The sequence below is a fragment of the Manduca sexta genome, chromosome 11, assembly GCF_014839805.1.
Source record: "Manduca sexta isolate Smith_Timp_Sample1 chromosome 11, JHU_Msex_v1.0, whole genome shotgun sequence".
Lineage (NCBI taxonomy): Eukaryota > Metazoa > Arthropoda > Insecta > Lepidoptera > Sphingidae > Manduca > Manduca sexta.
In genome coordinates this window covers 5792638-6079352 of record NC_051125.1, presented here as the reverse complement: position 1 = coordinate 6079352, position 286715 = coordinate 5792638, and the positions used below count along the sequence as shown (strand labels likewise).

Below are 286715 nucleotides of genomic sequence, written 5' to 3'. Positions count from 1 at the left end.
TCTTGTATTTGCAACCTTATGTTTGTATTGGAAAGAAAGATTTGTAATCAACTGTATATTAACTCGTGTGTCCGCTCTTGGCTTGCCGGCGAGCCCAATGACTAAATATAAAGAGGACAGGCCTCAAAAGTTAGCTATATGAATAAGTTATATTTATGTTAGGGAAATCGACGCAGAATTGTCAATATATATGTCTATCTCTTTTACTCAAAGCTTATTTGGAACGCAACAAAAAAGACAAAATAATTGCTTTCTTCGCATATGGCACTATTTCGTTTACTTCAACACACTGGGACCGCCTTGCGGCAGAAACGCCATTTATGCTGGCCAGTCGGCAAGTACATGTAGTGTCAGACGATGTAAACAAATCTTCATAAATATTGAATTTAAAGTAATATAATCATATTCTCAATTGTTCAGTGTGTTTATTAGTGTATTTGTTAAGTTTCGAAAATGACTCAGTGTTGTGTGAAAGGATGCAAATCGAATTCACGCAAGAAAGACCCCGAAATATATTTTCATAGGTTAGTAACTGTTTTTACCGAAAATTAGCAAATATCTTTGTATAATTACTTTTTGGATGTGTTTTTATCAATTAAAATGATATGTGGATCTGGTTTGTTAAGCTTTGGACCCTTTTAGGCGTGATTTATACACATTAAAATCATTATGTTTGTTTACACACGAGCTTAGGGATGGGTGGGTGGATTTGTTTAGAAATTATTGATATCGATATTTTAACAGACGCCCGTTTATCAGTTACGGTTCTGTCTTTGAAAGAATGTTAGAGCACACATCAATATTGTATTATTCAGAACGACAAACTAAGTGAAATTAGAATATTTTTTAAGATAACCAAAAATTTAAAAACCAAGGCAAAATGAATTGAGAATATTGAGCGACGTGATTGGAATCCTACACCAAATACATATTTCTTTACATTTTGAGAAGATATGCATAAACCACACGTTTAATTAACGCGAGTAAAGATAACTGTTTTCCAACAATATTCCCGATAAGTAAAATAGTAATGATTAGTATACTTCACCTAATTACTTTAATATATTGCTATGAATAAAATTAGAATTGTTACATAAAAGAATAGATAAACATAAAAGAAACAACATAAAGATGAAATGTAAGATATATTTTTACAATTGGCGGTCTTATGTTTCGAGCAACAACTTGCATGCACGGAAATAGATACATAATCATATTGTTGTTATTGCAAATAATTATTATAATTGATTATCTTAACCACCATTTTACGGTCATTGATTTTAGTTTGCTGAACCATAGTTATGTTTCTCGATCAAAGAGCATAATAATAAAATAAAATAAAACCAACCAAATAATTGCTGGCTACGCTATCTTATTCCATTTATCATGTATTAAATAAATATCTTAATCTGTAACTTAAATTTTAGCAAGGAATAGTGCAACATACAAATATATATCAAACACAACTGGATGTTTGTCACAACAGGTACTGCTTTGTTTAACAATTGTTACTTATAAATCAGTTTCAGTGTGTTTGTTTACATTATGGTTTGTTATATTTATATTATGGTAGTTCCTAACCCTGTCGTATTTGATCTTTTTGGGGCTTGTTTGTCTCTCTTAATTCTTCGATGTCGATACAAAATTTTCGGTACTAGCATATCACTATTGTAGGGGGCGGAGTCGGCACCATTTTGTTCATGAAATGTGCCGCATGTCACGTGACCATATTACCCATCCTCTATACTTCTTTTATCATTGGGCGAGCCCGACAGCCACATGACATTACGCGTGACATTACGCGTGTCAGGGAAAAACAACCTTATTATGTAGTATATAAGGTTATATTCCCGCGACACACGTAAATGTCAATGTCACATTGAGAGGACCCAAGAGTTAAAATAAATTGTGTTTTCTTTTACGGAATACGTTTTTATATGAATCGTAGGCAAGTACCTATATAGATGTGAATTTTCTTAGTCAAGAAACATTTTCATGCTTTCGATTTCGTATTTTTTTTATCTCGTTCATGTTTATGTGAAAAGTGGAGAACTAGGTATGTTCCTATCTCTTTTATATTTTATCATGCTTGAAGTATCTACTTAGGTACCTATTATGTTATGATGTAAACAAAATGACAAGAGAACAGCTGATAAAACCATAGGATAAAACTATAAATTGATATAAATTTTATTTTGTAATATGTATTTTGTGTCGATTCGATATAATTCCTGCATTCGTTTTGCAATGTTTAATACTTTAGTATTTCTATTGTAAGTGTGTAAATATTGTAAGTCCAGTAAAGAATATACGAATAAAATTAAGTGCTGTTTGAAACACTTAAAAATCATATATAGGCCTAGAATAATATCAATAAAATGAGTTATCAAAGTGCCGAAACGACAGTTGAAGATGATTTCTTTATGAAAAAATTTAAGTATTATAAGGCGAATAAGCCTAAGCCATCGCTCAGTGCAGTTTTATTTCCAGAGAATGTGGATAAACAGGATGAGGTATGTCTTTGTCAATGCTTATGTTTTGGATTTAGGTATAAGAAAAATATATTACCAATTTTTATTATTCCAGATTGTACCTACAATGCCAAACAAAGTACACGAAGATCCGAGGACACGGTTTTTAGGACTAAAAACCACTAAAGAGTGGCAAACATTTTACTTCCCAAAACGCCCAGGGTTAATACTAATAAAAAACCCATTTACAAGCATTGGTCAAAGATACTGGATCAGAAAATGTCTAGAAATATATCCAAGGAAGCCAAACAAACTTAACATTGATATAGAGTTGACTTTAAGTGATTGGTGGCAAGAATGTTTTAAAAATGGAGAGTGTAATAAACAATTGATGAAAAAACTACGATGGACAACATTAGGATATCATCACAACTGGGATACAAAAGTAAAATGTTAATAAAATTCATACAATTTATTATATTATGTAGTTATAAAAAATTTAATGCTCCAAAAACAAACATTCATATTATAAATTATTAATAAGATATAATTTGATATGAATTAGTTTAAAAGTTGCACTTATATACCTGGTAGCTGTTCATCACAGACAATACAGTTTAATTTTGTTTGCCTGATTATAGGCTCCACAACTCCATAAAAAGTATTAGGACCAGTTAAATCTGAATAACTAGGCATAGATAACACTGTACAGTTGTCATTAAGAGAAATTAGATGTTACAATAATTACACTTTTTGCATTATCATTTAAAGAATACTAGATTGATTTTATCTAGTTGCTTGGTGTGCTCACAGAGATATGGGAGTAGATACTCAACATAATCTCATTTTAATGTTAGAATAACCCTACAGATACAGAATGTTGAATTGTATGCATTTTGTTTGTAAGATTATGAATGTGAATAATGATAATTTATTTGTGTATTACAGGTGTATACTGAAGAAAACAAGACACCATTTCCAGAGGATTTGAGTGAGCTCTCTGATGTTGTTGCAAAATACCTTGGGTATAGCAGTTTTAGAGCCGAGGCTGCTATTGTTAACTACTATCACATGAATTCTACTCTGTCTGGACATACTGATCATTCTGAAGTTAATTTAGGAGCACCTTTATTCTCATTCAGGTTTGTATATTTTTTATAACTTAAAAACAAAATTGTCACATATTTTATAAAAGCACTAGCATTGGTTGGCAGCTCTTTACTAGCATGGAAATTTCTAAAAACATAAGTCAAGTATCCTTTTTTGGATAAAAATAACTTCTTCTTTCCTTATTATTAGAATATGATGAACATATCCAATATGAAGTATATCAGATATATAAAGCTGCAATAACCTAATTGGGAGTGGAATGAACTGTTAGGATAAAAGTTGGCAAGTTCAAACCTAAAGGCACACACCGCTGACTTTACTAAAAATTTATTGTGACTTCTTTGCGAATCATTGATTGCTGTAACAGCAGATACACCTTAGAAGAAACCTACATACCTGAGAAGCTGGGCCTGGTTCGAACTATCTATGTCGAGAAGATTTTTGGCACTCCTTTTCCAGAAGTTTTTTTGATGTCCCAAGTACTTTTTTGGCATAAGTGTATGCAGATTATGACATTCTAGCCAGAATTAAGCCCTCGCTTTAACACAATATTATCTTGCTAAAAATAATTTATAAAACTGATATGTTTGTCATTCATTCATCTTTACAGTTTTGGTCAGTCAGCTATATTCCTGCTAGGAGGCAAGGAGAAGTCAGTAGAACCATCTGCCATATTACTTAGTAGTGGGGATATTGCAGTTATGTCTCAAGAAGCAAGATTATGTTACCATGCAGTACCTAAAATACTAACCGCATCAAATTTTCCTTGGAATGAGAATGTGTCATCTATTGACAATGATGTGCCAAATTTTAAATACATAGCAGATTCACAAGTATTTCTTAGTGCATTAAATGAAAATGTTGATGATATAAAATGGCGCGATTTCGAAAATTATGTGCAACAATCAAGAATAAATATGAATGTGCGGCAAGTACTTAATGATAATCAGAAATATCTGACAGACTGCTTTATTAATTTATGAAATACAGACATTATAAAAATCAAATTTGAATTCATTGATTTCAAATTTTTTATCATTTATTATAAGGTAATCATTAATATTTTTTAGTCATACCATCATTGTACACATCAAGGTTTTTGTATGGCATTTCTTGACGCTTTGGCTCCACAATAATAACTGAAAATGAATTCGTTCATAAGCAATGATAAAAATAAAAAATAAGTAATAGAAGTATGCATTATTCTATTAAAAGTAGGTAGTTTCATACATAAGCTTATTTTTGAAAATATAACTAGTACTCTAGTGCTAATAGTACTTAAGTAAGTAAGTATGCAAAAGTATGATTTTGTAGAACAATAAGGAAACGTTTTTCCCTCGAGAGTAACTTAAAATCATGTAAGTAATACAATTCCATCTTACTTTTACTAATAGGTTTGATTGCGATATTATCATTGCTCCTGTGTTGATCACATAAGTTCCAAAAACATTTGATGTAGCTCTCCGAATAACAGTCCAGTTCGTCTTTACTCCAAAGAGAGCCAGGCGGCGACCGGGGCTTAAAGCAGCCATCACATAAAGATTTAACATACATCCCTAATTTTGAATAGTATTAAAGAAACATGATACTCGCTAATTTTGTATTTGACTGACTAAATAAGTATGTCATCTTTGGATGTCATATTTGTTCGTTGTTTTGAGCATAGAATATAGAGCATACAATATAAATCTATAGTTTTTAGTTGGGCGTACTAGAAAGTGTTAATACATTTATTGGACTGATAGGCGTTGGTTATAGGTAGGCTTACCATAATTACGAAGAGCCAAACCGGGACGCAGAAGAGAGAGGCTCATTTTCATTTTGCTACAGTCGGTATCACTCGTTCTCGCTCGCTTTTGTTTCGTCTTTGGCGCGGGTGGCACGGGCGGCGCGGCGGGGGAACGATTGGTTGGGGTGTCGGTGCTGTTCAAGTTTGACCGGGACGCCGGGACAGGGATCTCAAACCGGGACTATCCCGGTCAAACCGGGACGTATGGTAAGCCTAGTTATAGGTATACAGTTTTTTATAACTGATAAAACTGTAACAGTTACGATTTCCTGCGAAAGCAAGTTAAAAAGTAGTCTTAGTATAAATGTTAATCCCGAACATGAAATTTGTGTGTGCTAAATTTCATCCAAATCCGTTCGGCCGGTTCTGAGTTAACTTCTAAGAGACATCCATACATTTACAAGTATTTTCGTATATATAATATTAACTTAAGTAGTAAGATAACATAAGACAGGACCATTAAGGATGGTCACCTTGATATGTATAATATCAGCCCTCTATTATATACTGTCCCATTGTTGAGCACGGGCCTCCTCTACTATTGAGAGGGAATAGGCCTTAGTCCACCACGCTGGCTTGGTGCGGGTTGGTAGACTTCACACACTCTCGAAAATTCCCAATAGAGGAATATTCCTTGATATGTATAGGTAAGTATATATCTTGATAGATACTCATACAGGTTTACTGGACAAGAAGCGGCAAACAAGAAAGAGAAAACGCGATGTGACAGACATACGTAAAAGACAATTATTGCTTTTTTGCTCTGGGAATTTCATGAGGTGCAATTTTCTAGCTTACAGTGACCGTACCATTGTGTCGATATTCTAGTACCTAAGCTCCAATATTCCGTCAAGTTCTTTGTATGGCGTGTGGGTATTGATTCGTCGCTGCGATCGGCAGTTAGCTGCTTCGTACGATATCGAATCCAGCCTTTCAATCCGTTGCGAATGGCTCACGACAAAGCGACATGGCTCAACCATTTGCTGAATGGAAATTGAGTTCTGTATCTATTTGAAAAATACGTCTTCGTGACGTTTTATTTACCGTTTCTTTTACATACTGTTCTTGTTCTTACTCACACAATATTTTTACATCTAGCCTTCCAATATTATAAATTGGATAACTTGTGAAGATTTGTTGGTTTTTGCTCTTTAAAAGTACCTAAAGGAACATTTTACCAGATTTGGATGAAATTTGGCGGTTAGGTAGTTTATATGCCTTAAGACTTTAATTCCAGGACATCTCATTCCTGCAAATGGAGCCCTCTGCCATACCTAATAAGATTTAAATTAAGATATTCTTGGATTTTATCAATATTTTTTTGTTAATAAAATTATCTGGTTTAATCTAAATACAAACCAGGTAACCGCATCTATTAGATATCGCTTTAAATTCAATACGTACATAACCGACAACAAAGGTCACTTCTCCCTGTCACGGATGCTATCAAGTAGATCACAATACGTAAATTGAGTTAGGCTAGTACAGAGTCGTAAACAATCGATGCAATTTGCGAACGTGTCGACATGATTCTCTCGTCAAGCGATTAGGTTCCAACAAGTATACTGTCATGTGCAACCGTGGAACTCAAAGGCGTCTTCAACAATTTAATGGAACTGACAACATACGTATATATCGGATACACTTAGACGTAATTAAATGTGAAGACATGGTAGACACACACGTCTATGTAGTAATTATAATACGCCGTGTAGATGTGTAAATATTGACGTACCGTCTGAGTGTGATTGCTTTAATAATCCGGGAGCATAATCGGTTTTCAATAATAGGCAGTTAGGTAGCGGGAGTTATTGCTACCACCAGCGTATATATTAGTTGGTAGACCGTAGATTATCGATTTTTAAAGTATTAGACCCGAATCAAACGAAACCTTTGTGAGAATCCCAAAAGTATTTTATGAAGTTGCCTGTAATATTAGGGAGTTCTATTATAAATTATATTAAAATAAGTGATCCCAAACATTCATGAAATCCTTAACTACTGCTCTAGTAGTAATGAATCGTGGGAATTTTGCCAGCCTTCCTAAAGGGAGGAAGCGGTTTTGGGACATGTTTAGTAATCGTGCCTCTCCAGTAATCTCAATGTCGTCATGAAATCCGAAATTACTTCGAGTAAGTCTGACTATGATCGCGTTGAGCCATGTTTAGAAAAAAATTAGAGTATAGTCATACTTTTATGTTACCTACGTACTTATATCACGTGTACCTAATGGTATAATAAGTATATTTTTAATGCAGCATAGGACGCTTTAATGAGCTTTGGATTTATTCAGAATCTCCAATACTAATTGAACGTCCTAATTTTCTAGTTTTTTCATCTCGCTAGATGCTTAGTCATTGACACATCACCTTTGTATGTAAAATGCGCTTTGTGACGTTTTGGTGGAGCGAGCAAAAAGCTAGAGACTTCGAGTGGGCATCTCTTTTATTGACACTAAATGGCCGATATAAATTCCACTGGCGGATTACGAAATTTATTGGCTTCAAAATTAAAGGAGACCGATTTCAATGGCGACGTCTGACAGCCTTCGTTTACGGGTGAACGAAAACAGAAAAAAATTTGCTAAAAGTTTAATCGGAAAAAAATATTGTTTTAATGGGAGTTTTTGTGTTTGCCTTTATTATGACATGAAACCAGATTTGGGTATAAGTGCAGTCTACAAACCTGGTTTAATTTAAGAAAACATGTAACATGAAAATGTGGCCATCTTTCCGTCTTACAATTAAGAAATAGTAAATGATTATAATTAATCGGTAGGACGTTGCATAAGGGAAGGGAGTTGGGTGAAGTTAGGAATTACATTAGCTATGATAAGGAAACGGTTGTGTAAATTTATGGCCTAAAATTATTTTGTGAGGTGTCCTTGTTGACTACAGACAGACCAGGGTCATAAGCGTGCTTTGAGTTATAAGTAAGTACTACTTTTAGAACAACTGTTAATATCGCGTATAAAGATGACTGCAGGATAAGCAAACTGACAAGCTGTCACTTATTGCAATCTAGGATGTATTACAACATCTATTCAATAAACTACCTTGCACGACAATTCCAACTTTAAAGCCTTGAAATAACAGATAGGCGCACAAAAGTATAATACTCGTAGAATAATGTTGATTGAATTTCATGAGTTGGAAACCGTTTTTGTCGCATTATAAAATAAACCCGCGCGGTGGTTTTCTCAATAAGGAATAGGGTGCCGAGAGCTCAGTCATTATTGGTCAGTTTAAATAGCTTTTTGAGAACGCGACCAAAGACTGTCTACAAATATGGTATAGTCTGTAAAAACTACGACATTGTCCGATTGCTGGTCTCGGAGTATTTGATAGCATCGTCTTTCAGATCTAATTAAATCAACCGTTTATATGACCGACAATATAAAGTATAAAACTGCATTGAAAGCGCATTCGTTAAGTGTTAAGGAGTTATTGATACAGCGTAATTCTATGGCGCATAAAGTTAAAGAACTACTCACTGGTTACTAAATCTTAATACCTGTAGAATTTTAGGTGTCTTGGTTTCTTTAATTTTACTTGGAGTCTGATGGCATCCGCTAAGAAGGAATTTAATAAAATAATTTTAGTTACAACAGATAAAGTTTCTTTTTAAATAAGGCGTACAATAGTTAATGATAAATACTTAAAAAATAATTTGACGTTATCAAGTCCGGCTTTTCATCCCGAGTTATAAAGTTTGGATTATTCCAAATGCTAATCAATAAAGGTAAACCTTATGTAAAATGTATTAAGTAAGTGCAAGCAATAAATGTAATATGTTTAAGGCGAAGAATAAGTACTAAGATTTCGGGTCTAATAAGAGCCAGCAATTTTGTTTTTGATCTTAATTGCTTCAAATGCCAACAATTTAAATAACGCTCGATTGATTTACTGTCACACTGTTGGGCACGGGCCTCCTCTACTACTGAGAGGGATTAGGCCTTAGTCCACCACGCTGGCCTAGTGCGGATTGGTAGACTTCACACACCTTCATCTTCACCTTCACCTCAGATGTGCAGGTTTCCTCACGATGTTTTCCTTCACCGTTAAAGCGAACGATAAATTCACAAAGAATACACACATGATTTTTTAGAAAAGTCAGAGGTGTGTGCCTTTGGGATTTGAACCTGCGGACATTCGTCTCGGCAAACCGTTCCATACCCAACTAGGCTATCGTCGCTTGGTAATCTTTGCATTTTAGCAGCTGCGCAATATTATTATCGGTCAATAATATCGCGCTATTTGCATTCGTGAATGAACTGAACGAATTGATTAATCTATGGATTTAAAAATCAGTCACCACTGTTGCCTCTACTACAGACTTGTTAAATCTTTGCAAATAATATTCTTTTAATGTTATTTGTCACTCTTGCTGCGTGTATCTAAATAAGTATTAATTTATTCCAAAACTATAGCTTCCTGCGTAAATTAACTACGGTTTCAATGTTTGAAGCGTAGTTGGGCGTAGGTTGTATATTAATTACAAAATTTCCAGACAGTGGATGGTACACAATGGTGCAATAATGGGACAGAGCCGTGTTTGCGAGCCGACCACAAAGTACAAAGCGTGTTTGTAAACAGCCTTATTGGTCTCAAAGCAAAATTAATGTACAATACATGTATGGATATAGGCTCACAATACAGGCCATTGGCGGGAGTGTGAATATTACCTGACCGATCGATCGAATCAACCACCTAGACATCGTTAAGGGAATGTTCGTAAACAAATGGCGGATTAATGAATAGGTTGATAATTAACGGCCAAGATTGATTTTCTATAGCGCAATGCTTAATTTGCAATAAACGCGAGGCACGCTTGAAATGTTAAGCGTTTATTGAATTTTATATCAATTCATTTTCTAACTTTATAAAATACTCTTTAAATTGTTTTAATACCCGATGTGCGACTAAATTAACGTAAATAAAAAGACATCAGCTATAAATTTAGCTTTCAGTGCATTTTCATGCCGTAAAGGACAGTTGATTTTGGCCCATTTCAATACAAAAGTAATTAAATAATGTATGCATTTACCAAATCGAGTAGGTAGTCGTAATATAAATATGGCAAAGATATTGAACTAATGAACTACCTACATAAAAGTTCAATAGCAAAGGAACTTTTATTTTATAAAAATCTGTTAAAAAAGGCTGACGAAAAAAATACTCATATACCGATCGTGCAGAGCCAGAAAGGTTAAAAAGTAATGTCTGCTTAGAAATTAAACGAGGGTACGAGACCTAAATAGTTTACGAAATACGTCAAAAATCCAGCCCATGTACAGCCAGAAGGGTTCATTTTTCAGCGCTCGTCTAGCGACTGTGGGGTTTAGCAATTATAGTTAGATTTTATCGTCAGCGGTTCCAACGCCACTTATGCTGTACGAATTTTAATTGGGACCAAGTTTTGAATGATTGATGTCTGCACTAAAGTTATTAAATGCATGATTCGGAATTTGGTTGGTACTCATAAATCGACGGTCCCTACGTAAAGTATCGAATCTGAAAAATGCAATTTTGCAGATTCGATACTATAGGTACTACGTAGGGACCGTCGAAATGTGTAGTTCCCTGTTGTTCACGTGTACATGATTTTGACGTGATAATTTTTTATTTTTATAGTACATGTGATGTGTGTTTTTGTACCTTTTATATTAAATTCAATGTATTAATTTGTGTATTAACTTTGTAATAATATAATAATGTTTTTTTTTTTATATATTGTGTTCAGTTTTTCTTTTTTCCTTTAGTCGTTTCGTATAACTTAGAGGCTCACTCTACAAGGCTTGATATTATAATTTACCAATATTTTTGGAAATAATATAAACAAAACTAGCAAATATATACCGTCAACTCAGGTTTGAGCATGAAAGCCAAGATCGTTACTAACTAACCATAAGGGTAGATAACGTAACAAAAGATTTAAATTCAGCGGTTAACTACTTGAAATGCGACCATACTGCGACAATATTTTTCTTCAAGTTAACAATTGCAGAGAGAGCTGTCAGCGGCGGGTGCTGTCACAAAGTTTAAATGAAATCTCGGGCTATGTCTGTGTAATTACAAACAACTCGACGTCGTAAGGTCGCCTTGGCGCCGTCAACCGTGTAATGGACTTTTCAAGTATTTCTAACGTGAAAACTTTCACTTCAGCCGACTTAAACGCCTCCGACAATGTGCTTAACGATGTTTTTAACTACTTCACTTCATTTATTTCATAATACGTTATATTCATTAATAATAATTGATTAAAACGCCGATGTCTATTATCCAAGTTTTTATTTGTTACGACACATTCTTAGGCAAATTCGTATTTATACCTAATGTTTTATCATGAGTAATAACAGCATAGCTTTTAAACTAACAAGTTATGAATTTTAAATCTTGTGTATAAATGAATGGTTGTTATTTTAATAACAGAACAATACCACGTGAAGTGAACCGCAAATTTGATATGTGTTTAATGAAAAATTTGTGCTTTGTTACAGTTGGTTCAACTTAACCGCAATTTAGTTGCACATACATATTTTATAATAGAAATAACAGTTTAATGAAAATAAAGAACTCTATAATGGTAATTATAATATTGAGCATATTTTTCGGCGGGATAGGAGTGCAAGTATTGTTCTTCATTCTAGTTTTGATTGATAAACTCCTATGTGATATGAATTTTGAATATCTCTTTTGTTCTCAGATTAAAGCAGAATTTCGTAAATTTCGCACTTTAAAATATTAAGATCATAATATGGTTGACGAGGATTGTATTGATGCGAATAGGTACCGAAGTCACCGTAGTGGTTTCAACTTTGGATTAGGTAACGTTCTAAGATTTTATATGTTTTCAATCCTACCAGCATCTATATGGGACGATAAATCTATAGAGGTCGAGCAGATATTTTATTATTTTCATCTCTATTGGAATTTTCATTTCTGTTTTTGCCATATACTTTAGTGTGTCCGATTCTAAACCACGTTTAAAGTTTCAAGTCTTTATTACATAAGAAATTGCAAAAAATGTACCAAAGAGAAACAGAGAGACGGTTTTCTAATAAAAATGTGTTATTACGAAAATACCTAAATGTATTTTGATCAACTTGAAAAATAATACAATATTGCATTGAGAGAATGAAGGCATAGAAATTAATATGTTGAGTTTTGAATTCAATTTTAAATTATTGAAACATCCTGGCGTTTTTGATAAATTCCAGTATAAACTACCAGCATTGACTAACACAATGCGTCAATCATTCATGTAGATGCTCTCAATAATATGTGAAAAGTGAAGTCGCGATCGCGATGTCGAGCACGTTTCCAGCGACTTCGTCTGCGATTCCGCGTTATCACAATTACCCTAGGCCAAGAGGTCCGTCCCCGGCACGTCGCAGGCGAATAAATCGCGTTGATTGCACAAAGCTCCTTCCGATCCCCTCTCATTCGTTATCGCTGCAATTGTCCTCCTTTGTACACACTTCTTAATAACAGAACATGGAGCGATCAAATGCAATTCGCGCAAATTGTATTCCGCAAAGACGCGGCAACTATGCATTTCCAACGAAATAACCCCTTTAATTAAGGAACAGTTTTTAATCAAAGCCATCTTCTGTATTCTGAAGTTTTGTTAGATTTTTGCTGTACCGCCGATGTTGAAGTAAGCAATTATGTTCACTCAAAGGATTTCCTAATTAATCTCGTTTGTGTTTTAATAAGCACCAAACAGTTTATGCATTACGAAAATTGGGCTCCAATTCGTAGCTGTCAGAATGTGAATCATTAGATGCAGAATTAGTATTTCTGCGACGCCTTTTAAAGTCAAATAATATGGGACGTGAATATCCTTTATTAAATGGAATTTCACATAAACTGCCAGCGTCATTAAGTTATTAAGTAATGAATGATGACACATTTGATAGTCATTACTTCATGCTAACGGCATGCGGGATGAGTAATAAATTTTAATTAGCTGTAAGTGGTCTATTAGCAATGTGTTAATTTTGCATAATCATATTAGCAAAATCAAAGCATAGCATGAGTGTATGATGATCATCAATTGGAACGCCGAAGGTAACTAACCATCCGGTATGAAGCCTTAGTTAACCTAGGACCATAAATAGGAAAGTAAAGGGATAATTTGCCATATAATGCTGATTATTGAAGTCAGAAATGCGTTATTTTTATTCACATCGTTCACAATTGTTTTTTTCTTTCTAAAGCAAAAAAATATTTTTAAATTTAGGTATGTATATATAACAACTATGAAATTTAGCAAAAGCCTAATTCAGCCATCTATTTCACATGTATGTCCGCTCGCAGTTCGTATGTATGACATAGTCAATTTATGTGCACCCAGACGTGAAAAAGGAGACGACGTTGATATAAGGTTCATTTCTTCTTCATATCCGGTGGGTAATTTTATACGTATTTGTATGGCATTTTATATCTTATAAGTATACGTAATATTTAGAAAATTACGAGTTTTTGACGACTATGTATTTAACCATGGCAAAAAAAAACTGGAATCAAATTTTAATTGAGAATATTATTTGACATATATTAATTTAGTAAAGAAATATATCTACCTATATATTAAATATACGCATATAGAGTGCCCACTATTAACATAATATTTATCAAGGAGTGAACATTAAAACTACCTTACATAATATTGGAAAACAAAACATATATTTTTTTAAATATAGAGTTACTTAAGTACCCACTCAGAAAACCCATATACGTCGGACTTGGTAGCAAAGAACATTTCTAAAACATTTGTTCAACGAGAAAATGACCCTTTATTGCTTCCCATAGAGTTTGATGTTTCATGTCGAACATTTCCGTAGAGCTTCTTAAAGATTCTGTTCAGTTTATGCGCCACGTCTGTTTGCAGCGTGTAGTGGAATAATTGAGTGTTGTCAACCGTAATGGGAAGTCAGTATTGGATCTGAACTAACTAGGTGGGTGCATCCTTGTATACAGCGTCTATAGGATGTTCGAAAATATTTAGTAATTATGATTTATACCTGCCTATGACGTGGAGATCCTTGGAGCGGCGACGTGGAGATCCTTGGGGAGGCGACGTGGAGATCCTTGGGGGAAGCTTATGTTTAGCAGTGGACTTCCTGTGGCTGAGATGATGATGATGATACCTGCCTATTGCAGAATTGAAATTGAATAAAAAAAGCTATAATTATGAAGTCATTTAATTTTAAGTTTTTATGGAATACGTAATATTTATATACTTTGGGTTAATTTATTATTTACTAGCTTTTGCTCGCGGCTGCGCCCGCGTGATGAGTATTCCGGGATACATTTTTTTCCAACTTACTTGATATGTATCGGCATATTATAACCAAATTATACAAAATTATTATAAACTAGCTTCCGCCCGCAGCTTCGCCCGCGTGGATTTCGGGTTTCAAAAATGGAGAAGGTGCTCAATTTGTCGGGATGTTTTTTTAATTTATGGTGATATGCAGGTGGTCCGATTGTCCGGTCAGGGTCTGATGATGGGATCCTGGTGAAATCGAAGGAACTTTTAACCATTAAGGTTGCACACGAAATGACGGAAGCTTAAAAATGGAGTAACTTCTCCCGTTTCCCCAACATTTTCCATCACTGCTATGCTCCTATTAATTGTAGCGTGATGAAAAGTATACTATAACCAGCTCAGGAGTATGAAAAATAATTGTACCAAGTTAAGTTAAAATCCGTCGAGTAGTTTTTGTTTCTATAACGGTTATACAGACAAAAATTTTACTAATTGCATTTTTGGCATCAGTATCGATCCCTAATCACCCCCAGTTATTTTGGAAATATATTTCATGTACAGAATTGACCTCTCTACAGATTTATTATAAGTATAGATATGCAAAGGTAGCTCAAAAATTTTCCATAACGAAAACATGCATTTTAAAGTAAAACAAAAGAAATAATATCGTGAAGCCAACCAAATAACTAATGATATATTAAATTTTGTGACTGTTCAATTTAGTCGGGTCCGCGATATCACTTTTGTTGAGTTTCAGAACGCGACATTACATTATTATATTCTGTGCTCCAACGCACACTGCTTTGATGTTAGGAACACACCTACATTGCTTAGACAACAGTGAATTTTATACAATAGCAATAAAGCTCAAATTGACTCTACGTATTAGTTAGAAAACGTTTGTATGGGAAATAGAAAAATGCTGTTTTGAGGATTTTCCCGGCAATTATTCGAATTTTTCTCACCTTTTAAACCTTCCCTAGACCTCCACGAATAATTCAAGACCAAGATAAGATAAATCCGTTCAGCCGTTCTCGAGTTTTAGCGAGACTAACGAACAGCAATTCATTTTTATATATATAGATTATAGCCTATGTGTTATTCTGATGTATAACAAATAATATTGTTTCATCTAAATCCGTTCAGGAGTATTTTCGTGAAAGAGGGACAAACATACAAACATCAATACATTTTCACAAACTTCCGCATTTATAATATGTAGAATGTATCTATAATTGATATTTGTTTTAAAACGATATAAAATCGATGAATAAATTATAGTGCATAACTGATCATTATTTTAACACTTGGCCGTACAGTGTATCCATATGTGTTAGGTTTCCCAGCCCAGACCTTTTCTATAATCCTTAAGTTTATCGCTTGGAAATGTCATTCTCACACATTTTTTGGCTCCTGCTAGCGTTAAAGATTACAGAAAGGTATCTTAGCAGCGATTCTTGGTGATAGCTGGTCCAAGTTGTTGCAATACTATGAACTTACTGAGTGCATCAGGGGATTTATTGGAATATTTTTATCTTATACTACCCAACCCTTTTTTTTTTTTTTTTTTTACGTAGGTAAATCGTCATTTGACTATCTCCCGCCTTGGGATGGGCGGGAGGGCGTGTCAGACTTTTACTGACTAAGAACCTACGGTGTTCCCATCCTTTGCCTATGTGCCTAGGTCCAAGATCCATACTACCCAACCCTGAGCCTACATATGTTGCCAGAGCTTAATTCAACAATAGTCGATCTGTCAAACGCAAGTGGAATCGCAATCGTATTGGGGCACGAAGGCCACGTCATCAAGCGTACACTAACGAAGTGGGGTGCCACTGGGCCACTACGTGACGATAATTCAGCCCCATGGGAGCCCTTTGTGCAATCAGTGCGGTTTCTTCGGCCCGCGAATGTTCAAGCATTCCTGATAGTTCGGCTAACGTTTTATAACTCTTTTTTTTATTGATTTTATATTCATCACATATTTGTTCTAAGTCTAGTTTTATTTGTTATACTTTTTATTTTACTTTAAGAAGTTGGTAACTAAAGAGCCGGTAATAAATAATAGTATATTTTAAATACTCAAAAATGTAACAATAAACGTATAAAACCAACCAACTACATTTAGGGAAAATTCTATCAATGGCGCAGAGTGTACTAGATCCATCAGTGACAGGTGTGTCTGGGAGGCAATATTTTAACAAACCGTATTGTCCTGCCGCCGGACTCTGTCACAGCTCGACTTTCTGGGCCTTTTTCAAAATAATAAGCCTTGTAATTAGGATTTATGACCCTTTTACGATGATTAAATGGCGAGTTGGATCATTAAAAGCGCCGTGAGTAATGCATCGCATCGGTAACATTACAGATGAGCATCGCAATCAACTACAAATCGCATTGGGTTTTGTTCTTTTAGTTCTCTCCTTCAAGAAATGCATTAGTTTAAAACGAATAAATTCTGCAAAGCAATTTCATTAGACTTGCTAAACAGCAATATAATTTAGTAAAAGCTAGTTGTATAGTACAATATTTCTCGCCAAGGACGCAGTAAATAAGAACCATCTCATTATCCTGGTTGGTGATTTAAGTAACAGGGCTAAGCAAGGTGAATGTGCGAATAAATATCTTTTGTACTACCACTAACTTTGAATAGGTGCGTACCAATTTAGCACAATAAATGTTACCATTTCGCTTGTTGACTGTTTCCATTTAACAACATAAAATTATGTTACTTGTTCATAGCCTATAGTTCCATTTATGCTAGACATGGTACACTTTAGGACGTGAAACAGTTTAGATCGTTTCACAGGTTAGAAAAATTAATTGCTTTGTTTCTCTTCGGTTCTCCCTTTAAGATTTCACTAGTAAAATATATAATTAAATAATGATATAAACTATCCTAGCCAAAAGCGCAAAAGCGAGTATAGTAAATATATCTAGTAGAGGAATATAGCGAGTAGTCTAAATATACTAACTTATTTACAGTATACCTAAAGTAACAGAAATAAGGCAGTAGTTCCTACGGGACTCGTGTTAAACGGCTTGTAATAAAATTAACACTCCGTTAATTTGCCTGCACACCTGACCCCTTTAATCTCCCAGTATAAAGTTCCTTTCTGTTCGTGCTACGAAGGATGGAAACGTACACTAAGTTCCTTACGTTTCTGTATTTAAGAATAGGAAACTAAATTCAGCCATTTTGTGCTGCTCTTATTTTGACGAAGTAATTGTGTTTATAAGTTCATTTTCATAATTTAATGCGAGGCCTTTAGTAAAAAGACAACTAAAAAAATATATAAATAGATATCTATGTGTTTAAAACTACTTATGTATCTTTTGTGAGTATGTATTATCAGTGAATGTTGGGTCTACTTATAACAATCTTGTACTTACTACTTAGACTTAGTTTCTCTAGTTCTTTGTATATTTTAGTCAACGTAAGATTGATTGCAGATCTTATAATTAAATTAATAAGGAACATACAAAGTTATCTATGTGAACAAATGTATTATACATATACATCATTATACGTAAATTACTGTATAAAAAACTTTTTTGCGTTTTTTAATTTTTTGTGAATTAATATTTCGATATACCTTAATTTGCCAAAGATTATAGCTGGCCTTAATATAAGAAAAGTGCCAACAGCGAGCCTGAGATGGAGATTCAAGCATTAAATCATAAAACTAGATTTAGGAATCCAATTCCCCTTTTTCATAAAACTTTGAGCGGAATGGAAATGTGTTTAAAACTAGTTTTGTTCATTTATCATCTCAGGTACGATGGGGAGTGAAATAGGAAAAGAATTCCCGATTCACACTTGACCGCCTTTTCCAAATGAGGTAAGTGAATCAGGACTGGGAGTCTCGCTTGGCCTCGCTGGTCGGGACTTTCTAGCCGTCAATTAGACACATGCGAGATTTATATGGCTATCTATCTTATTCCTTGTAACGTGGCCGGACCCGCGCGGGATAGCGGAAATTGTTTTCCGAAGGATCCCTTTGAAACACCGTTTTATAAAAATAAAATTCAACGAGGTAACGTAAAATAAATGGGTATTTTCACGAAACAAAGCAAAGTGATAGGGCTTTAATTTTGGTGCAAAATTTATGGATTGTTGTCTGGAAAGGCAATTTGGTGTTTTTCGTTGTTATTAAGTTGATATGAACGATACGGCCGTGTGACATATTGTTATAATACACTGTTCGTTCCAGGATCGAATAAACCTTCGACAGGTTTACAAGCGATAACTCGTCCGGCGAGATTAGCCGACCAATTTTATAACAAATCATGCACCGGATACGCGTTGTTGTAACATTCATGGACGAAAACTACTTTCGTTGCGTTTTATTAACGGCAGTAAAGTTGGGTTCATTAGATTTTTTATTTTCTGCGTAGTAAAATGGAACTCTTTGCACGTACCGAGTTCATACTTCATTCAGCTCGTAAAAGGCAGGTCTGGAATTGCACGAATTTATTCACGGACGGTTCGACGCGCCGCGCCGCGCACCCGTCGCGTGGCAACGATGAGCCGTGGACGGTGTGTACCGACCTTTAAGTAAGGAAGTGATCCGTGAATTTTTACTAAAATTTATTTATCATGTGGTTGTTATAATGATGTAGAAATTCACTAATAATTCGTGTCTGACACACTTAGTACGTACTTAAGTGTTTGGTAAACAGTAATTAGGCAAATGTAGATAATATACTTACATTTATAGCATATAGGTACATTAATTAGGTAAATATTTTTTTGTTTTTGTACTCCGTAGAAAAGCTTCTAGCAGCCTTTTCGCATCACTAAATACGATTTACATAAGCCATGCGAGCTGGTTAATCATATTACAGACTACTTTTAGAGTCATCGGCTTGGATCTAACTTTTATAAAATAATTCAACCTAGATACTTATTTTCATAATAGTTATACAAAATATATCCATAAATTCATCTCTTATACATATAACGTATTAAATTTACAAAGCCGTAGCTTTCAATATTATCGTATCCCCGTATGAGCATAACTTCCTGAAGGGGGCTGCTTTAACATCGCCAAACGATAAATCATGCGCTATTGTTAACAAAACATCTAAAAGCAAAAATGACGACGTAGACTTGAATACCTATCTCAATAAATAAGTTTAAACTGTTTGTAACCCACCTGAAAAAGATTTTGTAATTTGATGATTACTAGGTGTTGCTCGTGGCTTCGCCTGCTCGTGAAGTCTTTCTCGATATAAGAGTCCCTAAATCACTGAAACGATAAAAAAATATATATAAATTCCATGGAAGCAAATTACCGGGATTAAGCCTATGTGGTAATCCAGGACATGGTCTACCCGTGAGTCAAATATTCGAATCCTTTCTTATTGTTTATGCGTTTACTTCTAACAAACATTCAAGTATTTTTACAAATTTTCGCATTTATGATATTTTTAAAGTAAGATAAGATTGTTAAAGATATCATTTTATTTTATGTATGTATTCACATTCCATCCTCATTATAGTTTGAATTCGATATCGGGATTTATCGTTTCCGTATCTTATCTGATTGGATGGACCACACAATTCTTAACAATTTCCTACACGTATATATTGTCGTAATCTATGTAATTTATTTGGTTCAACCGCCTTGCCAGGGTTAAGTAATATTTGTTGAGCTTCGTCATAACTATATTTTTGTTAATAATCAATTCTACTGTGATCCTGAACTGGCCAGGTGAGCAAGGACTTATGAATATAAACTGCAGGATAAACTCCCACGCAATTATGTCTACAGAATTGTCTACACTGTTTATTACGAGTCAATGAAAGTGCATGTTTTAATGTTGGTGTGAATAATTTAGACGAAGACGTTTTATTCGACGCGAGCAAATCTTTGAATTATAAAGTGGAGCGAGGTACATTCCGAGTTGGATGCCATCTGGCGGCTCTACGTTCAAGTTAACAAGTTACACTCATACATATTAACTTAGTGCCGATGTTATTCCATATTCATGCTAGAATTGTGCGAAGTAACACTTGTGAACAAATTTCGTGTAGTTGCACATCGGTGTCTTTGATTAAATTTACAAAAATTGAATATGATTTTGTTATATAGGCTTAGGATTCTACCGCGCCTGTGTTCTCTAAGCCAGGCGCGGTAGAATCCTAAGCTAAGCTAGGCGTCTGCCTAGATTACATTTTAAAACGTCTGAAGATAAAAGTTCCGTCTAAATCGATCCAGACATTTTTGTGATTGGCTCGGATGAATAACCTTTATTTCGAAACCACAGAAATGATGTAACTTCTTTGGTGTATATCCTGCTACTTTATTAGGTGGTGCTTTTACCGACTGTAGCAATAAATCAATTAAGATCAGAATGAGTAAAGGGGAGAGCGAAAACCGATATTCGAAGGGAACACAGTCTTGATAGGAAGAAGATATGTGTATCGGTATTAACTGCCGAGTGTAATTTTATAATCAAGTTATCATTACGAAAAGAAATTATTTAATGTTATACGTGCCTAAAGGGATTTTCACCGTATTTTTATTTGGAATGAAAATAAAGCTCAGATGCCATCATCGCTCGAGATCTAAAAAGGGATAAAAAAATTAGACGTAGTTCCACAATATTGCGACATCTCGCGGCATATGCTTGACCCACTTTATGCCCGGGTTAGGCTCGGTCAACAAGCCACTATTGCTTTATTTCGGCAAAAATCGCCGAGTAACTCGCATAAAAGAACTGTAAAGCTGAAAACAAATCAGATCGCAAAACAAACAGAAAACATTGGCAATACCTTAAAATAGAATTTTTCACTCGAAACATGCAATGCACATTGTCGTTGATACGCAATCTATACAAGAAATCTCTGGTGTCACCGAAAATCCTTTTCCGAGCTCCGTTCAACCAGGCTTTACGTCTCGTTCCCTCACAAATCCGAAGATAACGGGCCCGTGTTGGCAGACTCTGCACTACAAGAGACCTATAGTAATGCAAGTAGCGCATATTCCAAGTAATTATGCTTTGTCATAAATCTACATATGCTTTTACTGCTTAGTTTGAATAGAATTTGATTAGGTATGTGGCGTACGCTGGTGCTATTTAATCTAAATTTAGCCAATGGTAATTCCATTATAGACGGTAATGGCGGTTGTGTGTGCGGTTTTGATGGTCACAAATGTTTACACATAACTACGATTTGATTGCGTAATATATACAGCAAGTTGAATGCTCCGATTTCTTGATACGATTAAATTCCGATCAATGGTTATTTTACAATGAAATCTTTTATAGGATCACGTTCATCCAGTGTGAAATTGCATGGATTCCAATCACTGTGAATTAGGCAGTCTGTTCAAAAGTTTGTGAAATTCGTTAAAAATTTTTGCATTGAGGGTGGAGAAAATCTGATGGAACGCGCTGACATTGTGACGGCAGCGTATTTCAGAGAGCCACATTTATCTTTAGTTGGTTAGCTTAAATAAAAACCTTAAAGAAATTGTAACAGATTCAAAGAAAAAACTTGGCGAGAAGAAATGTCGATTCAGAATTCTCTCTGCTTTTGTTGTATACAATGGTATTTTGTTTTTTTATTATCATCCATTCATTTTATCATTTATTAATCTAAAGTGTAATTTGTATTTGACCTTTTTTACTTTCTTTTTGTTTTCTTGTTATGAAGAAAAATGAGTTGTAATTTGGATTGTTATTTAAAAAGTCAATTAAATAAAAGAGTAGGTTTGCATGTTTATTCTATTTTATTTCACGATGACATTCATTTGTTCAAGTTAAACGTAAGTAGATATTTTGTCTAGACAGCGCGCGGATCTAGGCGTGGGTTACATTTGTTGTCAAGATGTTAGCAAAAGTTCTGTTGTTGAAGTGGGCTGTAATTTTAGTGGACGCTCTGGTTGGATGCTAGTGCACATTGCTTTTACCTAGCCGCCGTTTGGGTTAAATGAGCAGTGATGAGCGTGTTTAACATTTAATATTACTTATGAATAATATTTATTAGCTAAAATATTTATAATATTTATTCTCTTTTTGTTGTTTGTTCGTAAAAAAATATTCATCGCACCTGGTGACCTGACATTAACATCAACGGAAATTGGATTGGAGGATCAAACCATAACTAATTTGGTCATTGAGTAATATGTTAGATATCAAGAACTCAGGAATAGGACAGTGATTATCTAATGGGTATCTCAACGCTGCTACAGGCTCAACAATGACCACTTAATATTGCACATGACAATGCGACTATAATAATGCTTACTAGTTAACTAAACACTAACTTATTGAAAAATAGCATAGCTACTCTCCAGTTGTGAACTAGGTTTAAATTCGATAATGTCGCATATCTATCGTTCGTTGGATCATCGTTACGATACTAAAAACGATGTTACTGAGAGTAGACTTCGACACAACAAATGTCACGATATATCGAATATCGATTACGCGAGTAGACACCCTGAATATTTAAATATATCGAATGATGAGGGACTCTTTGATACACGTAACTCTCACTGCCACTATTACTTTGACGTCTCTATTGGTTTTGCACAATCAATATAGATATATTAATTATACACTGGATAAGTACTTGATGTTATTTTCTCAGACACTTTTCACAGGTCAGAAGGTTTATAATAGGATAACACAACTAACTATATATTTTCGAAGATGTACACAAAAGTTCAACTAATGACAGTATGACTCTACAGGGCCAATGACACAAACAATGGATCATGTGTGCAGTATTCAGGGCCCCGCGTTTGTGTTAGAGTATTAACTCGTCATTAGATGGATGAGATCAATAAATTCTAATCGTCAATTCAATTCACTTATACAATATATAAGTAATTGAAGATGAAGATTCTATTATTTTCAGCCTAACTAAACGTCAAGAACCTAGCCAAACCTTAGCTTAAACTAAGTTCAAAGTAATTATATCATGAAAGTCTGCCCGCTGAAGCATATAGTTTGCGCCGCGTCCGGAGTTCAGGCTGTTAAGCTGATGTTACAACAGATTTGCTGCTTTCATCTCCACTGTGAATGCGCACCGACAGCCCAGCGCCGAGCTATTTCGCAACGTCCCACCAATTTCCACTGATAACAAATGTGTGAATCGGACTGGATTGAGTTTTAAATTCCCAACTATGGTAAAACATTGGGCGTAGTTCTTTTGATATGTAATTAGATTTAGAAAGTAATGACTTTATATAAAATAATTTGCGTTCCGATGGTATTGAATAACTTTTATAAAAACAATTTATGTGTGTATGTATAACGGATTGTTTAACAAACGTGTGAATTACGTTGATGACACAAAACTTTTGTGATTACAATAATAATTGTGGTTTTTTGTATTGCAAACAGTATATGAAATATTTAATCATAATAATATTTCTAGAAATACACTTTTCAATAGCAAATGGCGGTAAAAGCGTAAGTGTAAGTGATCTGTTAGTCCAAGAATATAGCATGCCAGAGGAATCGCGACGGCGTGGCGTTGCCGACTTTACCTTACATAATTTGATAATTAATATAATATGTAATGTTTAAAAACAATGAATATATAATGTTGTATCTTTCCTGCGGGAAATCACGGCATAAAGGCCTAATATATAATTATTATGAACGTACATTGTTATTTTAAACTTCTCTATTACAACCTTGACTCCATACAAATTATATACAACTGACACATATAGCTAAATTATAATATTTTAATTATTGTTATCGTAGTGTTAAGTCTGGAAAACCTTATAAATAAACTGCATGTTATATAAGTGTGCAGTCTAATGAACATATTGTGTACTAAGCCGGCGAGTACCGGCATGTTTTTTCATCAGGAGTTGTTGGTCTCAGGCGGTTTTTAAGCATCAACGGATAGCTGGCCTCTTGAGGCGCTTGAGACAAAATAAGACCGAAGCAAACGACTCCTCGAGTGCACATTTCAGAGGTTTTCCTCGAGTTTCGGTTGCAGCCGGCGTGAAAGGAATAAGAGAAAAATCATCAAGTGTAAAAGTGTACCAAAACGCGACAATCCGGATATAAGTAAGGATAGCAAATGTGTGAGTGTTTTGCTGAGACCATATTATTTTAATGGCATTGATTATCGCATTAATGAAGCCTAGTTGTAGCTACGGTTTATCGCGGTAATTTTACTATTATACCAGACATATGGCGACAGCATGGACATATTTTATTTTAATTTAGGTAGTCACTTTATTTCACACAATATGTTTATACAGACACACCCATCCACGCGTTTAGGCGGATACGCAACTGTTGCACCCACTTTCCGCCATGTGTATTCCGTCCCATGATGTGATAGTAAAACAATCTAATATAACTTTGCCTGACCTGGATATCGAACCCAAGACCTTAGCATCGTAGTCGTACCATAGTACAAGTACGTCATCGAGTTATTTTTACGTCTTATTTATATGACGTTGTTGACTTTTGCTTTAAGATTTCGCACGCCTTAATGTACTACTAAAGAATACCTAACCTTAAATAATTTACGCCTCAGTTGTACGTTTTCAACTCTAATATTAATTCTATTATACTCATTTTGCCATTTTGCTGGTGTATTCATTTGGTCAGCGTTTTATTTAAATTTAATAGTAACACACGTTTTAATTGATTAATTTGGTGTCGTTATGAAAGCAAATTGAATTTAGTTATATGGCTAGTATAACTCAGGTATCGTCTTTTTCCATGTTCTGAATGTGGGTCATAGATATGTGTACATAAATAAACATGCACCTAGTAGTACGTACCGTACGCCGTAGTTTAGCACGGAAGACAACCCTAAATCAAAAAAATTAAGTGCAATTCATTTCTCTTTGACAGATTTATGGATGCATATAGTTTACTGCATTATTTTTGCTAGTTATGAGCAATGTTTTTTACTTTTACTGTATCGGTGCAGTACAACTCGGCCGGATTTACGCTTTATGCACTTTTCGCACTGAATTTACCTAGTCTTGCCATAAATATTGTAATAAAAGAAAAAAAGAAAAATTGTTAACTGCAAATAACATTTATTACTTTTACAGTGTGTCAGTTTAATACATAAATATAAAACAATTAAAAATATAAAAGCTTATTCGAAGTGGTCTCCATTGGCTGCAATACAGTCCTTTAAACGATGAGGCCAGTTATCAATAGAAGCACGCACTCTTTCCATGGGAAAATTCTTCACTGCCAATCGTATAGATTGTTTTAGGGACTCAAATTATCATGGCGTTTAGAGCAAGCTGTACTCTCTAAAACTGACCACAAATCATAATCCAGCGGATTAAGATCGGGACTAGACGACGGCCAGTCTTCAGCTCTGATGAAGTCCGAAACGTTCGATTCCAACCAAGACTGCGTGGACCGAGCTTTATGACCCGGCGCCGAGTCTTGCTGGAAGGACCATACTTGGTTATTGAACATGGTGATGTTAAGGGGCTTAACTACCTTCTCAAGAATGGTATCTTGATACACTTGTGCCGATGTTTTGATACCTTTTTCACAAAAATATGGCTCAGTCACTCCTTCATAGCTAACACCCCACCAAACCATCACTGAAGTCGGATAATGTCCACGTTGCACTCTGTCGACTAATTGGGAAGCTTCCTTAGAGCTTTGAGCATAAATACGGTCATTTTGTTTGTTAAAATGTTGCTCAATTGTAAAAATTTTCTCATCCGTAAACAAAATTTTTCTGTGACCTCCCTTTGCGTACCGCTTCAGTAGTTGTTTCGATTTTACCACCCTATTCTTCTTTAAATTATCAGTTAAGAAATGGCCAGTGCGTCTCTTATAGGCTGCAAGTCCTAAGTCATCTTTTAAAATACGCGACATGGTTCTAGGTGCTATCTTCATTTCCCGAGATAAAATCTTTTGCTTTCGGACAGGATTTCTTCGAATTCTTTCCCTTACTGCTTTGACCACCTTTTTCGTACGAACACTACGTGGACGGCCAGATCTTTTCTGTCACAAACAGAGGAGGTCTCATTGTACCTATTAATAGCCCGGTACACAAACATTTTACTAATACCAAGTGTATGGAGAGTTTTAAAAATTGCATTTGGCTCCATACCTACTTTGTGTAATGCTATCACAGCGATTCGGTTCTCTTTATCACCCCACACCATTTTAATATCGCAAAATATTTTACAATGTATTGGCGCCAAAATGAGAAAACACAATGAACAATCGTATAAAAATGACAGATTCGAAATTCAAATGTAATATTTTTTTATAATTAAGTGTAACAGTATTTATGGCCAGACTAAGTATTTTTACCATGTTCCGAACGACCCAGTTTTTTTAACTCAATCGCATTCCGTTTGTGTAAACAAGCCCTAGGCGAATATTTTCATAATTTGTGGGTTTTTGTAAAAATATTCCCTTGGTTGATCGTTAAACCATTGAAAGGCGTGTGTTCTATCGAACATTGTAATATATTTCCCACACATTTTAATACCAAAATAATCTTTAGTATATATTTATATCTTAGTTTATTATAAAAGCAATTTTCAAAGGTTTCATATTACATTATATTTTTCTTATTTTATTTCAAACTACACAAAGTAAGAACCAAAGTAATAACACGACGTCAAGTTCACTGAACTTAAATTTTGTCTCTAACAACTAAATAAAAGAGATAAAAGGCTGGACAAAATGTCACCCAAAGGTGTCGTTGAAAGATGTGATGTGGCGGGCGCGACCTCGGGAACTTTCCTACTGTAAGGGATTAAAGTTTATTTTCTTTGACTGTGGAAATTTTATTATCATTTATAATAATATCAGCCCTGTATATACTGTTCCATTGGTGGGCAAGGGCCTTCTTTAATACTAAGAGGGATTCGGCCTAAGTTCGCCTCGCTGGCCAAATTTCGGATTGACAGACTTCACATACCCTCATAATTCTTATAGGGACCTTAGGTATGCAGGTTTCTTTACAATTATTTCCTTTACCGTTCAAGCATGCGATAATTTACAAAGAAAAGTAAAAACTGCGTGTTTTTCGGTTTTGAATCTGCGGATATTCGTCTCAGCAGTCCGGTCTATTCACAACCAGGCTTTCGCTGCTACTTATTATAATTTACTGAGTTATAATTCACGAACATTCATCAAGTCAAAAGTTATATATGTGTGTGAATAGAAGAACACAATGTATTCTGTGTATGAAGATTATCTAGTACCAACCATTGTACCAACTAGGCTCACTATAAAAAGGTCGACACAAGGTAAACAATTTTATAAATAAAAATATATTTTGATCACGTAGAGCGGCGTTATTTACCAAAAATAGGCAATTCACTGAACACCTAATCCTGTGGACAATGATTTCGTCAAGGGGGACTCGCTAAGAGTTTTCTCTCATAACTCAAAATGAGATCATAACGTCGCGAATCTCAGAGGGCCTTAAAGAATAACAAAGGAAAAAAGCGCAAAATTACGTGGGCCGCGTAATTTTCGGGGCGAGCCAGAATGTTTCCTAAGGGACACCATTGGGGACCCCCGCGATTATGTTGCGGTTTTATAAGCTTGTTATGTTTTATGGGCGAAATATAATGTTTATATCTTTCAGTACAGTTAAATGAGCGGACATGTTTCTAAATTATTTCATTTCGCGGCGTCGACTGTGCAGACTGACGTTCGATGTGTTATTTTTTATATTTAATTCAGAATATTTTTACGCAGCTCGGTTGGCTGTTACCAATTTGCTTGCACAAAAATAATTATTTTAATTTGCAGGTTCGAAATGTTACACAATAATGGCGTCGTATTGATATCTACATCAATAGTTACATCCGAATATAATAAAATCTTATAATTGCTATTGTATTACATTTTTGTTTAGGGCAAATTTTTCAGTCACTGGAAAAATAAATATTCTTAGGTTAAAGTACAATATAACCGAATTAAAAATACAGTTGTATGTATAAAATTGAAAATTGGTCTTACTTTTGTATTTAGTTAGGTTATAATGTAGATATGTGATAGCTATGTGACTATTAAAGAAAAGACCTTTCGACATAACAAGTATATCGTATATAGTAGGTACATAAAACTAATACAGAGGAAAGATCTCTGTGCTGGCTTCAAGAAACGTAAGACATTAACGTCTGGGCGGAGGCAGCGCAGTAGTGTAACAACAGTAAAGTAAATGGCTCCAAGATTTATTCGCTCAGATAAACCGAAGTTTACTTTGCAAGAATGGTTGTTAAGCCCCAATCAGTCGAAGAGCTTTTTAAAATTAAAAACTGTGTGCCATTTGTGGATGTTTGAGCACGATCCACGTCCAAGCTTAACCACTGACTTGTTATTTACGTGAGTGCTCGCTGTATTAACCACTCAAAGCACATTTTTTATTATTTTCTTCGAGAAATCACTAAAGCGTTTCTATTTTTAGTGCGGCGTAGAAGAAGTGGATGATCTTGGATGTCGGGTAGTCAATAACATTTACTTATAAAGAGATGAATAACACATTTACTTACTATGTATAGGTATATTGTGAATATTATTGTTGCAGTTGAACAACCGCTATTTTCCGTCTTTCTTTTCTATAGGACAGTCTAATGGTACTGGTTTTTATTCATCCCGACGGAGTTATTAACATACCTATGTAGAACTTATTTTTGTTTTTGAACTGTTTACGTACAGTCAGCCACAAAAGTAGTTGAACTAATTCAAAACGCTTCTACACATAAGCTTAAATTATAATTCATTTGTAGTCATTTCCGTGAAGAAAAACAATTTTTAATAAGGATTCAAAGCTTAAAAACGATTAAAATTTTTGTTGAATTTGTTTAGCTACTTTAGTCCACTTTTGATGAAGAACATATTACAGAAACATCGTGTGCTGCGCATCGTGCACGCATTTCAATTACAACCACAACCGTATGACTGTAGGCTTTGTAAGTCATATAGCAATCGTACCCGATGAAACCATCGGTTACATTTGAGATAACGTAGTCGAACCTCAATGAACTACACAAAATATACCCGAAACACCCGAATTTTCCAATGAAATGTGAGTGCTATAATGTATAGTTTAGACATGTATGAGCGTGTTCACATAGCTAAATAAACATTGGTGGTGTCGCATAAACTGGACTGTTACGATGCGTTAGTTTGCAACGGTTCGCTGGCCGCTCTGTTTGCTCGGGTTACGCATTCACCGGCGAGGATTTAGTGCCGTAATACTCTCTGCCTAATAATAAAAGCGTGATACTGCGCTCGTTGTGGAGATTTGATGGAAATTTTAAAACGTAAGGATTAATGGGATTGGATTTTATAGCTTAGCTGAATATTGAACTCGATGTAAAATAATCACATAAATTCTAAAAGAATCATATGCTCGCTTTAATTCATATTGCTTTCCTTTAGGAATGGAGAGGTAAAGATGAAGAAGGAGAATGTTTGGACCTTCTGAAACATTGGCACTTAACAAAAATGACTCTGCCATATAAAAATTACAGGCGCTTTCTTGATTTCCGAATTCGTGATGTAAAAGAGATAAAAAATTATATAATAGCAGAGTGGAATGAATTAATAAGTCGAATGTTTTAGAATATCGTCCTGTTCGATGATAAATTTGTTCGATAAATTTATCGTAACTTATTTTGTCCCTAGAATTAAACGTTTTGTTATTAAAAATAATATTCTAACAATCGTAGTTGATGCAAGTTAACAAATTTAGTTGACAAGATTGAATTGTATATTGTCTGCAGCTGAATGGAGTTATCATATTAAGCTTTGGGTATTGGAATTTGTCACCAACGTCTTGCAGTTTACCAGTTGACCTGTTTACAGATCTGAATATTGTTACGCTTGTCTGTTGTGCGGAGAATATAATTTTAGTGAAATATTGTTATTCCTAGCTTATTTAAATGTACTATGTATTTAATTCTAATTGCGTAAATATTTGTTTTATGGAAAGATCATAGCTATAATTGCTATTTTTATTAATTTAACCTTGTCCCACGAGAATCATTAAAAGTCATTGCAACATACTTTTTTATGTAAGTCATAGAGACGATTTTGCTTGATTCACTGACGTATTTTTTGTCACCAAGCTATATTAGAATGTTTAGCTGTAATAATAATTGTTTTAACTATACCAAGCATATGTACAGCAGTGGACTTCGAGTGATTGATGTAAAGTCAACCACTCGAAGGACTTAAAGGACCTGCGTTCTCATCCAAAGTCAGGAATCTTTCGACTTTTATACATTCGTATGTACGCTATCACTACGTCAATGTGGGTATAATAACTTCTATAATCATTTTAAAATGCCTTAAAATGAACAACCGCATTAAAATCATTATGGTATATCTTAGAGTCAGTTCTAAAACCTTGGTCTTGCAATTAAAATGATCAATATAATCTTGCATGCATCAGTATAGCTGGTAAACCTAAGCCGAGCAGTGAGGGCTATATTCCATGACATAACAATCGGATAGCGGAATCCACCGATGTCACTTGTAATCGCGAGCCGTTCTAAACTGGACTTAGCTGACAGGTGTCAAGGTATCGCCGTAACGAGCACAACTTCCAACTATACTGGAAGACTTAAGACATTAGATTGTTAGTTTTGTTTGTTAGTTTTAATCCACTGTAAAGTTCTAAGTATGCGGTTTTGCACTGTTATAAAAGTTATTTAATTACTAGCCTTTGCTTGTGATTTCGTCCGCGTGAAAATGTTTTTCACTCAGGAGTTATGTAGATTCCTATTAGTGAAAAAAAAATCTACATCGGTTTTGTTGTTCCTGAGATAAGCGCATTTACACAAATTAAGTCTTCAGCTCTATACATAAATTGTTTTGTTATGTTCGTACGTCAATAAGAGAGAAACAAAACAATGAATAAATCTAAACACGTCTAAAATGTCCACTAATAAATATAGGTATATATCTCTTAAGTCGTTTTTAAGATATAATAACTTAAGGTAGATAAATGTGTTCCTTTATTAATAATCTGTAGTTGACAGCTTCGTTTGTTTTCTAGAAATCAAATATAATACACACAAAATTGACAATGATTTGATTGGTTAAAGATAATTATGTGAAATTGAGTAATTTGAATTATAAAATCGTAAGTGTTTTTATTTTTTCGCTAATTAACCACTAATGAAGTATGATGAAACATTGTTTGATTAAATAAAAAATCTTATTACTTGCTATATTATAAATATAAATCGAAACGGTATTTCGTACCGGTGTCACAGAATATTATTTTTTATAGCATTTACTTGCCATATCATCATCAATTATTTTTGATTAGATATATTATAATAAAATACGCGCACTAATTAGATAAGCAAAGCTAATCATGATTTGCACAAAATATTATATTAAGTGCACGATTTACGTAATAAATCGATATTTGGGCCACAGTGATATCAATCACTGTTTCATTTAGTATCTATTATCATATTATGATTTGCGTCGGCTTTTCTGCAACGCACTATCGATACAGAACTAGGAGCATGGACTCACAAAATACTTTGGATCATACTAGATTATGCTCTCGGCCTCGCACGCGTGAAGGAGTTTTCCGGGATAAAAGTCCCGCAATATATTTTCCCGGGATAGCAAATAGCCTATAACCTTTCCAGGGTTAACTATCTCCTTCTTGAAACTTCATAATGGGGATTTAATTATTCCGTTCCTCCTACTTGGTTACGAAGGACACACGACCATTATCTGCATCAGCTGAACTGAACTGCCCTATATACGAACCTGGGTAAATTTTTTTGATTTAATTTTGTTTTATTTAAGTAGATGAATCTAGCAACAATACGGACAATATTGAAAAAGGAATAAGTTTTGTGCTTGAATAAAGAATTCGGTTCATTCAAGCCTGTGTTTATAGTCTCTTTATGTACGCTAGTGTAGGTGTTACTAGTTTCCATGACGTGAGACAGTTTGCGTTTACTCTGGCCTTGCAGTTCGCGGCGCTGATACGTATCAAATCTTCACTTAAGATAGCGCACTACATAAACCTCCAACTTCCAACAATGCAGTTTGGATTCTGCGACGGAACTTTGCCCCGCAGCTGCTGGCTTTTACTATTTGTAAAATTAAAGAGGTGAATTCTCAAAAATATATTCACCAAAATAAGTTTCTAAGAAGATTTTAAACTTTATGGACTTGAAATATAATTTCCATAGCTCTTGACCGCAACTTTCCTGTTTTATAGATAGAAATACGTCGTTCCGGAGTTTATGTAAAATAGCAAACTTTTTCTTACAAACTGTAGCTTTCTGTCGTTTTGTTGAGCAATTTTGTCACATTTTGTGTACGGAAAATAAAGTTTGTTCGTATTTTACGCGGTAATTATTTCAAGCTCAGTACGAATATTAATCTAGAATACGAAATAATTTCATCTCACTTTAATTGTTGTTTGGAGTTGTGATTTTCTTTTACAAAGATATATTTGTGCTAAATATTATTTTGAAATGTTGATCAAATCTGATAAACTTTTGTCATTATATTTTGTACTTATTCCGTATATTCGGTTTCTGCATTTACAATTTTCAGCCGATTCGTGGATGCGTTGCCAATTCTGTAGTGAAAAAATAGGTTTTAGCCACGGAATGTAATTATTATAATTGCTTAGAGGAATTTAACTTAACACTATTTTTTATTTACCCTTGATAATTATTATCAATTATGATAAAAATGGTAATTCATAATCTTTGATTTATCAATCGGATAAGCTATATCAAATATTTTTTCTTACGTAATATAACAAAATATCGTACGTAATACAATATTAGAAGAATAAATAGGAATGATTTTAGGAATCCAATATATGGATGTTACCGCACAGCATGTTTGCAAAATGTGATCTACTTAGAATACAAATGAAGTGAGGTAAAAGCAAATTTCGTTCTACCCGCAATATCTGGATTCTTTCGTGCGGTCTCTCGTAGACTGTAGTCTAATTGATTATATTGAATCCGGCATATTGTGGCTTCATGCCTGTTTGTATTATGTAATGTTCAGTAGAAAAATTCTTGATTTTGTTCGTTACAAGAGTATAAGGATGTGCATTTAGAATTACAAACGTTCGTAGTGTTATATGTAATTGTTGTTAATACTAAGAATTTTACTAGCAATTATTATTAGTTTTTTACATAAGTATTTGATGTAAGTGGAACATAGGTGATTTATTAATCAACATAATATTGTAACGTGAGCGTAAATTGTTTTCATATGATATCTAAAATAGGTACGTCAATAATGTGGAACTAAAGTGTAATTAATTAATTCATTATCTGTCTCGGTGGTGTAGTTGTATTGTGCGACTGCAGTGTGGGGTCTAGGGTTCGATCCCCGGGTAGGGCACAGAGATATTGGGTTTTATAGCCTGGAGTCAGGAATTTGTACCCGCTGTGGCGATAGGCTCGCCTCCTATCACTTCGTGAGACGAAATAGAGACGCCTAACAGTATGTCCACAATTTGAGTGAGTGTGTTTTCTGTATTGCTAAGTTTATGTTTAAACTGGCCAGTTCTTGCATCAATATATTGATCAAGAACTTCTTGGTGTGTTTAGCCTAGCGGCAATATACTAATAGTTCTAACAATTGACTGGGCGCAAATCCTGCAAACTCCGAATTTGCAGAAGTTAATTTGCAACGATAAAAATTACTTGCGGAAATCGACTTCTGCAATTATTCTTGTTAATAAGTATATTACTGATAAACCTCTAACAGAACCATTAAAATGTTAGAATACCTACATTATTGTTTACATCACCTGCTGCCTAAGGCTGCCTCTTATATTTTGTTTGTTTTATAACAATGGCAAGCGGATTTGACATGAAAACAATGGGCTTCCAAGACTAGTCCCACTTAGCATAGGTCACAAAATCTAGGCCGAATTTAGTGCACCGAAATGATGAGGAGTTCAAAAATGGAAACCGCTTCACCTATTTTTATAACAGGTTCTTCTCTCGACATCATTGTAAGGTTGCGTTTGCATTGTACATGGAATTTAAAATGTAATTAATTCGTTATTGTTCTTCCTTCTTTGGGTCGTATAAGCTTATATGCAAATGTTTTGCAATGAAAAGCGACTGATGGATTGAACAAGGAGTTTGAAAACATTACACCAAATACCAAATATTGAACTGTTCCTGGTATGAGTCTTATAGGTTTGAGGGGGACCATAGGCATATTTAAATTTATTTGAATTGAGAATATTGTAATATATTGACGCTGCTTTATTTTTATAGATAGAACAAGAATTCATTTTAATAAATTTTATTAAAAATAAACCAAACATTATTTGGAATGGGTACATAATACAAGCCGCTGTAGTTTTGGTTTCAGCTAAACAATGCAGTGTATGGTTGTTACCCTTAAATAATATCGGTGCACGACGGCTTGGAATTCCCGACGAGATGTGACACCCGAAATAGGTCAAGAGGCCGCATTCACAGTTGCACCAGATTAATTTGTGCCGCAGCTCACGTCAACCCGCCATACATTTTAATGCGAAATGCTTTTACGTTTTCAAAAACTTCACAAATATGTTTTGTGATACTAATGTGTGTTTTTACATTTGTAGCGGTCTTTTAAAATGTCTTTTTGGTTGAAAAGTGCAATGATATCTTAGAAACAAGGAATTTAAAACTTTTTACCCAGTTACTTACTAACTCATTTTATATTATCATATTAGAGATTATACTGATTACTAGCAAGTTTAGGGATGTCATTGGGCAATAGTATGGGATGACTTTCAATGAAAGCTGTCATAGTCAGCAATAATAGATCGCGTGGGGGTATCCAAAGTTGTTTTGTGATTCGCTCATGTTGTCTAGAGGCATTTCGTGATTAAAGACTTCCTTTATGTAATCGCGAAATCGCGATTCTCATACATCGAAGGTCACCACGGGCATTTAGTATGACCACTCAATTCTCTACTCTAGCTCCTCGGATGAAGTGATATTTAAAAGCACCCTCGCTACAAAAATTGAGACGAAGGAACATTTATGATTTTTTACCGCCTTTCGAAGTATCTGCCCTGTAGGAATTTTCTTATATTTTTATTTCTATCTTCAAAAGAAAATATAAAGTAAACGACGATAACATAAATACGACTTCTAAACATTTATATGCGTCATTTTTCGAGTTTCAAAACCCATAAAGTATGTCGATAAAGTGGTTTATGCAAGCATTTCGACTCCCCTTGATCCACAACTTCATTTCGCCGATGCCATTCTGCTGATTTCCATTGGAATTTCTATCACCCCGTCAAAGATATGGCTTTATATTTAGCCGAAGTTAGAAAATGCATTTTCTCGTAGGGTAGGAGGTCAATAAGCGTTAGGGGTGGAAAGTTTCCACGAACCCCTTACAACTGTCAACGCGAGTTATTCACCCCACGTCAACTAGGGTTAAAAAGTTATCGCCGTGGCTCAATAGGAAAAGTAATAAATGCTCCTACAACTAGGTATGTTTTCATTCGATTTCCAATTGAAAAAATATCTGTCCAAAGTTTAAATCGAATTTTGGAGAAGTTAGGCAAAGTCAATGAAAATGGCGGCTGAATAACGTTTTAATCGAAAAGTCTTTTATATTTGGTATTTAAAAATAGCCCGGTGAGCGTGCCATGCGACGTGGGCGAAGTAAGTGAACCCTTAAGACCTTTTTATTGTATAGTATTTGTAATATTATTAAATAGTAATGGATAATCTAAGAATTTGCGGATATAGATAAGTTTTTGTAAAGTACACATATAGGTAAATGAAGGTAACCCATATCTTGCGTACACGTATTCATTTACGTTTATTCCTGATTATACAATAAGATAGCACAAACTGTTTATCATTGTTAAAAAATTTACAACTCTAATTCAAATCAAAAATTAAAAACATGTATTTATTATATACGTTTATTTTACATTGTTCACTCAGGAATTAGAGAAAGTAGCTTCCAAGCTACACGGATGTTAAGAAAAGAATACCTTCTGCTACAGTTCCCATTGAATCGCGAAGGTCAGCTTGTATTATTCACGTAATACAGGAAGACTGGCGGTGAATGGAGAGATTAAGTCGCAGTAACGGGGAGAGGACAAATTAATTTATGTTTATGTTGTAATATTTTCGCAAGAAAGTGGTTGTATTTTTTTGTTTTTTTTAATAACAAAATACGGATCGTCATTTACGATAATGGATAATTATAATTTATACTTTTGTATTATACAGAATGCCTCGGCGGCGCGGTAGTTTTGCTGCGTGCGTGGTAAGACTATTGCTCTGACGTCTCGTGTTCGAATCCCGGATCGGGCAGTCTGAAATTCATGTCCGATATGGAGATAGCTTCGCCCTCTATCACATCATGGGACGGAAGTCGGCACATACTTAGCAAAAGGTTGAGTGCCTTAGTTGCATCTCTGCCCACCCTTTCGGAGGTAAAAGTGTTATGCGTGAAAAACCAATATCTTATAAAAAAGAAACTAATTTATAAAAAATATATCGTTATTACAACAAAAAAATATATTCATTGTAAAATTAATGCAATGACATAACGTTTTAGATAATACACTATCATCATAAGTAACATTTTTGCTTATCATTCTTTAAAGATAAATTAAAGACTTTAAAAAGGTACATAATATTAAATAGCTAATATGAAATCTTGTTCATAATTACTTACTTATTATATTCAACGTCTCTTTGTTGTATTACTGTTGGTTAAAAAATGGTGGTTTAAAAAATGTTGGTTACGTTTATTTTCATAAGCGCATTCCCAAATTATGTTATAAATTTTTTTGCTGGTGGTAGATATTATATATCCGCCTGGATATCGACCACCATACACATACCCCCTTATTCATAAACGTTTTTTATCTAACGACCGAGTAAGGCTGTGATAACAAGTCTGTTTCTCAGTGCTGACGGCATGGCAGTCTTCGCAGTATGCCGTTGGGCACTGAAAAACAGGCTTGTTATCACAGCTTTAATCCGTCCTAAGATAAAAAACGTCTATAGTGTAAAAACCCGCTATAGAGATCCACGTAAGTGTGTGGCGTTCCGGGATGAGCCTGTGTATATCCGATTCCAACAGGCCGGCATGATTGTGTCGACTGCCGAGGAGTAATCATCTCTCGTGAGTCAACATTCTATTGGACCCCACTCCACTTACCATCAGGTGGGCTCACTTGACCGTGTACGTATAAAAAAACATAAATTAATAGAAAACAAATCATCGGTTTGATAGAATGACAGAAAAATATACAGTACCGTCGGAGAAGGTTCCCCATCATTTAGTTATAGAATGGTAACGTAAAATCGTATTGGCAAGTTTATTCATTTCATTTTATTTCCTGTAGGCTTATTGTTTCAAGGGTATCAAAGCTACATACAAATAGGCAATCCCTGGTCCGCAGGCTAGTTAATTGTAGAACACAGGCTATTGCCGCTCCATAAATCTCCGTCGACTTAACGTCGGCGCTGTGAAATATTAACCGCGTGCCGGTTTTGACGCCCGGCGCACTCTACGCTAAATAAATAATAAAATACAGCTGGAAGCGCAATCGTAAATAAATATTCTCTTAGTATATGATTAAGGTTTTCCCTTTTAGTTTTATTTCCTATTCCGCTGATTGCGTTGATAGCTTCGGTTTTGAGGAATGTGATTCTAAAGAGTCCGTGCTAGTTCCGTATGTCGGGTATTTAGGTTGCAGTGATTATTATTATACATAATAATAATAATAATATCAGCCCTGTATTATATACTTGCCCACTGCTGAGCACGGGCCTCCTCTACTACTGAGAGGGATTAGGCCTTAGCCCACCACGCTGGCCTAATGCGGATTGGTAGACTTCACACACCTTCGAATTCCTATAGAGAACTTCTCAGATGTGCAGGTTTCCTCACGATGTTTTCCTTCACCGTTAAAGCGAACGATAAATTCACAAAGAATTTTATTAATTAATTAATTAAGAAAGATTATGAATAAGTTATCGTATATTTTGCACATTTTCTATATAGGGAAATATGTCGATTGATTGTACTTGAAATTTTAGATTTACGATAATTTCATTATTTATTTATCGGTGCTATTCGTGACTGATATGCCATTGACTCAAATATACATAAGGTAAAAATATTTCTGATATTTATCCACAAAGGTATATCAGTGTTGGTCACCCTTTTGCTCTTTAATGTTGGTTCTTGCATTTGACTTGTCGCATCACATTTAAATTTTATGAAATAGAAAAAGCACTATAAATAGTTAAAGTGAATTGTTAAGATGTACTTATATGTAATATATTCTTAGAAGTATTAATATTAAAAATCATTAAACATTCTTAGTGCTGATCAAATGGTGGTCTGAAGTTAATTAGAAGAAAGAATATATACCTTCTTTCTTCTAAAAAAAAGGAAACAAGTAAGAAGGTATATTAGAATCAAATATGTTTTCTTTTTATTATGAGTGAAACCTGCTCTTTTAACATTTATTTATGTGATTCATCTGATTTTGTTTTTATTTTAAATGTAATACACATATATTTCGATTGAGTTCTTAATCCTTTAATATGACAGATATTTAAAAAATTTACGATAAACTGATAAATTTGTTTTCGATGACGATGATTGTAAATTGTGTAATGTATATTTCCTAGACGTACGTAACGTGAACTAGTAATTAATTGATAAAAAATAAATATGCGACTTATCTACAAAGTGATTACAGGTATAGGTACAAAAATGTGCATTCAGTTTCTTTATAAACTTTAAAGGAAAATGCTATAGTAAAAGACTTAAGGATTAGCAAAACACGAGCATGGGTAAAATATAAGACACAACAAGTAGGAGCCATAAATGTTTTGACAATACCGTCATAACTCATAATATTTATAAAAGTAATATTAAGATTATAGCTTAAGGTCCATTTTTCATACATTTTGTTTCACCTTTAATCTGGGTAACTAAACAAGTATTGACAAGTAAAGAATTTAAATTCACGTCTAGTTAGTGATTAGTTCTCGCAGTTGAAAGAAAAACGTAAAAATAATTAATATGCATGGATATTTCGGCCTTTAAAATTTCGTCGTATTAAATTTTAAAGGCCGAAATATCCATGCATATTAATTATTTTTACGTTTTTCTTTCAACTGCGAGAACTAATCACTAACTAGACGTGAATTTAAATTCTTTACTTGTCAATACTTGTTTAGTTACCCAGATTAAAGGTGAAACAAAATGTATGAAAAATGGACCTTAAGCTATAACCTTAACTTTAACTGTTACTATAAAATAATAAATTGTTAGTTGAGACTTTAAAGATTGCGTATCGTTTCCAGCGTGCGTAATAATCAATGACGTCAAATTATGACTTTACTATGCATACGGGTCGCGACATGGGTGGGGTGGTTTAGCATCAATCAAGGAATTAGGATGCTAATCTCATTTGCCCGTTTGTACTACCTGCCTACCCCCGTCGACAACGCGCGTGCATTAGCAATTACAATTACACACTATGAATATTAAAGATGGCGATGTTTTTTTGTAACCGCCCTCTATCTTTATTCATGATCTAATTATATGTCTATATAAACGTAAGATAATTTATTCTAGTCAAAGTACTCGAGATGTGATCCGGGACGTTATAAATTCGATTGCCAAGTTAGGAAACAAAAAGTATGTATTTTTAATTTCAAAAAGGAACGATTCGAATTTCATGTATGCCGTGATTTTAATGTAAGATAATTTTATTAAAAGTAAAAAATATCAATTTTACCAATTTTTATTCTTTAAATGATGACAATGTAACTAGTATTTCACTGGGTATTTAAGAATCATAGTAAACACCATCCATCACGTTACGCTTCCCGGCTTTCTTCTATAAAAATAAAAAAGACTCATGAAATAGACTTTATTCTAAAGTAACTTTTGTCATATAATTTACGTCAACCCAACGTAATGAGTGGACGTATGATATACGATCGGGCTATGAAGTGATCCATGCGTTCAGTTTTTACGCGAGCAGAGTATGATGGATGGCATTGACATTGACCCGAATCGATTACCGGGGCCTACTGAATTTGTTAGCGTTTTACAAAGATGTTTTATAATACCAAAAAATAAAAGAAGTATAATGACAGGTGTGCAAAGATGTAATAGATTATATATTTATTTAATTTGAGCATATATATGCAGGACCACGACATCATTAAAGTATGTCTCAAGATTTAAAGTATCTAAATGCTATTATTCACTGAATATTTATTCATAATTTCCTTAGACTAGAAAATAATAAATTACGACAGGTCTTGATTTGGCAAAGCGAAGTCATCATTGTGATTAATTATCGAGACATTATCAGCTGGCTGTGAATAGAAAAGTAATAATACGAAGAACCGAGATATACCAGCTTTAAACTAAGGATGTAGTTCAGACGCTAAAATTTATTTATAATTTACACGTATAATAATAACACCATAACAGTTTGAACTATAACAAGGTTAATTATTAATCCCAACAATTGGTTTCAATATACCTATGGGCTATTTTTGTGTATTCCCGCAAGTTGCACATAAATATATCCAATGTATAATCAGATATGGACCACCAGAGAGATCTTTTCCTGGCAGAAATAATTTCCTTTTTAAATATCGAATATACTCATAACAATGTATAATAAAACGCAAGAAAACAATGATTTATTGACAGCCAAACAAATTCCCGTTAAGTAAATAAAATTATATAAGGTATTCGAAATTTCCTTAGGTAACTGTGAAAATTAGAATAACAGAATAACGTTGAAGATTTGTGCGATTGTTATTCGAGTTTACGGTTACTGTTAAGTTTACAGCTGGCATAAATTGCCAAGTTTATTCATCGTCTCTCCTCAACCATGAAACAATAAACTTCAGGGGCCTTTTCTCCTACGTCATAAATATCACATTACTATAATTGGGACTAATAAAATTTTAACGATATTACCCTTGTAATGTTGAAGATTTACCTAGATGCGTTGTAATTTTAGGGTGCTAGAAACGTTACGAACAAGCGTGTTCACCATTCATTTATTTATATTCTCGTTCATTCTACATTGTATTTCCCACAACAATAATGTAACCTCACCAACAACTCGGAACTGACCACGAAATTTAACATCTTCAATTTATCCATCCATACAATTTTGAATTTTCGTGCTGTGTAATAAGATTTAGATTTGCTTGGCTGTATCTTAAGGACGAACTTCACAAGTTCATTAAGACGCTACGGTTACCCTGCACCGGTCAAAGTTAGGCTCTCAGACATGCTTGAGCACCTTTAGATGCCCGTCTTAATGTTGCTAACTAAAGATGTATCCTGAAATGCTTTCCTGCAGATATTTTATCTTTGCTCAACTTTGCAACTTTAATCCCCACTGAACCTACTTTTACATTAGTTACTTGTATGTATTTTCTCGTAGAATTATTTCTGCGTCTCAGTAAATATATTTTATGCGTGATAAAAATATAAGATAAATTTAGGTGGTGTATAAGTAATACCTTTGTTTAATCAATAAGTTCTTTTCTTTACTATAACAATAAAACATCTTATATAGCTTTATTACCGTCTAAATAAGGTCGATTAATTAATAAACGAAATGTTTCACCTTTCAAATATTCCGAAAACTTTAACAAAAGCATTGAACATCCCGGAAAATATTCAAAACTTTGAGCAGAGTTGCCGTAAACGTTTGACCGTTCAGATGTTTCATAATTGTAAAAAGATGACGCGATTGTTTTGAAGACAAAACATTCAAAGAAATATTTTAAACAAAGAGAATCCCTCGTTTCCGTTACTACGTTTTAATGAATACCTCTTCGAAGGATTCTTTTCGCATAGTTCTGATAAAGAGAAGCGTCGAAACTTCAAATTAAGATTCTTGGAGTTCCGCGCGCGGGGAATAAGATTAATGAAGGATGGCACCTGAGGGTCGCGCGGCCCCACTAACGATAGGGCCGGGTCAACGAGGAAATAACTGTAAAAAATAATAAGCGGAAAATTCCGCTCCTAGATAATGATACGGCTGGGCTTACGTCTGTATTTGCGGATGGGAAATAACTTTGTTGTATTATTTTTGTATGGTGGTTCATAATAATGGTAGATAAAACTGCCTGTTACGACTCCGAGCTAATCATCATCGTTACAGGCGTTGTTATACACATAATAAAATGAATACCATAAAACAAAACCCTTATTTTTCCCATTATCAAATATAATGCCACGTCGCTAAAGCATCTCTTTCATATTCTTTGCGTTTCATATCGCAAAGTGGCCTACGACTAACAAATAATAGAGTTAATTTTTTATGATTAAAGGCAAACATGTTCCAACAAACCACATAAAACGTAATAGCAACACTTACCGTGGCTTCCATTCAACGGCACCATTCTGACGCATTAGAGCGTTAATAAGACAATATGTATGTGTCCCTAACAATGAGAATAATAACACTGCATAATGGGGAATGAGAAAATTGCTCGTTGACTGGCACAAGCCTGAATACCACAATGCCACGAGACAATAGGCTAGGACCTATATTCCCGAGCCTAGACTAGCGGACTTAATGAAACAAAAACCAGCTGCGAGTTGAAACAAAAATGTACGCAAATTGGAGGTGAATGCTGCTTTTAGCACTTCAAACTGCTTGTTTATACCGAGCGACTTTGTATATATCGCGGCTATACGAAAGAGAATAGCACTAAATTACAAAGAATTCGCAGCTTTGCTGAGTTAACTACAAATGACTTAATTACCGTCGGAATTTGTTTTACTGTACTTTTATATATTTTAGAAAACTTGCGTTTAGTGTCGTAGTTTTATTTTATTTCTAATCAATTCTGTATAATTAAAACAAAAAGAAAAATTCGGCATTGCTTTAATTCTGTGTTCCGACCACTTTAATATTTAGGTAACATATTGAATACTACCGGTGGTGCTTGGTGACTTATATAGATGCCAAGAGTGTTTTTTTCTTAACTTTAAGTGTACAAGTAATAATCAACAACCACACAATTAACCTCCTAAATTTTATGTTAATAGGATTCAAATTATAAGTTTTGTGTTATGCAAATAATTTTGCTATTATTGTACTGAACCCTTAAATGTTGTCGATTTCAGTAGCAGTTGACTCATTATTCATTTTCCGATCTTTTGTAAAGTAGAAAGAATACCTTAGATTAATATTGGAATTGTAATTTCAATGTCAATAGGAAAATAGAGCAGAAATTTCATCATTAGTCAGGTAAAGTCGAGTAGATAGTCATATAGTTGTGGTTTTCAATAGTACCATAATAAAATAGGATAGGTACCAACGTTGACGACACTGCTTCATTGTAAATAATGTGTGACCCATTAAGAATATGAAATTAATTCTCAGTGAAACAGCATTGTGCAGACGCCTTATGACCATAGTTTTCTTCAAGGAAATACCTGTAATATCAGTTATAAATATTATATAACAGTTAGTGACAATAAAATGCAACAATGCACAAATCAGCAACCGGCAATGCAACTATGAAAGAGCAATCGTGTGGTTTATATGCAGTTTGGTGCAACAACGGCGCAGTAAAGCTGCTACGATGGATTTTTTATTACTTTTTGCATGTCAGCCGTGAAGTTTATTGTTGCAATTATTGTTGGAACAACGCGCGATTTATACAGCAAACGTATTGGTCACTTCGCCGTGTTTTCAACTTTTACCATTTCTCCATGGTCATTCAAATAGCTAGGATTACGATATTGTAAATATCAATCGCTTGTTTTTGAATTTCAACTATAATTAATTTATATTTTTATATGCTAAGCCTAAAAAGTATATATTATCATGTGTAACTGATTTCATATTTTAGTGTTAATATCGAGATGAGGAAAAGGCTCGAAGGATAAAATGCGACCAATTATCCCTACACAGTACTAAATTTGAATTGAAAGGTACTTGGCACTGCACTACACTTATCACGTTGCGAAATAGCATTTGCATACGCAAGCCTCATATTTCTTAACAATTCATTAACCATCTACATATATCATATAATAGTTAATACCTACAACAGAAAAGAAGAGAGTGAGATTTCCAGGAACATTTGTCTTTGGAATAATAATTTAACGGAAACGTATCCATATAATCTAACTTTTACAAAAGCAATATGCTACGAAGATGGTCAAGTTTCAGAAGTACGACACCTGGCCATTGAACTCGAAATTCTGAACGGATGTTGTTCAAAACCCATTTCTTACATGCGAGAGAAAGTTCCCGAACTCTAGGAAATCTTCAAAGACGCTAAGAACCCAACATCTCATTTCACAAGAAAACAAGACAATGCTTTTAAGCGATTCTATTGCAGAAGGGTTCGCTGCTCATATATTTACATTTCGCGTACAAAGCTTCGGTGAAGTTTTCGACACATTTCATAAATACGAATAGAAGTTGCATCATTCATGTAGTCTGCATGCTTTGGGTGCACTTGGTTTTTAAGTAAGATTGAAAATTTATAAAAATCATCATTTGTAAAACGTACATACAAGATATGTCCAATGTTACATTTAATTTCGAAACAAGTTTATTCCAGACATATAATATATTTTTTTTAATGATTGTTCTTATAGACCTATATAAGATCTGCGAAGCGGAATTGTTTCAGTATTCGCAAATTATTTTCATGGGAATAATCAACGATGCTTTTACTTACACGTGCCCTTCTGTACTCGCATGCATTTATCGTAAATAAAATCCCCACTACATCATTAAACAATGAAATACACACCACAAGAACGCAAATAAAGTTCATTACGTATTACCTTAATTATATCGCATGTTTATACGCATTCTTGACTATGCTATGTAAATTCACACGTCTCGTAGATGATTTATATCGTAATGAAAATCATGAATCACTGGTGGTCGTGACTTCGCGTAATTGCACCGCGAATCGAATTAATTTCTTCTTTAAATGTTTATGGTACAGTTTTTGTTATTGATACAGTCTGTGTATCGACACAGATTAAAGAACATCGATAACTTTGGAGAAGTGTTCGTGCTATTCATCGTATTAATGTAAACGATATGAATGAGATTGTTTTATTTATAATATATATGCTTGTACTGAACAAGAGCTATTTGGCTCATCACATATTTTGATGGTCGTAGGATATATCTTATATCCGCCCGGATAGTGTCCACCGTGCACAAGGTGTTAAAACCCGTCATACTGGTCGCGTTCCAAGATCAGCCTGTATATCCGATTCCATCAGGCATAATTGTGTCCACTGTCGAACGGTAATCATCCCTCGTCAGTCGAAATTCTATTGGACCCCACTCCATTACCATCGGGTGCAGTGGGACCACTTTGTCGTGCTCGTTTTAATAAAAAAGTATATGTAATTAAACTTAAATAAGAAAATAGAGTAAAAGGTTTTATCAAAATAAATAAGAACTAATGCCTTAGTCATTTTTTTTTTTTTTTACGTAGGTAAATCGTCAGTTGACTATCTCCCGCCTTGGGATGGGCGGGAGGGCGTGTCAGACTTTTACCGACTTAGAACCTACGGTGTTCCCATCCTTTGCCTATGTGCCTAGGTCCAAGATCCGGTGGCATTGAGACCTAGGCAGGATGCCTTAGTCCTTACGTGCATAGACTACATCGTCGCATCGTAATAACTAGGTCCAGTAAACAAATATTTTATAAATAAGCTATATTTATTTAAAAGTATTTCGGCGGAGTTTGTTTAGGTACAGATGGCGCATTATTCTCTTTATTAAGACGACCCAAGATATTCCTTGTATTACGACAATTTCTTATATTTATACGTCAAAAAAGCAAACCCGTGTACCTTTGGAGTAATAAAAGGTAATGGTGGTAGGCGAGCCGAGGTATCGTTTTGTCGGCGGATGCCTGAATCTCGGAGGTAAAGTAATTTTGTAGAGGATTATGGCTTCATCTGCGAGTGAACATTAAAAACAAAGATTTGATCATTGCGCGCACTACGCTATTTCTAAATGTGTAAAAAGTTTAACAATCTTTTAGGGACGCTTTTTATTTCAATTTGTGTACCTGATATTTGGAAAGCAGGGATGTGATAATAAGTTAAGTTTATAATAAGTAAGTAACGAAATCTCGAATGTAAAAGCAAAAAAGCCGACTGAAGAAACATATTAAAATATCACATAATAGGTGTATCCCCACAAAATGATGACTATTAAGGAAAATAAATTTTATTCTAATGTGTGATATTCACGTAAACATACAAAATCATTAATTAACGAATACTTACTGTTCAATGATGACGGCATACTCTAAAGATATAAAATATGCTATTCGAATTTGAGGTCTGTTTTAATGTTTATGTAGAATCCGGTTTTATACTCTATCTTTTTACTTACTCTAACAGATGCACGGAGATATCTCTGAAAATATAGTATCAATCAATTTATCGAAAATTCAAGACATGAACTATTACAATTTTATAAATTTCAGTAAATAAATCGTTATATTTTATTATAAATTAGATAATTTCTATGTGATAATACAATTTGTAAGTATTGATATTGCGCCATTAGTTTTTATGATAACTACATGGTTCGCATGAACCGTCATATCTCAATAACAATAGACCATATCGTGCCGGAAAATGCTAAATCAATAAGTTTGTTTCTCGGAAGGAGCGGAATTGTACGTTTATGCTTTACGTTATATTGATAATAGATGAAATACAGTTTTGTTTAAGTGTTTGCTTTGAACTACGTTTTATGCGAGTTATGAAATGTATAGGCGCTAATTAAAGTGGACTGTCTAGGTGGTATATTTGTATTGCATGAGCGTTAGGCATGACACTGGAGGTCCAAGGTTCGAATCAATTTTATTAGTTAGTTTGGAATTTGTCCCTGATATGACCATCACATCATGGGGCGGAGCACATATGGCGGAAAGTGCGCTGGTTTCACCTCTGCCTACCCATTCGGAGATCAAAGCGTGATGTGTGACTGTTTTCGTTTTTGTAGTTTATTTATCTGTAGTAGAAATAAGCCAGTTAGGCGATGGAAGTACCACTGTCTTATAGAAAAACAACCTGAAGTGTGAACAAATAGTTGCAATTTACCTATATTGTGTGTTCTCTGAGGCTGGCAACACGTTCATGATTATTCTGATATATATTATGAGAGATAATGGGTAGTCAGTAACGATTATTTGATACCACGTAATTAGCTTTGTTAAAAAAATCTTCAATTGCAATGTAAAGGATGTAATTTCTTTTTTTTATTGCTTTGAATGACGAGACGAGCTTGCCGTTCGCCTGATGGTAAGCGATACGACAACCCATAAACAGTAGAAACACTATCCAACACTTTGAATTACAAAGTAGTGTTCGGTATCGCACTGCGCTCGCCATCCTAAGACATGAGATGTTAAGTCTTATTATGTCCAGTAGTTACACTGGCTACAATGTCCTTTAAACCGGAACACAACAGTGACTACACACTGCTGCTTGGCGGCCGAAATAGATTTTGCGGTGGTACCTATAAATACTCAGGCGGACTCTCACATATGAGAGACCTATCACATGAAACCAATACCAATTTACCTTTTAATTGTGTATCACAAATTTAAGTACTTTGTACGCATACTAAGATACCTAATCTAAATTACGGTGTAATAATCATCGAAAACAAATATAAATATTTGAATAAAATATACTAGCGGTTATCAATAAAGAACCGTAAATTTAATGACTTAAATATACTAGCGGTTATCAATAAATAACCGTAAATTTTGTGATTACTATATGATAAAAGTAATATGTAACAAGCTTTTATAATAATTGTATAGTTGTAGTATCTATTTTAAACATTTCTTAAATAATACAATATTATATATGTTACATAAATAGGCCATGATACTATTGTAAAAGAATGTGATTATTTAGGCCGCATACAAAAAACTTTTTTTAAATTTCGAATGAAGTTAGTTTTACGCTACATCGTCGACAAGGGATCGCGCTATGTGTACGCTTGCGATCCGCTTTTTCACGCTCCTATAACTGAATTTCTGGTACACAAAGATATCTCTGCGATCGTTTACATTTTTATTCCATTGAAATATAGTCTATTTTTCTTTATTTGTATATCTATAGTGTTGAAACGAGAAACTCGGTCGTCCCGCGGGTCTGTCCGGTCGGCTGTGTACAAAACACTGGATATTCTTGAAATATTAATAGTCCAACGAGAGCTTTCAAGATTTTTACTCTTTAATTTTTGAATGTGAATTGCTTTGTTGTTTTATTTGAAAAATACTCATAAAATTCTAAAGTTTTGACATAAAAGCATACCTTCATAAAGGTCAAACGTCAGTTACATTCATGTTGATTTTCCGATTCTATGAACTATGTATAATTTTTTTTCGATGTTTACTATTTGAACTTACGTTTTTTTAGACATCATATAACAAAACAATCATTCTATATTTCATTAGAGGAAAGGTCAAAACCTTAATGCATATGGGCTTCCACGTTGTCTATTTCTGTCAACAAGCATTATGTTGTTATGGTATGGTTGGAAGATTATTTAAGTTTTATTAGAAAGCATTAGTATTAGAAACTTAACATATTGCGATATTTAAGGGTGACGTATACAGTGGAGTAGAGGTTTCCTTGTAATGCATGTTTGCCCATAAATTTTAGAAAAGTCAGAATTGTGTGTCCTCTGGTTTTGAACCAGCGGACATTCGTCGCGGCAGTCTGTTCCACAATCTACTAGGCTATCGCCGTTTTTTTTCTTTTTACGTATTTGGTTTAAAATTATAGGAGTGTACCGTATAGGCAAGCTATAGGCTGATAAAGGCTGATGTATATTTTTATATAATAAGGCTAAAAAATTATCTTCGAGATAAACCTAGTCTATATCCGAAAAGTATACAAACTTATCTGTAGTTTATCTGATGTATGTCATTATTGTATTACTGATACTTTCATGTAAAAGTCATTGTCAATATAGATTAACCTGGAATTGCCCAAATACGTACATTATCTTATATAATGCGCTTTAGTATTTAGATTCCAAAACAAAATTTCTAGTCCCTTTAAATCGAAAGTAATAAAATGGATCTTGCAAATAAGATGTGCAACCTAGAATGTCTTAAGAACGAAGCCCCTGTGGCTGAGTTTGTTGGTCCAGTCAAAATTGTCCTTGTGGACCCCCCACCAAGGCTATACAAGCGGAGAGTGTGGGGGTCAGCCCTCATTGTCGTGGCACACATGATGATCGGGGCCACAACAATGACCTTATTCTATTATTCTTTAGCTTTCAAACTGAAATTTGGTGCAAATCTGCATATTTTTTTATGCACTGCTGGGGTAAGTAATATGTATTTTTATATTAGCGTAAAATTATGAGAAGCTCTGTATATTTTTGCCTAGAGCATTTAACAAATTATTTATTGGATTGAAACAATCACGAAGTTAGAGGATGATATACAGAATACCTTAGTAGGAAAGACAAGTTATTTGATGACTTAAATTTTCCTCTCTAGGGGTGTACATTATCTTTTTAGGTGAGTTCTAGTTTCTTGGTTTCATACTATTTCATATTTTATAAAGCATTGATGATTTCTATTGCAGTATCAATTATGCCTGCCTTCAGGAATACTAATGGTCAACAATTTGAATGGTGCCGCGGCACCAATGAAAACACAAGAGAAAAGAACTCAACACTTATTCTTGCAAATATTTGGGATGGCCTGTGCCATTTTTGGCTCGATCGCGGTTTTCTTCTTCGATGAGTTATCCTTATCAGAATTTACAATTCATTCTTTAACAGGTGCTTCTTTCTTATTCTTTTGTATTGTTAGACTGTTATCAACCATAAAATAGCATGAATTTGGACACGAGGGTATAGCGGGATAAGCACATTTTTATTTTTAGCATACAATATTCACACAATGTATGAAATTTCAAGTTACAATAAATTTCGGACCAAAAATATTTAAAGACAGTAGTTTTAGATTATAGTATGGCTACTTTCTGTAATATTCTTCATCTAAATTTTGTCCTTATACATCCTTGTGTCGGAATGAATCAAAATTAAACAATATTTAAAATTTGTTTCGGTAATAATAATGGTTGGGACTACATTGCATTGAAACTGATCTAAGATTTCATGCATTTTTACTAAAATGACAGTCTTTCAAGCGAGGAATGAAGACACTTTAAATAATTTACTTTAATTTTTTAAAGGCATAGCTGCAGGCATTCTCGGTATTCTGACAGTCGCTCTCGGACCAATAGTACATTTTACGAAGGACACCGCACATGGAGTATCGAAGTTGCCCCACATATTCTTCGGTGTATTAACTTTAATATCATCGACGCTGTGCTTTGTGTTGGGGTTGATAAAGCCTCAGTTTTCATCGTGGGTTCCTGTCCCCGAGATGCTGACGTGCACAATTATATTTGGTGTGATTGCCACCATCATTGTTATTGTCTCACCTCTTATATCGTTTTTAGACAATTGTGGATTTTGATTTTGTTATTAAATATTTACTAATATTTTGTTTTCTTTTTTGTTATTTACAATTAAATAGTTGTAATTGTTAGATAAAATTAATCCTTATATATATCTCTATCCTTATATATATATATATATATATATATATATATATATATATATATATATATATATATATATATATATATATATTATAATGTAAAAACTATTATTGAAATCGTCATTATGTTGTCATAGTCCGGATTATATAGTCTAAACTAAATTTAATTTCTCTTAACATTATAATGGATATTAGTATAAACTTTTTTGGTTTGAAATTATGTGCTTGTCACAGATTGTAAATTTAATTATAGTCTATTATTTCTTTACAATATGTCAAAATTTAAGGTTATTTTTTCTGTATAGGCATCAAAGAGCATTAAAAATACTACCAGGCATTTAATAACATTTAGATTACAGAACAATTCTTGTTGTCATCAGTAACCTATGGAGAATGAGTAGTATAGTAGTAGTGAGTATATTTATGGGAGCATTACTTCAACTTAAAGTTACTACATCTTAATAAATGCCAGAAGGAAATAAAGACCATAATCAGGTACTGGATACCAACGAGCAACCCGAAAATTCTAAACAACCAACAGAAACAAATAAAAAATCAGACAAAAACCAACCAGAAATCAAATCAATTATGACATCAGGAAAATCAAGGACGTTGAAATTTGCTGGTCCTATTAAAATCTTAGTGATTGAAACCAAAGGGGAGTACTGTAAGACGATTTGGTGTGCCATCGGAATAGGACTGTCTCATGTAATGATTGGGGCTACTAATATGGCTGTTTTGTTTTATTATTTGAAGTCACAAGACGTGCATGCTTTAACATGTACTTTGGGAGTAAGTATAATATTGAAATTTAAGATATGCTTTTGAAACAAAAAAATGATTTTTTTTATTTGTATAAGTTAAAGACTGGAAATACGACTCTGTGATTTTAAACTAAAACTCATAATTTTTAGCATAATAACGAAGACATACCTAATTTCTTAGGCGTTTTAAATGATAATTAGGTCTTGTGGTGACTTACCAAATACTTATTCATCTGAACACGTTTTTAATATTTATTTATCCGGCACTAGCACAGCACTAGACCTTTCTAGTAAATTAATAGACTTTCTAGTTTGTAATTTAGGGTACGTGTTATCTCGGGAAATGGGATGTGTTCTCGTGGAATAGTAATTGATTGATCCATAGAATCCGTTGCTATATACAATAGAGTTCAGCTATTGTGGGAAAAATATTCTATGTTATACTAACATTAAGTAGGTAAACTCTATGAGTTTGATTGAGTCTCCGAACGTAATGATCTGAAGCTGATGGTTTGTTCACTAAGTGTGAGTGTTATAGGTTACTTTGTATTCCGGTAATAGACTTTTCTGACTAGTCGGAATCAGGAGTCAAAGCTAGTAAAATGAATGATTTCTTATGAATTCCCTTAGCGATTACTGGTAATATCCGTATTTTGTATAATCACTGAATTGATGGAGAAAATTAACTATTAAATGAGTATAATATGCATGTCTTACTTGATATTAGGCTAACAGTAAATCCTAAAGATAAGTATACTATGATAGAATTGAAGAGAAGTTATTATTTAAAAATAGTTTCGCAACATAACTATTGATTTAAATTATTCCATTGGGTTCAAATAGCTGAAGAATAGTTTTCAAAATTGATCTTTTTTTAATTCTCGTAAGCCAGTTAAGTACCGGACAGATGATTATATAAATAAATTTCTTCAAACAATATAACACAATAACAAAGCTATATCTAAATTATAAACGCACCATATTATTGACAACACAAAGCGGCTCGTATAATTTAATTTCAACGCAGCCGGTACAAGTGGCTTGTATGGTAATGGTACTCATTCATAAATCGTTTGCAGTACCATTTCTTCTCGGCGGAAGCCATATTAAGCCTGAACTATGCCAACGGTTGGTCCACACCTATGCGGTTACGTCATAGGAGATTTGTGCACGTGCTCCTACAGTTGTGCGCAATGGTCTGTGCTATCTTGGGCACCACGTTAGTTATTGTCGACAAAGGAGCTTCCGTTACTGCCCATGGAATAACTGGTGAGTTCTGTGAGATCTATTTTAACGATGTTTCCAGTGTTTGTAACTGTCTTTTTTGATAACACATTCAATAAATTCGTAATATTATTTTCGTATAGTTATGCGTAAAAATTTAGGGAAATATGCTTACTTTTCATGTGGTTTAAGAAATGTTTTAATGTTCCGCATTGTTTCCTATGTGAAATTTTATGGAAAATATTAAACTACAATCGCTCCTCAGTTGATTTCTGGAAAGGTGTGAGTTTATATTTGTGATAAAAAAATACACATCTTTATTTTTAATCGATAAATAAGACCTTTCCGCTAAAATATTTTGAATAAGAATGGTTTTTACTAGCGTGAAAAAGATCTAAAAGCGCTGAAAGTAGGTCAACTCATTTGGAATTCACTGTTTGCTTCTTGAGGGTTGCGAATATTCTGCTTCGAGACGTGCTAACATGATCCCGTGTTGTGGACAGATGCGTTCTGATCTAGTTAATAACATATCATTTGAAATTATTGAGTTTAACATACAATGGCAAAAGGTAAAGTTTTCTGAAAGGTAATCCGACACAACCTATAGGTACTAATATGTATAAATGCGGTTTGCAAATCATTGTGATGATATTAGATTTCAGAGAAATTACTAAAGGAAAGCCTGAAGGAATTGGATTATATAGTCCCTTTGCCACAGATGACATAGGATGCAAGATTCTTCCATTTTGCGTAATTTTACTAATAAGTAAAACATGTTCTTACTATTTACTCAAAGTATCGCCTTATGCGTCTATAATAAAATTTTGAATTTGTGCGTGATATTGGCTAGCTTTTATAATATTTCATGGACGGATATGTGAACATATAATGTTTGAATGTGTTTAAAATTATAATATTCCTAGATATGACCTTTCATCTTTGATTTTTAACCTATTCTCGACAAGGGTGACGGTATAATATTCGGTGTTATAAATTTGTTTGATTTTATATGTAATATTCTATAATAATGTTCCTTTTATCATTCCAGGTATTATAACCGTGATATTAACGGTGACAAGTTTCTTGGCCGGGTCAGGCGCATTATACGGCAAGAAATATTTGAAAATAACCCATATTTCTTTTGGAATACCTACATTCCTAATGTCATCTATATGCTTCTGTACGGGTCTTTTAACAGAATCTTTTAGAAATTGGTCTGACCCCACTATCACATATCTATTGCTAGGTTTCATCATATTTTACTCAATTTTTATAATCACTACCCCTTTTTTAAAATGTATGATCAGACTTTAGTCACTAATGTTATTTGTAAATATAACTGGGTATGTTACTTTTACGTTTTTAGTAATCAAATATATATTTTATGCTTTTGTCGTTATTTATTTTGTAATTTGATTCATAACACCCATATAGTATAGTCATAATGACTTCATGGCGATGCCTATAGTTTTTCTGCAATTCTAAGTCCTAAGGTCAATTCAATCAGTCTGTCGTCCACTGCTGAACGTAGGCCTCCTCACGTTAGTGCCAAGCATCCCTGTCTTGAGCAGCTGCATCTATCCGCTACCCGTTGCCTTTTTAAAGTCCTGAGGTACAACTTTCTAATTGGATATCAATACTCTCAATAAACAAATTAATGTATATTTCGACAGGTATTTTTGTTTTTATTTATTTACAAATCCCAATACGCAGCATATTTTCTCAGTTTTAATCTTATCTGATTCGTATGAAAGTATTTATAACCATAATATTATAATTGTTGATAAAGCTGGTTGGTATTGGTGAAACCAATACCACCATGAGAGAATTCTTTCACAATATACGTTTAAGTTTGTAAAGAGAAGAATATTGTACTAAGAATTGTCTGACGACAAATATAATTGTAGAGTGTTTATATGCCGTTTCATTCTAAGTCTGTGAGACTTCCATTAAACATTCATTATCATGTTATCGAAAAACTTCTGTACGTGAGACGATTAATATTTCTGATAAAGTCTACGTGACCAAGTTTCCTACGAAATTGAACCATCATATATCAAGTTTAGTTCTCATGGGGATTTTATTATGAGCTCATCGAGTTGTTTTTATTGAATTTGCAATTCTCGCACCATTGTAGTTGTCATATGTTTTTCTTCCCGTTTACAAAGTGTATGTATGTGATTATTATGGTCTTATGTATACAGTTTGGTGTAAATTAGTTCCAACCGTTATCTCAGTGCGGAAATTGAACCCCTGACCCCTTGTTTCACAGTTGGCTCATCATCTGCTGTGTCAAAGGAGTTGAAAGGTAAAGTTTACAACAGTGCAAGCACTATGATTTCCATTCTATTCATTTTAAATTATATTGGCTTTGACAAAGTTCGTTTCTGCCTTTAAGGAACATTATGAAAGTATTGTTGTGTGCCGGCTTGTAGAATTTGTAGCCCGTGTAACATCCGATGTAACAGGGTAGCGAACCCAGTACAGTACCACTTAGTGACACGCGTCTTTTTCGTCTCGTCATATAGTTATATGTCGGATGATCTTTATTTCCTTGATCACTCATTGTGGTCACCAGGGCCCTTATTCTGTATGATAGTGTAAACGCGTAACGCGGCCGTGTCATGTTATCTTCGAGAAATGTGCGTGGAATGGTATTCTGTAAGCCAAATTTCTAATTTCTATAGTCCTAAACATGATGCGTTGTGTTACGTTCTTGTTACGCACTGTTAAAATAACGTGCGGGAGAGAGAATAAGGCTCCAGCAAGTAACTGACAAGAAATAACACCTATCATGAGTAGGTAATTATTTACTTCGCAGGCACGGTAGAATAATAGGCTTAACAAACGAATCAAATAGTTAAAGTAGACTGAATCCCAACACTTTGGGAATGATCTTTTATAAGCACTATCTCCTCCCACCCGCCTAGGCTCCGTACACGTCACTATGACGTTTGTGTCCGTTTCGATTACTCATAACCCGGATGCGACATATATAAAATTAATCCAGTAGCATGATTGTCATTTTTGGATTACTTTTGTGGTTTCAAGTACTTACTTATCTACGGTGGCTTAAAAACAACTTTATCTCTTACAAATAATTGCATTGTGTAATATTTGTGTTTCACATAAATTATTTTGCTAAGGTGCAGCCAAATTATTTGCCTATTGAGGGTTGGATGAGATACCGTGCGCAAATTTAAATACGCAATAAACTTTATATTTATACAAGTATATGATCATTTTGTTGTTCTATTTACAGTTTTCCTTTAATTCAACAACATATTTTGACAATTAAAAAAGCGTTAATGTCCATTCGCGAAAGAGCATTACTGGTTATTCAAACTTTGTATAAATTATTCTCATTCATAAAAACATAAAATTATATTTATTGAACCAAACCAACTCCTTTTCAGGCAAGTTACATATAGAATGCCTAACAATTGGTGATTTATAATTCAACTCTCTATTGCTGTATGGCAAATATTAAAGGGAATAATTTATAAAGTTGTTTCTTTTCTAGGAATGGACTCATTATTCCTTTTGAATCGTTCTCAGAATATGAATTTTCGAAATAAAACGGATAAGGTCTACATTTTATTAATTCATGACCTAGATATCGAATATAATATTTGAGTAACGAATATTAATTTTAAAGTCAAAATATAATTATGTGCGTCAGACATTGATGTTATGTTTTAGGTTTTTCGGGTATAACCAAGTACTAGATTTCTCATATGCGAAAGCCTGGCTGGGTCGGTGTCACTTTACTATCTATTTCTGCCACCAAACAAAATTGTGGCAGCACTTCTGTATCTCATTTAAATGAGATTTAAACTAGTGTTATTACGTAGCATTATGCAATTTAATATTTAACATCTAAGCCTGACAATTATACTATAAGGCCACGTAGTACTGTGTAATTTCAAGTTCAGGTGGTGTCGTTATTGCTTGCTTGTAGCATTGACTAATATAAAAATATTAGCTTTTGCTCGCGGCTTCGGCCGCATGAATGAGTTTTCCGGGATAAAAGTCCCGGAAATTATATCCCAGGGTCTTAAACTATATTCATACCGAATTTAATTGGTATCCGTTGGGTAGTTTTTGAGTTTATCACGTTAAGAGAGGTAGACAGATGCGGCAGGGGACTTTGTTTTATATTTTTAGAACTTTTTAAGAAGAACAATTCCGTCATTCATGTTTGTTGCGTTACTTTATACAGCGCACGCAATGGAAGTTCTCAAAACGAATAAATTTTCCCCGTTTTTGCAACATTTTTCAATTATGCTTCGTTCCTATTGATCAAAGCGTGATGTTACATAGTCGATAAATGGGCTATCCAACACTAAAATAATGTTTCAATTCGAACCAGTAGTTCTTGAGATTTCCGGGTTCAAACAAACAAACTCTTCAGGTTTATGTAATAGTATAGATAAATACATATTTACGTTTTGATAGCAATGAATTTAGAGTTGCATTCAGATGTGTTATCAAATGATTCGACGACCTCATCTTATCTAGACGGAACGCACTTCAGCAAACTCCTATCAATACTATCCGTCGCACTGATGATAATCTTTAGTACGAATATTCCATTCGAATATTCTATGTAGTATTGTTTACAATATCTGCAATATTTATACATCATTTATAATATTACCGTTGCTGCGGATGTTTTTGTTTGCTGTACATTTTCATCATTTTTTTGTCAAATATTAAACCTTATTATTATAAGGTTTAATATTATGGGCGAACAATATTTTGTTCGCCCAGTTTACACTTGCAACTTCATTTACGCTATATGTATTAAAAATACCATATCAGAGTGTGCAGGTAAATTTCCTAATACATAATACCTAAATCATTGATCGCATCCTACAGTTCCTAAATCCACGTCCAGAACCGATGGTGCACCCACGAATAATGTCACAGTAGGCTCTCGGTCAAAGGTGTGCTTTCCAGCGCCCAGCGTCGCATTTATCAAAAGATACGGCCGTACATCTCAAACATTAGCAATCGCAACAATGCAATATTCCAGAATGTGCGTATCGGGACCCATTACTCTTCTACTGGTTTCCTTTATAAGTTTAGATGTCATAAAGATAGTTGGAACTACGGTTTGCAGTTATCCATTCCGATCGGTTGTTTGTAATCGAAACTAAGTGTGTTGATGTTTTGTGGTGGTTGTTGTGTGAGTGGACTTTGATGTCGGATGTGTTCTATCCGAGGTATTGATCAGATTGTTGATAACTTACATATAATCGTGATGACATTTGTGAGGTTTTATAATTATTTATTTAAATAAAATAAAACAAATGTATATATTTAATTTATTCAAATATTTCATGCTTACGATGTCCAATATAATATGTAATTTACAAGCACCTACACATTGTGTAATGTATGGCATACTCGTGTGTGTTGATCTCTTTATTTTGTCTTTTTATTGCCAAGTAACAGGATGTAAGTCCACCAGATAAGTTCTACTAGACATAATGGAACTTTACAACTAATATTTAAGAGTGACCAAAATAGTACTTCACCAAGGCTTGTGTTATTTCTGGGTGATATTAATATTGTTTTTGCTCACAAAGGTATGGTATCTAATATTGGGCGGACAATCTTATCATCTTATTCTGTTACATTTAAAAAAAAACATTAATATCACAGAAATAATAATCTATACATATAATTAACCAGAATTAACAATTTATCTTCTGATAGCCCTTAATGACTTCGAGAAAAATGAAATACAAGGATCAATAATGATTATAAAAGTAAATATTGCCGTAAACGCGATGAGGGTGTGTGCTAATGCATCTGACAGCCAATTTCTGAACATGCCCTTGTCAAATCCATAACAGAGTGACAGAGAAGAGCTGGCGAAGGCTATCGTACCAAATAATATGTGCGAGATCTTAGATAGATTGCTTGGTAAGTATTTTCGTAGTTCGAAGGCCCAGAGTGATGTGACGCCGTTGACTAAGCTCACTATAGTGAAGATCAGTGCTACAAGACCTGGGGAATATAAACATACGTTAGTAGTGCCTATTTTAGGAAGGTAATCTTCTAAATTTGTCGTGATTGAATGTAATACGCTAATAAAATAATTAATTCAGAATAATATTAAGTATAAAATATTACTTTCGGGATTCTTAGTTTGGTAATAGGGTGTTTAGACATCTTGAACAATTACTGACAATAAAAGGTGTAATTGAATTCACCGTTTTCTGGAAATACATGTACTCAGTTAATGACATACAATAAATCAAAAATACAAAATATGAAAAAGGATAAAATTACATGACATGCAGTTAATTCCGCAACATAAAAGAAGTCTGGTTTTGTTGCGTGGTGTATTTTTTATTTTGCTTTCTAAATGCTACAGAATTATTTTTTATCATATTTTATCGACTAAGTATATTTCGGGAAAACAGTGAATTAATTATATGTACTACTTGGGACCTATCCATTTAAAAAAATATTATCAGTCTTATTCATGACGTCTGCTATAAAAATCCCTTTGGAGTGTCAACGTTGTTTTTTCCACCCATTTAATAAATAAAAAGTATTATATATTTACATAAACTTACCAAATATTCCATGTAGTGTGTTCCAATGCACACTTTTGTCGATGATCTTAATAAAGTTGCCAGCAATAGCCAAGCCAGAGCCTACAGTTTGCAGAATCCAGTGCGCGCGCCTTTTGTGGATTAGTTTAAGATGCCCAGACCAGCCATTATTAGGCGACAAACTGAGAATGGCTTGCGACGTTAATAGCTGATACTGAAAATACGTATATCGTTCAAAATACATTGCCCAAATAACTTTGTTTAATAATTTGTTATTCTAGCCTTAAGACATAAGATTTGAAAAATAAAACATAATAGGATAACATTGTTTAGTATAATAACTTGTAAGCTATGACATTACAAAAAATATTATACATTGTAGGTTTTGAGCAATTTTAATGTCACTCTAGTGCTTACGTCAAAATATAATTATCAAATTCAATGAGACAAAATTTTAATTACTGTATAATTTTTTTTTTAGAAAAGCTTAAAATCTTGAGGCTATTCAAAAGTTATTTATATACGATGTTGATATGTCATCATCTCTAATAGCGAGTGGTTAAATATTATATTGATTAACGATTGACTTAGAATCAAAAGTATAAACGATCTCAATTGCTATATCTGATCTGCAATTGAAATCGATTCTGGGAATAAATTTCTATTTAAATTATTTTTAAAAAAGCAGTTCCGGGAATAAGTTTTTATTTTTAAATAAGCCGCCTGTGAGAATGTGAGCAATCTTTATTATAATTGACTGATCCATTTTCGCAATCCATGCGAACAGTGATTGCGATCGGTTTACTAGAATTGGTCATTAAACATTGACTATTGATGTTTTAAAATAAGAATAATTATTATGATTTAAAAACTTGTCTATTTAATTTAATTTTTTAATATTAAATATATGTTTTAAAAATATACTTACACCAATAACACACAATACGATATGCTGAAGTGTAGCGTTCATCGGCAATCCATATTGGAAGGAGAATATCATCGATATACCCACAACGGCACCAATGAGTATGTGTGCCACCAAGTTCATTGTCAATTGAAACAATTTTAACTTATAGTTGCCTGAACCACTGGGTGTTGGAGCCGACGGTGCTGATGGGGCTGTATTCTTCATAGCATTGACTCCATTTTCTGGATCACTTTGATTTGCTTCCAGATTATTTGGACGCATTTCAGGATCAACAACCTTTTCCGTACAACTTGTGATGTTCGAATGTGTATCTGCGACAACTCGGTTCAAACACTCTGACGGTTATTTTGAGAGTACTTGATAACAATATACCTACATTCCCTTCCTGGTTTTATCTCGTAAAATGTATATTATTTTAGCGCTTGTCCATTTTATGAAATAGTTGGCTATCAAATTAATAGAATGCACGTGATTAGGTGTCACTACCACTTACACAATAAGAGAAGAATCATCAATAGGTCCTTTTCCAGAGTTTAATATAGGAAAGAAGGGTCTTGAATTCGCGATAACCCAAGTAATAATTTTAAATTATAACGTGGCAAAATTCCTTAGATAAAGAAAATGCGTAACACATCATTCAGAAATGCTTAATTATTTATGAATGAGAATTAATTTTGCCTCGATCTTTCATGCGTATACTATTATGTGAAGATCTGCAACATAATATTCTTAATCTTATACATTTTTTTTTGTATTATTTGTTAGCTTCTTGCCTTACGACAATCCTATTCCGTTATTAATAAAATGTAAGTAATTAAATTCTTCTGAGATTATATCGAAAATTTATAAAAAAAATATATTTTTGTAAAACACATTCATTCTGTTCATTGATTGAATTGACTATAAAATCATGCAACGAAATTTCAAATTGTCTCTTCCAACATCTTTTCATACATTTTTACCGATTAGAGAGATATCACTTTTGGAAAATATACCTATGTGTCTTCATAATGCTTACATTATGAACAAACATACAAATAATTCGACTTCATTGATAATTTATCGATTGTACCAGTAGAAATATATTTGCAAAGTATATCATGTGCCGTGTGTGTTAGGTTGATTACATTGTCACAGATAAGATTAAAACTGAGAAGATATTTCTATGTTCGATTGTTTTGCCTGCTCGTATGGTAATCGGTTTTTATCAATTCTGACGTAATGCCCCACAGATAATTAATTATCATTTGACTAGTTATTTTTACTATAATAATCATCGATAGTATACTACATATTCCAAGACTGATAACATTGTTTTCTAAATGGTAGGATATACTTTATATCCGCCCGGATATCGACCACCGTACACAAGGTGTTAAAACCAGCCGTAATCGCCCATGTAAGTGTGGCGTTCAGGGAACAGCTTGTGCATATCCTGTTCTAACAGACGGCAAAATTGTGTCGACTGCCTAGGGGTAATCATCCTTCGGTAGTCGTCATTCTATTGGACCCCACTCCACTTACCATCAGGTGTAGTGGGGTCACTGTGCCATATAAAAAAAATCGTCTCAGTTTGTGTAAAAATAATATTTATTATTAAAATTATAATGATGTATATAGAGATTTAATCTAAAATTTAATTCGTGGTTAGGAGGCAGATTTTAAAAAATTGACGTTATAAGTCAAGAATATAGTCCAGTTCATGAGATTGGCAGTGTTTATAATTAATAACAACAAATTCAAAGTATTGGTTTTGTTCGAAACAACGGCATTAGCCCAATCGATTTGTTTTAAACACGTTAATATTTTGGAGATATATTAGGTATATTTATGTTGGTTATTTTCCTTATAGTATAGTTTTACATCGATATCATTTCTTTTAAGGTTGGTACACATTAATGCACATTGCCTTTGACATAGTCTTATTAGGCATTGCGATCTCTAATATATTATAAATTTTACTGGAATATCATATTCTCTTTTACAACAAATAACCAATTGGACCTATTGACCTTATAATTAAAATAAACATTTGATTAAAGGGCGCTTGAGGTCATCATCCGCTAGTTGTGGTGCGGTGCACTCACGCGCAACCGTGCACAATTATCAATTAACGTGCCCGTAGTGGCGTACGGATTAGAACCCACACTTATAGATCTTGAGAAGTCTACTCTAAATGTTGCGAAACGAAGACCACATTTTAAATAGTTTGCAACTTTTTTAGTTTGACAAAAATAAAATTAAATGTTCATATATGGAAGAATGCCTTCCATTGAACTGTATTGTTTTTTTATCTTCTTCAATATATGTAGCTTCATGGATTGCATCGTTTTTATATGCGGACATGATTTTTTTGTATGGCCATGGAAAAGTGATACCACTGTACCTGACGGTAAGCAGAGTGGGGTCGAAATAGAATGTCGACTGACGAAAAATAGTTATGTTTTGCCTGCCGGTTTGCTTGAAACCGGGTATAAACATGTTGCTCGGGATCAGCCTATGTATCAACGCTACACACTTACTTATCCACTATGGCTGTTTTTTTTTATTTGCGGCAAGACTGCGTACGATATTGCGTATTTCATAGAGAGCTGTGTGTATTTGTTTCTAATTTGGTACACATGTTTTGTGATAATTGTTTGAAAAATGTCATTAATATCAAAACTATTTGCATTTATATTTCAATGTTCGCATGTTTTGAGTCGTTTACGTATAAACCGCTTAATGGATTTGAATAACGTGCGGTGCACAAACAAATCAAATATTGGACATATATTATAAGCTTATTGCTACTTTTACCCCAAAAATGTAAAACACGGGATTTTAATATAAGCCACTATGGCGCGAGCGCTCTTAAACGTTAAGTTGTATTATTATAATCAGATAAGCAAACACGTCACAGACATAGATTCAATTGGCATATTTTAGCGATAAATCCCACGATTATTGATAATATATTATAGACTAATTGATTGTAATATGACTTACATAAAAAATAAAGCTGATATAATAATGCGTCGAGTACACGGTCCTTATTTTTTTTGTAAACTAATATAAAAAAAAATGAATATTTTAATGAAAATTTAAACTATTTAGGAGTTATAGTATATCGAATACTAGCTTTTGCCTGCATCTCCGCTCGCGTGAAAATGTTTATCTAGGATAAAAAGCATCCTATAGCACTCAGGAGTAATTTAGCTTCCTATTAGTGAAAAAAAAAAACAAATTCGCTTTAGTAGTTCCAGAGATTAGCGCGTTCAAACAAACAAACAAGTGAACACATTCTTCAGCTTTATATATTAGTATAGATTATAAAAAGTGTGACACATTTTTACATTTGATTAGCATAAAGTATATCTTATCCATTGGATATAAGCGATAATGTTTACGGAATGCATTGTATCGGGTTTTTCTATGTGACAAAGGCAATTAAGTATTCAAACTGATATTTTATTACAGGTTTTCCGCGTAGAGAAATGTAAGTCCCCGATGAAGTTATGTCTACAGACAGTGAACTAGGGTCAAGTTCATAAATATAATAAACTAATACGAACAAAAACAGGAAAATGATGCAATAACAATGATTAAACATGTAACCTTTAATATAATCGTCTTACAAGTATTCTATTTTATCTAAATGTGTCTTGATTCCCCGGAAAATAAAATAACAACCAATAAAAAGTTGTACCCTTATTTATACTCTTACGTATAATATAGAAAACGACAGGGAATAATTATTTATTTATTTATTATAAATATTCTGTACCTGGGCAACGCATCATAGAACCCGATGCGTGTAGGCAATCAAACTCTGTAATACTCTTACCTAGTCGGGTAAAGTATAAGCGAGTTATTTAAAAGGCACGCTTTCTGCTGCTTACAACTAAAGACCCGTACCTACAAGTTAGCAGTGAGATAGTTTGTATACAGGGCTGGTGTTATTAAAATAATATAAAATATTTTGTATATTAAACCTTTATATTGCAATTAAACAATGCACACATTTATGAGTTTGTTTTATCTCTTTATATTAATAATTATAATTATAATAATCATATTAGCTACGTTTTAAAATGACTTACATTTCTTGCTTTATTGGTGCAATGATGCTACTGATATATAGTTATACAAAATTGTGAATATAAAAATAAATTAACGCTAAAACATAAATACAGTGTTACTAATAATAGTTTTCTAGACTATGTGGTATACATCAGTAATGTCCTTTTCACATTATAATATTTCAAAAAAAGCGTTCTAAATCTTAAATTTAGAACCATTTATGGGTAAGCACTTAATAGCAAAAAAAAAGAATTATAATTTTAAATTATTTTTATTAAAACTTCTTTAATTTTTCATTAACAATTGTTTTTTGAGATAGAAATGTAGGAAAGAAAAATAACGGTATTACACATACTTATATTTAAGCTGTAGGTATCTTAAATAACAAGACAATAAGGTTCAACTTCACCTTGAAAATAGACTCCTAGACTTCCTATAGAAACTAATGAATGGATCTATGATAATGATAACAGTAAAAATAGTGGTAAACGCGATTAACGTATTAGTCACAGGGATAGTTGCCCAGTTTTTAAAGAAGTTCTTATCGAATCCGTAGATGAGGCAGATTGATGACGCTGCGAAGGCCACGATTCCGAAGCAAATATGGGTTAGTTTTGATAGGATGCCTGGTATACACTTCCTTAATTCGAACGCATAAAGCGATGCAAATCCGTTAACTAAGCTCACTACTGTGAATACTAGAGCCACCAATCCTGCAAAAGGATTAATTAGAAATTAGGTAAGGTTAGGTTGGGTTAGGAAAATAATTGAAACTAAATTAGTGCCGTTACAAAACAAAGTAATATTTTTTTTTAATAATTTATCAGTCGTCTAATAATAATTATTAATTTTCGTTATTAAGCAACACAAAACAGAATATAAATAATTGATGTTTTTGTATAAAGAAACTAGAGATCAAAAATATTTATCTTAAAAGTTATGTAACATGATTTTGGCATTTCAGCTGGAATTGTTCGAGAAGCACACGCAGCTGTGTGTCTGCCGTGTTCTAGAAGCAAAGACAGCTTACCGAATTTTCCATGAAGAGTGTTCCAGTTAACCGTTTTTTCTAAAGACATGATCAAAGTGCCTGCGATGGCCATTCCAGACCCTACGATTTGCAGGACCCAGTGGATGCGTCTCTTATGTACCAGTTTCAAGTGAGCTGTCCAACCATTGCTAGGAGAGAGGGCCAAGGTAGCCTGGGCCATTAACAATTGATACTGAAAAATAATGTTGCACTTTTAAAAATTTGTCGATACAATATTTATTTTCTTTAGTCATATTGCTGTAAAAGGGGTCTTTTTATGTAGGGGATAATTTTATAAAACCAATGAAGCAACATTACCCAAAAGTATTTACTATTAATATATTTATAGTTACTATTAATCTCAAGAACTTTAGCGAAGGCATAGCCCTAGCAAAAACCTAGTATATAATATTTTATAACTAAACTAGTATGCTCGGTAACCTCTTGTTCTAATATAATTTAAAAATTAAAAACTCGTGTAAAACAAGTGCTCAATGATAAAAAATATTTTCTGAATTTATCCGTATTTTTCATTTCACATATAGTATTTCATTATTTTTACTACAATTTTATATTGATGTTCACTGTGTCGATTGATTATTGTTGCGAATGGTACGTGAAAGTGAGATACTCATATTTTATACTAGGTTTTGCTCGCGACTTCGCCCGAGGGAAAGCCTTTCCCGCTACAAAATTCCCTATAAAATTGTAGAAATTTAAATCGCCATCTGTACGACGATACAGCCATCAAAATTAGATTAAAAATTCTACTATTTCTCATGGAAGAAAATTACCGGGCAATAGTATATGTATTAATGTATGTATTAATTCATGAAATGGTCTATCCGTGTGTCAAATTTCATTCAAATCCATTCGGCTCTGAATTAACTTCCACCAAATTTTCACAATCATTTGCATTTATTAGTAAGATTATACTTTTAGAAAATTTGCTTTATAACTAAATACTCACCCCTATGACACACAAAGTGACGTGAAGCGAGGTTGTACCGATAGGTAATCCATTTCTAAACGCGAACATTAACGTAACGAACACTGTTGCACCTATAGTAATATGCACTATACAGTTTAACGTTGATTGAAATATTTTTAACTTGTATTCATTGGCATCTAGTTGTGTTGTGGGTGCAGATCTACTATTTTCAATATCGGTCGATGTGGAAGCCATTTTTTTAAGCCTCGAAGCTACCGTTTACACGGAACGTTAAAAAGTAATGTGTAATTATATTATACTCAGTCACTAGTTAGATAACTGCACCATATCTAGGCACGCATGATATTAGACATGTAAATGATATTATATCGATGTTTATTACTAAAGCGTGTATTATATTTGTAATATCCGTGTATTTATGTACAGATATGCGCGATATTTTTTGCTGGCATTTCGTATTTATATGCGTTTTTCTGATAGAGCAAATATAGAATACTACGCTACTACTATCCCGTACTGTAGCTAATATAAAATTATTATTGTCAATAAATATATTTGGTGAAACATAAGTCAAAATGTAGAGATGAAACGAATATCCAGGAACTTCCTCGGGGTCGTTTTTAATATTATAGATACCAGGCTATTATACTATTTATAATATGCAAATTGATAATGCTCAAAATTTGTTACGGGAAAAAATCAAGAAATAGATAAAAAATTGAAAGACAAAATTCATAATTTCAATAAGAATTACAATATGTTTAGTAGTTAAAATTAAACCAGGATATGGCAAATTATGATAAACGAACATAGTTTCCCGTGGTTGAAAGAAATAAAATCACTTGAAATTATCGATACATTTAATATTAACGTTACATCCTTAATTAATAAAAATAATTAGCTTTTATCCAATTGATAATAATATTATTAACTCGAAGTTATTGTTTGTTTGTTGAACACATTAATCCGCAAATATTGCAGATTTGATTAAAAAAAAAAATAGCGGAAACTAATTTTAGTTAGTAGGATAGTAATCCTTAAATACTATAATATGCTACTCTTTATCGAGAGAACAGACGTTTACGCGGGCGGAGTCGCATGAGGAATGTTTTGAAAATATTATGCTATCAATAATTGTGTATCTTAAGTAATTTGCTATGAGCTACAGATTAATATTGTGAAGTATGGACGCGGATTTCTCATTTTGTGTAAATTTAAATACAAATAATGTTTATTGCATATTTACTAATGCATATACGTAAATAACCATTATACCAGTAAACGCTTGTAAAGGATAGTCATGTGGTAGACTCCTTTATTACATGAAGGGCTGTTTTGTCCAGATTAGTAGTACCACTACTAAATACAAATAATGTTTAGTGAATATGTACTAATGCATATACGTCTATAACCATTATACCAGTAAACGCTTGTAAAGGATAGTTATGTGGTAGACTCCTTTATTACATGAAGGGCTGCTTCTACTATGATAATAATAGCAGATTTTCGCCACATTAATTGTGATACTTAAGGACCTATGCATGTGGCGCAGTTTTTATGTGGGGACGCACTTGAAACGGAACTAAAAGTGCGATTTGATCATTTACTGTACACTTTTGTTTAAATGAATACAGTTAAGGAATGCGTGGCGGTCGTGTTTCAAAAGGTAGATGTGTGTACTACTAATAAACTATAAAAGATTTTTTTTATTATTTTTTATTGTGGCTATTTTTCTCCGTACTGTATACATACATTTAGGTACTTATCAGTACAATCGGTCTTATAACATTAGTCAAATCAGTAATTTTTTATCAATGGCGGTTAAAATAAAACGATTTATCTTTGACACCTCTGTTAGCGAATTTGCCCTCGCTAGCCTGTTACCGGGATAAAATTATTTTTTTGAATGAATAGTAACCTGAAGTATTTAAGGATAATGTAAGGATATTCCAATTTCTTATTAAACAAACTATTTTTAGAACAGAAGTTCCAAAGACACATTCAAACAAACAAAATGTTCAACATTTTATTTTATTTTACTTTATTTAGGAAAACAAACAGCACACATTAATAACATTTGAATTAAACATAATAATTTTTACATTAGCCAAACAGTTTCCACAAATATTTTTTCCAGATTGAGGACAGTTTTTAGGTTTTCGATGTTAGAATAAATAAAATTTACACATTATATGTATTGAATAATAATCAATAAGTATTATATTTTATCAATACGCAATCTTTAAATATTTTTTAAACAGTCACGACGAAGTGACTTCACTGTATCAGATAGCAAGCGGAGTGAGGTCTGGATGGAGTGTCGATTGACTAGAGATTATCCCTCGCCAGTCGACACAATTATATCGGTATATTTTTGGTCTGACAAATTACTTTCATTTTTTAACTTATCTGTTTTAAAGTCATTGAAACAGTCAGCTGTTCAGTTTCAAATTCGCTTGACTACTGCTCATCAATTGAAATGTATTTCAGAAGATAAACAATAGCCCAAGCCTAATAAATATCAGGATAATAGTAACTCGGGCAAAGATAAGTGTCCGACGGAATGACCTTGACAATATTGATACGGCTCCAATAATATCGATTATCGATGCATTTCTAGAGTTCAATTTTGTTCCGAACCTTCGTTATAATTTTATGGGTAATGTAGGGTCAACGTCTGCGCGAGACCTTATAAGCGACAATATGGAAAAATAAAAGGATTATTAGAAATCAAAATGATCTCTACGATACCTCTTCTGTTGTACAAAGATATGGACTGTCTCGGTAGTTGTATTGCATGGACGCAATGACTACCGCTCTGAGGTTCAGCCTTCCATTCCCTGGCAGAGTGATGTGGCGTTTTTCTGTTCAGGATCAGCTTGGAATTTATCCTTGATATGGCTTGTCAGGTGGCAGATGTCCAAAAAATTATATACTTAAAGATAACATATTTGTAAAAATATTTCTATTTCGAGTCGTGACTCAATAGACATTGATAAGCATGTTAAGTAATATGCTTCTAGATAATTGCTCTAGAACAAATAACATATGATTTCAACTCACATCAAAATTCATAATCACAATCACGCCGAAATGCCTTGCATTTGGATTTTACAAACTTTTATCAATTCAAGTGTGCCAAATGCTGACCTATATTAGTGTAACCATCGTTCGGCCAATATTCGTTCCAATTTGCAAATGTTTTCCATTATGAAATGACGCACGCTCGAAAAACGGGAGGTCCAGAGTCCGTATAATACACCCGCATCGGTCAGCACAATTAAGGGGTCCCATTTGGACCTTTGCTAATGGAATTAAATCCAATTAGATTTTAGGGTTACGAGGTGAAGTTTGCCGACGGTAAACAAATGGCTTTCTATTACGGCTTACACCTGCTGTTTGCTCTATTTGTCCAAAGATAAATTAGTATCAGCTTCGTCTTTGTTATTAATTTGTTTGCCGACGTTCCTTTAAGAAATGTCGGATTGTTCTGTTGCTGGATGTTGTTGTTTAATTAAAACAACAATTGGTTTTATTATTTGTAAGAATGTTATTATTGTTACTTGTGCAGTTGTTACTAAATGTAAATAGTTAACTTTGAATTTGGCAGACATGTCAAAAGTTTAAACGATATATGGTAAAATACGAACAATTATGAGTGTTAACAAAATTTGTGTAAACGTATACTGTTGACAGAATGAAGTAAGACAACCGAAAATCCAAATATCATAATAGATTATGAGAGTCAAAATAGCTGAGTACTATTTGAAGGGAACGTATCGACACAAAAACATTCGTCCTAATGAGCACGATCTGTGTACACGTCATTACGTAACATTTCCGCTGAATCCGAATACATGGCAACTTTTTCTAACACAAACATCAGTAGATAAAATCAATCAGAATCCATCTCACGAGTATCTGAGATCAAACACGCCAAGTGTTCCAAGTTGTTTGGCTTCGAGCGTGCTGGGAGCAGCATATTTGATAAAATCCAAAGTTGTGCGAACATTTTCTCAGGCTACAACGTTTCTTGCTACGTGTGGTTTTCGATCAAAGTTTTCCAACGGAAGAGTGTTGTGAATCTACGATAATGCATCTTTGAACAAAAAGTGACGCGTGCCTGGAAATTTTAAAGTTACGAATTTGCTGTTCAGTGCTATCTTCTACCACTATGTAATGGGACTTTATTTGCGTATATATAACAAATTGGACTGCAAATGTTGAAATATTTTATTTGGAGCAACCTTTTGGATATTTTTGAGTATAATTAAATGTTTTATTTATTTATTTGAACAGCCAACAAAACAACCACCTTACATAGTTTTTTTTAACAATTCAGTAAGTAATTGCTGCAGTGCTGTTTTAATTACAGGCTGTCACAGCATGAACATGTTACAAATATTTTAAATTACAATTAAATAAGTCTTATTAATTATTATTTTTTAAATAATTAAAATATAAGAATGCTTATTGTCTCTTAATTACGTTGCTCGATTAGAGAACGTTATTTGTGAAGTCTTGGCTTATCATGAAATATGAATAACATTGAAGGGTTCAGAGGTATCTTCAAAGTTCATGACCAGTCCAGGTCTTCGATAAGTACCTGGACAGTTATCATTTGTGTGTTTTGATGAAACGACCTATTTGCCATTCATATGCACATTTGTTGAAAAGTTTTTTAATATTATCTCGTAGGTTTCTTCACTAGCACGTTTTTGTCGAATGTATCGAATTTACGTAAGATTAATAAACTTATCGTATTATAAACAATCACGTAAATCAGTTCAAAATGTCTGCATGATGTATATAAAAATCTCCTAGAATTGAAAGCCCTTTAGCCCTTCGTACATTCATTTTATACGATATAGACTTACGAACATAACAGGATGGAAAGTTAAGTAACCGTAAATATCTAAAAGATCCTAAAGTAATTTGTGACTTAGCGTCCTATTTCGACTTCAACAGTTTCTGTATAGGAATTAAATTCTCAAAGAATTCTCTCGGCCTAAGGCGAAAAATTCAATAACATAGAGACATTTGTTAGCAGGACCGGCTTTCATTTGGCGGTATCTCCCCTAGGCACTTAAGTTTACATTAAACTTGTCCAAGCGCGAAATTGATCTTTTAGTGAGGGGTTTCCTCAACGAAAATATAAATTGCGAACCGACGCTATTGATATTTCTCTTCAATGTTGAAATTTTAACTGGAAAATTTATACTTTGTGTGATCTATTGGGAGTTTAGGAATTTCTGGGTTTTTGGGAGGGAATAAATTGCAGAATACAATGTGAAATATGTTTTTTGGTAAACTAGTTACGTGGTATGAATGTTCTAATAATATAAATGTGAAAGCTTATGACAGAAATGTTTGTCAGTAAACGCTTGAATTGCTAGATGCATTGGTAAATTTAGTTAATTACATCGATCAATTGTATCGAACTTTAACAATAAAATTTTATTGAATTCAATTCTAAACTACAAAAGTAATTACTTTATATTTTATTAACATCAACCCATTGTATTGTGCTAGAAGTTGAAATACTCATAATTAACTAGAAATCTTTGTTAAAATACGAACTGTAGTTTTCACTATGTTTGCTAATAACAAAACATTCAGTTGGGTTTGTATACTCTTTGTAACAATGGATTAGTTAACGCGTCAATTCTTTTACCCTAGATTGCAGAAAAATATTACTTTGCTGTGGCATTTTTTATAGCGCAGCTAAGGTTATATTATATACTAGTATCGAAAATATAAAGTAAGGATTCGAATAACCCTATGCGTTTCCAAAACTGAAAAGAATTTTCAACTGTTAGAGTTGTCCTGCAGACTTTTTGCTTATGGAATATTAATTTGTGATTAGATTTTTTAGTTTGATTTGAAAGTTCCTTGTACATAGATTAAATAATATTATGGCTGCATTTCAGTGTTCTAAATTTAAATTAATCTGGGCAATGGTTTTGAGCGACTTATTGATTTTATTTTGTATACGGCGAAGTACATAATAATTGCGAATAAAAAGAAATATACTTCGCAAAGATTATTCGTCGAGTAGAGAAAATGAGAGGGTCATGTATAACTTAAGGATTGAAACTTCAATATTCTAATTTCAGGTAGGATAAGCAAAGGATGAAATATTTCGTTTTCAATGGGTATGCAAAACGCAAAAGATATCAAATTAATAGATGAGATTAAAATAAACAATTATAAAAAAACTTTTAGTAATTCTATTTTCGATATTTGTTAGCGATTACTAAAAGTCGTTTAAAATAAAAGGGTAAGCTATAGGTATCTGGACGTATATTATAACAAGACTTAAAAGCTGATTGATTGGTCCAATATTTCTTTTTAGTAAATAATATGTCATCTAAGTTCCCGCCTTTCCAATAACTAGACTTAGCCAAATTTTTTTATACAATGCGAGGACGCATTCTCGATGCAAATTAAGCTATAATTGATATTTCAGTTTTAATAAACGGGAGAAAGCCCTCTCTTGTATAGATCTTAGTCATACACGGATATGAAATGTAATATCCGAAAAGCCTATAGAAGTAAAGTGTGTTGTGAAGCATTGTTACACCTTCCATTCATTCTGTATCAACGATCTTTGCCCTCAAATCTGAGCAGGAGAGGAACGTAATCAAGGATTAATTTTCTACTTGGATTATTTTCAATCCAGCTCCATGTGTGAGCCTTGGGTGTATCTTCAATTTAAACGGATCCTTTACTTAGTTGACAATTTTGTGCGAATATTCATATTATAGATACGGGCGTGTAGCGACATGTCATTGTATAGCGAAATATTTAGAAGGAAATTTAATGTTTTGAGCGTTCTTTGTACCTTATACTTCTTGTTTGAAAAGTAACATTTGTGCTGTATTGAAGTTGGCTTTATCTATATCATGTATGAGTGGATCGATTAAGGAGTTTCATCATATAATAGAAAATAAACGGTAAGTGACAGGTTGCTATTGCGCTTTGTATAGTGATTCGAGATTTTCGAAGGTCCAAATAATTTCTTCCCTTCTAGTGCCTTTTACTTCTTTAAAATTAGCTGCTGATCCTTAATCTGGTTTAATGGATATTTATAAGCAATAAACATCCATTATACCAGATTAAGATGATATCTGATTGATATCTGTGATGAGTAAGTACTCATTTGCTGGATTATGTTATAAAAAATAAATGCCGAAAGGGCTTAGCAAAATAAACTCAATTTGGCCTACAATATACTATATAATTACAAAATTAAACGAATTTAATTATGAATGGAAGGCTATTCATCAAAACTGGGCTATTTTGTGAGCGAAACGCACGAACAATATCGTTGAAAATGTTAAATTTACGTGTGCTCAACGCACATACTGCGGAATAAGGTGCTCTCATTTTACGGCTTGTGTGCAAAGATTTATGATGGCGTTAAAATAAAATACATTTTCATCCTGGGCTTTGGCCTCAACAAGAAGTGGAATTAGAAAAATCTACATAAATAACACCAGTTTTCATATTCAACGACGTATATCACGGATGTGATGACACTTATTGCGTTTAAGGATCTCGATTCAGTGCGTTATAAATGTCTCCATTAATATAAAAAAATCTAATTCCTCTGTGAGTTAATGCAGCATGATATAGGAAGGGATAGGTGATATTATGTCTTTGGTCGAGATCTCTAGTCTATTCATGGCGGTGAGTCCGTGGGCGTTTGTTTTTATTGTTATTATTGAGTAGCTAAGACATAACTAAATGTTGCAATGATGTTTTATACTGAATTAACTGGCTAAACAGCTATTAAATGCATTTTTATATAATCAATAACATTTCAACCAGTTATTAGTATTCACATAAAATCAGGTTCAAAGATACTTATTTACTGATAACGTTATATCGTCGACCGCTAATTGATGTCTACGGCAAAATTAATTATCCAATTTGCTTCCAATTACTCAAATATCTGCGATGGAAAGAAGTACCTAATTGTGGGCTCAAAGTTCTAGCGGAGCTAAACGAACCCACCGGAAGGAAGCCTTCGCTAACCAGAAGCGGATATTATAAAATTTATGGCCACGGCAAAATAAAACGAGGTTTTACCTCGCGCTGAGTTTCCTATGAAAGCCTTTGATTTAATACTCAGGGCGCTTTAATATTTATTTACTGCGATTGCTTAATCAAACTCTGAAGAACGGTAATATATTTAAAGTATAGCAATATTCTGATTTTAAAATTGTTTTCAGCTTGTTAGATTCAAAAAGGCGGTTTACACGATCTTTCAATAGATTCCTTAGTCTAGAATTATAATTGAATACAGACTATAAATCAATAGCCATTACTAAATTATTCTTTTAAATTTATGTCCCATCAGCATCATCTGGATAGTTGCAAGGCATCAATTTTAATTTTATTTATAAATTAGGTTTGACATTAATTGAACACATATATTCGATTTCTGTTTCATGGACAAATTTCCCCTTAGTAATTAGTCTCTTCATCCTTAGTATTGGGAATGGTATGTAGTTGAGTTTACCGCTTCGTCGGAACTCGATGGAATCAGGTCTTTCGTCACAGATTTGTTAGCAAGGCTCACCACAAACTAGAGTGGTAGGCTTTCACCAAAATCTAGGGCAGGTGCATGATACCATTTACAAAAATGTAAAACCAAATTAGAAGCACCTGGTTTTTGTGAATTTAAGTGACGTAGATCCATAGTAGTATAAATGTAGACATGCGTATATATTTCAAACCTATTAGGAAAAGCATTGCAAAATTTCGGTTCATTAATTAAAAAATGCTCATCAAACTGAAGTAACAAAAGCTAATGGCTTTTTAACATTCTTTCCTTTACAAAAACTCCTATTACAGTCGGAATAGCTACTAAGTTATCAAAGCCGCATTTCATAGCAATCTATAGAGCGTTATCTGTGTAGGAAAGCGAGATGCACATTGCCGGCGGACATCCGAAAAGTATTTCCGGGCCGTCTGTTGCACGAGTTGGACACATCGAGCTATGAAAGGTTTTTTTGTCATCCATGTCAATGTTTGGCTTTTTGAGATTAGCTTTTTGTTTTCTAAACGATACAAAGCAGTCGATGTCTATTGTAAGTTTATTTTATGGTGTTTTGTTGAAATTTTATTTTTTAGTTTTTGATGATCAGAAGGTTAATATTACTATCCATTAAATAATATTTCAACTAATTTGAGGATGATCCTCATTCTTTTTTGCGGTAAGTGATTGGCATTTGAGAGCATCTCAGCCATAACTTATCTTATATCAGTACTATAAACTATAGGCCATGCCTTAAGTTCTTACTAGTTCTTATTGAATTTATTTTAATGTTACGTAACATCTTATATCAGTTTTTAAACAAGGATTGATTTGGTTCGCTTAAAAATATTTAAAAAAGGGATCTTGATTTATCGATTTTTTATTATTTACGTCACAATATATTATCGTAAAGGGATAGATTTATATAAGTCATCAGCTTAATTAATACTGGCGTCGTGAGTCAGAATTGAATAATAATATGAGACAGTAAAGTAAAATTATGCACTATATAAATAGATTTTAAAGTTTTAGCACTGTTACTTTTTTACATGCTTTAGAAAAAGATAGTGATCTATCTGTAGGTCCTCGGTAACACTTTACTTTTAATAAATACGTTTCAACAAATTTCTGATTTATTTGACAGATGTAAAGATATGACACTGACGTCTGAAGATTATCGTCAGCTAAGTTTCGATTTTACGTTACTCCAATAACATCAGTCTTGACTATATTCAATTATTTCACCAGAATTTCATTATGCAAAACAAATGAAAACAAGTAACATTCTAAAGTAGATTCATAGCTTGCAGACGAACTACTTCTACCCGTTGAGTCAATATCGGAGACACGCGTCTCCCAAGCGACGAATTTAAATTGCAAATGGTTTCGTTGAAACACTGAATTCGGAGTAATATTTACGAAAAAAAATGTATAGGAAATCTGTGTTTTATGTTTGGTTATATTACCTGTCAGCAAATATGATATTCGTATTTCATGTTGGATATGCTTTCGGTTGGTTAAACTTGTATCAGAATATATGTTTTCTTTTTTGGAATTTCAAAACGGCAGTTATTTATTTACAGTACTGTGAAATTCGTGTGTGTGGTGACCACGAATTGGTACGTATCTTTATACCAAAATACTTAAAATAACAATTAAATATAAAAAATCATAAATGATTCATATCCAGAAATCGAATACTATAACTGCATCTGGTGTATTAAACAATATTAATATAAATGAAGTTTGGACTAGATATTAATATTAATGATTATGCTCTATTCCATTTTTGTGAAAGTTAACTTGCAATAAAATAACTTGGAGACAGGCCGACAGTTGGGACTAGGATCGGAGCGTTGGTCAGAACGTAACTTCAAAATTAATTTCGAAGTTTGATAGAAAAATCTGTCGCCGGAGCGGATAAACCTTTCGCTTTGCAGGACTAGGATAAATTAATACTGAGAAATAGTACCACGCTGAAATTATAGAAATATTATGTGTTAAATAAATTAATATTGATGAATTTTGTACTTAAGTACGAACTTAATTTCTGGGTAGCAGTTAAATTGCATCCACTTGAGTAAAAAACAATTCAGTCCCAATATAATGAATGAATTTTCATATAACTTTAACACGCTAAAAGATTGATTAATTATGCTGTTTAAAACTTTCAAAGCTAAGTCTTTCGTGTATGACATATGTACATAGCACAAATATGACGCCATAACAATATATTTTTTCTGTATCCTACTATAGATAAAGAGTAAATCAATAAAAAAGTAAATCATTAGTTGCACAACATTGAAAATGTACCAACCATATTTTTTCATAGAAGCGAACTAATCGGGCTGTCTAAAACTAAATATCAATCTATCACAACAGAATTTGTTGTCATGTTCAAACTAGACAACGCTAAGTTCTGGCGCGAATCACTTATCACCATCATCAAAACGTGACCCAATAACTCTAATGAAAGCCAGTCGAGACCACTGAATCGATTAGTTCCATCTGACCAGATACCATCGGTACGTAGTTAGCCATCATTGTCCGTAAGACCCGTTACCGGTAGTTTAGAGATTAATGATACCAACTCCATTGTTTGAAATAGAAAAACCATCTATTAAATATACAACGTCGATCACTGCCTTGTCGGAGTTTTTGACATCCAGAGGAATTTCGGCCTTGTGTGAGGTTTAATTAGCATTAATATGCCTTACGGCAATGTATTTCTCCTTCTACTTCAAAAATTGTTCATCTTAAGGTGGATTGTTAGTTATTGTCAAATTCATTATAGTGGCTAAATTTGAAATACTAAGATAGAATCTTAATTCAACAATAACACCCTTACAGATATTTTCGAATCTATTGAGTATAATATGTATAAAAAAATTGAACTTGAGTTAACGATATTGGCATGCAGTTATTTGCATTATTCTTATTTCCAGTATATCAGATGAGTCTGGATAGGAATGCGTATAAATTGATTGGTAACCACGTAATCAGCATCCGTTTTGCACTGAACGAAGATGCTAGCATTATACCGGGAGCCAAATAAAACAAACCAGTAGTTATCGCAATTGAAAGGCATACAAAGGCAAATGTGGTTATTTTACGCAGAGAATATAAAGTAGTATTTTAATTAGCCGTCTCGTAGTGTCTTAATGTTGTAAAGTTATAAAGTTAAGTTTCACAAATAGTTGTAGTTGATGATAAAGAAGCAGATCTCATACGGCATTTTGGGCATAATATTCATCTACAGTATGAATGGTTAGGCTTGAGATAGTACCTTTGTCTCACAGAAAGCCATCAAGCGACATGCAAAGATATCGACGAAATGCTGTGATGCTACTATTAAATAAGCACTCTTTGCCATAATCAGCATATTGATGACTGATGAAATAATTTTGTAGCCTGTTACTAAAATTAACCAATATAAATTGAAATAGGCATAATTCGTTTTACTACATGTTTAATTATGATGTAATGATCAGCATCATTTGGGAATTGAATTGGCTATATGGTGGATAGTCACGCTATTTGTAATCTATATAATTAACGATAAGCCTATATAGGTTTATGATGTCCCAACGGCCCAATGCGGTTTGCTCAACTGAGGGATAGTATTAGGCTAATTACTTGTCTAGTTAGAATTTTCAATCTATGACGTATATTAACTTAATGGCAAGTACAAAGACAGGTCAAAATGATTTATCAGTTATCATGATGAGGATAATATTAAGCCTGTATTTAAAAAAGGGATACCGTATCCGTCCGTTTTAATTACAATATCATTTTAGGATTAATAGGAATACACCAAAATAGACAGAGAAAAAGAAGATTAATTTAATTTGCAGTAATATTATATAATATATAATATAAACGTGATTTGTAACTACATCTGCAACATAGCGTTTACACTCGTTCTGTCTTAGATGTTACCTTCGAGATATGTACAGCGAGAACGGTTGGCGATTCTTTCCGATGTCTAGTTTGCACACGCAATCATCTATGTGATTTTAGATTGAATTAACTCCTGCACGCGATTCTACTTAGGTGCAAGTTAATTATAAATCTTGGATTAAAATTTTATATAAAGTGATTTCGAATTGTATTTCTTATTGTTTGATGTAAATTGTATTCACTTTTGTGGGTTAAAATAATGTTTTAAATATCGTTACAGATACTGTTTCTTTTTTAAAGTCTATTGTAGTGTTGACGAATGGAATGGTAATATAAATACTTGTATCCGATCATTTGAAATTAGGTTACTCGTTTGCGTTGAATGGTTTCGAATAACATTCAATATATTTAAATAGAATGCTCTTTAAGTTCGGTCGGGTGATTCGAATTATCAAACGGGTAATTGGTAAATCGCAATTATGCTGTATCGTGGTTATGATATTGATATTTCAAAATCAACATGTAATACATTTATAATATGTAAGTATAATATTATATAGTGTTTTGTATATACAATATCACAAATAAAACAAAACTCAAACATAATCGAATCCAGGAATTTAACAATTCGAATAACCTGTAATATTTGATATTCATTACTCTAATATCACGCACAAAATATAATTCCGTATTAAATAGTTTTAATCATTCATCATTTCACACAAAAATTCATCAATTCCAATAAAAATAGATAAACAACACAGCAGGCGCGAGTTTATAAATTTCTATGCTTAAATGACCTATTCTAATCGACGTTAAAGCATTCGATTATTAAACACACAAGTGTCGGGCGTACGTATCGATCATTCGTGTTTCACATCTGAATGACTACTCGTTAATCTATCAGAAGGCATCGGCCTCCAATGCGGAAGCACATCACTGATCTCCGCTCCTAATCAGTTGCTATCGATATATCGAAGGTAGACAATCGAATCGAATCAAGTACGCTCGGCCCACGCACAGTTGTCTTATTCTATTAACTAAGGATTTTGATTAAAGTTCTTTATTGAAATCACCCACGCGTTTATTTTTTTGTTATTTTTATCATGATTTGCTCCTTGTGACCTCTGTGTATAGATAGATAGGAATCTTTCTCGTATGACCTTTGTAATCTAAAGGCATGAGAGCCGATTGCAAAACGAAACGGTCTGAGTTCGCAACTGCGGTACTATTGCTGTTGTTGGATTCCAGATTTGTTACTGATTCTAACATTAAATAATATACAAAATGTTGTGTTTTATTGAAATACAATTGTGAGTTTTATTTCGTTTGCTAGATTGATGGGATACTAGGATAATAATTATATAAGAAAATCGGTTTCACTAAATTAATACCTTAAAGATTGAGTTTTATGAACCTGATATTTAAATGACAAAGACATTAGTCAGAATTGCTACATTATTGTTTTAAATTTAAATTTATTACCTTTGATATTATGAATTATTATTAGGGGATTATTGTCCTCAACTTGTTCTTTTTCCTAATGACGCCTATATTAATATTCTTTATCATTAGCGTATTTTTCATATAGACCGCGGCCTAGTGACGGCAGTGGCATAGGGGGTGGCATATTTTAAAGTAGGGGCGGCACAATTAAGACCAAATTTCTGAAAATTGAATGTGTTTTTTTTGTGTACCTTAACTGTGTTTCCTCAAGACCTTCTGAAGTATCCACCATGTTATGTACGAAATGTTTGCAATCGCGGATCTTATCTTTCCTCCCGCAAAATAAACACCCGGTCACGGGACATGCGATGCGACACAAACTCTGTGCCATATACTTAGAAAAATTATAAATCAGGTACAGCATTTCATTCCTTTATACATTGCAAAATAACTTTTCATAAAAAAGCACTTATTTACAAGAATGTCGAGTCATATTAGCGGATAGATCTAGTGCAGGAAACGTGCATCCTGTTACAACGCCGTTGAAGTTTCTCAGCTCTGATAAAACTACTGTTTTAAATAAAATTATAGCTGTGGTTATTCACTGCACTGAATCAATGTTTATCTTAGCGGGTTATAAACCAGACTAACACCAGTTAGAGCTATTTCCTTAAATTACTATTTCTAATGAAATAATAAATGCAAATCCGTCAGGCATGTTATAGTAAATTCCAACCTATTTTCAATATTTGCCGAGTCCTGTTTATGTTTTCACGAGATATTTTAAATATAATTCCAGTTAAGTACTTCTTATAAGGTTATAATACTAATAATATCGGTCCTTCTCTTCTGTTGAGAGGGATTAGGCCTTAGTCTACAACGCTGGCTTAGTCCGGATTGGTAGACTTCACACACCATCGAAATTCCTATAGAGAACTTCTCAGGTATGCAGCTTCACTCGCGATGTTTTCCTTCGCCGTTAAAGCAAGCGATAATTCACAAATAATACACACACAATATTTTGGAAAAGTCAAAGGCGTCTGCCCTTGAGTGTTCAACCTTTTTTTTTTTTTTTTTTTTTTTTTTTTTTTTTTTTTTTGTTTTCGCGGAGAAAGTGTCTTATGACTACCGCTCAGCCTTCGTGGGGGGCGACTGAGCGGTTATGTTGGGGTCACCGTGCCTTACGACCCGGCATTGCGCCGCCTGGATTTGATGTCGACCTTCAGGCGACCGCCGGGCCGAGTCCCTAACCTATGTACAACGCACGGCATACCAACTAAAACTCCGCGGTGGCCCTCTTCGGTGCATTAGGGACGACTGCGAGCTTCCTCTGACGGAAATGTCTAAGTCTGCTTCCACAGCCGCCCCTGCGCGGTGCCGCCTAGTGCGGCCCGTCTCCCTGTGGGGGAGGGGCTCAGGAGCCCCACGCACCGAAGGACGCCCTCGGCGTCTACGGCAGCATGAGGCCAACTGCACACTGCCGTCCATCCCGGGGTCAACCGAAAGATGTGCAAAAATGCACAAAAATGCACTAGGGCGGACAGCCCCCTGCTGCCCGCCGACGACCCCCATCGTGGCCCCTATTAGTCGCCTTTTACGACAGGCAGGGGATACCGTGGTGAAATTCTCCAAACGCCCCCAAGACATTCGTCTCGGCAGTTCGTTCCAGTCCAAACTAGGCTATCGCCGCTGTTTTATCATCAGGTTATGTAGAGTTTTAATTGGTTACATTATTACATTGATGGTTAATTTTGTTTAAAGTATTTTTGTCGCATCATCTTGAAATATAGTAAATTGGAAGATAAACACAAAGTCACATTACCCTCTTATTTGCAAAGTTTCAATCACTCTAATTATTTGTTCTGATAGTAAAATATTACAACTTCCATTCTGAATTACAACCGATTACAGGAAATGTTTTATCTCAATAGTCATAATCTAAATGTTCTCTTAACTAAGGCGTGAAAGATTCCAAACGGAATTTCAAATAAACTACCGGAGCTGGCCAATTTCCGTGTAACGAACAAAACACACAAATAGGGTAAATCTGATTACAAATTACTAATCGTACCTCCCATAAATAACAAACCGCGCTTGCCTACTATATTACGAAGACAATTCGTGACCATTACCGTGAATTTGAAAGTCGAACATTGCCATTAAACTCTGATATAATAATGTCAAAATAATAAAATATTGCTTTCCGTACGCCTTGGGACTATCGAGCCATCGGGTTTACAAATTAACAATAAATATTCATGCGGGGAACGATTACAAACCAATCCATACTCTGTATAGATATCACTGTGTATGGCACGATTGAGATTTTTATAAATGCACGTCCATTATTACTAATGATTTCGAATATCATTTCAATCTTGAAAACGTTTTATATTGATTGTGTCAATTTTAATGTACGCCTTTATTGCAGGTATTATGGACTCTGATAACCACTATGTTGAATGGGTTTTGTGGTTCTTTAAAATGGGATTACTTCAACATTGTTTTATTGAATGTTTGTGAAGTATATGTATTCTACTGAAAAAACTATAAAGTAGGGATTTGATTCCCAGAACTTGTCAGTGGTAAATGCTGTGTACACCTATTATAAGCAAACATATCACAAACTGTACCTTATTTTATTGCATTTAATGTTATAATATGTAGTGCTTGTTTGTTTGTTGGTGTACATTATTGCTAGAAATACAAAAATTTGTTTGAGTGACAAGGAATTACTATGAAAGCGTTAATGTTTTTATATTTTCAGTTTCATGTAAGGACATAGTGTGTAATACTTATTTTTTATTGTTAACATATTTCTCCACTTATAAGCATTATTTCCATCAGGTTTCTGAACAAAATACTAAGTGATAAACTGTCAAGACATTTAATACGAGAAGGTTAAACCATCCTTCACAAATTACAAAACTATGTAATCTCCTTAGAAAACGGACACGTTTACAATGAAGGGCCGTCGTTTAAGACGCTTGAAACTTAGATTACAAGTGGTTACTTGATCTCGTTTGCTGACCAAAAATCTTGTTCCTAGTATAACAATAGGAGTAAATAAGGGAAACTGAGACTTCATTTGGGATAGTTTAGAAGAGGGTGAAAACTATCCTAGTGGCATATATAGCATCAAGCCATTTTCCTTTTTGAAAGTTAAGTAGAAATATAACACACCTACGTTTCGCGAGCTATGTTTTGTTTATAGGTTGGCAAAGTGACTTCGCTACACCTGATGGTAAGTGGAGTGGGGTCCATTAGAATGTCGACTGACGTGAAATGATTACCCTTCGACACTCGACACAATTATGCTGGCCTATTTATGTAGTAGCCGGATATACGGAGATATAGCCAAATTACATGGGCCACTATGGCGGGTTTTAACACCTAGTGCACGGTGGCCGCTATCCGGGCGGATATACATAAGATATATCCTACCAACAGCAAATGCAGCTATATCAGGTCTCATGTTATAGAGCCGGGTTTCCAGCTCGAGACCTCAGTGGAGTAGTTATACCGCACACAATACAATTACAATACTGAAAGTCGTATACCGACTGAATTTTATTGGCTCTATGTCAATAACGGCTGCACGTCACCGTAATTTTATTATGAAATCTTGTTTGTGATGCCGAACAACGTATTTTGTATTGTAGCGTATCCATAACGTTATTATTGACGTTCAAGAGTGCATTGGAATAGTATGTTGCATATTTTTATAGCAGTAGGCAAGTTAAAAACGTGTGCTAATGGTAATGATGGCTATGGTCTGGCAAGAATTGGACGTGACACGCCGAAGCCAGGTTAAATGGCGCATATTGCGCCTATGTCCAGCAGTGGACAAAGATATAGATGATGATGATGATGATGCTAATGGTAAGGATTGAACATCTAAAAATTTGTCGTTTTATAAGAAAGGAATCGGACTTTGACAATTGGGAGATGTTTGGCTCATCTGCATTCTAGCATTAGCATCATTAAAAGTAAAGGTTATATTAGTTGGTGAATGTAATCATTTGGCATGAAGTCTGTGTACTCTGGTACTAAAATAGTTTTAGCGTGGGTCTATCACTTATATAATAATTATGATAGTTTTTAAATGTATTTGTATAATAATATCAGCTCTGTATTATATAGGTACTGTCCATCTCCTGGGCACAGGCTTCCTCTACTACTGAGGTTTTAGTTTAACACGCTGGTCTAGTGCGTGTCGGTAGACTTCACATTTGAAATCCTCATAGAGAATTACTCAGGTATGCGATTTTCTTCACGATATTTTCCTTCGCTGTTAAAGCAAGCGATAATTCGAAAAAAATACCACATAACTTTTAGATAAGTCGGCTGTGCGTGCCCTTGGCTTTGAACTTGCATTTGTCTTAGCAGTCCGTTTAACTCCGAATATTTGTTTGTATGACACACAAATATTATGTTTACAGCGTGGCTTTGTATTCCCACTTTAAATAGAGCAATAGTTTCACCGAAAATTGTTCCACTTCTTTGGGAAATCGCAAATATAACGATGATCGCTTACTCAGTATTACCGATGAAATAATGTACAAGTTAACCCTTAACGGAAAGTTGAATATTAGCATTCTTTACAAACTTTTAATCAGTTAATATTGAATGAAAGAGTTATGGAGCGAAGTTCATTAATGCTTTAGAAATGTTTACCGTTTCTCTCTGCGTCAATGATGATGTATTGTGTCATAAATCATCAAGCCGTCTTAAAAGTTTGTTTGGTTTGAATTCTACTAATTGTATTTTGTTACATTTATTTTATTAGAATTAATGTTGAACGGTTCCAGTGCGCAATACGAAAAAGGTTTTTATAATATTTATTACAAAAACTTAAAAATCAAAAAGATCTGAATTATTATAATGGATATTATTGACTTTTAAATCAATTGACAGTTTCAATAAATTTAATAAATAAATGACGTAATATTGCCTTGTGGAAACAGCTGGACTTAATATATTTTTTAGCAAGCTATAGTTACCACTTCAGTTCAGTCAGTCACAAAAGTAACTGAACAAATTTAAAATTTCCAAACGGTTCTATGCGTTGACTTCAATCGAATTATTCGTTTTCACGATTGTTCATAAGGTTGATTTGACGATTGTTCATAAGAACATAAAAGTTTAAAGGCAATTTGAAATTTTGAATTTGTTCAGCTAATTTTGTGGCTGAGTGTACATACATCAATTCATGTTATAGAATCTGGCCAATTAAATCACGAATTCTCAATCTAACATTTTCTAAGTGACAATGTAAGGTCGTCGACCTTTGACCATTGATAGATACCTCACATACGGCACTTTCAGTGTCGTCGCCTCTTAGTTAGGGGATCATTGTTGTCCAAAGATTGATGATAGGCTAATAGACAGTTGATAAAGACGCGGCCACACTGGACCGCTTTAATGAATAGATCCAATCTGACACCTTAAGAGGAAGTGAACGGGAGATATCCCGAGCAACGGTTTGAAGTTGAATAAGCAAGAGTCCTCAAGTTTGTTAAGATTATGGTTTTGATGTCCTTTTGACTCATAATGTAGAATCGAGTCGCGGTGAGGTGGTTTTTTTATAAATTCATATGAACGCTTCTGTATTTTGTAAATTTCAAATGGAAAAATGATCTTCCTTAAATTTCTTACTTATAAAAATATATGTAACCTAACCTTACGTAACAAAACATAACTTGCGTAGGACTGTCTCTATTTTAATTATATTAATATAAAACGTGTGCACTACCAAAGATATAGTATACATTTTTTGTACACACAACGGTAAACTGTTCGTTTTGTTTACAATATTTTCTATATTTCCGATACCTTTTTTTACAACAGGCATCTGTCAGTTAACTTTACACAGACATACGTCAACCTAAACCAATCTAACGTTTGCAACTTGATTGTACAAAGTGAAAATTCAGTTGGTGTTGCTGTAAAATATTTTTTTTACCGTTGTTTTAGTTTGATTATAAAAACCGTATTTCACAGGAAAAGTGGATGAAAATAAGTGAACATAAAATTAAAACTTTTATCATTAAATGGTAGGTAAAAATAAAGTATAGTAAAGTACTCTATCGATAAATATCTTATAAAAAGTAATAGTTGTACTGGAAATCGAATTTTGATACCCGATTTGCAGCCCAAGTACGTTCCTAAACTAGTGAGGTAATTTTATATCAATGTATTGTTTAAAGTAAAAAAAGATGTCATATTTTTATTATCTGCAGTATTAAAAGAAATAAATAAAATCAATTTATTTGTGACAAAGGAAGTGAATACAATGAAAACACATAAAAACATAAAATATTTTTTGTCACAAAACAGTTTTGACTCTACATATGCTGGCAATAAAACCAGCGCTGATCTTACGTGGGGTCTAAAACACCTTCGAGACCAATAATGGTAACAAGACAATCCCACAACTTTTGAGGACAGCGTTTTTAAAATGTAAGCACAGAGGCGTAAGTACGCGTGTGTTTTGGTAAGGATTAACAAACATTTAAATTGGCCATGAGCAAACAATAAACAAATCATAACAAGCTCTCCAAGGGACACGACAAAGTTTATAAAGCCCTTTATGATTTATATTTACATTCGCAATTTTGTCCTTTGTTCAGCTTTGCATACTTTTGTAGACACTGGCCAGGTTTGTCATGGAAATTTGATGTTAAAATGTATAGTTATAATAACAGTTTTCGTAAATTCTGAAAAGAAAGTTAGTTTGCGTAACTTTTTAAAAGATTTTTTTTGTAGACCTTTTCAATTATGCTAGGTCGATCGTATTTTTTTTATTGGTATAAATACTATAGCAATTATCAAACTTGAAGTCAGATAGTTAAGGTATTGAGCTAAACTCCCATGGACAACAATACTATAACATGGTTGTAATAGTCGTTCCAAATTCACAGGGGAAGCTCGTAAATCACAAAGTTGATATAAGTTGTTTGTATTAATGTATTGGATGCTTAAACTTATGTGTATGGCATTAAATGATGTTTTCTTGGATTAAGATTCCTATTCTGCACTTTTAGATAATATAAAGTATCCTTTATGTTAATTTAAGACATGATTTTTTTGTGTACCAAGTTTCATCCAAATCTATAAATTTGTTCCAGAATATAATAACTACCTAACATCCAAACTGTTATAAATATCTATAAAAAAGTTTTACATTTATAACTATAGTAAGTTATGTACGATTAGTTATCATTTTTTACTATATGGTCAATTATTACTGCAATTCGATCCTAAAACATCGTGTCACTAACTTTCAAAACAATGTAACACATACTATAACTTGACATAAAAATATTTTTCAGATTTTATTATTGTGGTTTTTCCCATTATACTTAACGGTTCATAGTCACGGGGGAGGGAGGATTTGAGGTGTTGGTCATACGAAAAGTCCCCTCAGTTACCATGAAGTCTGCAAAGTCTTCGAGACGCTAGGAGAAGATTATAAAGTAAAACCGTGATAAAATCCAAAAAATAATTTCATTTCAATGTCCAGCATTCGTGTAAACATAATAAATCATTATATTATAACTTTCAATGATCAAGAACATTTGTAACATCGACTATGCTATAACAATTCCAAAGGCAATTCGGTGTATCTTGCGAGACCAGACCGTTCCAGTGTAATTGTAGCGGAAGTGGCGAGATGACCCCGAGCCTATGCCCGAGGGACTGATGAAAGGACAGGAAACGTGAATATGTGTAATATTGGTGTATTAGTTGATGGAGGTTACCGCTACTCCCCTTTGATACTGAGATTGATTGAAAGCTTAAGCCTGTTTGGTGTCATTGGCGAAGTAACTCGAAATTTGAAATATTTTTTTTACCACTACATTTGATCAAACACCGTAGGTAGTAATAATAATAATAATATCAGCCCTGTATTATATACTTGTCCACTGCTGAGCACGGGCCTCCTTTACTACTGAGAGGGAATTAGGCCTTAGTCCACCACGCTGGCCTAGTGCGGATTGGTAGACTTCACACACCTTCGAAATTCCTAAAGAGAACTTCTCAGATGTGCAGGTTTCCTCACGATGTTTTCCTTCACCGTTAAAGCGAACGATAAATTCACAAAGAATACACGCATGATTTTAGAAAAGTCAGAGGTATGTGCCCTTGAGATTTGAACCTGCGGACATTCGTCTTGGCAGTCCGTTCCACACCCAACTAGGCTATCGCCGCTTTTAAATAATAAATGCATTTCTAGTTTAGGTAGTAACCTAAACTAGAAATACATTTCTGATGCTATTGGCAATTGGAGGGTCAGTTGCCATATTACCTCTTGTTTATAGCGGTACATAGCATCATATCAGTAATCATAAATTACTCGATGAAATTAAATTATATGAAATAATATTTGCACCTGTAAAATTATGTACATTGTTTATGGTTCCGACGATATTAACTTTACCAGCAGTTCTCATCAACGGGTAAAAAAATCTGGTATTGCTCTTTTTAAAATCAGTTTAAGGTATAAACTACATTACATGATACAGAGAAAAAAATACAATTGTTTCTTTTTGTCATTGTTTTTCAGAGCAGTTTATTTATATATTAATGGATGATCATATTAAGTTCTTACAAAGCTTAAATATCGCCATATTTTCGCAGAAAGTTCTTATAAAGGCGGTAGTTTATATGAAGTGCGGAAATAACACCGACATTTAAACCGAAACAGAGGAAATTGAAGGAAAATCGATTTCCCACCTGTATCGTAAAATATTTTACGTCTGTGTGCGTTAAAACTTTTCCCTTCACCATGTTTGGAGCATCACTTGAATGGAAAATGCATGCGTCTATAGTTAGAAAATGTGCGAACTATCTACTTCTAGAACAGTGGATTAGCAAAGCTTATAGTTAGGAATTTATCGTAGATTGCATAAAATGAATTCCATATGCATCGGAAAATAATTCACACTAACTTTATAAACGTGAAAGTTACTCTGTCTAACTTTTACGCTGTCACAGCTAAATTACTAAACCGATTTTGATGAAATTTCGTACAGAGTAAGCTAGAACCGCAAAGAAGGATAAAGGCTACTTTACTAGTAAGAGAAATTCATTAAACAAATGATCAAGCGTTATACAGGAACTGTCCGGTTAATACGCACATTATCTTATTTATGCTTCTTCACTGTTGCATTAACAATCTCAACACAGTAGGTGGCTAACAATACTTTGTATTGTAACGAATGCTAATAAATAGAAGTGGTTTACCAGCCCGTATTTAGTCGTTCTAAATGAAAACAAAATGTAATTTAGCTAAATTGAATTCTCTTGGTGCAGTTGACACCGTATTAATTGTTTACCTCGGGGCATATTGAGGGGGATCTGGGTTATTTTATTTAGCTTTATATATATTTTGTTCAGTAAACTTCCAGAATTGCGAATTTATATTGTGCTAATCAATCATAATATAAATTAACAATCAATATAATTCCATTTGATGTCGTTTTTTTGTATCTATACGTAGACATTATATCCAAAATATTTTAGATAGTAATTGTTTTATATAATTTTCGGTAAACATTCCAATGTATTTGGCTACTTTTTATTTAGTTTACAGCACATTTTGGTAATCTACATGTTACGTACCGTAGATAAATATAGCGGATTTATTGCGCACGCAAGTAGATCAAATGACGATTGAAATTCCAGTCTGCACAAACGAGGCGGAAGAATACTCTTTCGAGCGTAGCGCCCTTAAATTTATTGCGAATCACACCTTATTTAGGAATTTATGATAGTGTACTTCAATATTGAGAATAAAATTCTTTAATAACAATATTAATATGACCTAATAAAAGCTGGAGGTTACTAGATACGGGCCGTTTCTGATAGGTTGATCTGGAAATCTTTGGGGCAGGCCCATATCCAGCACCCTGCGGCTGATGATGGTGAGTATAAACAAGATTTCATATGAGATACAAAACAAACATTAGAAACATTAATTTTGCTTGAGTGAATCATATTAAAACATGGTATAAAACCTAAATATGCCACATAATTAAAGTAAAAACCATAAGAGTTACAACACAAACTTTATCATTAAAACGAAAGTAACAGTAATTGTGACTCTTACTGTCCCTGCAGAAACTGGCCGTTAGACCTTAGACAAGTAGCGAGTCGGGTCCCAGCGCTGGGTGGTCCCAGTAATCGGCGTTATTACAACCCGCACCGGAGGGCTCTCGTGGCCCTGCCAAGATTGCTTTAGTTAGCCGGGTTTGCAATTTCACAGCATGTTGCGTTTTTTATACGAGGAGTCCCTGATAATGTTGTGGCAAATATGTTTTTGTCAAGCTGGTAATCTATTATGTAATGATTTCTTATGTTTGCGCGAATGTTAGACATTAAAATAAAACTTTTGCGGATTTTATATCATAGTTTTCTCCCGACGTTTCGAAGACTTTGCAGGCTTCGTGGTCACGGGGAGGCAACAAACGTTGGAAGAAGGTTATAATATAAAAACCGCGATAACATCCACAAAATAGTTTTATTTCAATTGGTAATCTATTATTTAATAAGTGATGATTTTACCATTTTATTATCTGCTTATTTGCTACTTTGGTAATTTTATTTGATTGCCTTTTAGCTTTTTTACTAAATTCCAAATTATGGCTAAAATTTGTATTAAAAATAAAAAAAGCCTTATTATATAAAAATATTGATACACTAAATTATAATTCATTTTTGTCCCTATAAAATATAAGTGAATAATTCTGTACGACATTTTACAAATAATTACATTCTATCGCAAGGCTGCAGTTATCCAACATATAATTTGTAGCGAATTGTTTAAAATATTACTTCGATACCCGTTTTATGTTAACAAACAGTCAATTTCGCGTAACAGTAGGTTGTTTACAATGAGCGGTAACGTGTAATTTAAGAGTCGAGCATTCGCGAGCGATCTTCGCGTCACGTAAACCTACAAATTAAATTAAATTGAAAAAAAAGCAAGGAAATTAAACAAGTAGCGGACAGATAGACGTTTCGTTTTAAATGTTTGCAATTACGGGGCGATTACGAGGTAGTTGTAGGTACATTCATTGTACTACTTCAAGTGGATTTTTTTATACAAGGTCATTTTGACATTGCGTTAATAAATAAAACCGCGTTCTCGTCTTAACTTTTGCTAACATTGTACCTAAAATCGATCCATGAGTAACAAATATTTCCATCAAAAGTCCCAGTTTTACTTTTTGATTTTTTGATAATTTTGCAGTTCAGTGCAAACTTGACGTGTGCGTAAGTGTATTTGTGACTGAAAGTGTCGCTGCAACGAATTCTCTTAGAGTAGCGGTAGTGATTTTAGGGCGTATAAAATATTTTTTTAAATTTTATTTCGTTTGAAACTCCCACCTTACATCTGGTCAATTTTACATCTGGTTCGAATAACTCAATGTAAAGTTTTATTTAAAAGAAGATAAGTACGTGGTTTCATTTAATAACGCAATGTCAAAATGACGCTGTATGTCTCCTAGTATGTTGGATAACATCATCAGTTTTTAACTGACGAGACGAGAAAGGAACTCGTCTAATGGTAAAGGTTACTATTTCTTATACACAATAGCAACACCACCCAACATGGTATTGAAGGAGTCTATTGACGGCTTGAAGGCAGATATACTTGACAATGACAATGCACTTGGAGGAACTCTAATAGAATAGATATGCTTTAAGAGACCAATTTAAGTCCAGTTTCATTTTGATGATAAGCTAATAATTTATGTTTGGTATTTTTTTGTCGAGCCCTAATTATTCATGTTTTATGCAAAAAGGATAAAATAAATGTAAACAATTTTCGCTAAATAGTAAAGTTTGTGGCGAATATAGACGGCATTTTCGTACGTTACATCATGGCCTTATAGAAAATCTTATAAGAAGTCGAGCCTAGAATGTAATGAAAAAGAAAACGTCTATAAATACAAACATTACGCGAACTTACGCCTTAAGTCTATAAGCTTCAGTACACCTAAAACTGTTTAGGTGTCGTTGGCCTACGTATAAATATTAGGCAATCCCGTAGAGATTTTGGCACTTTGGCCGCACACCTAAGTGTCGGTTGTGAGATAAAGCGCTGTAGATTGGCATTTAAACTGGTTTATGGAGCTATGAACATGCTATGAACAAAGCCCTGCTGCAGGGATATTTGTAGTATTTATTACAAAGTCTTTTCTTTTGTTTAAGTGGTTTACTTTTTGCTTTTAAAAGCTTTGTCGTGTCGTACAATGACGAGTAGGTGTAATAAGGATTTGTTTTTAGGTCAGTCTATTTTAGTTTGGTACGTGGGTGTTTCGTAGTCGGCTCTGATTTTTGTCTTTCAGTATGATAGATTTCTACTATCAAATAATTAACACTTAAGTACCTAAAGTTATGTTCATACTAATTCTGAGGCTATGTTATTTAATACGAATAGGTAAAAATTACCGTAATGATATGATATTAAAAAAATGCAAATTATATTAACAAATTACTTTAACTTATTACATTTAGATTTTTTTAATATGAATAGGTAAAAATGATCTTAATAATATGATATTTGAAAAAAGAACAGCACATGATATTAACACATTACTTCTACTTATAATAGAAGTTAGAACTATGTTGATAGTAGAGGAATAATGTGGCGTGAACTGCACGTCGCATATTTAAAGCAAGCTCCATGCACGTCCGAGTTGCTTATAATTATGTAAATCACAATTTGTACTCGCTTGTCGCTCGGTCGCTACTGAAAGACATGTTTTAATGATTAAAAATTTTCATCTAATGACACAAAATTTCGTAAACAGTGACTTAACTTTACAGCCGACGTGGAATTTATAATAACATTCGTGGAACAGTTGTACCGTTGGATTTTTTAATGAGTTATGACTATATTCGCCGGCGGACTCGAAATAAGTCCCGAGAATTACAACCAAGAATTAATTAGAGGACGGGCCCATTGAAAAGTTTGGAATTGTCGCCACCTGGCAATCGTGATATAAACAAAACAAACAGACAAAAGAGCCGAAATCGTCGTTTCTCAGATAATTTCAATGTTGTATTTATAATAACTCCATCGGATATTAATTTGTTCGTCAAGTCGGCATAGAAATACCAGGATCGTATTTATTTCGTTAGTGGCTTATGATGTCTATTTAGATAATTTATCGATGTAAGAGTAGCTGGTTAAATTGTCGCTTGGTAAGTTTAAATTTATGGATCTAATATGATCTAATGTGTTAATTTTTTGTGAGGACTGATGTAAGTAGTTTTTTTAACATCATTGAAGGAGAGATAAAAAAAGGAATTCGAAGGTATTTGAAGATTTTTTTTTGTATTAGGTTAATCTCCGAAGGTCTCAGATTTAATATTACAAACGAAAGTTTTTATGACAAATTATCCCATTACGTAAGTACTAACTCTGGAATCTTCAGTTCTACAATACAATCGCCCTTGTATTACATTTCCCGCTGCGAACAGAACCTAAGTCTTTAATTCCTAACGCTGTACCAGGTCGTCAACCTAGTCAGACCGCAGATCAAATTCTAAATGCGTGGGCTTATGGCAATAGAAACTTGAAGCTTTGTACTGTATTTACTTATTGATTGTAGTTTATTGGTATATAATCATTTCCAGATATCCGACGTCGTTCACTCCTATCTAATTTGTAAATCAAGTTTGAACTAGTAATTGGTGCTACCGGTAATACTGTATCAATAATAATATGCCATTTATAAAGGCTCGCAGATAATAATTTGATTTACAGATACAGCGATTGAAAGTAAACCAATTTGTCACATAAATTTAATTTAATTGATAGTTGTCGGTCACAAAGCGGTCAGTCGGTCTGATACCGAATAATCGTTCTAAGCTCTAATGTTGTTGAGTGTGCTGGAAATGGATTATTGGTATTGTTAAATCAAATTTATTTATTAAACATTGTGATTTTGAAATAGTGCACTATTATTCAAAACGTTATCTTTATGGGCCATAGTCAATGCGTATTTTTTCAAACGTTAATAGAAAACAAATAATATATGGAAATTACATATCCAAGCGATAAACTTACCGATTGTATATGACATTCCTATATTTTGTTTTGTTTTCTATTAGCGTTAACGATTATATGATATAATATATGTTGTATGATACATTATGATATACTTACGTTAACGGCGTCTTGGCCCTAGTAATTTTACGAATAACGGTATTCTGAGCTATTATTGAAATCATATTCACAGACATATTGCGTTTGCTAGAGAATATTTACAAGCCTATAAGTTTGTATCTTAAAACACAAGTAAATCCATCGGCTGTTAGTTAACATAATTATTCAAGGGCTGACCAAATTAGGAGATTCAATTCCACACAAGTCAATATGTCTGAACAACTAATGAAACTATTAAACACGTATTATGAATATTCAATGAATGGCACGGGCTTAGCGCAATTCGATCATTGCGTGAAAGGATATTAAAGGATTTACGCCGGTATCTGAAGTTCGCAGACCGTGGCTCAAATGCATAATGTTCTGGAAACCAATTTATTTTATTGTCTCAAGGCTAGATCACGCTCGTATGTTTAATAACAATCATTTCAATTGTCTTTGTGTAATTAAGTTATTTACGTTCGGATTTTTAAGTAATGAGGGGGTTAGTACTTCGGCCTATTATTCAGTCTTAAGGCTGAATCACACTCATAAGTAAAATAACTATAATTTCAATAGTCATTGCGTAATTAAGTTATTTTACGTACGGATTTTTAAATAACGAAGCGGTTAGTAGTTTGGCCTTTCGTCCATCACGCTGACTTTGTGGAGTTTGCTTATTTGAAGTGTAAACATATACTCATTGATCTATTAAAACAAATATATTTGGTATTTTTATATTATACGGTACTTTTAATATAAAATTATAAGTCGGTCGTATCGCTTACCATCAGACGAACATCAAGCTCATGTCGTCATTCAAAGCAATAAATAAAATCTGTTAAAGAGCTCACGGTAAACATTGCAAAAATATCTTTATTTTGTTTAAAAGTAAAATATTTACATACGACAATTTCTCAATAGGAATAAGTTCATATCTATATTCTATACTATTATATAAAGCTGAAGAGTTTGTTTGTTTGTTTGTTTGAACGCGCTAATCTCAGGAACTACCAGTCCAAATTGAAAAATTGTGTTTGCGTTGGATAGCCCTTTGTTCGTGGAGTGCTATAGGCTATATATCATCACGCTATACCCAATAGGAGCGGAGCAGTAATGGGTGATCTCAGGAACTACCAGTCCAAACTGAAAAATTCTTTTTGCGTTGGATAGCCCTTTATTTGTGGGGTGCTATAGGCTGTATATCATCACGCTATGACCAATAGGAGCGGAGCAGTAATGAAACATGTTGCAAATACGGGGACAATTTATTAGTTTTGAGAGCTTCCGTTGCGTGCGCTGCGTAAACGGTTAAGGTTATGCAACAATGATGTATGACGGGATTGTTCCTCTTAAAGTTCTATAAAAATATATTATAAAACAAAGTCCCCCGCTGCATCTGTCTGTCTGAACGTGTTAAACTCCAAACTACCCAACGTATTAAGATGAAATTTAGTATGGAGACAGTTTCAGACACTGGGAAGAACATAGGCTCCCGAGAAACTACTACATTTATAACGGAAAACTTTAGCCTGAAAAACTTTATAACGCGGGCGGAGCCGCGGGCAAAAGCTAGTTTCTAATAAATTTATATTTTTGTACTAAAAGGTAAAACAATTTGATTTTTAAGCTTTGTATTATCCTTGTCGACGATAAATAAGTTGTCAGGACGCCGGCTCCAGGGGTTTCAAAATAAAGCAGAAGGCTGCGATCATCAAAGGAAGTTAACAATGCGTGTTCCTGACGGTCATTGCTCGCAGCTCTTTGATCTAATTGTTCTGTGCCAAATTTTAAGCTGAAATTAAATCCTTCGTAAGATAAGAGAAATTAATTGGGGATAGTCATGTCCATTACGCTGTTCCGATAATAATGTACGCAGTAGCTGTTCTTTAGGATATTTACTATAATAATATAATGGTAGTATTAAGAATATACAAGTAAGTAACGTTGTTAAATAATTAAAATCTTGTTTTCACGGATTACATGCTTTTACCAAATGGCAAGATTAATTTAATTTATAACTAACGTACCTGCATGACATGACATAGGTTGCCACGTGGAAAGATATGTATAACATGCATTTAGTTTGTTAAGGAGCTGTTTATATGACACCTGATATATTATGTATCACTGTAAAGTGAAATAGATAAAAATGATTCGCATTTCTTGACCGTTTATCCGAAAAACTTTTAAAATAAGTTAAGGGGAAAGAATTTCATTGCTGAACTAAATATTGTGTATATTTTCGGTTTAGAAGCAAGGTCTGATTGAATATCCCTATAACGACTATAAACTTCGTCTCCAACAACTGCCGTTTATTATTATCAGCCATACTAAAGTTGTTCTGAGCAAGAAATCCAAACCAGAACTTCATAGTTCGTAAAGAACTGTGCTCCTACAGTGAAACTACAACGAACATAATTTATACATAAAGGAACAAGCATGCAAATATTTATTTAAAAACATACGATTTCAGTTTTGAAGCACATAAAAAACTTGAAGGAAACGCATTGCGTGCGTTAATGACCCTTTAACTGGTTAAATCCGTTTCATGCTCGGTTTGTTACATTCACGATATTTTGATAATGGCGTAAATTTATGCAGCAGTACTTCGAAATCCGAGACTGCATAATGACTTGGTGTCGGGCTTGTTTTATGCTAAATGCGAGGATGAAAGAGCTTGCGAATGTATGCAGATCGCTTGCGTGGGAAGTGGCAACAAGTGGCCGCAACGTTGATTCCGAAATGTTAAAAAAATAACTTTCGGTCTTTTAGTGGATGGGATTAACCGTGGCTTAATTAAAACATTAAGAGGCGGTGCATGGATATTGGCATTGCGTTTTTGGTACTTTATCACGCGGCGAGGCGTAATTTGTATTTCGAGTTATATTTAAGTGTCTCTGGATTTAAATGGGCGTGAAGAAATCGTTCATGGTTTTTGTAATTTTGTGAAAAAAAACAACAATTCGGATTTTAATTCGTAGTCGTATTAAGTAGCGTAATTCTACCGAATTCATACTTGTTCTATTTGCTGAACTAACTATTCACATTAATTATACTACATCAAAGAGGAAAGCAATTATAATTTTGATTTGAAATAACAGACTTAATAATATAAAGATAATTATTATAACATAGCATTAAACAGATCTCAGACTCCAACCATACCTCTTAATCCACCATGCTAGATTCCCTTCAGAAGGGTGCTGTGAAATTAAAATTATATGCATTAAAATCGATTCATTTCCGCGTAGCATCTAAAAGCACTTTCCATTTCACGATAGTGGTACAATTATATAAAAATAAAACGTTTGCACACTTTAAAACATGGAGGCGTGCGGCGATGCTATCGCCTTGTAATTATACACCATACACTAAAATTTTCACAAACGTTTTTATCAGATCTTCGTTGGCTGTATGTTAATAGCGCATATTCGGAATACCGGCAGCTTGTAATTTCTCCAATAGTATTTAAAAGTGTTGAATGTCAGTTATTTGTCCGTGTGTCTCACATGGTTTTTTGTTCATGTTTCAACTAAATAACATTATTAACTAACAAAAATTTTGTTTTAGAACACTCAATGAATTCGTATAGACTATAAGTCTATAGACATGGATGAGTGTCACCAAAGAATGTTTTTAACCGTCACTGTGTATGTGTGTATGCAGGTTGACGACATGGATGTGGACACCACGCCTCTCCTTGTTAATATTAACATCACGTGGAACTAAACAACGATACTTTATGTACGTTATTGGAGAGTCAGCTTCTATATCTTTCGAATAGAAATTCAGCCTTACTGGTACATTGTACCATGTAAATAGAGTACTAGTACTTACGAAAATAGACTCACCTAAAGAGTTCTATCATGTTCTATGTTTAGGAGCTCCTTTTTCCGCACTTAGCCTGTCGTAGGTCGGGCCGTTGTGCGTGGTATGCCGGCTATGGGTCTAGCCAGCCCAACTCCTTTCACAAGTGCAGGATCTTCTGGTTCCTCCACAGGCTTCTCGGAGTGACCTCGACGTACCTAGGATTTATAAGAGATCTAAGATAAAGGGAATTCAAATGGTTGAATTTTTCAATATATTGATAATCATATTTTTGCAAATACTACTGTTTTGATGTATTAATTTTAATTAACTAGCCATACATTCTATAAATTAATTAAAATTACTATGAAACCTTATATAAAAGCAACGGCAGACTAATTAAATAGACATTCGTTGCTTCTCGAATAAAGAAGTGCCAAGAAACTAAATTATATTTAAAACAACTTTTCAGCATTTCGTAGCAGGTAAGTAGAAAACTTGGCATATCGGGTGATTCATGGCTCCGACGATACTCTGGATTTATTGTGAACCACCTGACGCGTGACGTTTATTGCACTGAATCACCCGATCTGGCGAGCAACTATTTTGCTTCGGCTTTATGTAAGGGAATACGTAATTTGTCAGTGTGTTGTGCATCGTTGTGTGACGTCATTTGTCAGAATGTTTATCGACGGCATATATCTAAATCATCTGTTTCAGTACGTTTGCCATTTTCTGTTTGTTGTTGACGTTCTGGTTTCGAACTTGCTTTTGGTAATGCGATACAGTATGATTATATAATATGAATAAAATAACTCTGATGTATTTCAAATCATACTATTGATGTGAAAATAGATAGTTGATGATATTGGATAAGATTAATACTAGATATATTTGTGTAGGCATGTTAACACTATTTAGACATATATTAGAACTTAAAATATTTTAAAAGTTATTGTGGCGATACCCTACTTAGGAGTGCCGAGAAGAAAGTCCGCAAGTTTAAAACCCAAGGGCATGTATATACCTTTGACTTATCTATAAAATGATGTGTGTATTCTTTGTGAATTATCGCTTAATTTAACGGTGAAGGAAAACATCGTGATGATAGTAGCATACCTATGAACGGACTGCCCCGGTGGCATAGTTGTAATGCTCACAGGGTAAGAGTAGGACTACCGCGCTGAGTTCCTGGATTCGAATCTTAGGTCAGGCTAAAAATAATAGTTTTAGTTCTTTTATCTTGAAAATTACTCAGTTGCACCTCGAAATCAGGAAGTTGGCGGTGTGATACCCTCGTACTTCGGAAAGCATGTCTAGCCGTTGGAGCTGCGCTTGATCTCTCTGAGGTCGTGTCGTAATACGGTCTCACCGGATTATGAGCTTGAAGGAACAGAGAGTGCACCATAATATCTTCTGCGTACCTGGCTGATCTCTGTTAAGATTGGCCACAGTGGCCGAAATTCGGCAGGGAGGGATTCATCAGAGAAGATCTCTGTAAGAAGGTATGTAAGGTCTGCCAACCCGGCATAGGCCAGCCTGGTGGAATAAGGCCTAAAACCCTCTTAATAGAGAAGGTCCGTCTCTAGCAGTGGAACAGTATAATACAGAACTTATATTATTATTATTTTTTATTACTGACCTTTATCTTTTACACACAACTAAAACCAAAACTGAAATAATGAATAATTTTTTTATAAAGTCTAAGATACTTTTCATTTCGCATAATTGAAAAGTAAGTTTGAATATCATCGCACAGGCTGCCTACAATGGCTTATATGGAGTATTTTTTTAAATAGTATGCTTCAAAACAGTTTCTAATATTAAAACAAGCTGAGTGGGACAAAACGCGCAAACCCTCGTTATGAGAATGAAACATTTAGTCTATCTAGCAGAAAGACTCATTAACCTAAAAAGAAGAACATGTCTGTTCGTCACAGTATTTCATTTTATAAAAACTAGAATTTTATGTTGTCAACGTGTGGACTGTATTCTATTTTTTTATTTTATATAATGCATACAGCCCAACGTCGCCTTAGGACCATGGTCAATTGGAATCTCAAAATGCAACCTAAAAACATCTATTAGATGTTGGTACGTCTTAAAACAGCGTTAAATAGAAGTTTGATTCCTTAATTTTACGAAAATTTCGATGTTATTTTGTAGTTTGCTACCATGGTCAAGAATATTTAATACTATTACTTAATCCTTTAACTTAGCCAGAATGTACAACATAAAATTTATATTAAATTTACTGCACATTAAAATATCTGCCAGCATCCTACGCATCATTACTTAGGCTCTAAAGACTTGTACCATTAATGCATAATCACTTGAAATTTACATTTATTGAAATTTATTACAGATTACACTTTCATTACTCTAATCATGTTTTATTCAACGCTATTCACTGATAACAGGGAAGCAATAAAAGAGCCTATCACGTCAAGGTGTGAAGGTGCGAAACCAGTTACTGAACAGCATTTGCTTAGTAAATTACACCGCATCCATTGCATGAGAACGGGGAGGCGTAAGTCAGAGCCCCGGGCAATGCAGTTATGACGTCATTAGCACGTTATGTGACGTCGTAACTCTCGAGATATCTTCCGCCTGTCGACAATTACCGCGATGGATGGAGCTACACGTGGCCTAAATGTGCGTTATTATTTTACGCTATAGTTTAAACTGTCCGCTTCGGAGTCGTTTTAGCGTTAAAGAGGCTTTATGTCGCGTATATTTTCTGGAGGGTTATATGAAGTTGATGTGATAAGTAACAACCACCGCAGCGGGCGAGTTGTTGGCTGTGTAACGAGAGTTAGTGGATTAGACTTCTTCACCCGAAAGCATTTGGTATACATACATATTTATTTAAAGTTCCATTGTTCAGGACATAGAAAATTGATATTTCCAAGCTACAAGTATGTGTAATAAAAAAAAATTATAATCATGTGACATTATGCAAGTCCCATATTTATACGAACGAACAAAAACACGAAGGGAACGTAATGATTATAAAAAATCACTAAAGCCCACCAAAAACAAGACTGTCTAGTAACAAGCAAACAACGCGTAAAAAGAAACCAAAACGCAAACCAAACAACAATCAACCATACGTTTTATTCGTTACGGCTCGCCTGTATTCGTTAATGAGAATAGTTGGCAGTCGGTACTGCACAGACAATGGATTCATAAATTGCGTGATCGCATCGTAGCAAACCTGCTGAAATAGTACATCAGGTGACAATTATAATGCGTATTTATTCTATTGTAATGAATGTCGGAATGCTTTCCCAAGTTGGATCTAGCCCGTAAAGGAAGTCTTCGTTAGCCGTCCGAACATTGTTTCTATGATACGGACTCTTAACAATCCGATTACAATTGGTTTAATAAGGAAAGATGTTATCAATGTAATATATTTTTTGCTGGTTCATGATAATATGTACGTGAGATAGGGATGTCTAATGTTTAAAGTTTTATCTTCTTGATAATGTTTAGCTCCAGTTGCAGTATTTTTATTACCAATATGAACGAATACTTAGTTTAATAAAATGTTTTTAGTTAGATTTGGGAATTTTAAGGCCATTAATTGTTATGAATTAAATCTGTCATTATATCATGTCCATCTTAAACTGTGAACTATACAGCTAAGGTCTAATCATCAAATAGAATTCATCCATCATATGAACTATAACCTTACTGAATATAAAGCTAAGACAACTTTTATAACTTTATGCATATAATTGTTTTTTTTTTAATTCGTGTATTTGTTATAGGATTAACCTATCAATAACTACCTGATGATAGAAAAATAACCCCTAAAGCGTATTTGCTTTAGAAATTAGAATTGATTTAGAATTTAGAATTGATATAATAACTCATTGTGTATGAATAGAATTCATTCACAATGAGTTAATATATCAATTATTGTATTATTGGCTAAAATGATTTAAAATAATTTATGATCTCGTATTTAGAGGAAGCCTATGTTCCAATGGATTTACTGTGGTTAAGGTAGTGGGATGCTCTTGCTCGTAATATTTCCGTTCGCGTGTTAGTCTTTTTCTAGAATAAAAGTAGCTAAGACGTTTATCCCGGAATTATACTATATGTGAACAATATTTTTTAAAATACTATTTCGTGTTTTATGCCTTCCTTCTAACATTTACATTTAAAATATTAGTAGGAAGTAAACTGTAACCTAAGATCCGGCCAGTGCGAAATAACTAGGAATATGTAATCATTCCATTAAACGGCACGTTCGTAGGGATATAGCGGAACCCGTTATCCTACGGGAATCCAAAGGAAAAAAGGTCGAGTAATTTGTCTTTACTTGGAGGATTTATGTTGGGCTCACTAGTATAGACCAGTCGCCTGAGACTTGATACGGAATGAATTGTTGATTATAATCGCTGCTCAAAGGCTATCAGAACCGTAATTGCTACTTACACGAGTAGCTTTGTATTATTCATGTTGGATAATGCACGACAGTAAAAATCTTTATTCTGTTTGTTGTAGTTGAATTTGTTGTGTAATGAATGGCTTTATTTTTTTTTTACCAAAAAACAAACGTCACGCTTTAATCTCCAATGGGGTAGGTAGATGCAACCAGGGCACCAACTTTTCGCCATTGTGTTACGTGCCATGATCTGATAGGTGCTATTCTAATGCCATATCGGGCATAAGATTCTAAGCTAATTCTGACCAGGAAAACCCAATAAAACTTTAACCCACCTGAAATTTGAACCCAGGACCACCAGAGCGGTGTGGTATCGCGGACGTAATACAAGTACGCTACTGAGAAGGTAATTTTGTTTTACATTACTATAATATTTCGGTTAATAATATTTAAAATGGATATCATGATTCCAGAAAACTGGAGAGAAAGAAATTTATTTCGGAAAACTATTAGCTTGTTTTAAGCCCCGAGCTAAATCTAGTAGACCAATATTTTATGTATGCCAGACAACATAAAAATAGGAATACACAGTTCTCAGAATATCCAAAGAATTCTATTAACTTGATAGAAATAAAATACATATATGTTTTTAAAAGACTACATTGATATAATTCATTTCAATTTGCTTCGTAATCAATCATATTATCATTGTCTAAACAAAACATTTGTACTTATATTTCACTATTATGATAAGTTGCACACATATCAGCTATTATAGATTTTACTATTAAAATTTATTATACCCACTCACCTTTTAAGCACATTACATCTAATAAACATACGTTACATAATTATTCAGATAAAGTACATCATATTATAAAAGGAATAATAAAGGTGCACAAAAGCAGTATTTCACACACGGCACAAAACCCGTGCGTGAGTCGCCAGTGTAAATCTTTGACATGTTGTAATGAGGTGAAGCCAGACAACGGCCCGTGGAGATCCCTCGCTGAGAAATGATAATTGATTTACCATTTTTTTAATGAGCTTCGCAAATTAAATGCAAAAACTTACTTGTATTATTTAAACAGATCCTTGGTTGGTTAACACGCACTTTTCTGTAGTTGCAACCAATTATCCTTTATGAGAAGCATTTAGTTGTTAAAATCTAGTAATTTCAGGTAGCTTCCAAAACAAAGTATTACATAGCGTATCACTAAATCTTTGTACTTTTTCGAAGGCCGATGCTCGTTAAGAATACATAATTGAATAAGAGGAAAAATAGTGTTAATTCAGGAGCTATATAGCAATGATATATAAAATATATTTTAACAAAATTATCGTTAATTAATCCGAACTATAACCTCGTAACTTAGGCCAGTAAGGTCCTGTTGGAGTTATTTTATGTAATGCAAAAACGAAAGATGCCCGAAAAACGAAAATATAAATTATGACCTATAGATATTATAACATCTTGCTTAGTCAGGAACATGATCTATCTGTACAGGGTCATTTGGACAGTGCGTATTAACGAGAAATATGTGGTTTTACTTGTGAAAGTAAAACCACATATTTCTCTTCTTGAAAATAACATTTCACAATATCTTACTCGAACCGTATATGTATAATAAAATAAAAGTTTCTAACCAAATAAACGTCAAAAGTAACTTTAATTCTACGCTGCCTTATGTCACTACTACTCGAAGAGAATTTCTCGCAGAGGCAACACCACATTTTCAGTCAGAATACTCTCACGCACACGCCATATTCGCACTAAATTATAAAATGATAAAAAATCCACATAGTAAAACCAGGATTTTTGGTGAAAATATCCGTTATTTACAGCTGATTTTTGATACAATGTTAACTTAAAGTATGTAAAATCGAGTATGTATAAGCTTAACCCAAATCTGTTCAGCAGTTTCTAAGTTTATTACTCAAAATATCCGGACATTTCAATGTACTTTTGTATTCATAATATTAATAGGAATAAGGTATGATTAAATGGTTAAAACAAAAACATTGAAATAAGAATTTTGTAAAAGGAATATTTCTACGGATAAAAATTATTTCTGTTGTTTCGGTAAACATCTATTCATAAGTAAAATTATCTGTAAGGAAAATTTATCTAGAGAAATAAAACATGATTATGTTCTTAAATGGATTCTCGTAAATTGAATTCAGATAAATAATGAGATTTTCCTGTAATAATATACATAATATTTTGTATCCTGATCGTTTTTGAGTTATCAAATTATCCTTTTCTACATTTTGCCTGAATAAAAAGCGTATTTTTCCTGTATGCTAATATCTTTATTATTACTAAGTTTAATATAATCAACCATACATTACAGCTAACTTACTAGTAACCACTAATAAGGTAAGATTTATTTGTTGAAAAGTATGTCTGTTATTTTAAACTTTATCATTGTACAGTACAGTGTACCGATAGCCTGCATTCTAGTTACTTCTCGGATAATGTTTGGGTATAAGTTTGAGGCTTTCTCCTAAACAACGCTCCTTCTGACACTTTTGTCAGAACGAGCGTTGTTTGTGACAGGAGTAACGTAAATACGATTAGATTGAAGATGGTCTATGCTAAAAGTACGTATTGGACGTACGCGATGTAAATCGTAAAGCAAACCAACCTTCAACATCTACTAATTGAGTGTGATAATTTAATTTTAATAATAATACTATTTTGAGTTATTTTGTTTTATAAATTAAGGTGTATAATTGCAACAATTTGTGTTGATTCGCATATCTTTTATACTTTGTTTTATACAAGTACATTCAACTAAGTCATTGGAAGCTGAGTATAGCTCAGGTTTTCTTATTATAAGTAACAGCCGAACAAATTTTAATATACTTGTAATACTTCTATGAGAATAAAATTAATAAATAAAAATATAGTACATGTTATCTCGCAAATATAATACATAAAATTACATTTTTGTTCATATCCAACCAATTATTTTTATAAATACAATGTCTATTACATGTCTAAACCAAATTTTCTCATTATATAAAGATAATACACGAACAAATTAAAAGATATGAAATTATTGAGTATAGAAATTGTTTCGAAAAAGATTATATTAAGCGACCCATATGTATACGACGTCCTTGTTATGAGGGCAAATTGGATTTCTGATATCCGAACATCCTCGATTAGAGATGATCGGATTTCTGTCAAGACCGTAGTCTAGGAATTCGAGCAGTCTTGTAATATGGGTATATCATAACCTTAAGGTATGAAAGAATGACATGTAATTTAGAAAACAATTTGGAACGTAATAAATCGTAATATTTGAACAAGTTGGTTTAAAATAAAAATTTGTTTGATAACTCTTGTTAAAGCAAATAATGCCTCGAGCGATAAGACCGCCAATTGTACCTCCTTTCAGCCTTTATTGTTTTAATAATAAGTACAGTATTTTGTTTATGGTGTACAATAAATATATGAAATAAATAATATATATTTTTTAATCTCCTGCATTGGAAATTCCTCTTGATGGTAATTAATTTATCAGAATTTAATTACAGAAAACTCTAGTGTTGCATCTAATGTTTCAGAATAATGAGAGCAATATAATATCATGAAGAGAGTTTTTATTTAAACTTGTGTCTGGTATCGCTATAGTTTACGGAAGGTTCGGGCAGGAAGGGGAATATCTTAAAAAGCCTTTTTAGCAGCTGCTTTTGTATTTAGTGTAATCTGTTAAGTGTTACAATTACATCGTCTTACAAATAGTGGCCAGTCGCAAGCCAGTTTCAGGAATAAAAAAGTGAATAATCACAAATAAAAAAAAAAAATAACCTATAATAACAATAACGTATCTATCTATGGTCTTTGAGTTGTTTCCACAGCGTCGATAGATGACGCTGTTCCGTAAAACGGGCTGTCGGATCGAGGCGCACCATCCGCCGAGCAACTCAGTCGTGTAATAAATAAAGTAGAATACTTACAGTACAAGTTAATTTGTAATTTGCACGTACAGTATGCATAAATACATATTATTAACTTGTTTTGAATATTAACCTACTTTGCAAAGGAACAATATAAGATGGGAGAGCGTGCATTTAAATAGCGATTAGTTGTGTGCCTGCGGGATAAATATGTTTCTTTTTAAATATAGGTGAACCCTCAATACAAGATTTGGTTCTGTTTGAAAGTAAATTAGAGTGGCATTTCCTTCAAAATGTAATGTAAACGTTTTTTGCAATTTCTGACCTTAAAAGTACTTAAACCTCTAATGGTTCATATTTATTCGCTTCTTATAAGCAACAGAATTTATTGGATTTTTTTTGTATATATTAATTTTTTTTCTTCCTGACTGTACATATTTACAAAGCCTGTAAATATATTTCTTAATGTCTTCAAAAATGGACAGTCTTCTAAAAAAGTTTTTTTGTAACTATAGTGGTTAAGGTTCCTTTACTGCCCCATCTCAAAAATCCACCCGGTATAAACACTTCTTGATAGATTTTGCTACTTTGGTAATACAGGGCTTAAGAAAGGTTACTGTTGTAAAATTTCTCCGGTCAAACTTTGCTGCATTATGTTTAAAATAATAAATAAAACTATTACGTAAAAGAGTACCAGGCAGGTATGGTATTGTTCTATTCTTTCGATGTTTTAAGGGACATTTAAGGCTGAATTTTGTCGACACTAAGATCGCCCTTAAAAGGATAAGTCTACACGAATAGTGGGTACAGCGTTGTAGCATCACGTGCCAGAATTCTGTTTTTATTCCGAGAGCGAATTAATTGACGATTGCACACTGTTTAATAAAAAAATACAGACAATGCCCGGCTTGGCACAAAGAGATTGGTAATGTGCAACTTTAACGTGTTCAAGTTAATTGCAATCAGCGAGACTCGTCCCGTAATACGATATAAATATTAATCAATAGCAACGTGTGTGCAACGTGTGTGTGCAAGTGTCCAACAAGTAAAACATACCACCCTCTGACACGTTATGGTGGTATGTATTAGAATCCTTAAAAAATATACTACTAATATCATCGCAGCGTAGAAAGTGACAACACTAAAGTATAAATATCGAAGTAATTTTAATAATATAGCGTCTTTCTACATTTACAGTAAAAATGTTGATGAAAAATTCTTTTTCTTTGCAGCGAGCGAGTCGTTAGAAAACTAAACGTAAATACAAGAAAGGAGTTTCTAGGTAAGTCAAAACGGAATTTTGCAAGGAACATGCAAGTATGCAGATGTTAATGAAATTATTTCTGGGAAAGTAAGATCTGAGACGGGTGCATTGCCCTGAGTGCTGCCAGCAATTTGCATTTTGAATATTAATGATGAGGTGCACTCGGTATTGCGACAGAGTTGCTAGCCGAATGACTGGCATTGAAAGTGTATAATGAATTATCGTGTCCCGAGTACGTTCGAACTAGCAAATGCCTGTACTTATTATCATAATTATAATCTAATGACTGGTTTGGTGGCGTAGTTGTATTATGGTACGACCGCAGTGCTGAGGTTTCAGGTTCGATGCCAGGGTTGAGTAAAATGATATTATGTTTTTCTACTAAGCATCAGCCTGGAGAATGGAACTTGTTTGAATTAATTCATTAATCCTATCACAACATGCGATGGAATATAGATGGCGGAAAAGTGGGTGTACCAGTTGTGCCTCTGCCTACCCCTTCAAGAATGAAAGGTGTGTGCGTGTGTATTATTTAATGTATGAGATTTTTTTATCAAATTTACTAAAAATATAATTTTCTATATGAACTAAAACAAATAAGTCTTAGGTAATATACTAATAAAATTAAATTGAGATCATAGGACAATAACTATTAAAAAGACAAAATTAGTAAATAATTATTAGACAAAATTAGTAATAACTACTAAAAGACAATATATTTATATTGATATAATTATTGACAGGTTTTCTTTTATATTCAATAAACAAATCTTTACACTATATCGCGAAGACACGTATGATGTATACAACTCTATCTATTGCGATATTGAACTTGACATCATAGGTACTCATATTCAAAATAATAACTATATCACGAGGTGTTTGCAATTGCATCTAATGCACAAAGCGTAGCCAACCGCGAATATAGTTCTAAATAAAATATATTTCTGTAACAAAGTTTTCAAATTCTATTCAAATATTTCCAGATTCACAATACATAATTTTGGAAAACAATCAAAATGAATGTCGTCATAAATTATTCTTCTATCAAAAATAATTCTCACAATTTCATTCAGGACCAATCAAGAGCTTGAAATACTGAGAGTATAACTCGTGACTACGACATCAAGACTGAAGGTTGGAGGTTAACGTTCCGATTGACTTGTCTTCAATAAGGCATTGCATGTTGTGTTTTCATTTCTCATTGTTACTTTGCTTTCTTTTCTTACCACATAAAAATTTGCACAGAATTTGTCGGCGAAATTCGTATGATTTTTGTCAAATCAAATATAAAATTCTTCGGCACGTATTAGAAGACAAATCTAGCAATAATATCGTGTATATTTTATTCATTTTACTTTTTTTTTATTGCTTTGAATTACGAAACGAGCTTGCCGTTCGCCTGATGGTAAGAGATACGATAGCACATAAACAGTAGAAACACCATCCAAGATTACAGATTCATTGGTATTCCACTGCGCTCGCCATCCTGAGACAAGAGATATTAAGTCTCATTATGTCCAGTATTTACACTGGCTACAGTGTCCTTCAAACCGGAACACAGCAGTGATTACAGACCGCTGCTTGGTGGACGAAATAGACACTGCGGTAGTACCTACCCAGATGGACTCTCACATATGAGAGACCTACCGGTTTAAGTTTAATAGGCATGTGATCTGATTATTAGCGAGCAATAAATTGGTGACAAAATTAGAAAATCCAAGCATTTACTAGAGAGTAGTTAAATTGTTTTTGTTCCTGGAAAGCTAAATAAATTGCTTGCTTAGTGCATTAAAACTGTCCGTTGCAAAATGTAAACAAGTGAAGCTAACGATGCTTGAGTATTTAGGTGGACTAAGTGAGGATTAAGGCTAAAAAATCTGCACCACACGCGTCCTCAATAAAGCGGGATCTCAAAAGCATTGTTTAAAATATTGCTTTATGTTTCAAAATGGTGGATTGTGAAAGTAATTTCGCGAAGTTTGATTGTCTGAATTGTTCATGAACTTTAATTTTAATCAAGAATTGTTTCTTGAAAAAAGTAATACGGCAATAATGGATTATCAGATATAAACGTAGCCAAATAAGCGAATATATGCCATTAAAATAAAAATATTTTTACAGATTTTAATTGCGATAGATTAGGGCTATGTTTCATATAATTTTATAAAGAAAATATTTTTAAGTTTTTCCTAAGAAATACAATTGATATCTCGTGGAATAACAATAAATTCTTACGCCGGTATTCTGAATGTAGGGAGAGGTGCAGCGAATGCGCCCACACTTCGTCACAGGTATTTTCGTGCCAGGATGTGATAGGAGACTAGCCTATCGCTATATCTGGCACAATTCCAATTCCATTTAAATCACGTATGTTTTAGAATCGAAAAAATCGCGAAATTGTTTACATTTTTGATCAGTTTTAATGTGCTACAATATTACAATGACTATGGTTTTAATTTATATGTGTATTCGAAATATTTATTTAGGTTAAAAATTAAAATTCGGTATTAACTGTAGATAAGGTTATGACGTTACGCAACTACAAATACTCTCTAAGGAAATCAACTAGCTAAGTCTACTGTTAAAAACGTGATTTCTTTCGAAAAACTTGCTAGCAAATCCGGCAGTGCTCGTGCTATGGCAAAAAGTGACGGTTCAGTTCAGCGGGGAGTCAGCGGGACAGGCGATAAGGACTGCTTTTATTAAATTTTCTCGCATCGGCTGACTAATGTCGCCCAGCTGACGCGGATCCGACACACTTACTTTCTCTTTTTCATTCGTTTGCAAAATTTCTTCGGATTGATAAACATTGTCTATTCTCGGATTGGGCTTGACTTTAAGGGTTGGATTTTTGTTAGAAAGTGCGTTTAATAAATTATAACCCTACCGAATACAGATGTGAAGTAATGAAATCATGATGATACAATTGCAATTATCTACATTATTTTATGTTATTTATCTTATGAATATTTGTATGAGATGATCGATAATCAGTAATAAATTTTGTGAAAGATAACAATATTAAAGTTGAAATATTTCATTGATTTATATAATAAGATAAGGTTTAGAGCGTTTCCATTTAACAGTTTAACTTGTATAAATATTTGAGTGAATATTATATTTTGTAAACTTATATACCGTAATGAATTAAATCGAATATATTCTTGTAATTCGTCCTCAGAGAAAGAAGAGAAAGCAGTCAATAAAGTGTCTGGTTCCTTCTATAAACATTTTAATCGCTTCGGTTTCAAATAAATCAAGCTTAATGAACGCTGAATTAAATGAAGCGACTTAAAATTGGCTAACATTATTGAACATCTAGCGAAACGTTTGTTCTTGTTCACATTAATTAAGAATGTTCGTTTTGCCAACACTACTGAGGGGTTGCCAATTGGTCACAAACTCCGTAAAAGTGTGGAATTTTAATTGTTCAAAACATCCACACTCCATGATAGATAATTTGTAGCTAATTTGGTAAAGTGAGTACGATAATTTTGGTAGATTTAGTCAAGCATATGTGACCCATTTTTTTTTTCTGACAAAAGACTGTCGTTGTTCTAATTTAAAGGAATATGATTCTCAAATAAACCGCTACACTTTTTAATATATTGTATTCATAATTATTAAGTATGACAAAGTACTATGATGAATATATGAATTAAAATTAAAGGAATAATCATTATATTTTTACTCTAAAGTGAATGTGGTGTTTTAACCCTAAATTCAGCGCAGGTAAATTAACTCAAAATGAATATTTTCCACACGACAACACCAACTACAGTGAGCTCGGTAGCACACCCGCCGTTTATTCCACGAAATTCATTAATTAATTTAAACATTCATGCTTAATTATCGAACTGTTCAATTAAAACTCACTTTTAATTTGTTGCTTTATTTATTTATTTTAATATAGTAGTTAAGTTTAAAGTAAGCACGGAAGTTTTAAAGGTATTTAAAACAGTTATGAAATAATTAGTATTTACAATGTTGGTACATTTTTATACTGGAAAATTTGAATAAAATTTCTTGTCTTTTTTATTTTTATTTATTTTAGAGTATATTTTTGAATTTCGTTTTATTTTAAAGCGTCTTACTAATTCTACTTCTATTTTTTTTTAATTTTCCACGTTCTATCACAAGGGTCGATTAGAATACTTAGTTAAGAGAAAACATTTTCCAATTATAATTCTTTTTATAATATTCTTTTTATAAATATTTTTATTACCTTCATAAATAAATTATATAATTAAAGCTTCTCATTGTGTTAAAACAAGCGTGGAAACTACTGTCTTAGCTAAACAAATCATTAAGCCTGTATCCAAAAAAAATCCAAAATGGAAGTAAAAAATTATGACGAGATCTGATATCTTGCATATACCTGCGCAATGCCCTTGAGCTAGTTTTTTCCCTTTTTGTTCTACGCGGATCGCCTCAAGCATTGAACCGACATGCCCTTTGAAGTTACAAAGGTTATTAGACCAAAAGATTGTGAGAAAAAAAATCATCTCTGTTTTAATATTATAAGTTAAGAAGACAGTTTTTTTGCTATTCCTTTTAAAAACGAGGAAGTGATTGGGACCGTGCATAATTTGCGCAATGAATAATGTCCAAATAGATTTTTATTTCAGACTAAGTACTAAAGTTTTTTAAAGGGTACTCATAAAATTATATCATATTATTATACCTTTCATATTAGGTTTATAAATCGTATGTCGTAAAATAGTAAAACATAATTAAACAAAACAAACACACATCCACGCATTTATCACCGAAGGTGTATGCAGAGGCGCAACAAGGCACCCATTTTTCACCAAATGTGTTCTGTTCCATGATGTGATATTGGGCGAGCCTATCGCCAAGTTGGGCTCAAACTCCAAACTCCGGGCTGATACTGAGCAGAAAAACCCAAATATTATTTTGCCCGACCCAGGATACGAACCCAAACCTTAAGGCGCTGCCATACCACGCATACAGTACAACTACGCCAACTACACCGAGACAGTCAATATGTACGACAAAATAGTTCATATTTTTAGTTAGAAAGACTAGTTGCGTTAACTTCATTTAGTCCACTGTATTTGTTGGAACTTCTGTTGAAGCGGTTTTAGGAAACACACATTAGCAAGGACATCCGTGGTTCTAAGCAGATTAACATCGGATTAGTTTACTTGACTTCATAGCCAAAAGACAATTTATAATGTTTAGAAGTACATCGTATGCTTCACGTGTTTCAGTATAGTATTATTGGGTTGGCTTTTGTTTTTTCAAAATGTTTTGTCAAAATTATGTTTTTTTTGTTGTTACATACATTTTTATCATAGTTGTGTGATATAAAAATGAACCAAAAATATCCTATTTTTACAAAACATAACGTGTAGAAATGAAGACTGGCGGAGCCCAAACGTATGCTAGCTTGTCTGTGGTTTGCGTTTGGCTTAACAAAAGAGAGTTTGGTTAGTTCATTAAAAATGGTCACATCTCTTTAATTAAGATTTATAAATATAATAATGCGTCTGTTATAACAAACGACAATTTTAAATTTCAAAAACATAAATTATTATTAACTGGATAACTTCATTAACTGGTAACCTTAGAAGATATTAGTAGTCATTTCAACCTTTAGCATTGTGTGATAGGGATTTTGAAAATAGAACGTAATTTTATAAACTACATTGCCCACACAAATTGGTAAATACATAGCATATAAGTTATTTCATATAAAAAATATTCCAATGATTTTGCGTTTTAATTTCATACCATTTTAAAAGTTTATCGCTTAGACTGTTCGTTTGAATTTGCATTTTGTGCGAGCTATACGCCATTTCCAGAAACTCTGCCGTTAGCTAGGACACTAACTGAATTGGTATGTATTTCTAAGCGTTCAAATAGTGACATGAAACGAGTAGTTTGGGTATTCTTAACTGTGAGAAATAAGGCATAAAGTTATGGAAGATCTCCTGGGTTACCCAAGCATGGGTGTCAAACTATATCAGCGCCGGGCCTATTATTGGTGGAGTGATCTGAAAGTCTTCTTAGATGTTCTAGTTTATAACTAAGATATATTGTACTAATTAGGTCGAGAAGAAGCTCTCTAATTTGTTACATAAAAATACTGATTTGAACGAATAAATATTTGATTACATAATAATAGGAAAAAAAAAACAGTGTGTGACGGCGATATTAGCACACTTTCTTAATAAATAAATTCGCTGTCAAATTGTATACCACAGAGCTGTCTTCGTGAACACAATACAAGACAACAAGACAATCATCAACAAGTAGTGCTTGGTGACTCTATTATTCCCTCAAGTGTATATTAGACGACATGATTACAGTTGACCGAGTTGACAGTACAAAATCATGTCCTGAGGGCGTAAAACCTAATCTCAAACTACGTCCTCGCCAATTTCATAAAATAAATACTTCAGTAACTCAGTTAAAAACATTTGTTTGGATACAACGCACGCTCTACTTACAACGTGGGGATACGTTGTTTGTTTACTGGTGCCAAAGCCAAGAAACTAACAAAAGCAACTGTTCAGTTTCAACAAAAATTTACTTAATAGCATTTGGCAATGCTGCCTCTTCCAGTCGGCTGGGTAACTGTTATATAAAATTGGTGAATAGGGTACAAAGTTTGACTTTATTTGCTACAATACTGAGACACCTTTAAACTGCTGGTGGTAGGATATATTTGATATCCGCCCGATAGCGATCACCGTATACAACGTGTTAAAACCAGAAATAGTGGCCCACGTAGTGCGATCCGTCGATGTGCGATGCGTCCGATATCAGCCTGTGTATATCCGATTCCAACAGGCCGGCATAATTGTGTCGACTGTCGAGGAGTAATCATCTCTCGTCAGTCGACATTCTATTGGACCCCACTCCACTCGCCATCAGGTGTAGTGAGGTCACTTTGCCGTGAATCTATAAAAAAAACTTTTCCTATAAAATCTTGAAGTAAGCTATCAGCCTAACAGAGGACGGAGTAAAGCTGTGATAACAAGCCTGTTTCTCAGTGCCCAACGGCACTGAAAAATAGACATAGGGCCGTTGTGATTGGTTATTATTGTTGTATTTCAACATTAGCCAATCACAACAGTCCTACGTCTACGCACTGCGAAGACTGCCATGCCGTCAGCACTGAGAAACAGACTTGTTATCACAGCCTTACTCGGTCGTTAGATAAAAAACGTCTATGAATAAGGGGGTAAGACTTTATGGAAATCCGTGTGAGTTACTTCGCCGTGATTAAGTCTGGTGAAAGAAATAGGCATGAAATTACTTTTATCCAAATATACTGGGTATTGTGTAAGATACAGTAGAGATTTTATTATTCTCTACATCTAAGATACTTATATTTACTATGTGACTGGGAAATTTCGGTTAACATATAACAGAATGTTTCTAGTCATATATTTCTTAGAAAATAAGAATATTAACAAATAATTATAATATTAATATGACATGCGATAGATAGAGCCAGGATAAAGGCTCTCTAAAAGGTGTCTATTGCTTGACTAGAATGCTACCAGTTTTGTCTATGCGTAAATATTCCGGCACGACCGGAATCGTATCTCTAGTGTCCAGTAAATTATCGTGCAAGAAAAGCATCTACACAAATCCACGAAACACCTAGTATTCATTATCAGGAGCGAAGTGTCGCTACTAATGAGTACAACAGGTGACAGACTTAAACGTTTGCTCGTCTACCAAAACTGAACTAAACTAGAGTAATTTCCTCGTCAATGCTTTAAGATTGTTAAGGAATTACGTAACGATACGAAGCGGTTCGATTTAGAGTTAGCATGACTCCAGTGTCTAATGGATCAACCCTGACGCCTTGAACTTGGTGTGAAACGGTTTTACACACGCACAACCTTAATATTTATTACATGGAAAATTTCATGTATTTATATTACGTGGAAAATTTGCAGCCTGATACTTGATGGCACTGTTGTACATAATAAGACCATGTATTCACCTATCGATATATTATTGGATACTTTGTTTATATTTCGAACTCATAATCGGTCGATAATTAACAATTCAGGAAATTATTTTCATAGTATGATAATTTGAGACAGTCATGTTAATTTTATGAATATTGAAGCTATACATTCAATTCATTATGCGTTAAAAAGCGGGTTCTTTCTAACATAATTAATTTAATAAATATGTGACCTATATGTAAAGTGTCAAAAACTCAAAGATAGCTCGAGGGCCTATAGTCCATTAATGCCGCTGTTAGTTTTTTCTAGCCCTACAAAAGTTATAAAAGACATTTGTATAGCAAATTACGAAAACCACAAAACTATAATGTACAAATATAAAAAGCCAAAGTAACCCAAATTAAGGCACGAAACAAAAATATAGAACAATAAAATTGTTGCTACAGCGAGTAAAACTTCTAACAATATTATGTATGAAAAATTCATACACCCTTTATTGTTCAATATGCCTAATAGCATTTTATTACTTTGGCCTATAAAATCTTTTGGGATTTGCTGTGTTGCGAATATCTTCTTTATACAATATCGCAATAATAGTCTTGCCCTCATTTCTTCCATGTATGTGCCTAGGGACGCAGTGTTCTTTTATACCGCAATTTGGCCAAACATACGTGTTTTATAAAAGACCCGCACTAACTTGGAAACTTAATTTTCGGAATAAATGTAGTATAAAGCTCTTACAGTGGGAATAATACCGATTTATGGCCTTTAGTTTTACTTTTGTATTTGCTCTACGAAATACTTACACTCATATGGTTGGTTTGGTTAGCCAGCGGTCATTTTATACGGAACCTTTGTGATTATTGTTTGTTTATGACTGTTGACATATAGTGATAGTGTACGCGGATCCATCGATAGGTTCGTCTGATCTAGGATCGTCAATTTTGACCGGAGTTTGTACATCTTGATGAACAAATAAACGAGCTCTCACAGGCGACGAATCGACAAACGTTTCCCAAAACAAGAATTTCTGGTGCTGATCTAGTTCGATATGAGATTTCATCTCGGAATCGCCTAAAGCATTGGTTTAGGCATTCGTACTGTTCAATATTTGTTGAGGCTGTGTGTTGTGTAGGTTTATAGATATCTTTCAAAATAAATATTATTTTATTCTCAAGTAGGGAACAATTTAAAGACTTCTACTAGAAATTTGGCACCTAAAATATTATTAGCAGTAATAATATTTGACCATATATAATACTAACTTTTGCTTACGGCTCCACCCGCGTGAAAAAGTTTTGCCGGAATAAAAGTCCCGTTTTATATTTTCCCGGCATAAAAAATAGCATAGTAATGTAGCCTACTATAAGTGAAAAAAAAAAATCGGTTCAGTAGTTCTTGAGATAAGCCCGTTTAAATAAACAAACAAATTCTTTAGCTTTATACATTAGTATAGGTAAAGTAAATTTTTCTTCAGCGTGGACGATTCATAAGAATCATGAACGAGATCATAATTCATATACCGCGTTCTGTAACCCATTCAGCCCACGTTTAAATACGTCATATTTTTCACGAGAATATCTTCGCTGGCGAGGATTTGCATTTAAAACGAGCGCACACTATCGTGACGTTATCGCGGCGACTCCCAGGCTCTAATGTGTCGCTTTCACGGACAAAAAAGATTTTGTAAAAAGAGGCAAAAAACATTTTTTGGAAAGCTCGCAAGGAACCCTTTCAGACGCTCTATTAAAAGAAGAAAGATCTATTCTCGTTTCTTTGTGAGACGACGCGGTCAAAGCCTCTATTTCTTAAAAAATGTAGGTCATACACTTAAGCTTTACCTGTCATATTTTTTAGAAAATATAATGTTCTACTAAAATTCTAGTTGCCTTGATATGTAACGAGACAACTAAAAAAGTAAGAAGTGGCACTAGAAAATCTTTTTGTTCAACTAACGTATTGTGACGGCTCTTGAACGGAGATATAGAAAGGATTTGACACGAATAATAAATATAGTAACGTCTACGCTCGAATCCAAGTACAATAGAATGCCTTGTGCCATATCTAGCGAAAAGGAATTGTATGTGATATATTAATATTATATATTGTATTTCATCGGCCCTCAGTTGGAGTGGTATCAAAATAAAACGCCTTACGCTTTAGCACATTTCAGCAGAGTACCCTGCAGGTAGTCTAACTTCAAAGCGGCTTACAAACGGACGCCCCTAGACAACATTCGCTAATTCACTTTGATGTCACCCCTCGCCCCGAGCTTCACCCTAGCCGTCGTAACGAGAAAACACGTCTTAAAACTTTAAACTCGACTCGAGCTAAAATATTATTAAACGTTCGCAACAATTTTCTAATATCTTTTTTTAACGAGAAATTGTTTAACAAAAGTTCTTTTGAATGGGAATTTGCTTGATGTTTGAAAGTTAAGTGGCGTTTTGGATGTTGAAAATAGAAACAGAAATAAATAAAATGGCAATGTAGGGGATACAAGCAAGTAGAGCATGTAATGTTTGAACATCTATTATGTCAAGATCAGCGCATATCCTCTGTTAACCCTAAGCAGTGAATTGGGGATTAGAAGACGAAGAAATTTTAAGGTCTCTTACATTATAGTGACTATAGAAAAAACCAGTGACCCGATATAAAAATATAAAATACTATAATAGAATAAATTATATATTGCGATGTAAAAACTCTCTGTATTAATTCAATGTAACATTTATCGATACAAAAATAAACTACAATAGTATCGTAACAGGTGCACTTAAATTGAAAATGAATAATAAAACTACGGTATCAATTACTACAATTGGCATGTGCCGGTAAAAACGGTTATGTCCGGCACGCAGTTAATACATGCTAAGCTCTCAGGGATATTGCTTTGTGGAAGGCCAGTGGTTACAACGTGCTTTCATAACGTAGATTGAAAACGATACAAAGCCACCGCAAGAACGCTTTGTGGTTCATATTTTGTTTGAGACCTCTTTTGTTTACGACCAACTCTGCAACAAACTCGGATCTCATGTTGATCAAAACTATGTAAAACCCTGTTTATTAATTGCAAATGTATTTCATATAGGTATATTGATATTCTATTTTTAAAAGCTTAGGTGTTGTTAGTATGAATTTATTTCTTTCACAGTTGGTAAGGTTCAAGCCTGGATTTTTTTGGTGGTCGTTTCTAATATTTTTATTCGGTCGTTAAAAAATTGACTGAGTTTGATTGCCGGGTTTCGTGCAGTCTAAAAATGTTACTCACGCGACATTCAGAAGTATACCGATATAACGGAGTTTTTACTATTTCTGCAGTGGTTGTTTCGGCTGTTAGGGTCCTACCGCCAATTTAAAGCGGTACTCGTCCTAGATACTGTTCCAGATAAATATTCTCATTTTTTGGGAGTTTGTTTGGGTACGAAAGTAGACAAATACATTAATATTGTATGTATTTTGTGAGTAAATTAAATATATAAGCTAAACGACAACTTTTTTAATCGTAATAACAATAATGTAAGTCTGTTCATCCAGTTTAGATGCATAAAGCAGTAGACTATGCTTTGTGGCGTACCTTAAGAGAGGCCTATATCTAGCAGTGGACTGCAACGAGCTGATGATGATTATGGTAAAATCTATGGCTAAAATCCGCATCTTTAAAGGGGTGTAATGTAAGACATGCAGAGGGTGAATTTTGTACTCGTCAACGACGTGCCTTTTCAATACGCGCGTTCTCCGCGCGTTTCTACCGCGCTTATTTATTTGTCAAATTTACAGATTACGTTGTGTTTACAGGAAGTTTTGGTTATGCTTGAAGCGTGTTGCCTTGTATAAAATATGCCCTCTGCGTGGCCCCAAATAGCCTTATTTCCGTTGTGATGTGATAGGGGGCGAGACTATAGTCATACCAGACGCCAATCACCTAGGGCAATTCTCCTTTATTTTTCGAATAGAAAATTTAACTCATATTTATTGCTCGGTTGGGTATCGAACACACCATCTTCACAAGCCGTTTTCAATAAACGATCCCTATCTCAATCTTCGATCCGATTTTGAGAATGAACCAATGAAAACAACTCATTTGTAAACGTGACCAAAAAAACTTTCTTCTGATTGGTTCATTTTTATTGTAAATGGTTAGTCAAGTACACTAACGTTGTGTCATCTAGGTATTAATTAGGAATATAAACAAGAACTAAAATCATTTCCTTCCACAGCTAATGCAACGTAATAAATTCTCATTTGTAATTCTAGAATTGAAAGTTTCCAATTATCTTCATATACCGTAAAGTACGGATTAATCTCAATGCTATTTTAATAGGAACTCTGGTACGGCAATTACCAAGTTATCCCCAAAGGTATGTATGCAAATGCTAAGTGCGTAATGCTCGACAATGTTGCCAGCTATTCGCATTGTCTAGCATCCTAGTTACGACTCAATTATCTTCAGAAAGTAAGGAACACCAATTAACATCGTTTTATATAGCTACCCCGGTCTTTGCGAAACAAGTTTCAAGGAACAGTACAAATTTTATTTGCCGTTCATAAACTTCTTCGTTGATAGGAGTTAGTGATATTTTTTATGTTTACGAATGCAAAGTTATATTGGTTGCGGTGTGGAATGATGCACGTTCATTTGCAAGTGTCCACGGCTAGATTACGTTTTGACGTGGCTTAACAAATACAAACCAGTCGAACGGGAGCCGGTAAAGGATTTGTTTTATTAATTTAAAGATTACGCATTGAATGCTAGTCGTTATTCAGTCCCGGCGGAATACTTTAGTGGGATTTATTAAAGTAAGTAACGAGCGTGTTTGAGTCGATTCAGTATCATGTGAAACGTCACACTTTTCGTTTTTGTTGCTAATTAAACGGAGAGACGGACGGTTTTCTTTTTATAGTTTATGGCTTTAAGATTAATAAGTTGATTGAAATGTTGAAATCTATTGTATCTCGTAATATATGTTACATTTCTTATAGCTATTTAGAATATAGCTTTGATTTTTTGGTATTTAACACAAACTATTCAATAATAAGAGTTATTCAAAACAAATTATTTTGAAATTAAAAGCATATTGCGTTTCGTACATTGCGAAAATAAATTCTTGCATTTATATAATATGCATTAAAGCAAATAAGTCAGTGACAGTATAAAAGCAACAACATTTCTGCGCGGGCCATACAACGGAGACCACAGCGCATAAAAACGTACAGTCCGACGCATAAATCCAAATAATAATACGACAATGGACGCATTATTTTTATAGTTTCAGACAGACGTTAATGTTTCGACTTCGTTTTCGTTTCTTTTGCTTCCCATATTCGCATTTGTTATCCTATATTTTGTATTGTGCCCGTAACTGGTACATAGATTGTTTCATACAAATGTTTTAGGGCGCAAAGATTTAAAAAAGGATTTTAGCCTCAGGAAATGTAAAGCAACAATTTAATTTATTGACCCGTTGTTCTAGAGATTATACAATTATTACATTTATACAATTATTTCTAGAGACGAATAGGAATCGCTAGTTGTAAACGACGAACACGGATTTTCAAAAAAAGTTTTCACTTTATATAGATTTTGCATTAAATTTGAAGTACGTCAATAAAATATACTTTCGCGTCGTAGTTTTAAAGAAGTAAGCAATTGGAAAATTTTAATGAAATTAAACCTTTGATAAACGTGTTTTCTAATAAAATTATTTCACGATCAGTGATCTGGAAATTAATTTATAAAATACGAAGCGCAATGTTATTCGGTAGTTATTTCTCGCGAGGTATGCATTATTGATTTATTTTATTATTTCTTATAAATGTCGACTATTAATTTTCTACTAACCCTATAATATTTTAATTACAATTAATTCTTTATTTTTGATAAACACTTCTATCAGTATGCAAATACAGCTTGTATTATCAGACTTTGGTCGATACATTGGCTCAGTTTACTCATTGACTAGCCTTAAAAGATGTAAACATACTTATGTAGCTGATAGTACTAGCGAGGCAATGTTATTGGCCAAGCAGGTGTCAAAGTGGTTTCTATTCAATATGGCCCTATTGTACCATTATGGGTAATCGAGATACATTTAGAGCGAGATGAGGTGTCGAATTTATTACTAATGTCGTCTTGAATGTGGAATATTCGAGGAATATCGCAATGCTACTGTTTCGTAGAGAAATAGTCCTTATTCAATATGGGTATTGTGTAAATTATACGCAATAACAATGTGAAAGCAAAGCTTTTATGATGATTTATTTGATAATATGAAGTTGCAACGATTTGTATATTTTGAGCAATCACGGTATGGGATATATTTGATTTTGCAGGTGCAGCACTTTCATACAGGCGGGGATCATAAACAAACTTTAATTATATCTAATACAAAAGTATGCGTTATATCAATCATCAATCGTATAGAAATTTATACAGGTAATTAATTGTAGAACACCAGCGAAATTATTCAACCAATCTCTAAGTGAGCGCCAACCATATCGGTCTTCAGCAGCCCACATATATCTGCTACCCGCGGACTTTTTCAAGTTGTCGACCTATCGTGCCTCGAGGAGTCTTACACTACATCTGCCTAATCGTGGTCTCCACTCTAGCATCTGTCTGCTTCATAGACCGGTGCAATCTTGTAAACTATTCTATTTTTTTAAAACGTACCTTATTCGTTATCCAAAAACATTAAAGCTTTGCTCACACTTTGAGATTTTGTTTTCAACTACCGTTCACAGTCTATCCACGCCCTTATCTATCGTGGTACGTGCCACCAGGCTTGTTCGGGCGCCCTAATTGCATTGTCGGTCAGTTCGGTAATCGCTGAGCGAGGCATCTCGCACCGATGACGCTGCATGCCACACCGTGGTATTGTTTGCTCTCCGATTAACTGGTAGCTTTGATATCCTTGCTTAGATTAATATTAGCATATTAGTGGAGTATATACATGCGATTTTTTCCTATTTATAAATAAATGTCTCAAAATACAGAAGCATACTAATAAATACTCATAATTCTGCTGGTGGTAGGATATATTTTACATCCGCCCAAATAGCAATCACCGTTGATGGTGTTAAAACCTGCCATAGTAGCCTACGTAATGTGTCGCGTTTTGGGATCAACCTGTGTATATAGAATTCCACCAGGCCGGCATAAATCGACTGTCGAGAGGCAATCTCTCTCGACAGTCGACTTTCTGCACGTGCACCTATAAAAAAAATCGTTTCCCAAGTTTCTCCAATATGAATTTCGGTACAGTACTCGTTTTGTCCACTGCCCATTGCAGTATTAGGGAAGCTATATACAAGTGGCGGGCGGTGTACCACTGATGTATTTACGACGCGCTCAACGTGACGTGTCGCCTCATCCGTGTAATTTAATCGCCATTATGACGCTCACTTTGTAATTAATGACTGTTTGCTTCGACCCATATTGAGAGTTTTATTCTTTTTTGTTGTGAACTGTATATTTTGGATTAATATTGTTCAATGATTTGACTAAGTATGAATTATATTGACAACGCATTACTACGATGATTAGTAGATATTCATGCATATTTCTTTACGATTAAAAGTTTGGATACCTATACCTACATAGATATCTGATAATTTATAATGAATAATGTTATTTATTATGATATTAAACTGTCATTAACTTGATAATGTTAATCTATCATTATCCTATCTTATTCTAAAAGAGTAAAAGAACAGCTGTTTGAACAAAAGGAACAAAGCACGACCAGACGACCAGACGTCTACCTGTAACCCGCAACTTTGTTGCATGCAGAGTGACAAAGAAAAATAAAGCCAGTCATTCTTGGAAAGATTACCTATCTCTCTAGATTTGCAAAGATTAACTTTATTGGATTTTAGCTTTTTATTTATAAAGGATTATTTTTTACTTTGAATCTATCAGCTTTAAGCGGCCAGTGATATTTATTTTCTTTATTATAAAATTAAATGATAAATTAATTTTATTGTTTTAAACTTTAATAATAATAATATTCATAAGGGTTATAACAGTAGAATTATGTTGTGTATTAAATATCGTTAATATTACTAATATTAGTAAAATACAAATGTTTATAAAAATATTTGTATGTTTATTACAAGTAAAAGGCGTAATCGCTGAACAGATTAAGATGAAATTTGGCATACGGATTGACCATGACTTGCATTAACTTATTTATATATTTTATTACCTGGTAATTTGTTCCCGTGGGAAATGTTTGAATTTAATTTTTTAAATAGATGGCTGCCGTCCAGATGGCACTATAGATCTAGGGTGGGATTTAGGGGTTTTCATGGGGGGCGAAACTACGAGTAGCACATAGTTTATACTAAAATTGCTAGTCAATATAATAATAATAATAATATCAGCCCTGTATTATATACTTGCCCACTGCTGAGCACGGGCCTCCTCTATTACTGAGAGGGATTAGGCCTTAGTCCACCACGCTGGCCTAGTCCGGATTGGTAGACTTCACACACCTTCGAAATTCCTATTGCATGAATTACTTCTCAGATGTGCAGGTTTCCTCATGATGTTTTCCTTCACCGTTAAAGCGAACGATAAATTCACAAAGAATACACACGTGATTTTTAGAAAAGTCAGAGGTGTGTGCCCTTCGGATTTGAACCTGCAGACATTCGTCTTGGCAGTCCGTTCCACACCCAACTAGGCTATAGTCATAACCCAATGCACGAAGACGTGTAATGTTTTGTTTTAATTTTTTAACTTTTCCTGTAGTTTATAGATTTATAAATACACTTTAAAATATAGAAAAAGATTTACTGCAGTAATAATGGCGGAAGTATACGACTGTATCATGATCCATAACCTTTTAACCTCGTGGTATAAAAATTTACTACATCATAAGACTGACAAAATACTTTTTATGTATTGAGTTTTAAGTGACTTTACCAAAACTGCTCTATCGATTTGTCATAAAATGTTTATAAACATGGCAGTCGTTATTAGAATTGCGTGAGGGGTTATTATGTGGACAGCCAAACCTCCACCCTACAAATATTATAAATGCGAAAATTTGTGAGGATGGATGTATGCTTGTTCCTCATTCACGAAAAAACTACTGAACGGATTTAGAGGAAACTTTATAGTAATATTAGTTATACACCAGAATAACATATAGTATACAATTTATAATGATTATATGTAATTTAGTCATAATATAACGATACATATTAAGTAAGCCGAAAAAAAAATTACCCGGAAACCTTCACGCGGGTGAAGTCCCGAGCAAAAGCTAGTTTTTAATAAAACTTACCAAATAAATACTGTACGTGAAGGCAGTAAAATATTATCAGCCGATCAGATGTCTAGTTTCTATTATATAAAATTTAATTTTACTAAAGCGCGAAGCAATCGCTTTCAACTTGTTGCAAATCACATACATCACAAAACGGCGGTATAATTTAGTATTAGTACAATGAAGCCGACAGTTTAATTAATTTGTTAAACTTATCAAGAGTTAATTATGGAACACTTTCTTTTTTTTAGTGGAAAAGGCGCTTTATTGCTATCTCCACTTGGGTGATGAGTGGAACGGTTATGTTGGTTTCATCGGTCACGACCTAATGTCGACACTCGGGAATAGAGTATCATCCGGGCAAGCAAATTAGCAAAATAATTAATATTAAAACTATACATTGTTGACGTGACGTCACTTTGTGTTTTAGTGGTGCACCTTTTCTCTGAGGTCCCAAGAAGTTATCGGCGATTGCGTATTAATATAAATTCACCGTTGAATTAAATACATTTGTAACACATATTATATAAGAAACACACGTACATACACCAGCTTTTTATTCCCGAAGGTGTAGGCGGTGGCGAAATTGGTGCACCCACTTATCGCTATGCGTATTTCGTTCAATGATGTGATAGGGGGCGATCCTATCGCCAAATCGAGCACAAATTCTTGACTCCGATCTGATACTTACTGAAAAAACACAATATTACGGGGATCGAAACCGAGACCTCAGCACTGCACTCGTACCGTAACACAACTACGCCAACGAGGCAGCAATAAATACCAAACTAACCTTAACAGACGCCATTTTATCTTGAAAACGAGCAGCAAATTTGTATTACAATTTTATTTCTGAAAATAATAAATTCGCTCAGAATAAGTCGCAAGTAAAATACCAAGTTAACTGCAACATTTTATTATTACTATTCTAGAGAGCGTATGAAAAGTTTCATTTACAAAATTTAAACACAGGTGACTGAATCTTTAGTTGAATGTTAACTATGCACAACATTGTACAAGACTTACGGACTGGATTCCAAAGTTGTTTTCAAACTAGTTAACTAACAATATAGGTGGCCGTTTGTGATACTGCTATAATACCAATTAGTTATGTAGAATAATTAGATTATTTGTATTGTACGTTCGTATAAGCCATAGTTGTTTTGTTCTATTAACAGGATGAATTATGTTTTTTTTTCTAATTAATTTTGGCACGATAGGAACTAACATTTTTCTTGATAAATTGGCCCCAGGTAGGATATTTGTATATATTTGCAAGATTGTAACTACCAGGTGTAAAACCCATTATGGTGTTACGTTCTGGGAGCTGTTTGTGTATATTCGGTTGTTAATACGCCGGCGTGATAGTCACGATTGGCGAGGTTTTATCACATCTCGTTAATAGTCAATTTGGACTCCACTATAATACTTACTATCAGGTGCAATGGGATTACTCTGCAGTGCGCGAATAAATAGAAAATAGTTAAAATGTCAATACTCCTGGGACCTTTGATGCTCGTCAATATTATGCTGGAATGTCTTATTGTATGTATTTTTATCTTAATATTATGAATGCGAATGTTTGGGATTTATGTTTAGATGTTTTTTATAAATAAACACAAGAATAGCTGTACAGATTCGGATTAAATTTGGCATACACATAGACCATGTCCTGGATTGACCTATAGGCTACTTTTAAGCCAGTAATTTTTTTCTTTAGGAAATAATTTATTTTTTTATTTTGAATTTTAAACTATGAGATGGCGTCTGTGTCCGACACGTGGTTTATGCTTTTGTAGGCGAAAATGCGGGTAAAGCCGCAGGTAACTCTTAGTTATATAATAGATAATAATTTTCTTATTATTTAATTAGATCCCTTCCTTTATTTAATTAGGAACTAAATGCCGCATCACTTTTTAAATTTTAGACCCTTGTAATGTCGAAAAGGCTAACTGATCTTATTTTCGTGCCGATTTTTTTTTTACCTTACCTTTCAAATTACTGAGCTAACATTATACCTTACAATTCGACATTTTTATAACTTTATCACGTTCGTGGAAATCTAAATTATGTAACAATAAGTAAAAATGTCTTTCAAATCCGGTAAGAGTTATATAAATATTAATTTATTTCTTATAATATTTTATTAATAATATAATCTAATAAAACTATAATAATTGAAAAGGAATACGCTACTACCGTAGTAACGTCATCCCCTTTGCCGTGAGGGCGTATGAGGGAGATAGCGAGAGTGTCCAATTACGCATCCTTTCTGGTTTTCATAGCAATAATTGATAATGGTAAATTAACTCATAAGCACGCTATGACAGTGTATTCATGATCTTAGCAATTTATCTCGTTTTTGACGTAATAGGTTGCTCCACAGCTGTTATTAATATCATTTTGATTGCATTTTTCATAACAGAGGAAAGTGATATGCAAAAAAGCCAATAACATAGTTTTGGTGCCACAATAGCGTTGTTCAACAAAACCAATAGACATTATCTACAGGAATCTACGCGGAATTTAATAATCCAGCCTGTTGGAGCAGACCGATGCGGTTATGTTCCGAATACGGTGGCGTCATTTTGTCGCTAAATAAGTTTTTAGCGCGATCCCGAAGCGTAGAGCGTTTACGAGCGGATCATTGCTTGTATGGGAAACTCTTTACGAGTACTACCGCAAACGTTTATGGCTTTTGGAATGTATGTTATTTTCGAATGATAAGGTTGCTGACAAAAGGCGTAGATGAGTGATTGATTTTAATTTAGTATGAGCTCTATCTTACCCATTATAAGTGTTTATATTTGCCTTTTTATTCGCGAAAAAAAACGCTTTATCTCTACCACCACTTGTGAGTACAATGGTTATATTGGTTTCACCGGTGTTACGGCCTAATGTCTATACCAGGAGACGATTTTTTAATGTCAGATAGAACCTTAGTAGATTATAACAAATATCAAACCTTTTTCCGTTATACTAATTTCTTTATACAGGTATAGTTTACGTTGTATTTTCCTATAATTAAATTTTATCTGATAATTAGAAAATCAGATCTGCGTGATATCATCATTTTTTTTATTAAGCATATGTTGACTCCACTTACTCAATTGCCAACTTATATTTTATAAAAAAAAATATATTTTTCACCATTTTTCCATTTTATGATATTTCATCACTATTGTAGTCGTTAGCCATATGAAGTCTACTGCTAAACATAGACTTTCCCTAAATAATTCCAGATAGACCGGTCAAAAATAGTTTGAGTACAGCAAGTTCCTGCGACTTTCATTAACTCTGAATTTGGAATATTTATTATTTAGTATAGAATTTTGGAGCTAAGTAGCTTAGGTATAGTAATAATTGTTTGTGGTATATTTATCACAACAAATGACTTCATAAAATAATTTAAAAACAGATCAATTATAATCAACAATGAATTTGGTATAAACAGGTTTATAAACCAAAAACATGTTATTTATTTCATAATTATACATATACATAACATAACTTGAAATAACAAAAATAGATATTTAAAGTTTAAACACAAAAACGAGTTCTATCTTTAATCGTAAAAGTTTTGACTATATTTTATTTGAATTTATGCTATGATCTTGTCCACAAATACAGCTTTCGCCTTCAAAAGTTCGCCATGAGCGTTGCAAAATTCCGCCAGGTGTAGTAGCCACGTCATTGCGGTCTTAATTCTTTTATGTCATAAGATATGTGCGATTTATTTTCTACGGAATATTGTCACCTATATACAATAATTTTACATACAGATAAAATAAAATATTGTTTGAAATGCAAGTATAATTATTATTTTTAACCTACTTCAAAAAAATTCGCCCTGTATTTTTTTTTTAATATGTATGTTCATAATCTGTAAATAATTATGTCTACTACGTAGTTTGTGCAGGTCAAGAAGACGTTTTCCATTTTACAGACGGTGCCTTACATCGAACATTAGTTCGCTGTAAGGCAATCTAAGGAATGTGCCACTTCAATCAGACGTGACACATTCGGAATGAACACTATTCATATATAAACTCTAAGCGATATAACTCACGACAAAGATAGTTGTAAGTAGTAGACCGCGATGAGTTTATCTCTGCCTAGCCAGATTTGCCATGAAGAAGCAATACTGTTTGCATATCGTACGATCAAGGACATTACAAGCCTATTTAATATGATTAAATCTTTAAAGTTACATCGAGGAATCGTTTGACATATGCGTGTCTCTGTGTCTTTTGTAAACATAATATTAGCAATTTTTCTATGACTTCCACCACTCCCCATTTCCCTTGCGGTCCAGTTTACAGTAGTCCTTTGTTTGGAAGCATCGCCCACGGGCTGTCATCAGCCGTTAAATGTTGTCCGCCGTCGAAACGGTCCCGTGTAGCTTTGTTAATTTCATGGCGGTTTGCATTTGTCCTACGGCGAGACTTGCAACAAATTTATTTTATAGCTCCAGATAAATTAGTGTTGAGGTGTCACAGTGGAAAATATATGCGGGGCGACGGGTTTTGACAAATTTTCGTGAGAAATTTGTGCTATATTTTATGTAAGAGTTAGTGTTGGATATCTTAGTGCCTTGCTGTATATTTCGTGTTAGAGAATTTTCGTGATTTTGTAAAGAATAAATATCAAATAGCAATGTGATATTGGTAGGGAAGTTTAGCTGCCTCACAGCTCCTAGATTTTGGAAAAATACGTTATTTTATATTTACCTGTTGGAATTTAATTATTATTATTACTTAACTATGAAATTCGTGATTAGCCACCCCCCTGCCCTAGTTCAGAAGTTGGGATGTCCTATCTTCGCCCAAAATAGCTTAGTTGTAAACAGCCATGATTACTTGTGTTTACTTGCTATTGTCATGCTCTCTAGCGAATTTATTTTATGCACAAATCTTCCAAAACATTCTTGCAGAATTGTTTGCAGAACAACAACTAACTACAGAATACACATGCTTGTTAAATTTACTTTGAGCATACATAGTAACAAAGGAGCAAAGGTTAATGAATTAAAAGGAAGACACGTAATTATATTGTTAGATATGAAAGAACATGTTGTGTAGGAACTTAAAGATAGTTTACTCATTGTATTTATTTTTAAAAGTAACATATTATAAAATATTAATCTGTATTTCGTAATATGTGTGAAGTATATAATAATTGTTTTCGGTGATAATATAACAAATATTAAAATTCAAAGAATTGTTGGACGTATAAGAAAAAGTATACTGATATTATTATTGGAGAAAACAACCAATTAATTAGTTTAAGTAATTGCTATCAAGCTAGCTTCCTCTTAGACATAAATCCTTTGCTGTGGAATTATGTATGAGGAGTGATTTATTTAGTACATTTGTGAATGATTCTCTCGAAATATTTTCTATTTCGTCGAGCGCTGTTTTTACATTGATATTTTTTGGGAAGACGTGGGATTTGTCTCGAAATGTTCTAGAATTTATTTTGTTAAATGTCAAGCCGAGTTAAATATATTATGTAATGTGAAATAAGCTTCGTTAAGGGAAAGGTACGCCTTCTCGGGAATTGAGATATGCAAAAAGGACAAGTTCGGTTTATGTTTTGTTACGTTTACGAAAAACATCCAAGAGTTCGTTCGCATTGCTTTTGATTTTAAATATAAATTATATTTCATTGGTATTGTTATCGGTATGTTATGTTTACACCATGTGTGACCGGATTCGTAACGTTATAATTTTTGGTGTTTCATTGTGGGAAAGCTAGTAAATTAAAATTAAACTATTTTTCGGATTTTATCGCGGTTTTTATATATTTTCATTCACTTTCGACGATTCGAAAACTTTGCGGCTTTCGTGGTCATGGGGGGATTAGTAAATTAATGAATTTAATATTTGTACCTTTACCTCTAAAAGCCAGTGGTGCCTTTTATACGCAATTACTTGCCAAATAAATGTCCAAAAATAACTTATTTACCCTCGGTTCTTTTATGTATAAAATAAAATTATATGGCCATTTTATGTCAGGGACAATATTTGAAATTGTATCGATTTGTCATGTTCGGTATAAAAGTGTGTGTTTGTGGGATCCTTGTACCGGTATAGTGACTTGAAAAAGTTGTCTTTGAGCATTTTCATGAAAATGAACAGAGCCAAAAGTTTTAACGATACACCTTAAAGTTATTTCAGAAACGATCTAAAGACAACTTTGACTGGTGCCGTGTTTTTTCTGTAATAGGAATCGTCTAGGGTTCGTTTACCGTAAGATTCTTTTATAAAAATAAACCTTTTTTTCTAAATTCCGCCATTGGAGTTTGATAGTTTTTACGGTGGTTTCTTTTACTTTTTTTGTTTAAAAAATAAATACAAAACATTACTTTGGTTTCCGTCAGGTTACCGCCATGTCGAACAAGTCATAATATATTATGTGGACACATATTACTTTCATTGTTTATTTATAAGCTAACGGAAAACTTGAAGGCTCATCTAATTGTTAAATCTTTATAAAATCGTGCCATGGAAATATTAACATAAAAAAACATTTGATTACAACATTACAACATACATTGCAACATATTACTACATATTATGAAATGTATAAAAAAGTAATTAACAATTTTTTTTTAATAATTTTGCACTACAACACAAAAAAGAACCGAGAACAAGGATGGTGGGCCTTGTTAGGAACCGGGCTTTCTTCGAACTAACTTAAAACTAAAGCAGAGTAGCTATGGGTTGATAGAATTGCAAAAGCTTATGTATTACAAGGATTAAAAACCGTATGGCTTTATATTTTAAAACCTATTACTATTCCCAACAACAGTCCACTATCGTGTTCTTTGAAGCATAACATCTAAATATTAACAACTAAAGTGGTCCCTCTCAGACGGGATTTGAAACCGCGTCACTCAAGCGCACAGGCTTACCTTACAAATAATTCAGGTAAGAAACACATAGTAAAATTAAGCCTGAAACTCAGACGAATGTTTCACGTTTGTAACTACAAATATGTATAGGCGTTTGAGACCCGAAACGGCGGCGACGATTACACGCTACAACTACTCCACTCCGTCGACTTTTAACGCACATTTGTTGTGAAGAAATTTCGCTTTAAATTCTCATTCCGCTAACAAAATGTAAACAGAAAGTTTGGAAGGCGTCGAGCGAGGGAGGAAGCGCGGACCGTTTGCGTTCCCGCTGATATAATTGAAAATTTGTTCACTGCTTTCCTAGCTGTCACCTTACGTTCACCTACTAATGGGGATGAAATATATTTATATATTTCATTCTTTGTATCAAGAATAAGTGATGTTACTTCTTAAAATTATAAATTCTTGTTATTTATTACGTTGCAGCGTTCTTGTATATAATATAATATTATAAGTTAGATCTATAGGACAGGCAAAATAACAAAGGTATTTTCATTTAAATAATAGAATCTGACATGCTTCAGGAGAGAATTTGTGATGGATATCGATCTGTAATAATCATGAGACCGATAAGGTCGGCTAAGCTCAGCATTATTTGTGCTTTGCCTTGGCCTTTGGGAGTAAACTGATGTGTGAGTGATAATTATATATATTCATATTAACTACGCTATAAAACTAAACAAATTAAAATGATGTAAATGGAATTGTCAACTTATATGGAGAATAAACAAAGTTAAACAAATGATGCGACGATTCACATTGGATTGGACTTACGGTATTATTAAGTGTGATTTTCACAAAAACCATTTGATTTAGGTATCCGCTGTTGAAACTTTCTGATAAGGGTTGCTCGACGATTTCGAGGAGCGTTATTCCCTGACAATGCTCCTATTTTATTGCTTCCACGTATCTGGCTAATTACGTTTTGCTCTCAGTATTTTAGCTTCGAGCAGTACAAGCGGAAAGTAAAATAGTCAGTTCTCACTTATATTTGTTTTTTGGAAAATACTTTTATTTTTAGTGGTTTAGTATAATAATGCCATATATTACATACTATCATAAGTAAGAAAGAAAAAATCTTTATTTGGCTATTGTTTCTGGACCAGGTGGCATAAAGTACTCACTGCTGGGCACGGGCCTCCTCTACCATTAAGAGGGATTACACCTTAGTCCATCACGCTGGCCTTTCGGATTCGTAGACTTCACATACTGTCAAAATTCATATAGAGAATTTCTCAGATATTCAGGTTTCCTCACGATGTTTTTCTACACCGTTAAAGCAAGCGATAAGTCACAAAGAATACACACATAATTTTAGAAAAGTCAGAGATGTGTGCCCTAGGATTTTGAACCTGCGGACATTCGTTTCGACAGTCCGTTCTATACCCACCTAAGCTATCGCCCCTTTCAGATTTAGAATCTTTAGTTATATTGATAGATGTAGAAATCTGATTAATGAAAAAACGAAAACGAAGTATTGGTACGAAGAGACATGAATCCCATCGGTCAAACAAAATGGCATTGAGGGACAGTCTTATGACACCAGTCAAACAGCTTTATTGAAACAATCTTAATTATTACTTAGTTAGAATAAAGGAGAGAGTCATAATGACATACAATTCTAGATAATCGTATGGATGTTCTATTATTGAAAATGGAAAATTGAATCGAATTGTATTTTACAAAGACGGGGCATTAGTATTCTTTCGAAGCGATACGAAATCTGTTGTACCGCTACAATGTGCATTTAGAATTCAGTTAGGACAAAAATGTTATGTAAGCCAGCTTGTTTTGGCTAAGATTTATTAGAAATGTGGTATTTTTCTTTTTTCTGTTACAAAAATGAAAACATGAAGTTGGCCGAAAATGGCCGTTTTAAATATAAATAAAAATCTATTTGAATTTTTTAGGCGTTTCTATAAATGTATAAGTATAAACAAAGAGCGAGGTATAATTGGTTCCACATTACAGTCAAGGCAAGGATTAAAAACGTTTAGCTAGTATCTACTAGTGCGCGCCATAACACCAAAATTGCTCAATTTCCTGTCCCAAGTTTCAACTTCGCTTAACGTCTTAATGAAAACTAACTTTACAGAACTTTATTTACATTTTCACTTCAAAGAAAGTAATTAGTTTTTAAATTACACTCTGTATTATATTAATTTTGCTAGAAAATTATTCTGTAACGACATTGCAGTGTAATTTGTAGCTTCAGGACAGTTCACTTTCCAAAACAAAGGATTTGTTAATTAGTTTCGTAATGACGTCTTTATTCACCGTAGGCGAAACAAAAGCTTTGGTTTGTGTGAAAAATTGCTTTTATGTTTAATAACGCGACTTTTTTATTGTCTTCTTTAATATAATATTGAAAAAACTTCTGAATTTATTATTGACAAGATTCATACTAACACTATCTTTTCCTATAAATTAAATTGATTGCGTCGATGGCCTATTTGTATTGCGATACGACTGCAGTACGAGGTCTCAGGGTCGATACCTGGGTCGGGCAGTAATATTTGGTTTTTCTACTCAGTAGCAGCCGGGAGTATGGAATTTGTGCAGGAAATGGCCATTAACACTCAGTTTTAATAAAGACTACGAGATAAGAGGATTAAAACAAAAATAATGTTGATCCTGAATGATCCAGACGGACTTAAAACTTTACATATTCAGTTAGGTAGAACGAATCCCGGATTAAATTCACGTCACTTTTTATTTTTCTTACTTTTCCCACGTTCTAGTACGTTGAATTAATACTAAGCTTGTTAAATGTTCTAGCTACTGTGATGTGATATCGTTAGAACTTTAGTATAATAGGAAAGTTCTGTAGTGATGCTTAAGCGCCTTTGTGACGACATTGTCCGCTTATCTGTTGGCAAAAATGGGGATTACTATTATAGTTTCGTATAAACGGGGTATTAAAATGTTTTCAGTTAGGGTTTTAGTAGCTCATTGAACTTTGGACGGGTTAATGAAAAAGTAATCATTGGCATTCGGTAGGATATCATGAATTTATTAAAAAGAAAATAATGGATAACTGTAAAGAAATTAATTCAAAGTTAATGCCACTAAAGTGTTTATTCCATCCCGTATTGTGGAATGTGAGTACAATATTTCCCAATCACATTTCCTTCTAAAGCCAGACGCGTGTTTTGGCATGTGTGCAGACCTCGTTAGTGAACCACTTACCGGCGCCCAATTATGGAGCCAGCTCAACTCGGCCAAATGACGCGAGAACCATCAATTAAATCTGTACGCAAATTTATTGCCAAACGTCGTGGGATAGATATCGGTTCTCATTGTATCGAGTGCGTTATGTTTACTGGAAATGGGTTATTGTGTTGATTAGTACAGGTATTGCCAGTGGTTGTGTATTTTATCACTGAAATTTAGCAGATGCAGTAAAGGTAGAAAATTTTTGAACTAATTTACTTTGCTGAAATTATCATACGCACATTTATAGCGTTATTAATGAATAATTTTAAGACATATAAGAAAGAATCGAAAGTTATCGGCACACATTCTAATTTAATTAGTAATTTTACGTTATACATATAAGAAATAATTAAAAGGTGTAGGCATACATCCAGATTTTTTTTGGATTCTTATTATTAATTGCTTAATTTTTTCTAACGTAACAAAATAGCTGCCCTAAATAATAAGAAGGGACATTGTCGACCCAATATGATGTCGAGCTACAAACATTGCATCCCTCAACGGTTGGCAGTGTTCTAGGTTGCCTTACTGGAAATAAGACTGTAACACTGTAGAGTGCGTTCGGCTAATTTGTGAGGCCTCACCGGTGAGGACAATAAAAGCCCTAACCTAGCTAACCTACCAGCCTTTCACTAACTACCTAAGCGATGTCTACCCGAAGAAGAAAGGCAGAAAGAAACTCCGGTAAATAGGGTGAAACTGTGGTATATAGGGTTGGGTAAAAAGAAACAGCGTAGCCGCCTACAGAGCTTAAACTAAAAAATAACCATAGATTCGTGGTATTTTTCGTTATACGTTCTTACCCTGTATCCGATCTTACCCGAACGCACCTTATATAACATATAATGTACATACACTGACGTACATGGAATTGATTTCCGGCACCATCTACGATATCAGATTACCAGAATTGATCACTGCGCCACGAACTTGTGATATGAGTAAAAGGCTCATAGTAAATACTCACGAATTCTAGTAACTACCATATACTAAAATCAGACATTCCAGTATATCTAAGACCTAAAATAATTCAGCTAGCTTTGATTTCCCTTCGGAGAAATATATTTGCGAATAATGTTTGTTCAGTCTGTGCAAGCGATGATTAAAACGTACCTATAATACATATAAAATATGGATTTATGTTATGACTTATGAAATCTTAGTTATATTTCCATCTTTATAATTACTTACGGAATTGAACTTGTCTGTCCGCTACCATTTATATTAAATTATTTTATATAATAGATACTTGGTGTTTGTACCAAAAATAACTTTATCGACAAAATCTGAAAGAGTTAGATAATAATTTTATTTTAATCGTGGAATTTATGAGTTTTTATTTATTATTTACTATAAAGAATTTTATGGACTTCCAATAGTATTAATGGCAACATTAAGAGTAAAGTTGGTTCCACACCAATTACGCCGGCTCATTTATTCTAGATTCATCAGCTGTCAGCCATAGTATAATTTAGTACTTATATTGTGATATTATTTTATTAGCATAAAAGTCCCCTTCCATAGTTCTTAATTCTGTAAACAAAATTGGCTACAGTAATTGCAACGGAAAATGCTCGAAATATAGGTTAAATACGTATTTTGTTCCATCTAGATATCTGGGCGTCCCATTTTCTTAAATTCTAATTATAACTCGCGAAGTTTGTCAATTCCATTAACAATGATGAGCTCAACACTGCACGTTGGTTAAGCTTATTTTAAGCTGGATATTCGTCTTTTGTGGTACAAGTGATAAGTATATCAATTATGCTTCTATTTAATGTTATTAATTTATTTACATAAAAATAATTCAATACTATAACAGAGGAAAATAAGGCGATATATATAATAATAATAAATTATAAAAATATCTGCCCTGTATTACATATTGTCCCACTGTTGGGCTCGGGCCTCCTTTACTACTGAGAGGGATTAGGCCTTGGTTCACCATGCCGGCTTATTTCGGATTGGTAGACTTCACACACCTTCAAAAGTCCTATAGAGAACTTTTCAGGTATGCGGGTTTCCTCATGATGTTTTCCTTCACCTTTAAAGCGAGCGATAATTCACAAACAATCCACGCATAATTTTAGAAAAGTCAGGGGTGTGTACCCTTTGGATTTGAACTTGCGGACATTCGTCTCGGTAGTTCATTCCACACCCAACTAGGCTATCGCCGCTCGCCATATTATGCGGTATTAAAGATTAATGAAACCAAAACTCCATTATTACACTGTTCATGATACTAACATGATGAGCAACTAGCCCCGTTTATAATGTATGGTCCAGCGCACTACTGTTATTTTTGACTTGACATATAATTTGTGTAAATGGCGAAATTCCTTACCTATTATTTCCAAATAGATGAAATTGATGAGACAATGCTGTTATTTTTTTTCTCACTAGGGGCTCGTTAAAATGGCTTCACGGCACCTTTTGTTCAGTAGAGTAGGGCTCATATAGAGTGTCGACTGAAGAGCGATGTTTATCTCTCACCGGACAACACAATTATGTCAGTCTGTTTGAAGCCGAAATGTTATTGATATCATTTGACAAACAATTAACTAATCACCGAGCAACAAAATAGTTCCTTTACCCGCTACCGCCTGTCCCTCATGCCACATCTCTGCTACTCTCCGTAAGAGATACGTGTCGCGAACAAGCACGTATTGTGGATTAGTTGTTGCGCATAATAACTCTTCTATGTACAGCGCTATTCTGATTATCAACTTTCGTTAGTTACGCAAACTATAGTTTAAAGCTCTTTGTTAATTTTGTTTTATTAGTACGAATAAAATGATTTCGCATATATTTTGAACTATTTGATGCTGATAATACTGATGAGTGGGTTATTTCTTTTTGGTTATTTTTATATGAACGATTCTTTCCAATATTATCTGATTTGGTGACGATAGATTGGCAATTCAGAATAAAAAATAAGGAAGTTTTTTCGACTATGAAGGGTAGACGAGCTTTTATCTCACCTAGATAGTTACAACCAGTCATCCATGCCAATATGGGGGTTCTGTGGACATAGCTGTCTCCGTATATCCGTGAAATAATTCCCTCCCATGAAGGTATGGATTCAAAGTGCTATTTCAATACAAACGCCGGTCTATGACTTTTAAAAAGTAATTTTAGAATCTTCCACAAGAGTTCGTTTTAGCCTGGACCGGTCAGAGAGACCGTTCGATTATTTGCCAATACAGACGACAATCAACACAAATTTGCATGTGAGCCGTATTGAATTGAGACAAGCGACCGTCACGAGCCAATCGTGAGGGCTTCCATCCAAGTTATATTATTACTGGAAATGTTATAAGGAAATCATTAATTTTATATATTATATTTTTAATATATTCGTATATATATATGTACAACATGCACGCTCGATATGCAAATCTGGACCTCCATTTCGACAAGTCCGCGATAATTTACAGTAAAATGGAACCTTTTTAGAAATATTATCAAGATATTTTTTTATGTTTAGTATATTCTTTTAAAAACATACCTATGATACTAATATATTAATTTTGTAAGTACCTAAGTGTCTTGGGTACCTTGGGTGAACAATCATACTATCTTAACAAATATGAATTATGGAAATATCTCATACTTAATTATTTTGCTAATGCTGCAGATTAGGTGGTTCAGTGCAGAGAAGTGAGAGCGTACTCGTATTTTTTCAAACATTTCGATTTATATTAATTCTACTCCAGTATCAAATGTGTGGCACGTTAAACAAATACTTGTGGACACTGTGACAGGTTGTTTCTTTTGAGGAAACTATCAACAACAAAATAATGAATGTCTAATAGCTCAAATTTGTTTTTTATAAACAACTCAGTTCCTATTCCTGTTTTTCTTTATCCCATCTAGAAATTTTGTATCTTTGAATAAAATTTGCAATTCAGTAATCTACCGCCGAAGGGAAAGATAACTGGAGTTAATTTAACCGATTGTATCATGGGTCAACGGTTTTATATATTTCATCATTGTTTGGTGTTTTAAATGTTTTCTTTAATTATACGGCTATTATTTCTCTTTGCAACCAATTCGAAATTGCTGTTCTTACTTCATTATGGTTCACTCTGGATGTTAAAGGGGCATATCCACTGTCTTTAATGTTTTTTTAAAACATTTAATGGTATTGTTAAATAGAATGCTCCATTTTCAAAAGATAAGTATTTTACAAGGAATTCTATCTATTAAATGAATGTTGTAAAAGATTAAAGACAGTCGTTGATGCTCTTTAAGAATCACTTAGTTTTACTACTCGATAACATAAAATTCTCAACATTGTTGATCTTGACTTGGGAGTTTCAATGTGATTGAGAGGGTGGAATAAAATAAAATAATACCAGCCCTGAATTACATACTATCTCACTGTTGGGCACGGGCCTCCTCTACTACTAAGAGGCTTTAGTACTTAGTACAACACACTGAGCTCATGTTTGCTACCCCAAATTTCTCATACCTTTCGAAATTCGTATGAAGAACATCTCTGGTGTATACGTTTCCTCACCACGTTTTCTTTCACCGTTAAAGCAAGCGATGATTCACAAATAATACATATTAACATTTTAGAAGAGTTAGAGATGCTTTTGGGTTTTGAACCTGCGGACATTCGTCTCGGCAGTCCGATTCACTGCCAACTAGGCTATCGTTGCTTGTGCAGTGGAGTAATGTAATAATATAACTATTTTATATATATATTGTAATTATACTCTGTTTGCTGCATTAAATTAAACTGGATCGCAAGTTGAGTTTAGTTTTACTCGTCCCTAGATAATGCGAATGCTATAACCTACCGTTTTTACGATCCCACGATATAAAACATTTTCTCACAGCTCGAGAGTGAAATTCAAATCCCAATCTACTACACAATAGTTTTCTTAGAAATTTATTGATTTTGTAATCTTAGAATTGTACTCAGATGTACCTTATACTCAAACTGTATTTGTAAATAATTTAACGGTTTTATTGTATCTTGCCATTATAGATTTCTTTTCTTTTTCCATATTATTAAGTAGGTGCCGATTTTTAAAGAAGAACTTGGCATGGGCATAGACTGTATCGAAAATGAATTGGACTACTTATTACGGATAAGGAATCCCACATGGGCTAGGCCGCAAACTAAAACAAGTACACACACACATCACGCCTTTATCCCCCGAAGGGCAAGTAGAGGTGCAACAAGGGCATGCACTTTTCGCCAAGTGTGTTACGTCCCATGATGTGATAGAGGGCGAGCCTATCCCCATATCAGGCACAAATTGTATACTCCGGGTTGATACTGAGCAGAAAAACCCGAAAACACTGCGCGACGCAAGTTTCGAACCAAACGTTTTCGTACCCTTGCACGCCATACAAATACGTCACTTAAGCAGTTCAGACAAATATATCACATATAAATAAAATAGAAAGATAAATAAAAAAAAGTCATGATTATCTCCAAACGCACGTTCTATAGCCATCCATAAGTAATTTCGTCAATGTTTCTTCCACATACTTTACAAATCTAGTTCCACTTATTACGACTTCTATTGGCAACGATTACAGCACCGGTCAGAATACGAGATTTGTTTTACAACTGAACTTAAATTATATTGAAGCAGGGCAAAGTTAACATTGGCAAATTTCCAGTCGTATTAGTCACGGACAGCTTAACCTGGGTCCTCTTGACCATTCGTAAAGTTTCGTAGGCATTAAGGCTATCTTCCTTTGATTTAGATAGAAATTCAGCAAAAAAATCGGACTATGAATAAGGAAGTAGTAAATTTATTGTAATTTAATATTATAAGTATTTTACAGATACGCATAAAAGCTAGGAATTGTTGGTAAGTTTACATTTATATTTACATAATGACCTCGTGGTTCTCAAAATAATTTAATATTGACAAGCGTAAAGTTGCAGCTAAAAGCGTCTTTTTAATTCTTGATACCCTTATCCAGTACAAAGATTAGCACATAATTATTACACGCACATTTCCAACAGGCTAGCAACTGCGGGTCTTAAAAGCCATTATAAATAGTGCACCACAGGCGATCCACTATATGACGTCATAAAATAAATATGAAAATTGTTGAATATAAAATAACTCGTAAAATCGATATTTGAATAGCAATACTGAACAAAGCATTTGGACTAGAAACAATGCGGGGTATAAAATATAACTTTCTAATGTTATGGCTCCTCTTTTCTATGGTAATAAGGAGGTAGTAAAATTTTTACGATCTCCAACAATAAATTTTCATAGTGAAATTATACCGCGGATTAATATATAGCCTCCATTTGATGCACGAAGAGATTGATGGAGATTAATTTTATGATGAATTTATTTATAAAAGTGCCATTAAAGTCTTTATTATATTTCTTGCGTATTAATATGCCATGATCATGCTTTCGTAGTAGAAATCAATATAAAATTCCTAATAACAATACTGGAAAATAAAATTTTATATTTTATTTTGCACAACTACACTACACCACCGTAACGCACTGTTAATTTATTTAACTAAATGAGAAGTGTCGTTGTACCAATATTCTTAGTTTTTTATTTATTTATGCACTTTATATACAGATAAATATATAGGTGGATTTAATGCCAGTGGCATTTTCTACCAATCGACCTTTTTATGCACATAGACATACATGGCTAGTTGTTTATAATCATTTTGATGATTCAAAAGAAGCCTATTGCAATTTGATACGGATGGCGTGCAGAAGATATTGCCTTCGCAATATTTGCTCTTGATGCCCTCTTGTTTTTGTGATAGCGTAATATTGTTTCCTAAGTGGTTAGCTTCCCGCAAGACGCAAGTGGACGTGCCTTTGCGTGGTTTTTATGTCCAGTTATAAGGGCCATTAAGGTTTTATTCCCATAATCTAGATAGCCTTGTCGAGATTTGGTATTTGCGTATAAGAATTTTTTTATGAGTTTCAAAAGTGTGGATTATTTTATTAGTATTCGTTAGTGTCTTGTAAGCTTTTCTTTATAAATCTGGGTTTGTATTGTCTATTAAGTTACATTGTTATCTTTAACTCTTTTGTCTCTTTTCAACCATAAATCAACGTATCAATTTGTTGTAGGATTAAATTGAACAAACATGAGCAATAGATACTCCGCAATGCGCATCTTGTGCAATAAGGACAAGGAGATTATAATCTGTACATAGTCAATAACAGAGAGAAGTAATGCGTGTTGTATTTCAACCATTAACAAATCGATAGCGTTAAACGAGTCCAGTGTTCCAAGTGGCAATTTTATTTTAATTTAGACACTAGGTGTTCCAATTGCAAATATATGCAGATTATTTTGCGTGGGACGCTGCAGACAGCAATCAAATTAAGCGACAGCAAAAAGACTAGCAAATGGCGTGTTAAAAACGTATTCTGTTTTTGTTCTGTTTTTATATTGTTGCGACATAATAGAAGCAATAAATTGGCTTTTATTTTATGGCATTGAAAGCGAGAAAAACGTGGGGATAAGTTTTGTGATGTTGTTTTTTTATTATTGTATTATCACTTGGTTATTATTGTTCATTAATATGAGAGTAGCGGCGTTAGCCTAGTTGGTTGTGGAACGGACTGCCGAGACGAATGTCCGCAGGTTCAAATCCCAAGAGCACCTCTGACTTTTCTCAAAAATTATGTTTGTATTCTTTGTGAATTATCGCTTGCTTTAACTGTGAAGTGGAGTGTGTGGTGTTCTCTATGGGAATTTCGAGGGTGTGTGAAGTCTACCAATCCACATCAGGCCAGCGTGGTGGACTAAGTCCCTCTCAGTAGTAGAGGAGGCCCGTGCCCAGCAGTGGGACAGTACATAATATAGGGCTGATGATGAATATGAGAGTAACCTTACGAGATTTATTGCTGAAACCAATTTTCTCCTACAAAAAACCGGTTTTACCAGCGATCTTGAGTAATAATTTAAATTGGATTATTTTACTTTCGCAGCACATTTTGCGAACAACCTAATTCCGGTTATCCCCGACGACACTCAAAACAAACGAAAGTCTGATAAATGTTGCTATTAATCTTCCGGCCGCTTTGCTACGCGCCCTTGCGAGAAAAGGACGGAAACAATTATAATAAAAATCTAGATTTGGGTTAAGTGTACTTAGGCGGACACTTTATGCTGCTGTTTATGCGGCAAATCCTGGATACGTGTATGGATAAATCCTTTTTATTGGATTACTCTGACCGGGGCTATTTTTTCGACTGTGGGACGTTAGAAACTTATTGCCGGGATTAACCGTTTGTTGTGGTATTTATTTAAATATTTATAACTGTAATTTGTACTCACAATCCTTGCTGATTTACAATTTTAGATGTACCTATACATTTTCACTGATACGCGATACATGCAATTTCACTTCCCTACAGATTATAATACAAAGTCCGCCACCGCGTCTGTCGGTCTGTCTGAACGTGTTAACACAAAACCTACCTTTTGGTATAAAGTTAACTTGGGACCCTGCAAAGGACATTGATGACTTTTTATTTCGTAGAAATGTATAGCGGGACTTCTATCCCAGAAAAACTTTTCACGCGGGCGATTCCGCGGGCAAAAGCTATGTACTCGTATATACATATTACTTACAAGATTTTTTAGCATAGTTTGTTGTTTCATGTTATGAATAGTATTACAGGGGCAACATAAAAAATAAAGCAGTAAAGGGTACATACATGAAAATAGAACAAACGATATTTAGGTATAATAATATTATTTCAATCATACAGTGGTCAATATTTTCACCCAAGTCCCTAGGACCTCCACTAGCATGTAAGTAATTCGAGGGAACTTACGATCAAATAAAATATCAAATAAATATTGAATTAAATTCGAATCGACTGGAAAGACTAATGAATTGCTTCATACATCTCCTTTTAACTTTCAGGTTTGGCGGCTATTGCCGTGATTTCAATTCTAATGGTTGCAAGAAAGAATTGCTTTCTCGGTGAGAATTAGAAGGGAAAACCAAAGTTAATGGTAAATTTAATTAGAAGGTTGTTTTTTGCAATCTCTTACCTTTAATATGTTTTTGATCCTAAAACTATTTAGGTGTAAGCTTAATTATTGTAGTGTATAATAATATTGTTTATAATCATTTCTATCTAGAGTCATATTTTAATAGAAGTAGTTAAAAGTAAAGTAATTTCAATAATTAAAAGATTTATCGAATTAAAATTTTAATTGGGCTTTTAATTTCGTTCGAACAAGGATATACGAATTTTCGTGTCTGCATTTTACAAATTACTTTATAATAAATTCAGAAGTGATACCAAGAATATTGCCAAGTATTTCAGTTAGACCTGCTTAGATGAATATCTGCAGGTTCAAAACTTAAGGGGTCACATATCTGAATTTTTAAAATTAAGTGTGTATTAAAATAAAAAAAATCGGGAATTTTGAGGGTGTGTTTAGTGTATCAATCCGTACTAGGTCAGCGTGGTGAACTAAAGCCTAATCCCTCTCAGTAGTAGAGGGGGCCGTGCCCACCAGTGAGTCAATATATGGGACTGATAATATTATTATTATTTCAGTCAGGTACATAAACTATGTAAAACTGAACCTTAAGGCAATTTGAAAATATCTAAAAACAACGCCATAAGGAGCAATGGTTACTAGTCTAGTTGCCCCACAGTAACGCAGTACCGTGACACAAATTAGGTAACAAATCGCAACAAGTGGAGTGAAACACGTTGAAATATGATTATGATGTTCCTGTTCCTGCTAGTCCTCACCTGTTTTGTTACGTTTTGTTACTTTTTGTTTTTGTCCTGCCGCGTAACGAGCATCCTGTTTCGCGGTTAATTTAAATACACGGTTTTGTTGCTAGGAAATTTACTTTTGCTTTTTTGTCCACTGTCCTTCTTCATTTTTGTTGAGAGCAATTGTTCCATTTTTTGGGTCGCAATTAATATTTGCATTTTTATTCATAAAAGGGACGCCAATTACTTGTTGAAAAATGTACTGTTGGGGAAATTATATTGTCAGTTCATAATTACCGTCGTGTACTATACTTGTATTGCGTGATAGCTCGTTGGGAATTTTTTTGTTCTTCCATTTTATGTTGGATTATTTAATTGCAACGTTTTATGATAATGGCTCGTCAATAATAATGATGCGGACATGTATTTTATTATATTTATTTAAGGTGGAGATAAAGCCACTTAAGCTATTTAAATCAAATACAAGCTTGAAACACAATCTATACTTATAAAAAGGAAACGTTTCTGAGTGATTTGTAGATTTGGGAACTAATCTTTGGAACTATTGAACCGATTTTGAAAATTATTTCGCTAATAGAAAGTTACATTACTCGTGAGATTACATTTTATCCCGAAAAACTTTCACGCTTGCGGAGCCACGGGCAAAATCTGTTTAATATAAAATTCAAGACCGAGCACATATTTAGGAGGCTTTGGTCTTCAAAAATACTATATTTTTTCTAACACAATAATCAAAGCGAACATGATCACAAAAACATTAACAATATAATTTAAAAAAATACATAGTATACACTCGGCGGCATTGCACAGTCTATACGAACTCAAATATTGATTCTTCGCGCACAATACCTGTTCATGCAATCGTAACCAACGCTAATATATTTTGGCATGACTTCATGGCGCCTACATTGTCCTAAAATAACTAACGGGTTACAGACCATTCCAAACACTCGCACAACGGAAAATCCTCCTGAATAATGGACGAAGCACTCTGACCTACATTACACCGCCATGCTGTTTTAAACGTTACACTCGTTTGAATGGGGAAAAATTTGTCCACTGCTAACCTTAATAATTTAATTGTTATCTCTGTATTTATTGTTTAAGTGAAACAGTGCACAATGGTTGGACGTGATTTGAGGGCTCGCTGCACTCAATTAAAGCTATTCTTTACGTGGGATTTTCCGCTTACGTTAGTGAATATATGACTGAAGATGGTGCACAGGATCTAGACAAAAAACAGTGTAACGCTATATTATTTTTACAATGAGCAGAAGGGAGGGACACCGAATTGTGAGTAATCAGTGAGCACTGTCCATTAATGGCGGAATGGTAAAAATTCAAGCTACCAAGCACATTATTTAAAAAATTATAGCTATAAAATAAATTTTTCGCTTCATTTGCTTATTAATAAACATAACACGGAAATTAAAATGCAAGTGAAAATCATATCAAACGTTTTCAATCTCGCAATATCGCCGAAAGGCTCGCCAAAAAGACTGGCAAATGAAATTACACACATGAGATTATGTTAAAATAAACCTACAGAGGCGGTTTGTGAGGGGCGCAGTCGAGTGCTTGCTTCAAACGTTTTATCTGGCAAATACTTAAATTAGAATTAGATCCGCCAACCCACACACAAACGAGTTCACTAATTAATTTCGTAATAGCTTCCCATATTACGTTCGTTTTTTGCACCCGATACCGCTATTTGGGTCGGAATTGGTTTTCATAGCTTAAATTGGTTTATTTTAGGTATGTACGTACAAAATATTGTTAATTTATTTTTTATAAATCTATAAAAGGCCTACTGTTTGGTAAAGGGTCCTAATTTCTTATTATAGCAATTTTAAAAACCCTAATAGCTAAACTCCACCTTGTTGACTCCATTATGTCTCATGAACCTTATTGAAGAGCCTAAACTCGGCGGTAAATTTTGTGGGGATTAATATAACCTTGATCAACATTTATTTTTGGATATAAATAAATTTTAATTTCAATTGATTATCTAGCCAAAGTAACCGCCGATTGCTTCAATCCCAAACCGCGACTCACTGGAATAAGTCACCAAGCTCCTCTTTAAATTAAACATGAGCCAGTATTTAATATTCTTCTTTACCTCTAACTTGTTAGAATCGCGAAAACCTAAGAAGTACAATAAAAACACACTTGTATGCAAAGTTAAACAGAACCTTAGAGTGGTTTGTAATGTAGAAATGTATTCATGAATGTACAAGGCAGAGACGAGGCAATAAGTGTAGAAAGGATAGCTTAGAATTGCGAATTGTTTAACGGTAAAGTAAGAATGTTTTATTAACACGTTTTGGGTTTAATTTTTAGGAATTAGCCTTTACGGTGGTTGAATTAAAAATATTTTTATGAAGTACATATTATGTGAACTCAAAAAAATATATACTTGTACAGTATTCTGATATTTTTATAAGAGACACACGTTCTTTCGGGAAATCTGAAACTCATATATAAAAAGCTGATTACGTAAAACCGAATATTGGGGGTGCAAAATGTCGTAGCGCTTGCACAAAATATAAAAACAAAGCGAACGCCATTGGAAGGATTTGCTCCACTCGCGTCATCAGAATTCGTCCCTCAAACACAATCTCCCGCTGATAAGGTCACAATATCAGTCGTTCGCTCTAAATGCAAATATTACCGCACCCCGGAGAGGTGTTATAGCCTCGGTTTTGAGGTAAAAAAGGACGAAAACAGCGCTAAATGGCAAGAAAGCGCTTTTTATGCTGACGGAATTGGGTAGTTAAAGATAAAGAATGGATAGACCGTCTCTTAAGATAGTCTGTTTTAGTACCCTCTGAGGGTAGTGTTCGTTTTACATTTTCCGCGTTGTGTGCTTTAGTACATAGTTTTAAATAATTTGCGTCCGTGAGGCTACCAACATTGAAAAGGATTTCATTTGTATTTTTTCAAAATGCCATTTGCAAAATGCAACTACACTAATGATATTAAGTAAAATGAGTTTACTTCTCAGTTTGTACGAGACTAACTCCGGACTACTGACTTGATTTTAAATGTTTTTCTTTAATCAAAAGCGTTACTATCACCGTGTACTTAATTCCAAATATTTTTTATACTTTAAGTCGGAAAACAACATGACTTAAAAAGCATTTTGGTTGCAAAAAAATGTATCAATAGAACACCGTCATAATATCTATTCGCACGATCCCCAATTGTAACATAAATATCATAAATCCGCCACCATCGGTCGACGTCAGTCAGTTCCTGAGATCAAAATAATTGTACTCAGGTAGAGCATAGTTTCTTAATTACTTAAAGAATTTCCAGAATCAAATTACCCCAAGCACACCTAAATTTACAAACCAACTATAAAACGCTACAGATGAAATAAGTACTTACATGGAACAATGTAACATTAGCTATTTTTCATTTATGATTAAAATCCTGCCGTGATTGAACATTTCCGCAGAAGGAAACGAAGCCTCAAGGGAAACGGGGTTACCGAGCGTTCATTCTCCAGTCTTAGCTATAGCTGAATTGATTTCATGTATATTTTGTGACCCAAGTGCTCAAGTTTGCAACTGCAACTTCCTACTGAAACAAGTTTTCTATTCGATGGGAATAAATTAAAGAACGAAATGGATATTGCGTTTTCTATAGTTGAAGAAATAGTAAATAATTATGATTGTCATCAAAAGTACCGTTTTACTTATACACATATAATCTTCTTAAGATTTATATTAAAAATGATTTCTGATGTTTACGCGAATGTTAAACAGATGATTTAAAATTTTGTATAATTGTAAAACGTAGGTAGATATACTAACTTTGACTTTTCAGAAGACCAACACCTCGGTCCCCCCTGACCATGTGCAGTCTTTGAAACGTCGGAAGATAATTATTTATTTTTTAAACGTGTATTTAAAAATAAAATCACCAACTGCTACGGCAATATATCAAATTTAAACTTTAAACACAGCACATAACTAGCAAGCAAGACTGAGCTAAATAGGTGAACACCGCGCTAGGCCACAATGAGATCTTGCTTCAAGTTTCACGGAACCTAGCAAGTTTGCTACCACATTTCATCTACACTTAGGTGTTACCTACACATATGTTACCTATGTGGTTTTATGGTAACTAAAGATTTTCTTTATTAATACTGCAAAGTTTAACAAGAGATTCATATTGGGAAAGTTTATGTGAGAGTTTGTTAAGACGTTTATGTAAGAAGTAATCTAGTAAACCACTTAATGGAAAGACAGCCCTGGTTAAATAAGTAGGTATAAGATTACGGTAAGTACTGATTCTGGTAAGTGAGTAGTAGGATTTTTTTTACTGGGAAAATACTGGCGCGGTTGGAGTTGTCAGCAAAGGTGACACACCTATTATTCAACTCTTAATGCATATTTTCTGAGTAGTGGTGATTTTTAACAATCAGGTGACCCAGTTCGTTGTTTATTGTTTTTATTAAAATGTATATTTCGTTTCCACTAAGACATCTCTTTATATTGAAGGAGATCCAATAAAAATATACTCTTAAGGGTAATTGCAAAGCTGCTTCAAGTAAATTACAAACAACTACAATATTAAATAAAACTTGCAAAAGAATGCAGAATATCAATACAATTGACAATACTAATTGGAATCGATAACAACATCAAAATCACATTCCAAATGGAACTGAATTCGTACCGACAAATTATATAAAATGCGGTGAAAAATTCTATCCGGAATATTAGTAACTGAAGCATACCTAGTGAAAATGGAACGAAACGGTGATTCCCACGGGTTCTCATTAGACTGTCGCCCGACCCGGGTTCGTCACGGCGGATCAACAATTCCGTTCGATTTCAAAAATTACAAGCCACGAATTCAAGTGGGGTGCCTGATATAAAGTGTTCGGGACTGGGATTTGTTCATTCCAATATTTTAAATGATACTGAGAGGGATAAGGGTTTTCAACTAATGAATAAGTCTGATGTTGATTGTGGTTTGTAGGTATAACGTAAATTATTATGGCAAAATATTTTAGAAATCGAGAAAGCACATGTTACTGATATAATTCGTATTGGTATTTTGTTAAGAACATTTTAAAATAAAAGTGCACTACAGTATTCATATATCCAAAACTCTGAAATCTCAAAACTTTTCTGACATAATATCGAATATCTCACAAGAATCTATTACGAGTTTTATAGTTCGGAAAATGTCGCAGTCACCTGCCAACATTCTTGGAGCAATCAAAGTTTTCCAATGCATCTATAACGGTTCAAACTTTCGTCAACTCAAAACAGCAATAGATCGCAAACATACCTAAGTATGACTACCGGCAGACATTGTGTTCTTGACAGACAGAACTTCGCAACTACAAGGAACAAGTTAAATATTGAAGTTGACAAACTACAACTAAAGTCTGCTCCTTGCTGGATCCAATTTGGAGTTGCCTTTGGATCTCACCATGTATGATTTAATAAAATTAACAGAAGAACTTTTAACTAGCCCTGTGAGTGTGGCTTACAGTTGCCTTTCTTGGCGAAGATTTATTAATAAGTGCGGTGTTCAGTTGATTTACTGTAACAAAAGGACAGCGGTAATTCGTATAACAGAAATCATTGACTAACACTGAAAATGGAACTTCACACAATGGTCTTCATTTCTACAAGCGAAGTCCAGACTAAGAATTTTTTTAATGACTAAAGTCTCAGTGGGAGTTTATAATATTAATGAGTTTATTACAGGAATTAGAAAAAAAATATTTATATTTTTGTTTTTTACTACCAAGAATTATGATAATAATATAATGCTTGAATTGAATACTTTATATTAATAACGCTGTTTTTAAAAACAAACATTCTATGTGTTAGATTATCACGGGACCCTACGATACAGGCTTGCCTAGTGTGGGGACCGTTGTCAATACATTTATTGACTTCTTACATTACATTCATACTTCATGTATTGGTTATAGAATGATCCTTTGTGTTAAATAAATATTTTTTATATTTCCATTTCATATTCATTTTCATCATAATTGCGCCTTGGATAACGCAGTAATTTAAAATTATTTTTTTGTGGTACAATGTCGGAAGTAATGTGCTTTGTATTGTAAAATGTTAATGTATCAAGTCGCCGATTTTAAGACGCCGTATGTCGCCCATAGAAGGCAAACTATTCGTTCGGCACATGTGACGGTAAATTACAATTTGTGACCGCGCGTTAACACCCCTGACAGATTTATTCTTCGTATACACGTCCTACTTTACGTCACAGCTCATAAAGATGTCGTTACATTGAATTAATATGAGCATACGTTCAATTTAATACTAATAATTCGGTCTTATAAGAAGGGCGTTATTAACAAATATAAATCATTTGTTTTATGTATCAAGGTTTATTTTCGTTCGGTTTGTATTCTTTGAATTTGAGTTTATTCGGGTTTGTCGATTAAGGTAATGTGACATGTTCATGAGATACTCTTTTTATTTTAGTACCTTTTACAATTAAAATATTATTTATAAATATACTGAAAAATCGTTTTTCTAAAGTACATCTATGTGTGCGTAATGTTGACTGATTGAGCATTACTTTGTCCTTTTGTAACCGTATTTCCATTTTGTGTCGGAGTTTGGTCCTTTCATTGTTACAATGGACATCAGTGTAAGTGCGCTTTAATCTATCACACTGGGCATTTCAGAGAATTGCCTAGCAGGGGACGGATTTAGGCGGCGGGTGGGGAGACCACAGTTGCGCTTGCATCCGTTGTTTAGAGTTGAGTAGATAATTTAGCTTTTCCTGCTAAACTATGACTGCTAGGAATTAATGTGTTTCGCACTTGCATTTCGAGTTTAAACGAACATGTATTCTTTTAAAGGCTAATATGTCAAGTCGATTTGCATGAAAAAAAAATTATTAAGCTATTGACATGGTTAATAGGTTCTGTTTTTAGAGGAGTTAATGAAATGGGTAAAATAATACGTTGATAAGTTTCACAATTCAATTTCATCCGAGTCATAATAAAGTCCTTCATCAAATTTCTGAACAATTGCTTTTATATTGAGAACAAGTCCAGTAAAATAATATGTATTATTGATATTATATACAGCCCACGAAAAACCTCTGAATCCGTCTCTGAACCTAAAGCTGGAGCCTTCATCACACCGTTATTGTCGTAGTAAAACGAGATGAACGTATACATACATACATATAAACATAAGACGTAAAGGTCGAATTACACGAACATCCTTTTGCTATTATATGGTTCTCTTTCTTCTATCAGTATAAACATGGCTTTATATAGCGATAAATGTAACATTAAAGTGATTTTGACTATAAAGGGCTAGCAATATTACCTAAAAATAGTTCCGATGGCATTTTTAATAACTTCTCACTGATTTCTAATTAGATTGCTGTATAAGGCAATACGATAAATCGTCAAATATATCGTTCTAATTCCTGTTCCTTCCAGAAGACTGACAACCCAAACCATACTGCTAGAAGTCAGGGTATTCTTTATTAGTGGTATTCATTAAGTGAATGAGCTTTTTGTTTGCTTATCTAGTGATATAATAATGCGTAACCCACTTAGAGTGGGGTTGGTGCAATACACTTTCTGAAACAAGTTGCAAAAACAATTTAGCTTAATTTTTACGACTTGCTACTTGGTGCCGCAAAATCCTCCCTACTCGGAGTCAATCCTAAGCAAATCGTATTGGAGCATTCACACAAAGTGCTGCTGACTTGGAAATCGAATCCAGGATTTTCCAGTCCACAGTTTATAAACGCTGCACTACAAGAAGGTAACAGTAAACACGAAATATCATATTGATCTATAATCCAATGTAATTCATAAATTCCATAATAATTACTTCCTTCATCTGAATTAAATTTGTCCGGGGCCAATGTGGACGAGAAAATAGATCCCGGGATCCAGAGGAAATTAACTTGAGTGAGGATTTAAATTTTTCATCAAACCAACCTAATTAACTTCATAATTAAACTTGGCAATCTTACTCGGCGGGTTTTATTCATCTATTGAGATTTCACTCGTTGCCGTTTTGATTAAATGTGTTATACTTTGTTACTTCACGTGTATAAGAATGAGGAATTAATTCAGTTTAATTAAATTCATGCAGTCTCTTGTATTTGAAAATGTATTTTGTTATCAAAATTGGAAAAAGTAATTTAATTTCAAATGAAATTAAAAACTTCTGTTTGATTTTATTTCTTTATTACGGAAACCGATTGCAATATAAAATACCCAATTTAAAAGTAACTTGGTGTTAGTATCTCATGTATCAATATTGTTTAAGTAGGTAACACCTTATATTACAATAATGGTATTTACTCCTATTTTGCTGAATTGTAAGGTCAGTTGTCACCTATAAGGCATCTCCAGCATCATCATGCTATACAAACGAAAAATTAAAGCTCTCTCCCAAGCAAACTGTCTTGATCATTCGTTCATTCATGACTTTTACGCACGAGTTTCGAGTGGGAATTTAGAAATATTTACAAAAAATTTCGTTGGAAAATAAATGTTAGGTGTTCTTATAAAATTTAAACTACCGTAATAGTCCTTATTAAATTGTTTATTTAAAAGTGTTGCTTGCAAATTATAATGATGTCTAGTATAGTAGGAGAAGCACGGAAAAACAATTTTAGTGCTGTTTTCATCATGACATTAATTGTTGTTTATTTATTTTATTATAATAAATTTCGAATAGATAGATTTTAAAAATAGGGTTCGCACGCTGTTTTACCGGGGAGAGCCCCTTAATAGCAGTTTACATCACTTTCATAAATAAGTATCTTCCAATAGATGAGTTCAGTATTTGAATATATAGCTACGATGATTCGTCTCAGTTATCACAAAATTCATTTACACATACGACACAAACAATTTAGTTTCAGGAACTATACATTAATCAAATGTAGTATAGTTTAACAATTTCAAGCAACTATATTTTTGTAGTAATTGAGAACGAGATGATGATATCTATTTATCGTAATATTATATTGTGTGTCAGCGGCAACAAAAGAGTGTCTGCGCTAGATAGTTTTTGTTCTACATGTTATGTATTATTCACCAAATTAGTCCTATGATTTTAAATTGTTCAAAAACATTCCCGAATTCCCTTAGTACATTGAAATCCCACTAGTATGTGTATTTGAATAAACCAACACTCCAACCATGATCTCAGTAATATAACAATATATCGAGCACGAAATTGAAGTTGTAATTATTCAGAACGCTGTACACAAAGTTGTTCCGCATTAGTCAGTTATGAGCTATACCCATTTCTCATTTCCTGCAATCAAATTTTATAAGCAGTTTATTATTACTCAACATTAAATTCACCATTAAATGTTACGAAATAGCTTTCGGAAAACGCTTCAGCATTACAAAGGCCTTGTTCGAGATAAACATAAAATGAGGGCGGAGGACTCCCTTCAAAATAAGCATTGTTAAATCTTTTTGAAGTCCTCAACTTCTTGCCATTAAGTACAATTTAAGTATAGAACTTAAATGAAGTGGAAAATTTGACCGGAAAAGATCAGTTGAGAGTTGAATTGTAATACTTTAGCAGTTTTGTTTTGGTTGCACCTTACGTAGATCCGTAGATTTAGTTAAAAATAACGAGAACCACTTAGGAATGGTGGAAAATATTTTAAAGCTTAACGGAGCTAAGTGTTTACGAGAGAAATACTACAGTCGTTTTAACTAAAGTGCTAAAGTTATTTATGACTCGTTTTAATTTTGATTCCGTTAAATCACAAGATATATATCACAAGATATAGACAAAAATGGTGAAGGACATTTTGCTGGTGGTAGGATATATTTTATATCCGCAAGGATAGCGACTACCGCACATAAGGTGTTAAAAACCGCCATAGTGACCCTCGTGAGTGCGTCGTGTTCCAGGATCAGCCTGTGTATATCCAGTTCCAACAGGCCGACATAATTGTATCGACTGCCGAGGGATAATCATCTCTCGTAAGCCGACATTCTATTAGACTCCTCTACACTTTCCATCAGGTGTAGTGGCCCAAAGGGGAAGTGAAGTGTGGCCGTATAAAAAAAATCTTAGTATATTAGGTATTTAGTTTATAAAAAAAGATTTTTGTTTACTCGCTGTGTTAATTGGCAGAAGTGAGTGATGCGATATACATTCATTAACAAGCTAAAATGTTATGTTAGGAAAAATTATTATGACCCGTATTATTTGCGTCATATTTATATACTCAAATCCTAAGGCTTCTAAATTGGTTAGACTAAAACCTAAAGCAATCGAACACATTAATTAATCTAGTTCTCGAAGCTATAGCAAATTAATTAATCTACGTAATTCGTAGAATAAGGCTGTTGCTAATACTAGAATATTACTTCCCACTCGCCTTGTTCCGTAAATGTAATTAACAGCTTTATATAAAGCACGTCTTTGATATAATATCAGTCTCTGTAATTAACAACCACATTTACATGTTTTGGAGGCTATAATATTATTATACTAAGATAATCAGTCATAAAATAGCTTTAAAACTTCAAAGTTCCTATTCACGTTATGTTTTATTGTTTTTTTTTGTGAGAAGTAACTTAATTTTATTTATTTTTGTGAAGAATAAAAAAATATTAGTATAAACCAAAACATGAGTACCTACTGTTTAGGCGATTTGAAAAAAAATATTTGTGCAGCGACTTTTGTGGGTTTATTGTGCATTGTATGATCTTGGTAGTGACTGGTTTATATTTTTAGTTTTCATAGTTTTTTTTTTGAACAAATCCTAATTGTTCTTTTTTATCAAATATATTAATTATATTTTTTTTAAATAAAATATCGGTATGCATAAGCTTTAATTTATTAGCGGCGATAGCCTAGTTGGGTGTAGAACGGACTGCCAAGACGAATGTCCGCAGGTTCAAATCCCAAGGGCACACACCTCTGACTTTTCTAAAATCATGTGTGTATTCTTTGTCAATTTATCGATCGCTTTAACGGTGAAGGAAAACATCGTGAGGAATCCTGCACATCTGAGAAGTTCTCTATAGGAATTTCGAAGGTGTGTGAAGTCTACCAATCCGCACTAGGCCAGCGTGGTGGACTAAGTCCTAATCCCTCTCAGTAGTAGACGAGGCCCGTGCTCAGCAGTGGGCAAGTATATATTACAGGGATAATATTATTATTATAAGCAACTTTTATATTGTTCTATGATATAAATTTGCTCTGACCTACGCTGCGCTGTTCAACGCGTCAGCTTCCCTCATAATGACTGTAGCAAAACACGAATCGAATTAGAATTATCGCATAACCGAAATAGCGTTCTAAAATATGATCGATGTCGTGCGCCATTCCAAATTACCATTAAACAAAATTGAGTGATAGCATGTCCGTAACTAAACAATGTTATCCAATTAAACAACAATTACGAGTAGTTACCCTAACAGTTATGTCAAAGGTTGTTAAACTCGTCTGTTAATTGTTCGTTCAATGTAGGTCATAGTATGCAATTCGCGATAGTGGCTTAATATCAAAAGTTTGTTGACGTGGGTCCAGGGAGCCATGCAAAGCCAATAAAGGTGGCTTGCAGTGTTCGATGCGATTATTTGAACTTTTATTGCTGCTTCGTACCTTAGTTATAAAGGCGTGATTTCTACGTTATGGTTATTAAACCTTTATACTTTGACTACCTTTGCTCGTGGCTCCATTGAAGCGAGAAATACTTTCTAGGAATAAAAGTAATCAATTGATAATAAAATATAGTATATTACGGTATAAACCTTTTAACATAGTTTTACGTAAGTGAGATGTTTTATAGAATCTGTTTAGTATTTTCTGAGAATTTTCTATTTTACTCGACTACAAACTTTACCGACTATATTAGTGCAGATTAAAAATTATTACGCGAGTTACATAATCATACGATATTGGGTATGCTTCTTGTTTTACTTTAGATAATTAAACCACGATCCTTTTAAGCTAAATGAGCTATTGTGGTTTTCATTTAGTTATACCCACGTTATATATTTTTTTCGCAGTTGATGGACGAGAGGTTACACCGATCACCTGATAATAAGACATAAGACCCATAAATACTAGAAACACCAAACAGAACTTGGAGTTACTAAGTATTGCGTGGAACTCCAAAGCGCTTGTCATCCTGAGGAAGATGTGAAGTCTCATAATGCTAAGTAATTAACCTAGCTACAATTTCTTTCAAGTCGGAACACAACACTGTATCAACACTATTGCTTAGAGGCACCAGAAGACACTTTGTAATTCTTACCCAGACGGCTATACGCATACAGCAGACCTACTATCAGTACGGGCTGCATTGTATTTAGATATCATAATATTCAGTATGAACGTAGAATATACTACGATATAAGTATAATGCGTCGTATACAAGTAGTGCTCAAAGTCGGAAAAGAATTTATTGCGACAGCGACACTCCCAACCGGGACCATGGGGGAAGCACAAAAACTATTGCATATACATATATTTTGATGCTGCGGTGGGTAAGGAAATACAAATGTTATATAGAGGACGAAGTTTGTTTTTAAAGGTTCCGTAGTATAACAAGGTATGTTTAAAGTTTTAGTACGTCTCAATTTTAAAAGTGATAATCCTGGGAACATAAAATAATTGTTTATTTGTCCCCGTGTTATAATCGATCCTATTGTCTTCAGTAATACTTCTTCCGGCTCATTTCTAGCTACTCGTTTGCTACATTGGAATATAATTAATGAGAAAGTAGAAATTCTCAACATTTCGCAAAATGGAGCAGGTAAAAAAAATCTTCTTATAGAGATAGCACAGATGTAGCAATATCCCCGACATTCAATTATACATCCAGACACCGGGGAAAATAAAACGTGACTGATAAAAATGGATCGAAGAAGCCGGTATCTAGAACATTTTAATCTTCACATTGTATTAAATCCAAAACGGGTCAGTGAAAAATACTTCATAACCAGAATTAGTTTCACATGACCGTGATATTAAAAAGTGACTTTATACTCACTGACTTCTATAATAGAGCTCACTTGGCTTTATTTCCTAAAATGGTCCAATTTAAAGTTATATCGTAAGCCGATGTGACATTTAAAATCCTAAATCCTTGTGAGGAGCCACTTCAATTTGTAACTGACTGTAACAGAGTAAGTTGTGCGGCCCGGAGCCCGGGGCTACGTCTCCGCCCTCTAGTTTCATACAAATTGATATTTACGGTAATAGCATGAGTTTTTCAGCGAGAAGGCAAAGTTGAGGATAACAGGCTCAGTTGGATACGGACCGGAATCCAAATGGGCAAAAACGGAGCTAAAGAAGTGAAAAACGGATCTACAATTTTACTAGAGCGGAATTATTCAAGATCAATTTAATGTTTCACGAGTTGGCTATTCATTGTGGGATTTATTATATAGAAGCTACGTATTCCGTGTTCAAAATTACGTACATTTAAACGTAATGCTCTGGAAGTAAAGCTTTGGTGATCAGAATTTTGAAACATAATTTATTTCGGCGAGTGTTCTGTGTTTTATAGTATGTACTTTAGACAAAGGTATTGAAGTTTTTACAAGATATATTAAGCCAATTTATAAAAGAGTAGGAAAGTAACCTTACAAATTATTATTGTGACTTCATAATCAATAAAACCTTAGCACCATTATATCACTAAACTTATGATCCAAAATTTATTATAAGATTAGTTTTAAAAGTGCTTCATTGTAAGTTTAGTCTTGTCCGATATCGGCTAGTTTGTCTGCTCAAATTTACGGCCTTGACTACACTGGGTTTGACATAAGCCTTACTTGTAACCCTGTGCTGGATTCTAACCTAAGCCTTCGACCGATGCTTCGACCTCTTTCCTGTCATTGACTTATGGGTAGCTCAAGGTTCTGCAGCCGTCCTGGAACCTATAGGACATAGAGAACGTAAAATTATATTTTAATTTTTTATCAGTAATCTTAATAAATTAAATGTAGAAATATTTGTAAATACAATAGAATTCAGTTTATTTTAGCCGTGATAATTTACGTATTATTAAATACTGCCCACAAATTTCTAACCATTAGAGTCAGGTACATCGAGGAACGTAAATAAGCATCCCTATGCGAGTACACTCGGCCCAATAAATTATGCGGTGGACCGCAGCACCGGCGTCCCGTTCGCCTGTCGAATCCAACGGGAACCAATTAGTCGTACTCGAGAATATTTATTTGCGGTTTCCTCAAACAAGTGAGCACCCGACACTTTAGCCTTCACACACTTCGTGACTTGACTTCTTTATGTGCCAATAAAATGATAACGATTGATGGCTTGCTAAGCCATCGCTCGCACCTTTATTAACGACATAAACGTAATTACTTCTAATTATGATGTGGTTACTGCTGACAAGTTCCTATTAGAGTTAGAGTGGTTATAATTTCATAGGATGATCATTTGAATTAGTTGAAAAAAAAAAATATTGCTTTGAATGACGAGACAAGCTTGCCGTTCACCCGATGGTATGCGCTAGGATCGCCCTTAAATAGTAGAAACAACATCCAACACCTTGAATTACAAAGTACTATTTTGGTATTCTACTGCGCTCGTCATCCTGTGACATGAGGTGTTAAGACTTATTATTTCCAGTAAACTACTGGCTACATTGTAGCCAGTGTAACTACAACAGTGACTACACACTGCTCTTTGCGGCAGAAATAGACATTGTGGTAGGCCAAGTGTGGTAGGACATTGTGGTCCGCCTTGGCCTTGGTAGGCCAAGGCGGACTTTCACGTATGAGAGACCTACCACCAGTAAGTGGTAAATCAAAAATGATATTGGATAGAGGTATATCGCATTATAAACTATAATTAAAACAAACGGGCTTTAAAAAATCGTCATGAACTTATTAACTCAAATCTTGTGTCGTTAATAAAATGACATTAATTTTATTTAACTGTGAGGTAACAAGGGAGTTTTTAAAGCTCATGACATCCACAATGATTTTCTACGGAATCGTGCAAATTTTCACATTGTACACGCGTTTTATCCTAAGTTGAGGCAAAACAGGGCCTAACGTGAATATTATTGGTTTAGACTTTATTAAGGTATTTTCAGTTCAATAGACATTGTGTATTAGTATACTGATTTAGGATAAGTTCAGTAGAAATAATTTATTGTAATGGAAAACCATACGGCAATATATACTAACGTATAAAGCTGAGGAGTTTGTTTGTACTTGCTAATCTCAAGAATTACTAAACTGATTTGGATTTTTTTCACCTATAGAAAGCTAAATTAGTCCTGGCTACTTTTATTCCTGGAAAATGTAAAACGGGACTTCTATAACGTTAGAATATAAAACAGGACATTTATCCCGGTTGAACTATTTCACGCGGGCAGAGTCGTGAGCAAAAGTTATCAAGTAATAAAACACAATAGTTCACCTACCGCCTTACTAATAAACGTTGTATACTTCTGTAATAGTTATTCAGTGTTTTGTCTTGTTATGCTGAATGATATTTGCCGTCAGAGGAAGCGAGACAAAACGTTACATAACTATGACAGACGTAAAACTAAACAGTGCTTATTACTAAAGTCTTTAGTTTTTTAAGAAATCTACCCATAAGCCGATGACCGTAAAGGTAACAAAATCGATTTTCACTTAGTGTAGTAAAGTTGCACAAACAACTAAATACAAAGAGAGTTAATTAATTGCTAACGATGTCGCGGAACGTAGGTCACGAGCGGCAAACACGCAACCTACTTGATGATCCTACCATAATACTATGATTGATCGTTGTTAGCACTTAGCGCCTTATGTACTGTAAAACGCAATTTAATGTAAACAATACGGTTATGGTAATAGAATTTTATTTTGAAAAACTTTACAATTACATACAGGTATCAAGGTTGTATAAAAAAAGGCTTACGGCATACAAATTATATTATGAATACCAAGCATTTTTGAATACGATGTAAAACCCTTTCATAGAAATATGGTGCGACGACAGAGTGTGATACTTTCGAAATGGTACTAACAGTGAGATATATAAGTATACCTGTAATAGTATACGGTATCTTTTCATATGAGTGTAAAAAATAAATTCAGTAAATTTTGTAGGACAAATATTTTATGTTATTTAATTATGAAATGTTATTCGGCCTGTTTAAATAGTAGACGATTTACCTTTACCGTAGTCGAGGCAAAGGTTGTTTTAATTTTTTATATATTTTTTTACAAAATACACATATTTTGACTCTCACGCAATCCACAGGGACTCATTTAAAAATGTGTACAGAATTAAACATATATTGTTAAATTTCTCAAATAAAATACGCATTGCAGGTATTGAGATGAAACACAAAATATATGGCCATGTTCTTAAAATTGAAACCTTAATATAGATATTTAAAAAATTAGCTTGTAGTAGTTTAATACAGTATTGTTAATACAATCCAACATTTCATATTGTGTATCCGTTATAGAATTCCCACAGTCTAATTAAATCGATTGACATATATATAGCTTGATAGTTCAATTAACATTGATATGTTAGACGTTTTAATCGGATCATTGGGGATTGTTCATTTAAAGTGTTTGAATCCTTATGAAGTTATGGTTCTTTGGGGATTCAGAATTGTATGCGGCTTTTCTTAGAGATCAGTAAGTGTGCAACTTTGAATCGTGATGTGTGGTAGTTTAACCGCCAATGAATAATAAACGATTCCAATCATTTTTTGAATGGACCAATAAGAACAAAGCTTTTTTGACACGCTTACAAATGACTTATTTTGATTGGTTAATTCTCGGAATCGGATTAAAGATTGAGATTGGGATAATTTAATTAACACGATTGGAAGTCCGAATCTCAACAATTCCTAACTATATTGTACTTAAAGTAGGTTTTTTGTTTTTATCAACATAATGTTTGCATCTAAATGATTGAGAGTATTAATAATACAAGACATGTATCGGAATAAAAAATTAGGGTTGACAACGTGTCATTTTTTATAGTGTGTTATTTTTGTACTTGTGTTGTGTTTATTTATTTATTTATTTCGTTTTAGGAAGGCTTACAGACTAAGTTACAATTATACAATATATTCTAACAAATGTGTTCATTTAAATGTTAATTACTAAAATTTATTGAAATATTTTTACGTGATAGAACCGCGCTAAAGCTCATTATGCTACTTAATTAAACTGTTCGGATCGATAAGGGTGGCACTCCTGTTTTGCAGATAACACTTCATACGTTCAACGACATTTGTGAAGGGTAAAAAAAACATCTTTCACTCCTCTGAGGGAAAGATGTTTTTTTGATTAACCTCTGTTAATGTCTCTCGACTGATCTCCCATCAGGAAATCTATTTGTTAATTTGGCGGGTTTTCTATTACAATTAGATGACGACATGAGCATGCTGCCCGCCTGATGGTAAGCGATACGATCACACATAAACCAAAGCGACGCCACACAAAAATTTGAATAAGAAAGTTCTGCGTGGCACTCCACTGCGCTGGCCACCCTGAATTATACAACGATAAACCTCACAACGCTCAATAATTGCGTTTGATATAATGTCCTTTAAACTGGAAAGCAACGATTCATGCCTACTGTTGCTTGGCGGCAGAAATAGATATTGCGGTGGTACATACTGCAATAAACCCTCGCATACGTCAGACCTACATCCAGTAATATTGGATATTGCGATAGTACATACTCCGACGGCCCCTCGCATACGTGAGTCCTACTACCAGTAATATTGCAAGGGTACCTGGCTTTTAACAATAAGAACTTATAAAACGTACACTCTACCGTGGTAAGATTTTTAAACACAAATAGTACTTTTAGTTTCTTCAATTCGTTTACCAAAAAATTTACGTAATCATGCAAATTGTACATAGCAGTCGGTAATCTAATTTGTTTTGCAAAAGAACGAAACGTAAACAGCTATTTTCTTACCCCCTATTTTGTTTTAACCCAATTTAACTTTAGCTATTGGAGGCTCATTTTGCGTTAACGAAGTTATCGCGCGGAGTGCAATCACGTTCGTCGGTCTGTTGTCACGTTGGCGGTATACGACACTACGTTTATTTCCTGGGTTTGCTCACAATGTACTATAAAAAAAAATCTCAATTTTGATAAAGTTTGCATAGGCCTGTTGTTTCAATTTCAGCGTGGGATGGAGAGAGTGGACACTAACTGGTTTTGGAACTGTGAAAGAAATTAAAACGAACTAGGTTTTACATTTAGACCCTACATATGTTACGTCTTGAGTATGTTGTTATGATATTGACGCTTTTGACTCACATCCGATGTAAGTATCTTTAGTGTAATAATATTGATGCGTTTAACTTACAGCTGATGTAAATACCTACAGAGTTCAGCCAGGAATAATCTTTTTTTGTTACGTATTTATATGCATCTAATATTTACCACCTAAGCTTGCCTTTATGATTCTGTAAAAATAGCACTAACTCTTAATTTATTTAATATTTTTTTCTACTGAGCGTGTTATACAAAAATCCAGACAATTTTTTTTTATTTAGGATATTACAGTAATAACAATAAGTGAAAAAAGAACACATCAATTTAAATCCAAAGAAACCCTTTCTCTTTGTGTTAAATATGAGCTTACATTATTACGCTAATACCCATAAACTGTCTTGCTCCGCCTTAACAAGATCAAACACTCAGTTTTTTGGTGGAGTCATAAAAAGACGTTTAGTATGGTGATGTTATATTCCCTGATGTGTTTGAATCGAACTGCCAAGAAGCAAGTAGGGTTTTGTACGTCGTACATAATGATTTTATGCGTAGGACAATATTTTTTGATTAAATATAATTTACATCAAAGGATCGGGTTCGGGTTAGAAGAGGATAAAAACTTTTTAACAAAAAATTATTACGTCTTCAAAAACAAATAAAAACAAAAAAAAAATTAACATTACCTATACTTAGTCTGGCCATAAATACTGTTACACTTAATTATAAAAAAATATTACATTTGAATTTCGAATCTGTCATTTTTATACGATTGTTCATTGTGTTTTCTCATTTTGGCGCCAATACATTGTAAAATATTTTGCGATATTAAAATGGTGTGGGGTGATAAAGAGAACCGAATCGCTGTGATAGCATTACACAAAGTAGGTATGGAGCCAAATGCAATTTTTAAAACTCTCCATACACTTGGTATTAGTAAAATGTTTGTGTACCGGGCTATTAATAGGTACAATGAGACCTCCTCTGTTTGTGACAGAAAAAGATCTGGCCGTCCACGTAGTGTTCGTACGAAAAAGGTGGTCAAAGCAGTAAGGGAAAGAATTCGAAGAAATCCTGTCCGAAAGCAAAAGATTTTATCTCGGGAAATGAAGATAGCACCTAGAACCATGTCGCGTATTTTAAAAGATGACTTAGGACTTGCAGCCTATAAGAGACGCACTGGCCATTTCTTAACTGATAATTTAAAGAAGAATAGGGTGGTAAAATCGAAACAACTACTGAAGCGGTACGCAAGGGAGGTCACAGAAAAATTTTGTTTACGGATGAGAAAATTTTTACAATTGAGCAACATTTTAACAAACAAAATGACCGTATTTATGCTCAAAGCTCTAAGGAAGCTTCCCAATTAGTCGACAGAGTGCAACGTGGACATTATCCGACTTCAGTGATGGTTTGGTGGGGTGTTAGCTATGAAGGAGTGACTGAGCCATATTTTTGTGAAAAAGGTATCAAAACATCGGCACAAGTGTATCAAGATACCATTCTTGAGAAGGTAGTTAAGCCCCTTAACATCACCATGTTCAATAACCAAGTATGGTCCTTCCAGCAAGACTCGGCGCCGGGTCATAAAGCTCGGTCCACGCAGTCTTGGTTGGAATCGAACGTTTCGGACTTCATCAGAGCTGAAGACTGGCCGTCGTCTAGTCCCGATCTTAATCCGCTGGATTATGATTTGTGGTCAGTTTTAGAGAGTACAGCTTGCTCTAAACGCCATGATAATTTGGAGTCCCTAAAACAATCTATACGATTGGCAGTGAAGAATTTTCCCATGGAAAGAGTGCGTGCTTCTATTGATAACTGGCCTCATCGTTTAAAGGACTGTATTGCAGCCAATGGAGACCACTTCGAATAAGCTTTTTATATTTTTAATTGTTTTATATTTATGTATTAAACTGACACACTGTAAAAGTAATAAATGTTATTTGCAGTTAACAATTTTCTTTTTTCTTTATTACAATATTTATGGCAAGACTAGGTATACTGGTTACCAATTATTGATTCGGTGCCTAATAAAAATTAAACATTAGTACTTGTTTTTCTTTTCCTTTGTTTTTTGAAGTCGGTTAGAATTTTATACTTATGCACGATTTACGCAAAGTGTTATTTATTATAAATTATTAAAATATATGCGAGAGAATGTGAAGATGTTTGTTAAAAATGCAGTAACCACTGAATTGATTGAGTTGAAATTTTGCGCGTAAATAGACCAAATCTTGGATTACACATGCACATAAACTGTTTTAGCTTGGAAAATTTCAGAGATAGACTTTAATGTCGGGACAAATTTATATGCGGGTACATTGTGGATGAAACCCAGAATAAATAAAATATGGTTTTATTATTATTGGTTATGATAGAGTATTTTTAATATACAACCTTTCCAATCGTGGAATAGTGTTAAATAAAGTTTTAATAAGAAATTTTACCATATGTCTTAAGGTAGCCATATTAAATAATGTTTCATACTTTTGTATTTAGCACAAATATGTAACAAAATGTCAAAATTTTTTAAATAGGTGGCGAAGTTATATTTATCAGACATTTAATCTTTCATAACTACATATATTACGATCATAAATTTAATTACATTTATAAACTCGTTCCGCTATAGAATCATCACGTTTCACATAATCAAAATAATCTAGAACATTTTGTAGGTACTGGCCAGATTGTTTTAATACGACCTTGCAAAGTTAAAGGAAGTCTTAGAACCGCAGGAGCCCGACGTTTACCATCATATAAATTGATATTTATTATTATGAGAGAATTTTTTCACTCAGCTCCGTTAGGGGGAATCGAAATGAGTTCCGTACTTAACTCGGATTAAACTCTTTGCGGATCTGGAACAGCGCGAGTTACGTTCTGATGAAAACGTTTATTGACGAAGAGTTTATCTGTGAAAAAATTTCGACGTTCTATTTTAGCTTTACATCTTTGGATGGCTTGCAAATTTTCATTAGGGAAAGTTTCATAAACATGTGTAATTTGTCTTTCCTACCTAAAGTATTATTCCTATTTATGTTTTCCAAATAAACATCAGAACACGGTTAATAGAGAAAATTATGTATAGTTGGCACATCTATAATCATATTTTAATCTTTGACCTAAAAGCATATTTTAAAAAGTACAAAGTGAATATTGGCTGTGGCGCGAAAAGTTAAATTTAAAGCTGGCCAATATATCCATGTAAAATATCACGTAGCATCTGCAGTGTAACTATGATATGAGGGCCATACATCGACGTGTATCCGCGTCACCCGGCTGAGTTATAACCAACCCTGTATTTTGGCGGGAATTGTTAATTAAACCGCACCAATATGCCACTCACAATACGGCAGCTTAATAAAATTACAGACCCAATTTCCGATCTGATTTAAATTTCACATACAAAGCGTGGGTAGTTATAGCCACACGAGGTTCTAACTAGATGTGATCTAATTCTATTTTTGAATTTGGATTTGGATTTTTTTGGTGTTATGGAAATTGGAACTAACGTTTTTTTACGTATAACCAGGTGTTATCTATCAGTCGTTTAAAGGTCTAATATACCTTTCATTAAGCAATTGATTGGCTTATTACATCTTGCATTTTTGTAGATGTCTAAATGGGATGTTTGTATACCGCTGGTACAAATTACTGTGTTATATATTTTTGCATAAATGGAATTATACATATATAACATAATTCTGCCTTAAAAAGAGTAATCCCGAAAGATAAATAAAAGGGGAACCATGAGTTATTGTCTTCTGTAACTTTTACCGACACAAAATTTTTCAATTTCATATTCCTAATATAAATACAAATAAACCAGCGATATAATATGATAAATCTGCTTCAAATGGTACTCATTACTTATTAGTAACTCATGTTTATTGAGATCTAGATTGCATCTTTTTTGTGAAGAATTTCCAACTGCGGTTTATGGACTTAAAACTAGGGGTCCGCCAGTTAAGTATTTTTATTCTATTGTCATTTGATTATATGTTACCTATATTATAAAGTGCCTAGAATTTGAATAGTATAAGATGACGTACAGCTACGTGTGTAGAACATAATGCAGAGGTAATTTAATTTTTCAATATTTTTTGTATAAACAGGAAACTTCTTTATTAACTGGTATATAAAATATTTTTAAAGACGTTTTAATATAAAATAATAGGGCCGATGTATGGCGTTAGTTTTCTTGAACTTCACGACTCCCGGATGTTTTAAAATATCCATAAAGATTATCAAAATACGAACACTGCTTCATTAAAATAGGCTAGAACGTAGATTATGAGATTATTTTAACGATCGTGATGGTATTGCTTCCGGCAGAATTTGATTTGTCGCTATATTCTAAAAGGAGGCAACATATTTTTATCACAAAATTTTACTTACAAACGCGTCTATTTGCTACTACGTATAAATTTTATGAAAATCATAAAAACCTATTAAGGGAAACTATAAAATCTGCAAAAGAACTTAATAATTGATGTAAATCTGACGTGCAATTTAACACAGAGTTTTATGTATTTTAGGTATCAACAAGCAAAATTAAAGATCCTACCGTCAGTAGGCGGACAGTAGAGTTAAAACAAACCTTGCTGGAATATAAATAAGCACGTATTCTGCTTTACATTTTTGTTGAGGGAGGACTTATGGCATTGTATCGATGGTAATGGTCAGAAACAAGCTGGATACTTGATGAAGAATCTAATAGAAGGATACGATCACGAACATGCACTATAAGTTTAATTAAAACTTGATGAAACTAGTTGAAGGGATGCTATAACAAACACTATGTTAGATTATTTGCTAACACAACAATATGAACAACGTATTTCGTAGCCCCAGGCAATGTTCGCGTATTAAAAGCAATTCGAAGCAGTTTACATGACTAATACCGTTATCTGGATCGTTACAGCTATCTGGTCCCTTATATATCCTAATATTTGAGAACCCTCCCAATGACTTTAGTTTGGAAGCGTGAACCGATCGGCCATTACAAACCGCCGATAATACTAACTTTGTTCTAGTTTTATATGGAATGTTGCAAAATGGCGGAGTTTCTTGGGAATGATAGTTGCATGTTTTGAAATTGGAATTTAAAGTTTGTATGGCTGTTTTGAATCAGATTATGTTTCTTAAGGCGATACCTCAAGGTCCATTTTCATACATTTTGTTTCACCTTTAATCTGGGTAACTAAACAAGTATTGGCAAGTAAAGAATTTAAATTCACGTCTAGTTAGTGATTAGTTCTCGCAGTTGAAAGAAAAACGTAAAAATAATTAATAATCATGGATATTTCTGCCTTTAAAATTTCGTCATATTAAGTTTTAAAGGCCGAAATAAATAATTAAAGGTGAAACAAAATGTATGAAAATGGACCTTGAGGTATCGCCTTAATTGGTTGTATTAGCACTTGATGTAGAGCTGTTGCATGTTTCTATCAATTTCAAACAACTTCTTTTTGTAAGTATTATTGGTAATACGTATACTGCAGTTAAAATTTTAACGATGTACTTTCCCTTTGAGTGTACAAGTATTGTGAAGTAGCTGCCAAAATCAGAGCAGTATCAGTTCGACAACAAATTGCCTGCGTTTGCGGACACCTTATAGGCCATCAAAGAGTCCGGGACTCTTCATAGATAGAAAGTGCTTAGATTGTAGTCCACTACATTATGTTTGTTGCACAAAAATTAATTTTAAAGCACTCAGCAAACTTAATGTTAGGTACATCATGAACAGGATTCGATAAAACCTTTATTAATCTAACACGATCAAAATATTGGGTTGCAGAATCGCTTTATGGTGTAAAATAAAAAAGAAACGCGCCGGCTTGCTGTGTTTAATCTGAGAGCTTATTTAAAATTTATTAATGGTAAGGTTCGGGATAAAAAAACTCGAACGAAAAGTAGAAATTCAGATTCAGAAATGAAATGAATACGGGGCTTCAGGCGTTTCGACGACGATGAATAATTTATCTTAGAACTGGATTTTCTCGAAATTACTTGCCATCTCATTTTGAAAGTATATGCCGACGTACCAATTGACTGCTAATGCAAAGCATCTTATTATTATAATCAGACATACGTACATTTCATATACACTTATTTACATTTTTCACTACATAATGTATATTTTTAAACTTATAATTAATTTTCTTGAATATAAAGGTTTTTTTTATTGCTTGGAATGACGAGATGGGCTTGCTCTTTGCCTGATGGTAAGTGATACGATTGCCAGTAAACAATAGAAATACCACCTAAAACCTTGAATTACAAAGTTTTGTTTGATATGCCATTGCGCTCGCCATTCTGACACATGAGATGTTGTTTTATTATGGCCAGTAGTTACACTGTACAATGTCTTTTAAACCAGTACACAGTAGTGATTATACACTACGGCTTGGCTGCAGAAATAGACATTGCGGTGGTACTTACCCAGGCGGACTCTCGCATATGAGAGACCTATGACCAGTGACTACATCTTTCGTTACATATAATATATTGTTTAAACTTATAAATAATTGTCTTGAATATAAAAATGCGAATTAACGGCCAAAATAGGTAATGTATGTAAAGGCATATTTTAAATATTAGGTAGTATTATATTTCTTAATCGACATCATCGGTTGACTGAACTCAAAGATAAGTACTAACGCCTGTTTGTAATCTAGAAACATGAGTTCTAAGAAATCTTGGAGAATAATCAAGTAATTCTTTATTTCAACTAGGAAGTGTATACATGGTGGGAAGTTTTACATCCTCTTGCGCAGGTATCTGTTTTGTTTAGCGTTATGTCTTTTTTGTATTTCAATTGTTACTTAAAATTGAAAAGCAAATATGCATTTACTTTCTTTATCGCTGTATCAAATATCGATAATGTTTTTTTATGTGAAAAAGAAAATCGTGTAAAATATAAAGCGTTCGATTCAACATCGTATTTTTACTCAATCAAAAATCATGTAAACTTACATAAATTTATGAATAAAAACCTTTATTCACATGAAAATAAATGATTATTTCAATAAACAGCCACCGTTTAAAGACACGAAATCACTTACGATCCCCTTTACTGCGTTTTTAACTAGCGGCAACTGTTGAAGTTCTCACATAAACAAGGAAAATTATCCATAACACGAAAATGAGTTCCCTCCTCCAACAACGTTGTTCTTACAAGAATACACTAAGAAGGCCTTAGTTTATTACATATATAACTATGTATCGGCATATAGTTAGTGATTGTTTGCGACATATAGTTTTAATGGTCCTAGAAAAATTACTATAATATATGAGTACTAGCTTTTGCCCGCGGCTCCGCCCGCGTTATAAAGTTTTTCAGGCTAAAGTTTTCCGTTATAAAAGGAGTAGTTTCCCGGGAGCCTATGTTCTTCCCAGGGTCTCAAACTGTCTCCATACCAAATTTCATCTTAATACGTTGGGTAGTTTTTGAGTTTAACACGTTCAGGCAGACAGATGCAGCGGGGGACTTTGTTTTATAATATATTTTTTAGAACTTTTTAAGAGGAACAATCCCGTCATACATCATTGTTGCATAACTTTAACCGTTTACGCAGCGCACGCAACGGAAGCTCTCAAAACTAATAATTTTTCCTCGATTTGCAACATGTTTCATTACTGTTCCGCTCCTATTGGTCATAGCGTGATGATATATAGCCTATAGCACTCCAGGAACAAAGGGCTATCCAACACAAAAAGATTTTTTCAGTTCAAACCGGTAGTTCCTGAGATTAGCCATTACTGCTTCGCTCCTATTGGTCATAGCGTGATGATATATAGCCTATAGCGCTCCACAAATAAAGGGCTATCCAACACAAAACGAATTTTTCAGTTCAAACCGGTAGTTCCTGAGATTAGACATTACTGCTCCGCTCCTATTGGTTATAGCGTGATGATATATAACTTTGAGCACTCCACAAACAAAGGACTATTCAACACAAAAATAATTTTTCAGTTTGAATCGGTAGTTCCTGAGATTAGCCATTACTGCTCTGCTCCTATTGGGTATAGCGTGATGAAATATAGCCTATAGCACTCCACAAACAAAGGGCTATCCAACCCAAAAAGAATTTTTCAGTTCGAACCGGTAGTTCCTGAGATAAGACAATACTGCTCCGCTCCTATTGGGTATAGCGTGATGATATATAGCCTATGGCACTCCACGAACAAAGGGCTATCCAACACAAAAAGAATTTTTCAGTTCGAACCGGTAGTTCCTGAGATAAGACATTACTGCTCCGCTCCTATTGGGTATAGCGTGATGATATATAGCCTATAGCATTCCACGAACAAAGGGCTATCTAACGCAAAAAGAATTTTTCAGTTTGGACCGGTAGTTCCTGAGATTAGCGCGTTCAAACAAACAAACAAACAAACAAACAAACAAACAAACAAACAAACAAACTCTTCAGCTTTATATAATAGTATAGATTCGAAGAAATAGAAAAAGTACTTTCCTTATGTAGGCTCCACGCTCCGAGAAATCTTTACAATCGAATGATTTTTTTCGAACTGTTCCGATTTAAAAACCGTCCCTTCGACGACAGTTTGAAAATCGAACAGTTGTAGCAGACATTATTTGGTTCCAATTACAAATATTTCAGTGTGTACGTGCCAGCATTTACGGGTAATTTAAAAAAAATATGCTCCGAATGCTTACTTACTACATGGACATAATATTGTAAGGTGAATTCGGCAGAGTTGTTACAGCTATCAGAAAATATAAAGTAATTAAATTTAATTTTGTCTACAATTCGAAGATAATTATCAATATTCCAACCGCATGTTGGCTTTAATAATTATTGCACTGAATGAACACGTCACATTCGGCAAGACAATTTGGCAGTAATATGTTGGGAATTTACAATTTCATATAAGTTTAAACCGTTTAACGCACCCCAATAAGCATTGATGGACGGCTCATAATAAATTTTGTGATTGACAGTTACCATTCGTCATTCATAATTAAAACGAAAATGAATTTTCAATGCAAATTTTGTGAAGGACCACTTAGATGCTATGGTTTGTTAAGTAATTAGAGTTTAGCTTTTAAATACTATTACATTTATTATATAGGTGCTTATTGAATTATACCTTCCAAGAATGCTTCTCGTATAACTAAGCTTGAAAAAAAATCTAAGAACTGTAAATAACATCGTGCTCATGAAAAAAATATATATTTTATTTTTAAGAAAAATATCTTTTTCGTTTTCATCAATAGAAAGGTAATTTTCCACTCCAGAAATTTTATTATATCGTACTCTTTATCAATAAAACTCAAGCGTATCCCAAATTGAAAGGCAAACTTGTTACCTTTAATACAAGTAATACGAGTACTATTTCGTCACAATTACGGTGAAGTAATAAAAGTTTCCACGGGACTTGTACGTGACGAAGAAACTGAGACTTTACGTGTGACGAATTGGCAAAAATGTGAACTCTCACAATAAAGACGCTGCTTGTATGAAAGTGGATTGGAGGAAATGTTGTATCTCTTTAGGGAATGAAGCTACTTGAGCATTTATTGTCGTTTACTTTGATACGCTTGTGAGACCCATACGTGACGTAGGCTCATGTAAAGTTATAAACTTCTTTCCCTTTTAAAAACTTCCGTGAGGATATGAGTGTACAATATCCAGTTGGTAACAACAGCGACGGTGTCGATATTATCAGTTATTTTTATTTTCATTTAGAATAAATACCGATATAATATGCGTAAGTAAAAAACCTTTACGTATCTTCTTTGAAACCATTAAAACAAATCTCTATTATTAATTAAATAATTAATGTAGTTAAAAATCTATCATAAATTAATAAATTAATAGTATGGTTGTATTTGTTTGCTATCCCATTGCTTTACAGTACAAAACGTGGTATAAAACAAACTATGGCAAACAGAAACATCATTTAATTATGTTCCATTCAACACAAATCAGTTATGCAATAATTGCATAGACGAGTACAAAATGTTGCAACGTAAGCATGCACGCACGTAACAATCGATTTGCGACCCGCGATTCGCAAATATTAGCATTGACATAATGACAAAGCCGCAGAATCAATGGGATTGTCGGTTCTGCGGTCTGCCGATTTCAGTCATTGCGTTCCGCCATGGCGGTGCTAAGTCTGTGCTATTTCCACATGCATGTTGAAGCCACATGACATAAACGTTTGTCGAAATGTTTCATGATATAGATATGATGGACTGCCTATATGCAACATTCAAGCATGTTATTGAATTCAGGCTAGGCTAAAATGAAGAAGGTGATATTATAGAAATTTGGGATGTATACAACCAAACATCCTAGGATAAATAGAGTAACCATTTTTACGATAGTCTTGCTAGTGTCATGTTGAAGCAAATACGTATACTGTACACTTTTCCACGACCCCTCTTAATTTAAATAATAGGATCCTTAAATTAATTAATTAATTTTGAAAGTAATGTTGAAACTCATAAGGAAAAATCAATGAATGTTAAACCTTATAGTACAGCTTATGATTATTCCTGACGTAAAGTGATATTAGGTTTTTCTATGCACTATCAGCTCGGAGTCTAGAATTTGCGCCCGATATGGCAATAGATCCCCCCTGATCAAATCATAGGACGAAATACACATAGCGAAAAATGGTGCATGAAAATGCGCCTCTGTATACCCCCATGAGGGATAAAGGACGTGAGTGTATGTATGATTATTATTTCTGACGTATTTAAACTGTCATCTAAAGTTACCAGTCTTTATTTTAACATTTTAAAGGATGAAATGTAATATTAATTAAAGCTACGTATGCAAAAACGTGGAAGGTTGGCGTAAGACAATAATGTATAAGATCATTTCTGAGCTCTAATTGAATTTAATTATGAAGTGCTGTTGGCAAAGCTTCATATAACTAACCTAGTAGTGTTCTGGGATACGTATTGATAACTACTGAACTGGAAAATTTTGTTTAATGAATACCGTTTGTCTTGTTAGTTTCTGTGATATATTATGCGTGATATATTACTGTGATGTGTATGAAATAACAAATCAATTTGAACCCAATATCTTCAAGAAGACTCAGCCATGCACAAGTAGTTGGGACCATATTAAAATATGATCAAAACGAATGAGGCACAAAGTAATTTTGATTAAATTGTCTTTTTAATCACAGGGCTTTATTTTATTATAGATTCAGCAGAACTAACCTTGATAGTGTTTTGACTGTTCCTTGCCTTACCAGATTATATAACCGAATTGAAGAAAAATCTGGTTGTATTGACATATTTAATGACTCGCTATGGTTTGTTGGTTGTCTAAATAAATAAATCAAAGTAAATCAAGCTAATTAGATCTTTCGCTCCCATTACATATTCTTTTGATAATAAGTGTTATGACAACACAGAAAAATGTCCTAATTATATATAATCTTTTGCTATTGATCATCAGCTCCGGAAAATTAAATATCTTCCACTAACCGTAACAAATTGTAGATTCGTTCATTTTTCCACTGGATTGAACAATCAAGGCGAAATGCAGTTCCTTATAGCTTTGTTGGTGCATAAATCGAGGGCTGTGAAGGGACTGTTCGGACCTTAACGAATTGTTATTTTGATGCGTTCATTCGGAAAAACAATTGGGGTTCGTGAATTGAAGGGACAAAAAGATTCGTTAAGCTTTAGGATATAGGGTTTTGGGATTGTAAAATTAGAAATAACTTCTGAATCAAATAAATTGACTTGGATGATAGTAGAAATGTTTCTTATTTGTGTTTGTCTCCTAGTTATTTTTGTCTTTTAGGCAATGGACCCAATCATAAATATATGAAATAACACAATAAAGTAATTATGATGCCGAAATATGATTATGAAGGTGTAATATATTTTTGTGGTACCAGTCACAATTCTACTCGAAACCTGACCAGTTATTAAGCCAATATTAGGAACTTATAACTGTAAACATACACAACAAGTTCAAGAATGGAATTTAAAAAAAAATGTATATTCTAAGTGCCGTGATTGCTTTTGCACAAAGAGCTCACCATTACTTTCTGCCGTGTATTTGCCTATAAAAACTTTCTTTTTATATATTTATTTGAACGAATGAATGAAAAAAAATATTATACACCCCGTACAGCTAAATGAATACAATTATATTTTTTACAATTTACTTGCAACAATAGGCAGTCTTATCGCTAAAAATCGATCTCTTCCAGGCAACCCAGACTTTTAATGAGAGACTAAATATAACGAGCCCAAGGAGGTGTATAGTTAAGAGTTTTCAAAATTAATTTTATCAGTTTTTTAAATACAATTTTTAGTATCGTATAACTTAGCATTAAAAAAACACAAATAATTGTCTACAATGCTATTTTGTGCAGTAGTTATCGTCGTGCATCAGTCAACGTAGGAAGCACATACAAACTTAAATCACTATGCAGTACTGTTGAATGCGTTAGCGGCTCTTGTATTAGTTCCTGATTTTCCCAGATGTGCCTTAGAGTTAGTTATGCCATATTGTGAATATACAGAGTGATTGATTTACCGAGGTAACTAAAGACTCTTCTCATAGAACTTACGTCGATTGATTTAAGGGGCCTTTTACAATGTTAATTTGATTTTTTTCAAATTTATTTGTGATCGTTGTTATTAACCGACTATCAAATAATCATTGTGTGTAGTATGTATACAGTTTATGTACCGTGACGAAGAATATAATAATTGAATTATAATATTATATATATCTAAGAAAATTCCTGTATGTAAAGACAATACGAAAAAACAAGCAATTTTTAAGACGTATCAATAAATGAAATAGCACAGTAAATAGATAAACGTCACGATAAAAAAATATTTTTACTGAAGAGAAATTGTACCAATTCGTATAATAAAGTAATCGGCGCCGAGTACTCTCCGCTGAGGTGCCAGTTAACGCCTTCAGGAGGGTTAAGTGAGGATAATTTCCCTTTGCGTGCCCACTCTTAATGACGAGTTCACCCTCTGTGGGCGAACGGGGGTTACGCGCCTTTAACGCAGGAAAGGGGCCTTTAGGGCCAACGGAACCCGTTTTTGTGATTTCCTTCAAAAGTTATTTTTTATGTAACTATTAAATAGACAACTTTTCTCGCCGTTTCGTGTCTTGGAAATTGTAGGGTTGAATTTTCGTCGGATTAAATTTTGTAGATTGTCGGAGTTTTTTATTTTTTTTAAAGGCACTGCCAGTTGGTACAATATCTATACATAATCGCACTCTTAATAAAATAATTATTTGTGGCAGTCGTCGGAAAACTAATTTTTGTTTGCTATCGTTTTTTTTCGAAGTTTCTATAAAATTGAGGTTATTAAAGAAAGGTAAAAAATGAAACCTATAGCATGAAAAAAAAGGGAAAAAGCTAAAAGGTCGCGAACAGAAATTGGTTGTTTGATGATTCCCACAAATCGGCAATTTAGGAATGGGTAATTATATTATTAAGAGTACTTATTATAAAACAAAATCCCCTTTTCTGTCTGTTTGTATGTTATCGATTTTCTCAAAATCTACTGAACGGAGTTGTATGACATTTGGTATGGAGATAGTTTAAGACCCTGGGAAGGTTATAGGCTACTTTCTATAAAATATATAGCGGGACTTTTATTCCGAAAAACTACTTCACGCAGGTGAAGCCGCGAGCAATAACTGGTTTTGCATATATTTGTAAAAAAAAACTGTATAATATGTAAATCTTTACATATTACTTCGCTTTAACCAAGATCAGTTCATTTTATTACAGCATAAATAATATCGGACATAAAAAATTAATTAATTATACCAAAAAGACAAAAATTATACTGAAAATACGCAACACAACCCAGCCAGTCATCAAGTCAAGTGATATTTGGTATCTTCAAATAAACATTATAATGGAACGTTCACATCGCAGCCTCGTGCGAGATATTTGCCTTAATTAAAACTTGTCCTGGTCCAGTGAAATATGGAATATAATTTACTAGATACGGTTCTGTATTGTACGGAGAAAATTACGTTAAATATTGTCAACTCGCATTATTTCAGTTCTGTGTTCCGTTTACATTCCAAATGAAATTACTTTGGTAATACCGAATGGCTTATGCTAATTTCTTTAGCATCTAGAGAGAAAGATGGAATTTTGTATTATAATATTCATCTGTATTTTGTTAATTATTTATTTAACTTGTAATTGACTTAATCTTTATTATTGGTTAGATAGAAAACATGTGTACCCATAACACTTTTTTTTTGTAAACACAAAAGTGGTATAGTTAACTTGGAGTTATTTTCAAATGCTTTAAAAATAGTTGTTATAACTGTCGCAAAAATAGAAGTATGACCGATTTATAAAAAATATATAAACATTACTATGTTTAACTTCTCTAATAAAACAAGGAATCTTGTACATTAAACTAATTTGATATATTTTTTTTCAGAACAAATGTTCCATTACGGGCATTATCCAGCAGCTTTACATCGAAGGGGGCGCGCCGTGTCCAGCAGCCGAACAGTTTGTCTTACAACGAAACTCATTAAGTTACGAGGTACGAGCAATATCGAATCGCTCTGATCGTTAATTGGAGCACTATCGATTACGTAATAGTCCGCTATACATTCCGCTGATTAACGGTCAAGTAGCTGGCAAATTTGAATTTATGAGTGAACTTTTGCAGAAATACGGGCCATGTTTCTAGTTAATTGAATTTTTCTAACTTTGTTTCTTTATTGTTTGCGATTGACGTTAGTAATTAGCCTTCTGTTTTCAGGATTGGGGAGAGGGAATTATGAAGTGGATTAACTGAAAGTTGAAGCTGCTTTATAATAATAAGAGAGGTGATGGTAATAAGATATTAGAAAGAAAATAGAGCATACTGCAGAATTAGTTTGTAGTAGTAAAAACGATAAATTTGTGATGATGCTAATACCATTTTTTTTTATGCAAACAATTATTTTCAGTGTTCTAATTTATCAAAATTAAAGTACATACGACTTCACATTTGATGGCAGTATACAAAATGGAGGTCATAATCTAATCATTATTTAACCGTCTATATTACACTTTTATATTTTAAGACCATATTCATATTGTGTTTTCTTTATACTGAACAAACATTACAACTTTTAGATCTTAATTTTTAGTGTTTACGTGTTGTTTATTGTTAAGTCTGCAGGAAAGCTTAAATAAATAAAATTATTATTGAAATGTTGCAGTTAGTTAGCATGATATACTAGACACGTAGGTCCCACGTAAAAATATAGAACAAAGATAGATAGCTGTTGTCAAACTAAATCCTGGTAAAAGCTAGTAAACAATAAATCATTTAGCAGTCTGTCCTGCAATACGGCAATTTTCTGGTTAGGCTCACCACTCGGTGGGCGTAATGCTGATAATGATTTATTGTACAAGAACATGTATTGTAGCCGGAAGGTACGACATGTGAGCTATTATGGTATTCCGCAAAATAGCTTGTTAGTTATACATAAATAATGCGGCGTGACCGTTTTAGTTAGTCGATACTCTGTCTGCTTAATGTCTCTGTGTATGGATCTTAATAAAAGGCCAAGTTATCCGGCTATGCGCCCACATCCTATTTCCAAATTAGGAGAACTTATCGGTTACGTATTGGTTGAGGAAGTTCTAGACAAGCGATTATCCGTTTGTAGAAATATAAGTGTGAATATAATTAAAACAAAATCCAATTTTTATTAAAGCGTCGTTAATTTTAGACGAAACACCGAAAGTGTCAATGGCAAACAAAAATTTGGTGTTAACAAATCACGCCGAGGTAAAGGCGACATTAAGAGAGTGCGAAATATTAATTTTAATTTATTCAGACTGTGAGCCCGCTTCGGCCGCGGCAGTAAATTAAGTAAGCGGAAGAAAGCTCATTTATTTTTGGCCGGATGCGGCGAAATTCACATCCGCGTTAAATACACAACCCGACGAAACGCGTACTTTCTCGTTTCGCGTATTTTCAGTTGAAATTTAATTTCGCGCGCAAATTACTGTCTTTTTGTTATTCACTTTTTGAATTGGTGATGACGAAATTAGGCCGCTACTTGATCATTAATTTACCGGCTGAGTTACGTGGCTTCATTACTTGAGAATTGTTATTAAATATTAATCAAAGATTTCAGTAAGCCGAGGCGTCAGTATTCCACAGACATGTGATTATTCAGCTATTAATTATGTGAGTGTGGAAAGAAAACTAATCTGCACTCGCCAGCGAGGAAATTAAGACAATTTGTATATGAGATTACGTTCATTCATCGTGTGAATAGTGTTTATTTTGATGCTAGAATTAATATTCGTCAGATAGGGCTTTTAAGAAGTATACCTATTGCTACAATTTATACTGTACAGAGACCCTTTACAAACTTGTCGAGAGATGGAATCGTGAGATTTTTAAGCCCTAATCGAAAGCTCCACTAATTAAGGTTATTTGAGCCTTAATTATTGTAGCGTGTTCAGTAATCCCAGCTTGGTTGTTTTGTGAGGCGTATATTAAAATTTTAGGAAGCTTAGTTGTATAAATATTAGAAAAGACATATTGATATAATATACTGTTCACCGATATATCATATATGTATATAAAACTATAACCATTTAGTCATCGCTATTTGTTAAATGTTTCAGCCCGGATACTTTACACACAGTTTACCATTGCAAACCATATATATCGTGTAAAACAAATTCTACTTCTTCAAGTAATTAGTTTTGCAATTTTATTATTACATTAAAAAACTCATGAAACTTCACATTCGCCCATAACCCTCAAATAAAATCGAACAACTTGGTAGCTAATTACATCTAACCCTAAACTAGTCTCTATCACGCAATTACAAAACAAAACAACATTTAGAACAACAACTGTCCACATGTTGGACTCTATTCATTAACCCTCGACTGGCGTATCGCACATCTAAAATACAACGGCGGGCCAATTAAAGTTGACCCCGTGGCTTCGTTCCGCTACTGCACTCTTAATCAGTGAACAGATACACTGTTAATTAATGTGATCCGCTTTTATTATTCTACGAGTAAATGGGATATTCATCAGGTCTGTAATGGTAAGAGTGGAAGTTTTTTATTTTTGCAATAGGTACTTAACTCGTCTGAGAGTACTTGCTTAAGTTAAAAATCTGTCTCTATGTATTTTACTCATGTTTAAGGCTTTTATTTAAAGGGTTTAAGTTTATTATATGAGTTTTTGAACAATTCGGTTTGGTTTTTTTAATAAATGGCGCTGGTGTCGTGCAGTAGAAAATGCTATTCACGGGGGCGAAGCCGCGAGCAACATTAAGCATTATAATATTATTTTTCGGTTAAGTACGTATAAAGATATAATTATTAAATGATTAAAAGTTTAGAAATCGGTCTATTAATTACTACATATGTATTATCAGTATTCTCAACGAAAGCCGAAATTAACTACCTACGACCATTTCATTCCCTTAATATCCCAAATTATAAATTATATAAATGTTATTTTATTTGATTTCAGCATTTGTATAATTATGTCCCGCAAAGCGAAATTCATATTAAATCATAAACGGACCCTTCAAACACGCAGATAGGTTAATAACACGTCGTAGCTAATAACGTTAGAATACTGCGCACGGTCCACCACAACTAACATACGTATTGAGGGGTGGTAAATGCAATATTTCGAGGCAACCTGTCACGCTGTCACTCAAACGTTAGCACGTTGCGTGATCACCATTGCAATCTCGACCCGCCAAGGGGAATACTTATATAAACTTATTGTTAACATTTTTGCGTTACCTGTTTAGGGTTGTCGCTTAAATTCATTTTAACGTTTTCTTATCAAGCCTAAAAAAGCAACTGCCATTTTAGTATAATGGCAGTATAATATGGCATATATCTACCCGCTTTGGACTTGTATTTTGATGCATCGTCTGTTGTACGCTCGCAAAATGTATGTTATACTTAATGTAATTTCTCAGTGCGTGAATTAATTTGTAATTCTTAATGAGAAATAAAGTTTTCTAAACCCAAAAATAATTAAGAAAAATTGTACCAACTAAAATCTGACAGTTTTGCAATGCAAATCGTAGCGAATTATTTATTAGATGTTTATTAAAAGTGCATTTGGGTCTTTTTTTATAAGTACACAGCAAAGTCACCCACTGCACCTGATGTTAAGTGGAATGAGGTCCAATAGAATCAGACAGTCGACACTGATGAGAGATTACCTCTTGGCAAAATTATGCCGGCCTGTTGGAACCGGATATACATAGGCTGATTCCGGAACTCGATACATTTACGTGGTTCTCTATGGCTGGTTTTAAAGCCTTGTGTATGGTGCTCGCTATCTGGGTGGATATAAAATATATCCTACCGCCAGCAAAGGTTTATCGTCAAGGGTCTACCCTTAGGTCTTTCTCCCACAAACCTGGATTTTTGAAGTTTAAGTAAATTAAGTTACGAGACTTATACAATTTTGAACCTGATGCCTTGGTAAAAAAGGGCTCAACAATTCTATGGACTTTCAAATTCAGTTTTGGATTGTGTTGGTTGTAAGTATTTATGCTAGTCGTGGCGTTCAACATCAGTGAAATGGCCAGTTTGTTTAATAATTTATTTGTATGAATATATATATATTTTTATTGCTTTGAATGACGAGTCAAGCTTGCCGGCCGCCTGATGGTTAGCGATACGACAGGCCATAGAAACACCATCCAACACTGAATTACCAATTATTGTTTGATATCCCATTGCGCTCGCCATTTTAAGACATGAGATGTTAAGTCTTATTATGTCAAGTAGTTACACTGGCTACAATGTCCTTCAAACCGGAACCAAAAAGTGCCTACATACTGCTGCTTGGCGGCAGAAATAGACATTGCGGTGGTACTTACCCAGGCAGACTTTCACACATGAGAGACTTACGACTAATATAATAAAGAACAATGTACATACATTATGTAAGTATATCTGTAGATAATATTTTTATTAGTTATAATATCTAAAGTAGATACAGACACGAATGGCTCCAATGATCAAGCATTGTCAACGATAAAAGTTTGCTATAAATTAGTTAAAGATAAACGGTTATAATCATATTATTTTTACAACCATATAAAATGACTATACGTTGTATATATCACGTACAAATATTTAATAACAATCGATAATATAATCTGCCAATGTTCAAGGATGTAAATAATAATAATAATATCAGCCCACTTCTATATACTGTCCCACTTTGGGCATTGACCTCCTCTACTACTGAGAGGGATAAAGCCTTAGTCCACCACGCTGGCCTAGTGGGGATTGGTAGACTTCACACACCCTAAAAATTCCTACAGAGAATTTCTCAGGTGTACAGGTTTCCTCACGATGTTATCCTTTACCGTTAAAGCAAGCGACAATTCATGAAGAATACGCAATTCATTTTAGAAAAGTCAGAGGTGTGTTCTTTGGGATTTGAACCTGCGGACATTCGTCTTGGCAATCCGTTCCACACCCAACTAGGCTATCGTCGCTTCTATGTTTAAGGAAACTTGTAGTTAATCTAAAAGTCGTAAAGATCATAATCATGAATTTCATGACTTTTAATCGGATATTTAGTAGCAATGATTAAAGATGACGTTTTACCTTTCAGACTTATTGAATCATTTGCAGCCATTCTAGTATTAAAAGTTTCCAGCAAGTCATTTTCTGTATTCCAAAACTTGACCATTTCTCAATACTCGATTACTGATTAGAATAATTATAGCGTTTTAAATACATTAAACAAACCTACATTCCAAAGTGATAGTGCCAATGCTCATCGGAGAAAATTTTAAATCTAAAAGGGTGAATATTTGAACATAGACATATTCGGTGTTCCTAAAATAAATTCAAATATTGTTCCCAATTGCGATCTTTATCGATTCGATGTAAAGTTTATCGTACTTATATACTATATTAATCAAAGGTACAGTCTGTAAATCGATATTCAGGTCGGAATTGGATTTGTAAAATGTTCACGAATGGCAATGAGAAATGACACACATGGTAATTAGTATTTGAAAAATGGTAATTAATATTTGCTAAATGGTAATTATAATAGGTGGTTGGTAGGTAATAAGTAAATAAATAAATACAGTTAAAATTATATAATATATTATAAATTATATATAAGTCTCTAATATATAAAGGTTGAAAACAAACATATCTACTCATTGCCACCATTATAATATATAATAATTGTAATGCAACATGATTAACCGATTTTGCTCTTAATAATCAACAGAGTTTGGTCAGCAAAATAAATACATCTAACAAAACAACAGTCTTGTTTAATTATTACAATAATATTATATTTTAAAATCAACAGAAATGAGAAAATCCATTATAAAAATGCGTTAAACATTCATTGATCTTGACTTAATTCTTCAAGGAAATAATGCTAAAATGATACAATATGTCGAATGTTGACGGACCACCTGATATTCAGAGGGACTAGTTGCTTTGGGTGTTTGGAAATGAATTGTAGACATACTAAGTATGTCGGAAAATTACAATGTGATAGCAAAAATGAATCTACTAATACTATGAATAAAGAAACTATTATTGATGAGTTGGGTTAGTGAAACTCTTGTGCTAAACGATCTGTCAGAAGACCCCGAATGTCCTGTTGTTCAAAAATATTATGAATCTGATTCTAATTCAAGTTTAAATATCTTTTAAGTTCCTATGTTATAATTTATCAGTTTATCTCATAACCTTAATTAAGAAATACATTTACAAGCGACTTGTTCAAAATATTATTTTTAGTTGATTTTATTTTTCATATAACAATTCCGATAGATCTAAAATCTTTTCAACATTTCTTTCTTTGCAGTCTTCTAGCTCTTGGTGTTAATTCTTAAGCTGATAATTTTTTTATCTGTGCTCTTCGTTTTTTTATCGTTATTTTTCTTTCTGTTTTTCCTGGGCGTATAATAATAGGATCAGCTTTAATTTTTGTGTATCTACTTCTAAGCACAATTCTTAAGGCTTTTGCTTATAGTTCTTCTTTAGATTTTTTTATTCCCAGGTATCTTTAAACTCATAAACAGTGAGATGGTAAGCGATACGATCACCCATAAACAGTAGCAAGTCTACCTGGAATTTTAAATTACAACGTACTGTGTGGTACTTCACTGCGGTTGTCATCCTGAGAAATCATAAGGCATTAAGTCTCAAGATGCCCTGTAATAACATTGTTTACAATTTTCTTCGAACTGACACACAACAGTGCATGCACACTGTTTCCTGGCAGCAGAAATAGACACTCAAGAGAGCTACCTTCATTTTATCTAAAACTTCTATTGACTGGTGGTAGGTCTCTCATATGTGAAAGTCCGCCTGGTTAGGTACCACGGCAATGTCTATTTCTGCCGCCAAGCAGCAGTGTGTAGTCACTGTTGTGTTTCGGTTTGAAGGACATTGTAGCCAGTGTAACTTCTGGACATACTAAGACTTAACATCTCTTGTCTCAGGATAGCGAGCGCAGTGGAATACCAAACTATACTTTGTAATTCAAGGTGTTGGATGGTGTTTCTGCTGTTTATAGGCTGTCGTATCGCTTACCATCAGGCGAATGGAGGGCTCGTCTCTTCATTCAAAGCTAATAAAATAAAAAAAAAATCTATTAGTGAACTCTCCTAATATAAGAATTTATTAAACCATTAATTGCACAACTCTTTATACTATTATTTACTTTTTAGGGATCAAATAACGTTTATTGTCTTAAGTTTATATAAACAAAGTATAAAATACGATAATAATACATTTTTGTTTACTTCAACTTTACGCAATACTAATTACAATTTGTTATTGCCAATTACCGTTTACCAAAATTCAAACGGTAAACACGGTAATTATAACGACGGTAAGTAGTTTTTGCTACATTTTATTTTATAAAACATTCTTTATACTACTTTATAATTTAAGAAACCATAAAACGGGACAGTTTTTATGACGATAATTATAGTTAATCCAAATTGTAAATAAGCAACACAGACTTACCACAGCAAGCTCAAACGGAAATGAGAAAAATTTGTGACAAACGCTTTTTTTCGACGATAAATACGAGCTGCAGCTGCCGTATAACCAATTCTTGATGTGTAATCTGCTTGAGTCGCGAGAGGAAACTCAGCTCTAGCCGCAGAATAAACTAAACAGGCACCGACACGTTCCGTTTAAGTTTTAACACTATGACTATTTCAACAAATGGTAGGTAGAACAATGTGTTGGGACAAATTTCGAAGTGGTTAAAAATAATATTAAAGTGTTCTTTATAGTTTGTAATTTGGGTAGCTTGTAGAGTATGTATTCTATTATCTGAATAGTTTAAAAAATACGATCTTCAAAAGGTTTTTACTACTTTTCTCACATTTATTGCTAAAATTTGGAAATTGTGACACGGATGGTAATTAGATTTAAGGCATGTTTTTGAGGATAGCTTTTCTATTTATTACAATACGGATATGTTTTCCACGTGCACATATAGACCAGGAACCAAGCTTTAGGAAAAATAAAAAAAAACATTAAATAATATTTGTCTAGGTAGTTATTTGCTTAGAGCCGCGTAATATGCACATGTCAAATATTCACCCAAAATCTCAGTCTTAGCATACAAGATTGGTTGAGTGTAAACCAAGTAGAGTTTTTCAAAGACAAAGCTTTGAAAGAACGTAGTTTTTAACCATTAGTCCAATCCATTACGAACCTTTTAACTAGTTCTTAGCCTTGTAGCGTCAGTTAGTTTAACAGTAATGGGCCATAAAATTAAATTATTTCCACCGTGTTTAAACTTACAATACTGTGGAAGCGTGGTATTTGGCCCAATAATGAAATGAGCATACAGTAATATTAAAATGTATTGGTAAATGCACAAATGGTAGATAACGACTTCCAATTGTGAATTCTAATGTGATTTGGTTATATTTATGTAATTGTGGTACATTTAATGAAATGATTTGGTCGCGGAAATAAGCTGTGTTGGCATGGTTTCTAAATAATTTAGAATCGGTTTGTTAATTTCGAATTAAAGTTTATTAATTTAACTGTAGTATCGAAATAAAACCATTTTCGGATTTTATCTACGGTTTTTATTATGATTTGTTCCCCATAGTTTGAAGACTGCAGCTTTCATGATCATGGAGCGGACTGAAGTGTTGGTCGTCCGAAAAGTCACATTTACAATATCTACCTACATTTGACAATTATACAAACGTCAGTAAAAAAAAACACGATAAAATCTGAAAAACAGTTTTATATCGATGTCTAACATTCGCGTAAACATAAATCATCTGTAGTAAACGGTCATATTCGAATATATTATTGATTCCCGTAACTAGACGTACTGTTACATTCTATTACTCTCCCTATTTCGCCAGAACCAATACAGTGTCCAAGAAATATGGACCGTTTACTTTTAAAGGAGGAAAGCCTCTTAAATACCTGCCCTAGTTGGAGAAAGGTAGACAAGTTGTTCCAGTTCCTACTGACTACATCGCGGTGGCTGCCATACTGCTGAGAGAAAATAATCGCATCGATGCAGTGTTTTAGAAGAATTTTAAGATATATAAATTAGGTTGTTCGTATATAATATTATATTTCTACTTATACATTTCTTTCGTGAGAAGTCATAATCATTTACATAATAATTTACATCGTATCTTATCTTACTTCTTATCCTACTAATATTATATATCTGATTTTTTGTAAAAAATTATGAATGTGTCAATTGCAAAACGGATTTGGGCGAAAATTGGGACACAGATAAACAATGCCCTGGATTAACATATAGGGTACTTTTTATCCCGGTAATTTGCTCCCGTAGGAATTATAAGAATTTTTCGTCTAATTTTTAAGTAGATGGCGCTGAGGTCGTGATTTCGGTATTTTAGTAACGGGAAAGGCTTTTCACGGGAGCAAAGCCGCTAGCAACAACTAGTTTAATATAAATTCATAACTTCCTACCGGTGTCTTGATAATTTTTAATATTGCCTTTCTTGTTTGTAATTTTATTTCGCTTGACAAATATCATCGTTGATCAAGTGTGCACACGGATTTACTTAATTTCTGGAAGTTTACGAAACAATATTGCTTGTCTTTGTGTACTGTTCACTTAACGTAGTATTTGCGAGGGGCGTTATGCTATTAGGTGCTGCAGCACATTGGGGTCTGTCACTCAAACGCTCCGTTATTGCTACGTGACTGCAATCACAGAATTTCGGGGCTTTGATGTAGAACTTGTCAAAAATTCCAAAAACGTTTGTACGTGTTGTTTTTAATTACTATATTCGAGTTTATTTTCTAGTGGATGTCTTTTTCCGTTTTCAATAAACGATTTCGATCCCATTCTTCAATCAGATCTAGAATAAACCAATCATCTCATTAAATTGTAAGCATGTTAAAGTAAACTTTGTTCTGATGGTCCTTTTTGCATATAGACCAAAAAAGCCATTGGGGTTATTTATTGCAAATGGCAGTTAAATGTTTTTTATGTCAGTTGAAATCTTGTTGTATTAGGTACTCATATTTTCACATTCCTTGAAATTCAATTAAAAATATAGGTACACTATTGCTAAATTCTAACAATCTGTTAGTGTTTGTGTAGGTCGCCAATTTCTATCATTAATGGCTCTCCCTAAATTTCAACAATTGTTAATATTCTTGGACTATATTAAACTATTATTATATAATATTATTATTATGAAAATCTTAAGCTAAATAACTTTAATTTCCACAGCACCTTCTAGATTCACTCATTTTGTACGAACCAATATCAGCAATGCATAGTTTAAGTCTCCCGCTCTTGCAACCAAGCAAGTTTGCTCGGAAAATTTTAATGTTATTGCATTTCTTTTACATGGAAAGGAAATCGATTTCTTTACTGCGACAGTAGTCGCCTTGTAAACAACCTGTTTTTATCGCAGGTTTTACACCTTATTCGTTTGCATCGAAATTGAATGTTACTTCTAAGAAATCACTCTCGGTTCCGGGATAGCATTCTATTTGTTAGAACGAGAAAAATCGTTTTCTCTCGTTAGGTTTCCCTACATTTTTAGCAACTAGAACTAGTAGCAAGTATGTTTTAGTGAGTTTACCATATTGCCATGTTGTACCACGTACAGGTAACTTGTACCTATCTAATCTTAGTAATATTATAAATCCAAAATTTTGTGTAAAAATTGTGTGTCTGGATGTTTGGATGTTTGTTAGAAGTAAACGCAAAAATAAATGAATGTATTTGGATGAAATTTGGAACACAGGTGGACTATGTTATAGATTAACACATAGGCTACTTTGTATTCCGGTAATTTGCTCCCAACGGGAATAATGGGTTCTTTAGAGGGCGCTGGCGTCGTATAGGTAACGCTCCGAACCCGTACAGCTTTTAGGGACTTTTATAACGGTAAAGGTTTTCCACGCGTACGTAGCCGCTAGCATTTCATTTTATGACATCCCGTCGTATGATATTATTACGTATTTAGAATGTATATTACATACACGTATTCAACAAAAGGGATATAAATAAATATATCTAAAAATAACATGCATTAAATATTTTAGTAACTAATTGGCAAAAATACTTAAATATAAACTAAAAACCAAAATCTACACAGGGGTAAATGAACCTATGAATATTGATACCAAAACAATTCATAATATATAACATTTATAAAGTTACCATTTGTATAAAATACGTATTAAATTTGCAACAATAACAATGCAACTTCAGTGTAAGTAAGCCTTTAGAAGCATAAGCTCCGAAATTGGGCTAAATCCCAGTTTACTTAAGTGCAATTCCAACTCGAAACACACAAGCCACCGTGCTGAGCACTCCTCAAAACTACGCTTAGTGCATTGATGAACATCATAGTTGCATAGTCCGCTGTGTCACTAATGGAAAACGTACTCGGCATAGTCACAAGCATGCGTTATTTGAATGTGTAATCCCTGTACTCGCGCGTGCCAAGGATTTTGCGGATTAGAAATATCAACGGTGTGCTATTCAGAAATATTCCCAACAACAGTTATTATACTACGTGCTTTTTCGCTCCAGTTACTGTTATCCAGCGAAGCATTGTTGCACCTAACGAGTCCTGTTTCATCATTTCTAATAATACATATTCTAAATAGAATTTTCAGGCTCGCGTTGGGTTAGCTTCTGGAATATATTTGTTGAGTATGCAAATCGTTTCTGATGTGCGTTTTGAAATGCTAAAACTTAATCTCTTTTGAGGTACGGATGGTTGCATGATTAAAATTGCTTTAGTGAGTTTTATAAATATATATTTTTTTCTCTATTTTATACATCGCTACCTACTTTTAGAAAAACTGATTTTTATAATTTTTCAATTCTGATTAGTGAACTGTCTGAGTATAGCCTTCAAAGAGTACTCTTTTACAGGTCTTCATCATAAACTTACCGTAAATTTATTTATAAGATGTATATCTAATTTTGTGTTTATTGAGCTCCACTATTTTCTAAGAACATTATTCCCTTGAAAGATTCTCGGCTGTATATTCAGTTCTGTTGTGTTATAAGCCCTCTTAAGACCACTTTACTGTTAGAGTATAAGTTACCTCGTCTGCCACGGTTTACTTTGTGTTTTGTGAACCTTGAAATTATTAAGGTATAATTTCAGCTCTACAAACGTTCAATGTTATTTATTTAATACTTGCCTTTGTGCTTTAATATAATAGCCATTTCTATAAGACTTCATATTCAAAGATACAGTGAATAATATTCATGTATTTTCATTATAATGATAACCTTAATTGGGTCTTTGTCTGTAAAAATAAATTAGTAATTCATAAAACTAATGATTTGCAGTTTAGACATATTGTTGTATGGTTGGTATACAATTTTAATACGAAAGTCGTTGAATCTACGGACATGTATTTAAACATGTCCATCGATGAATCGAATTATATGTGTCATCGCTATCATATCAATCATCATATACTACTTATAGCATTATTACAGGTAATAATGTGAATGGAAAGTCAGATTATAATAGATATTAAAGTATAAAGTCGTTGATCTGTTCAAATCAGGCAATTCAATTACCCATGAATATATTGTAGACGTTAATATTTGCGAGTTGCGTCGAAAATGCATCTCTCCTGACAAGTTTAATCAACTCGATGAGAATTTGTCTTACTTGCGACTTCAGCTCACGTCTCCACAGAACCCCGGAACAATGAGATTTGCTTTAGATAAATTCTTGCGTTGGGAAGTCGCGAGAAGTGAATAGATGCTCTGCTCTGTTATTCTATGTTTTCACATTTATTTCAATGGTTGTGTGTGTTACTTTTACATGCCAATTTGATCGTATTGTTTTGTATCTATTGCGGTAACAGTTTTATAAAGAGTAAGTGTGGTAATAGAGATCAAAGATTATAGTACAATTACTTTTTTATACTCCATTTTGTCCGTAGAAGCTCTCTTCTAGGGAGGAATGAGCATGCAGATCACGATACATGATAATTGCGTACATGAACATCGACAATACTGAACTCATAGAAATAGTAAGTTTTCGAAGGTAATTAAATCACAACGGTGTATATTCTAAAGATTTTGCAAACGAAAGCTAATTCTGCTAGGATGTTGATCTAAATAACCTCGGGCTATGTCTTGTATTGAGTCTAATTCCCAAGGACAATCTTTATGTTAAATTCATTATGAAAATGTTCCTTTCAACAATTTTGTCTGGAGAGGAGAAGTAAGCCGTTTTCTTAGCACTTATCCGGCGTAGTTCTGCATTAGGATAACGACATCTAGCGGCGTATAATGGAATTAATTTTTTACATTCCAAAAACAAAATTTAATGTGCGCAGAATATAAGTTTATAATAATATAGTAAGTAATGCGTTGTTCAACGTAGATAATAGTAACTAAGTGGTAGATGGGTCTATTGTATGAGCGCACCTGGGTAAATACGCATTGTCTATTTCTGGCATAATGAGACTTATTATTATTATGATAAGTCACATTTGATGAGCACAGTTTATATCCCATATACCCCTTGCTTAAAATTTCTGGGTGAAGTTGCTATTTTATGTCCAGTTGTGGTGCATAGCAACTAATTTGCTCAATTAGTTGTTTAAAATGTATGTATTCGTCTTTGAACAAAGTTCGGTCAACTAGATGCTAAGAAACTTGAAGATTGGATGATATTCATGAGTGTATTAATGACTGTAGTACGTTTAATGCTAAATTAGCATTTAGTTATAACTAGAGATCCCTCTCGGAATACGTAACGATGTTAAGCCCCCGTCGCTCATATCCTCGTCGCATGACTAATTAAATGTATGTTTATTTAAAATGCTTTGTGTTTGCTACAGTTATAATATACAGGGTTAAAATAATTGTGATATTATGTAGCTTAAATATTGGATGCAAGTTTCTAATAGTTCGACTGAATTTTTTTAGCGAGGTCATACGTTCAGTATGGACATGCTATATTTAATGATATTAATAAATAAATAGTAATTATTTCCAGGTTTGGGGATGTGATCCAACTGCATCAGATAGTAACGGTAGTGAGGTCCAGATAGAGTGTCGCCTGATGACAGATGATTATCCCACACCAGTCGACACAATTGTGTCGGCCTGTTGGAATCAGATATATACAGGGTGATCCCAGAACGCGACACACTTATATGTTCATTCAAGCTCTACATAGCTCTCGTCATCCCGAGACATGTAGATTTATAATGGCCACGTAATTATTCTGTCTCTAACGGCTTTTAAACTGGAACATAACTTCTTAAGTATTAACGTAGAAATAGACAATGCTATAATTCCCTAGACTCTCTAACATGCGAGAGATCTAATGATTTTTTACGTTTACGCGAATGTTAGACATCGAAATGAAACTGATTTTCCGATTTCATTGGACTTTTTTATATTTTACTTTCCTGACATTTCAAAGGCCTTACATCCTTTATCATATCGGGTTGGACTGAGGAAAAACAATTGTAAAATGTAGGTAGATTTTGTAACTTTGACCTTTCGGACGACCAACACCTCAGTCCGCCCCGTAACCATGAAATCTTCGAAATGTCGAGAAAAAATTAAAATATAAAAAACCGCAATAAAATCCGTGAACATTTTTACGAACGTTATTTGGACACAAGAGATATAATAATTGAACAATAAGTACACAGTAATAAGCACTGTTTTCCCCATATTCCTGTTTAAAAAACATTGTATGACGCCGGTTATTTTATATGACAATAAAAACGGAGGACACATAATTGTCCCGCTTACGTCGGATGAAGTTAATACATTATAATGAAATACCAGCCCATTTTTTACGACTCCATTAAGTTGTTGGAGAAAAAATAAAGGGCAGGGGAAATGGTAACCACTCAGCACAGTCCCTCGTCAAGAACGGACCGGGCCGCGAGAATTCTTTTCTCGATCGGGTGACTTCCATGAATACTAATGCTGGGGGAATAGGGGAAACACTAACACAAATGGCAAAACAGATAATAGCGGTGAGGTGATAAGTCGAAGAAATTTTGTTGTTTTATATAAAACATATAACTATTTGTTATATAATATATAATTACTCCAGTATATCACATGGCTATTTTGTCTAATTCAACCGTTAAGCAGTTTTAATCACTGTTGAATTTCGGATTGAAGGACATTGTTGCCAGGGTAATTGAAAAAAAGTAAACATTTGGATATTAAGAATATAACCCCTAATTATAATTAATATTTTAACGTGAAAAACTGGAATAGATTCGACACAGACCCCTCAATAAACAACCGTACATATTATTATCTGTTATTAAAATCAAATTTCAACCTTGTGATTGCTTAATTAGCTACAAATAGCCTTATTTATGATTATTAACATAAATAAGAAAAATAGTTTAAAAATAAAAATTAAATGAAGAAGAATTGCAAAAAAACATACATTTATTTGCAGTTCTTGTTATAATTCTCTAATACTTTGAATTTACAATGATTATATTAAAGTGATACGAATTCTAGACTTCGACACCCGTAACATTATTATCAGCTTGCGAGGTAGAATGTAGTTTTAAATTGTTAATAATGAAATGGTTTTCAATACTGATGTAAAACGTATGAGTAGTGACATAAATCTTCAAAATGCTTGTGGCATAATTCAAGCAAATTTCACTTGAAGTACTAAGAAATAATAATGAAAATACAAAATTAGTGCTACCATACTACACACAACATATTTCCAAGACACATCTTCCGTATTTTAGTGTAAAGTTAATATTTACACAAACGGTTCGCTTGTGCAAAGCAAAATATTCGCCGCGCAGCGTTCATACGTGGTGAAATTTTGCTCAATTTCCATGCAGAAAATTCCATGAAAATGCATATAAGGCAAAATGTTGTTCTTATAATTGGGCAGGTGCAGTACCTAAGTCGTGCGTGGCATTTCTACAGCGTTGCATTAGCATATAAATAAGCGACGCCCCCTGAAAACGTGGCGGCAAAGGGCGACACGGTTACCCCGCAGTTTTTTTACATTTTTATGAGCGGAAATCCAATTATCACAAGCAATTATCGAGTCAGCTAGATATAAAGCGTATTACTTTTGGAAAAGCGAATGAGATTTTTAGTTTTGTACTAACTTTTATTTTTGTTTAATATGTTATTGATACATTGTGATAGAACTCGATAAATAACGTATTTTTTTCTGTTTCAAACCCGAATACTTTAAAAACAATTCTGCATTATAAATTATAAATCTTTTTAGTTTTAACAATATTAGTCGATACTAGTTTGAAAAATCGGTAACTTATACGTTGCATTTAAACTTTTCCTTTTAACGGTATTTTTATCTGTACAGGAACATGTCTACATTCTGTGTACAGAGTTTACACCGTCCGTAAGGCTCACGATCAACAGCACTAAACACATAGAGGTGGATCGTGTAATACATACGTCGTATATCACTGGCATACACATTCATCTGGCGATACATTGTTATATATACATAGGAGTTCACATTTAGCCCGTTTGGGCTTAATGAAAAGCGACCGACCTTTTGTTTTTTGCTTTATTGGCTGTTTCGTGAGCACTTGTTTTCTATGGGTTATGAGTTTTGAGTTATAAAAATATTCAGTATTGGATTTTTGGTAGCATTCATGAATTACATGCAAATATTCTCGTAATGGAAGGAAAGTAAAACGGTCCTTTGACACTTACGGATATTTAACAGGCGCTTCCCCCACAGATTTTCGATATTGTTCAGAAGAGGTTACTATTCTATTATATGTCCACTTGTAAATAGTGGAATTTCTAGAAGTTATTCTTCAAATTTAATAACATGACGCGTTTAATCTACCTATAGATTTAAAATTTATAGTAATTTAAAAATCCTAACTTTATATATTCTATGGTTAATTCAATCCAATTTCGAAGACCAACGCTGCCTGTTCCAATTTGATCTGATTTTGAAGTCTATACTACCGCTGCAGGTTCCAAATTGGGCCGTGGACAAATTCTGGTGACGCGACATCGCGTCCGTCGCGCGCCGGTTAACCGCATCGCTGATGCAGCGGTACCCTTCGCAGCCCAGCTGGGGTGACGTGGATTCATATCTATATCACAATTAAGCCTACATGACTACAATGTGACGGTAAATTTGTTGTGCTTTGTTGGTATTTGCTGTCCGATTCATGCTCATGTTGTCTACAATGTTGATTTAGTTAGGTGAAGTTTTATGCGAAGAAAGTTAATTGTAAGAAAGTGACTCATAATTTTCGTGAACTATTTTAATCAGTTGTGCCGAAAAACTCTCACAAGAACACTCGTACTGCCTTGAAAATAATACGTAGACAACCCTTTTTCTTATTTAGTCTACGCTGTTTTAATACGCTCTGCTTCCGAGTCGCGTAATCCGTCCCTTTCGTATTAACAGATGTCTCAGAAATCCATTATCTATAAATTACGAAAACGTACAATCTGTTACGAAATTAATCATAAATTGTTGACGTAGTGTTACATATCAACTTTTTACAAGTACTGTAAATCATTGTTATATGTTTACAACTGTAAGAACTTGTTCCGGGCTTGCTTGGCAATGGGTAACTTTTTTATTCGTCTCGCCAATAATTCAAGATACGTTGTCAAAGTTTTTTTATGGCTCAAACGTTAACGTAGGGATATTAGTTTGTTCGTCTATCATGTCATGTTATGAGTTATTATTATTGTTGTTTTTTGGTCGAAATTCGGAAATATTGTAACGTAAACTATTACGTTTAGGCGTTTGTGTACGTTTTTGTTATGTTAGCGGCTATTCTCTCACTAGAAGGTATTTAAATGTGCTAAATTTACGCTAGAACTTTAGATTTAGAGATACCGATGAGGATACTATATAAATTTTTTCTTTCATTCTTCGATATTATGTAAAAATTATCAAGCCTATGACAAATAAGACTGAAATCCTAAGGGTATTATTTATGTCTTTCATTAATGTGTTTTGTTATTTATTAGTTCTTCAGCATGATCTTATTATTATTAAAGTTTTTCTTTATAAGATATTAGTTTTTCGTCTTCATACATATAATAAAATATATAGTTACTATGAATATAAAATATCTACAGGCTAAAATGCTAGTCGGCCATTAAACCGCCTGTCATAGTTTTTTATGTCCCGCATATTTGACGTGTGCTTCGTTTGCGTAGTGTTCGTAGTTTTTGTACTGTAATTTTGTTTCACATGTTCTGAAAGCGTCCGATACGCGACTAATTCGATAGTCGGGGTGTTTGCGCGTTTCGTGTATATTCTAGGATCAGTTTTTGTAGAGACCAGGATAATTGTGGCGATCCTTGATGGATTCGACGTTTCTCCAAGATAAATATAATTTTCATGCCACTGAGTCAATAATTTCGGTAAAAAAATGGCTTACAAAATATTATTTAACTAAGATTTTTTGTTTAACTTCTATTTGGATATTCGCACATTCGTTTCACTTTAAAATAGTATAAATGATATCGTTTATACCATTTTTTAATTTAATAATTTCGAGCGTCAGAATGCTTTTTTAGAAAAAAAATATAACAAGTTCATATGCAAAATATACTAGTTTACTCTAAATATTTTTTTTTTATATATAATATCAGTAATGCTTGGGATTACCGCATATAAAAACAGTCAATTGTAAATAATACGTTAGAATAATAATTTAAAGCAGATCGCAAATGCCATTAGAAACTCAGTTAAACGTAAAATGTAACTTTCTAGATAAAAAGCATTCGTTTTTGTTGGCATTTTTCGCAGAAACTATCACAACAACCAACTCAGTTATTGTCCCTGGCTAACCTTGTTAAGCGCAAGCTTTTCCAGCTGCTACTGTCATATACATGTAGCAATAAGGTAATAAAACTATTATATATTGTGACCGTGTTTAGATTTCTCATATTTAATTATTTATGAAAATTTGGTTTTAGTTTTTATCCGTGAATATGCAAGCATCTTTAACTCAAATAAAAAAATAAACTTCGCGACCAGTAACCCTTCATTTTTATAAATAATAGTATCCTGCAAAAAAGTAACACATGTCTTATAATTTATTTTTCTCATGGATCAGCTCGCATGAATAAATCTTCTCGGAGTATAAGCCGTGCACTATTGGAAATAAAAATACCCTATATGCTAATCCATGAAATTTATCCAAATCAAAAATACGTTTATTTCTAATAAACATAATATTACAAACTTCCACACTCATAATGAAATCGAATTCGATGATTTTTAAATTCAGACATGAATTGACAATTTATATTTTCACCACTCCTACGCTACAAAGCAAGAAACTCCCTGAGCAAGGCAACACTATTTATTTTCTCTGGAGTCTAAACAGTGCTGTTTATCTGCGATGTAAAAATAAGTGAATAACATCGAATGCCGCTGCCGACAGTAAACAAAGGTGCAGACGAGAGTTTAACAACGCCGAGTAGCGAAATTTGAAATTTTATATCGGTCATAAAAGTAAGGTTACGTTTTGAAGCTGGTACGCTTAACTCGCTTTTATATATGAGTCCGGGCTAATGAAAGCAACCTACCATGTTTTATTAGCCACTTAACTGCATGGAGTTTTAGAGCTAAACCATCGCATGATCTTTAGCGGGCTTGACAAATACGCTATGTATGATGCTTCCCGGTTTTAGTATGACCGAGTAACTAAATTATACACAGGGGAAGTTCGGGATGCCTCATTTTATGGGTTTTAATTAAAGTCGATGGTACACCATGCCGCTGTGACTTACATTGAGTAGGCTTTGAACAACTTTTCTGTATTAATTACAAGTGAAGTTTGTTTGGCCAAGACTTGTGGCTTACAATGTTTATTTTAGAGATAAATGTATTTTTATTTAAGTTTATTATGTTGGCATTTGTTAATATATTATATATTATTTAACGAGAACAAGAGTGTGTGTTGTGTAAACATATGGAGAGCCATTGCATTTCAAGCTGTCATCAAATAGCGCAAACAGAAGAGGTCAAAAGCCAACCTGTATATTACATTAGACAACTACGAGAAGTGATTAAAACGCCTGCATCCGACTACGCGAATCCCGCACTGCTCTATATTGATGTACAATTTCACAGTAAAGTTTCCTCATACTATGCAAATTTTAGTTAACACTTTCAGCGAACGCTCTCTCGCAAATAATTCGGCGCTACGAGCGTTTTCTGGTCCAGCTATATTTTTATTGGACAAATGCTTTCAATTTTTGGTACTTTACCGCATAGCAGACAATGTGTTGTATCGCTTGTTAGTTTTTATATATTTTTTACATGCAGCAATAAAGTAAAATTTATTTGAGAACGCGGCTTTGTATTTTTGATAGTAAAATCTCTTCAGTTTTATGAATATAAACTGTTCTATGTTATATCTTTGATGAAACATTACTAATAAAAAATCATTGTCACAGTAAATGTGTAGACAGAGCTAATTACTTATATTATAATAATATAAAAGTAATTGCTCTAGCATAATTTTTCACTTAAATTAATTTTTTCCTCGCTAATTTCAAACAATTTACCCAATAAAACATTAAAGTTTTGCAATATATTGTGAGCCGTTGTATTAAAATTCGTTAAGTAAATATAAATTTGGGATGTAAGTTAATAATTAATTAACATCAGGTACGGGCCCGTCTTCACTACTCGGAAACTAAGTTTGACTCAATATTTGTCTTGCTCTACTGTGTTGAAGTTACGCGTCCACGAATAGTTCTGTTATTACCTGAGCACGGGCGCGTAATGAGGCGAGAATATCAGGGCCCAACTTCAGTATAAGTGGTTGGGTTGTGGGAGAATTTAAGTGACATAAACCGCCTCTGCATTTAAGTACATTTATAGATTCTTGTAATATGCTTTGTGTTGAATTTTTTGGTAATACAATTGTCATTTGGTTACTTGGAAATAGCGACTATATGAATATGTTTATGTACTAAATATTTTAACATTTAATTTATTTATAAATATGAAATAATAACCATTCTATAACCAATGGTAATATGAACAGTCAACCAAATAAGTAGTCAAACAAATTTAAAACTCCAAGTCGGCTACACTTTAGTGTTCATACCAAAATTTATTTTTTCTTCCCAAAAATAAAAGTAATTTACCCTTATATTGAGAAAAATAATAAATTAAACTTAACGCGTATAGGCGTTATCATGATTTGAATTTGTTTAGCAACTTATACGGTTGACGGTATCAAGCGATACATAATACAATTCAGATTTTAGACATAATCATCTTCTACGACTGTAACAACATTAAAAATAATTAATCAATTCACACACTTTTTTAACTCTTAATGCGTGCCTGCTCTACCGTACCTATCCCAAGAAAGTTGTCTCGTAATAATATTGATTTAGTTACTTCACTATTAATGCACAACATATCCCTATAGTTGGAGAGCTTTTTTCTGTTTCTAACACATATTACCAACTGAGATTTGTTTGCGGTACTTGATTTTAAAAATAATATGTGTGTTTTGTAATACGAGCTATGTACAGATTATTGGAAACCCAAATGGAGGAAAGCAAGGCGATTAAGATATGTTTGTGTAGATATATGTTTAGTACAATTTGGTATTTTTTTTTATATAACGAGGAAGTGAGTACACTAGATCTAAAGTACCTCATATTTTAAGTATAAAAATGAACAATTAGTCTTGAGTCGTAATAAAACGCGTTGCTTTTAGCATGGCGGCGAACAGAGAACTATTTATTGTAAAAACCAATCAATTAAAAAAGAAGCATACATTCGTTCCGAATGATGACCTAAGGAACCAAACATTGAATGAATTATGCACTTCGTTCCAATTACTACCTAATATTGTTTTCAACAGATGGCATTGCATGTTTCATTTGATGTTATAAAATCAATTTCAACACCCCCACTACATCACATGAAACCATGATAACATAACTTTATAATTTAACAAGTCCCATAACCCCAATAAATTGATAATGCTTTATCACACCAAGTGCCTTTGTTAGAACATCAGCTGGCATTTGGTCAGAAGGCATATATTTAATATCTATTACATTATTACTCACAGCTTCTTTTAAAAAATTATAACGAATATCAATATGCTTACTTCTCCTATGTAAAATATTATTAACAACAAAATTTTGTGCACTCTGACTATCATTGTATAAGGTAACAGGTTGTACATCTTGATTAGTAACTTCTGACAGCAAAATTCTCAAATACATTAACTCTTTACAAGCCTCTGCCATTGACATGTATTCAGCTTCCATGCTGGAAAGAGCAACAGTCCTCTGCTTTCTGCTTTCCCATGATATAACACTACCCGACATGATAAAACAATAGCCTGTATACGATTTTCTATCTATACCATTTGCCCAGTCTGCATCAGCAAATCCTGACAACTCAGATGTTCCTTTTACATACTTTATACAATAATTTTTAGTTCTTTTTAGGTACCTGAGAATGCGTTTAGCATAATTCCAGTGAGTGCTAGTATGACAAGTATTAAATTGGCTTAAGAAACTAACGCTAAAAGCTATATCCGGCCTTGTCAAAACAGACAAATACATAAGGCTACCTATTAATTGTTGATAAGGTACATTACCATCACACACATAGTCATTTTTGTCAATATTTAGTTTAGATTCCATAGGAGTATTAGCCTCTTTACAATTTACCATGTTGTATTTAATTAACAACTGGTCTATATATTGTTCCTGATCTAAAGTACAATAATTATTATTATTATCAAACTTTACTCTCATTCCCAAGCATTGTTTAACTTGCCCAAGATCTTTTATATTAAACTTGGAACTTAGTATGGATGTTAAATTATCTGTTTCTAATTTACTATTAGAATACACAAAGAAATCGTCTACATACAGTGCTATAATAATCTTAACATCACCATAAAATTTTGTAAATACACATGGTTCAATGTGGCTTCTATTAAAACCTAATTCAGTTAAACATTTATCAACTTTTTCGTACCATAATCTAGATGACTGCTTTAAACCATACACTGCTTTGTTTAATTTAACAATTTTACTATTATTTTTATCATCTGAACCAACATTTGGATGAACCATATAAATTTCTTCTTTTAAAACACCATTTAAAAAAGCTGTTTTTACATCTAAATGAGTGACTCTCAAATTTAATTGTACAGAAAGTGCAAATAACAATCTTAAAGTACAGTGACGCACAACAGGTGAAAATGTCTCAATATAATCTTGTCCTGGTTTTTGGGTGAAACCCTTTGCCACTAAACGAGCACGATAACGTACACTGTTGTCACTATCTAACTTTCTTTTGTATACCCATTTACACTGCACTAATGTCTTGCCTGGAGGTACTTGATCCACCGCTGTCCAAGCATCATTCTCCTCAAATGCCTTAAGCTCTTCTTCCATAGCAGCAATCCATTTTTCTTTGTCAGGACCTTGTACAGCCTGTTGGATGCTAACTGGATCACCTTGATTTTTATCATTTGATGACATGCATAAGTTTGAGTAGCCATAGCGCTTTGGTGCCCTCCTTATCCTCTTTGTTACTTCAGTGGGTGGGATCTCATCAACATTCTGCAATATAGAGTTTGTAACAGTCTGATTAGTATTATCTTCCAGATCCGGATTAATAGCTATATCGACAGACTCATCAATTTCACTCTTAACTTGTTGCATTTTAGAGATTTCCCCCACTGGAACAGATATCCTTTCATCTTTAACAATGTTACTCTTTATGTTTTCTTGGATTATGACATCCCTGCTTACAGACACACACCTTTTATCTGGGTCATATATCCTATACCCTTTAATGTTTTCTGCATAACCAACAAGAATGTGTTGTTTAGACTTAGTATCCCACTTAAGTCGCTTTTCCTTTGGGACATGCACCATGACCTGACTCCCAAAAATCCGAATGTGACTTAAGTCTGGTTTTGAATTTGTCCAGAGCTCAAAAGGCGTTTTGTCATGCAGTCCTTTTGCTAACGACCTGTTCCTGAGGTACACTGCCGTGTTTATAGCCTCAGCCCAAAACTTCTTATTTAATCCTGCATCAAACAACATGCAACGAGCCCTTTCTACTAATGTTCGGTTCATACGTTCACTAATAGCATTTTGTTCTGGGGTATATATATTAGTCTTTTGATGGACTATACCAGATGCAGCTAAGTAACTGTCAAATTCATTGTTACAGAATTCTAAACCATTATCGGTTCTAAGAATCTTGATCTTTTATTCTGTTGATTTTCCACTAAGGCCTTAAATTCTTTAAAATATTTAAACACCTGATTCTTGGCCTTCAAAAAATAAACAAAGGACATGCGTGTGTAATCATCGACAAAAATGAGAAAATACCTGCAACCACCAATCGAAGCCATCTCCATGGGTCCGCACACATCTGCATGAATGATATTGAGTACCTCACTGCTCCTTGTGCCCACATGGTTAAATGGTAATCGAGATTGCTTCCCTTGACAACACACAACACACACACTTTTATCAATGACAGCCTTATCCTGGAAATCTATCCCCGTAACAGCACCTTCTTTCATTTTATTTAAGTCATTGCTGTTTAGGTGGCCCATTCTTCTGTGCCATAGTTCACTTTTAATGTCACTACTTGTACCAGATGTTGCATACAAACAATTGTGTTTATTTTCTATTTTTAATTTGTAAACACCATCAACAAGCATGGCTTCTCCAACCAGTTGATTCTTATTGTTGTAAATATAGCAACAATTCTTTTTGAAGCTCACTCTGTTTCCATTTTTGATTAATGTACTTACAGATAACAAGTTTGTAGCAATACCGGGGACACATAACACCTGTTTCACAGTTATACAGTATTTCGATTTGGAGGTGACTGTAACTATATCAACATCACCCGAACATAACACAGGCATAACACCTTTATTAGCTGCCGTAATCTCCTTAATACTTGTATTTTCTAACTTATTCTGAATGTTGTTTACATCCGATGTTATATGCACGCTCGCTCCGGAATCCAAATACCAATCATTTTTGCTAAAGTTTCCGCTTAAGAATACTGCAGAAAACGCATTAGAATTTTTTATATTAGTATCTTGAACTTGTGTACACTTGTTTTTATAGTGCCCAATTTGTTTACAACGATAACATTTAATAACTTTCTTCTTATTGCTGACATTGACATTTGACGTTTCGCCATATTTGAACGAGTTTCCTGTGCCATTGAATGATTTAGGCTTGCCTCTATACTGCCCTCTGGCGTATAATGCACTAGCATCCAGTGAATCTTCATTTCCGGTCAAATCTAATAATTTAGACTTTACAACATCCGCCGTAATGGCGATACCAGAATGTTCGATGGCCATAAGCATGGGGAAGTATTTTTCTGGCAATCCCGCCAACATGAGACAACCAATCCACTCGTCATTTACCATAAAACCTGTTTTTGATAACTTCTGTCCTGTTTCAATAATTTGAGTAATATAACTCGTCATTGAATCTGAAGTTTCGAGACGTATGGATATTAAATTTCTCAACAGCATGATTCTTCTCGAGAAACCTGAATCGTCAAACATTTGTTGTAATTTCAGCCAAAGCTCTTTTGTAGTCCCAGCACTCTTAATGTGTACATATAACGACGGGTCGATAGTGAGTATTAACTTGGCCTTGGTCCTGGCGTCTTCTGCAATTCCATCACCAACACCTTCATTCTTGAGGAAATTTAACTTTCCTTCGAGGACAAGCAAATTTTCTGCAGCAAACGCCCACTCGCTATAGTTTTCCCGCCCTTTTAATTTTGGGACATTTGCTATAAACGAGTTTGTACTGGAAGCCATTTCTTTTAATCAACCGTACCCGGCGTTCTGTAGGATCACCGTAGTTAACACACAATACTGATATAAACGTCAGAAACTTTATAATATCGTTATTGTAAAAACTAAATGGTCCACTATGCACACAATCTTTTTTCTGCAAACTGACTAACAAAACTGTAACTGGGCCCATAACCTAATAAAACGCGTTGCTTTTAGCATGGCGGCGAACAGAGAACTATTTATTGTAAAAACCAATCAATTAAAAAAGAAGCATACATTCGTTCCGAATGATGACCTAAGGAACCAAACATTGAATGAATTATGCACTTCGTTCCAATTACTACCTAATATTGTTTTCAACAGATGGCATTGCATGTTTCATTTGATGTTATAAAATCAATTTCAACAAGTCGCTTAACGGTTGGCATTATGCCGGCATGGATTATTGAATTTCTCGCAGTGGCGAAGGTTCTTACCGGTTTCCATTTCGTAATTTATGTAAAATTAAATGATTAGAACGATTTACCGACCGCATTGATGTGTATTAGTGAGTATATGTTGCGTTGGGTTCTCTTTTGAAAAATATCACCTTTCTCAACCGATGTCGAGCACATTATGATGTGATGTTCGTTATTATTCCCTGTAACTATGGGTACATTGGAGCAGTCAGATACATTAAACCACTACGCAGACGTAACTGACTTGTTGCCGAAAAACACTATAGTACTTTGATACTGCGAGTTCTTGTAGTTTCCGCAGCAACTTTCTCGGCAGGTCAAAAGTGTTTGCACAATATTTATTTTCATTCAGTTCTCTCGCACGGATAGTAAGACGCATTTTACTTTCAAATAGTTGGTATCAAGTCTATGAGAATACGATGAATTATCCTCGCGATAAATGACTGTAATGGACTATAAACCGCTCGTACAACTTCTGATATTACTAAACGCTTGGTAACCTGCCACATATTCCAAACATTTCAATAATTTGTCTGACACTATGTTGCAATGACTGACATATTTGATTGTAACCGAGTTATAAACTTGTATTTTGTGTTTATTTTCCAGTTACTACATAATCGATATTAATTATAATATAACGAAGCTGAAATATTTGAATGTATTAATCTCTGCAACTATTGCTCCGATTTGGAAAATTCGTGCAATACGATAAACCTATATTTTAGTGATATTGCCTGACTCGGTAGCATAGCTGTATTACATCACGACTGCAGTGTCGAGGTCTTGGGTTCAATCTCCGGATGGGGCAAAGTGATATTGGGTTTTCCTACTCAGTATCAGTCCGGAGTCTGGAATTTGTGCCCGATATAACGATAGGTCCGCTCATCATGTTATGGAACACAATTAACTTTTCATTGCGGAACCATAATTTGCTTAGAAACTTTCACTGAACTGAAATGTTGACCGTCTTTACCTATTTCAGATTTAACCTGTATTGTAGTGGCGAAAGGTGAATATTCCCAAAAGGGAACCCGACACAACATAAAGACACTAATACTGTCTGCAAATCGTTTTGGTGATAATTAGATTTGACAAAAAGGGAAGCCGGCAGGAATCTGGTTATAAAGACCTTTTGCCACTGCTGTATAGTATAGGTAGGTCAAAGAAATAGCAGGCAGTGTAGACGCATATTTTACGGATCCACCAGGAGACAACAGTACAACACATGGTGCGCTATAATCGTAAAATTTTATAGCTTTCGATGCTGAAATGATACACGAAACAATCTAAATTATAACTGCGACTCGCTGGCGGTCTGCCAGAGTTTGGTAATGACAGGGCTTATCCAATTTGTAATGTTATCTATTGATGTTAAGGTTTAACTTTGGTTTCTAGTTTGTATAGACTGTAGGAACTGACAGCTTAAGTATAGGCCATATTTCCATAAAATTATAATACAGCCTGCAAGTATAATTCATTGTTATTAAATCAATGACTATTTCAAAAGCAATCACTTAATGCTTGAGTGATTTTAAAGTTGGTTTACTGTTCATACATAGATACCAATTTAAAACTCAGTGGTTATTGATATAACATTATTGTTTCTGTTCAACTTATCCAAAGTTATTGATATTTTATCTGAAACATTTTTTTTTAAATCGAACATACTACTAATCTTTTAAATGATATTTAAAGTTTATTCAGGCTTAACGGCACTCGTATATCTTAGTAAGTAGGTAGTTTTATTGCCGTTCAGGGCGGGGTAAGTACACTACTTACGTCTATATTGGTTGGTGTAGGCGTAAGAAAACTTGGTTAACGCGCCGTATCCAAACAACCGCTACTAGTTACTTACATAGATTTTCCATCTTCTTTATGGGTTTTGATAATGCAAATCTTTTATTAAGATATTTTTCATCTTTTAGAAATGTTTGCTTTTTAAATGGTGAGTAATGTTCAGCAATACTTTGCTTGCTTATGCTTAATTACTAAATATAGAACTTAAGGTTTATTATTCTACAATTATTGTTATCTGTTAAAAGGGAGCAATATTGCATTTTGCCCTTGTATTAAAGTAGAAATAATAATGCATTTTATATTCCAGTTTTATTACGCGGCAATAATATTTATCCGCGGCCATTATGACAATATGACCCTGCGGGCATCCGCAATCCATCACATTTAATCTTGTTATTACAAACGCATTACAGCAAACATCACACCCTACTCTATTTGATAGGAAAAACAAACCGCCAGCTCTCAAATCTGCACTGATGATTAACCCTCAAGTCGCCATTAAAAATAGATAAAACAAAATATTGCCGGCTCGGGGTCCCTCGGGCCCGGCGCACGTGATGCCGGCGCGCGTTCGCGCAATTCAATTACCCGTCCGCTGCGGCAGTCTACACATATCTGTGCATGCAAATCAAATATGTAAAAGGCACGAGACGGTTCAAACTTCTTGTAAGAATAAAATTTTCAGTTGTTCCTTCCAATATTCTTTACTTAAATAAGGCGTGTGAAGCGATTTTCGTTCGCGCGTTTATGAACGGTTGGAACGCGTTTTGAAAGTAGAATCAATTTTTTTTGGAAATATTATAATAATATGTTGAATGATTTATTATGAATATTTTTTGGCTTTTATATTAATTCATTATACAACAATAGGCTGATAGATTTGGTCTTATATATACTAATATTATATAACTGAAAAGTTTGTTTGTTTGAAGGCGCTAATCTCAGGGACTACTTAACCTATTTTGATTTTTTCACTTATGGGGAGATACATTACTTCTGAGTGCTATAAGCTACTTTTTTTCTTAGGAAAATATTTAGCCCGAAAAACTTTGTCACGTGGGTGGAGCCGAAGGCAAAAGCTATTCTTACTTAATTTCGTTGAAAATGATCAGTTACAATAAAATTAAATTAGTGAAATGTAGGCTCGACTAAAACTATTACTAATTTCTTAGAAAAAGAAAACATTTAACAATAGAGAATTAACAAGTATTTAAATATTGCGAATTCTTAAAACAACGAAGTCAGACGAAAGGTCATAAACTATAATAATATTATGAACCATTTTAGATAATTTTACTAGCAATTCTAACTTTATTATGTTTTACTTGTTTCTAGAATATTGATTTTATATGGAAAATAAATATTAATATAAATGAAATGAGAATATTCCTCGTAGTAAATTTTAAATTAGAAGAAATGTAGCTTTAATTAGATTCTGCTTAAGCCTTATTTGGTTGTTAATATATTTTAACTCAGAAAAAAGTCTGTTTTATTAGTATGACCGTAATGTAATTATTCAATAAATTGAATATACGGATCGCCATAGCCGGTTGTAAAACCTTAATTTAAAAATAAATATAAACATATAATAATATTATGTAGTTATTTCATATGAAACCGTGCAGGACAATATATAGGTTCTTAAGTAAGATAGCTAGTGGAAATACACACTAAAATGTGTTCACAGCTTTTCGCTAGGATTTCCTGCTGATAAAACTGCCTTAGCATTTATACCATTTTCAACAATGGAAATTATTTACAGTCTACCTATACTAATCGATCCTATAAATTACGTCGTGAAGGATAGCGATGGTGAAAAAACAGATGCATCTATTTATGTTTTTATTTTCGCTCCTCAAATGCGATACAGACACAATAAAATCACTTTGAACTGTAGTTATGGACAGTACTGAATTATATGCAATGTTTACTTTAGGATACAAAATGACACTAAAAACTAGTATTCTTCGTAGTCGTACACTCTTGATAGAGTGGTTATGGTTATGTGTAAGCTGATTAAAAAGCTGCCGTTTTCGCGTGCGTCGCCATAAGCCTCACATAGGACACTAAAAATAACGTAAAGGTATTACAATGACAGAACAACTGGCAATGCACACCTCTTGGCCCGTACGGCATAAAATGTTCTTACTACCCACAACTTTAGCAAGCGGTGTTATGTTCTACCCTACTTTGGAAACTAGTGAGACTCTTTTATAAATGAATACAAATAGTCTTAGAAACCATCAATATTATATTTGTCAATCTTCTACGACGTATTTTAATGTAATCTATACTTTTTTTCTTATTATAATTATTTATTCAGACATAACTATAAGCTGATTTTAAAGTTGTTACATTTACATAAATATAATATAATTTGTTATTTAAATAAGTTTGCGCGTGAAGGGGCTTTATAAGTCAATTGTAAGGTATTTCTTTCAATTTTCATTTAATTTTTTTGGTTTTAAATTGTGATAGTTAATGATTAAGCGTATTCCAAAAAAATAGATTTCACGTTTGATGCCAAATAAGCTAAAAAATATTTAAAAAATGTCCTATATTTACACAAAGTAATGTTCGTAAGGGATTTCTAAAATATCTTCATTATTGTAATACACTGTATATTTTTTCTGACTTGTATCTGACAATAAAAAAGCTTAGTACCCTTTTATGTCGGACCAACATAGATCCAGACAAGGATTAAGTAATTCCAATTTAGGCTGACCTTTGTCCTTTAACCTAACAAGAATGGTCGTAAAAATACTACGTACGTTCTTTTTACATTAAAAGAATCATTAATTAGATGTAATATCACGTTTGTAATTAAAAGGTATTAGAGTTGAAATAGAAATAAAAATAGGACAATCGCGATATTAATCAGTATTTGTATAGATTAGTTAAATTAAATAGTTTTCGAAGAGATCTTTCATAATAATTTCTAATGACAATTGCTTTCTTTCTTTAATTGTTTGAAAAGAACTAATAACGTAGCTAGCAAAGTCGCCTGACAAAACTTTTTTGCAAATAAACAGTAGTAATATCATTAAGAACTTTAAATTACAAAGTACTCCATGGCACCGCGTAGTCTTATGACAAGGTAATCAAAAATTGTTTTCCATACTTTCCGCTTAAAAAATATCATTATTATTTATACAATAAACATCATTTATTGGGGTTGCAAATTTGTGTTTCCTGCCCGCCATTTATTAAATTATGAGGCTGAAATAAGCTCGGTGAAACTTATAAACTAGTTGTGCCTCTGCCTACCCTTTCAGCTTTATCTATATCACTGCACTGCTGTTCTCCTGAGAGATTCACTTACCGCTCATAATGCCAAATGCCATGACTTTTGTTTTTTCTGTAATAATACCAGTCCTCCATTATACTCTATCCTACTGACTATGGACCTCCTCTATTACTTTGAGGATTTTATCTATGAGACCTCCCATCCATAACCAACTAGAGTGATTTTGTCATACAAACTATCTCATTTTATGCTTCGAAATCACGTTCCTTTACTACCAGTGTTAGCACTCGGAGTTTTATGAAGGTCGTAATAAAAAAACCATTAACAACTACGGCCTGTAAACTGATAATATTTGAGAGCTTGTATAGTTTTGTTTCATCTTATTTTCATTAGTTTAGGAACATAAACACAAAGATATTCTAGTTGTAATGAAGAAGAAAAGGTTTTATCTATGAGATAAAGTTTTTAATAAGATTTTATATTATTTTGCCTCGGTGGCGCACGACCACTGTTTTAAAGTCCCGGGCTCAAATCCTAGATCGGGCAAAATGATATTTGGGTTCTCTGTTCACTATCAGCATGGAGCTTTGGCAATTGCGTCGGATGTGACAACAACCTAGCTCTCTATCACACTATTGGACGGAACTCACTCACTCAAAAGTGGCTGCCCTGGTTGCACCTTTACCTACCTGTTCTGGACTAAAGCTGTGAAGTATGTTTGTTTATTTGTTTTTTATTATTTTATAATGAAGGGTCTTATAATGACAAAATATATAACGTAGGTTTTAAAAGTAATCCAAATACGTCTATGTATAAATTAATGAATCCAAAACAGAATACTAATCAGGCAGATCAGCTTCCTAAACCATTAATGTAATCAGTAATGACGTATACATTCTTGTATAATATATTGGTTTGCTCGCGTGCCGAACAGCAAATTAATTTTGCATCCAGCAATCTGCGGATGCATCCGCTGCAGCATCTGTCATGACACTGACCGATTTGATATTCACCCTTCCGTTCAGGCTGACGTCACGCCATGCCTTTTCGACGCTCACGTCTCGAATGTGTTTTCGATTTTTTTACAAGCAAAAGAGTTTTGTTGTGTTCCTTGACGTATATTCTATAGACACGAACGTCCATATAAACTATTTGTTCAAAATCTGAACTAAAACAAACTAAACCGTTACTGTTATAATCCATTTATTCACTTGAATAACAAATTATTTAACTTATTTGACTAATATTTTTTATTCAAATCCAGGTTTACACTTCGGTTCGAGCTCTTATAGAATGACCGTCACTCCTTACACAATCTTATGGTTGTGGACCATACTAAAATGAGTTTGAATGAATTGCAGTTCAATTCAATTGAACACAATGAATATTCGGAACGCCAAATCTAGCACGTAGTACATAAGTATACCTATATCGATAGTTGTGATCTAATATCTAGTGTGTTCGAATTACAATTTCTAGAATGATTATTTATTATGTAATAAGTTTATTTATTTTGGCTGTTTAGTTTGTTTTAATTTAACCTATGTTTCAAGTTAGAAACATTGTATGTTTATGTTAATACGATGCACGAAACACCGTAGCCAGTGGTTGTGCAACACGGCTTTATGTCCTTCTACAAACAGTCCTATAAATCGATACGTATACATCAGTGCCAGGCACATGTTACAAATTAAATGGCGTCAACATTATAATGAAATAAAGACAATAATATTACTCGGTTAACACAATGAAAAATAAACGAGACATAATAAACACATTAAAATAAATCATTACCAAACCGCACATCCAAAACACAAACGAGTTAAGTGTAAAATTGTAAAAATTAAGCGTAAAATAAATTGAATTTACAATTAATGAATTGTAAAATGAAATTTTGTAGTTCAATTTTATTTAAAGTTAAGCTGAATTAATGCGCAGTGCGGTCGGAACTTTTCCCTTTACCGTCAACGGCGCACGGTGCGACGCTTCCGGTAACGTAATTAACTATTATCGTTATGTTTAACATTCGTATAAATGCTCTAAAGCAATCAAAACTACTCGTTTATCTCAGAACGTATGCTTTCAAACATGAATTGTAATATTGTTTGTGAATGTTATTTTAAAATTAGAAGTTACGATTCATTGAATATTTGTTGATGTACAGTAAATCGATCTTGGATATTCAAAAAGATATTTTATAAAGTAAGTTAAAACAATTCGGTGTAAAACAACAAAAATTCGCAACGGGGTAACCGAAAAAAATGAATGCGAAAATTGTCCTACCAATTGCATTAATTCAACTGCATAAAAATCAGCCAATTATTCAAATACGGGTACGCCGTGAACCGAAGACTGTATCGATGAATATTAATTGTTTTCAATGCAATAAAAGAGAGTAAAATAAAATGAAATAACTGGATATCCGGGTAAGATGATTGTTTACGGGCTCGCTGAAGAGTGGCGTTGACAATTGTGTATGATAATTTTTTGCTGCAATATTTATGGCGCTGGTTTAAGTTTAATATTCGTTGGAAAATAATTCATTTCAGTTACTGGGTTGAATGTGAATAATGGAATTTGTGATTGGTTGGAGTTGTTAAGTATGTTATCAATGTTTACTTTATAGATGTTTTTGGATAATTAAATATAAATTCTAAAATCGATACTTTATATAGCTGGTAGTAGAAATCTTAGATATTCACATCTGCCCGGATAGCGACAACCACACACAAGGTGTGAAACCCACCAAGGTTCCCAAGGTAAGTCAAGCCACAAAGTCGCAGCCTGAGCGGCACCACGAGCGTTTTTGTGTCATCAGCGGCGAGTGAGCGAGACAGATATATGGGGGAATAGGCGGGATGCCTGACAGAATAGTGCGGATAGCGTTGCCATGTTGTTTGCCGCGCCGCTCACCGCTTAACTTGTTTCCGAGGGTTGGCTCTAAATGTACCGCGTTACGGGATCAGCTCAGATCAGATCAGAAGCCGGATATACATATCTGGCTTCAAACAGGCTGGCATAATTATGTCCACTGGAGCCGTCATTGTCACTATTGCTGATCACATGAGGAATAGAATGATAAGACATCGTTTTAAGTTGAAGGATGATGTGTTGATGACGCGATATGCTGAGATGGTGTTGGTACGTGGAAGAAGTGGATGAAAGTCGAGCCACGAAAGGTATTTATCGAGGAATGTAGATGATATGGCTGAAAAGCAGTACCCAAGAAGAACGTACTCGGAAGGGTCAGAAATAGCCTTACCGGAGAATATGTATGAGAAGAACTATAAATACGGGCGAAGCCAAAGAGGTATGTTAATATCGTAGTATGTGGCGCTCATAATTTTCCGCCTATCCTTTAGGGGATAAGGGCCTGAGTGTATATACTTAATTATGTGCACCTAATTTTATAGAACTATGTTATACATAGCAATAAAACGAAGATAAATTCGTCTCAGACTACCGTGATATCTCCCAGATGAATTGAAAATGTAAGCAATATAATAAAATCACTTGGAGCATGTGCGAGAAATGAATTTAAAAATTATATGATGCGCAAGTCTGGTATAAAAGTAAAAGAAGTCTGCCTCACTCCGTTGGTGCGCCCCATGAGAAATAAAGTATGATGGAAGTCAGCAAGTAAATAAAAGACTATTGGTTTCGGATAATTTTCTATTAGTCTCGTGATTTAATACAGCGATATTTTCGCATATCAATAATATTTCACGATATATTATTTGGGGAAGAATTTTTATTGAGCGGATTCACTGTATTTTTTCAAAGATTTAAATTGTCGTACAATATAATTTTATTACGCATAGGTAAAATTATTAAACCTATACAGTAGAATACTGACAAGGGTAAAGTAATTGTAATATAAATTATCTTTGTCAGAACTCAGAACTTGAAATCTATTGCGGCATTACGACTTCCCTGAACTATTGTTCGAAATTACGTGTGTCGATTCAAGATGTATCACCTAAGCATTACCGCGTTTCCTAACGATAATGGAACTTTCGAGTGACTGTAAGCCGACATTAATTTAACTCGTACTTTAACGTAATGGCGTCGGTTTCGCTAATTGTACGTTAGAATAATTATATTGCCGCATATGTATCGTTTAATGGATTTTACGCTTATTCTACAATATACATGTATACTTAGTATTAGTGTATTTAAGTATATTTAAATTTTACGTTTGGTTTCACAGTTGTTTTCTAATTAACGCCAGGCTTTACCCGTTAGACATCTCTTGATGAGTGTTTCTTCTGAGAATTGCACGCCTAAAATTAGCACAGTTAATTAGAAAACAAGCCATACATGAATAATATATTAAAGCGTTTTGGAAAGCGAAATCCAGTTCATTTTATTTTGCACGAGATGTTGCACGCAGCTTCGCCTGCTTGAAAATTCTACGACTACTAGATGGTCATAAATAAACTAAATCCATTCAGGTATACATAATAAAACAGTACTGCGTACAAACTAAAACAAAACTAAATAGAAATGAATACAAGTTATAAAGTTCACTGAACGCAGAAAACGTTAAGTACCTTACACTAAAAAGTGGGTACGACCACGACGAAGCATAGAAAATGGCGTCTTCAGTGCCAATATATTGCTTTCTCGCGTGATGTCGTTAAGGCCAGCTGTTACCGTAGCCTACTTGTTTTTGCCGCCGATGTTTTAGCTAACAATATAAAATTCGCCACTTTATCATTTTTCTTTTTACCAAGCAAAGTTTGCGATATTAATTTGCGTTGCAATCAGTTTTGCATGCAATGCAATCATTGCATTAATTAACCATTAAATGGCTATATTTTATGGATGGTAATGAATTTTACGCCTCGCTTTGTAGATTGGAGTGTTGAGCAGTTTAGAAAGAGATTTTATAAAATAATATTGCTTGCACTTAGAACATTTTTAAGTACATTTGATAATAGTTTCTATTACAAAGCTTTAAGTAATTGTATCCAATAATATACGCTGATGACTATGTCAATATTGCTGTTCATGGAAGTGCACCTCATAATGTTGACCATTTTGTCAAACGTGTTTGCAGTCACTCAGCCCACATGAATCTTCTCAGAATCGGACATTCAAATTTGATGGTATTAAAATTACAGCGTACCAAACTAAATATTATTTAATGCCGTAATTTCAACCAATCTTTTCTTTAACGATGTTGAATTGCAACAACGTAAAAGCTTATACGAGTAAAACAAACAAGGAATATATTTAAAGGTCATAACTTAAGAAGCTGTGGAGGTTTTTCCGCATATAAAAAGTGGACAGTAAGGAAACTCTGCTGCTTTATATTATTACTACTATTATTTATTATGCGCCTGTGGTAGTCATAAAGAGTTATAGTTAACTAGAGAAACGAATAAGGCTTTATATAGGAGAATTACCTAACATAGATTATGGTGACTAGCATGACGATACTAAACCTATATTGATGAGTATTTAGAACCAAGTCCCGTAAAATGTCACAAAAAATATTCAATAGTGTGCTGATAAAAAAAATCTCGTTGCCGTACTGCATTTTTATACTCATGTATAACAGATGCCCAAATCATAATAAATTGTATGGAGGTTAAAGGATATAGCGAGATTGACAAGGGTCTTTAACACTGCCCAAGGGCAAGTATCAAACTTGTGTTTCGCGAATAAGTTCCCGATTTTATAGAGGGATCAAAACATTATGATTTTTAGGGTGTTTATAGCGAATGGATGTTATAACGGGTGCGTTAATATTTCGCTTTTATAGTGGTGTGCGTGTTTTTTTCAGTTATAACTGTATAATAAATAAAAAATGTATACCCGAAAGAACTACATTTCCATTCAATATTTTCAAGTTTTCTTCAAGTAAAAATATCACCCAGATAAGCCACTTACTATTTACATTCTTTATTTAACATAATAACTAAGAGCCGGCAAAAATGGAACATTTATAACTCATAAAAATAAGAAATAGGTCAAGAGTCGTTTGCATGTGACGCTGAGAGTAATTTAAAAATCATAACTGTAGAACTTGGAACACCTATAAAAACATAGTAAAAGGGTGTTGGTGTGAAAATGAGCCTTTTAATAGTCTACTTTTCCGCCACGTGTGATGACGCCCTTATCACGGCCTAAATCTGTTCTGTGTTACCTTGGGAGCTAGGTTAGTGTTGTGGCAGCGAACCCTTTAAGTGCTATAAAAGGGTTTCGTGAAATATGGCCGGTAAAACATTTTATTAATAAACTATTATGACTCATAACATCCGTAGTAAACCGTTCTAACCGCTAAGCGGTAATGGACTGTGTTTGTAAATTATGAATTTTTGCTGGAGTAAACACGCGTTTTCGACTTTACCGTAATGCCTACAGAAGCTAGAATTCCTACACGTTTGTATTTGATTAACGTACTTTGATTAACCTTATACCGTATGCAATTTCTGATTGATAAAACATATTGAAGCGTACCTAAGGAATCCGTTGTTAAGTTAAAATTTACTCAATATATCGTTTTACTTATTACAGTAAAGCTAGTTTCGTCTTAAGCGGTTAAGCAACGCTTCGGCCAGTTTCGTTTATAGCGAATGTTTCTTTCAAGCGGGGAGGTGGAAACATGATATGGTGTGGTAGATTAAGGTGAGAGGTGAGGTACAATCGAAGAGTCGAAATCGCTCGAGAGGAAATATTCCTCTTCGCATTAATTAGTTCAAAATCTACAGTATAGCAATAAGTCACTCAATGTGGGCTACGCGATGTATAAAGATTATCAAGTGCCCTACTAACCCGAATTTATATTGAAATATAATTCATTGTAATATTCAAACTCTCTAATGAAGAACAATTTGTAGATTGTGCAGAATATTTTAAACTAGACATTATAAAAATATATTAAATTTATTCATGAAAATAAAATAAGTTGTAGAACATAATTTTGTTGAAATTTGTTAAGATTTTTATTACAGTTTTTGAAATTATTCATTTTTATTACTGATTAAAATACTTATTAAAATCAATAATGGGCTTAGATTTAAATATAATTAATTAACTGATGAAGTTTATTTAAGATTTGTACATCTATGCATCTGTGACAAATAAATCACTTTTCTTACTTACCTTGAGACTTTTAATCACTGGAAAACATAATATTATGCTAATGAAAATAGAAGACAATAAAATCGACAAATCATCAATAAACCCATGTAATTATGACAAGATAAACAATTTGTAGATTTTGAATAACTGTACAAACTATACCTTTAATAAAACAAATTTAATCACACATAAATTAAAGCACTTAAAAATAATAAACCGCAATCCCAAGCCGAGCCATTATCCGAGGAAAGCTAAAATGATAACTCGCGAAGCGTCGGTGTAGTGGAAAATATTTTTGCCACTTCAAGACATTATTCATTGATGCCATTATGATAATACTACCTTCGCCTGAGTTATGTTATCAGCCCGCGCAGTATCTAGGTCACTTTATTTCCCCTTCATTATTTCTAAGTGAATATTTGCATGACGTTAATGAATGCCCCACGTTACCTCCAATTGCCTATAAAAGTAACTTGCTATATCTGCGAACTCTTTCATTATATTTTACGAGTTTTACTAATGGTTGGGTGCGAGTATTTTAGGATATGGCGTTATCTAAGCATTATCCTAAACCGCTTAAATGTTATGTTATGTTGTGGTTTGTAGGTGTTCCTACACTGCAGTGGTATAACAAATTATATAAGGGGATGATGTCGTTGTAATATAATTAATTTACGGATTTTTTCACGGGTATTTTTATTATTATTTTGTCCCGACGTTTTGATATTTTGCAGCCTTCATGTTCGCTAGGTGGTCTGGGCTGCATATTTTGAAACGTCGGGAGAAAATAATAATATTGTAAATAACCGAGATAAAATCCGTAAAATAGTTTTATTTCAATATTTAACATTCGTGTAAACATAAGCAATCGGAATGCTAACGTGTTATAAGTATTACGCTCCAGGTCACATAATGAAAATGTCGTCGTTGTAGGTGGAGAACTAAATAACTCGGATTTTGGCCATTTTGGACTTTCATCACTTTTGTGTTGCCCAAAACATGGCGCATATTTTGGCCTAACAAGCATTTCATTATCTTATCCCGTTTCGAAATTATAGCTTTTTTATGTTAAAAGTGGAGAAATAAATATATTCAAATAATATATATTTTGTTGTAGAAAAAGTAAATAATTAAATAATAAAATCAATAAACTGCGACTTATAATCTGTTCAATAGTAAAGAAATTAAATAAAATGAGTTGTTTAATTCTTCCTCGAGTCTATTGTTTGTAAACAAAATTAATTAAGTATGTAGAAGAACTAAACAACTTGATTTGTCTAATTTAGACATTGAAAATCCTAATGGTATTCACTTTAATAAACTCTATAATTGTAATTATTTAACCTTATAATTACTTTACCATATGGTTTCTAGTGTGGCAAAACTAAATAACTATACGAGTTATTTAGTTTATTTCAGCAAACTTACAAAACATTGTTGTGGCAGAATTAAATAAGAAGTTTTTATTTTTTTATATTTTTATTCTTCAAGTCAGAGTTTTTTTTGTTAATGCATAATATAATAGATAATAAAACCCAAGATATATAAAAATACCGACATTCAAATTATTTATAGTTTTTTAGTAATGCTTAAAAATAACGAAAAAAAACAGTTAATCGCGTTTATCTCGAAACTAGAAATTTTGAGTTATTTAGTTCTCCACCTACGGCGACGATGTGATAGCATACTTATAGTATTCAATTTATAATATTCAATTATTCTTTATAATATTCAAATTAGCAGCAATTAGAAATTATAATTCGGTGTCTTAAAAAATGGCCAAGTCCCAACAAAAATATTATACTGTGAAATACTCGAAGATGATCAGCCAGTTTTTCTGAAATAAAGGTAAATTGTATAAACGTTGATAATATCTCCCATCTTAAACTACTCACAAAGAATAAGATTATCTGAGAAGTTTACAATTTTTCAACACCTTTAATTTCAAAGATGTACTGATAAAATAAAATAAACATGTTTCTTAAATTACATTCATACGAAGAATAAAAATTATGTTTCCTTCGCACCTTGAAATAGCAAGATATTTTTATTTTAATACAAGGAGAAAAATAAAAAAATATTGGTATAAGTAGGTATATCTTAATTTTACAATAGCTATCAATCTATTTTCTATCTATATAATACAGTAATAAAATCGTACTTAACCCTTGTGTTTGTACTAATTTATTTACATGAAAGACGTTCTTTTTACCATAACACTAGATGTTTAAATTTTTTGTTTTTTCGTTTGTAAGCAGATTACGCTAAAGCAAATCATGGGATTCAAAATCTAATTACTGAAAAAAAAAAACTATATTTTGAGTAACATTTATTGTTCATTTCATCACTATCGACCGGCGTAATCTAGATTCTACATTTAATTATTAAATTATTTTTTTTAACTATAAAATGCTTAGTGATGATAATGCTTACGCTACAAAACAATACATAGAACAACAAATTCTTCAACAGGCTAATTGAAAGATAGTAGAGATATCTCAGTGATTACAAATTTGTCCATTATACATTACTGTGACCAATCCGAACAGATTGAAAGCCGCAAGCGGAATCCTATTAATCATAACACATTCAACTGTGCCACATGCGCGATATATTACGATAGTAAGGAGCCGATGCGAACAGTTGGCGTTAATGGCCGACCTTACCCAAGGGAAATGCGCTCTTCATAATGTGAACAGTAATTTTACGTTGCAACAATAGCGATAATGGATGATTTCTACTGAGATATGATATTTGAATAATTTAGATTTGTAATGTGGAAACTTCCGTTGTTGGGAATATAGGGATAATTACTTACGTGATAAAATTTTAGGTTGCTTCGCTTTGGGTACGCAAATGTTGTGTTGTGATTAATATAATGATAATTTTATAGTTACCTACATAGGTATCCGTTCGTCCTTCGTCATAGGACGAATGGATGTACCATGAGGTAATAAACCTATAGTGTAATAGTAACAGAATGTATTATGTAAAACTAATAAGAAGTTGCAATATAGCAAATTAGTTAAAGTGATTTACAGTACCTAGCTACAGATTTGAATTTAGTTGGAAGGTTAATGTTGTTAATTTTTGGTATTCTTACAGTAATTGTACAAATGAAATAAAGTCTATTTTATTATATTATTATACATGAGTTTAGGGTAAACACACGGGTACTTCTTATTTGTTCTTTATCACCCATAGAATTCTGTTAAAATAATTAGTTTGTCCTCCTAGCCTATATTTTAGCCCGTAAAATATATAGCAATAATTACATTAATAAAACTTAAGCATACAGTGACCAGTATTTTATAAAGATAATCGTATTTATAACTATACGATAAGGGTTGTATTTTTATTTGACTCCATGTATATTATCTCAGTTTAACACAAACCATGTCACGGTGAACTTCAATGTATATTTCTTAAAGATAAAGTTCTAAACACAGATTATTAGACTCCGAGCCACTTATAGTTTTAAAAATATTTTAACATAACACTAAACATTCGCCTTTGATAACGCCGCCTTATGGTAACGTGTTCCGTCTTATTGCGAGTCTTATCTACCCTCACTCGCACTCCCTTTGAAAAAGTAAGTACTGAACTCTATAAATCACTGGGCATTAGATATATCGCCGAGGGCTTAAGGGCTATGCTTAAGCCGCGGGTAAAATATACGTAATAAAACTAGTTGGAAACAACGTATGTTGTACTTAGCCTTAATTAATTAAATCAATGTTATCTTTTTAATAAATCGTTGCAGTGATTTGATTTCAATGCTGGGCCGACATGTATTTTCTCAACATGTACAAAGATAAGTTAATGTAATTTTTTTATTAGTGAATGGAGGGAAAAGGAAGTCATTTACCTGGCTACAATATCCACACCTATCCTGCTTATAAACAGTAGCCTCACCAATCGGAATTGTGAGTTACAAAATACTGAATGTAACAATACCACCACTAACATGATAGATGTTTTGTCTACCGCATAATACTTACCATATTATGAGACAGCAATGCAAATGTAAAACTGCTTGATGTTTGAAATAAACAGAACATTCTTACCTACCTACCTACCTAGACTAATTCTTGCATCACGCAAGCGAAAGATCTTCCATCTGGGTGTATCAATTCAATTGTTATAGTTTATAAAATATTTACATAAAAAGATGGATTTATTTGCCATATGGCCCATTAGTCATTGAGTTCTACCCTCCTAGTGTGAATAAAGAACAAAGCTATACGGATACTCATCCAAACAAAGATCGAAGTAGGTTAGCCAATACGTGGAAATTTCCCGTATGTATTGTGAGTAAAGCCTCTGTTTAAATCGGAACGCATAAACATCTATACAGCGATCCCGGAACCAAGCAGTTGAAGCATATTGTGGAAGCTTTTCACTGGATCTGTCATGTAATGGTACGTAAATCCCTTTCAACAGAGATCGACACAATCCCCCGATGTCCGTCAAAGGGCCACGCATTACAGCTATGAAAGGATAGAATTGCCCAATATCGGAACCTCTAATTCCAATGAGATTCAGCTAAGCCCACTTACATTTCCTTATTCGCCGTTCGCTCAATGAAAATCTTTCCAAAAGGTTTTTTGTTATCGTCAGATGTGAAATAAAACGTTATTTCTTTGGTCATTTCTTTAAAATTACGCTTTCGCTCACCGTTTTAATATTACCTTGCCTCGTGCCGCTTTGACGTGAGTGCTGAATAGACGATTAAAGTGGACAATAACTGTCGTTTTAAAAATTTATTCACGATTTATGAATTAAAATGCTAAAAATGGGACAAATGCTACTTGCCGTATTCAACAGAGAGGACGTTTTTATATTTAAATGGTGGGATTTTGTATTTTGGAAGCTTGTCTGCAATAGTTTTATATTTAAGATTTTAGAAGTAGGTATATTCAATTAGTTCATATTCTAAAGTAATATAAAGAAAAAAACATTTGTTTTTTTGTCATGAATAAATATGAAAAATTGACTAAGCGATTTGTTTTTTTTTTTGCTACATTATCCTTGAGTGAAATAAGCTAGTTTTGGTTTCAGGATTGGACATAAACCCACGCGAAGCCGCGTATAGAAACTGGTTCTAAATATAATTACATTATCAATTATACATTCTATAAGTAATATCAACCATTTTGGCAAGCAATACACAACAAACTATTGCGCGAGAGATTCATCGTAGTCAACTTTTCATTTTCAAAATTACATAACATCTATAAATTCACTTTCAAAATTAACCATTTTATTCGCAGCCGAAAAACACATGTCAAATTACGAGGCCGTCGGATGAACTATGGCTTCGGATGTTTGTCCTTTGAAGTTAGGAAGCAGATCCTTGATTTTAACAGTTAAACAGTGGCAGTGTTTGCACAAACAAAATATGCAAAGTAGGTGCGGGCTGGAACGATACGGGCCTTGCTAATTATGTGGGAACACGCGGCGCTGTGTCCGACCGACGTCCTACATTCCGGATGGCTAATAAAAATGCAAAAAAACGTTGCAAATTATCAATTATAATTAGTCCCAGCTTCGTCGACTGTTAAAAATTTGCAATCGTTTTTCATGCGGAAAATTTTCGTGCTGATAAAATGATTTGAATAAATATGGCATTTGTTAGCGCCGAGATAGGGTACAGTGTGTTATTAATATGAAAAATGGTAGAAAAGTGAGGTGTTTATTAAATTATGTAGTTGTTAGTTATTGGCAAATAATGGCGGATTTTGTTTTTTTAGTTTCTGGTGAAAGTAGACGACAGAGATTAAGATTAATATAAGATTATTATCATTCTATTAAGTAAATGTCAGATTCTCCTCAGTGGTAACCACATGATATAGTTATGTAGGAAAGCAGAGTTTACAGTTTTACGACCGATCTATCGAGTCTGACATTCAAATAATCACTTGACCTTACCTATAAGTTTATGTGTAATTACAAATTTGAAGTAGAACTGGCTATTAAATTCTATATTTATTTTCCGCACAAAAACAATTTCTATAAATAAACTCCGGTAATTTTCGACACCTCATTCATTCATCGTAGTCAAAACATGACTTTTTAAACAGATGTTCAAATAAAAAAGTGCCGTTTACTTTTTATCTCGTGATCCTCACAATTTAACACCTAAATATCGTTTTTCTAGCGGATGACGTCATGATTTATTGTTTGTAAGACGAACCTCCCGGCAAACGAAGGTTTTATCTCCCCTAGCTTAACTGACTAGGGTTGCCTTTTCAAAATTAGTAACGCGCTATGAAAAATGGCGGCTATTATTTGAATTTTTTAATTTAGTCTGACTTCCTTGTGCATGTTAATATTGAGGAGATTTGTTTATTTGCCATCTAGTATCGTAAATATGGTGGATGAATAATAAATACATTAAGTGGGAGAAAATTCCTTTTTAGTTATAGCAATTAAGTTTAATTTCTCATGAGAGGATCATATGTTTATCATTAGCATTCAACAGTGCAGTGTAGCGGCAGTGTGTCTCTTTTCAAGACAGGATCATACTATTTTTGAATATTAATATAATTTGTTTAGGTATTTATATTGTTCCATGTTAAATTTAATACTATTGCTAAGTAAAATATACAGCCATAAGTATGGAGCAAAAATCGCTGTTTGGTATGTGTATTTATATTGTGTATTTATATTGTGTATTTATATTTTATATTTCACCTTCCTTTTTCCATTTTTGATGTATTATAACCTCTGGTGAGCGGCGATAGTCTAGTTGGGTGCGGAACGGACTGCCGAGACGATTGTCCGCAGGTTCAAATCCCAAGGGCACACACCTCTGACTTATTATTTAAAATTATCTGTGTATTAGGTATGTATGAATTATCGCTTGCTTTAAAGGTGACGGAAAACATAGTGTGGAAACCTGCATACCTGAAAAGTTCTCTGTAGGAATTTGTACGAATCCACACTAACCAGCGTGGTGGACTATGGCCTAATCCATCTCAGTAGTTGAGAAGGCTCGTGCCCAGCAATTGGACACTATATAAACAGGGCTAATATGTAACCTCTCCTAATGGAGCCATGAGAAATATTTAAGATTAAAAATCGATTCTAGATTACTGCGCAAAAATACTGCAAAAAATTCACAACGCAACCCTAATTTTAACACGATTTATACAACACCAAGATGTTTCGAGATATTTCAATAAATCACAAAAGCGTATCGAATTACAAAAGTAACGTCCCCCATGTTATTTCATTTTTTGGACCGTAACTAAGGGTCGGAATGTTAATCTTTAGAACTCATTTCTAACCACGTGTCTTACGAACCGTTCTGTCCGATTAATATTGTAATCGTCTTACTGGGGTTTTTAATGCTTAGATTACAATTTGGTTCACTAAGCTCCGAAAAAGTTATAAAATAGTTACTGTTCATAGATGTCGCTACTGAGCTATTAAATTTAAAAATGTGAGTTTTAATTACCAGTTCCGTCATTGTTGTTAACGTCGGGAGAAAATTATAATAGAAAAAACCGCTACAAAATTCGAAAATAGTTTATTACAATGTTTAACATTAGCTTAAACATAAGGTATAATTGTTCATTAGTTCCGGTTAACCCTTTTTAATATTTTAAAGGTTTAAAATGGTATTTTTAGGAATTAATAATATTACTTAAAAATATATTGTGTACCGCGAATTTAATTTCATATTATGTATGTGTTAAACAAATATTATTTTGATATGGTTTATCAAATTTTAGTTTCTCGAAAAGAAAATTTAATTTCCTTATGATTCAATGTTTATTAAGAAACAAACCAGCGTTTTTACTTTTTTTCTTTATGCAGAGTTGGCGTTTTTAATCTTGAGCCACAATTTTCTTCGAACGTAAGTTCCTTTATCCTTAAGAAATGCCTAGGTTTAATATCCCATTGGACATTCGTCTACGAACTACTTATGGCTTTTTCTTTGCGTCTGTGTTTTTATTTGATACGGATATTATCCGCAATGCGAAAAAAATGTGCGTAGTTTCTGTATATTTTTGTTTTAGGCAGAGGCGCAAGTGGTGTACTCTCTTTCGGCCGTGTATATTCCGTCCCATGATGTGATAGTATATACGTAGGCAGCCTTAAAAAAATCCAATCCTATCTGTTGGAAATAGCCTGCATGAAGCGACTTCTCGCAAAGTTTACCACTTCGTTTAAAGCAGACATCACTGAAAATCTGCCACATCTGTGAAAAGGCATCCAAATTATCAGTCGCAAGCAAAAACTTTCAATATACTTTATTTTCCTACAAACACGTCCAAAGTCAATTTGTAAGGTTTGACAGTCCACCAAGATTGTTAGCTGAACAAACTTTATAACTCGAAGACAATGTAATGATTTGTAAACATGCATATCTATGCGTATCTATGCATGTATACGCAGCGGTTGATGAACGATAGTGGACGTGGGCAGCAATAAGCGCCGACACAACAAAGCCGTGTTAAACATTTGTCTTCCACTCGTAGATTATACCGTAACATGTGTCGGTCAATATTTTACTACGACGTTAGTTTGTGGACAGATATGATTTGCATTCCACTACGTATGTCCACAATTTGTTTCTCGGGATTACTTTGAATTATACGGCTTTGTTTGCTTGTGGCATCGAATTGAAAGAAGATCAGGCAGCAGTGTCGTGGTGATCGAGTTTACTTTAACATTTTGTAATATGAATTCTTAAAATTGTTTTACTCATAAAAAGTTACACTATTCTTCAGTATTCATTACCTAAATAACATTAGGATAGGCTTATATATCAATTATCAAAACAGAAACGTCATATTGACGTTTATTAATGAATAGTAAATGTCAGTAAGAGATTATTATTTAATGATTGACAATATGAAATAATAAAAACTGTCAAGTCGTATGAATTGACTAATAGACGCTAGTAAACTCAGAATTCTAAATCAATATAACTTTGGATCAGCGGATCTGCTGGTACTAGCTTACAAGTTCATTTGGCATAATCAAAGAAAAATATTAGTGTGTTCTGACAGACAAAATTCAAACAACAGTGTTAATCGACATTACATATTAAGGAAGTTTCGTTCGAATTATTCGTGGTAATAAAATAAATTGAATGATATAAATACTTAAGGAAAAACATTGAAAAAATACGTGATTTGTAGATATATTTATGTTGGTAGCAGATTCAGGCCTTCGTTGATGTTGCATAATGCAAAACAAAAGACAGATTGATTTATTAACGACAAAAGTCAGTGCCAGAATTTTCCATCGGTCTATACGATTTCTGTGATGCGTGTAGCCAGTTGGCACCATTGTGGCTTAGCTTGTTTACATATTTACGTATTTCTTGAGGTAGAAAGTTAAATTACAAGTATTTGTTGAGTGTAATTATTTGTACACGCAGAACTCGACTAATATGTGCTTTGGAATCGTGGTAGCGTTGTATAGTTTATACTTCTTATAAGACGTTGCGAACATCTGTGTCGCCGTTAGCTTGGATTTAGAAGCAACTTTTTCTAATATATTGGAATTTAAGTTTTGTGAATAACAATGGATGAAACGTTATAATAAGAATAATATAAGACCTATATTATATTGGTACTGTTCTGTACGGTCCTCCTCTACCACAAGGAGGGTTGGCCGATGGGTGCCCAACATACTATTTCTTTCTGTTTCTGATATCATTAGAGGAGTTTTGTTGGGAAGATAAGCATAGTGGGTATTCATGTCCTTATGCGTCAGTGTTTTAGAGGGTATTTAGACTCACGACCACCGATTACTGCTCGCGGACACCAGATCTTTTCGGGGTAGTCGGTTTTTGTACAACTATGTTAAAAAGAATCAGGGAAATACTGCATTACCTATATAAATATATGGATTAATCCTGGAAGAGATAAATAAAAGTTTAAATGGTGCACCCACATATTACTGGATTTATATAGATATTCTATGATGTCATAGGAGTCGAGCCTGTGTATGCACATAATATATACATATATGATTTAAAATATAAAATAGGATCAGCGTCCTATTAAGTTCCAATAAAGGTGATAAGAAAATGGTGACATGTTAAGAATAGACTTTATGCAAAATACTGCGAGTGGAGAGCCAAAAAGCAAATGGAAATTTAATTAAAAATTCGCTCTCATGGAATTCGAAATTCGACATTTAAAAAAATCTTTGTGCGGAGCGGCCAGTACGTCGTGAAGGCTGCATCGTGTGCATCGTGAATGTAATGAATACCTGTCAAGCGCGCGTGTGGCCGATTCACCGACCCGCCGATCCACCCGGCCCCGGCCGCTCTAAGTCGAACGCAAACATTTACCCTTCGCTCAACAGTAATTGTTTAAAATTGAGCCTAACTGTGTGGCCCTCGCCTGTTGCCAGAGTCCTGCCGTACTCAAACACATCTTTGTTCGGTCGCGATAAGCACCCGCTAAGTGATATGGACATTCAGAATTTCGTTTTCAATCCAAACAATGCAATAAAAAATTTCCGCCTCAATAAATAGACGTATTGACAAGTTAATGGATTTAATTGGACGTTGGTTGTAAATTAAAATGGCCGCCACGTTAATTTTAAGCTCGGCATTTTGTATAAAATAATCGGTGGAACGTTCGCCTAATACGATAGTAAATTAGGGTGTTGCGACGCGGCGGTGGCGCGGCGGCACGCTGACGCGACTATTAGCTGATTTATGTCGAGCTGTTATCAGGATTACTCCATTGTCACTAATCCTCCACTATGCAAAGAACGTTCGGGCGCTCTGAATTTAATTACCTTCCTTATTACAACATCGCCCTCGAGATTTTTCTGACGTAACCTCTTTACAGGACTCACGTAAGTAATTTTTTATGTCATTCTGGTTTCTGTTATTAAGCTTTGACCACACTAAGCTTGTGGTATATAGCAGTGGTGGGAGAGCGGCATTTTATATTATGCACTGTGACCGAAAATGATGATGGTATTGCGTCCCATTTTATATTTCAATGGAACCAAAGCTTTCATTTTTCAGGGATCGTTTAAGTTAGTTAATCTGTGGAGATAAAGGGTGAGGTAATTGTGAGCTAACTATACTGTAGCTATTGCCAATTATCCACTTGAAATTCGCTTAACTATCTCTACTATTATTTTTATTTTCTATCGTGTGGTTATCCAGTTATAAATAAGAATTTTAACATGATTAGTATCATAATTATACCTACAATGGGTACAATTTATACTTTTAAATATATAATAATAAATCATTTTTTTGTGTTACAAACAAACATATCTTTCACTATTGCAGCCTATGTATAACACCTATAACTTATGTTATATCCTTTTTAAAAATACTTATAATCCTTTTAAAAATGTACGTAAATTACATGGCGGTTTTTAAATGATACAATCATTATATAAATCGTTAGTTATATTTGCGGTAACTATTATATTTAAGTCACATTATATTATACGTAATAAGCCCGTGGCTTCCTTGGGATGTAGCTTTATTGGTTGCGCTATACGACTCCATTCTGAGGCTCAGGGTTCGAATTCCGTGTCATGCAGTGTTCTTAAGTTTTTTCCTCAATATTAGCCCAGCTTGAAATTTCTGCCCGATATGGCCTACCCCACCGGGGATACACGCGTGATATGTGTGTGTTTACATAAGTCCGTCAATATCCCATACGCTCAATAGCCAGCAAACTTCGACCATACGCACGAATCCTATTCATGTAGCCCGGATTGATATTGAGGACAGCGATTCAAACAAAGTCGTTCGACGCCAACAAGAACTAAAAATAACCAGCCTTTCGTTTTATAAATGGGAAATAGAACGACATGATCGGGGGTTGAAAAGAGTGGCACAATACAGTGGACCGCTTCGATCACAAAAGAGTATTGTTCTTGCCATGTCGAATGTATCGGGGAACGTTAACTTTATGAGCCTTTTAAAGGTAAATAGAAAATTGTCTCCATTACCGAGGAAAAATTATTGAAGATCAAGTAAGAGGGAGAAAATAAAAATTTAAGATAATTTTCTGTCATGTTAATATTGATAAAGTACAGAATTCGTAGCAAGTATCACGAATACTATATGTGAAAGAAAGAAGAAATATACCTATAAAATTTATTGAGTATAAATATGATATAATACACGAAATTAAAATAATTGCGTAATGCATACTGAAAACAAGAATGAAATGTTATTTTAGGCAGTTGAAAATTACAGTTTGAACGTAACTTTTCCAGATATTATTTTCAAAGACAGATATTTCAACACATATAATGTTAAGTTTGTGTTAAATGTTGACCTCTTTATTTATTTTGACGACCATAGCAAATTTAAAGAGAATGACATCAGCAATGAAATTTTAAAATATACGTTACAATAGGTCACACAATACGAATTTATTTTCTATATTGCAACAATTTGTCTAAATTCGTATCTAACTTCACATAACTGGGCCTTGTGATGGTATAAAAAGGCTTCGGCTGATACGATTAAATGAAGTTATTGTGAATAATATGCAATTGATAATATTAAGAGCAGTTGAGGCGATAGTCTAAAATCGCGAATACCTCGTACACCTCCTCCAAGATACTTAAGCTAAGCAACGAAGCCATACATCATACATGCTCATAAAACAATTTAAATAGCTCAGAAGCGAAGATAATACCGGTATTATAGAATTTCCGTGATTGATATAAAGCATTACGCCGGTGCAAAGCTAGATATATCATAAAGTCAATTATAAGACAGAAACGAATAATGCAATAGTGCGTCCATGCGACACAAATAGATAACAACAGTGGAGCTACCGTGAGCCATATATCATGCGATTCTAATTATTGTTGCGGCCAGTCTAAATCAATTCCATTGCGCTCTGCCACTGGATTTACAGCTCATTTCTATAATAAAACGGATTAGTGTTCCCGACGCAATAACTTTGCACGTAAATGGTGCATACATTAGTGTTATGACATACATAACTCAGATTTAAGTTTTAAAATAAAAGCGAGCAATTTGCTGCGGACAATTTTGTTTGGCTTATTAAATAACGTACGCTGTATTTACTTCGGTCGAAGTAATTTGGCCGAGCATATAGACTCCGGTGACCCTACGGTCACAATTTGCCCCGGCAATGGCTCTCGGTCTTGCTTGAACTCCAGTAACATTGTTACACAGGCCCCTGCGTCCCCCGAGGCATCAAATGTCCCTACATCTGTTGGCCGAGTCCAACTATAAAAGTGTAGCGTAGTTTACAATCCACAATTTTATTTTATAGATATTGCACAATAAATCAAAATGAGTAAGACTTTCATTGGTACCCTTTGTTGCGAGGTGATTAATTCTGCCTTCATAAGAAACGCTGGCTGATAGTAATTGAAAAACTGCAGTCTCATTTTCTTCCCATTCATTGTTTCGTTTGTTGTATTTGAATGGGATTTCCTACTTTAATATCGGTTCGAAGTCCATTGAAATATCTGTATTCCCACTCGAACAACACAAGGACCCGATGCTTATGGATTAAAGGAGATTTCTCTATTTATCTGAGCAGGTGCCGTTTCCCACTATAAAATGTTTTTCTATCGTGTTGCCCTGGAGCGGTCCGATCTCCCTCGAGGACGCAGCAAGTCGTCTTAATAGACTTAGAGTCGTACTGTAGACAGCGTCCCTGGGGGCTAACATGTCCCTATCGTACCCGATGCAAGGCTACTGAAAAAAAAAATGGAATTAACTTCTGCCCTCGAATGTCCGCTTACCTAGTTGAATTTTATTGCACCTAAACTCACGGAGAGTTGTTTAATCTAAAATTACATACAGGTACATTTGGTTTCATACATTGTTGTCGTAACTGCACAAAGTTGTCTGGCCTTTTAGGACTCATAAACTATATGCTAACGATGTAGTTCGGACTATAAACAGAGAAAACTGGATGTAAGTGGGAGTGATGACGCAACTTCTATATTTCTAGTTTCCGAATAAAAGTTAAAATTTGTAACAACAGTTACGTTGCTAGAATACAAGCCAGTGTAACTGAACAGGTGGCAGTGAACTTTATTATTGACGCGGCGAGTGTGAAATGTAAAATGCTGCAGCTTAGTTGGCATTCGCTATTGTGTGAAAGGCAATGGCTGTAGAGCGTAGCTCGAAGTTGACATTATGTACACTCGAGAAAACACCGCTGCGAATAATAACCCATAATGCATGTGCTGTTTTGTTTACGGCACATTATTTTTGTTTATTGTGCTATTTCTCTCGGTATCTTGTTATTTAGTGGTTCACCCTGGGTTCACCTTATCGTCTTCTGCTCTTTTGTTTAATAAAACTAAAAGGGTGTTGTAAAATGTGTCTACTATATTGCAATTACCAATATGCGAAATCCATGTCACCATTAAGGCAAATCAACACGTGCGGACGACATAAATATTCACATTATTACCCGGCTCCTACCCCAACGCTTCCCTGCGATTTTTTTCTTCGGGCTCCTGTTGTGCATTTAGATGTAAAGGGGATTTGGGCGTAACATATCGATGCAAAGCGGCGGAGGGTGACACGCGTTGCCTACTGTTTGCCATTATTTGCTATAATGTGGGTGAAATTTAGCTCGTTTCGACTACAGCGCGCTATAATTGTCTCCGTTCTTTTATTGGGAATGGTTTTATTTATAGCATCGTGGGGTCCGCATCGAAATCCCGGATTATTTGGCTAACAAATTATATTGAATCTGTTAAGAATAGGACGCGCCTGTCAATAAATCAACGGACGGATTTATCGATGAAATTCGACAGAATAAAATGTGTTCGCAGCACAAAACTGTAACTAATTGTGAACGGCACAAAAGCTGCGTGATTTGCGAAATTAACAATAACATTAACAGAACGCTAAATACTTTCTCGCACATTTTTTCCGCTTTCGGGACAAAGAAAATAAATAATAATACTATGAATCACTTAGTAGATTACGTACGTTTTGGCACAAATAGTGTCTAGGTCGAAGGGAAGGGAAAACAGCGAAATATAGGAAAGCTGCCGCAAAGCAACCCAACAGTGATTAATGAATCCACACGATAACAAATATGTCGCATTCGTATACGTATTCTGGTCGCTTTGTAAATGTTGGCGTTAGAAGCGTTGTGACAAATCATTATGTTATTAAACATAAATACAATAGCGAATCGATGTATGTATCTTCGATGTACGTATGCATATTACTTGACTTCTTCGGTGGAATGCAATTACTGTACACGGTACAAGTATGATTACAGCGGTGAGGTCCTGGGTTCGAATCTCACGTGTTGCCAAAATAATTGTGACTGGATTTATCAATCTTAAAAATTACTCAGTCGCAGCTTCGAATCAGGAAGTTGGCTGTGTGATACCCCCGTGCCTCAGAAAGCATGTAAAGTCATTGGTTATACGTTTCACCTCTCCCCGATCATGTCGGATTGACGTTTCACCGGACTATGAAAGTGAAGGAACAGAGAGTGCACCTGTGTATAGCACACACACCGATGAGATTAGTCGGCATGGCCGAAAGTCGGTTAGCAAGGAATTACATATTAATTATAATTAGGCGTCATTTTATACTTACCTATCCTATATTTTTATTCATGCTCGCTTAATATACATGTAATGAAAATGTATAAATGTTTTATTGCGGCTCTCCCTGCTTTTCAAAACTATAGAAATTTGGACCAACACACTGGTTGAATGTAAGTTGACGGATGGCTAAAGCTTATATTAGCAAGTAAGATGCACCACCTGCGGGTGAAGTAAGCTCGGTTTTCTAAAGGGTTAGACCATTATTTTTTTTATTTAAATATTTTATTTAATATTAAGATTTAGGATGGAGAGTAGTGACATTGAATTGATTTAATAACACTAAAAAGGGAATATTGTTATTGTCTGTGTTATTTGTTAATAAAAATACTAGTCCACGAAGTTCTCAAATATATTTTTACATTTATTTTGACTTCTGAATAAGGCCGGGGACGCCATCGCAATGAATTCACATACGTAACACTGCTCGCAACGCACTAATGTCGTGTTAGTGACGAAGTATGTTTGGGACATCGGCTTGCTGAGACAAATTGTAGCAAAACACGTCTGTAATTGAGCTGTATCATCGCACGGTGTCTTTTGCGCTGGCTGGACTTTCATTAGTCTCACACTCTATTGTTTATGTGTTAAATAAAGGTGTAAAGGCGATTAAGTAACGAAGCACGTTATTATATTTGTGAGTTTGTTATGTTTAACCTACTGTACTTATAAGCTATGTATGCACGATTTTTGTTAAATAATTACTAATTACCATATTAGCTTTAAATTTTTTCCGAGACACTATTGTGGCCAAAAATTTTGATCATGAGCCTCATGAATAATTTCATCAACGTCAGCCACATAAAGTCACTGTTGAACGAGCCACCCCTAAAGATTTTCAGACGTATATGAATAAGTTAGTCAGAATATAATATTCATATTTAAAAGTGATATTAAACACTTATAGTAAAAAGACCAATATGCTGCAGTAAGTGTTCAAGTAAATTAAATCTTGCACAGGATATGAGTTTGCAGGCTCGCGCATTAATAAAGCCGTCATCTAAATTGTGACGATGATCCCATTTGGTATCAGTGGCGTACTTCATAATACTCTGGACGGACCATTACACATCAAAATTACTACGTCGAGACAGACGTTGTGTCACATCGTTTTATAATACAAATATGTCGTAAAGTGTTCGGGCGACATGTGAATTTAGGACGACAATTATATTCGGATTGTTAATTTCATTTCGAAATATGTGCGGTTAAGAGAACATTGTTTATGTTCCGCAGCTAGTGTTTGCTGTTAGTTCGGGTAGTGTTATGAGCTGGTATAGCCTATTGTATCTAAACATTGCTATGACGTATGAATAATCCGACCAGAAAGTAATAATAAATACATATCGTGGATAGGAAGCAGATTTTTGGGTAATTTTGTTTTTGTATTATAAAACTTACTTTAAACTACATTAGGTTCAAGAACTTAAAGCAAATCTATAAACCGTGAATGCAGATGGAGACAATTTATTTATGACTTCTCTAGTCAAAGGCGACATTGGTATTAACTAAAATTACGTTATACTGATACAATTGAATCATAAGAGTCAAGTGTCAACTTAATAGTACAGTAATGAAATAGAAGTTTCTTTGACATTTATACATAGGTTTAATATTACATAATATTTTACTCGCATTTATCCCTGGAGGGGTATGCAGAGTCGCAACCAGAGCACCCACTTTTCGCCAAATATGTTTTGTCCCATGATCTGATAGGGGACGAGCCTATCGCCATATCGGGCACAAATTTCAGACTCCGGGTTGATAATGAGCAGAAAAACCCAAATATCACTTTGCCCGACCCGGGATTTGAACCCAGGACCTAAGAGCGCTGCCTTACCGTGCATGCAGTACAACGACGTCACCGAGGCAGTCGTGAGGTGAAATGACGTGAGGCAACAATATCTCATTCTTCAAGTTTATTATCATTGAAAGAAATGAAAATAATGATTTAAAAGTCTTCAAATAATAAGAGAAATAGGAAAAACTATAGCCATAGTTTATTTTTCTAGCTACGTAAATATAGCTCTTAAAACAAGTAAATATTGTTTTAAAATAAAACATTCCAACAAGGGTATCGTCACAATATATCATTTCTATTTTTGTTTACACAGCGTCCAAATTTTTATAACCCTTTCACGGCTCACTTTTTATAGACCGTGAATGACTTGAAGCATCTGTAGTAGATTTATTTCAATTTCCTTTACTCTTCGGACTTCCGCTTCGTGAGCCGTAAATTCGACGATAAAAAATTAACAACTCTTTCTTCCATCCCATGAAATATCGATAGGAAAACAATTGTTAATAAAACGATTTTTCACTTGCAAGTTATTTGGCACTTTTTCTGTTAAAAATATGTTGTTTGCTAAATATAGTTTTGCTATATCTTCCTTAATAGCTTCTTTAATTACAGCACCCTAAAATAAAGCATTGTTTACTCCCCAGTAGGTAACGATTAAATTCGGAATATCGTCATAAATTTTTGTGTCACAAAAAATCTCGCGCGTTGACAAAATAATTTCGGATCCAAATGTGCGTCAGCAGCCGTCGACAGGGACGAAACATTCGTTTCAAACATGTGGCACCAATTAAAGTTCTTTTACAGAGAGGATAATAAAGATAAGACTTGAATAATGAACTGTGGAGAACATTTTACGAATGACTGCCACTTGAACAAGTGACAAACTTATAAATAAAATTGTTTTGTATTCAGCCAACGCAGCATTCAAATCGGAGTTATAAATCGAAGACTCAAGAATATGTTTTAATTATCGGCTGGCATCTCGTCAACCCTCTTTGAAGGATGCACTTCAAAATGTAAGTGTAAATCGGGCCATAGTGACGACTGAGCCCTAGAATTATCTGTAGAAACTTTTATTATATTTACTCAACTTGGGTTTTACACATTGGTATTTGTAATAAAAACTCCAAATTGGTCTTTTAATAATATAATTATTAATTACCTTCACATCGACTGCACAGCCTGGCGAGATAAAAGCTCTTCGGGTATTTACAATGATAGAACGCACATTCTATAGGTAAGTATGTCGAGAGTGTCAGTTATAGTAATATTTTCCTGGCCAACCCTAAAAGTCTTAAACCGATAAAAAAAATTAAGTAACCAGGCTAGATATTGCTATTATGAATAAATGTCATTTCCTTAAAATTAAAAGCTTCACAACAGCCGAAATGGAATTATTTTGCCTCAATATAAGGCTTTTTAGATAAAGCGACTGAAGCCCATGTCGTCGTCAGACTCCTCGGGTTCTTCCTATTTCTGCTCCTTGGCGGCTTCAGCGGCATGCGCGGCGGGCGCTCCCGCGGCGGGTGGCGCGCTGTCACCGGATCCGATCTTGATGATCAGGTCACGGACATTGGTCCTTCGCTTAAAGAAACGGCCAGTGGGACTCGTCGTCCTCGAGGCGGCTTTCAGGATCGTAGGGGTTTTAACAACAGATATAGTGACATCATCATCAACCAGGATGAGAGCGAAGTAAATACAAGCTAAATCAGACTTTGATGCCATTATTAATTATTACATAAGGGTAATCGTTTTTCTAGGCGTTATCAACCTTTATTTGTATAACAGGCAAGTATTAAGTAGCTTATTGCAAATTTTATTCACCTTAACCTACAAAATGAAATCTTAAAGCCGGTTGCTTATAAGAACGGTAAATTCTACGAGATATATGGCTTGCTTAACCACGTTCGATAGAAAGTTATTACTGTTCACAGTGTAATACACAAAGATTGATGAATCAAGGGACTTACGGTTTGATATGTGTAGTAAATCATAGATTCAGGTAGCAGCAAAAAATAAAATATTATTTGCATTCCCAATAGTAGGTAATGCTTACCGCCTTCGGTTAAGCAATCATGATAAAGTTATATCTTGCGATGATCGATTAAGCCTGTTGTTTTTCACACTAATCAATATCGTTGTCAATTTTTGTTAGCCCCATGGATATGTTATTTGGATCTTATCTTTTGACTTTTGTTTTAGTGTTGTATCTTTATGATTGAATGAGTTTTTGAGGTTTTTTACGATGTTCTTTATTGCGATTATTTAACATGTATATGTTTTTTTACCTAATATATTAAATCGACTAGTTATGAAAAAATCTGTTATTTTATTTATGTATATACGTATGTATAAACAGTTAGTGATTGATCCAATAATGATTAGTGTTTCATTATTAAGTTAGTGTTTTTGAATGTTTTTTGTTGGTTTGATGTTGTCACTGTTCTTAGTCAAAATTTGTTATAGCTTTATTATAAAAAAAGGCTAAAAATTTTAGCGCTATAGTATTTTAGGGTTTATTTTCGTGTATGTAGTTTATGGAAATAAATAATATTTCCTTATAAAATCATACTGCAACATAGTAAACCTATTGAAGAAGAATATATGAAAACGAATTAAAGAGATTTTTACGTCACTCACTCTATTGCATACTCCTATTTCCTTATTTGCAACTGTAATAATATACAAAACCTATGCCCTACTCAGGAAACTGCAATCAGCATTTTGCATAAGAAACTCGACGGGTTTCAATTAAAATTGTAATTAATTGCTATGCTCAGAGCTCTGACGGCCTCACAGCGAACATCATTCACTTTTATATTTATGCGAATCCACTTGACAGGTGAGGGACGATGCTCATCTTTTCTCAATACGAGACCACTTTATTCTTATCGCTCGCATGAGTGAACTAAGCTTGGTATGGGACCACCTAGCATTATTTTTTTAGTTTTATATTCATGTTCATATTAAAATTACTTATCATGTGTGAAGTAACGATATGCATTTTTATGATTGTATAAATGCCACCGGATTTACTGTAATTATGTTTTATTTTATTTATTTATAAACGTTAATCAGCGTTCATAACTTTTTACGCTTCAATGAATCTTATTTTAATCCTAAGTGGCTATAATACGAGTTAAATATAAATGTATTTATATTTAATATTTCGAAGAGAAACACCGAATGTGTTAATGCCAACATTGAGTAGTATCACCAATGAAGATAAAGCCGCAAGTTAGCTACTTATCGAACTCTCACGAAACTTACGGTATTTATCTTACTTCGACATGCGAATGTAAACGACATTATGGAAGTTTACCGGCTCTTATACAGCAAGAAAATATTCTGTAATATTCATCCTTTCACGCATAATATTCAGAATATTGTTTGACTAGTCGACAAAAAATAACAATAAATTACCTGTATGTTTTTCAAACGTTTGAGTGATTGACATCTATTTGTTTTTAAAATGTGGAGGATAGTTTTTGCATATTTTCTAAGGACAAATGTTTTTTTCTGTTCGGGATGTGGGTGGCCCAAATACTTGAGTTGGAAACAGGAAGATAAAATATACAAATGAAGTATTTGTTACAAGTGTTTCGAAAAAAACATGACATTTTGTGTGAGGTTAGAGGTTTTTAAAGATTTATGTTTATTTTCTGTCGTTGTGTTCTCTACGGATAGCAGCATATTTTACTTCTCTATAACTACATCCACAACAACTGAGATTGAATAAATAATTACAATTATTAATTATAAAGCCATAAGTATTAATAGGGATGCACTGTTATTAATTGAAGCTATTAATATCTCATACAGTTTAATTAAGTTTTTATTAATCAGTAATCGATTAATTATGTTAAAAAAATGATTTCTTTTTGTGATATTTGATAACACTAACTTGTAAAAACTATAGCTTATAAATATGCGGAAGCGTTATACGCTCACGTCAGTTGAAAATCAATATGATTTTTTGTACCATTTTGTTATGATCTTTAAATAAAACGATAAACGTTTATTCGAAAAAAGTTTGTGTATTGACTAATGTGTCCAACTTCTAAACTATTTCAATAGTTTAGTTGGGGTAGTCTACATATTTTGTTCAGGTATAGTTATGTTTTTTAGAACGTTCAATCAAAATTGCCGTACACCACTTATAAAATAATGGTATGGAATATTAATATGTTGTAAGTATTACAATTTTATTTTCTCAATTTTGTAATATGATTCCCTTACTGTAAAATGAAAACAAAATTATTACTTTAAAAAACACTTTAAAATACTAATTCTGTCTCAACTTCAACGTCCTAAAAAGAAAATACAAAATATATTTAACGCAAAATTGCTTATAGAAATTTCAGAATACGTAACAAAAGCTACGTGTGATGAAAGGAACTTTGTTCCTCTGCACAATAGGAATCGGGATTGATCACGGCCCTTCGGATGAGTGTTTTATCAGCACATGCCAGTCGAAGGCATCCTGTCCCTCGTCCACACAATGTGAGGAGTTGAGTGGGATTAACCTGGATAGCGGCCATTAAGGCCAAAAATTCCAGGATGGAAGTAAACAAAGTGAAGTGTTCTTCCGTTGTAATATAACATGTCGTTAAACTTAATCCTGAGAATGTAAATCATAGTATATGGTGTGGCTTAGTAATGGTTTAAGAAGAGGAAGTAATAAGTCGAAGTAATATGTTTATTTCAGTTTTATGTTCATTGCTACGAGGACAAAAATTGTTTATTATAAGAGTATAATAAAATCTATATAATCATTTTGCATTAAAATTTGCTTAGTATTGTAAAAATATAGGGGTAATTTTAAACCATGAATTTTAAGAAAAAATAAATCTTAACATATTAAATAGTCAAACGTTTAAAAGCTATTTTAAACGAAAAGCTTTCACTCCCGTTTTTCACGTATTATGCGCGATTAAACAACATTTTCCCTTTTACCAAAACGTAACTTCTCAAAAGCTTTCACCGAATTTTGGCAGTACTATTCAATCTGCTGACATCACACAATAGATGTTCCATCAATTTTGTTCACTAAATCGTTCAATCTTGTATAAAATTCATGGGGTGTGCTCTGAGAAGAATGATAAATAAGTCGGAGGCTCGGCCGAATATTCTCATTTAATACGTGACTTGTTTTGTGAATATCCACATATGAGTATCGCGACGGATGTTGATACCGGAATGTTATCTATCACACGTTTTTATCCCACGATATTAATGAGCTTCTTTTGTTTAGTATAAGCGCTGCAGATATTAACTGTTTTTGTTGCTGTTAGTATTGTGGTGATTATGTGTCATCGCCAGAGCTCGGGTCATCAAGATAAATGAATATAGCGTATTCGAGTTTTTGATAATTATTATAATATTTTTTTATATACCGATATAACAAAGAGATCCCACTGCACCTGATGGTAAGTGGAGTGGAGTCCAATAGAATGCCAATTGACAAGAGATTCTAACCCTTATGCAGTCGAAATAATTATGCCGGACTATTGGAACCATATATACCGGCTCATCCGGAAATGCGACAGACTTATAGTATGTAAATATGTATTATATTAATTTGTGTAACTTAGCTTTACAGTATAGTATCGTTTTCTTTTAAATATTTCTTTCTCTATATTCAATTTTTATGTCTACACCCCTACTTTAGATTTTAAACTTAAGTCTCCGTATATGTAAGGTTGTCTGGCAGAGATCGCTGTTTAGCGATAAGACCGCCTATTGGTTCACGACTTTCGCTTGATAATTATTGTAATTTCTTTATGTTGTATTCGGTGTTCACAATAAAGTGTTATCATTCATTCATTCATTCAGACTTACGTGGGTCATTATGGCGGGTTTTGATACCTTGTTTACGGTGATCGCTATCCGGGCTGAAAATAATTATTTAAATACGAGTATATTTTGTCATATTAAGAATACCAGTTTTAAAGATATTGATTGTAAACGACACCCAATAATCATAATCAAACGTTATCAATACCTATACCAATTTTTCTGCTACATATCGTCAAGTCTTAATGGCGGTTCGTCATTCGTCAATTATGTTTTTTTTACATCTTTATATCGCATCTCAATAAAATACTGAAATTTATTTTACACGTTAATTACAGCTGAATTTTATTTTCAGATTGGCACGGTCACGCAGTATGTTGGCATAGTGCCTCGACGGAGCGATATCGGAAGTGCCGACTAACATCCGTTTCCTGGAAATGGCAGACTGCGCAAACGGCTCACATCTATTGTTTTCGCTTTATCCAAAAAATCTTGTATCCGGAGTAAATGATCAAACGTTGGCTACTATTTTTATTAGCTCTTGATAATTTAGCACGTTTTTGCTAGTAATAGTAATGATGTAAGTTGATAGGTATAAATGTAATGCGCATTTATATTAGAGTTCGTTTAAATAAGCCATGATATGAGTTTTTAGGTTTATATTTACGCTGATAAAAACTATTTAAATAGTTGCTTGGCACGTCTATAAATTTATATCAGAAGGTAGTCACATTTTAATTATAATTTTTAGTGCTCATAGAATACGTATTTTATAATCAATCATATTATAGGTATATTAAGGTAGAATATACTACAGTGTATCTATGCAATTGTATGATCTAATTCTGAAAGTGATTTGAAAACAGAAAATTTTAAAAATAATTAAATTCCTCAACCGGATCGCTAATACTAACCAAATCGAAAACAAAAGCATTCTAAAAACAAAAAGCAAACCCACCCTAACCCTAAAATTGCATTAAGTTCATTCAACCGTCGATTCGTCGCACTTTTTTGCCAATAGGAATTAAATCATAAACAGTGTAGGGTTAAACACGGCATTTTTCTTCGAGCGTAGATCATCATTCAACGTCAACCTGTAATGAGGCAGGACTCCGTGGTTCCGTAGAGACGATATACATAAATCAGATGAAATTATTCACTCACGCCCCTGTATTTATGTGTTTCGATGGTTGTGACGACGGCGTGTCGCACGTGGTGAAGCTATGCGATAATATAGTGATAGTTTCGAAGATATATTTTCGATTGTACAGTACGAAGCGTATTTATTTTGTTTGATATATATGCAAGGTTATTTAATATTCACTTACCACTTTAGTACCTACTAAAGTGATGTTTTATAGGTAACGGATATCTTTAAACGCGACATTGAAAGGGTTTTTGTCTGTGGACTGCAATGATTTCAGTTGTTTCGTATGAATTTAAAATTATTTCGTACTAATATAGAAGCATTTTTTTTAACAAAATACACTGATTGGACGTTTTTTACTTCGTCTAATTTATGCATAAAAGTTAAAAAGAACACGATAACAAAAAGAACCTAAAACAAAGCAGTATGGAACAACTTTTGTAGCTTCGACAGGTGGAGCACAAAGCTTTCGGCTATTATCAGTCTTTGTGCATTTTTGTATGAAGGAGCCATGTTGTTAAAACTTTTTAATTTTATAAAGAAAACTTTCTTGTACATATTTATTAAGAAACTTTGCTGTGCGTAAATTCATAATAATGTTTAAATATTTAAGATAAATAAATAAAAAACGATAAAATAATTATTACAATGACAGATGTCATTGTCATAATTATTTTATAAATCACACAAAAATAAATTATTCAAATAAACCTGTATATTTTACGACAAAGTAATACAAAAAGGGAATAAGCAACTTCAGTGTTGACAGACGTATGATCAAAACATGTTAATTAAAAATCCATTGGGTACATTTGAAATTCAAACGATACCCAATAATTTTGAAACACCGTAAATGTCCGGCAAAATGGCGTATTAAAAAGCCGTCACAGCGAAAATTCTTACCTCGACGCCGATCTTAATTGTTGCCTGATCGGTGCTTAAGGTCGAATCGTGGTGAGATTTAATCACATGTCGATTGGGGTGTTATTCTGTTGCCTCTTTTTTCCTTTATTTATTGCCAATATTTAGAACCTTAATACGACTGGTTTGGGAATTAAAAGGTTTTAATCTGTGTCACTTTTTTTTACACAGCTAATGCCGGATTTTAATGGTACACTGTCAACGTATGTCAAAATGGCGCCAAAGTTTGAAACAAACATTTTTGTTGATCATTTTTGTTTAATCTTTACTTAAGCTTTAAATAATATAAACAGGTCTTCAATGTATATCTTATACCAATGACACACAATATGTTGGTAGTCTGGGGCTGTAGTCTAGGTGCCATTTTCCAATCGTTATCTCTAACGTTATGTGTGAGAATGACATATAAAAGCAATAGACTTATGGATAAAATATGTTATTTCCATGCTTTTTTCTATTGTCTATTCGTGTTAACGTTTGTAGAAAGCCATCTTGACTACGGCCCATGAAACACATACTTTATCTTCTTGTTAAGTATTATTTAATTAACCACCTCAAACCAGGTTTCGGAGTCCACTACAAATCAATCATTTTTAATTCAACTACCGGCAGCTTCCTTAAAGCTTGCCAAAAGCAGTTCTACATTTATTGTTTACATTCCAAGATGTATTATTGACACTAAGGTCTCGGGTTTGATTCCTCAATCAGTAAGGCAGACTTGACTTTTGAAGCAGCTTAGTTTTCCATTGCTAATTATTCATGTTTTAAGGCCGTAACAAAACATGGTGAAGTAAAAAGAATTCGCCATAAGAATTTCAAAAGTATGGTGGATGAAAGTCTTACAGTGGGATACAGTAATGTTGATAATGTTAGTATTATAATGTTTTTTAACAAAGTTAAGTCTTAAAGGTATACCAAATTCAATAATTGTTTTTGCGTACAATTAAGTCACGAAAAGTTTCATGTTCAACTATATCACATTTTCAGATCGGAGTGGCTTCGTGTCCAGTGAAATCCATACATATTTATTATTTAGTTAAGTGCAAAAAAGTGGCTTGCGAGTAGATGTGACAGCAGAAACTTAATAAAATGCAAATTAAATTGCTTTAGTCTTATTCATATTAATAGACATAATTTATACCAAGTTTAATATTCCCGTCGTTGCTTAAAGGTAAAATACGTATAAAATAGATTATAAAACACGAAATTATAAAAAGAAAGAATTTTGTACGAAAGTTGTTAATTAACTCCAAAGTGCAATGGTTTTGTTCTCAGTCCAAACGTTCGTGGGTAACTCTATAATGGAATAATTAACACCGTATAACTACAAATTGGTAATTTCCAGAATAGTGCAGTAACCCGAGCGCTGCGGCTTCGCCCGCGGCCGCACCAGATCACTGTTATTACCCGACTCCCGGCTCTCCTTGTGCAATTGATTTTATCATGACGACATTATTACTAAACCCGATAAAAAACTCCAGTGGGTTTACTGATTCATTGTCTATAATTATATTTTATTTATCGGCCAAAGTCTATTATGTATAGACAAAACTAATATTTACGGCTAAATTGTTTCGTCACAGTCAAAGAACAATTATCGGTTGCCGGAGGAATGGTAATTCTTTTTATTTTGGGAGACAGGGATAAGATTAAAACAGTATTTAATGGCAATAAAAATATATTCTCCGGCAATTTTATTTATTACTTGTCTTTCTTATGAATGTTCTTAATAAAAACGTTCATATCTCAATATTAAGATGCAAAATGTGAGCCATAAATATTATTAAATGATATGTGTGCGAGAACATAAATCTACGCATAGACATACTTAGTATGCTCTCTAAAAGGCTGTCTTGTAAAAGGTCAACGACAATACTTAGTAAAAATATATGCCTTTATTTATGTTACAGAAATCACTTTCATTTTGTTAGAAAATATTCGAAACTTATCTATCATCTTCCTTTGCTTGTTCTCTCTTGGGATAACAGCGTTCAATAGACCTTATCGAAAAAGAAAAATATTAGTTCACATCTCCATCAACCAAAGGTTATAGTATAATATAAAGTTCATCCGAAAAACTTGTGTCGAACTGTCGAAGTAGGATAATCTCGTGGATCGGATCGACCCGCCGCCAGACGTTGCGAACAAAATTTATGCCTTAACTTTACACATCACTTTTTCTTATCTCATACTTTGTGAGAGCCGTGTAATCTATGCTCTTTAGTGATGCTTTAAAGTAAATGCTACTTGTATAATAGCAGGACTATGGATATTCGCGCTGTATCAGTCGATGGCCTCCGTGGTGCAGCTGTGAATCGGATGCAATACGTCCTTACGTATTGACGCACAGTCAATTTTTACGTAAGATTCATGTTTGTATGGTCTATAAATTGATTCTTTTTAAACCAAACTAAAACTCTAATAATATTTTTATATTACACAACGGTTCAAAAACTGCATAAAATTCCAAAGTGCACTAGAAACTATCGCTTGATTTTATTTAATTCAAAAATCATTAATAAACGCCAATTCTTATTAAAATATATATATTATTCATTTAGTTTTAGCGGTTTATTACATAAAATATTTCGTCATATAAAAAAAAAAAAACACAATCAAAACAACCATAGACCATGCCTATACTTATCTCTGCATATTTTTAGCCCCTGTTTACATTTGCAAAAGCATTCTCTCATAACCATATAATTTGTCGATTGAAAATTATCGCGCGATATTCATCTACGAGAAATATTAATTATCATGATCAGTTGAGTGTAATATGTACTCAAAGGCTATAAGATGAGATAGCCGAGTGTTCCTAGGAGATTTAAAATTGTATAATTCCAGCTTACAAGCTAGTAATGCGACCGCCGTGGGTGGCGTTTACTCAGTCCTAACTTTATCGAAGTACGGTCCTTAATGACAGCTATTCGGTAATGGACTCACGACTGGAGCAAGGATGTACTTTTATGATAATTAGTACGATCGAATATTTATTCGAGCCGCTTTATAGGCCGCCCTTTTATCTTCTTGTTTATTGGTATTGCTTCCAATCCGGATTACTCGATGCTAATTAGGTGTTCCATTTAGCTTTTAAGTTTTAAGTGTACGAATTGCTGTTTCGAGTGTTCAGTTTATAAATGACTAATGTAAATACTTTAATGTTTAACTTTCTGCATGCTTTATTAATGGCTTTGTATAAATTATTCTTGTGTTGTGGACGTATCGATAACTAAAAGGTTGTTTTGGGTTTATTAAACAAAGTCGCATCAAATATTTACAAATAACGTAATAAGTGGTATATAAAATTCCGGACAAGTGTAAGTTGGACTTACAAACCGAGGGTTCCGTACAAATTTAAAAGTATTTAAGTATACAAATTTAAAATTGATAAACTTTACTTTGCCGTACGATTCCTAGACATGGTTACCGCAAATACTAAGTTTATAATAGTAAATTGTTTTTTTTTGTTTTTGAAATGCATATTTACGGTCTTTTGATTTTTTCCTTTACATTTGCTGTAAGAAGTTACAGCTAGCAAAATTTTATGATTCTAGGTGAACGGGAAGTATCATTTAGATTTTGATTCCCTTGTGAAATAGCAAAATATGCGAAAATAAACTTCATAAACAGTTATATCTTTCGAACGCTTTGACTTATAAGTTTGATTTTTTCAGAGCTGAAAGATACCGTAGAGTAAGTATATGATGTAAATTTTAAGAGACAGACAAAAAAGTGACCCTATAAAGGTTCCTTTTAGGACACGGAACCCTAAAAAAATGAAAGTGCGATAATATAATATTATATCTACAATAAATATATTATAAAAATAATATTAGAAATTGTTTATGGAAATTTCATCTTTTTTCCACAGTTACCACGGTATTTTAGTAAGGTATGGTTCTACACTATGGCGCGGAGACAAAATTTACAAAATCGAATTAGCATCGATATTTACTCGATTCTAATGTTTCTCCGCGATACTTTAATTAAGTTGAAACTGCGTCCAACATCGATGTATCGATGGCTAACTTGCTAAATTACGTCGCCAACTCCATTCCGCGATGTCCCAATTCTGGTGCAGTCGATAAAACTCTCAAGAGACGTCGCTCGTTACATCAATGTCGCGACTAGAGTGCCCATTTGGTATAATATTGAAAATCTTTGCAGCCTTATTCAATTTTGTATCTTCAAGGGAATACTGTAGAACTTAATTCTGGATATTTCTAAACATTTGTCAGAATTAATTGCTGTTTTAATTGGCAGAGTAACAATAAATACAACATGTCTACTAAAGAAAAGTGTTATTTCTCTTAAGATAATTTAGATAATGAAATGCTTTACGTAGAATTGCTGTTACATTGTTATAAATTTTCTAGTAAGATTAGTTAAAATGGTAGAGCTTAGTTGTAGATGTATTTGTTTACAGCATGAACAACTAGGACAATAATGACTCATAGAAAAATGACGTGTAATGAAACCTTGTTACCTTTGGCATGATGAGTCAGATTTTCGAAGTCTCAAACGATCTTCAACCCATTTGTTTCTTAGTAAGATTGGTATAGAATTAATGATACTACTTAATCTATATAGACCTCTATGGGCCGGTGTGGGGTGTCATGTAAGCTCTATATAATGATATACTTAATTTATCGCACATTCAAAACGATTAATATCATAGCAACGTCACACCATTCCGTCATTATAGGTAACCGTGGCAATTTTTCACTCATTTTTTTTCACGCGCCATCGAATATACTTAGAGCATAATTCATTTCCTTCGTCTTGCATCGAGAAAAAATGATTGATGCCGTCGCTGGAGTGAGTTTTTACTCAAAATTGCGACAGGTTTTCTGTAATCATTAAACATAATGTACAGGGTGTAGCAAAAAATTAATAATCCATTTTGTTATGGCAAAAAGTACACTGATGATCTACAACGAAATGCTATTTTATTTTTAATGTTCACAGGCATTAACCATATAATGATATCCTAGGATAAGTGAAAAAGAGTATAATGTTTTATTGCACGCAATTTATTTATTCTCAGGCTTATTGCTTAAGCCACTCGGTATTCAATTTTTGATGCGGTTTTAATATTAATTTAATCGAGGGATTATGTTGAACTTCATGAATATAACATGCTTGAATACTGATTACCAAAATACTTGAGAAAAAGTCGTGTGTAATAGTAATTGCAAAATATTACAGCATTAGTAAGATTTTACTTTTATAGAACAAATACTAAGTCTAATTTAGAAAATGGGCCACCTAATTAATCGTCAGTATTCATATCACGAACAATCAAAATACCAAGGGAATTCTGGATACGTTGCTGACCTTTTAAAGAATGAGAGTGGGCGCTCATTACGTATCTGTTTAATGCGGGTTGCAGATCGAAAACTAAGCTAATTTAGCTTAGCTGGGATATTGTTTTTTGCCCGTGTCATGTGTACATAACTCTGTACACTAAGCTTTGTACCGACATGATTTTTTATGTTTACGCGAATGTTAGACCGGCCGAATTTCAAGACACCGTGAGCTCATTCTGCGTAAATCGGACCGTCGAAAGCTAAAAAAAGTTGTATTATTGTAATATGTAGGTAGATATTGTTAATTTGACTTTTCGGACGACCAACACCTCACTCGCCCGCGTGACCATGAAGACTACAAAGTCTTCGAAACGTCTGGAGAAAGTTATAATATAAAAAACTTCATGTAGTATTACATAATGTTATCATCTATGCAAGCTAAGTTAAGCTAACTTACTTTAGTTTTTGATCTGCAATCGCTTTAACTAAAATTTAAAGCATATTATATAATTAAAATACTCGCATCGATTACACGATGGTTTTCTGGCACAAAATGTACCATCTGGTAGAGACGGTCCATTAATACTGTAGTTGAAAATGTCAACTGCAATTACTATTTCTATGGTCTTCAATGTCATCTGCCCTCAATTTTTTTCAATGTGGGGTAAAACCAATATAGTGTTACTAGCATTACGCATTAAGCCAAAATGTATCATATAGAAATATCTACATAGAATATTGATGTTTTAAGAATAAAACCAAGGACCTCACAACCTAAAACCCATAAATACAGTCTGTATTACAATCGCCTTGGTTTTAAAAAATAAAATATATATTAATATAAGTAATATCTACTGTTTGTAACATTTGATATTATTATCCACAACTTAATGAAACGAGAATTTCCAAATAGAGATGTCGGCCACTCCGATATGGCAACTAAATTAAATTCACTACAAAGTGAAAAGGAAAATAATATATGAGCAATAAATCACTCAGAAAAAGATGATAATAAAGCATAGCATTGTTAGTTGGTGACGCGTCGCGACACTCATCGTATTTCATAGAGATTTCATTGAGGCATAAATTTCGCTCGCATTGTTTAGTAATTATGTCTCGGAATAAATTCCGACGTTTCATTTCAAATTTGTATTAAATTTGCGAGAAAATTTAATTGTTAACTCGATTTAAAATCCACGAGATTTCGCTTAATGGATTTATTTTATTGTGTTAGCTGTGCGCCATTTAGCAATTTATTTATGCCTACTACAGCTGTGTAGAATAAGACGTAAGCTGCGATATATTAATGTATTGCTATCCTTGAGAGAGATTTGATCAAATGTCTGGAGAGCATGTAAAAGTATTGTAATTATTTCAAAAACGTTTTTATGTAAAATGACTTTGTCTATGTTTCTATATATACTGTATTCTGTTGTTTCTGAAATTTCTTTGGAATAAAAACAAGTTCGTTCGTTGTCACTAAATACGTCGTTTAATTAATTAAGCATATTTTTATTAATATTTAGTGTTTTAAAATCGGTTATTGGATATAACTCAATTCAAATTCTTCATACGATTGAAACGATCCAAATCAATAGCTCCTTATTTTAACTGCACACACTACGTGAATGTCACTAGACGTCGAGCCACACAGGCTTTACCAATATATCTTTACCGGGATATTAACCTTTAACTCAAAGGCATAAAGACATGTTTCACTTGAGCCCGCGCTAATGCATTTGCATAAGTGTACCTAGATCTCACTTCCAAGCGGTCAGCTGCGAGCGATGGCTAATTAAGAACCTAACCTCTGAGCGTCGGTGGCCTAAGGCCCGCTAAATGCGATCTAAGTGAGCTACTGAGCTTGTCTTTCGGAGCATTAGTGAGGCACTACCTACTTACACATACGTCTAGAACTGCGGTTACTTTGTTGATCTAAACTATGGCTGTTCGTGCGCAGTTTTAGCATTGGATTCTTAGTCAGATTCTGGATTAGAGAAAGGTGATAAATTATGTTCGTAGAAATGTTTTAAGATGTATTAACGTTTGTATAGAGAAAATATCGATGCTTCAACAAAGAAACTCTCACAATTTTGCCAAAGTTACACACATCATGGAGCGAGTATTAATTTAAATTAATGCATAAGTAAGTACGCCCAGTAAAATATATTCTATTTGCAGATAATTAACATTGCATACATGTAACATTCCACTGGACCTCATTTGTAAGATAAAACCCAAGCTAATGACGTGAATTCTAAGTCTCACCTCCTGACCGTCGTGGTGTGAACTTATACTCGCGTCGCTAACCGCAATAATTTTGCATCAATTGAATTGCTAATAGTTGGTAAGTCACATAGTTTCGTGCCTATTGAAATGCGAAGGCAGGTGCTTGTATGAAATTCGCAAACGCGCATAGGATCAAAATAAATTCATTTATGTAAATTGTTTGTTCCGAAGTGATTTGCTGTGCGTGATTGTTGTGTTCACGGCATAACGCATTGTGTGGCGACTGGTGTATGACTGATGTTGTAGGTACTCAGCTTCTCAGTGTAATTATACACGGACAACCAATAAGTTGTTTAGAATGTTTTATGAAAGTTTTAGATAGATTTTCATCATAAAAAAATCTAATAGTGTAGTCATTTTGAATTCGTTTCAACGGAATCGGAGGTATAAATTATAATCCTCATATAAAAGAATCTACTTACAAAATGATTTATAAATCATAATTATAGTTAAAGAAAAATATCGAAAAAATCTAATTCAATCATACTAATATAAAAGCTAAACCACTAATTGTAAAAATATCACGTCTTGAATACGAGTAAATGGATTTTCATATACCAACCTGATGTTTTACTCAATGTGTTTTACAAGGGTTATTTTATTAAAATATTTCTCACTGAAAACTAATTCTGCTGGACATAGTTGCGTACGTAAGTTGACCCATTGATGTTCAAAGGCAAAACTTATGTGCCACCCACATACAACAGCTCCCTTCATACTTTATCATATACATTTCATCTTTATAGTCTGCAGATATGTAACAAATTGTATGCGGTGTAGCTATTGTATGGACATATTAGAAAATGATTCAGGATGGAAATAATATTCAGGTAATTTTATATACGTATTTGGGTTCATTTTTATTTTTACACTTCTGTTCTGGTTAATATTGTTAATTATTTTCTTCGTGGTATAGTCAAATCAAATTTTGAAATACCGTCTATAAGGATTTTTAATAAACAAATTAGCTTTGTTTAAATTTATTACTTTTGGTCAATTTGATGACTCAAATTTTCCTTAAAAGTAATGTTATGCAGTCCCTTCATTATAAAACATTACTCATTTTGATTCAGTTTAATAAAAAATAATCTGAGTGTAACATCTGGAAGACGGATTCTTTCTTTATTTTCGCATTTTATTCTTCGCTAATTTTAGTTTCTAAGCACGTCTCGTGACTTAGTCTGATAACAATGTCCAATATGGGAGTATAGGGTGGAGTTTTAGTTACCTTCTGCGTATACCTACCTACATTTATTTATTATATACATATAACGCCTTCAACGCCGAAGGGGAAACGGAGTTGCAACCAGGGTACCCACTTTTCGCCATGTGTTTATTTGGCACAAATTCCAAACTGCAGACTGAAAAACCCAATATCACTTTGCCAGACCAGAGATTTGAACCCAATACCTAAGAGCGGTGTTGTCACAAATATTCCAACCGAAGGTTTCGTTTTATTTAGATTGTCAAAAGTAGGTAAAATTGGGTTCATATCATAATTATATTACACATATTTTACTGGCTGGAAGTTCTCTTGCACGCAAGGGATCGCAGTTACTTTGTTTTGCTCATTATGAGATTTAACGTTTTACGTCACAGGATGATAAGCGCAGTTGACCACACAGTACTAAGTAATTCAAAGTTTTGGATGTTGTTTCGTTCTGTTATCTGTTTTTGTTCTGTTTATAAGCGGTCGTATCGCTTACCATCAGGCGAGCGGGTTCTTAATCTCAACATAAAATTATTGCCAATTCGCTAACAGTCGCACTCCACCCAATTTAACGTAACCTTGCGAGAGAAATGTCTGGCAGATGGGTAAGAAATTTTCCAGATATTTTATTACCTCATAAAGCTAACTAGATTATTTACATTGGAGCTCGTTTATAACCAATATCTTCTTCGCGGAAGCTAATTATTACTTCCTTCGTAAATTAAATTATCTTTTTATGGATTTACTGAGCCTTGAAGGAGACCAGGGCTTGACGAAATTAATATTTAGCAATTAATTTATTTGATTAGCTTCATTATTGTAGTGCATTTTATGATATTCCTTTTCTTGGCAAAGAAATATTAAAAATATTAAAGATTTGTTTTGCTATTTTGTTCAAAAGTTTACGTCAAAGTAATCAAAAGAAAATAATAACTGGTGCAAGCTATATTTAATCATGTAAATATTTAAAAATAATGATAACGAATGCCTATATGATGTCAATTATGCTGTTGGCATGTTATTTAATACTAATGAACCTAGAAGTGGTTTTGAAATGTTAATTACTATGACCCCGTTTCTCAAAATCTGCAAATCAAAGGGACGCGGCATTGACTAATTTTTAAATTCGTAAATGGCATAAAAAGCACCTTCATTATAATTCATAAATTAATAAATCTGAGTTAAAGTTCACAGTGCAATTTAAATAAACAAAACAAACATAATGTTGTGTCCATCTGTTCTTAGAGATGCAATGAAAATGTAACCATAACATGTATTTAATATTTTAGTCTCTTTTAATGGTCCTAAATAAATAAATAAATTTTATGTCAAAATAAATCCAAAGAGACTATCCGAATAAAATTCAAACAATCAATAGCGGTATCAGGCAGTCACAAGTCATCATTTAGTTTATTTTGTTCTGTAATCCCGGCGGTACTTTCATTGTGCTTTGTCTATACGATGGAAACGAAGCGATGTTCTCAAAATCCCGATAACAACACATCGGTTTGCGTTTTATTTTATTGGTAGGAGCCCGCGTGTATCATCCAACTTTACGATGGACATGCCTCTTTATTTCCTAAAGAAAGTACAGATTGAACCTAAGCAGCATTTGCGAAAGGGTATTTAACATTTATTGAAATATTTAATTCAGTATATTCTTGGGCGTAAAATATGTATATACTTATTAAAAGTCTAGGTGTTGCTGTCAGCTTCGCCCGAGTAAAGGTCCTTTACAGGTACAAGGCTCTAAGACACTGTACGACGTCAGTACTATCTAATTTAAAATCTATTATTTCCCATGCGAGCAATATACCGGGACAAAAAGTAGCCTATGTGTTAATCCAGGACATGGCCTGCCCGTGTTCCCAATTTCATCAAAATCTGTTCAGATGTTCCTTCTATCAAATATAGTAACTCTTGCATTTATAATATAAGTAAGATTTTTGGAAAGAATCATTAAAATAACATTAATATGTAGTCTGGGGAATTAATGCCTTAAACCTTCATTAGGATTCTTCTATTTGTGGAGAAGGTCCACGTCTACTGCTTAGAACTGGCGCAATATGAACAAGAAAAATTACAATACATTATGTCACAAGATAATTTCCGGCATAAAAATTCAGGGACAATGTTCTTGGCGTTATATCAGTGTAATATTTTTCATAATAGAGGTAGCTTAGCAAATAAATCACTATAAACAATCTCTTCAACTTTAAAACGCAATAATAAGCCTTATTTATTAGCAGAAGTAGCCAATAAAAATAAATACTACTAGCTTTTGCTCGCGGCTTCGCCCGCGTGAAAGAGATAATGCATCATTATGCATATTGTTATATGTTATGCATATATATATTATGACCAAATTACACAAAATCATATAAATTGTAGCCTATGTGTTATTCTGATGTATAATCAATATTACTGTAAAGTTTTATCCAAATCTGTTCAGTAGTTTTTGTAGAAAGAGAAACAAACATACATACATACATCTATTCTTACAAACTTTCTCATTTGTAATATTAGTAGGATAAATTACCAGGCGTTTCTTACTCAAACATTCCCGTTTATTAATCGTCGGTTTTATATGTCATGTTCATTTTACACTGCAGTAGGTAACATGTTGTTGTTTCTACTATGTTTGTTTAGCAACACATTACCATAACGTCACCCCACATGAACGAAAACAAGGGGAAGTTTACATGTTATTAAAACATTTCCGATACGAGCGCTACAAAATTGATGTACTGTATCTATTTTTACTCTTATGTAGAGAAGAAATTGGTTTAATAATGTGCAGGAGTGTACGAAGCATAGAATTGAATAAGAAAGCATATAGTTTTATAATAGCATGAAGGATTTAAAGTAAGGTAAGGGTTTTCGTCATTACGCTAGTCTTTTTTTTCTGTTCTTTTCGCCATGACGTCAGCTTCTTTGATGTTATTTTTCATGCATTATTTAGACTTCTTTGTCGATGTATTTTATGTTTTGTATGTTTATATTTTAATAAAATCATGAATCCTAAATTGGTTTTCCGTTTTAGTCATAAAGCTAGAAAAATATATACCAATGTATTTTCTTCTAGCGAATGTTTTTTTATTAAATTTGCTAAAGCAACAAACAGTCGATCCAATTAAAAGTCAAAACTGAATCTAGTAAAGTAACGGAAACTGTGTTGCGAACCGTACAGCATAATGCAAAATCGGCATACAATAAATTTCCTCACGAAATAGACGTGCGTGCGGGGCGCGCTGCACAATAATAAATAAATTTTATTGTGACCGTGTGTGCGCCGTGCCTTTGTTTCAGTTACTTATTTATTCGTACTACCCCGTTTCAGTTGCATTTCGACAGAGCTTTGTTAAAACTAGACTTTGTTACAAAGTTTTTATGGTTTATTTTAATTATATACTGGGGCATAAATGAACAAATATTTTGTTTGTGTGATAACCATTAAAAACCAAATATGAGTACAGAAATTTATTACCAACATTTGAGTATGGATTATGTGAAAAGCCTAATTAATCAACGGCCGCTTTTAAATATGACAATGTACATTTTAAGCTTTCAAAATGACAAGTATTTTATGAAACACACGTGCCTTATAATATGTTAGCTAAAATATATTGTGTCCAGTTAAATGTTAGTAGGCGTAAAAAATTTAATTCTGAATATTTTTTTAAATATTAAATTACTTCACGACACACTTAGTTCAGTATTTATTCTAAGAAACATAACATTAAAGTCCCGTAGTCACCCTAAGAAACTTCTCGTACGGATCAACGAGATGATTTAGGTCTTAATGCGCATAGGTATTCGAAATAGAATGTTCATAAAAACTGTATACCTTTTCTACAGCTATGTCAGCACATATTCGAAAAAAAATAGGCAATGTAAGCAAGATAAAACGTTTGTATTCTTTATAGTATGGAAATAAAACTTTATTTATAGACTAATGCATAAAATTCGTGTAGTGACAGTGCCGCTATGTCGTTGAAATATTGCCCTGTCATCGTTCCGTCTATCATACGGTACGCAGTGTGTTTTATTTTTAACAACTGTCAGTCTATTTCATTCTTTGGAACATTGTCAAAGTTCACACGGCTGTTTTCAAGGGTGTCAAATGGCGGATCTACATTTAGTTGTTGTTTGTCATAATTTCAATAAATAGTATTGTGATAAGTTATTATGTATCTGACTGCTTCGGTGACGTAGTTGTTCAGCATGCGAAGTACGACAGCGTTCTGTTGTCCTGGGTTCGAATCCCGAGTCAGGCAAAGTGATATTTGGCGTGTGCGTGTGCGTGTGCGTGTGCGTGTGCGTGTGCGTGTGCGTGTGCGTGTGCGTGTGCGTGTGCGTGTGCGTGTGCGTGTGCGTGTGCGTGTGCGTGTGCGTGTGCGTGTGCGTGTGCGTGTGCGTGTGCGTGTGCGTGTGCGTGTGCGTGTGCGTGTGCGTGTGCGTGTGCGTTGCGTGTGCGTTTATTCTATGTAATGCACGGCAATATCTATGTTTTTAAAAATCAATAGAATTAATTATACATGATATGATTTAACATCTTACAGATATAGTAAGGCACAAGTTGCAATGAACTAAACCAAAATACTGTCGTGGTCTAAATTAACTTTTATCTTTATGTTGCTCTAAGAAGTTTCATAATAGTGCGAGCTTTCATAGAGCTTTTACTGCAAGTTACACACAAGTCGTTTAGAAGCATTCCGGAACATAATAACTAACGGATATTACTAGAAAGGTTCTAGTCCTCATTCTATTTTCACATATTTTTGTAGAACTAGCTCTTGCTCGTGGCTTCGTTCGCGTGAGGGAGTTATCCGGGATTAAAGTACTGCTATATATATTTCCCAGGATAGAAAGTAGCCTATAATTTTTCTGGGATCTTAAACTATCTTCATACGAAATTTTATAAAAAACCGTTAAGTAGATTTTAAGAAAATTGATAACGTACAGTCAGAGGATGGCTTTGTTTTATAGTATGTATAGATATAAAATTTACTACAAAAACATGTGAGGTCATATTGCATTAACACGCATAAATAACAATTTACGTCGAACCAAAACAATAATTGAATTTAAACAACCATAGCCTGTCTTTTATAATTAGTGTAACATCTTATGCAGCGTGCAAGCCTCGAAAATCACTAATAGTCGCTTTAACTGCGGCACTCTATGGTTTATGTAAATAAATCACTAACTCACATTGTTCGCTGTCACAAATTACAGAGCTCGGGACGTATGGCTAAAGTGTTCTGAGACAATCCTTAATAGTGGGTCAGAGAGTGGGCTAGATGTAGCTGCCGGCAATTTGCAGTAAGGCTTTCTAAATAATGCTACGTCATACCTACCATGTGTACTAAATTTATTGTTCTGTTATGCTGTAACTTTATTGAATGTTTTTGTTTTGTATTCATTAAGAGACGCGTTCGATATAAGGTGTATTAAGGCTGATAGTATAGCATAGCGTGTTAGAATAAAATGATTAACCAAGTCTTCTATTGCTTTGACTAATAGACCACGTTTTAGACATTCCCATTAAGAAAATTTGGGTTCTTTGGTGGCGAGATGGCGTGGTGGTTCTTAATGAGAAAGGAGAATTACCAAAGTTGTGTGGAAATTTTGATGTCGTATATTGCCTATTAGTGAAGTGTATGCAATACGAAGAGGAAAGAGAGTTGATGATGAATAGATTGAAATTAAATAAATATGACATTGGTACTTTTATACAATTTTTATCTAAAACCACTTCAGAAGAAGTTAGCTCGTTGTTAATATATTTATGCACTAGTGATTTAGTATTTTTTTCACTAATAATATTATATTGTAAGCATTATATTGACTGAGATACTATGGGACAGACTGCTGATAAAAGTCCCTAAATAACAAAAAAAAAACTATTTTATCGCAGTTTTGTATATTATAATTTTCTTTTGACGTTTCGAAGACTTCCTAAATCTGTAAAATAGTTTTTATTTTAATGTCCAACATGCGCGTAAACATAAAAAATCATTACAAAAGAAAAATAATTAAAAATGTTATATAAATGCATAGGGCATAAAATCCTTCAAGTAGTTATATTTTAATGTCTAACATTCGCGTAAACATAAGAAATCATTATAAAAAAATAACTAAAAATGTTATATTTAGGCATAGAGCTATATTATGGGCTACTATTGACTTTATTACTATTAGTATCGATTACTTTTATACGTGGGCAGCGCAGCGAGCAAGTGCTAGTTAAGAAATATATTATTCTGTTTAGTAAGTTTACTGTTGCGGTACTTATTTTGATTTTACATTTATTTTACAACCCACTTTAATATGCATACTTACTGTTATTATTTGTCAACAAAATATTATAAATTTATTTCAGCCCACACAACATTTTGCCTCATTAGAACTGGTTTGAGCTGTATCACTCAAACTATTGAATATTTAGATAAATCTGCGAGACAAGTTTGTAATTCGGTCCGGATCAGTCATAAGCTATGTGAATGTATGTATAAGTTGGTAAATTTTGTAATACGTACAACAATATGACATGATAAACAACGCTTTGCAGACGTTTCATTATTTCAGAATGCAGCTTTGTACAGATGCAACGTGGATTCTTTCTCGAACTATTAAACATTTCAAATAGTTTAGTAACAGTGTTGGTGTGAAGTTACATTGCTTGTAAATAACCCCATCAAATGCATCCTTTCATAGGCATGAATAAAACACGTTAACGTCATACATTGTACTCATTGGTTTTGGCATTGCACATGACACTTGGCTCGAGTTGAAAATTTGTAATAATTTGTAATTGTAATTGAGACAAGACTGGGCTTGGTGCTGGACATAAAATTTTACGACTGTTGTCATTCGTTGCACTTTACGATATGAGCTAAAATATGCTTTCTTATATTACTAGGAACAAACGTTCCGTTCACAATGAATTATTTATTTGCCAATTCAAAAACGCGAAATTCATTATGCCCATCCGCTTTGTCTGGTTACCGGCCGGCTATAAAGTTGCAAGGTGAAACTAGCGAGAAACTGTAAATCCGTGCATACGACTCATAAATATGAACTAAGGACTTTATTTAACCTGCGTTGAGCTTTCTTAAAACCTATAATTTTTTACTTTTTAATGACTCAATTTATTGCGAGGAACTAAAATCATACAATGATGCATTCAAAACGGATCGCCGTGTTCATTATAATTTTTATGATTTCATAAAACTTCAACTCGAGTACCCTTGACTGTGCGTACAGCAATATACTTATTTTATACAAACAAAAGAATACTTATATTCTCTGACGCGTAAGCTGATAAGCTAAATTTTGAGATGTCAAATGCAATATTCAAAGGAAGGAATTCTCTTTTCATACACCCACAGCTACTCCCGGCACGCATCTAACTAACCGTGATAAGAGTCAAAGAAGGGGATTCAAAAACTTCACAAACTAAATAACCGTCCAATTTAGTAAGCTCTTCTATATCATCCTTATAGACACCCGAAACGTACAAAAACGGGAATGATCACAAGTTCACTTGGTTCTGCTTATTTTGGTGACAAAATCAAACAATATTCATGTCCAGGAATATACAAACATTTAAACGGAGCACGGAATTAAACGTCAAAGTGTTTCTACAAAGCCAAAATTAAAAACCATCCCGCTCGAATTTCTATTTGAATGTCAATTGCAATAAAATATAAGTCGATTGTATCACGTGGAGGCTGCTCCCGAAACCGGAGTAAAATAAAATTGTGGCGATTACAGTAAATGAGGCAAATCGTTGTATGTTAAGTGGCATAAGCACTCACAGCGCACTTTACTTAAGCTCCATATTCAAATACTTTTATCCCACTTACGGTACGCTAATGCACTTTTTCGTTGAGGTAGCCAGTAATAACGTAGTCCATTAGTTGTTTCGACTAAGAAGCCAGTGACGCATTAGTGTTGGAAGTAGAAATATCGATAATTGAATTGAAAGCAAAATAAAACAAGTTCAACGCTCCCTCGCTCCGCTTCTGTTTTATATTGCAGAAATGTATGCACTGTACCAAAGATGATAAACATGTTGTGAGTGCAATCACGTAGCTGGACCCGCAGTGACGCTTCACGAACGTTCTCACATCGAAAGGTTTGGAAGTAAAATATTGTGACAACAGTGACATAAGTTTAACATTCAATGTAAACATGGAGTTCTCCGAATCAAAACCATCGACTGGGTAATAGAGTTTACTGAGAAGAAAGCAAATAAAATAACAAACGCGCAAGTAGTGTAGATACTCGTACATTCGCAATGCTACACGAACGCTAGCTCGTTACCAACGCCGGGTGTTTTATCCATTCTGTTTCTTTCTTTGTACTTTGCTACTTACGTGGGTTCTTGTGTTTACTTCGGCTCGTATCGAATTTTATATTGAGCTCAGTATAGCCTTAAGTGTACTTAGCGTTGCGCCTAGGCCTCTGCAATTTATTAACGCATTATGCTGTTACACTATTTTCAACGTTCCCATTTTATTTTAATCTGAAAGGTGTTTTATAAACATTTACCTTTAAAGAGTTTTATATGAGTTCTTTGCAATTACAGTAGGAAGTTTTAGCATGATTGTCATTATGCTGAAAAAATAAATTACTTATACCTATTTGAAAAAAAAAAAAATATCGTTATCAATAACTGCATTGAACTATAACTGTAAAAATCATAAATATGAAAAGATTTAGGTACAATTATGTCTTAATAATACTGATATCTTTTAGTTTTTGTGAGCACAATCTCCACGGAAAGGAAACGTCCGACAATACCATGAATATTTGGTGCCCCAGCTGTCACAAACACATACAATAACGATATCACGCAAAATGTATTTACAAGAGCATTACATCCTGTTACGTAGTTATCCCGTATAATTCTGCGAGGTCACGCTATATCTTATTTGTTTTCTATTTCCTGAACATTTCCGATATTCCGTTCATAAAGATTTTCTGCGCCGTTGATCCTGAGCCTCTTTCGTATTCAGAACAGCTACTGCACTCATATTTTATATATTTTTTTAATGGTTCCTAAACGTCTAATCCAATTTTTATGTTTGAATTATTGATTAAATGAAATTATGTTTTTGGATATTTTCTTTAGATTTTACTGATATGACTTACAAAATAGTATAGTCTTGGGTTTGATATTATCTAGTGAGAATTATTAAGACTGCTACAATTTATTTTAATTATATAGACGAAAATGGCCAGTACAACGCAGAAAATAAGGGTATTTGTGATATGAATGTGATTTGTTTGAAGAACCTTATTGATCTTTTATTCATCAATTACACAATGTAATTCATCGTCGTATATCTAAATTCTTTGGTACGAGGAAGTGTTTAATTCAAAATCGATGTGATCCTATACATTTGAAAAGGCAAATGTTTCGGCTATCATACATTAATAGCAATTAGCACATTTTTTTCGAAGGCGGATACATTAAACATTTATTCAATTTATATCTGCCACGATAGTTTTAGAATGAAAGCCGACAGCGGTAAAATGTTGATGATCTCAGTAGATAATTATCTAGAAACGTTTATTCTAGACACATATATCCTCTCTCACGGCAAGAGGAAGCATAGCTATCAGATCAATACGTACATAATTCATCTTTTTTATTTCTCAGAAAACATATTCAAAGCTTAGTCATGAGTTTTTAGTATAATTAATTAGTGAAACATTTAAAATTGTAAATAGAATTTAATATCTAATACAATGATTTATCATAGCTTGTTTTTTAATTCATTTTTATATTTAGAAACATTGAGAGTCAGTTATCGTTTTGGTATACTAGCCGGATTCGGGTAACACCATTGTCTTTTATGAAAACATTAAACATTCGCTATCACTTTCTTGGCATAAGTTACATTGCCGGTAGCCTATGTCCATCTTCTATTTGTCTCGTTCATACAAAGGTTGGTAAAGCGCTTTAATTCATTTGATAGCTTCACTTTACTTAACATTAGGTGCACTAGAATCACTTTATCTATTCCTTATTAAAGAAAGGTGCTCACTAATCTTTATGCTGGTAGGTGTCCACAACTTCGATCATTACTTCGATATAGGCGATTCAATTGGCGTCAAATCAATTTATAATCCATATTTCCATAATAACTATAATATGATTACCTATTCTAGAAACTCTTTTATAGTTGTAGGCCTTATGGTATGTACTGGATTGAGTCTCCATTTATTTGTTTAATTCTGCTGAATAGTATTTACATACAGACATGACAAGGCTATCAGAATTTATAACGCATGAAGCCGGAACAAATAGTTGTGAGTCACACGAAATCTTTACTTTTCAAGCTATTTGGCGGCTATATTATATATAATAATAATACCAGCCTAGTATTATATTAAGAAGGCGGCGGGTAGAGGATGGATGCAGGCTGCTCAAGACCGGGAGGCTTGGCGCTCACTTGGAGAGGCCAACGTTCAGCAGTGGACGGCGATAGAATGATTGAAATTATATTCTGCCGACTGTTGGGTACGGGACGCATCTACTACTAATCATTATAGTAAGTTAAATAAATTTTGTTATTGCAGTAATTACTTAATTCAAGTCTGCTGTACAGACTACAGTATAGGACTATCAAAAACATATTTTAAACAATTATTTAATTAATAGAGTACTGTATAATATTATTATTAAATATACTACTCGAATATGACTTTATCTATTTATTATGAACTATCGATCTCGTTTATTTTCAATAATAAATAGTTACACTGAAATAGCTTTTGTTTACTAAGTGGTAAATTAATTCTAATTTTGTCTATCGTTACAAAAGGCATTCACAATTTGACAACGCAACACTTGTGAAAACAGTAAAATTTGCATTGTCAATCAATCACGCGGGCTTGTCACGCAAAAACACGCACATTTCATATGCCGTCACGGCCGGGTCGGTTGTACAGATACCAAATATTTTTGTGTAAATTTGAGACGATAAAAAATATGCGGTTGAGGGGAACAGGGGATAGGATCATTTTTTTGTGTTATTTGCATTATTCTCCCCACTTCAATCTGATTTATTTTTTGCGGGATACCGATCTCACTTCCCGTGCTTTGGGTTTTAGTAAATAGTTAAAGCCTCCTGTATGCATGATATATAATCGATTAATAAATCGCAGTGAAGCGTGTCGCGCAACGCTGCCTAACATGTGGCGCGCCTAATACCACACATAAATTGTTGCCCAGTTAATACGAATACTTAGATAAAATTAATTGAAAGCTTTTAAAATAAAAACAAATGCGCCGCGTTCCGAGAAACGTGCCTGACGTAAGGTTTAATTGTAATTAAAATGCATTAAAACTGTAATTAAAACTATTTTTATCTATTGTATTGCTTGCATTTGAAACCTTGATAACGAAGTTAATTTTATAAATATATGAATGGTAAATTATTCAAGTCAATTATTAAATAAATACATTACTGGTAAATTATTCATATTATAAAACTTGTAACGTAAACCAAGTGTAAGTTGCTCACCCTAGTCATGAGTCATACAATGGCACACATTTAACAATGTTTTAGTTGTTGTGTGCAGCCACCAGGCGATACGTTGTTCCGCCGGTGTCACGCTGTCAGCGCTGCCTAGCACGCAAAATTTGAATCCAATTTATTAATGTCAGAGATAATGTGTTACCTGTTTTGCTGTAGGTAAGTGTATCTTGGTCAACATGCACGCCATGCCAGTGAGGCTAATGTTACATTAATATAATAATTTTTAATCATAATGTAAAACGTTCAGAAATAAAATATTTACATTTTGTAGTTATAATATTTTTTTACGGATTTGTTTTATCTGATAATAAGATGTGCAACTAGAGCATTCTAGTTGTAACGGAATCTACTTGAAGAGTAGTAAAGTTTTCAACAATCAGAGAAAATCTTCGTTCTTCGCCTCTTTAAACATTTATTTACTTGCACTTCATATACAATAAAATTTGTACATAGGTGGACTTAATGCCTTAGGCATTCTCTCCCAGCCAACCTTAGGGTGGAGCAATTTACATTCTTCTGTTTAGATATCTGCGTGTCCACAATAGCTCTTATAGTCATCATAGTTCTCAAATAGCGCGGATCAGTTGTATTTAGATGACCATGCTTTTGTGGCTTCTTTATACAATAAAAATATTAAATTGTTACAATAAAATATAAGCGATTTTTAGGGTGAGTAGCGATAACCCTATTTTATGAATAAAGTTGAGTCGATATAATTAGCTAAAGATTTTTTATTATTACATAGTTATTTTGACACAAGAATTCCGAACGTTTCTGTCTATCATCGGTGTATTTTGTCATTAATTCGAATGCATATTTAGCTATATTTCTTATCAGTTTAAATGTTTATAAAGCATTTCGTAGAACTGGCTTCGTTTCATACGGATAATATTTAGTCTGGATAAACATGTGTTCCATTCTAAGAATCTTTAGTAGATATAATTTTATCACTATAAAACTAGCAGTCTTACTTATAAAAAATTCGCAAAGCTATGCTTAGTTAAAACACAAATTTACTCGATCAACTGTAAGTTATAATAGTAATAAGGTTTAAACTAGGAACCGGTGATGTTTTTGACAGCTATTTAAGTAATTCTCAACCACATCTTAACGCTAAAACAAGTTTATTAGTAAAATTGTAAATGTTTAGCTTAAGTTATTTCCTATTCTATTATATTAATGTGGACTGCAGTATGGAATAAATAGCAAAATCTGGTTTCAATACTAAGAAACTGCTTTCTTAGTATTGAAACCAGATGGCGCTTAGTATCTAAAAACATATACTAAGAGCCTGTTTTACAAGTTTAAATTAAAATTTATTTGACAGTTATCGCATTTACCAGCTGATGTAGGTAGTATTCATTTAAGTACTATTTATTTGGAGTATAGATTTTAGTGTGACTTTTGTATTTGGCTTCTACATCTATGTAACGAATAACATTAACTCAGGAACTGTGAAACAGGTCATATTTTTTTTAAAATAGAAATGTAATAAACATCTGAAAATAGAATTTATTTTTTATTCATTTGATCCAGTATGCATATTCCTTTTAAGAATAAAGTAACAAAATAATAAGAAAATTATTTTTGAATATGTAGAGGAAAATTATTGTAACAATTATTTTTATGAAATAAAGCATAGGTTTTACTCTCATTCACAGTAATATTTATAATCGTTTATATCTTGCAAGAATATTTAATTTACATACCGGCTGTTTATTAGTTTAATAATAAAATAACTGATAAAAGTCCAGTTTAATCCTTTGGATCGTAATCTTAAAATGCTAATGCACTGCTCTGAATAAGCGTATTATCTCTATTAATATGCGCGTAAATATTAAGGCTTATCTTTATTATTCGTTTAAAATTCTTACATATTTGTATGATATGGGATCAAGGTGAATCTCTTTTTATAGCAGTTTTTGGGTAGATTTAGTGATAATATTATCAAGTTATAATGACAAATATTAAAGACATCTCTAAATTAATTAAGGTAGCAGTTTATAGAACAATATGAGCCCTGTATTTATATAATGTCCCACTGCTGGGCACGGGCCTCCTCCACTACTAGGGGGCTTTAGATCTTATTCCACCACGCTGACATAGTGCGGGTAGGCATACCTTTGAAATTATTACTCAAATAAAAAAATCATAAAATTTTTATTAATATAAAAACCACAACAAGTATACAATCGTATTTTTATATTTAAAAGATTTAAATCGCTTTAATCGCGATAACGTGTCAAATAAAACCAGAATAAAAAGCTTCAGAAAACGAGCACTGAGATATCATAATATATCACATTCATTAACATTCGAAAATATGTTTTTCTCATAGTAAAACAAAAGTATTAGGGATAATATTTAAATAAAATCCGTACTAAATTACAATATAAATCCATGGTCCAATATCACACACAAACTACCTACTTATAGATTACTAGGTGTTTCTCGTGGCTTCGCCCACATGAATACCCTTTTACCCTACCCTTTAAAAACTTGTGTTACTTGTTAGCCCTTAGTGTCGTGTGATACGTAAATAAACTGTCTTAATTAATATTATAATTCACATAATACACTCTATTGTTTTAAATATCAATTCCGGAAAAAAATATGAAATATATCTCATACCAGCTGACTCGACAGACGGTATCCCGTCTTAACTATGAATTTGCAGCGCGTTTTGTCAATCGTTGACAGTTATTTAAAAAAATTGATAGTTATATAAAATTAATATTTTCGTTAAGTGTTCTTAAATTTTCTAATTTTCCGCGCATTTTTTTTATTTTTTTCTTTCATAAGAACCTTCTCTTGACAATAACAAACACAACAAAAAAAAAATAGTGAAATCTGTCCAGCCGTGCACGCGTGATGGCGTGACCAAGGGAAATAGGGATTCATTTTTATATATATAGAAGATAAAAAGTTGATAATAAAGCAAACAACGTAATCACACAGACTTACATTCAAAAGCCAACATGTTTAGAATCATTGTAAAGTCATATAAAACCGTAATAAAAACGATGCAGCCCGAACAAACAACTTTTCAACAATTTACGAGTTCCGACAATAAAAATGTCTTTTAACTAACGAGTTAAAAGTTACGTAATGAGCAATATTTATGTTCATTTTATGCATGAGCAAATATGGCCTGGTCGTTTTAATTACCAAGATATGGCCGGTTAAACAGTCATAACACATGACTTTTGTTATTTGTGATACTGCGCGTCTTTACGGAAGTATTTAAGTTTGTGTAAATTATACCGTACCTTTGGGATGGAGAATTGAACGTAATTATCATAACTGTCGCTTCAAATGAATTATGTGGTGTTTTGTGTCTAGTTTAATATAGGTGGTCCTTATGTCAAAAATACTATGAATTGAAAATCCCCTTTTATAGCGTAATAACTATATTTAAAAAAAATCAAAATATACGAATAACATAATAAAGGCATTAATATAATTAAAAATATTATTAAAGGATCCAACGATATCACATTTCAAGTACATGAAAGTTTATTATTACTCAGTCCTTCAGTCCAAATTGATTCTAATTGATCATGTTTCAATATTCTAATTAGATTAAACTGAAGAACGTGTACTATTGCGCTCGAAATAAGCAGCACAATTTACAACAACCAATAAACTAATAAAGTCACCCATAAAACTAAACACATATTGTAAACTACTAAACTCTCTCCCAATTAAAGGAGACAGTAACTGTGAACTAAGAAAACTTATGCAATCTAATGCCGATCAAAATTGTGACGGAACTTAGAAAGTATTATTTATTGACATATTCGTTAGAGACATATAAATAACATTTTATTCCGTTTTCAAATCGTAAAAACTCATAAGGTAACGTCTGAAGTATTAACAGGTTCTTTAAGGTCGGCTGCTTATAAGGGAATGGTCAGTTTACCTCATCCATCGGTAATTATGCACTCAATCATAACAAATAGTATTCGGTATAGGTGAACTTTAATTGGTATAAGGTGTTAGAAATACTTTACTAAAACGAGAATTTAGTTTCATAAAATGTGTAAACCATCTGCCCATATTAACATTGAATCCTAGAGGGTAGTCCGACAACCGGGTGTTTCAAACCAGTTGTCTATCATTCTCAGCCTCGTGTTATGTTGTGAAGGACGACACGAGCAAGTTGCTCGTCTGAAGTTAACCGTCACGATTCCTCATAAACAGTAGCAAGACCACCCAGAAATTCGAGTCATAAAGTAATGCTTAGCTGCTGCAGGTCTGCGGTATTAAATATTAATGTCTTTAATGCTCATTAATTACATACATGGCTACAAAGTCCTTCAAACCAGAATACAAATAATTTGCAATCTGCTCGATAGAAGAAATAGACTGAAAGGATGCAGCTGTTGCGGTCTAGACGAACTCTTGCACACAAAATGACAATTAAAGAATCATGCTTATTGTAGCAGAATTTACAGTAATTACTTTCACCGAAAAAGTTCGTATAAATGAAACACAAAACTCACGGTCAAAATCTGCCGGTATTTATTTGACTGGAAGCCAATATTACATTCCTGCGATGAGAACACAATTCATTGTACCGCAATTAAATCAAACAACTTAAAAATGTTCTCAACATAGCGCATAAACATCATTGTGTACACAAGCCAACTTGAAGCATAAAGTAGCAAATTGCTTTTTCGAAAATAGATCGTCCAATCGTAAATCTATCTAAAAGTAATTACTTAGGTGACCTAACTCAAAGAGCGCCGTGATACAAATGACTCATGTCTCTCGGTTTTTTGCCCCTTTTATAACAGAAAGTTATCTGGAAGAAAAATGAAAATAAATGAGAAGCGTAGAGCGGGAAAGATAATAGTAATTAGATCTAATAGATGGTACGGTGGTAGCCCGGGGCTTTTTTCTTCAATTGCATGATCTTGGTGCAATGTACTGAGTAAATAGTAAGGCGACTGCAATTCTACATTTATTTTTAAAGTCACAAAGATTCGAAATGTATTTGTTTAGTACAATGTAACTCAGCAGTATGTTTATGCACCATTTAAATATTGATTTAAATTTAAATTATTACGTACAATTGCGTTTTAAAATCTGTTAAGTAAGTTGTGTATTCCTGGAAGCTACAAATAAAACTTTCTGTACATTACTTATATGTTATCACTATCATTATCTGAAACTTAGTGAATATAAAATTTTTCGCATGAATAACTTAAGCTACCTTAAAACATATTTAGAAGGTGATTTAAATCTACGGTAAGTCGCAATATTGAAATATGATTTATTTTTTTGCCAAAAGATAATGTTTATTTTAATGCATTTTATTTCAATTGTAGCGTACTGTCGATCTCTTTCTTTTATTCTTAACTGACTGTAGAGATAGCACGTCCATCAAATTATATGATAATCGTCGATGGCTAATTCCATTACCAGCAATCTTAGACTCACCACTGCCAACCACTTATATCCTGCCCCACCATTCAATAAACATCCTATATCCGCGAACGTGACGTCATTACTTTTTTTGTTATTGTTCGTAAAATGATATTCAATAAGCAAATATACAGCACAAGTTTAAATGCAGTTTCAAAGAAAATATAATATTTTGATAAAAGTATTTCAGCAGTCATACATTATTTAAATAGTAAAGCAACTTTGCAAAACTTTGCATTTAAATGACTTAAGTAAAAGTTGAAATATTTGAGCTCATAAAAACAAACATTATAAGACAAGAAAGTAGTAAGCAAACAAAAGATTTTTGATAAACGATAAATGCACCGTTTATTTATTATTCGTATTCCAACTGCCACGATACACACTGCTTTCATCAAACGACTCCTTCCTTTTTGCTGCCTCACATCTACAATGAGGTATGTCGCCGAATACCTAACATTAAGATGCTGCCGTCGAGCAAGTTAAAATCTAAATTAACTGAGTGGCTTCTGACACTGTCATACCAAGATACCGAAGAATTATTAACTACTTTGGGTGACTAACACACACACACACACACACATACACATACACACACACACACACACTTACACATACACACACACACATACACAATGGTTCTTATTGTCTTACCCTGCCACTGTTTTTTCTACATTCGTATTGATCTCAACAGTTTTGGTTATGTAATTAATTTTAAGAGTTTATAGTCATATTATATTTTTCTAGATTATTAACAGTACATAGGAAATTTGTGCTGTTTTAGTTTAGTAGTTCATTCTTTATAGAGAATTTTTGTAGTTATCATTATTTTTTATTGTTATTTGTTTTCTTTTTTGTAACTTTGTGATTTCTAACTAGAGTCTGACAAATTTAATTATTGATACTGGTTTGTAAAGGATACGCGATACAAGTTCTAAACTTAGTGCGCATCTTAACGCAGTTGTAATAAACCATATAATGTAAGTGCTATGATTTATAAATAAATAAATAAATAAATAAATAAATAAATAATCATAGATATAAAATGTCAAACAATGAAATCCTATCTGCGCACAAAAGGCTTGATTAAGTATTTTTTTTAAAGATTAAAATGCCGTTCGATTGCACAACAAACAACCATTAATCCAGCTTAGACACTAATAACGTAGCCTGAAGATTAATCGTTCAGGTGGTAGTAATAGAATATTCAGTCACACACGCAACCTACGAGTTATTATAAAATTGAAGCACACTTTGATAAATTAGCCCTATCCGTCACGATTGGTCACGGAAGTATGGTAGGAGCCTGTGCCTTGAGCTCCTTCCACACTTGTTGCTTTAGACGCTGCGTTTTTGTTTGACGTTTTTGTGTGACTTATTATTAGCGCTTCGAGAAAATGAGGGTTGCAGTGATTGAAACGGTTTGACATTAGTGCTGTGGCAGTATTAAATATAATTTATTATTATTTCAATATTGTTGTTTTAATATAAAAATCTTCATTTTATTTAAATATTACAGATTATTACATCCATATTATATTTAACTGATAAATTTGTAATAGCAACGTAAGCAATAATTTACAGGACAGTACTTAGAATATTCGTTTGCTCTGAATATTCAGATTATTTAAGTGTTTTAAATTGAGAATTTCGCTTTGCTATTTTGACTGAATAAAAACCAACACTGTATAACGGTTTTGTAGTTTCGAGATAAAAAAAAAACTTTAAGTAGCATTCATTGACGGCTCTTTATGCAAAACCGGTTAGCTATTTGCATGTAGCACAAAGCACACGGGCGATAATTTGGGAAATGTAAACACACCTTTACCCACCGTGACATAATGTAAGTATTATGAAGGGTTACCGTAACCATAATGAAGCTAATGACTCATTATATTTCACCATTGTGCGATTCCGGAATTACGCTCCGATATGCTTATTGTAACGTGAGACTTGTTAAGTGAACTATTTTGATCAACTTGATAATTCTTTGAACCAGTCTTGAACAATGCCTGGCAAACATGTAAGGGGCCGCTCCTTTGTCGTAACGTCTCATACACACCGACTGATACCATCCATTCCAAAAAAAGGAAACGTCACATCTTCTACTAATTTAATTTAAATCTTAATCGAATTAAGATTACATCGATGAGAAATTTCAATAGAGTTATTCCCATCTTGATTTAAAACGCCGATACCTCAAGATTGAAAATTATAAATTCCTAATTATTAAACTACACCTACATACGATAAACAACAGTTTAACGTTATTATCCGAGGGATCTGTATAGAAATGAGCTCTAAATATGTGGAAGTGTTAAAAAATGTTACAAATCCAGACCCATAAAGCTATTAAAAAATAAATTTTATTGAGTGTCGACATCGTTAAGACTACAATTTATATAAAACATCTGACACGCTGACAGGGTTTATTTAAAATGTCTCTGTTACAAATTAACATTAGACACCGGAGATTTCTACGGTCCCCTAGAGCTGTAAAAATGATTGAAGATATAATAAAAATCCTTCACCAATACCGTAGATATATCAACAAATTATTTTTGGTTTTGTATTTGTTTTTAGATAGTGTCTTGATAATATATGCGTGATATCAATGTCATGAATTATTAAAAAAGACATGACATAAGAGCAAAAGATCAAATATCATGCTTCATAGAGTTGTATGTATTGTAAGCATGGAAAAGCTTTAATAGCGGTGATAGCATGAGAGTGGAATGGACTGTCGAGACAAATGTCCGTCGGTTCAAAACCCAAGGGCACGCACCTCTGACTTTTCTAGAGTTATGTGTGTATTCTTTGTGAATTATCGCTTGCTTTAACGGTGGAGGAAAACATCGTGAGGAAATCTGCATACCTGAAAAGTTCTCTATAAGAATTTTGAGGGTATTTGAAGTCTGCCGATCCGCACTAGGCAAGCGTGGTGTACTAAGGCCTAATCCCGCTCAGTAGTATAGAAGGCCCGTGCCCAGCAGTAGGACAGTATATAATACAGGCCTGGCATTATTATTATTACATTATATGTTAAAGCTTTAACACCTATTATTACACGAAATAACAATTTATTAATGAATATAAAATGTGTAATGTATAATCACTTAACTGAGTTTTTGAAATATAGAGTACTACCATTTCGATATGAGATGTTTCTTAGTATAGGGCTATAATAAAAACGTATTTATATGTGTTAAATCAGATAACCTTTATCAGATCTTTATATTCGTGTTGATGCAACTGCTATACTGTTCACTGTATACAGAAATACTTCCACCATTAAAAGAAAGTTTTAAAGATATTTTTACTTTGAGTAAAATATACTAACAGGTTCTCTTAATTATGTCAGCAACTTGAAACGTTTATGTTTGTTTATCACTCGCCGATACGAAACGGTCGATTTAATTTGAATGAGAGTTTGCACGGCTGTTGGTTTCGTTCCGGATCGAGGTATCTCACACTTCTTATAAAGTAAACGTTGTAAAAAATCGTTTAAACTATTTTTCCCTAATTTTAATATAAAAAAAGTAAAATGTGACGGTGGCGTCGTCTAGCCTAAACAATTCTTACAAAAAAAAAAACATTCAAAGTACCTATTCAATTCAAAATAAGACTAGATTTTGATTAAAATGTAATCTTAAAAAAAACAATAATGGTTGCTAAAATAGTGAATATTCTAAAGCTATCTGGAAATCTAAAACAATCTCATTTTCTTGGAACATGCTGAAACAAAGCACATCACAAAAACGTACGAAGATTCAACCCAGCCGTGAAATTACTTTCAACACAAAACATATTTTCACTTTTAAAAATTGTTCCAAAATGGAGTTTCAAATGACGGGAGGTATCGCCAAAACTCGCATGACACCCGTGCATATGGCGCCTTAATGGTTTCCTGCTTCCTCACTCGTACACAATGGTGCCCCAGACGAAAATTATATTTTATATAGAATACGCGTTTTTAGGGAAAAATAATAGCTTTCCTTCAATGGCAATAAATTCACATAGCTTGTGATATTCTATAATGTAGTTGAGATAGTTTAGTTGTTAAAATATAGGGGTAATAACACTATACCTACGGATGAACTTGAAGCATTAGTTATTTTATATGCGGGTATTACACACATGTTTTAGATATCTCTTCACTTTTATCACACTTTAGCGGGTTAAATGTTTCCATAATGTCTGTCTACCTTGTCGTTACCGGTCGGTAGACTAATCAAATGTAAGACAAATGTAAACAACAATGTATATGTAACAAACCAGACTGGCGTTAGAGAGCTCAGGGTCAAGCGCAAATATAGTTCGAAATATACATGGTTTTAGTTCACTATTTAGAATAAAACGTTTATGGTTTTTCATAGTTTATACTTCCTACGAGGGAATTATTTCATTAATTTAATATGAAATTAACGCTGTTTCTATTTACGTAGCATATTCTATTGTCTATATTCCACTTTAATAAATCAGTATTTTTTAAATATTGAGAAGCCATAACTCATAGAAATTACTTACAAAAATAAACGCACAATCTATGCCATAAAAACACTGCAATGTTTGTAAATCTAAATATAAATCAGGTATGTTTAATAAATGTAAACCAAGGGTCAAATCACGCCTCACAAGTGACCTAATAATGGAAAACAGTACGAAATTGAGACACAATTCCAAATTCAAATGAGGGATCGCACGTAACGAATGGCTAACATCCGTCCCCTCACGGTGGGCATTTGTTACTCTGTGGGGGTCAGCATGGAAGCACGTTCTCAACATTCTTTCCGAAATAACGCCCCGTCGCATGTGTTCCTACTGACGTCGATTAATCACTTCACACTTACGATTCCTATAGACGTGTTTTTATTTTTTTGGGTTAAATGGAGGTCTGTGTCATTGTAAATTATCGAAAAAAAAGACAAATTGACTAACGATTCTACAGAACTGGAAGATTCTGTAAGTGCAGTATAGTTTGCCATACTATGGTTTATATTTTTTTTAATATTATGGAATAATAAAGTCAGGTTGTTGACATAACTATACCAGAAATTGGCTGACTCAGTCATGGTTATATCAATGTCTCATAAACAACGCCGAAAGACGAGATTTTGAGATGCTCATACATCCCTTTCCTTCCTAAACTTCTCATTCTTTAAAACTAGTAACGTATTTGTGAATCTTCAGAAATGTTGGGTGGCGAAGAGCGGCGGTAATTATTCAACTACATAGTCTTTTGTATACGTATAAAAGTAACTGGCATCATCACAAATTTAAAAATTGCAGATCAGCTTCACATTGCTTCGTCTTTCTGTTAACTTCTTATACTTTACTAACTTTTAAACCACATTTCCAAGACGTGACCTCAGAAGCAGTTCCGAGATAATAGACTACAATATACCCCAACTTCAAATATAATTTTCTTTTTTAATTTCCCTTCAACCTGCTACCCTGTCACCGCAGCGATCACGTCCGACGCAGCTGCGCTTTAGTTACGGCCAAATTGAGCATTGTTCCGTTTACCTTAACCTACCGGCCTCTGCTTGTTGAGTCTTTAGCGTCAATTTATTGGTGTACAAGTTATGGGGCAGAATGCCTTAATCCTGGAATTTCTTGATTATAAAACATTCGTAAAGGTGCGAATTTGGTATCATAGTTAATGGAATCAAATATGTCTGATTTAGAGTTCCATACCTCAAAAGGAATAGGATATTTGACTTTTTTTTTATAACTTTTATAAAATTTGTACGTTGTATAATTTCTAAAAACAGAAGAAATCATTGAAATCTGAAAAAGAATCCTTAGTTATAAGCCATTGAAATTCAGAAAAGAGACGAAATACTTGCATGTGACGTAAGCGGGCATTACGTTGCGTGCGAAAGAAAGAGATGGAGCGATATCCCCACTCCACGCCCACTTCTGCACGTCGTAATATTTGAAATTTGAATTAGTGCCTCATTTCGTATCGAATTTTAACGCTGTTTCCACAGAAGGATTTCTTTTTTATACTAATTGCTGTTACATATTAAAAAATGTACAGAATATTACATAGTCAAATATCCTATTGTTATAGCATAACTTTGTTGTCCGCCTTATATGTTAGTCGAGACCTTTTTGCTCAGAAATGCAAAGGCATATCAAGTTAAAATTAATATTAAATACTCGAGTCTAACAGCCTTTTTCAACTATAAAAAAAAAACAAAATTGTAAGTTAACGGAATCGAAAGATATGACAGTTTTTGTCGCATATTTTGCAATTTCACAAGAGTATTAGGACTTATAGGATACTTCCCGTTGACATGAATGGAAAGGGAACCATTACATTTGGCAAGAAGCAAAGTCTTACAGTACATGTAAAGGCAAAAAAATCTGAATAGATAGATATCTGATCTACAAGTTTGTACTGAACCCACGGTACATAAGTCCAACTCGCACTTATTCGGCATTTTAGATACAAAAATGTACATGATACTAATAAGACAACACATTTTTGCTGCCAAAATGATTAAAGACTGCATCATAATACATCTCGACGACTTCTTAAATCAACATCTAAAAATAAAGAAGGATTAGTAGTTCCGCACGGTAGCACCATTAATCTTAACAATGGACTTTGCCACGAACGTATCATCATCTGAAAATAACGCTTGAGAAATCGCTCCCAGAGGAATAATTCCGACGTTTCCGGTTGAAACAAAAACATAATATCGAAAAAAGTATAATTTAATTATAATTGAAATAATGGATGGAGGTGATTTAGACAAAAAAGTGAGAATATCCGTATCACCGCAAGTAATGATGGCGACGTGCGATCAGACCGAATCACCAGACGCCGCTGTGTCATTACAATAAAAAAACAAATTCACCGCCAAATGGTAGCCCAAAAAAGCCTTTCAACATTTTTCGGACGACACAAAATGACAAAGAATTTGCGTTATAAAGTAGCGTTTTATCGAAGGATGCCCTCTAAGCGAACACGGCAGACCGATTGCTACCATAAAGATAACAATAATTAGCGGTAATGACCGAGTCGCCCGTGGACCCCGTCGGTTTTTTTAAGTGCAGTGGGCGGCACGGGGCCGCGATCGGAAGATACTACGTCCATCAAATCATATGATAATCGGGCTCGGTTAATTCCATTACCAATAATAAATGCACGCATTAAATTAGACCTGTCGGATGAGTCGACGGTGCGGCTCGCCATCGCTCCCATCACTCGGATTATGATATGAATAATTTATTAGTAAAAAATAAACGTACGCGAGCTTATTATTGTTTTGAAGTTGGAACGTCGAGCGCGATATGTCGCCGATCGCCGATTGTAGACGCGATTATGTCTCTCGATCGAAAATAAAATAATTACGAACTCATAATGTCATTTGACGATGCTCATTGAACGTGACATAAATATCAATTCGTATTGTGCGGTGTAGGCGAGTTTTTAACCACATTCATTCTGTTATCATAAAAAATGCAGCGCTCATTATATTTCCAGAATATTTTTCAAAAACACGTTCCTAGCTGTACGGATAATTCAGACGGGGACAAAGAGATGCATTGTTAGCAGCTGACGCGCTTAAAAGAACATAATTCATAACAGATTTTGTTTCAAGTCATGTCACATTTTTTTTTGTTTTGCTGTAAACAACCCCTTATTGTAATGTAGCACTAGCAGGCCACGGCACAACATAATACAAGAAGAAATGCGATTAAATTATCAAAACATAAACCTAGAGTTAAGTCCCCATAAAGGGCAGTTGACCTGCGTCGAGGAAAACAATGGTTCTGCAATCATCACCTCACATGTCATTCCCATCTATATCCATAGAATTCATAACATCACCCGTTCCATAGCCGTGGTATTATTACTATCATTATCATTATTATTATATTTTAACAACATTATTCTCCCATGCGAATGGGGTAAATCCATTTAATGCGGGCTTTTTAGCCAAGCGAAAAATGGTTGTTTGTAAATTACTGGTGAACAATCTATGTGGACAAAAATTTTCTAACTATTCTGCAAGTGTTAAGAATTGTTGCTTTTGGAGGAGTATGTACGAGAGCTTATGCATTCCAAGGGATTGGAGACTGGTGTGTAGGGAGTGAGGTATGACACCTGTAGAAGAAAGAATGACAGGAACAGTTTTAACTGTGTGTACTTTCCATTGGTTTTGAGTTCTATGGATAAGTCGGCATATTTGGCAATTTTTCTGTGAATGTAGATGCGAGGTTGTGGGTGTTAGGTATAGCAATGTCAATTAAGTATATGGTGCTATTAGTTTTATCGTAGAATAAGATATCCGGTCTGTTATAGTGTATTGTTTTATCAGTAATAATTGTTCGATCCCAGTATAACTTATGATTTGCAGATTCTAATATTGATGTGGGTTTATATTTATAATATGCGGTTTTGTGTGTGATAAGTGAGTGGTTGAATGCTAAATGTTGGTGAATGATAGCAGCAACTTGATCATGTCGGTGCTTATAATCAGTCTGTGCGATTGATTTACAGGCACCGGTTATATGCTGTATCGTCTCCGAGGCACTGTAGCAACGTCGACACTGTTCAGATGTAAGGTTAGGAATTCGGAGGATGTGCTTCTGATAATTGCGTGTGTTTATAATTTGGTCCTGAATAGCACACATAAAAGCTTCTGTCTCTGGAAACAGTTCTCCACGCCGCAGCCACTCGTTCGACGCTACTTTGTCGACGTGTGTTTGGCTCAGATCGGCTGGGTGCCTCCCGTGTAGAGATTTTTTGAAGCCATATGTCTGCCTTGTGTTGTGCAGTGGTGATGTGATGATGGGATTCAGTGCTTTTATTGTGTAAGTTAAGTGGCGTTAGTCTTTTATCTATATCGGTTACGTGTTTATGAAGTTGTGTATGCTCAGCTTTCCAGTGAAAATAGTGTCGTAGTTTAGTAATCAGGCTATTGTGTAGGTTGCGTATATCAATTACTCCTCTGCCGCCATTTCTGCGTGGCAAAGTAAGTCGTTGTATACAGGATTTGGGGTGATGTTTTCTATATGTGGTTAGGTGTGTATTAATAATCCGTTGTATCTTTGTGAGATCTGATTGGGACCAGCGTATAATTCCGAATGAATATGTAAGAGTTGGTATAGCGTAAGTGTTAATAGCCTTAATAATATTGCCAGAATTTAATTGTGTTCTTAAGATTTGATTTAGTCTGAGTTTAAATTTCTTAGTGATTTCTGATTTAGCTCGTTTCTGAAGTATGTGTTTAGACTGATGGAAACCTAGATATTTGTATGTAGCGTGTTCATCCATGGGCTCAATTGTTTCACCCGTATCTAGAATGTAAGTATTTTGTATTGTTTTACCATGACTGATGGAGTGGACTTTACATTTATCAACCCCAAACCGCATTTGTATGTCAGCAGAGAATAATTGTGTGATATTCGCTAGTTTCGTAAGTTCGCTGTTGTTAGAAGCATAGATTTTAATATCATCCATATACATTAAATGGGAGATAGTATAGTGTGAGTTTTCGTGTTTTAATTTAAATCCTATACCGGTATTATTGAGCAATTCGGACAAGGGGTTGAGGGCCATGCAAAACCATAAGGGACTGAGCGCATCTCCTTGGAAAATGCCTCTTTGTATTTTAATCGGATCTGTAGTTGTAGTTGTATTGTTTATATTTAGTTTTAATTTTGTTGTCCAGTGAGCCATAATCGATTTGAGGAATTCTATTATTTGAGGGTGAATTTTGTACCGTTCTAACACATGAATCAACCAACTGTGAGGTACTGAATCAAACGCCTTCTGGTAGTCGATGTACATTGTGTGAATGTTTCTATTTTTATTTGTGCTTGTTTCATAATTACAGAGTCTATCGTTAGTTGTTCTTTGCATCCTTGACTATTTTTTACAACCTTTTTGTTGTTCTGTTAGTATTTTGTGTTCATCTAGGTGTTGATAAATAATGTCACTAATGTATCCGGTTATGATTTTGTATATGGTTGGTAAACATGTAATAGGTCGATAATTAGCTGGGTTTTTTAAGTCTGGGCCTTTTGGTAACATATACGTGATTCCATGGGTTATGAATTTTGGTATTGTATGTGGTGCCTGTAAGAATTGGGTAATATGATAATGAATGTATGGGTGAATGCATGTCAGTTTTTTGTACCAATAATTGTGTATATTATCAGTCCCCGGTGCTTTCCAATTATGTGTGCGGTTTATTACTTTAGTTAACGCTTCTATAGAAATCATTTCAAAAATCATTTGGTTTATACTTGTTGTATCTGGTCCACTATGGAACCAATCAGTATTCGCGTTGTGTTGTACGGGATCTTCCCATATATTTGCCCAAAATTGTTGTAAATGCTCTGGTGCTGGATATTGTGTAGAGTCGTCAGAATTATTTTGTTCGTTTTTACCTAAAGTTCTATAAAATGATTTTTCATTATTGTTAAAATTTGAGTTCTGTTGTTTACGTTTTGTGCAGGTAAGATATCTTTTTAGTCGGGTTGATGCTGCGTTTAATTTCTGTTTCAATGTGTCCAAAAATGTTGTGGCTCTGTGTTGGGTTCTTCGTGTTGTGAGTGGTTTTATATTTTGTTTTAATTTCCTCTACAGTTTTTATGATTTTTTCGAGGTCCTATTTCCTAAGATGTATTGAGTAAGTCTACCTATTTCTACCCTGTATTTATCTATTCGAAGTTCAATTCTTCTTTGCCACCTAGGCTTTTTATAGCCTCTCTTCTCTATATTTGTTTCCGAAATAATCTTGGTACCATTGCAGACAGCCGCTGTGAAAGCTGCCGCATAAATCATTGTATGCAATGACATAAAATCTAAATCGTGGTTGAGGTGTTTTGGCAGCACTGTACTATTAAGGTATTGGATTGTTTGGGATAATTTGCGTGATGTTTTCTGTTTGGGAATATAAGGCCTTTCTTCTGGATCAGTGGCGGTGAATCGTGATATTGCTGTGTTGAATTCTGTTTCAATTAAATTAATATCTATCTCGTGCCCTATCGTTCGATTTAAATTATTTTGATTATTTATAGGTAAATTGTCAACAACTAAATGCGTGTCGGGTTGTGTTAATGTTGAGTCTATTGTAACTTCAGTTTCAGTGGCTGTAGGTAAGATTTGTTGTAAGTTATCAGATGTAACAAAATTTTGCTCTACAGGAGTTTGGTATATATTGCTGTTACCACCAAGTTTTAATTCTACTTGTCTTTTAATTCCTGAATTCTACTCGCGTGTGTCTTATTATTGAATAACAATCTTCGTTGGTCTGCGATTCTTTGTTGTGTAAGATGTGAGAGATGTGGGTGTTTTTCTTTAAATAGGTTATAAAGCTTTTGTCTATAACCGGTTTTATTTGATTCCAGTTCCGTCACCTCAAAATAACAAACTATGATTTCGTCATTAATATCATTTGACCATTTCATTCTAGAATTTTTATGCTGTGTGTGTGATAAGGCTACGGATTCGCTTGAATTGTGGCTGAATGATTGTCTGTCAGTTTGTGTATGTTCGCTTACTTCCCTACGTATTTCATCGAGTATATCTTGTGATAATAATTTTCTTCTTAAGATTGCTCGCCTTTGGTCGCCTACACGTTGTCGAGATACTTGCATTTCTGGGTATTTATGATCAAATTGATAATGAAGCGGTTCAAGGTAATTATTCATCAGGACTGTCTCACACTTTGTGATTGTTAAGTATGTGTGCCATATATATCGGTTCATGTCTTCAGTCCATTTTTCCGCACACAATATGACGGGCCAGCAGTGGGTACAGGATTAGCGGCGTATGCCTCCTGCACAACAGTTGTTGACCGTTTTGATCTGGTTGAATAACTTGAAGATGGTGATGAATTAGGAGATCGGAATAAGCTATGAGTTGATGATGGTGATGGGATGTTTGAAAAGAGTGAACGGTCAGAGGGTGAAATGGATGGAGGTGAAGATGATGATGAGTCGGCTGTAGTACATTTTTCGAGGGAACCCGCCTGTTCAGTCCCCCGTCGCCAACGGTTCGCATACTGAAGCATCCAGCGTTGGCTCCAGATGCGCCCCGGCGACCCCCGGGCAGCGGCCGCAAATTATATCTTTTAGTTTGACTCTCCATATTTTTCTCCACAGAGTGGGTTTGGGATCGTTGGTTGGATAGGTGTATAGGTGTATATTGTGAGTGGTAAAATGTTAAACCATTGCAGAAGCCAGTACCCAGTACCCGTAAGCCCCCCCACCGCGACAAGGTGATCCCTTGGGGGGGTCATTATCATTATTATTATTACTATCATTATACTATCATTAAACCAATAAGGCTTAGCGCTCACTCGCCGGCATGCGCGGCAAGGAATCCTTCGGCATCCCTACATGCAAATGGAAACAGACCACATATGCTATACATGTTTTAGGCACATTGAAACATCTCTAATTGCATCAAACTATTATCATTGACATTTCTATTATGTCATGAGTTAATATTATTATTATTCGATAAATAACATTCTCTTGCTAAGCCACAAGGACCTATTACATTCTTGACATTTTTAAAGTCCCAATTTCAGAGTCATAATTATAGAAGCTACTATTCTAAGGACACAAAAAAGGGGAAAACACACTATCGCTTCTAAATTCAAATATATTTATAAATGGCTATAATGTAATGGTATTGTTATAAAACCGCATCCTTGGCAAACGTATTAGACAGTGACAGCCAAATAGAACAACGACCTCCCAGAAACACAAAGGTGACTGGCATTAAGATGGCGTCAAAGATGTAATTAAGCAATCCTCCTATCTCTTTCGATGAAAAAATTGTGTATGAAGTTTCTTAACTTATATCTTTATCAAGCTTTTTGGTCATTTTTGAGGACGGTAACGCACTCTTGATTCTGTCAACATTGTATTCTGGTCACTAATCTCCTACTACGTAGAAAGCAAAATCTTTAAAATATTATAAGTTGATAAATAAATTGAAGAAAAAATATTGAATAACCTGTAATTTCTACACATTGAATGTTACTATATTATAAAAGGTTCGTTAGTATTTGTACATCTTTGTTTTTGAATCATGAAACCGATTCTAAATAGAAGAGCCAATCCCACATAAAGTAGGAGTGAGAAAAGAAAAGGAAGAGTCCTTACGATAATAATGCATATTATTTAATATGTAGAGCGCCAAAATGTGAAATATAATTTAACTGATGTTAAATTCATTTTATAATAATACTAGTAGTTGTACAATAATACTATAGGTTTTAAAAGTTACAAGACTACAATAATAATGAAAGTCATTTTTTAAACGGATTGATATTTTGATTGGCCGCATTAAGTTTGTAATCAAATATATTTTATTATAAAATGTACATAATTATTAATGAACAGTTCTACGCGTGCAGACGTTTCGTTGTTTTGATTAACGATTGTCTATTTTTATCCAATTAGATCGATATTGTCATTTTTTGCGACTGCTTGAACACAACTTTTGTGTTTAATTAAGACCGGAAAATCAATTATTAATCACAAACGTATTTAAATTTTGTTTAGACAAAAAATGTAATTTCTAGCGCAGACAAAAAGTACGTCGTAATAAATTATTGTCTTGGAGTGACAGACTTGAATGCTTGAACTTTACCAGCTGAATCATTTCGCTGGATGTCGAAGGTTAACTGTTAATGAATTTGTGTCTATGCACCGTGATTATACAATATACAGTCGTTTTGGAACCAAAATGCGGTAAAAACAATTAGTAGGGCCAAAAAAATGTGAAAACCTTGTATTCTAATTGATAATTATTGAAAAAATAGTTTTTGATTATATTTTTCATTCTTTCGAGTTTGATAATGATAGAAATGTCGTGACAATTAATTCATAGTTATGAATAGCATCGATTTGTAGTGATCGTAGTGATACGTAGTGTACATGAGATTTAGTTGCATTACCACGAGTTCCCATTTATTATTCGTAAACATAAACTTTAATATTTATAAAAAAATATTTTTTTACATTTGTATTTCTATCTCCATTATGTTTTGATACAGAATTAATAATTTTCGGTGCCAATACGACTATAATATTACGGTGTATATCACATTTAAGTATATTTTATTTATACTATCTGTAGCGTTATATGTCAATTTACATGACATTTATCACAACTATAAGCAGATATAACGAGCAGTGAAAAATTGTGCATAATACAATAAAATACGTGATGACATTTACATGATCGGATTAACCCGACAAAATATTATGTTTATAATTTATTTTATAAGTTAAAATGCACTTTATTACATGTAAGCTGGATAAAATTTACAAACTATAATCTCTAACAATATTACATGTTATTTTGTTTTGAAATATGCCACGATTCTTGAAAAATCTAATAAACATCTATGCTTACAAGAAACATTTGTGTCAAGCAAATGTCCGAATAATTAAGCGGTAACTCATGTACTAGGTTAACATTTGTATGAGCAAAACACTAGTTACATGTGAGTTTGTATACGTCATAGCCCTGACTAATGAACTCTCGCTAGTCATTACAAAGGCTAATTAGGCCTCGAGCCGCAAACAGTCCCGTGTCAGGCAAGTGTAGGCCACAGATAAGAGGGAAGAAGACACATCGCTCTGTCTAGCTTAAGCTTAGCTTGAGCTGTTACCTCACCTTTATTGTAAAAGTTATATTGTCTGTTTTGCTGGCTAGTTTGTAACGTTTGAGGTAAAGTGACAATCTCGACCAAGGCTTTGTGGAATAGTTTTAGAGTGTAGGGTTATTTCGTAATATTATTGTTTGCACCATTAATTTTAAATGTAAATAGATAATTTATATACTGATAACAATATAGTAGCATCAGAAAAATTTTGACAGTATCATTGTAAGCTTTAGCAAAATTAAAAAAGTCGTTCATTTAACCAATTTTGTTACTATTGATAGGACTCAAGAATCACTATAATAAAATCCATTTCCAAGGTTGTCTAAAATACTAAAACATTTCCAGACTAGGACAGCGCGAATGTTCAAGGTGAACCGGTGAGAGACATAAGAAAAAACAAAAACTCCATACAATTAAACTATTATGTTTTTATTTTAAAATTTCTGAATATTAATCGCACAATCAAAAACCTCTGGTAGCCGCATTCATGTTAATTTATTTTGAATTCTCATTGAACGTACTTGTTTATTTTTCTTTGTGACATTTCGAAATGATTAATGTTATAAAGCTCCACGAAATAACACGCTAAAATTAATCCCTATTATTTATGTGGAACGAAACTTGGTACAAGTTGATGCTCTCGCGTTTATCAAGATTTCATTCGATTGTTGATGTATTGGCGCATTGAATTGACTTGATTCACTTGGTATCTCTGGGTTTGACGTATCGTTGTTTTTTATTGATATAGAACAAAAGTAACGTTTTGGCAGATGTCTGTCAAAAATTTTAATTTACAGCGTACTGCGTATTATCTATGAATCGGAAAACTGTAGTTAAAAATGTTGAGGTTTTTCCATTTTATATGCGATGCTAACTCCTTTTAAAGTTGCAGATATTTTGTAGCTCGTTTATATACTTAGTTGTTTTTCAGATTGAGGTTTCGTGTAGCATGTGAATAGTAGATACAATAATTTATGTGATACGAAACTATAACTTTCGCAGTTACTAAAATGCGCACGTGCTGATAATGTTTTAGCTCGAAAATTGGGGCAAATTTACATTGTTTCACCAAAAAATGTATTATGCCTTTGGAACATCCAATATTTTTTCGAAACGATGTAGGTTATATATTCATTGAACGTATAACCTTTAGGCTTTAGTACACCAATTGCACCAATTTTATATCTAAGTATAGTATATATATATAATAAAGTTTAAAAGAAAATGAACTCTAATTTAATAAAGGCTATACGTAATCTTAAAAATAAACAAAATAAAATAACGAAACCCCACCATGTAAATCGCATAGACAGTCCAAACTAATGAGTCAAAAGCGTTAAAGGATAAAAACGAGTTTGGTTAAAAAATAACAATACAAAACAAGAGAACAGGAACGTAATTAGAGGACAAACTGTTGTTTCAACTTAGCCTCGCGTATCTAAATATAAGGGAAGGTAAGGAACAAGGTGAGTTAGCGAGCCTTTAAGTCACTTAATTTATGGTCAATTAACCTGGTGTTAAAGTTAAATAAGGTGACATTTAGATAGCCCCGGCTTAACGCAGTGCCGGTGCTATGAATCCGAAACAACATTCGGACTTGTTTGAGTGTTAGTTGATAACATTTTTGGGTGATTTGTAAATTATGTGGATTGCTAAACAACTAATATAATAATAGTCCTTATAGATTATAGTTATAGCTTTCTTAACATAGTCGCAGCGGGAAGGCCCTTCGTTTGAGTTCCGGGTTGAGTGCTTTTTATGTTGGTTCTCTAACAGGATTTATTCGAGGCTAGGTTTCTCAGAAACAGAGGGGGGGACGTGTTCAAACTTTTGAAATTTCAATCGCCTTATGATGTACAACAGCAAGCTGATAGTACCTTGGAATTTTGTGAGACTGTTGCTACACCGGTCAAGCTATTCTGTAGACATATTTGTCTACAGCATTGCTCTACCATTATAGAGACATTAATATTTAATTCCGCTAATGGTATCAAATAACGGTAAGTACGGGGTCTTTATAGTGGATAATGCGCGCAAACCTGTTCTGTGTATTAATATTGAAAGTACCTGTTTAGAAATCACACGTTATCGTGCTGGTATTTATAATAATTGTGCTACGCCCTTTCATTTATAAGGAAAATCAAAACTAGGTTTATTAACTACGTAGTTAATCTAGTGCAAGTAATTTAGAAAAGAATATTTAAGTGTAATACTTAAAAAATATACTCAGTTTTATAAGTCAGTTTTTTTTTGCTTTAAAACCTCAATCATCTCTAAATCTATAAAAAGTTCTACGAATAACAATCGTGACACGACCACTGCATTTGTCAAGATCATCCTCGTCAGCTTTAGAGCCTTTATGATTTATCAGTCACAAAACGATGGTTACCGTCCGATCAAACTTTCTTCTGGATCTATCAAGAACGATAAATATCACGGCGACATTACATCGTTATATGCCTGTTATACTTGTTGCACAGAGTTAACAATCTCCCCGTTGGATCTAGATGCCGTAGATACTTCGGATAACGTCGATCAACGCACAAGATTACCTGAGAATTAATTAACTGTCCTATATGATGCTACCACTATAACACCTTAAGACCTATTAGAAAGTTGTCCGAGTATTAAATGAACCATTGTTTGTGCGTGTTCGCTTGTGTTTTAGTGTCTGCGAGATAGCTGAAGGGCATTTGGATTTATCCATAAAATTGTGTGTAGAATATTAATTTACTCAGAGACCTTGTTCTTAAGAAAAATCTTGTGTTATTTTATTACCATAGTGGATGAGCTATATTTCAATAATTTTATTGCGTACTAAAGTGAAAATAAAAACAAATCTGTTTTAGAGTTTGACATTGAGAAATGTTTTAGTTTACGCTTTACATGTTTTAAATGATTAACACACATCAAACCTACAAACCCGGATTTGCTATTAATTACTCTATATCAATAATAATGAGAAATTCCGTTCCGCGTTTTAACGGATTTTGAGTAATGATAGTTATTATAACATCTATAAATTATTAAGTTTTTCGAATAAGTCATTTCTGGAATCGTGTTTTTGAATTACGATATGAATTAATACGCTATTTAAAGGTAGTTCAATCAACGTGTGTAAATTAATTACAAGGCCATTTACATAAGCGTTCGAACAAAAAATACCGTAGGTGAGTATAAAAATATTTAATATGATGGAGCTTCGAACACAAATAAAGAACTTGAAGCCTGATTACACCGACCTCGGGCGAAACAAAGCACAATTATTTCCATTTGATTTATAATGTTTGCTTTTAATAGCTGAGAATTGTAATCATTTATTTGTACGTGGCTACATTAGACACGTTATTCGGTTCAAATTGTGATTCTAATCGGCATGCAAAAAGTTGATTTAGCCTGTACGTCAAACAGTTTTGTAAATTTGTTTTTAATTTACTGTTTAATGTAACTGTTAGTGCGGTAGATGAAATGGAAAAATAATGGAATTTTATAAAATGTTACGTCAGATGATGCACATGTTTGTTAGCATTACATTGCATTTGTGTGTTCATCATAATTACGGAATGTATAAATTAAACATGAATGCAACTGATGACAGCTATTCGCGGGACCGAGGTCCAGCGAAATGGATGAACAAAAAAAAGAAGAAGAATAAGTACACTCTTTTGTAGTAATGCCCACGTATAATACTTTATGAACATTTAATATATGATATTTGCATTATAAAAGCCATTAACAACTCGACAAGTTTGACGCGACTAAAATTTACAAATGTAAAAAGAAACAAGTTAACCCTAAATGTTTTTTCATTTAACCCCTCGCTCAAAATAAGGAACCAGACGTACATGGGGCCCTTTAATAAAAAGAGCGCGCTGGATGAAGGGCAAAAGCAGCCCGAGGCGTTGGAACCCATAAGATGTGTCCTAATTAACTCAAAAATTTGATAAATGGAACAAATATAAAGCCGGTTTCGTGTAATTAAAAATTCAATTTTAAAATGCAGCGGTATGATGTAGTTATGAATACTTAAAATCCCTTCGGTAGACGATGCGGGGTTTTCTATGATTTTGTTGATTTTTAAGCCTAGCTTTTTATTGAATGTAGAAAAATATTTGTTGATTTATATTTAAAATTTCTAAGAATTATGTTATTAAAATTATCTGTGATATTTAAGAATTATTGAGTTACACGATCAACTGCATTTCCACAATCTAAAATACTTTCCAAAGCAGAAATCTTACGGAACACATATTTGATACGGTTTCATTTTCAACTGATTATGAACTTTCATATATTCATAATCTTTTTGAGACTGTAAACTGTTGATGACATCTTAGGGGTTAAAATAGATTGTTATTGTTTTCTTCACACATTTCAAACGACACTCTATAAACGCCAATATCATTTAAATACACTTAATTGGACATTGTTTAATATTGAATATACAACAATGCTTCGTTATGTCCAATTAAGGCGGAAGAACCTTCTGTCAATAGTCTATTAGCACC

General features: G+C 33.7%; 6 protein-coding genes and 2 long non-coding RNA genes across 8 annotated transcripts; 5 read left to right on the top strand and 3 right to left on the bottom strand.

Moving 5' to 3' along the window:
- The first annotated feature begins 1890 nt into the window (after positions 1–1890).
- Positions 1891–4588, top strand: LOC115442661 (nucleic acid dioxygenase ALKBH1). The gene is made up of 4 exons (XM_030167780.2): positions 1891–2513; positions 2587–2916; positions 3420–3613; positions 4192–4588. The coding sequence occupies exons 1-4, from the start codon at positions 2379–2381 to the stop codon at positions 4562–4564; spliced, it is 1032 nt and encodes a 343-aa protein (XP_030023640.2). The 5' UTR covers positions 1891–2378; the 3' UTR covers positions 4565–4588.
- A 45001-nt stretch (positions 4589–49589) lies between these two features.
- LOC115442733 lies at positions 49590–51198 on the top strand. Its single transcript, XM_030167884.2, has 3 exons — positions 49590–50004; positions 50269–50467; positions 50884–51198. Exons 1-3 carry the CDS (start codon positions 49750–49752, stop codon positions 51168–51170), a joined length of 741 nt encoding a protein of 246 aa, XP_030023744.1. The 5' UTR covers positions 49590–49749; the 3' UTR covers positions 51171–51198.
- Positions 51199–51487: 289 nt separating this feature from the next.
- On the top strand, positions 51488–54633 carry LOC119189000. The gene is made up of 3 exons (XM_037437466.1): positions 51488–52046; positions 53098–53287; positions 54291–54633. Exons 1-3 carry the CDS (start codon positions 51720–51722, stop codon positions 54554–54556), a joined length of 783 nt encoding a protein of 260 aa, XP_037293363.1. The 5' UTR covers positions 51488–51719; the 3' UTR covers positions 54557–54633.
- Positions 54634–55303: 670 nt separating this feature from the next.
- Positions 55304–179994, top strand: LOC119188998. The gene is made up of 4 exons (XR_005112204.1): positions 55304–55550; positions 108189–108238; positions 178016–178123; positions 178346–179994. It is a non-coding gene; the product is annotated as an uncharacterized LOC119188998 (long non-coding RNA).
- On the bottom strand, positions 58557–61071 carry LOC115442779. Its single transcript, XM_030167934.2, has 3 exons — positions 60743–61071; positions 59836–60028; positions 58557–59260 (listed from the first exon to the last, which is right to left on the bottom strand). The coding sequence occupies exons 1-3, from the start codon at positions 61001–61003 to the stop codon at positions 58953–58955; spliced, it is 762 nt and encodes a 253-aa protein (XP_030023794.2). The 5' UTR covers positions 61004–61071; the 3' UTR covers positions 58557–58952.
- LOC115442771 lies at positions 64702–67093 on the bottom strand. The gene is made up of 3 exons (XM_030167922.2): positions 66805–67093; positions 65835–66027; positions 64702–65517 (listed from the first exon to the last, which is right to left on the bottom strand). The coding sequence occupies exons 1-3, from the start codon at positions 67018–67020 to the stop codon at positions 65210–65212; spliced, it is 717 nt and encodes a 238-aa protein (XP_030023782.1). The 5' UTR covers positions 67021–67093; the 3' UTR covers positions 64702–65209.
- A 46903-nt stretch (positions 179995–226897) lies between the features above and the next one.
- On the top strand, positions 226898–240207 carry LOC119188999. Its single transcript, XR_005112205.1, has 2 exons — positions 226898–227343; positions 240042–240207. It is a non-coding gene; the product is annotated as an uncharacterized LOC119188999 (long non-coding RNA).
- LOC115442063 (60S acidic ribosomal protein P1-like) lies at positions 235361–235615 on the bottom strand. The gene has a single exon (XM_037437465.1). It carries the CDS (start codon positions 235613–235615, stop codon positions 235361–235363), a length of 255 nt encoding a protein of 84 aa, XP_037293362.1.
- Positions 240208–286715: the final 46508 nt, after the last annotated feature.

Excerpts from the sequence above, each read along its gene's own strand:
- LOC119189000 (XM_037437466.1), top strand. The coding sequence starts at position 51,720 with ATGCCAGAAGGAAATAAAGACCATAATCAGGTACTGGATACCAACGAG. Across the intron at positions 52,047-53,097 it reads CTTTAACATGTACTTTGGGA|TACCATTTCTTCTCGGCGGA; the intron begins GTAAGTATAATA and ends AATCGTTTGCAG. Across the intron at positions 53,288-54,290 it reads TACTGCCCATGGAATAACTG|GTATTATAACCGTGATATTA; the intron begins GTGAGTTCTGTG and ends TTATCATTCCAG.
- LOC115442733 (XM_030167884.2), top strand. The coding sequence starts at position 49,750 with ATGGATCTTGCAAATAAGATGTGCAACCTAGAATGTCTTAAGAACGAA. Across the intron at positions 50,005-50,268 it reads TTTTTTTATGCACTGCTGGG|TATCAATTATGCCTGCCTTC; the intron begins GTAAGTAATATG and ends TTTCTATTGCAG. Across the intron at positions 50,468-50,883 it reads TACAATTCATTCTTTAACAG|GCATAGCTGCAGGCATTCTC; the intron begins GTGCTTCTTTCT and ends AATTTTTTAAAG.
- LOC115442661 (XM_030167780.2), top strand. The coding sequence starts at position 2,379 with ATGAGTTATCAAAGTGCCGAAACGACAGTTGAAGATGATTTCTTTATG. Across the intron at positions 2,514-2,586 it reads ATGTGGATAAACAGGATGAG|ATTGTACCTACAATGCCAAA; the intron begins GTATGTCTTTGT and ends TTATTATTCCAG. Across the intron at positions 2,917-3,419 it reads ATCACAACTGGGATACAAAA|GTGTATACTGAAGAAAACAA; the intron begins GTAAAATGTTAA and ends TGTGTATTACAG.
- LOC115442063 (XM_037437465.1), bottom strand. The coding sequence starts at position 235,615 with ATGGCATCAAAGTCTGATTTAGCTTGTATTTACTTCGCTCTCATCCTG.
- LOC115442771 (XM_030167922.2), bottom strand. The coding sequence starts at position 67,020 with ATGGCTTCCACATCGACCGATATTGAAAATAGTAGATCTGCACCCACA. Across the intron at positions 66,028-66,804 it reads TCACTTTGTGTGTCATAGGG|TATCAATTGTTAATGGCCCA; the intron begins GTGAGTATTTAG and ends ATTATTTTTCAG. Across the intron at positions 65,518-65,834 it reads CACTCTTCATGGAAAATTCG|GATTGGTGGCTCTAGTATTC; the intron begins GTAAGCTGTCTT and ends ATCCTTTTGCAG.
- LOC115442779 (XM_030167934.2), bottom strand. The coding sequence starts at position 61,003 with ATGCGTCCAAATAATCTGGAAGCAAATCAAAGTGATCCAGAAAATGGA. Across the intron at positions 60,029-60,742 it reads TCGTATTGTGTGTTATTGGT|TATCAGCTATTAACGTCGCA; the intron begins GTAAGTATATTT and ends ACGTATTTTCAG. Across the intron at positions 59,261-59,835 it reads CACACTACATGGAATATTTG|GTCTTGTAGCACTGATCTTC; the intron begins GTAAGTTTATGT and ends TATATTCCCCAG.